The sequence below is a fragment of the Barbus barbus genome (genome assembly GCF_936440315.1).
Source record: "Barbus barbus genome assembly, chromosome: 10".
NCBI lineage: Eukaryota > Metazoa > Chordata > Actinopteri > Cypriniformes > Cyprinidae > Barbus > Barbus barbus.
In genome coordinates, this window is record NC_136738.1 from 18282014 (window position 1) to 18566547 (window position 284534).

Consider the following 284534-nt stretch of genomic DNA (forward strand, 5'->3'; position numbering starts at 1 on the left):
ATCTGCCTGCATTGCAAGTTGTTTACACTGTTTCCCACTGAAGAGGAAGTGTATTTTCTTTTAATTCCAGTGCAGCTGGTTTAGTTTATTTAGACTTATCATTAAAACAATGATTAGGATTACATTTCACGGATACTCCTCCACTTAGTTTATTTATTTTTACAAATGATGTGTGATCCATTCAAGCCACTGTATGTCAATCCCTCACAGCATTGTTTTGGTTAAATTAAATATTTCATTTAAATATGGCATTCAACTATCAATCTATTCTATCTGTTCATCTAACTATCTACTCTAAGTTCCAAGGCATCTACCCTAATACAGTTGGGTTCAACATTACAGCACATCCTTGGTAACTCTTTCCTTACTGTCTTTAAGAAACAATCTTGCATCACTTGAATTAACTGTGCTCTATAATGTTCAAGCCGTAAGTTGTTATGTTTTTGGTTTGCTTGGCACAGACAAGAAAGGGATACCTATAGGTTTTAGACAAAACACAAGGAAATGGCAACATTCCTTACTGAACCATATGAGGTGGTGTAATTTTATTTTTAGAACATTTTTGCTGATGGGTTTTTGTGGATTAGAATGTGAAATGCAAGGTAATCATACAATAATACTTCCCTTTGTCTTCAAAATGCATCTTATTCAAATTATGATGAATACAAAAAAAAAGTATTTCCATGTTAAAACAAAATACTCACTAACTGGTCACAAAGTCACTAATTGGATTTAAACAAGCAAATACTAAGTAAATGCCAGTTTATTGGATCATTATTGTAGTCATTACCAGGTTTCTGGCATGTTATATAATTTGCAACAATTCTTTTAACCCTAACTGATGCAGTACATAGTTATTTTCTTTCTTTCTTGTATTAATTGTCTACCACAGAGTCCTGAGCATATCCCTATGAAAGTGTTTAAGATGTGCTGGAGACAGCTTTATAGAGTGGTTCGACTCTCCCATTGTCATTACAAAATCTCGGCCAAAAATTAATGCAACTCTTGATGGAAATAAATGTTGTGATGTTGCATGGCTTTGTCAAAACACTGCCACAATGAATGCACAATATAATCAAAGCTAAAGACAGTCCAATGAAATATTAGAGTGTGCAACTTTTTTTTTTCTTTTTTTTTTTTGGACAGGCAGTGTAAAGTACTCCAGCACATCCCAAAGGCTTTCAATGGGTTTGAGGTCAGGACTCTGTGGTGGCCTATATCTCACAAATTGAGCCTAGTGAATCTTGGCATTGTTATCCTGGGAAATGGACATGGGGATGTTTTCCAAGCTACACACTGCATTAGTTAGGGTGAAAAGAATTGTTGGCAAATATACAACATGCAAAAAACATTCTTAAAATCGTCCATATTTGCTTGTTTGAATCTAGATATCCAGACTTCAGTTTCTGCCTTTCCTCTCTTCTTCAGCTGCTGAAATTCATGTTCAATCGGATTTAAATCTGGAGATTGACTTGGGCAATCTAAGACTTTCCATTTCTTTGCCCTTATAAATTCCTTGACTGAACTGGCAGGGTGTTTTGGGTCATTGTCCTGATGCAATATGAAGCACTTCCCAATGAATCTGGTGGCATTTTCTTGAATATTGGTAGGCAAGATGGTTTTGTACCCTTCCAAATTCATTCTGCTACTGTCATCATACATTAAGTCATCAGTAAAGTTGAGAGGGCCTGTTCCAGAGGCAGCCATGCATGCCCATGTCATGACAACACCTCCACCATGCTTTACAGATGAGGCTGTATGCTTGGGATCATTTGCAGCTCCCTTTTTTTCTCCACATTTTTGCTTTCCCATCACTTAGATAAAGGTTCATCTTTGTCTCATCGGTCCATAAACACAGTTTCAAAACTCTTCTGGCTCACTTTTTGTGCTTTTTTGCAAACTCTAATCTTGCCTTTCTATTTTTGGTGCTGGTCAGAGATTTGCATCTTGCTGTGTAGCATCTGTAATTCTGTGTCAAAGTCTCCTGAGGACAGTAGATTGTCAGAGCATCACCCCAGCTTTCTGGAAGTTGTTCGGGATTTTACAGACACGTCTTTTAGGATTCATTTTCACAGCTTTTATGATTTGTCTGTCATCAACTACTGTTGTTTTCTCAGCCGATCAGGTAGTTGTTGGTTGCTGGTGGTTTCCAAACTCTTGATTTGTCAATGCCCTTTGTTTTTGCTATAGCTATAACTGACTTCCTCTTTTCTTTTAGCATCCAAATTGCTTGCTTTTCTCTCAAAGTCAGCCCCCTCATCTTCATCCTGGTTTGTGTGTCATCATCAAATGCAAGATTCAGAATACAGAAGTAATGGATACAACTGATACGACACATTCCCTGCTTTTAGTATCTGAAGAATTATTGCAACAGGACACAGCTGATCACTTAGAAAGACCTGTGAGGCAACTGTTCCAATACTTATGCTCACATCAGATAGAGGGATGAAACTCTAAAAGTGCTGTTCTTTTTATTTGGTAAAACATGTATGTGTTGAAACAGCTAATAATAAAATGTGACATTCTGTAGTTTTGTCTCATATTCATCTTTTAATCATATTTGTAAATGTCTTGACTCCACAGCCAACAAAGCAATTTTGTCTTTACTGTTCCAATAATTTTGGAGGGCACTGTATATATTCATGATGTTCCTCCTTACACTGCAATGCTTTCGATTAATCTTGCTTGCTCATCTGGTTCAATAGCACCAGTATTATTACAATTGCTCTACATTTTCTAAGATACCTCAATGAAGAACTGTGCTTACATTTTTGGTGTGTGTTAGACACCCCAGATGCTTAACCAATAGGAGTACACTACTCCTCCAATGTAGTTTCTTTCCTGTACTACTCTATTCTTTCCTCTTTACTCTCTTAGTTTACACAAAAACCTTTCCGTTTGTGCTGGACATGAGTTGAGGGAAATGTTAAGCCTAACGAATATGAAGCTTCCCAAACAAACATTAGGCATGATTCATTTTAATCATGGAAATTCTCATTTCCAGCCTCAGTGCATGTGAACATCATGGAAAAAATGAGTATGATTTTCAAGCACACTGTCTTTTTCAAAAGCACATGTTGAGTACTTATGTTAAACGATATATTCTAAAAGTTCCATCACACCCAGTTTGACTACATTTCCAGCCACAAATACTGTATGCATAATGAGGCATTAGTCATTGCGGCATTGTAGTCATGGTTACTAGGTTCAGAATTTTAAAACAGCAGCTGTCGGTACGGGACACCCAGTGAGATTTCAATCGAGTTCATTGTTCAGATAGATTGGTGAGTCAATGAAGCAACAAGGGAGGGTTAAACTGCGGCTGCTGCTGGCAGCTGGAACGGGGGATTTGATACATGGTGAGCAGTTAGACCATTCTGAGGGCCAAAGACTTAAACATTGGGTCTTTTTTATTCCAGATTGTTAGTCATTTAAATAGTGGGCAAAAAGTGATTCTTGTTCATGTTGCTTGTTGCAGAAACCTATTCTAAGATACTAACAGAAAATGAGTAATTTATGGTCTAACTGTAAACTATCATAGGGAAAAAGAACATTTAATGGTGCAACAGCACTTATGATCATAACACACATTTTTATTTTCATAGAACTCGTGATGTTAGTGATTTACCGTATTTGTAACAGATTTGCAGAAATACCAATGGTCGCAACTTTGGCTAGCTAGAGCTAATCTGGACACAATATGTGACCACAGCTTTTGCTCTCATCACTAACGTGTAATCCTGACTCAGTATGCATATTTTTATCCCCTAAAGCTTTGGATGTGCAGATTTGTTTGGTGCCAGCTTTTTTGTCTGTAGGCTGCAACACCACAGGAAGAATCTTAAAATGCTGAAGTCAAATTCAAAACAGCTATACCCCTCAAAGTGGCCAGAGAGAGAAAAGGGAAAAGATTATGGTGAAAGGGGGACTTTAGACATGTGTTTTGCACATGTTGTGTACAGCTGCCAGCCATCTCTGAGAATCCATTTCATCTGATTTCTGAGTCTTCTCACAGAAATGAAAGAGAAAGAGAGTTTGGAAACCAGCACAATCAGATGACAAGCTGAGATCTACATGAACATTCTGTCCTGTAGACACTTTGCTTACAGCCTTATAGGGTTATCCTATTAGGACAGCTGGTGGCTTTTTGAACCTCCGTCTCAGTTGAAAATCATTTAGATGTCGTTTTGCTGCTTATTAATAGTTAGTAAGGTAGCTGTTAAGTTTAGGTATTGGGTAGGATTGGGAATGTCAAATAAAGTCATGTAGAATAAGGCATTAATATTTGCTTAATTAGTACTGATAAATGGCTAATATTCTAATATGCATGCTAATAAGCAACTAGTTAAGAGACCCTAAAATAAAGTGTTACCAAATCTTGCAGTTCCTTTAAGACTAAACGTCCTTACTGAGTTTGTGGTTTGTGTTGCTCAGGCTCAGCCTGTGTCTGGAACTAATCTGCAATCTGTGAATCATCTTTATTGACGGTCTGTGCCCACCTGGCCTTGTGTAAAACTATAGAAAACTACAGCTCATGTTAAAGGAAAAGGGATTTAGACTCAAAGTCTAGTTAGTGAAACTTGCTGAATGTGTAACGTTTTTGACAAAGAAAAGAGTTGATTTCAGAGCACACTAAAAGTAGAAGTAAGTTATTAGCTGGATGAACATTGTGAATCGAATGGTGCAAGCCAACACTGCTTTGGTAAACAAGCTAGGTGTTTGCAAATGTTTGGCAATGATTGTACCTGTTTACTTTTTATTTTCACTGGCTCTAGCTGACCATAGTAAGCCAGAACCAAAAACTTGATTCCACTTGGCTCAGTGCAGCAGCAGAATGGTCAAACAAATGCTACCATTAATAGTTTTTTATTTTCCCTATTTAAACTAGAGTAAAGATGTTTTATAATATCATTATAAAGACATTTAACTATAAAAATAAATGTACACTGTCATTGCAATTGTGCATGTATCTTTATTACTTCCTCAAAAAACATAATGCACACTATATCAAAACATAGATTTGTGCAAGATTTATATACATTTTAAAGTAGCAGAGAAGAACTAACAGTCTAAGAAGTTAAAGAAATGCATTTGGCTATCGGCATTTGTTGTGGCAAAAGCTTCACCAAAAAAATTATGTGCACAGAAAAGCATTTGGCTATTGTCATTTTTGTGTCAAAAACTTTACCAAAAGTATGTGCACAAACATGCTGATTCAAACTCAAAGAATGTCATGGCCTAGTGGTCAGAACACAAGCACTGACATATTGAGTCGCTGTATGTACTCATGCAAGAGATGTGATTTTCTCACATCAATTCTTGTTCTCCTGTACCTCATTCTGCTGTATCTTTTTAAATAAAAATGGAGAAAAGCCATCTGTCATGAATTCTGTCCATAGACTTCCATCTGCTAGCCACCAGAGATTGCTCTTCTGTTACACATCACTCTGGACTGAATTTCCCATCATCCATTGCACTGAGTACACACAGATTTAACCAATCACACGCTCTCCTGAAAGCTATCACACACACACTATATTACACCCACTCAGATTGTTCTCAAACTGCTGAGTATTGTTCTGCGTTTATCACTCTCCAAGTGTTAGCTGCTTTATGAAGCCATTCTAAGTTTTCTTAAGCCGGGCTCACACTGTGCGATTTTTAAAAGTATTTTGCGATTGTTGCTTGTCACACTGTACGAACATGATCCCCATGTCAGACTGTAGGATCTCAGTTGTCTTAATGTCAGACTGTACGACAGTCAAGACGCGATAAAAACGGACGTACTCAAGAAGACTTGTCCGGAGTTTTACGTCATCGATACGTGACCCGCGTTCTCTCGCTATAATGGTAGCTAGCAAACAACAGCAACGTGTAGCGTTAGTTTTATTAATTACATGCCTTGATGTTAAAAAAAAAAAACGAAAAAGACGACGTGTGTGGAGCAAGTCATGGCTGGGCAAAAGAGGACTTTGTGGACTTCCAGTTCTACAGAGCGAACTTGAGGTAATTTTGTTATTCGAGTTTAAACATCCTGCCCCTTAATAAATAAACTTTAAGTAAACTTTACTTTGTACATATATTGTTTTTACAAATAACGAAGTTGAAGTTTGAAGTTGTCGCGCTAATTGCGTCATCGAGTTCAGTGCTCCTATTGGTTCTTGGTTTGACAGTCGTCGTAGGAGATGTCACACTGCAGGAAAGTGTCTGAAATCTTCTGACACTGCCAGAATTTAATCGGAGGAAAAAATTGATCGCAGTGGCCATTAATCGGCTGTCGGTGAACATGTCAAACCAGCGATCTAGACAACCAATTTTAGCCTAGGATTATAGGAATCTTTTAGGATTTTAGGATTTTCAAAATTTGTCTCAGACGACCAAATCGTGGCCAAAATCGCACAGTGTGAGCCGGGCTTTAGTCTCAGTCTAGTTTATCCTGTTTATTGCCTAAATTATTTGTGTCTTGATCTTTGTCAGTGTATTTTGGAATGCCCTATCATCTTTCCGTTTGGACTCTGTTTTCCCCTGCCTGGACTATTGTTTGTGTCTAAGGATTACCTCTGTTGTCAAGTCCTCTGGATTCTGTTCACTGATCGATGACCCACGCCAGCCCTAGGAATACTCTTTGTTTTGCCTTATACATATATGTTTGCTGATGCTCGACCCTGCCTGTTTCTGACCACGTCTGTTAATAAAAGCTTTGTGTATGGATCCGCAAGTTTCTCGTCTCATATGCCCTGTTACACCTCCCAAAAACAACACCATACAGTACATCATACACCATACTCAAAGTTTCATTTAGTTTTACTACTAGCAGGCTGGTTTGTGATTCAGCATTCTCCATGACTAGGCAGAGGAAACTGTGATCGGGTACAGTTTTGGGAAATCCACAAAACACCACAATATCCATTCAGTTACCCATGGAAACTCTTGGAACACAAATCACTTTTCCATGAAAAGGTAAATGGTGGTTTGAACCAACCATTAAGATTGTTTCAATACAAGCATGTAAGTCAAGTAATATTTCCAACACTCAGATCAGTCCAGTCCACCAAAACCACAATAAAACCCAAATTATTGTGTTTTAACTTCTAGTGCCATTTGCTGCTTTAAGAAATAAATGGACAAAAAAAAAACTCTTTCTTTTCAATTGACTGAGTCTACATGCACAAAAGTTGAAGCCTCCGAGACATAGGTTTACAATGCAGGTCCTACAGCAAAGTTTTTTTTTCATCAGATTATTATTATTGACTGCTTTATAATCCCAATTGTTTTATTAATAGAGTGAGGTCATACCTAGTGAAATATATAATATAAGTATTTTCTTTCTTAATTATTTTACATTTACATTGTCATTTGGCAGACGCTTTTATCCTAAGCGACTTACAATTATTTTACGAACTTCAGTGCATTTCAAACGTAATTGTTTAATTATTATAATTATAATTATTATTATTATTATTTTAAATGCCGCTCTTTGTTTTCTGGACTAAGGACAGCATGTCGAAACAGGCATGTAGGCCTACTCAAAATTAGCAAACAGGATTTTTGTTTCTGCAAGAATTTCTGCAAGATTTTTGTTTCTGCAAGCATTAATAGTTCAGTATAACAGTTGACACCTGGTGAACAGAGGAAGGAGGAAAGCATTAAAAGGCTCTATAAGGCAACAGAATGTATACTACACAGTGGGAACACATGCTCCTGTGAATTGCTTTTGTCTTTGTGGAACAAGTTGATTCAAATGAGGAAACTTTTGCTCTTCTCAAAATCATTAGGCTACATCACCTCTCCATAATTTACATTTGTTGCTTCTTTAATTTGACATTGATCTATTATAATTGCACACAGTGGAGCAGAATTTGTCAACACATCTCTTATTTGTGAAGTAATTGCTGCATTGAATCACAGGTATCAGTGGTTTATTCTCTAGGATTCTGACGTAATTCAGAGCACATTAAGCACAGCTAGTTAATTCAACAATGAGATACAAATGCAAATGATAATAGTACTCTTCAGATTTAACACAACAGTAAAAGTCTGATCTCTCAGGATTGACACCTCACTTTGATCCACACATCTTATGTCAGCTCGTTATGTGACAACTAGAAAATTATTTCATTGTGTATAATGCCAGAGAACGTACCAGGTTACGTATGTAACCCAGGTTCCCTGAAGGGAACGAGAGCTGCGTCGAAACGCATATGGGAACGCCATCAGCGTAACCGACGCTCTAAATATCGTCTACAACAAGTCCAATAGAAGGGCGAGGCGTCACGGGCGGGGTGACGTCACGGCCAGGAAGTATATAAGCACGTGAGGCAGAGCCCGCGTCAGCTTCATGTCATGAAGCAAGCGCTGGCAGGGATGCCGGAAGTATGGCTTCGAGACGCAGCTCTCGTTCCCTTCAGGGAACCTGGGTTACATACATAACCTGGTACGTTCCCTTCCAGGAACTTCGAGCTGCGTTGAAACGCATATGGGAATGCTGTACCAACGCCGCCAGACTGACAAGTCCCTGTCTGATGTTAGGCCAAGAGGACAGAGGAGCCTGGAGTGGCTCGGATGTCGAGGTCGTAAAACCTGGAGAATGTCAGGGGCGTGGACCACCCAGCAGCGTCGCAGATGTCCTGTATTGGTACACCTGTCCAGAAAGGCCTTGGAGGCCGCCATACCTCTGGTTGAGTGCACTCTGACTCCCACGGATGGGCAAGCCCAGAGGCCTCGTAAGCAAGATTGACAGCATCCACCATCACTTACTAAGAGTGGGCTACCTAGCCCTTACCCTCTTAGGCGGACCAAGGCACTCGAGCAGTTGGTCCGACTTCCTCCACAGAGCAGCTCACACTGGACACATACGGTTGTGCTTCTCCTGGCCGGGTTTCCCGAAGGGAGGAGGACAGAGGCCTGGAGTATGACCGGCTGTGGTATGACCGTTAGAACCTTCGGTACGTACCCCATTTTTCAGGGGTAGAGAAAGACTTTAGCCGAACCGGGCACACAGTCAACATCAAAGGGGCCGCACAGGGCCTGAAGGTGACCACCATCCTCAGAGAAATGGTGGCTAACCAGAAGACGGTCTTGGAGGTGAGGAGTCTATCTGTTATCTCCTAGACATGCTCAAAGGTGCTCACACTGAGCGTCGGAACTGCAGCCAGGTCCCAGGTGGGGACGTAATCGTACAGGAGGCCTCAGCCTCCGCGCAACGGAGGAAACATGTAACTAGGGAGTATCTGCCCACTGATTGGCCACCGATAAGGGCGTGGTATGACAAATAGCTGCCACGTAGACCTTAGTAGTGGAGTGGGTTAACCTTGCAGAGAAACGGGCCTGCAGGAACTCCAGAACTGCACTAACTGGGTAGTTGACTGGATCAAGGTGGCGGTCTCCGCACTTCAACGTACAGTTTCCTCGTTGAGGGAGCTCTGGATTGAAGGAGGGTCTCGACAACCTCGGTTGATAGACCGGAAGCTATGAGTTGCGCCCCCTCAGAGGCCATACCCACAGCTTCCATAGCTCCGGGCGAGGGTGCACAATGGTGCCCCCGGCCTGTGAGAGGAGATGTCTCCTGATCGGTACCTGCCAAGGGGTGCCGTCGAGGAGAGAAATCAGGTCCGAGAACCAAACTCGGCCCGGCCAGAACGGTGCTACTAACAGTAGACTGACCGCGTCCCGGCGCACTCTCGCCAGAACTCCTGGGAGCAGAGCGATCGGGGGGAAGGCGTACAGACGGAGCCTCGGCCACGTCTGTACCATAGCGTCCAGTCCCAGAGGAGCTGGAGGAGCTAGAGAGAACCAGAGGGGACATTGCGCTGACTCTTGAGTGGCGAAGAGGTCCACCTGTGCCTGGCCAAAAACCTTCCAAATCTGCTTCACCACACCTGGGTGAAGCATCCATTCCCCGGGCCTCAGCCCCTGTCTCGACAGAACGTCTGCTCCCACATTGAGATGCCCAGGAATGTGCACAGCTCTCAGTGATCGGAGCTGGCCCTGGGACCACACAAGGGTCTGGTGTACCAGCTTCTACAAGGGGCGCGACCGCAGACCTCCTTGGTGGTTGATGTAAGAGACCACTGCCGTGCTGTCGGTGCGGACCAGCACGTGGTGATCTCTCAGGTCCGGGAGGAAGTGCTTGAGCGCACAGAACACAGCTAGGATCTCTAGCTGGTTGATATGCTACGTCAAGTGGCGACCACTCCACAGACCGCGGGCAGGGTGGCCACTCATGACCGCACCCCAACCGGTGAGGGAAGCGTCCGTCGCTAGCGAGACGCGGCGACAAGGAGTTCCCAGCACCGGGCTCTGGGACAAGAACCGAGGGTCCCTCCACATGTCTAAGGCACGACAACGGCGTGACACTTTGACAGCGCGGAGCGAGTCTCCCCTCAGGGAGACCCCCCTTGGTCTTGAGCCACCACTGTAGGGGCCTCATGTAGAGCAGGCCAGAAGGAATCACGCTGGACGCTGCTGCCATGGGCCCGAGCAGTCTCTGAAACTGCTTGACAGTGAGTGGCTGGCCTTCTCGTACTCTCTTGACTGCCGTGAGGATCGACTCGATCCGAACAGGGGATAAACGAGCCTGCATCGTGGTCGAATCCCACACTACGCCTAGTAAGTGGTTCTCTGAACTGGAGAAAGCACACTCTTCTTGGCGTTTAGTCTTAACCCCAGATCTTTCATGTGGGCGAGAACGACATCTCGATGCCGAACCGCCAACCGCTCTGATTGAGCAAGAATCAACCAATCGTCGATATAATTGAGTATGCGGATGCCCTGCAGTCGCAACGAGACCAGTGCCGCATCCACACACTTGGTGAAAGTGCGAGGTGAGAGTGCTAGGCTGAAAGGAAGAACCCGATACTGATACGCTTTGCCCCCAAAAGCGAACCTCAGGAACTTCCTGTGAGAGGGAAGGATGGATATATGGAAATAGGCATCTTTGAGATCTATCGTGACAAACCAGTCCTTGGATCTGATTTGAGACACAATCTGCCTGATAGTGAGCATCTTGAACTTCAGCTTTCTGGCTGAGCGGTTCAGGACGCGCAAATCCAATATGGGCCTCAGCCCCCCCATCCTTCTTTGGAACAATGAAGTACCGGCTGTAGAAGCCGGCGTGGACTTCGTGAGGAGGAACCAACTCGATGGCTTCCTTCCTCAGCAAAGTATCGACCTCTTGTTCCATGACCAGAGCCTGCTCGGGGCGGACTGTGGTCACGCAAACCCCGTTGAACGGCGGAGGTGGCCCATCGAACTGGATGGCGTAACCAATCTCTACCATCCGCAGGACCCAAAGAGACACGTGCGGCAGGTGCTGCCAGGATGCCAAGTGATCTACTAAGGGAATCAGTCTCTCGAGACTGACCTCTGGTGTTAGAGAAGCGGCCAGACCGCTGTCTCGACGCGGCGTACCGAGACGCGTAATCTAGCGGCTGAGGCGAGTTTCTCAGGCCCGCTAACGTAACAGGCGGAGTAACCTGAGAGCAACACTCGCTGGGACCTGCTGTGCCCTGGAACTGCAGGGTTGACAGACAAATCCCCGGAGGACACCGAGGGGAGACGGTCACCATGTGCCGCGGTGCAAACCGCTCCACCTCAGTAGGGGTCGCCCTCCGTAGTCCTGGGGCTCGCCCGTCAGGACTTCTTTGCCGAGGACCTCCTAGCCGACAAGACATCCCTCAGGTCTGCCTTCGGCTTCGAGGCCCCCGATGCAGAGCGCCGCTGCCCTCGGCTCCGCCGCGGGGGAGCGCAAGAGGCGACGCTCTGTTTCTGCGCAGCCCTGTGTGAGGAGCTGGTATGCGGAAGGGACTGCTCCCGCCCAGCAGCCTCAAGAGTTAGAGAGCGGCGGGGGAGAAATATCTTCTGGCCTAAATCACCGCCCTCATCTAAGTCTCTCAGCAGTTCGGCCTGGTACGCCTGTAACACTGCCATAGTGTGCAGACACGCACCGGCCTGACCTGCTGCCGCATACCCCCTGCCCACTAGGGATGATGTGGTGCGCAGAGACTTAGTGGGCAGGGTAGGAGCCTTCAGAGCCGACGCCCCCGCGGGTGACAGGTGACAGCATCTGTTCAACCAGGGGCATCGCTCTGTACCCGCACGCGTCCAACTCCCGCACATTACCATAATAATGAGAGGCGGGAATGAGCGGGCGGGATGAAAATAGTTAGCCCACGATCTCGACACCTCAATGTGGAGATCGGGGAAAAACGAGAGGCTCCTACGTAGAGGTGGCCGCGGCCACAGGAACTTTCTCGGGGGGCCAACTGATGTCTAGTTTGGCAACTGCCCGTGTAATCACCTCTAAAAACTCCTCATACTGGGGCGGAGGCGGCGAACCCTCGTGAACGCTCGTCACATCAACCTCCTCGGAGGAAGAAAGACGCAGCGTCAAGCCCTCGTCTCGGGGGGAAGAGACCGCTTCCAAACGAGAGACGGGGCGCCAGATCTGGCGGATACGGGAGGAGATAAGGACATACCCGTCTCACTCTCACCAGCCAGATCAGCCTGCGAGCCCCGCGAGCGCAGCCACCGCTCTGCCTCGGCAGAAACGGGACCGAAACCGCGCGGAGAGCTCGAGAGCGAACAAGGCAGCGAAACCTTGTCAACACTCGTCACGTCAACCTTCTCGGAGGAAGAGAGACGAAGCGTTGAGCCCTCGTCTCGGGGGGAAGAGTACCGCTTCCAAACCGAGAGACGGGGCGTCAGATCTGGCGGATACGGGAGGAGATAAGGACATACCCGTCTCACTCTCACCAGCCAGATCAGCCTGCGAGCCCCGCGAGCGCAGCCGCCGCTCTGCCTTTCTCTCTCTTTCTTTACGGCAGAAGCGGGACCGGCTTTATTTTCTCTTATGCTTGTGCAAACACTGCAGCTTACAAAGCTTGAAAGACAAGCGGGGCGTTGAGCCCTCTCTCCGGGGGAAGAAGAACACAGAGAGTGGGCGAGTGCAGCCGCCGCTCTGCCTCGGCACGAGCGGGACCAGCACCGCGCGGGGTGCTCACAAAGGCTCTCTCCTCGAAGAGAGCCCTCCGGGTGCGGAGTGTGCACAGCGAGAGCCGCTCACAGCGCACCCAGGCAGACCACGCACAGACTATGTGTGTCCTCTCCAGTAATAAAGCGAGGGCAAGGACTAGCACACAATCTGAAGCACGATCCGAAATCGCCCCCTGTTTTAGTCTTGGCTTTGGCATGTCTAGACTCTTTCTCAGACAAACAACAGTAAATAATGCTTACAAAACAGATATGGACTGACAATACACAGAGCGCTTGTTGAATGACAAAAAGCTGACGCGCGCTCTGCCTCACGTGCTTATATACTTCCTGGCCGTGACGTCACCCCGCCCGTGACGCTCACCCTTCTATTGGACTTGTTGTAGACGATATTCAGAGCGCCGGTTACGCTGATGGCGTTCCCATATGCGTTTCGACGTAGCTCGAAGTTCCTGGAAGGGAACTTGTTTTATATAGTTTTCACATGTCACATGTATCATGTAACATTTAAACATGTTACTTATTATCTGAATGCGTTTTATGATTTTGTTGCCATTGAAGCAGATGTAACCAATTTACATGTTTTTGTGTGTTTTTTTCATATATAGTAATACGTCTAAAAAATATGATCTTTATTATGCTTGATTCAGCTCTTCAGAATTAGAAACAATTGTCCCCATCAAGAACCTTGTTAGTCACAGTCATCTAAACCAAAAAGCAATTTTTTTCAAATACTTCTACATTTATTCTCCACACTTTTTTATATACTAAAGAGGCTTGCAAGAAAGTTCAAATATTGTGTTTGTGATTATTCCTTCAGTGGGTAGCCAAGGATACAAGTTGAGTTGGAGGAGTGTAAAGAGAAAAAAAATATCTTTGGTTTGGTTTGTTACATCACCTTCCCAGTAAGGAACAGCCATACCAAATACGGCCTTGGGTCTGTTTCTCATTTATGACTCTCTCTCGCTCACTTTTTTCCCCTCTTTGTGCTTTTTCCTTCTTCTCTATGCAGAGGAAAGTAGGAGGCGTGGAAAAATTGGGTGGCTTTTCTCCAGGATTCTCTGAGTTGTGTGTTCTGTCCCAGGCTGGAGTGAGTGGCACTGCTCCTCTCGAGAGCACACAGTCAGCTAAACGGACGAGAGTCTCACAATAGAGCTCCAGCACCCGAGCTAATCAGCATCATCTCTGCCTGACATATCCAGAACAGTTCACAGAAGCGAAATACCAGGAAGATAATGACCTAAAAGTTGTCCTTTTCCAGTTATTTGAAATTCCATAGAAAGACTGCGGAATACAGCACTCTGAATTCTGTATTCCAGAGGTAAGTTGCTTTGTTATATATGAGTCATGCAAATATGTCTTTGTAAAAGGAGCATTTAAGTTCATGAGTGAGACTGTAAAAGATGGTGTGGGTTTTAGTGTATTTGCATGCATGCCTTCTAAAACTGTGCCAAAATCCATTTTTACTAAAGTATGCTGTGTATGCACCCTTTTTACCCTATAAAGTTTAATTTGTTTGCATGACTTTTCCAATGCATACAATGTGTAGGCAGTTTTATTTCTTAATTATAATTTTAATGTTAATTCTGTGGGTGCACTAAATTCCAAAGCTTTGGGATTAAGAGGGAATTTTTCTTGCACCACAGGAAGAGGCATTGCAGAAGAGGCAGAGCAAAGTGCTCTTATAAGTAAAATACACGAGGAGGGGCTCTGTACTAAGGGTGTGTTAAGAGTGAAAAATTCAGCTGGAAAGTTTTTGAGACCACTGTTACAGTATGCAATCATGTGTTTGTGATATGATTACACTCACCTTAATGATTATGTCATGTAAAAGTGAAAAGTAAAACATTTTTTCTAGAAGGATATAAGTTGTTATGCCGATTTTGTTTTCATCAAGATGATATCTAACATACCCGGATGAGGATAATACTGATTATGAGCTTGTTTAAACAGAGGCAAGAACACGAACAAGTCAGGAAGGTCTTTTGTACTTTTCTACCACTATAGACATTATTCAAATCGCACCTTCTGCCCATCACTGTAAAGGTGATGTGAAACACTTTTTCCATTGTCCTTGCCAGATGGACAAAGAATGCTGGGAGAGTTAGAGCTGAGGCATTAAACTTAAGTGAAGCAGAACAAGATGTGGGCCCTTGAAAACACCAAAAATCCTTAATTCATTGCAGCACTTTCCCATTGACTTGCATACATATAGGCAAACATATGTAATTTTCAACACAAACACGCACAGAATTATAGGGTGCTGATATGCATCCTTTAGGGTAAGACAAGGTAGGAAAGTGTATACTTGCCCCAGTGACGAGCTAAAGTTACAATTTGTGTCCATTTTTCCTGAGAGTGTGGGCATTAGATTTCCTCTGTTGGGCCTGCTTTGAGAAAGACTGCCAGGGAGAAGCAGTTATCCCAACTCAGTCCACTAGAGGACAATGTTGAGACACCTTGTAATTCTCATTTGGCGGTTAAGGTTTTTTGACTGAGCTTGGTTTTGGAACAAACACATGTTTTCCATCCCATTATTGTTGCTTGGGCATTAAAAAATAATATGAATCAGCTGTTTATTCTCTACAACTTTACTGAATAAGGCAACAAAACGATGCTGAAAATAATGTAATTATTAATGTAATTAATGTAATTAAAAAGAGATTTCCATGATTTGAATGTTCTTTGAGAAATATTTTTGTGGTTTGCACTGGCCATTTTTATGTTTTGCCCTGGTTATAATTAATTCTATTTATTTGTTTCTTTATTTCTATGTGCAGTATGTGCATATCAGTAATTCACAACAATTCTCAATTCACATACTCAGTTTTTCATGTGGTTGTGCTTGCAGTTATTATTTCTCAGACACACCACTAGTTAGCACATATTGTGCACATTATGACTACACATTGTTACATTATGTGCTATAAATGTCCCTGTAACAAATTTAAATGTAATACCGTTGTGTGCTGAAGTTTGAAAATTAAGTATTTTTCTGCATCCAAATGAAATAAATGCCAACCGAAACAACTTCAACTCAACTAATAAAGTAATTTTGTGTAAAGACCTTTCTTTCTTTCTTTCTTTCTTTCTTTCTTTCTTTCTTTCTTTCTTTCTTTCTTTCACTTTTTTAAAAGATTCCAGCTATTCCAGATGTGATTAATCAATTTCTTTTTTTTTTTTTTTTTTTTGGAAATTGTGAATTGAAAACAGTGATGTCAATGAAGTTCAAATTTATGTTGGTATTTATTTTATTTATTACATATCCTATTTATTTATATTTCCTGGTCTTGTCCACAGTGACTGTAATGGACACACACACACACACACACACACACGCATGCACACACACACACACACCTATCTATGTCTATATCTATATCTATATCTATATTGGATGATGTCACAAATTCCTTTTGGTTTTCAACTCTCGAACAAACTGGCTCCATTCTCATATAGCACTACTTCTTTTTATTATCCAATCAAATCTAAAAAAAAAAAAAAACTGTCCCTCCTACATGTTTTCGTGTTGAATATCTTGAAAATATCAATATTAACAACACTTCATGTTAAATGTAAAGAGTATCTTACAAAAATTTTAAAATGGCAGGTGGAAAAATTATTTTTAAATAAAATAATTGAAACTATTATTTAAAGGCATATTTATTTGTATAATGAATATGTCAGAGATGTTTGAATTGGAACAAGACATGATTTTTCCTCAGGACAAATTAGGCTGTTCCTCACTGATAACACGGCTTTGTCCACTTTACTTTGTTAACATTTAAAAAAAAAATATATATATATATATAATGCTTAATTTGTTATAAATGTAAGAGTAAAACATGCAAAAATGCCTTTAAAAAACATATTTGCATTTGTGTTCACATGGCAACCAACTACCAAAACTGAATTTGTACCGTGACTCAATGCGTCCAGCAACTCTGAAACTAATGGGATGGAAACATGCTATTTTCCTGTAGTCTTCCACTCTAAAAGTGTTTACAATAGAACCTTTCAGTGTGATTCTGAGCTCAACAGGGAGGGGACATTCTGTGTTGTGGTATCTGTCTGTCTGCATGTTATGCCATTTTTGTTTGTGTCCAGTACTCTGATGCTTTTTTTCTGAGTGTGGACTGTGTAGTGCTTAGTGGTTTTTACTGGCAAGTGAGGACAGTTGATGTGGGAAGAAAACCTTTTAAAATCCTGAAATCTGACAGCTGTGTGGATTTGGCTCATGGGGTGGAAACGGGTCACATAAATCTCACTGTGCTGCCAAAACTTTTCCTCTCCTCCTAAAAATAAGAGTAAACAGTCCTGAGGTATTTCAGAGAAATATGTTGTATATTGTTTATGTTATATTTTATGAGATAAGATGAGAACACAAACAACCTAGTAAGGGACTATATTTAGAATATTGATCGTTTGACACCTATAATTTGATAGCAAAATATTATCAAACTGTGCAAAGTTATGTCAGAACTGTGGATGAACAACAGTCATGTGTGTTAGTGCCATTGACATTTAGTAAGTACTATCTGAAATAAAGGGATGTTTTGTGAGAGTATCCATATACTGTAGTATGCTGTACATTTTCCCAAAACCTTAAAAGAAGTTTTGTTGTCTTTTTTCCAGCTGTCTATTCCTATGCTTTTGTGGACAATGGGGAAGAGCCGGTTGTTACTGTATGCCCTCTGGGGTGTAATGGTTTTTGGCCTATTCCATAAACTTGAAGCTCAGGATGGTAAGTTTAATCCTTTTTTTTTGTCTCTTCACCCTTCTTTGAGATGTGAATGTCATGCTATGGGTAAAAACACATTCTTTTTACTGTGCTATTTTCCCTTGACTGGGAGGAGAGTTTAAAATTAGGTATCTTGTTCTTTGCAAATCTCTATTGTTTAATAGTAAGTTTAATTACATCTACTTGTGCAGCAACAAGTAACTATAGGAACGTTTTCAGAAGAACCCCATCAGTGCTGGTCACTTGTCATATTCAAGACAGTGAAGAGAAACAGTTACAGTTTATGTAAAAGTAAATAACTGATTTAAATACCTAGAAGCCATTCAGAGCAGCATGCTGCAGTTTGTTCAGAACTCCTAATGAACAAAAACAATTGAATGGATAACTGAATTTTAAGTTTACACCACCAATCCTGAAAGGTCTCAAGAGCTACTGTCAGCGTCGGGAACGGCCACAGCCAGTTAATATTGACTATGGGTAAAAATTTAACTAGAAATAACCAATTAACAATTCCCCCACTGTTAACATGACTAGTTTTGTCACTGTCACATTTTCTGCATGCTGTGACTCCTGCTGTTTTTAGTGCATTTGCACAAATAAGACATGAAGTAATGGATTTTAGATATAACAGTATCAACATCCATCCCATCCATCCATCTTTCTGTCTCTCTGCCTTTATGCATTCACTTATTTATCCATCCATCCATCCATCCATTCCGCTACTAAATTCTTAAAAAATAAAAATAAAAATTAGTTTCACTTCCGAACCGATGCTAAATTCTTTAGATGTCATATCACTGATTTATGTCTTAGGGATCATCAGCAGCTGATGATGGCTAACCACCCAGCACAGCTTATGTCTTGAGAGCTTAATGTCTGATTCTTACGTGTTTGTGTGCTGACTGTCTTCACTGTGTAACCATTTAATTTAAAAAAGTGTTTTTCCACAATTAAGACAGTGATGAATCCACATGTTCTCATCTTTGAATTGTTTACTAAGCAAAGGGCATATTTCACTGAATGTAAACATTAAAGACCCCATAAACTGAAGGTAAAAGTTTTGTGCCTTTTTGTGTTTATGTAGGTTTGCCTTTAGCCATCAGTAGTATTTTGTAGTATGCTCCAAAATGATGACAAACTCCACTTTTTGCAGATCATTGTATGCATTTTGCATTTGCAGTCTCTCTCTTCTGGAAAATAAAGCTAAAAGTATTGATGACTCATCCTATTCTACATACATGTTTGCATCAGATGCTGTCTAGAACATTAATATCCCTCCCTAATATCACCTGCAGTCGATTATCAAGGAGTAAATCATGGCACATGCTTGTAACATAAAGCTGATAGACTATTTAAAAATGGGACAAACCTTTCAATATATCCTGGCCATAAACTTTGTTTTAGAACTGTTAACACAAGAAATAAAACCATGATTGTTGAGCAATTTCATGGGGTCTTTAACAATCAAATAAGTGAAAAATTCTAGTACAGCTGAAAGAAGTGACAGTAAAAAATATTTATGAAGGTCCAAAGATGAGACAGAAGGGTCATGACTGGTGCTCTTATCTGAATACTGTAACATGAGTCTGCATGGTCTGACTGAACACAAGAAGATGAAAAGATTCAATTGTCTAGGCAGCCTCTAGAGGGGCCCAAACACATAAGCATTACAGAATCTTAGTAATGTCACACAATTACTCTAAATACACTGTAAATTAAAACCCCACAACTTAATTCTACGCTATTTAGAGTATGAAAATGAGAAAGTTGCAGAGCATCTTCCTTGGTTCAGCAGACATGTAGTATAATGTGTTTGTGTTGTGTTTTTATGATGGATTGTAATTATCCGTGATTATGTTTTATGCTTGCACCCCTCCCTTTCCACCCTCCCTCTTTCCTTTTTTTAACCCACACGTTTTGCATTATATTTTGTTTGTCTCTCTGTCCTCTCTCCACTTCCCTTCAAAGCCCCTGCGCCAGCCGACCTTGTACTCTTAATTGACGGATCAGAGAGCGTTGGAGCTGCCAACTTCCCCCTCATCCGTGATTTGGCTGTCCAAGTGATTGAGGGGCTTGCCGTGGGCAGGGACGCAATCCGTGTAGCCCTCTTGCTTTATGGTGCCGACCCTGAGATTCAGTTCTTTCTCAATAGCTATAACAACAAAGAGAATGTCCTCAGAGCTATCCGGGGGCTTCAGTACCCTGGCAGTAATGAAGCAAATCTGGGGGCCGCTTTGGAGGAGGTGGCAGACAGTCTATTGGGCCAAGATGCAGGAGGCAGGGCTGAGGAAGGGGTAGCCCAGGTGCTGGTGGTGATCAGTGCTGGGGAGTCTACTGATGATGTCAGGCAGGGCGAGATGGCCCTAAAGCAGGCCAGTGTGTACACCTTTGGCATTGCTGTGGGTGATTCTGCTACTGCCCAACTGGAAGCTATTGCTACAGACAAAACATTTGTTCTGTCTGCTCCTGATGTCAGAACAGTGGCAAGCGTGGGTGACCAGATTCTGCCATACATTAATGGGGTCGCCCAGCGCACCATTGTGATTCAAACAGATTTCACAGAAGGTATGTAATTAACATATGAGGGAGATTCCATAGTGAAACTGAAGAGCAGGAAATAATAACAGTACATTATCAGGGACCAACCAAAAAATTGGTTTAAAAATGTTTTTTTTAATTTTTTTTTTAATATATTTTCAGTATTTCTTTGTCTGGTATTTTAGAGACAACACATATACACCATATTTTGAGTGCTGTAAGCTAGTAGTTTCAGTCCTGGTCTTGGGGACCCACTGCACATTTTGTGTCTCCCTTATTTAACACACCTGGGCCAGTATTTAAAAAAACATTTTATCTTACCACTAAGAGTTCTCCTAAATAGCAGTAAAAGTTTTTAGCTAAAAGTCTTCTCTTAAAACCAATTCACAAATCTGCTGAGACAAACTTTTACTAAGGAATAGAGAGAAGTCTTAAGCTAAGAGTAAGGGCGGGGCTGACTTCGTTGCTATGGATGATGTCAGCATGCTTACTAACTATGCACACAGTGATTGGCTGATAGGGGCAGGCTCTGTCAGAGATGTATACATAGAAATATCGTAGAGAATTTTATGTTGCCATATTCAAATAAAGGTTTAAAAATAAAAATGTTAATTGCCACATTCAAATAAAGATTTTAAAATGCAGACTAAGAGTCACTAATTAAACAAGTATATGTTCAGCTAATTGTCAGCCTCTTACATGTATGCTTCTTGTAAACAATAAGTGAATATGCATATAAACAGCCTTTTAATTAACAGAGTGGAATAATCATGGCTGACATGAAAGAAAATCAAACTGGATGCTAGAAGAGCTGTTACTTCTTGCCCAACTGGTTAATGAAAGCAAGGATATAGGGTTCTACAACAGTCATAATACCTCCGCGATTAAGGCTATTTACCTTTTTAAAACTCATTATAGTCAAATGTTTCTAAAATGTTTACATTCCATGGCAGATTGCCGGTAACAGCCATTTAAGGTTATTTTGTGGTTCGGTCTTAGTGACTTAGGAGTCCTCTTCACTACTCCTAATGTTTCACAGATGTAGGGGCTAGTTTTAGTGCTAAAATGCTTTGTGAAGTACTCTTAGAACAAAAATTTAGAGTCCATCATCAAAGAGTCCAAAATTGAGTCCATCATCAAACATTTAGGAGTCCTAAATTTAGGACCAAGTCCGACACGCCCATTATTTTTAAGATTTTCTCCTAAATTGGTGAGTTATGAGCTACTTTTAGCCTTAAGATGTTTTGTGAATACAGGCCCTGATTCAGTTCATCATCTAATCAGGTTAGAGCTCCATGAACTGCACAGAGTGTGTCAGATAGGAGACATACAAAGTGCAGAGTGCTGGATTAAAAACCAATGCTGTAAAAAACATATGCTGTTTACCAATGAAGCATACAAAAAGTTTTGTAGTTCACTGTTCTCATCATTGATCGTTCTCTCTAAAACACAATATTTAGACTAAATCAAGTGTAGCACAGCTTTCAAGTGGAGAGAGAAAGAACTTTTCTTTCTCTCTCCAGAAAGAAAAGTTTTGTAAGTTTTTGTATGTTTATTCAAGATATACAATTTTGGATGTCCATTTTGAAAGGATCACTTAATGCTAATTAATTTTTACTGTATACATGATTTATCTATGCAATCTTTATGTCAAGTAAAAGAACGGTGATAGCTAATACACTGTATTTGTAAAACAACCTTCAAGCTAAAACCTTAATTATTTGTTTTAAATAAATGATGAGAGCTAATTTAGGTTACCTGATCTTGGTTAGAATTTGCAGAAGGACTAAGCAGAATTCTTCTTTTTTTCCCCTTTTAGCTTTGACTGTTGGGAAGAGAGATATCATTTTCCTCATTGACAGTAGCATGGGTACCATCGTAATCAATGCAATGCGAGAATTCATCAAAAGGTTTATTGACACCATGCCAATTGGTCCTGATCAGGTGCAGGTCGGAGTGGCCATGTTTTCCACCACCCCAAGGATGGAGATCAACCTCAACTCATTCAGTTCAAAGGAATCACTAAGCGCTGCCCTCGCAAGAATAAAACCCAAATCTTCAGTTGAAGTCAACATTGGTGCTGCCTTGGATTTTGTGAGGACCAGCATGCTCACAGCTGAGAGTGGGAGCCGCATTCAAGACCAAGTGCCACAACTTGTGTTGCTCCTAACCAGTAAAAAATCCAAAGACAGTGTCCAACAACCAGCTGATGCCCTTCGTCAAATGGGTGTTCTGAATTTGGCTGCAGGCTCCAGGGCTGCCGATGAGGCTGAGCTCAGGCAAATAGCTTATAATGACAATGGGGTTTTCATGCTGAAGGATTTCAGGATGTTGCTGCGCAACCCCAGAGAAATTGTCTCCCCTCTCTCTACATTGTCTGGTATTGTTATACCAGAGAGTCCAACTGAAACAGGTAATTTTTAGTTCTGCATGTTTGGTTCTACAAACATACTCATTGTGTTTATAAGTATTCATTTTATAGATAAATATTTAAATTAATAAGATAAATAAAAGGTAGCACAGGGTACAGCCTAACACTTTTTGACGTTCTCAGTTTGTATAACCACCTGAGATTCAAAGCATAATTTTTATTCAAATAATTTTCACTTTTCTTGCACAAATATGTCACTTTGTTTCATAATTACAGTGTATACATTGTTCTTTATTTATCCTCAAAAATGGAAGTGAAATGTGACAACATGCCCCATAGGTGGGGTACTTTCTAACATCTGAGGGGCACATTGTAACATGAACACATGACAGATTAAAATTATATCTGATCTAATGGAAAAAAAATTCACAAGACAAATTAAATATTTTGTTAATAAAATAAAATTCTTAACCTTTTCAAGTAGAATAATGGCATTTTTTAAAAACTAAAATATTCTAATTTTGGAGTTTGACAATGAACACATTGCAACTATGCTTGGGACAGCCCTGATCACAAAAAAACAGTGTTACTATGTTCCCCATCTGCGCAACTGGAATTTAAAACCAGTTGGTGTCATCTGCTAATATGTGAAGCATTAAAAAACTATCTAAACTGATAAATAACAGATTGGAGATTATAATAATAGCAGAATTGTCTCATTTTAAATTAATACTAAAAACTGAGATGAAAAATTTACTTCAGGCAGAAATGTACTTTTGCTATGGTAAAATATTCAGCAATATCTTCAAAAGATTTTTTAATTTTGTTACACTTTTTCTCTATATAGTGTTGAAATGGCAACTTGTAAATACCATAAATTTGGTTATGCTAGCATGTGTGAATAGCATGTGTGAATAAACTGTGTGTTACAACTAATCCTGTGTTAGTTTGTGCCCGCATTCACCTAGATGCATAAGAAAAGATACATGGTTTTGTAAAGTATTTAAAGGTGCCATAGAATGGAAAACTGTATTTACCTTGGCATAGTTGAATAATAACAGTTCTGTACATGGAAATGATATACCTTGAGCCTCAAACACCATTGTTTCCTCCTTCTTATGTATATCTTGTGAATGCAAAAGACCACTGAAAAATAGGCAAATCAGAACATAACACCGACTGTGATGTTACAGTCAGGATCACTAATAGTTACGCCCCCAACATTTGCATATACCCCCCCATGTTGTAGGCCAGCCGCCAGCCCAACATGCATAGCCGAATCATCAGAAGTTCTGCAGGTATTGTGAAGAAACAAGTGAGGTCAACAGCGAAAATGGCAGATCATGGAAATAAATGTTATGTTCCATGCTGTGCAGGGAATGTGAAGTGCAGGGATGGGTTGGTGTCTGTATTCAGAAAGGCACGGAAAGCAAATAACACGTTCTAATAAAATAACGTGAGCCACTAGAAAGGACATGGTTAGCTTCTTGCTAGCGGTAGCCTGTTACATTACAGAACATGAGATTTCACTTACCACATAAACAGAGTAAGGAAAGATGACTGAGGATGATGGCGAATGATTTACAGATCCTGAGCACCACTGCCAAGCATCTGATCTTGTAAACTGTGTGGTAAGTACAGGCTGCTCCGTAGTATAAACAGAGTAGGTGCGATCGCAAATCTCGAAAGTGAAAGTGAAACTAAAAAGCGATCGTGCATTCCAAAGCAGTTTCAATGCCCCGCATATGCACGCATTTTATTTACAGTATAATTACCCAACAATAAAACTGCACGAGAAAGTATTTAAATATATATTTTCCCTGTGTTTCCTTCCTGCTGTGTGAGCTACTGAAATGAGCTGCACTATGAAACAGCCAATCAGAGCAGACCTTAACATTGAGCTGCACTGTGAAACAGCCAATCAGAGCAGAGCTCAACATTATTATTCACGACCCTTCCAAATAAGGTAATAACAGACCATTTCATTCTAGGGACAAATCCCAGGGTTTTAAATGGACATGCAAAACAATTTCTGGAGATTTTTTGCCGCTAGTCACATAGCTTCTATGTAGATATCAGAGAGCAATTTAAAATATTGTATCAATGCATTCTATGGCACCTTTAAATAAAATACTTTACAAAAACATTTATCTTTTCGTATGCATTTTTGCCCATTGATACTGTCATATAGCACAAATTGAGGTTCTTGAACTTCATTTAAATGGTACATAGATATCTAAAATTGTGATTATATAAAATCTTCTAGGCACAATTGTGGATGTTACTACGGTCCACACCCAAAGAGTTGTCCGAGACATTGTCTTCTTGGTGGATGGATCTAACTATGTTGGAAATAACCTGAAACCTGTGCTGGACTTCATTACCGAAGTGGTGAACAGACTAGACGTTCGACCTGAGCGAGTGCGCATTGGACTAATGCAGTTTGCTGAAAGGCAGCGTACAGAGTTTTATCTGAACACTCACAACACCAAACAGGATGTGCTCTCTGCCATCGCTCGGCTGAGATTGATGGGAGGGCGTGCATTGAACACTGGTGCAGCCCTACAGTATGCCCTAGCCAACCACTTCCAGCCCTCCGCTGGGTCACGTAGGAAAGAGGGGATCCAGCAGGTACTGATTTTGATAACAGGAGGACCATCTCAAGATGAGGTCAAGAGAATTGCAGACAGTGTAGCTTTAGCAGGTGTTTTGACATTTGCTGTTGGAGCTGGCCAAGTGGAAGATCGTTTCCTGAGAACTGTTGCTTTTGTTGAAAATTTGGCATACTACAGAAGAAATTTTGCTGACTTGTCAAGTGTTGTTGATGAAATTATGACACCACTGGTCACTGTTGTTGGGGAGACTGATACTTCAGTAACAGGTGAGCTAAAGCACCTTTTCATAAAAAAAATAATAATCATAAAAAATAATAATCATAAAATGCATGACCATAAAAAAAAAACTTAATAAAACTTTGTAAAAATTAACTGCTTTCTAAGTGATTAATGTGATCAGAGAGGAAGCTTCTACTTATATCAGTGGCCCAGAAAGAAAAAAAAAAAGAATATTATACTTGACCTAGTGGTCACCCTAAATGAGGAAGAAAGACAACAGTTAGTGATATATTAATTTTGTATATAAATTCCACATTTAAAATGGGGTGAGATAAAAATGGAACCTCCAAACTCTCTTTCTAAAGAACTGTTATCTGAGAAACCCACAAGTTTTGTTGAATAATATTTTATTCAGTTAATATATATTACCTTTCTTTAACCTATTTGGAAATAAAAGTCTGATATCGAGGTGCTGTGTCATTTCTGTTATGCGGTATGTGTAATGCACCATTAGATACAATGGTGCATTACACATACTGAATAACTGAAATGGCAGCACCTCGATTATCAGACTTTTATTTCCAAATAGGTTAATGAAAGGTAACAAGCATGCCAGTGAATAAGTACTTTCTACCAGTGTGCACCAATAACTAAAAAATAATTGTTTAGAGGTGATGAATATCACTATAAAGTTCAAGTACATGTCAAATTAGTCAACATAAAATACTTTGTGCACCACTTTATTTTATTTAATCACCTACATTTATTTTCTTTTGTATTCAGAAATGTACGATCTAACTTTTATGTTGTACTGTAGATATTTAATTTTCTTACATTTTACATTACATTTTCAGACATTTTATTATATTTATTTCATATTCTCTCTTTTTTAAACTCTTTCACAGAAATTGAAATACCAAGTCCCTCTAGAGGAGAAAGGGATGTTGCATTCTTGATTGATGGCTCTGATGATGTGAGAAGTGACTTTCCCTATATCCGTGACTTCATTTCCAAAGTCATTGAACCTCTGGATATAGGCTTTGATAAAGTCCGAGTTTCTGTGGTCCAGCATAGTGAGAGACCAAGTCCTAACTTCTACCTGAACACTTACCAAACCAAAGATGAGGTGCTAAGAGCTGTAAGTGGACTCACTCTGGCAGGTGGCAGAAGTTTAAATACTGGAGTTGCCTTGACTTTCATGAAAAACACCATCTTGTCACCAGCAAATGGTGGTCGAGCCGGTGAAAATGTTCCCCAATTTTTGATAGTTTTGACTGGGGGGAGATCAAGAGACAGCGTCAGAGAACCTGCAGTTGCCCTAAAGACTGAGGGAGTTGTTCCTTTTGGTGTTGGAGTAAAAAATGCAGACCCTAAACAGATTGAGGCCATCTCTCATAATCCATCATTTGCTTTCAATGTGAAGGAATTTAGCCAGCTCAACACTGTTCAGGAAAGGCTCAAGAACTATGTGAACCTTCCAGATCAAGAACTGAAGGTCTTTCTAGAGGAAGGTAAGACAATTTTTGCTTTTTGTGATTCTGTGGTCTTTTATATGCTTGCAAAAGCAGCAGTGTGTGTTAGTGGTTTATTTTTGGGTACCCTGCTATTCTGTGTTTCAAAATATTTCTCATTGGTGTACTATGTCTTAGTTTATGCCAAAGATGTAGCAAAAGGTATTGTTCCTCTTGGATGGTTCTGACAGCATTAAAAGTGGATTTGGTGCAGTGTGTGATTTTGTTCAAAGCGTTGTTGAGAAACGTAATGTGGAGGAGAGCAAAAACAGAATATGTGTGGTTCAGTACAGTGACTATCCATTGTTGATTTCTATCTTAAAACTTACTCAAAGGTGGAGGTTGTAAATGCAATAAAGGTCCCGAAACACAAAGGTGGACAAGGTGGACACTGGTGCAGGCCTCCAGTTTGTGAGGCACCAGGTTTTCAATTCTTTATCTGGGAGTAGATGACTTTATGGAATTCCTGAAATACTAATATTGTTGAGTAGCAGACCATCTAGTGATTAAATAATAGGGCCTGCCATGGCCCTGAAAGATCTTGAAATTGTGACAGTGAACACTGGTGTGAAAAATACAGATTCAAATGACCTGAAAACTATAATTTCAGTCGCAATTCATACATTATATTGATTGATTTAATGGCTTTCCCTTAATAGTGCCACAAATAGTTTTAACACTACAGTATATCCCAAAAGAATCAGGAGAAATTCCAAAAGCAAAAGTTATGGGTAAAAGCATCTGCTAAATGCCTTAAATGTACTATAAATTGCCATATATAGGCTGATATTGTAATTCTAGGGTGGAACTGAAAATTCCTTTTTCTTTCTTCTTAAATATTTTCTCATATCTTCCATGTCTTTAGTTGACATCTTTTGCACATAAAGATGTTCATTTCATGGGAGTGTTCTATATTTCACTTGGAATACCTTTTCTTATTCAACGCTATTCACATCCTGACCCACAAAATTAATTTTGAGGGTTGGATGTCACTGATCTTCTTTGATTTACTTGCATTTTGAAACAGTTTTTTGCTCTTGTACACTTTTAAAGCTTTTGCTATTCAATTTATACATTGAATGAGTCAGATGTATTCCAATATCCTTTTCTTTTTCTTTTCTTGGTAACTTGCCTGACACAGGAATTAACAAACGGGACATAGTTTTTCTTCTTGATGGCTCTGATGACTTCAAAAATGGACTTCTTGTCATCCGTGAGTTTATTCGGAGAATGGCAGAGGATCTTGACATTGACCAGGACATTGTTCGAGTTGCTGTAATACAGTACAGCGAAGATGCTTTGACTCATTTCCTACTTAATACTTACAGCAGTAAGAAAGCTGTAATTTATGCCATTAATGGCCTTACAGCAAAAGGTGGAAGAAATCTAAATACTGGGGCAGCACTACAGTATGTCAGGGACAATGTTTTCATTGCTGCTTCTGGAAGTAGACATCAGCTAGGAGTACCTCAGCTGTTGATTGTTATGACTGGTGGAGGGTCCGTTGATGATGTGGCAGGTCCAGCTGAAGATCTTAAAAATAATGGAGTTCTGTCCTTTGCCATTGGAATAAAGAATGCTATAGAGGCAGAGCTCCAAAGCATAGCATATTCACCTAGATTTCTTTTTAATCTTCCAGCCTTTGGTGAACTTTTAAATATACAGCCTGATATCCTCTCCTTTATCAAATCCAAAATGGGAATAGAACCCCCTACTATCATTGGTAAGAATAACAACACTTGGCATTTTCCTCAAACTCAAACTTTTTCTTTTGACTTTGGGCATTTGCGAGTTTGGACATGAAACTTCATGAAAAGCTGCTTTCTTCACTAAACTGCTTGCTTTAATTATGAGGCCATTGATTGATTGATTCAGCTTTCTTAACATATTTTAAAGAATGACAATTAATGGCCTTGACCACTAAATATTTACTTGTTCTGTTCATCTTTTGCTTTGTCCATCAGAGAACTTCCATGGTTTTCCACTGGTTCTCTTAACCATGGAAGAGTCTTACTACTTGTGGAGATTCCCCTTCAGGTTAAAGCTCTTGTTTGAGCCAATGATTTCTCAATCATTGCTGGTATTTCAACTCCTTGTTCTTCCCTTTTTATATTCTGGTTGCTTGATTGATCTTACTTATTCAAATGAGCTGGAAAATACACTAGTGATGTCCTGTCATACATTTTTTCATTTTTCTTTGTGTCAGATATTGTCAGCATATTCTCAAAAACACAAATATAGCTAAATGTATATGGATTGTAAATTTGTCTGTAAATTGTTTGTTCAGATTTGAATTTCATTGTTAATACTATGAAAAATCATTACATACAATAATGTGCTTTATGTATTTAGTGTGTTGATGTTTTGTCTTACACGTTTATAAGAGTCTGTTTTACTAAAGCCATTTAATTTTCATCCCAGTTGAATTGGATGCAGCTCAAAGAGACATTGTCTTTATTCTGGATGGGTCTGATGACACCAGGAATGCATTTAAACAAATGTGTCAGTTTGTTCAAAGAGTGGTGGACAAACTCAATATTGGGCCAAGCAGAGACAGAGTGTCTGTAGTTCAATACAGCAGAGAGCCACAGGTCCATTTTTACCTCAACACACATGCCACAAAGCAAGACATTGTCAATTCAATTGAGAGTCTGAAACACCAGGGAGGAAGTCCCCTCAACACAGGAAGAGCCCTTGACTATACCAAAAAGAACATATTCATTGCCTCTTCTGGAAGCAGAATCCTAGAGGGGGCTCCTCAGGTGCTTGTGCTTGTGACTGGAGGAAGGTCTCAGGATGATGTTAGAGCTCCAGCTGCTGCTCTGAAAAAGGATCAAATTGTAACATTCAGTATTGGCAATCAAAATGCAGATGTTATTCAACTCCAGGAAATTTCATATACTCCTGGTCATACCCTTACTGTTCCTCAGTTTGATGACCTTCAAACCATTGAACAGAAACTTGTATCATATTTAAAAAGAGTTCCTCGTCAGCCCAGGAGGCTTCCACAATCTACAACAGGTAAGGATGATTTTTTTTTTTTTTTTTTGGAATGTGGTTGATTTAAAGGTTTTATGGGTGAGTGACATAATTATATATATTTATGCTCATTGCAACAGATGCTGGAAAGAGAGATGTTGTGTTTTTAATCGATGGCACTGATGAAACAAAGGAAAGTTTCTCAGGAATGCAGAACTTTGTTCAGACCCTGGTTCAGAAACTGAATGTGGCACCAAATAAAGATCGTATTTCAGTGGTCCAGTACAGTGATGATGCAGCCTTTGATTTTCTTTTGAATACATATTCATCATCAGATGATGTTATAAATAATGTGAAACGTTTAATTCATAAAGGAGGAAGGCTGCGCCACACTGGGGCAGCCCTACAATATGTTAAGGACAACCTGTTTACTGCTGCTGCAGGGAGTAGACTTTTGGAGGGTGTGCCACAGGTTCTAATTCTGTTGAACTCTGGAAGGTCCAACGATGAAATACGAGGTCCAGTCAAAGCTTTGAAAGACATTGGTGTCATTTCCTTTAGTATTGGTACCACAAATGCTGATAAGCTTGAGTTACAAACAGTATCCCATCAGCCAAACTACTTTTTCATTTCTGATTTTGAGAGCATTCTTGATGTTCAAGAGAATATTTTAGCATTAATAAACAGGGTATCTTACCAACGGCTACCAACAATGACACCTCAGGTCTCTGGTAAGAGAAAATTTATTAATTTCATAATGTGTGTGTGCACAACAGCCACTGGCAGCAGTGTCCTATGTATTATAACACTTGATAGCATAAACAATGCTTTAGATTAGTCTAAACACTTGATCTAGTGTTGTAGAATGTACTGTTAAAGTACTTTGTTATAGTTAATCTATTCATTTCATTTCTTCATTACAGAATTTGTCAAAAGAGATGTTGCATTTCTTATTGATGGATCTGATGATTCTAAAATTGGTTTTGAGGGAATTCGCAATTTTATCCAAAGGGTAGTTGAGAGTCTAAATGTGGAGGAAGATCTTGACAGGGTGGCGGTTGTTCAGTACAGTCGGGATCCCACAGCTAATTTTTATCTCAGCTCATACTCAACCAAAAAAGAGGTACTTAATTCCATACGATCTATGAGGCACAAAAGTGGAAGGCCACTGAATACTGGAGCTGCTCTACTGTTTATTAAAGAAAATATTTTTACACAATCCTCTGGGAGCAGACTTCATGAGGGTATTCCTCAGATTCTGTACTTATTTAGCGGTGGTAGATCTGGTGATGATGTCAGAACCATTTCCCAAAGTTTAAGAGAAAACAACATAAAAGTTGTTACAATTGGCACAAGTAATTCTGATACACTTGAGTTACAGACAATGTCTACAACACCATCATATGCTTTCTCTGTTCCTGACTTCACCTCCATCAACAACATTGTCCAAAGAGTTGCCTCTGTTTTGACAAGTGGTGATGAAATTCCTGAGCAATTTCCAACTTCTGGGGGTAAGAACTTTGATAAATGATGTCTTTGTTGAACATGCTGTTATATTAAATGAAGAAGAGACTTGCAGATGCAAACTAATTATCCACTGTATCTACTGTATTTCTATATATTTGTTGTTTAAATACTGTTGGCTTTTCTTTATGGAAATATTATTTGTTTTATTTATTGTAGGCCAGACTTTGGAAGCAAGAAGAAATATTGTGTTTCTTATTGATGGATCAGATGATGCTAGTGATAGATTCACAGCTATACGAGAATTTGTGGCCAGTTTGGCAGAGACATTTGATGTTGGTAAAGAAAAAGATCAAATTGCTGTTGTGCAGTTCAGTAATACTGCAGCAATAAGCTTTAATCTAAGTACATACTCATCCACTTCTGAGGTGGCAGATGCTGTACGCAACCTCAAACAAAAAGGGGGAAGGCCGCCATATATTGGCCAGGCTTTGCAATTTGTTAGAGACAGTATTTTTACCCCTAGTGTTAAAAGTCAGCAAATAGGCCTTGTTAGCCAAAATCTTGTGCTTGTGGCTGGTGGGAGATCAAGAGATTCTCCTCGTGGACCAGCTAATGCACTAAAGAGTATGGGAGTAGCCATTTTTGCTATTGGATCAAGGCTGACAGATCCTATTGAAATGGAAGCCATTTCTTCAAAGATAGAATATGCCATTGCTGTTTCTGATTTTCATGATTTAAAAAATGTACGCCAAAGCCTCATGACAAAACTTATGGGTGGAAGACAAAAAGGAGACAGAGAAGTTGATGGTAAGAATAAAAATTATACATTGTAAAGCTTTAGAGACATTTATAGAAGTTCATAGAAGTTTTAAGATTACATGTTGAGACTTTCAGAATAGGCTGATCGTTTGAGTTTATTTTTATTTTTTTGGTCCCACTTTATAGTAGGTGGCCTTAACTACCATGTACTTACATTAAAAATAAGTACAATGTACTTATTTTGTTCATATTATATTGCAAAACACTTTTGCAGCTATTGAGATGGGGAAGGGGTAAGGATAGGGACAGGTTTGGTGGTATGGGTAGGTTTAAGGGTGTGGTAAGGTGTTACAGATGGGTCAACAGTATAATTACAGAAATTAATTACAGATGTAAGTACAAGCAGGTATGTTTAAAAATATAAGTACAATGTAAAAACATGTATGTACACAATAAGTGCATTGTCCTAAATGATTAATTTCAATGGAAGTACATAGTAGTTAAGGCCACCTAATATAAAGAGGGACCTTTTTTTTTTTTTTTTTTTTTTTTGTTAATGGAAAGATGAGTTAAATATAAAGTTACAGAATATTTTATTGTTGGAAATAAAATTATGTATTCATTTATTTCTTTGTAACATTTCTATGTATTTGACTCCTCCCAATGTATATTACTAATGAAAGTAAGCATACTAACTAATTATAATTAGAAAAATACTTTGAAGGTGCATCTCTAATCCTGTAATTATTTCAATTCTAGGCACAGGATTTAAAAGGGATATTGCTTTTCTTGTGGATGGTTCGGACAGTACAAGAACAGGATTTCCAGAAATACGTGATTTTCTATACAATATTATCACAAATCTCAATGTGGGTATTAATAATGATAGAATCTCAATAATTCAATACAGCAATGTGGCTGTAGCAAATTTTTATTTGAATTCATTCTTAAGAAAGGAAGATGTATTGAATGCAGTCAAAGTGCTTAGCCATAAAGGTGGAAGGCCCTTAAACACAGGTTCTGCCCTTCTATATGTAAAGGAAAATATCTTTATAAGTGCCTCGGGAAGCAGGCACAAAGAAGGCATCCCTCAAATATTAATTCTGCTGACTAGTGGAAAATCAAGGGACAGCATTTCTGAAGCAGCCTCTGCTTTAAAAAAAAGTGGGGTATTAATATATGGAATAGGAGGAAAGTACTCAGATTCTTATGAATTACATACAGTTTCTTCTGAAAATAAAGTGCTTTCATTGGCTGACTTCAGTGAATTACCAAAAATCCAGACACAGCTATTAGAAGCAATGAAAGCCATTCCAAGTTACAACAAAAAGGAATTCATAGGTAAGTGTAATAATGCTTCTGCACAGTAGTGAGTTAGATACCTCTTTAATACTCAGAAATGTATTATGATAGTTAGGTTAAAAATGTTACAATTATGTAGGGCTGACCACTAAACAGTCGACTAACCATTACTCAACGAGAAGAGACTTAGTTGATCAAAATTGTATTAGTCGCAGGAAAAAAAAAAAAAAACTCAGAAAGTGGCAAAGTCACATAGTCAAGCCATTTGTTTGTTGATGTAAACGGTTGGCCACTTGCTTTAACATTATCCTAGAAAAATGTGTGCTATTCAAGTGTTTGTGTGAAGTGTGGAAGCTGAATAGTAGCGCGCTCATTTCATGACAGTTCATTTGTAGGTGCCGGTGTGATAATTTGAATTTAGCTTAATACTAAAATTTAAATTAATACTCCATCATTTTTGGTTATACAGATAAGAGTAATAAATCTTTCAAATCTGTAAAAGGGCCACTTACATTTGCGTGCACTCAAAATACCAAAACATTGTGTTTTTGTAAAATAGTGTCTACCGCTGTCTACATGTCTAAAATGAAATCTCTACAACTTTCTCTTAGATCTCTGTGAATTTGAGCGCTTCAAAAATATATCTATAGAAAAAGAAATGTCTACTTTTAAATGAATCAATTCAAATGGAAAACAAATATTTTCAGATGATGTAATCTGTATGAAACGTGCATGTCCACTGTGGAGATGACGAGTCAGTGTCGTCGACTTCATCACTGCAGCCTAAAATAAAGAAAACTACGTATTTTATAAAAACAAAATTCAAAGTGGAACATTACTATTTATAATAGTATGTACTGTTCTTCCTGATTTCACTTTTCAATATTTGTTTCTTAGCTGAGAGTGAAAGACAGAGAAGAGATTTTGTCTTCCTACTGGATGGATCGGATGGCACTAGGAATGGGTTCCCAGCAATGAAAGAGTTTGTGCAAAGAATGGTGGAGAGATTGGACATAGCTGAGAACAGAGATCGCGTTTCTGTGGTCCAGTACAGCAGAGACGCAGAGGCCCATTTCTATCTTAACACATACACGACAAAGGAAGACATTCTCGACGGTGTCAGAGGTCTGAGGCACAAAGGAGGCAGACCCCTCTACACGGGGGCAGGTCTCCAGTACGTCAGAGACCATGTCTTTACCGCCTCCTCCGGCAGCAGACGGCTGGAGGGTGTGCCGCAGATACTGGTTTTGCTTAGCGGGGGAAGGTCATCTGACAGTGTTGATGCAGCAGCCTCCTCTCTGAAAGAGCTTGGAGTTTTGACCTTTGGAATAGGATCGAGGGGCTCTGATAGCAGAGAATTGCAGAGAATTTCATACGACCCAAATTATGCTCTGACCGTGTCCGACTTCAGTGAGCTTCCAAAAGTCCAAGAGCAGCTGCTGGCCTCTGTCCAGGCTGTTCCAATTCCCATCACTACAACTTCACCAACTGTAACCGGTATGTGCATGGCAGAACTTTATAGTACGCTGTGTCTCGTCTTTTTACTTAAGGCCCCTCCTTTTTTCTTTTCTTTTCTCTTTTCTTTTTTTTGTACCTTTATTTTTACGCGCAGTGGTAATGTTAGCCAGAGCTTACACTGTTAATGATGTGGTGAACTGATATGACATTCTGAAGGTTAATGAACGTTATTGACATTACTTGGCATTAATGGTGCTGTTTTTCCACCCTCCTAGCTGTTTACACCACACCCAGAAAGGACGTAGTGTTTCTTCTGGACGGTTCAGATGGCACTAGGAATTCTTTCCCAGCTATGCGTGACTTTGTGCAAAGAGTAGTGGAGCAATTCAACATAGAGGCCAACAGAGACCGTGTTTCTGTGGTACAGTACAGTAGAGACGCTGAGGTCCATTTCTATCTGAACAGCTACACGACAAAGGAAGACGTTCTTGACCGTGTCAGAGGCCTGAGACACAAAGGAGGCAGACCCCTCAACACGGGGGCAGCTCTCCAGTACGTCAGAGACAATGTCTTTACTGCCTCCTCCGGCAGCAGGCGGCTGGAGGGGGTGCCGCAGATACTGATCCTGCTTAGCGGCGGAAGGTCTTTTGACAGTGTCGATGCAGCAGCCTCCTCTCTGAAAGAGCTTGGCGTCTTGATCTGGGGAATAGGATCGAGGGGCTCGGATAGCGGAGAATTGCAGAGAATTTCATACGACCCCAGTTATGCTCTGTCCGTGTCCGACTTCAGTGAGCTCCCAAATGTCCAAGAGCAGCTGCTGGCCTCTGTCCAGGATGTTGCAATGCCCGTCACTCCAACTTCCCCGACTCTGACCGGTATGTGCATGGAAGAACTTAACGTGATCTAGCTGACAGGCTGTGCCTTGTTGATTACTCGCAGCTTTGGTAGTCAAAGAGGTCGTGAACTAACGTGACGTTCTAAACATGTTTTGAAATGTCCTGGTGTTAATGATGCTGTTTTCTTTTCCTAGCTGATGACGCCATACCCAGAAAGGACGTAGTGTTCCTGCTGGACGGTTCAGATGGCACTAGAAATACTTTCCCAGCGATGCGTGACTTTGTGCAAAGATTAGTGGAGCAATTCAACATAGATGCAAACAGAGACCGTGTTTCCGTGGTGCAATACAGTAGAGACGCAGAGGTCAATTTCTATCTGAATACCTACACAACAAAGGGGGAGATCTTGAACTTTGTCAGAGGTCTGAGGCATAGAGGAGGGAGACCCCTCAACACTGGGGCAGCTCTCCAGTACGTGAGTGACAATGTCTTCACCGCCTCTGCGGGGAGTAGAAAGCAAGCGGGTGTCCCTCAGATTCTCATCGTCCTCAGTGGAGGACGGTCAAGCGATAACATAGATACACCTGCCTCCGCCTTGAAACAGGGCGGGATCTTGATTTTTGGCGTCGGCACCAGAAATTCCAGCAGAGAGGTGCAGAGAATTGTCAATGATCCTACCTACGCACAGTCCATCAATGAATTCTCTGACCTTCCCAGTGTCCAACAGCAGTTTACCAGCTCCCTCAACAACGTGCTTGGTCAAGTCAAACCGATGACAACTACTGTGCCGGGTAAGACAGATTCCCGCACGCCTCTAGAAAACAGCACACTGAGCCCTTCTTTGCAAAGCATGCAGTAGACCCTGAACAGTTTAAGTTAGCATTGCATGTGAGCAGAGCCGTGGGAAATTAGACTAAAAAGCCAAGGGCTTGAACTCTAGGCACTGTTAAATTTTAAAGTGTTTATTCATTCACTCGTTGGTTTGCTTTAGGCAAAGTGATTTTTTTTTCTTTTGACAAATATAACCTTTAAATTTAGACATTATTTCACGGCTTCGTATTCATTAACTTTAGGCAGTTTTACTCTGACTAAAACGAGGTGTTATTATAGCAGACGGGACTAACATTTGGCCGTTGGATTGGTTGTAAAATAACTTAAAGGACGGGAGAGTCATTTCCCGTTTGCAGTTGCCAGCTAGAGCACGCACACACCAACAGACAATATCAGATGCCGAGTGCTCACGTGATTGTGTTTCATGTCATTACCCGTAGCTGAGCGAAAGAGGGATGTAGTGTTCCTGCTGGATGGTTCAGATGGCACTAGGAGCTCTTTCCCTGCAATGCGCAACTTTGTTGAAAGGATGGTGGAGAGACTGAATGTGTCTGAGAACAGAGACCGTGTGTCCGTGGTCCAGTACAGCAGAGATCCAGAGGCCCATTTCTATCTTAACACATACTCAAGAAAGGAGGACATTCTTGACACGGTCAGGGGTCTGAGGCACAAAGGAGGGAGACCCCTCAACACAGGGGCAGCTCTGCAGTACGTGAGGGACAATGTATTCACTGCCTCCTCTGGAAGCAGACGTACAGAAGGTGTGCCCCAGTTACTGATTCTGCTGAGTGGTGGAAGGTCATTTGATAATGTTGACACACCGGCCTCATCCCTGAAGGAGCTGGGAGTGCTTATCTTTGGGATAGGGTCAAGGAGCTCAGACAGCAGGGAGCTCCAGAGGATCTCCCATGATCCTAGTTATGCACTCTCAGTAAGTGACTTTGTTGACCTTCCCAGTGTCCAACAGCAGCTTTTCAGCAACATTGACACAGTATTTGTAGAGGACACGTCTACCATTACCACGACGATAGGTAAGAAAAAAACAAACATGCTTCCTCTACTTCCTCTCAGCTTTTATGTTTGTAGTGAGGTGTGCTTTACTTTACCTGTAGTTCTAATGAGTTGCAAAAGGAAATGTATTTCTTCCTGAGTTGTAAAACTTTGCGCGAGGTGAGATGATATTGAAAAACACAGAAAGCACGATTAATGGAAAAGCTTCTACTGTGTAATGCAATATGCCTTTTTTCCCTTACAATGTCCCCATCTGACCCATGACTGTTGTTTCTTAGCTGAGGGCCGTAGGCAGAGGAGAGATGTTGTCTTCCTGCTGGATGGATCGGATGGCACTAGGAATGGGTTCCCAGCAATGAAAGAGTTTGTGCAAAGAATGGTGGAGAGATTGGACATAGCTGAGAACAGAGATCGCGTTTCTGTGGTCCAGTACAGCAGAGACGCAGAGGCCCATTTCTATCTTAACACGTACACGACAAAGGAAGACATTCTCGACGGTGTCAGAGGTCTGAGGCACAAAGGAGGCAGACCCCTCTACATGGGGGCAGGTCTCCAGTACGTCAGAGACAATGTCTTTACCGCCTCCTCCGGCAGCAGACGGCTGGAGGGTGTGCCGCAGATACTGGTTTTGCTTAGCGGGGGAAGGTCATCTGACAGTGTTGATGCAGCAGCCTCCTCTCTGAAAGAGCTTGGAGTTTTGACCTTTGGAATAGGATCGAGGGGCTCTGATAGCAGAGAATTGCAGAGAATTTCATACGACCCAAATTATGCTCTGACCGTGTCCGACTTCAGTGAGCTTCCAAAAGTCCAAGAGCAGCTGCTGGCCTCTGTCCAGGCTGTTCCAATTCCCATCACTACAATTTCACCAACTGTAACCGGTATGTGCATGGCAGAACTTTATAGTACGCTGTGTCTCGTCTTTTTACTTAAGGCCCCTCCTTTTTTCTTTTCTTTTCTCTTTTCTTTTTTTTGTACCTTTATTTTTACGCGCAGTGGTAATGTTAGCCAGAGCTTACACTGTTAATGATGTGGTGAACTGATATGACATTCTGAAGGTTAATGAACGTTATTGACATTACTTGGCATTAATGGTGCTGTTTTTCCACCCTCCTAGCTGTTTACACCACACCCAGAAAGGACGTAGTGTTTCTTCTGGACGGTTCAGATGGCACTAGGAATTCTTTCCCAGCTATGCGGGACTTTGTGCAAAGAGTAGTGGAGCAATTCAACATAGAGGCCAACAGAGACCGTGTTTCTGTGGTACAGTACAGTAGAGACGCTGAGGTCCATTTCTATCTGAACAGCTACACGACAAAGGAAGACGTTCTTGACCGTGTCAGAGGCCTGAGACACAAAGGAGGCAGACCCCTCAACACGGGGGCAGCTCTCCAGTACGTCAGAGACAATGTCTTTACTGCCTCCTCCGGCAGCAGGCGGCTGGAGGGGGTGCCGCAGATACTGATCCTGCTTAGCGGCGGAAGGTCTTTTGACAGTGTCGATGCAGCAGCCTCCTCTCTGAAAGAGCTTGGCGTCTTGATCTGGGGAATAGGATCGAGGGGCTCGGATAGCGGAGAATTGCAGAGAATTTCATACGACCCCAGTTATGCTCTGTCCGTGTCCGACTTCAGTGAGCTCCCAAATGTCCAAGAGCAGCTGCTGGCCTCTGTCCAGGATGTTGCAATGCCCGTCACTCCAACTTCCCCGACTCTGACCGGTATGTGCATGGAAGAACTTAACGTGATCTAGCTGACAGGCTGTGCCTTGTTGATTACTCGCAGCTTTGGTAGTCAAAGAGGTCGTGAACTAACGTGACGTTCTAAACATGTTTTGAAATGTCCTGGTGTTAATGATGCTGTTTTCTTTTCCTAGCTGATGACGCCATACCCAGAAAGGACGTAGTGTTCCTGCTGGACGGTTCAGATGGCACTAGAAATACTTTCCCAGCGATGCGTGACTTTGTGCAAAGATTAGTGGAGCAATTCAACATAGATGCAAACAGAGACCGTGTTTCCGTGGTGCAATACAGTAGAGACGCAGAGGTCAATTTCTATCTGAATACCTACACAACAAAGGGGGAGATCTTGAACTTTGTCAGAGGTCTGAGGCATAGAGGAGGGAGACCCCTCAACACTGGGGCAGCTCTCCAGTACGTGAGTGACAATGTCTTCACCGCCTCTGCGGGGAGTAGAAAGCAAGCGGGTGTCCCTCAGATTCTCATCGTCCTCAGTGGAGGACGGTCAAGCGATAACATAGATACACCTGCCTCCGCCTTGAAACAGGGCGGGATCTTGATTTTTGGCGTCGGCACCAGAAATTCCAGCAGAGAGGTGCAGAGAATTGTCAATGATCCTACCTACGCACAGTCCATCAATGAATTCTCTGACCTTCCCAGTGTCCAACAGCAGTTTACCAGCTCCCTCAACAACGTGCTTGGTCAAGTCAAACCGATGACAACTACTGTGCCGGGTAAGACAGATTCCCGCACGCCTCTAGAAAACAGCACACTGAGCCCTTCTTTGCAAAGCATGCAGTAGACCCTGAACAGTTTAAGTTAGCATTGCATGTGAGCAGAGCCGTGGGAAATTAGACTAAAAAGCCAAGGGCTTGAACTCTAGGCACTGTTAAATTTTAAAGTGTTTATTCATTCACTCGTTGGTTTGCTTTAGGCAAAGTGATTTTTTTTTCTTTTGACAAATATAACCTTTAAATTTAGACATTATTTCACGGCTTCGTATTCATTAACTTTAGGCAGTTTTACTCTGACTAAAACGAGGTGTTATTATAGCAGACGGGACTAACATTTGGCCGTTGGATTGGTTGTAAAATAACTTAAAGGACGGGAGAGTCATTTCCCGTTTGCAGTTGCCAGCTAGAGCACGCACACACCAACAGACAATATCAGATGCCGAGTGCTCACGTGATTGTGTTTCATGTCATTACCCGTAGCTGAGCGAAAGAGGGATGTAGTGTTCCTGCTGGATGGTTCAGATGGCACTAGGAGCTCTTTCCCTGCAATGCGCAACTTTGTTGAAAGGATGGTGGAGAGACTGAATGTGTCTGAGAACAGAGACCGTGTGTCCGTGGTCCAGTACAGCAGAGATCCAGAGGCCCATTTCTATCTTAACACATACTCAAGAAAGGAGGACATTCTTGACACGGTCAGGGGTCTGAGGCACAAAGGAGGGAGACCCCTCAACACAGGGGCAGCTCTGCAGTACGTGAGGGACAATGTATTCACTGCCTCCTCTGGAAGCAGACGTACAGAAGGTGTGCCCCAGTTACTGATTCTGCTGAGTGGTGGAAGGTCATTTGATAATGTTGACACACCGGCCTCATCCCTGAAGGAGCTGGGAGTGCTTATCTTTGGGATAGGGTCAAGGAGCTCAGACAGCAGGGAGCTCCAGAGGATCTCCCATGATCCTAGTTATGCACTCTCAGTAAGTGACTTTGTTGACCTTCCCAGTGTCCAACAGCAGCTTTTCAGCAACATTGACACAGTATTTGTAGAGGACACGTCTACCATTACCACGACGATAGGTAAGAAAAAAACAAACATGCTTCCTCTACTTCCTCTCAGCTTTTATGTTTGTAGTGAGGTGTGCTTTACTTTACCTGTAGTTCTAATGAGTTGCAAAAGGAAATGTATTTCTTCCTGAGTTGTAAAACTTTGCGCGAGGTGAGATGATATTGAAAAACACAGAAAGCACGATTAATGGAAAAGCTTCTACTGTGTAATGCAATATGCCTTTTTTCCCTTACAATGTCCCCATCTGACCCATGACTGTTGTTTCTTAGCTGAGGGCCGTAGGCAGAGGAGAGATGTTGTCTTCCTGCTGGATGGATCGGATGGCACTAGGAATGGGTTCCCAGCAATGAAAGAGTTTGTGCAAAGAATGGTGGAGAGATTGGACATAGCTGAGAACAGAGATCGCGTTTCTGTGGTCCAGTACAGCAGAGACGCAGAGGCCCATTTCTATCTTAACACGTACACGACAAAGGAAGACATTCTCGACGGTGTCAGAGGTCTGAGGCACAAAGGAGGCAGACCCCTCTACATGGGGGCAGGTCTCCAGTACGTCAGAGACAATGTCTTTACCGCCTCCTCCGGCAGCAGACGGCTGGAGGGTGTGCCGCAGATACTGGTTTTGCTTAGCGGGGGAAGGTCATCTGACAGTGTTGATGCAGCAGCCTCCTCTCTGAAAGAGCTTGGAGTTTTGACCTTTGGAATAGGATCGAGGGGCTCTGATAGCAGAGAATTGCAGAGAATTTCATACGACCCAAATTATGCTCTGACCGTGTCCGACTTCAGTGAGCTTCCAAAAGTCCAAGAGCAGCTGCTGGCCTCTGTCCAGGCTGTTCCAATTCCCATCACTACAATTTCACCAACTGTAACCGGTATGTGCATGGCAGAACTTTATAGTACGCTGTGTCTCGTCTTTTTACTTAAGGCCCCTCCTTTTTTCTTTTCTTTTCTCTTTTCTTTTTTTTGTACCTTTATTTTTACGCGCAGTGGTAATGTTAGCCAGAGCTTACACTGTTAATGATGTGGTGAACTGATATGACATTCTGAAGGTTAATGAACGTTATTGACATTACTTGGCATTAATGGTGCTGTTTTTCCACCCTCCTAGCTGTTTACACCACACCCAGAAAGGACGTAGTGTTTCTTCTGGACGGTTCAGATGGCACTAGGAATTCTTTCCCAGCTATGCGGGACTTTGTGCAAAGAGTAGTGGAGCAATTCAACATAGAGGCCAACAGAGACCGTGTTTCTGTGGTACAGTACAGTAGAGACGCTGAGGTCCATTTCTATCTGAACAGCTACACGACAAAGGAAGACGTTCTTGACCGTGTCAGAGGCCTGAGACACAAAGGAGGCAGACCCCTCAACACGGGGGCAGCTCTCCAGTACGTCAGAGACAATGTCTTTACTGCCTCCTCCGGCAGCAGGCGGCTGGAGGGGGTGCCGCAGATACTGATCCTGCTTAGCGGCGGAAGGTCTTTTGACAGTGTCGATGCAGCAGCCTCCTCTCTGAAAGAGCTTGGCGTCTTGATCTGGGGAATAGGATCGAGGGGCTCGGATAGCGGAGAATTGCAGAGAATTTCATACGACCCCAGTTATGCTCTGTCCGTGTCCGACTTCAGTGAGCTCCCAAATGTCCAAGAGCAGCTGCTGGCCTCTGTCCAGGATGTTGCAATGCCCGTCACTCCAACTTCCCCGACTCTGACCGGTATGTGCATGGAAGAACTTAACGTGAGCTAGCTGACAGGCTGTGCCTTGTTGATTACTCGCAGCTTTGGTAGTCAAAGTGGTCGTGAACTAACGTGACGTTCTAAACATGTTTTGAAATGTCCTGGTGTTAATGATGCTGTTTTCTTTTCCTAGCTGATGACGCCATACCCAGAAAGGACGTAGTGTTCCTGCTGGACGGTTCAGATGGCACTAGAAATACTTTCCCAGCGATGCGTGACTTTGTGCAAAGATTAGTGGAGCAATTCAACATAGATGCAAACAGAGACCGTGTTTCCGTGGTGCAGTACAGTAGAGACGCAGAGGTCAATTTCTATCTGAATACCTACACAACAAAGGGGGAGATCTTGAACTTTGTCAGAGGTCTGAGGCATAGAGGAGGGAGACCCCTCAACACTGGGGCAGCTCTCCAGTACGTGAGTGACAATGTCTTCACCGCCTCTGCGGGGAGTAGAAAGCAAGCGGGTGTCCCTCAGATTCTCATCGTCCTCAGTGGAGGACGGTCAAGCGATAACATAGATACACCTGCCTCCGCCTTGAAACAGGGCGGGATCTTGATTTTTGGCGTCGGCACCAGAAATTCCAGCAGAGAGGTGCAGAGAATTGTCAATGATCCTACCTACGCACAGTCCATCAATGAATTCTCTGACCTTCCCAGTGTCCAACAGCAGTTTACCAGCTCCCTCAACAACGTGCTTGGTCAAGTCAAACCGATGACAACTACTGTGCCGGGTAAGACAGATTCCTGCACGCCTCTAGAGAACAGCACACTGAGCCCTTCTTTGCAAAGCATGCAGTAGACCCTGAACAGTTTAAGTTAGCATTGCATGTGAGCAGAGCCGTGGGAAATTAGGCTAAAAACCAAGGGCTTGAACTCTAGGCACTGTTAAATTTTAAAGTGTTTATTCATTCACTCGTTGGTTTGCTTTAGGCAAAGTGATTTTTTTTTTCTTTTGACAAATATAACCTTTAAATTTAGACATTATTTCACGGCTTCCGATTCATTAACTTTAGGCAGTTTTACTCTGACTAAAACGAGGTGTTATTATAGCAGACGGGACTAACATTTGGCCGTTGGATTGGTTGTAAAATAACTTAAAGGACGGGAGAGTCATTTCCCGTTTGCAGTTGCCAGCTAGAGCACGCACACACCAACAGACAATATCAGATGCCGAGTGCTCACGTGATTGTGTGTTTCATGTCATTACCCGTAGCTGAGCGAAAGAGGGATGTAGTGTTCCTGCTGGATGGTTCAGATGGCACTAGGAGCTCTTTCCCTGCAATGCGCAACTTTGTTGAAAGGATGGTGGAGAGACTGAATGTGTCTGAGAACAGAGACCGTGTGTCCGTGGTCCAGTACAGCAGAGATCCAGAGGCCCATTTCTATCTTAACACATACTCAAGAAAGGAGGACATTCTTGACACGGTCAGGGGTCTGAGGCACAAAGGAGGGAGACCCCTCAACACAGGGGCAGCTCTGCAGTACGTGAGGGACAATGTATTCACTGCCTCCTCTGGAAGCAGACGTACAGAAGGTGTGCCCCAGTTACTGATTCTGCTGAGTGGTGGAAGGTCATTTGATAATGTTGACACACCGGCCTCATCCCTGAAGGAGCTGGGAGTGCTTATCTTTGGGATAGGGTCAAGGAGCTCAGACAGCAGGGAGCTCCAGAGGATCTCCCATGATCCTAGTTATGCACTCTCAGTAAGTGACTTTGTTGACCTTCCCAGTGTCCAACAGCAGCTTTTCAGCAACATTGACACAGTATTTGTAGAGGACACGTCTACCATTACCACGACGATAGGTAAGAAAAAAACAAACATGCTTCCTCTACTTCCTCTCAGCTTTTATGTTTGTAGTGAGGTGTGCTTTACTTTACCTGTAGTTCTAATGAGTTGCAAAAGGAAATGTATTTCTTCCTGAGTTGTAAAACTTTGCGCGAGGTGAGATGATATTGAAAAACACAGAAAGCACGATTAATGGAAAAGCTTCTACTGTGTAATGCAATATGCCTTTTTTCCCTTACAATGTCCCCATCTGACCCATGACTGTTGTTTCTTAGCTGAGGGCCGTAGGCAGAGGAGAGATGTTGTCTTCCTGCTGGATGGATCGGATGGCACTAGGAATGGGTTCCCAGCAATGAAAGAGTTTGTGCAAAGAATGGTGGAGAGATTGGACATAGCTGAGAACAGAGATCGCGTTTCTGTGGTCCAGTACAGCAGAGACGCAGAGGCCCATTTCTATCTTAACACGTACACGACAAAGGAAGACATTCTCGACGGTGTCAGAGGTCTGAGGCACAAAGGAGGCAGACCCCTCTACACGGGGGCAGGTCTCCAGTACGTCAGAGACAATGTCTTTACCGCCTCCTCCGGCAGCAGACAGCTGGAGGGTGTGCCGCAGATACTGGTTTTGCTTAGCGGGGGAAGGTCATCTGACAGTGTTGATGCAGCAGCCTCCTCTCTGAAAGAGCTTGGAGTTTTGACCTTTGGAATAGGATCGAGGGGCTCTGATAGCAGAGAATTGCAGAGAATTTCATACGACCCAAATTATGCTCTGACCGTGTCCGACTTCAGTGAGCTTCCAAAAGTCCAAGAGCAGCTGCTGGCCTCTGTCCAGGCTGTTCCAATTCCCATCACTACAATTTCACCAACTGTAACCGGTATGTGCATGGCAGAACTTTATAGTGCGCTGTGTCTCGTCTTTTTACTTAAGGCCCCTCCTTTTTTCTTTTCTTTTCTCTTTTCTTTTTTTTGTACCTTTATTTTTACGCGCAGTGGTAATGTTAGCCAGAGCTTACACTGTTAATGATGTGGTGAACTGATATGACATTCTGAAGGTTAATGAACGTTATTGACATTACTTGGCATTAATGGTGCTGTTTTTCCACCCTCCTAGCTGTTTACACCACACCCAGAAAGGACGTAGTGTTTCTTCTGGACGGTTCAGATGGCACTAGGAATTCTTTCCCAGCTATGCGTGACTTTGTGCAAAGAGTAGTGGAGCAATTCAACATAGAGGCCAACAGAGACCGTGTTTCTGTGGTACAGTACAGTAGAGACGCTGAGGTCCATTTCTATCTGAACAGCTACACGACAAAGGAAGACGTTCTTGACCGTGTCAGAGGCCTGAGACACAAAGGAGGCAGACCCCTCAACACGGGGGCAGCTCTCCAGTACGTCAGAGACAATGTCTTTACTGCCTCCTCCGGCAGCAGGCGGCTGGAGGGGGTGCCGCAGATACTGATCCTGCTTAGCGGCGGAAGGTCTTTTGACAGTGTCGATGCAGCAGCCTCCTCTCTGAAAGAGCTTGGCGTCTTGATCTGGGGAATAGGATCGAGGGGCTCGGATAGCGGAGAATTGCAGAGAATTTCATACGACCCCAGTTATGCTCTGTCCGTGTCCGACTTCAGTGAGCTCCCAAATGTCCAAGAGCAGCTGCTGGCCTCTGTCCAGGATGTTGCAATGCCCGTCACTCCAACTTCCCCGACTCTGACCGGTATGTGCATGGCAGAACTTAACGTGAGCTAGCTGACAGGCTGTGCCTTGTTGATTACTCGCAGCTTTGGTAGTCAAAGAGGTCGTGAACTAACGTGACGTTCTAAACATGTTTTGAAATGTCCTGGTGTTAATGATGCTGTTTTCTTTTCCTAGCTGATGACGCCATACCCAGAAAGGACGTAGTGTTCCTGCTGGACGGTTCAGATGGCACTAGAAATACTTTCCCAGCGATGCGTGACTTTGTGCAAAGATTAGTGGAGCAATTCAACATAGATGGAAACAGAGACCGTGTTTCCGTAGTGCAGTACAGTAGAGACGCAGAGGTCAATTTCTATCTGAATACCTACACAACAAAGGGGGAGATCTTGAACTTTGTCAGAGGTCTGAGGCATAGAGGAGGGAGACCCCTCAACACTGGGGCAGCTCTCCAGTACGTGAGTGACAATGTCTTCACCGCCTCTGCGGGGAGTAGAAAGCAAGCGGGTGTCCCTCAGATTCTCATCCTCCTCAGTGGAGGACGGTCAAGCGATAACATAGATACACCTGCCTCCGCCTTGAAACAGGGCGGGATCTTGATTTTTGGCGTCGGCACCAGAAATTCCAGCAGAGAGGTGCAGAGAATTGTCAATGATCCTACCTACGCACAGTCCATCAATGAATTCTCTGACCTTCCCAGTGTCCAACAGCAGTTTACCAGCTCCCTCAACAACGTGCTTGGTCAAGTCAAACCGATGACAACTACTGTGCCGGGTAAGACAGATTCCCGCACGCCTCTAGAAAACAGCACACTGAGCCCTTCTTTGCAAAGCATGCAGTAGACCCTGAACAGTTTAAGTTAGCATTGCATGTGAGCAGAGCCGTGGGAAATTAGGCTAAAAAGCCAAGGGCTTGAACTCTAGGCACTGTTAAATTTTAAAGTGTTTATTCATTCACTCGTTGGTTTGCTTTAGGCAAAGTGATTTTTTTTTTCTTTTGACAAATATAACCTTTAAATTTAGACATTATTTCACGGCTTCGTATTCATTAACTTTAGGCAGTTTTACTCTGACTAAAACGAGGTGTTATTATAGCAGACGGGACTAACATTTGGCCGTTGGATTGGTTGTAAAATAACTTAAAGGACGGGAGAGTCATTTCCCATTTGCAGTTGCTAGCTAGAGCACGCACACACCAACAGACAATATCAGATGCCGAGTGCTCACGTGATTGTGTGTTTCATTTCATTACCCGTAGCTGAGCGAAAGAGGGATGTAGTGTTCCTGCTGGATGGTTCAGATGGCACTAGGAGCTCTTTCCCTGCAATGCGCGACTTTGTTGAAAGGATGGTGGAGAGACTGAATGTGTCTGAGAACAGAGACCGTGTGTCCGTGGTCCAGTACAGCAGAGATCCAGAGGCCCATTTCTATCTTAACACATACTCAAGAAAGGAGGACATTCTTGACACGGTCAGGGGTCTGAGGCACAAAGGAGGGAGACCCCTCAACACAGGGGCAGCTCTGCAGTACGTGAGGGACAATGTATTCACTGCCTCCTCTGGAAGCAGACGTACAGAAGGTGTGCCCCAGTTACTGATTCTGCTGAGTGGTGGAAGGTCATTTGATAATGTTGACATACCGGCCTCATCCCTGAAGGAGCTGGGAGTGCTTATCTTTGGGATAGGGTCAAGCAGCTCAGACAGCAGGGAGCTCCAGAGGATCTCCCATGATCCTAGCTATGCACTCTCAGTAAGTGACTTTGTTGACCTTCCCAGTGTCCAACAGCAGCTTTTCAGCAACATTGACACCGTATTTGTAGAGGACACGTCTACCATTACCACGACGATAGGTAAGAAAAAAACAAACATGCTTCCTCTACTTCCTCTCAGCTTTTATGTTTGTAGTGAGGTGTGCTTTACTTTACCTGTAGTTCTAATGAGTTGCAAAAGGAAATGTATTTCTTCCTGAGTTGTAAAACTTTGCGCGAGGTGAGATGATATTGAAAAACACAGAAAGCACGATTAATGGAAAAGCTTCTACTGTGTAATGCAATATGTCCTTTTTCCCTTACAATGTCCCCATCTGACCCATGACTGTTGTTTCTTAGCTGAGGGCCGTAGGCAGAGGAGAGATGTTGTCTTCCTGCTGGATGGATCGGATGGCACTAGGAATGGGTTCCCAGCAATGAAAGAGTTTGTGCAAAGAATGGTGGAGAGATTGGACATAGCTGAGAACAGAGATCGCGTTTCTGTGGTCCAGTACAGCAGAGACGCAGAGGCCCATTTCTATCTTAACACGTACACGACAAAGGAAGACATTCTCGACGGTGTCAGAGGTCTGAGGCACAAAGGAGGCAGACCCCTCTACACGGGGGCAGGTCTCCAGTACGTCAGAGACAATGTCTTTACCGCCTCCTCCGGCAGCAGACGGCTGGAGGGTGTGCCGCAGATACTGGTTTTGCTTAGCGGGGGAAGGTCATCTGACAGTGTTGATGCAGCAGCCTCCTCTCTGAAAGAGCTTGGAGTTTTGACCTTTGGAATAGGATCGAGGGGCTCTGATAGCAGAGAATTGCAGAGAATTTCATACGACCCCAGTTATGCTCTGTCCGTGTCCGACTTCAGTGAGCTCCCAAATGTCCAAGAGCAGCTGCTGGCCTCTGTCCAGGATGTTGCAATGCCCGTCACTCCAACTTCCCCGACTCTGACCGGTATGTGCATGGCAGAACTTAACGTGAGCTAGCTGACAGGCTGTGCCTTGTTGATTACTCGCAGCTTTGGTAGTCAAAGAGGTCGTGAACTAACGTGACGTTCTAAACATGTTTTGAAATGTCCTGGTGTTAATGATGCTGTTTTCTTTTCCTAGCTGATGACGCCATACCCAGAAAGGACGTAGTGTTCCTGCTGGACGGTTCAGATGGCACTAGAAATACTTTCCCAGCGATGCGTGACTTTGTGCAAAGATTAGTGGAGCAATTCAACATAGATGGAAACAGAGACCGTGTTTCCGTAGTGCAGTACAGTAGAGACGCAGAGGTCAATTTCTATCTGAATACCTACACAACAAAGGGGGAGATCTTGAACTTTGTCAGAGGCCTGAGGCATAGAGGAGGGAGACCCCTCAACACTGGGGCAGCTCTCCAGTACGTGAGTGACAATGTCTTCACCGCCTCTGCGGGGAGTAGAAAGCAAGCGGGTGTCCCTCAGATTCTCATCCTCCTCAGTGGAGGACGGTCAAGCGATAACATAGATACACCTGCCTCCGCCTTGAAACAGGGCGGGATCTTGATTTTTGGCGTCGGCACCAGAAATTCCAGCAGAGAGGTGCAGAGAATTGTCAATGATCCTACCTACGCACAGTCCATCAATGAATTCTCTGACCTTCCCAGTGTCCAACAGCAGTTTACCAGCTCCCTCAACAACGTGCTTGGTCAAGTCAAACCGATGACAACTACTGTGCCGGGTAAGACAGATTCCCGCACGCCTCTAGAAAACAGCACACTGAGCCCTTCTTTGCAAAGCATGCAGTAGACCCTGAACAGTTTAAGTTAGCATTGCATGTGAGCAGAGCCGTGGGAAATTAGGCTAAAAAGCCAAGGGCTTGAACTCTAGGCACTGTTAAATTTTAAAGTGTTTATTCATTCACTCGTTGGTTTGCTTTAGGCAAAGTGCTTTTTTTTTCTTTTGACAAATATAACCTTTAAATTTAGACATTATTTCACGGCTTCGTATTCATTAACTTTAGGCAGTTTTACTCTGACTAAAACGAGGTGTTATTATAGCAGACGGGACTAACATTTGGCCGTTGGATTGGTTGTAAAATAACTTAAAGGACGGGAGAGTCATTTCCCGTTTGCAGTTGCTAGCTAGAGCACGCACACACCAACAGACAATATCAGATGCCGAGTGCTCACGTGATTGTGTGTTTCATTTCATTACCCGTAGCTGAGCGAAAGAGGGATGTAGTGTTCCTGCTGGATGGTTCAGATGGCACTAGGAGCTCTTTCCCTGCAATGCGCAACTTTGTTGAAAGGATGGTGGAGAGACTGAATGTGTCTGAGAACAGAGACCGTGTGTCCGTGGTCCAGTACAGCAGAGATCCAGAGGCCCATTTCTATCTTAACACATACTCAAGAAAGGAGGACATTCTTGACACGGTCAGGGGTCTGAGGCACAAAGGAGGGAGACCCCTCAACACAGGGGCAGCTCTGCAGTACGTGAGGGACAATGTATTCACTGCCTCCTCTGGAAGCAGACGTACAGAAGGTGTGCCCCAGTTACTGATTCTGCTGAGTGGTGGAAGGTCATTTGATAATGTTGACATACCGGCCTCATCCCTGAAGGAGCTGGGAGTGCTTATCTTTGGGATAGGGTCAAGGAGCTCAGACAGCAGGGAGCTCCAGAGGATCTCCCATGATCCTAGCTATGCACTCTCAGTAAGTGACTTTGTTGACCTTCCCAGTGTCCAACAGCAGCTTTTCAGCAACATTGACACAGTATTTGTAGAGGACACGTCTACCATTACCACGACGATAGGTAAGAAAAAAACAAACATGCTTCCTCTACTTCCTCTCAGCTTTTATGTTTGTAGTGAGGTGTGCTTTACTTTACCTGTAGTTCTAATGAGTTGCAAAAGGAAATGTATTTCTTCCTGAGTTGTAAAACTTTGCGCGAGGTGAGATGATATTGAAAAACACAGAAAGCACGATTAATGGAAAAGCTTCTACTGTGTAATGCAATATGCCTTTTTTCCCTTACAATGTCCCCATCTGACCCATGACTGTTGTTTCTTAGCTGAGGGCCGTAGGCAGAGGAGAGATGTTGTCTTCCTGCTGGATGGATCGGATGGCACTAGGAATGGGTTCCCAGCAATGAAAGAGTTTGTGCAAAGAATGGTGGAGAGATTGGACATAGCTGAGAACAGAGATCGCGTTTCTGTGGTCCAGTACAGCAGAGACGCAGAGGCCCATTTCTATCTTAACACGTACACGACAAAGGAAGACATTCTCGACGGTGTCAGAGGTCTGAGGCACAAAGGAGGCAGACCCCTCTACACGGGGGCAGGTCTCCAGTACGTCAGAGACAATGTCTTTACCGCCTCCTCCGGCAGCAGACGGCTGGAGGGTGTGCCGCAGATACTGGTTTTGCTTAGCGGGGGAAGGTCATCTGACAGTGTTGATGCAGCAGCCTCCTCTCTGAAAGAGCTTGGAGTTTTGACCTTTGGAATAGGATCGAGGGGCTCTGATAGCAGAGAATTGCAGAGAATTTCATACGACCCAAATTATGCTCTGACCGTGTCCGACTTCAGTGAGCTTCCAAAAGTCCAAGAGCAGCTGCTGGCCTCTGTCCAGGCTGTTCCAATTCCCATCACTACAATTTCACCAACTGTAACCGGTATGTGCATGGCAGAACTTTATAGTACGCTGTGTCTCGTCTTTTTACTTAAGGCCCCTCCTTTTTTCTTTTCTTTTCTCTTTTCTTTTTTTTGTACCTTTATTTTTACGCGCAGTGGTAATGTTAGCCAGAGCTTACACTGTTAATGATGTGGTGAACTGATATGACATTCTGAAGGTTAATGAACGTTATTGACATTACTTGGCATTAATGGTGCTGTTTTTCCACCCTCCTAGCTGTTTACACCACACCCAGAAAGGACGTAGTGTTTCTTCTGGACGGTTCAGATGGCACTAGGAATTCTTTCCCAGCTATGCGTGACTTTGTGCAAAGAGTAGTGGAGCAATTCAACATAGAGGCCAACAGAGACCGTGTTTCTGTGGTACAGTACAGTAGAGACGCTGAGGTCCATTTCTATCTGAACAGCTACACGACAAAGGAAGACGTTCTTGACCGTGTCAGAGGCCTGAGACACAAAGGAGGCAGACCCCTCAACACGGGGGCAGCTCTCCAGTACGTCAGAGACAATGTCTTTACTGCCTCCTCCGGCAGCAGGCGGCTGGAGGGGGTGCCGCAGATACTGATCCTGCTTAGCGGCGGAAGGTCTTTTGACAGTGTCGATGCAGCAGCCTCCTCTCTGAAAGAGCTTGGCGTCTTGATCTGGGGAATAGGATCGAGGGGCTCGGATAGCGGAGAATTGCAGAGAATTTCATACGACCCCAGTTATGCTCTGTCCGTGTCCGACTTCAGTGAGCTCCCAAATGTCCAAGAGCAGCTGCTGGCCTCTGTCCAGGATGTTGCAATGCCCGTCACTCCAACTTCCCCGACTCTGACCGGTATGTGCATGGCAGAACTTAACGTGAGCTAGCTGACAGGCTGTGCCTTGTTGATTACTCGCAGCTTTGGTAGTCAAAGAGGTCGTGAACTAACGTGACGTTCTAAACATGTTTTGAAATGTCCTGGTGTTAATGATGCTGTTTTCTTTTCCTAGCTGATGACGCCATACCCAGAAAGGACGTAGTGTTCCTGCTGGACGGTTCAGATGGCACTAGAAATACTTTCCCAGCGATGCGTGACTTTGTGCAAAGATTAGTGGAGCAATTCAACATAGATGGAAACAGAGACCGTGTTTCCGTAGTGCAGTACAGTAGAGACGCAGAGGTCAATTTCTATCTGAATACCTACACAACAAAGGGGGAGATCTTGAACTTTGTCAGAGGTCTGAGGCATAGAGGAGGGAGACCCCTCAACACTGGGGCAGCTCTCCAGTACGTGAGTGACAATGTCTTCACCGCCTCTGCGGGGAGTAGAAAGCAAGCGGGTGTCCCTCAGATTCTCATCCTCCTCAGTGGAGGACGGTCAAGCGATAACATAGATACACCTGCCTCCGCCTTGAAACAGGGCGGGATCTTGATTTTTGGCGTCGGCACCAGAAATTCCAGCAGAGAGGTGCAGAGAATTGTCAATGATCCTACCTACGCACAGTCCATCAATGAATTCTCTGACCTTCCCAGTGTCCAACAGCAGTTTACCAGCTCCCTCAACAACGTGCTTGGTCAAGTCAAACCGATGACAACTACTGTGCCGGGTAAGACAGATTCCCGCACGCCTCTAGAAAACAGCACACTGAGCCCTTCTTTGCAAAGCATGCAGTAGACCCTGAACAGTTTAAGTTAGCATTGCATGTGAGCAGAGCCGTGGGAAATTAGGCTAAAAAGCCAAGGGCTTGAACTCTAGGCACTGTTAAATTTTAAAGTGTTTATTCATTCACTCGTTGGTTTGCTTTAGGCAAAGTGCTTTTTTTTTCTTTTGACAAATATAACCTTTAAATTTAGACATTATTTCACGGCTTCGTATTCATTAACTTTAGGCAGTTTTACTCTGACTAAAACGAGGTGTTATTATAGCAGACGGGACTAACATTTGGCCGTTGGATTGGTTGTAAAATAACTTAAAGGACGGGAGAGTCATTTCCCGTTTGCAGTTGCTAGCTAGAGCACGCACACACCAACAGACAATATCAGATGCCGAGTGCTCACGTGATTGTGTGTTTCATTTCATTACCCGTAGCTGAGCGAAAGAGGGATGTAGTGTTCCTGCTGGATGGTTCAGATGGCACTAGGAGCTCTTTCCCTGCAATGCGCGACTTTGTTGAAAGGATGGTGGAGAGACTGAATGTGTCTGAGAACAGAGACCGTGTGTCCGTGGTCCAGTACAGCAGAGATCCAGAGGCCCATTTCTATCTTAACACATACTCAAGAAAGGAGGACATTCTTGACACGGTCAGGGGTCTGAGGCACAAAGGAGGGAGACCCCTCAACACAGGGGCAGCTCTGCAGTACGTGAGGGACAATGTATTCACTGCCTCCTCTGGAAGCAGACGTACAGAAGGTGTGCCCCAGTTACTGATTCTGCTGAGTGGTGGAAGGTCATTTGATAATGTTGACATACCGGCCTCATCCCTGAAGGAGCTGGGAGTGCTTATCTTTGGGATAGGGTCAAGGAGCTCAGACAGCAGGGAGCTCCAGAGGATCTCCCATGATCCTAGCTATGCACTCTCAGTAAGTGACTTTGTTGACCTTCCCAGTGTCCAACAGCAGCTTTTCAGCAACATTGACACAGTATTTGTAGAGGACACGTCTACCATTACCACGACGATAGGTAAGAAAAAAACAAACATGCTTCCTCTACTTCCTCTCAGCTTTTATGTTTGTAGTGAGGTGTGCTTTACTTTACCTGTAGTTCTAATGAGTTGCAAAAGGAAATGTATTTCTTCCTGAGTTGTAAAACTTTGCGCGAGGTGAGATGATATTGAAAAACACAGAAAGCACGATTAATGGAAAAGCTTCTACTGTGTAATGCAATATGCCTTTTTTCCCTTACAATGTCCCCATCTGACCCATGACTGTTGTTTCTTAGCTGAGGGCCGTAGGCAGAGGAGAGATGTTGTCTTCCTGCTGGATGGATCGGATGGCACTAGGAATGGGTTCCCAGCAATGAAAGAGTTTGTGCAAAGAATGGTGGAGAGATTGGACATAGCTGAGAACAGAGATCGCGTTTCTGTGGTCCAGTACAGCAGAGACGCAGAGGCCCATTTCTATCTTAACACGTACACGACAAAGGAAGACATTCTCGACGGTGTCAGAGGTCTGAGGCACAAAGGAGGCAGACCCCTCTACACGGGGGCAGGTCTCCAGTACGTCAGAGACAATGTCTTTACCGCCTCCTCCGGCAGCAGACGGCTGGAGGGTGTGCCGCAGATACTGGTTTTGCTTAGCGGGGGAAGGTCATCTGACAGTGTTGATGCAGCAGCCTCCTCTCTGAAAGAGCTTGGAGTTTTGACCTTTGGAATAGGATCGAGGGGCTCTGATAGCAGAGAATTGCAGAGAATTTCATACGACCCAAATTATGCTCTGACCGTGTCCGACTTCAGTGAGCTTCCAAAAGTCCAAGAGCAGCTGCTGGCCTCTGTCCAGGCTGTTCCAATTCCCATCACTACAATTTCACCAACTGTAACCGGTATGTGCATGGCAGAACTTTATAGTACGCTGTGTCTCGTCTTTTTACTTAAGGCCCCTCCTTTTTTCTTTTCTTTTCTCTTTTCTTTTTTTTGTACCTTTATTTTTACGCGCAGTGGTAATGTTAGCCAGAGCTTACACTGTTAATGATGTGGTGAACTGATATGACATTCTGAAGGTTAATGAACGTTATTGACATTACTTGGCATTAATGGTGCTGTTTTTCCACCCTCCTAGCTGTTTACACCACACCCAGAAAGGACGTAGTGTTTCTTCTGGACGGTTCAGATGGCACTAGGAATTCTTTCCCAGCTATGCGTGACTTTGTGCAAAGAGTAGTGGAGCAATTCAACATAGAGGCCAACAGAGACCGTGTTTCTGTGGTACAGTACAGTAGAGACGCTGAGGTCCATTTCTATCTGAACAGCTACACGACAAAGGAAGACGTTCTTGACCGTGTCAGAGGCCTGAGACACAAAGGAGGCAGACCCCTCAACACGGGGGCAGCTCTCCAGTACGTCAGAGACAATGTCTTTACTGCCTCCTCCGGCAGCAGGCGGCTGGAGGGGGTGCCGCAGATACTGATCCTGCTTAGCGGCGGAAGGTCTTTTGACAGTGTCGATGCAGCAGCCTCCTCTCTGAAAGAGCTTGGCGTCTTGATCTGGGGAATAGGATCGAGGGGCTCGGATAGCGGAGAATTGCAGAGAATTTCATACGACCCCAGTTATGCTCTGTCCGTGTCCGACTTCAGTGAGCTCCCAAATGTCCAAGAGCAGCTGCTGGCCTCTGTCCAGGATGTTGCAATGCCCGTCACTCCAACTTCCCCGACTCTGACCGGTATGTGCATGGCAGAACTTAACGTGAGCTAGCTGACAGGCTGTGCCTTGTTGATTACTCGCAGCTTTGGTAGTCAAAGAGGTCGTGAACTAACGTGACGTTCTAAACATGTTTTGAAATGTCCTGGTGTTAATGATGCTGTTTTCTTTTCCTAGCTGATGACGCCATACCCAGAAAGGACGTAGTGTTCCTGCTGGACGGTTCAGATGGCACTAGAAATACTTTCCCAGCGATGCGTGACTTTGTGCAAAGATTAGTGGAGCAATTCAACATAGATGGAAACAGAGACCGTGTTTCCGTAGTGCAGTACAGTAGAGACGCAGAGGTCAATTTCTATCTGAATACCTACACAACAAAGGGGGAGATCTTGAACTTTGTCAGAGGTCTGAGGCATAGAGGAGGGAGACCCCTCAACACTGGGGCAGCTCTCCAGTACGTGAGTGACAATGTCTTCACCGCCTCTGCGGGGAGTAGAAAGCAAGCGGGTGTCCCTCAGATTCTCATCCTCCTCAGTGGAGGACGGTCAAGCGATAACATAGATACACCTGCCTCCGCCTTGAAACAGGGCGGGATCTTGATTTTTGGCGTCGGCACCAGAAATTCCAGCAGAGAGGTGCAGAGAATTGTCAATGATCCTACCTACGCACAGTCCATCAATGAATTCTCTGACCTTCCCAGTGTCCAACAGCAGTTTACCAGCTCCCTCAACAACGTGCTTGGTCAAGTCAAACCGATGACAACTACTGTGCCGGGTAAGACAGATTCCCGCACGCCTCTAGAAAACAGCACACTGAGCCCTTCTTTGCAAAGCATGCAGTAGACCCTGAACAGTTTAAGTTAGCATTGCATGTGAGCAGAGCCGTGGGAAATTAGGCTAAAAAGCCAAGGGCTTGAACTCTAGGCACTGTTAAATTTTAAAGTGTTTATTCATTCACTCGTTGGTTTGCTTTAGGCAAAGTGCTTTTTTTTTCTTTTGACAAATATAACCTTTAAATTTAGACATTATTTCACGGCTTCGTATTCATTAACTTTAGGCAGTTTTACTCTGACTAAAACGAGGTGTTATTATAGCAGACGGGACTAACATTTGGCCGTTGGATTGGTTGTAAAATAACTTAAAGGACGGGAGAGTCATTTCCCGTTTGCAGTTGCTAGCTAGAGCACGCACACACCAACAGACAATATCAGATGCCGAGTGCTCACGTGATTGTGTGTTTCATTTCATTACCCGTAGCTGAGCGAAAGAGGGATGTAGTGTTCCTGCTGGATGGTTCAGATGGCACTAGGAGCTCTTTCCCTGCAATGCGCGACTTTGTTGAAAGGATGGTGGAGAGACTGAATGTGTCTGAGAACAGAGACCGTGTGTCCGTGGTCCAGTACAGCAGAGATCCAGAGGCCCATTTCTATCTTAACACATACTCAAGAAAGGAGGACATTCTTGACACGGTCAGGGGTCTGAGGCACAAAGGAGGGAGACCCCTCAACACAGGGGCAGCTCTGCAGTACGTGAGGGACAATGTATTCACTGCCTCCTCTGGAAGCAGACGTACAGAAGGTGTGCCCCAGTTACTGATTCTGCTGAGTGGTGGAAGGTCATTTGATAATGTTGACATACCGGCCTCATCCCTGAAGGAGCTGGGAGTGCTTATCTTTGGGATAGGGTCAAGGAGCTCAGACAGCAGGGAGCTCCAGAGGATCTCCCATGATCCTAGCTATGCACTCTCAGTAAGTGACTTTGTTGACCTTCCCAGTGTCCAACAGCAGCTTTTCAGCAACATTGACACAGTATTTGTAGAGGACACGTCTACCATTACCACGACGATAGGTAAGAAAAAAACAAACATGCTTCCTCTACTTCCTCTCAGCTTTTATGTTTGTAGTGAGGTGTGCTTTACTTTACCTGTAGTTCTAATGAGTTGCAAAAGGAAATGTATTACTTCCTGAGTTGTAAAACTTTGCGCGAGGTGAGATGATATTGAAAAACACAGAAAGCACGATTAATGGAAAAGCTTCTACTGTGTAATGCAATATGCCTTTTTTCCCTTACAATGTCCCCATCTGACCCATGACTGTTGTTTCTTAGCTGAGGGCCGTAGGCAGAGGAGAGATGTTGTCTTCCTGCTGGATGGATCGGATGGCACTAGGAATGGGTTCCCAGCAATGACAGAGTTTGTGCAAAGAATGGTGGAGAGATTGGACATAGCTGAGAACAGAGATCGCGTTTCTGTGGTCCAGTACAGCAGAGACGCAGAGGCCCATTTCTATCTTAACACGTACACGACAAAGGAAGACATTCTCGACGGTGTCAGAGGTCTGAGGCACAAAGGAGGCAGACCCCTCTACACGGGGGCAGGTCTCCAGTACGTCAGAGACAATGTCTTTACCGCCTCCTCCGGCAGCAGACGGCTGGAGGGTGTGCCGCAGATACTGGTTTTGCTTAGCGGGGGAAGGTCATCTGACAGTGTTGATGCAGCAGCCTCCTCTCTGAAAGAGCTTGGAGTTTTGACCTTTGGAATAGGATCGAGGGGCTCTGATAGCAGAGAATTGCAGAGAATTTCATACGACCCAAATTATGCTCTGACCGTGTCCGACTTCAGTGAGCTTCCAAAAGTCCAAGAGCAGCTGCTGGCCTCTGTCCAGGCTGTTCCAATTCCCATCACTACAATTTCACCAACTGTAACCGGTATGTGCATGGCAGAACTTTATAGTACGCTGTGTCTCGTCTTTTTACTTAAGGCCCCTCCTTTTTTCTTTTCTTTTCTCTTTTCTTTTTTTTGTACCTTTATTTTTACGCGCAGTGGTAATGTTAGCCAGAGCTTACACTGTTAATGATGTGGTGAACTGATATGACATTCTGAAGGTTAATGAACGTTATTGACATTACTTGGCATTAATGGTGCTGTTTTTCCACCCTCCTAGCTGTTTACACCACACCCAGAAAGGACGTAGTGTTTCTTCTGGACGGTTCAGATGGCACTAGGAATTCTTTCCCAGCTATGCGTGACTTTGTGCAAAGAGTAGTGGAGCAATTCAACATAGAGGCCAACAGAGACCGTGTTTCTGTGGTACAGTACAGTAGAGACGCTGAGGTCCATTTCTATCTGAACAGCTACACGACAAAGGAAGACGTTCTTGACCGTGTCAGAGGCCTGAGACACAAAGGAGGCAGACCCCTCAACACGGGGGCAGCTCTCCAGTACGTCAGAGACAATGTCTTTACTGCCTCCTCCGGCAGCAGGCGGCTGGAGGGGGTGCCGCAGATACTGATCCTGCTTAGCGGCGGAAGGTCTTTTGACAGTGTCGATGCAGCAGCCTCCTCTCTGAAAGAGCTTGGCGTCTTGATCTGGGGAATAGGATCGAGGGGCTCGGATAGCGGAGAATTGCAGAGAATTTCATACGACCCCAGTTATGCTCTGTCCGTGTCCGACTTCAGTGAGCTCCCAAATGTCCAAGAGCAGCTGCTGGCCTCTGTCCAGGATGTTGCAATGCCCGTCACTCCAACTTCCCCGACTCTGACCGGTATGTGCATGGCAGAACTTAACGTGAGCTAGCTGACAGGCTGTGCCTTGTTGATTACTCGCAGCTTTGCTAGTCAAAGAGGTCGTGAACTAACGTGACGTTCTAAACATGTTTTGAAATGTCCTGGTGTTAATGATGCTGTTTTCTTTTCCTAGCTGATGACGCCATACCCAGAAAGGACGTAGTGTTCCTGCTGGACGGTTCAGATGGCACTAGAAATACTTTCCCAGCGATGCGTGACTTTGTGCAAAGATTAGTGGAGCAATTCAACATAGATGGAAACAGAGACCGTGTTTCCGTAGTGCAGTACAGTAGAGACGCAGAGGTCAATTTCTATCTGAATACCTACACAACAAAGGGGGAGATCTTGAACTTTGTCAGAGGTCTGAGGCATAGAGGAGGGAGACCCCTCAACACTGGGGCAGCTCTCCAGTACGTGAGTGACAATGTCTTCACCGCCTCTGCGGGGAGTAGAAAGCAAGCGGGTGTCCCTCAGATTCTCATCCTCCTCAGTGGAGGACGGTCAAGCGATAACATAGATACACCTGCCTCCGCCTTGAAACAGGGCGGGATCTTGATTTTTGGCGTCGGCACCAGAAATTCCAGCAGAGAGGTGCAGAGAATTGTCAATGATCCTACCTACGCACAGTCCATCAATGAATTCTCTGACCTTCCCAGTGTCCAACAGCAGTTTACCAGCTCCCTCAACAACGTGCTTGGTCAAGTCAAACCGATGACAACTACTGTGCCGGGTAAGACAGATTCCCGCACGCCTCTAGAAAACAGCACACTGAGCCCTTCTTTGCAAAGCATGCAGTAGACCCTGAACAGTTTAAGTTAGCATTGCATGTGAGCAGAGCCGTGGGAAATTAGGCTAAAAAGCCAAGGGCTTGAACTCTAGGCACTGTTAAATTTTAAAGTGTTTATTCATTCACTCGTTGGTTTGCTTTAGGCAAAGTGCTTTTTTTTTCTTTTGACAAATATAACCTTTAAATTTAGACATTATTTCACGGCTTCGTATTCATTAACTTTAGGCCGTTTTACTCTGACTAAAACGAGGTGTTATTATAGCAGACGGGACTAACATTTGGCCGTTGGATTGGTTGTAAAATAACTTAAAGGACGGGAGAGTCATTTCCCGTTTGCAGTTGCTAGCTAGAGCACGCACACACCAACAGACAATATCAGATGCCGAGTGCTCACGTGATTGTGTGTTTCATTTCATTACCCGTAGCTGAGCGAAAGAGGGATGTAGTGTTCCTGCTGGATGGTTCAGATGGCACTAGGAGCTCTTTCCCTGCAATGCGCGACTTTGTTGAAAGGATGGTGGAGAGACTGAATGTGTCTGAGAACAGAGACCGTGTGTCCGTGGTCCAGTACAGCAGAGATCCAGAGGCCCATTTCTATCTTAACACATACTCAAGAAAGGAGGACATTCTTGACACGGTCAGGGGTCTGAGGCACAAAGGAGGGAGACCCCTCAACACAGGGGCAGCTCTGCAGTACGTGAGGGACAATGTATTCACTGCCTCCTCTGGAAGCAGACGTACAGAAGGTGTGCCCCAGTTACTGATTCTGCTGAGTGGTGGAAGGTCATTTGATAATGTTGACATACCGGCCTCATCCCTGAAGGAGCTGGGAGTGCTTATCTTTGGGATAGGGTCAAGGAGCTCAGACAGCAGGGAGCTCCAGAGGATCTCCCATGATCCTAGCTATGCACTCTCAGTAAGTGACTTTGTTGACCTTCCCAGTGTCCAACAGCAGCTTTTCAGCAACATTGACACAGTATTTGTAGAGGACACGTCTACCATTACCACGACGATAGGTAAGAAAAAAACAAACATGCTTCCTCTACTTCCTCTCAGCTTTTATGTTTGTAGTGAGGTGTGCTTTACTTTACCTGTAGTTCTAATGAGTTGCAAAAGGAAATGTATTTCTTCCTGAGTTGTAAAACTTTGCGCGAGGTGAGATGATATTGAAAAACACAGAAAGCACGATTAATGGAAAAGCTTCTACTGTGTAATGCAATATGCCTTTTTTCCCTTACAATGTCCCCATCTGACCCATGACTGTTGTTTCTTAGCTGAGGGCCGTAGGCAGAGGAGAGATGTTGTCTTCCTGCTGGATGGATCGGATGGCACTAGGAATGGGTTCCCAGCAATGACAGAGTTTGTGCAAAGAATGGTGGAGAGATTGGACATAGCTGAGAACAGAGATCGCGTTTCTGTGGTCCAGTACAGCAGAGACGCAGAGGCCCATTTCTATCTTAACACGTACACGACAAAGGAAGACATTCTCGACGGTGTCAGAGGTCTGAGGCACAAAGGAGGCAGACCCCTCTACACGGGGGCAGGTCTCCAGTACGTCAGAGACAATGTCTTTACCGCCTCCTCCGGCAGCAGACGGCTGGAGGGTGTGCCGCAGATACTGGTTTTGCTTAGCGGGGGAAGGTCATCTGACAGTGTTGATGCAGCAGCCTCCTCTCTGAAAGAGCTTGGAGTTTTGACCTTTGGAATAGGATCGAGGGGCTCTGATAGCAGAGAATTGCAGAGAATTTCATACGACCCAAATTATGCTCTGACCGTGTCCGACTTCAGTGAGCTTCCAAAAGTCCAAGAGCAGCTGCTGGCCTCTGTCCAGGCTGTTCCAATTCCCATCACTACAATTTCACCAACTGTAACCGGTATGTGCATGGCAGAACTTTATAGTACGCTGTGTCTCGTCTTTTTACTTAAGGCCCCTCCTTTTTTCTTTTCTTTTCTCTTTTCTTTTTTTTGTACCTTTATTTTTACGCGCAGTGGTAATGTTAGCCAGAGCTTACACTGTTAATGATGTGGTGAACTGATATGACATTCTGAAGGTTAATGAACGTTATTGACATTACTTGGCATTAATGGTGCTGTTTTTCCACCCTCCTAGCTGTTTACACCACACCCAGAAAGGACGTAGTGTTTCTTCTGGACGGTTCAGATGGCACTAGGAATTCTTTCCCAGCTATGCGTGACTTTGTGCAAAGAGTAGTGGAGCAATTCAACATAGAGGCCAACAGAGACCGTGTTTCTGTGGTACAGTACAGTAGAGACGCTGAGGTCCATTTCTATCTGAACAGCTACACGACAAAGGAAGACGTTCTTGACCGTGTCAGAGGCCTGAGACACAAAGGAGGCAGACCCCTCAACACGGGGGCAGCTCTCCAGTACGTCAGAGACAATGTCTTTACTGCCTCCTCCGGCAGCAGGCGGCTGGAGGGGGTGCCGCAGATACTGATCCTGCTTAGCGGCGGAAGGTCTTTTGACAGTGTCGATGCAGCAGCCTCCTCTCTGAAAGAGCTTGGCGTCTTGATCTGGGGAATAGGATCGAGGGGCTCGGATAGCGGAGAATTGCAGAGAATTTCATACGACCCCAGTTATGCTCTGTCCGTGTCCGACTTCAGTGAGCTCCCAAATGTCCAAGAGCAGCTGCTGGCCTCTGTCCAGGATGTTGCAATGCCCGTCACTCCAACTTCCCCGACTCTGACCGGTATGTGCATGGCAGAACTTAACGTGAGCTAGCTGACAGGCTGTGCCTTGTTGATTACTCGCAGCTTTGCTAGTCAAAGAGGTCGTGAACTAACGTGACGTTCTAAACATGTTTTGAAATGTCCTGGTGTTAATGATGCTGTTTTCTTTTCCTAGCTGATGACGCCATACCCAGAAAGGACGTAGTGTTCCTGCTGGACGGTTCAGATGGCACTAGAAATACTTTCCCAGCGATGCGTGACTTTGTGCAAAGATTAGTGGAGCAATTCAACATAGATGGAAACAGAGACCGTGTTTCCGTAGTGCAGTACAGTAGAGACGCAGAGGTCAATTTCTATCTGAATACCTACACAACAAAGGGGGAGATCTTGAACTTTGTCAGAGGTCTGAGGCATAGAGGAGGGAGACCCCTCAACACTGGGGCAGCTCTCCAGTACGTGAGTGACAATGTCTTCACCGCCTCTGCGGGGAGTAGAAAGCAAGCGGGTGTCCCTCAGATTCTCATCCTCCTCAGTGGAGGACGGTCAAGCGATAACATAGATACACCTGCCTCCGCCTTGAAACAGGGCGGGATCTTGATTTTTGGCGTCGGCACCAGAAATTCCAGCAGAGAGGTGCAGAGAATTGTCAATGATCCTACCTACGCACAGTCCATCAATGAATTCTCTGACCTTCCCAGTGTCCAACAGCAGTTTACCAGCTCCCTCAACAACGTGCTTGGTCAAGTCAAACCGATGACAACTACTGTGCCGGGTAAGACAGATTCCCGCACGCCTCTAGAAAACAGCACACTGAGCCCTTCTTTGCAAAACATGCAGTAGACCCTGAACAGTTTAAGTTAGCATTGCATGTGAGCAGAGCCGTGGGAAATTAGGCTAAAAAGCCAAGGGCTTGAACTCTAGGCACTGTTAAATTTTAAAGTGTTTATTCATTCACTCGTTGGTTTGCTTTAGGCAAAGTGCTTTTTTTTTCTTTTGACAAATATAACCTTTAAATTTAGACATTATTTCACGGCTTCGTATTCATTAACTTTAGGCCGTTTTACTCTGACTAAAACGAGGTGTTATTATAGCAGACGGGACTAACATTTGGCCGTTGGATTGGTTGTAAAATAACTTAAAGGACGGGAGAGTCATTTCCCGTTTGCAGTTGCTAGCTAGAGCACGCACACACCAACAGACAATATCAGATGCCGAGTGCTCACGTGATTGTGTGTTTCATTTCATTACCCGTAGCTGAGCGAAAGAGGGATGTAGTGTTCCTGCTGGATGGTTCAGATGGCACTAGGAGCTCTTTCCCTGCAATGCGCGACTTTGTTGAAAGGATGGTGGAGAGACTGAATGTGTCTGAGAACAGAGACCGTGTGTCCGTGGTCCAGTACAGCAGAGATCCAGAGGCCCATTTCTATCTTAACACATACTCAAGAAAGGAGGACATTCTTGACACGGTCAGGGGTCTGAGGCACAAAGGAGGGAGACCCCTCAACACAGGGGCAGCTCTGCAGTACGTGAGGGACAATGTATTCACTGCCTCCTCTGGAAGCAGACGTACAGAAGGTGTGCCCCAGTTACTGATTCTGCTGAGTGGTGGAAGGTCATTTGATAATGTTGACATACCGGCCTCATCCCTGAAGGAGCTGGGAGTGCTTATCTTTGGGATAGGGTCAAGGAGCTCAGACAGCAGGGAGCTCCAGAGGATCTCCCATGATCCTAGCTATGCACTCTCAGTAAGTGACTTTGTTGACCTTCCCAGTGTCCAACAGCAGCTTTTCAGCAACATTGACACAGTATTTGTAGAGGACACGTCTACCATTACCACGACGATAGGTAAGAAAAAAACAAACATGCTTCCTCTACTTCCTCTCAGCTTTTATGTTTGTAGTGAGGTGTGCTTTACTTTACCTGTAGTTCTAATGAGTTGCAAAAGGAAATGTATTTCTTCCTGAGTTGTAAAACTTTGCGCGAGGTGAGATGATATTGAAAAACACAGAAAGCACGATTAATGGAAAAGCTTCTACTGTGTAATGCAATATGCCTTTTTTCCCTTACAATGTCCCCATCTGACCCATGACTGTTGTTTCTTAGCTGAGGGCCGTAGGCAGAGGAGAGATGTTGTCTTCCTGCTGGATGGATCGGATGGCACTAGGAATGGGTTCCCAGCAATGACAGAGTTTGTGCAAAGAATGGTGGAGAGATTGGACATAGCTGAGAACAGAGATCGCGTTTCTGTGGTCCAGTACAGCAGAGACGCAGAGGCCCATTTCTATCTTAACACGTACACGACAAAGGAAGACATTCTCGACGGTGTCAGAGGTCTGAGGCACAAAGGAGGCAGACCCCTCTACACGGGGGCAGGTCTCCAGTACGTCAGAGACAATGTCTTTACCGCCTCCTCCGGCAGCAGACGGCTGGAGGGTGTGCCGCAGATACTGGTTTTGCTTAGCGGGGGAAGGTCATCTGACAGTGTTGATGCAGCAGCCTCCTCTCTGAAAGAGCTTGGAGTTTTGACCTTTGGAATAGGATCGAGGGGCTCTGATAGCAGAGAATTGCAGAGAATTTCATACGACCCAAATTATGCTCTGACCGTGTCCGACTTCAGTGAGCTTCCAAAAGTCCAAGAGCAGCTGCTGGCCTCTGTCCAGGCTGTTCCAATTCCCATCACTACAATTTCACCAACTGTAACCGGTATGTGCATGGCAGAACTTTATAGTACGCTGTGTCTCGTCTTTTTACTTAAGGCCCCTCCTTTTTTCTTTTCTTTTCTCTTTTCTTTTTTTTGTACCTTTATTTTTACGCGCAGTGGTAATGTTAGCCAGAGCTTACACTGTTAATGATGTGGTGAACTGATATGACATTCTGAAGGTTAATGAACGTTATTGACATTACTTGGCATTAATGGTGCTGTTTTTCCACCCTCCTAGCTGTTTACACCACACCCAGAAAGGACGTAGTGTTTCTTCTGGACGGTTCAGATGGCACTAGGAATTCTTTCCCAGCTATGCGTGACTTTGTGCAAAGAGTAGTGGAGCAATTCAACATAGAGGCCAACAGAGACCGTGTTTCTGTGGTACAGTACAGTAGAGACGCTGAGGTCCATTTCTATCTGAACAGCTACACGACAAAGGAAGACGTTCTTGACCGTGTCAGAGGCCTGAGACACAAAGGAGGCAGACCCCTCAACACGGGGGCAGCTCTCCAGTACGTCAGAGACAATGTCTTTACTGCCTCCTCCGGCAGCAGGCGGCTGGAGGGGGTGCCGCAGATACTGATCCTGCTTAGCGGCGGAAGGTCTTTTGACAGTGTCGATGCAGCAGCCTCCTCTCTGAAAGAGCTTGGCGTCTTGATCTGGGGAATAGGATCGAGGGGCTCGGATAGCGGAGAATTGCAGAGAATTTCATACGACCCCAGTTATGCTCTGTCCGTGTCCGACTTCAGTGAGCTCCCAAATGTCCAAGAGCAGCTGCTGGCCTCTGTCCAGGATGTTGCAATGCCCGTCACTCCAACTTCCCCGACTCTGACCGGTATGTGCATGGCAGAACTTAACGTGAGCTAGCTGACAGGCTGTGCCTTGTTGATTACTCGCAGCTTTGCTAGTCAAAGAGGTCGTGAACTAACGTGACGTTCTAAACATGTTTTGAAATGTCCTGGTGTTAATGATGCTGTTTTCTTTTCCTAGCTGATGACGCCATACCCAGAAAGGACGTAGTGTTCCTGCTGGACGGTTCAGATGGCACTAGAAATACTTTCCCAGCGATGCGTGACTTTGTGCAAAGATTAGTGGAGCAATTCAACATAGATGGAAACAGAGACCGTGTTTCCGTAGTGCAGTACAGTAGAGACGCAGAGGTCAATTTCTATCTGAATACCTACACAACAAAGGGGGAGATCTTGAACTTTGTCAGAGGTCTGAGGCATAGAGGAGGGAGACCCCTCAACACTGGGGCAGCTCTCCAGTACGTGAGTGACAATGTCTTCACCGCCTCTGCGGGGAGTAGAAAGCAAGCGGGTGTCCCTCAGATTCTCATCCTCCTCAGTGGAGGACGGTCAAGCGATAACATAGATACACCTGCCTCCGCCTTGAAACAGGGCGGGATCTTGATTTTTGGCGTCGGCACCAGAAATTCCAGCAGAGAGGTGCAGAGAATTGTCAATGATCCTACCTACGCACAGTCCATCAATGAATTCTCTGACCTTCCCAGTGTCCAACAGCAGTTTACCAGCTCCCTCAACAACGTGCTTGGTCAAGTCAAACCGATGACAACTACTGTGCCGGGTAAGACAGATTCCCGCACGCCTCTAGAAAACAGCACACTGAGCCCTTCTTTGCAAAGCATGCAGTAGACCCTGAACAGTTTAAGTTAGCATTGCATGTGAGCAGAGCCGTGGGAAATTAGGCTAAAAAGCCAAGGGCTTGAACTCTAGGCACTGTTAAATTTTAAAGTGTTTATTCATTCACTCGTTGGTTTGCTTTAGGCAAAGTGCTTTTTTTTTCTTTTGACAAATATAACCTTTAAATTTAGACATTATTTCACGGCTTCGTATTCATTAACTTTAGGCCGTTTTACTCTGACTAAAACGAGGTGTTATTATAGCAGACGGGACTAACATTTGGCCGTTGGATTGGTTGTAAAATAACTTAAAGGACGGGAGAGTCATTTCCCGTTTGCAGTTGCTAGCTAGAGCACGCACACACCAACAGACAATATCAGATGCCGAGTGCTCACGTGATTGTGTGTTTCATTTCATTACCCGTAGCTGAGCGAAAGAGGGATGTAGTGTTCCTGCTGGATGGTTCAGATGGCACTAGGAGCTCTTTCCCTGCAATGCGCGACTTTGTTGAAAGGATGGTGGAGAGACTGAATGTGTCTGAGAACAGAGACCGTGTGTCCGTGGTCCAGTACAGCAGAGATCCAGAGGCCCATTTCTATCTTAACACATACTCAAGAAAGGAGGACATTCTTGACACGGTCAGGGGTCTGAGGCACAAAGGAGGGAGACCCCTCAACACAGGGGCAGCTCTGCAGTACGTGAGGGACAATGTATTCACTGCCTCCTCTGGAAGCAGACGTACAGAAGGTGTGCCCCAGTTACTGATTCTGCTGAGTGGTGGAAGGTCATTTGATAATGTTGACATACCGGCCTCATCCCTGAAGGAGCTGGGAGTGCTTATCTTTGGGATAGGGTCAAGGAGCTCAGACAGCAGGGAGCTCCAGAGGATCTCCCATGATCCTAGCTATGCACTCTCAGTAAGTGACTTTGTTGACCTTCCCAGTGTCCAACAGCAGCTTTTCAGCAACATTGACACAGTATTTGTAGAGGACACGTCTACCATTACCACGACGATAGGTAAGAAAAAAACAAACATGCTTCCTCTACTTCCTCTCAGCTTTTATGTTTGTAGTGAGGTGTGCTTTACTTTACCTGTAGTTCTAATGAGTTGCAAAAGGAAATGTATTTCTTCCTGAGTTGTAAAACTTTGCGCGAGGTGAGATGATATTGAAAAACACAGAAAGCACGATTAATGGAAAAGCTTCTACTGTGTAATGCAATATGCCTTTTTTCCCTTACAATGTCCCCATCTGACCCATGACTGTTGTTTCTTAGCTGAGGGCCGTAGGCAGAGGAGAGATGTTGTCTTCCTGCTGGATGGATCGGATGGCACTAGGAATGGGTTCCCAGCAATGACAGAGTTTGTGCAAAGAATGGTGGAGAGATTGGACATAGCTGAGAACAGAGATCGCGTTTCTGTGGTCCAGTACAGCAGAGACGCAGAGGCCCATTTCTATCTTAACACGTACACGACAAAGGAAGACATTCTCGACGGTGTCAGAGGTCTGAGGCACAAAGGAGGCAGACCCCTCTACACGGGGGCAGGTCTCCAGTACGTCAGAGACAATGTCTTTACCGCCTCCTCCGGCAGCAGACGGCTGGAGGGTGTGCCGCAGATACTGGTTTTGCTTAGCGGGGGAAGGTCATCTGACAGTGTTGATGCAGCAGCCTCCTCTCTGAAAGAGCTTGGAGTTTTGACCTTTGGAATAGGATCGAGGGGCTCTGATAGCAGAGAATTGCAGAGAATTTCATACGACCCAAATTATGCTCTGACCGTGTCCGACTTCAGTGAGCTTCCAAAAGTCCAAGAGCAGCTGCTGGCCTCTGTCCAGGCTGTTCCAATTCCCATCACTACAATTTCACCAACTGTAACCGGTATGTGCATGGCAGAACTTTATAGTACGCTGTGTCTCGTCTTTTTACTTAAGGCCCCTCCTTTTTTCTTTTCTTTTCTCTTTTCTTTTTTTTGTACCTTTATTTTTACGCGCAGTGGTAATGTTAGCCAGAGCTTACACTGTTAATGATGTGGTGAACTGATATGACATTCTGAAGGTTAATGAACGTTATTGACATTACTTGGCATTAATGGTGCTGTTTTTCCACCCTCCTAGCTGTTTACACCACACCCAGAAAGGACGTAGTGTTTCTTCTGGACGGTTCAGATGGCACTAGGAATTCTTTCCCAGCTATGCGTGACTTTGTGCAAAGAGTAGTGGAGCAATTCAACATAGAGGCCAACAGAGACCGTGTTTCTGTGGTACAGTACAGTAGAGACGCTGAGGTCCATTTCTATCTGAACAGCTACACGACAAAGGAAGACGTTCTTGACCGTGTCAGAGGCCTGAGACACAAAGGAGGCAGACCCCTCAACACGGGGGCAGCTCTCCAGTACGTCAGAGACAATGTCTTTACTGCCTCCTCCGGCAGCAGGCGGCTGGAGGGGGTGCCGCAGATACTGATCCTGCTTAGCGGCGGAAGGTCTTTTGACAGTGTCGATGCAGCAGCCTCCTCTCTGAAAGAGCTTGGCGTCTTGATCTGGGGAATAGGATCGAGGGGCTCGGATAGCGGAGAATTGCAGAGAATTTCATACGACCCCAGTTATGCTCTGTCCGTGTCCGACTTCAGTGAGCTCCCAAATGTCCAAGAGCAGCTGCTGGCCTCTGTCCAGGATGTTGCAATGCCCGTCACTCCAACTTCCCCGACTCTGACCGGTATGTGCATGGCAGAACTTAACGTGAGCTAGCTGACAGGCTGTGCCTTGTTGATTACTCGCAGCTTTGCTAGTCAAAGAGGTCGTGAACTAACGTGACGTTCTAAACATGTTTTGAAATGTCCTGGTGTTAATGATGCTGTTTTCTTTTCCTAGCTGATGACGCCATACCCAGAAAGGACGTAGTGTTCCTGCTGGACGGTTCAGATGGCACTAGAAATACTTTCCCAGCGATGCGTGACTTTGTGCAAAGATTAGTGGAGCAATTCAACATAGATGGAAACAGAGACCGTGTTTCCGTAGTGCAGTACAGTAGAGACGCAGAGGTCAATTTCTATCTGAATACCTACACAACAAAGGGGGAGATCTTGAACTTTGTCAGAGGTCTGAGGCATAGAGGAGGGAGACCCCTCAACACTGGGGCAGCTCTCCAGTACGTGAGTGACAATGTCTTCACCGCCTCTGCGGGGAGTAGAAAGCAAGCGGGTGTCCCTCAGATTCTCATCCTCCTCAGTGGAGGACGGTCAAGCGATAACATAGATACACCTGCCTCCGCCTTGAAACAGGGCGGGATCTTGATTTTTGGCGTCGGCACCAGAAATTCCAGCAGAGAGGTGCAGAGAATTGTCAATGATCCTACCTACGCACAGTCCATCAATGAATTCTCTGACCTTCCCAGTGTCCAACAGCAGTTTACCAGCTCCCTCAACAACGTGCTTGGTCAAGTCAAACCGATGACAACTACTGTGCCGGGTAAGACAGATTCCCGCACGCCTCTAGAAAACAGCACACTGAGCCCTTCTTTGCAAAACATGCAGTAGACCCTGAACAGTTTAAGTTAGCATTGCATGTGAGCAGAGCCGTGGGAAATTAGGCTAAAAAGCCAAGGGCTTGAACTCTAGGCACTGTTAAATTTTAAAGTGTTTATTCATTCACTCGTTGGTTTGCTTTAGGCAAAGTGCTTTTTTTTTCTTTTGACAAATATAACCTTTAAATTTAGACATTATTTCACGGCTTCGTATTCATTAACTTTAGGCCGTTTTACTCTGACTAAAACGAGGTGTTATTATAGCAGACGGGACTAACATTTGGCCGTTGGATTGGTTGTAAAATAACTTAAAGGACGGGAGAGTCATTTCCCGTTTGCAGTTGCTAGCTAGAGCACGCACACACCAACAGACAATATCAGATGCCGAGTGCTCACGTGATTGTGTGTTTCATTTCATTACCCGTAGCTGAGCGAAAGAGGGATGTAGTGTTCCTGCTGGATGGTTCAGATGGCACTAGGAGCTCTTTCCCTGCAATGCGCGACTTTGTTGAAAGGATGGTGGAGAGACTGAATGTGTCTGAGAACAGAGACCGTGTGTCCGTGGTCCAGTACAGCAGAGATCCAGAGGCCCATTTCTATCTTAACACATACTCAAGAAAGGAGGACATTCTTGACACGGTCAGGGGTCTGAGGCACAAAGGAGGGAGACCCCTCAACACAGGGGCAGCTCTGCAGTACGTGAGGGACAATGTATTCACTGCCTCCTCTGGAAGCAGACGTACAGAAGGTGTGCCCCAGTTACTGATTCTGCTGAGTGGTGGAAGGTCATTTGATAATGTTGACATACCGGCCTCATCCCTGAAGGAGCTGGGAGTGCTTATCTTTGGGATAGGGTCAAGGAGCTCAGACAGCAGGGAGCTCCAGAGGATCTCCCATGATCCTAGCTATGCACTCTCAGTAAGTGACTTTGTTGACCTTCCCAGTGTCCAACAGCAGCTTTTCAGCAACATTGACACAGTATTTGTAGAGGACACGTCTACCATTACCACGACGATAGGTAAGAAAAAAACAAACATGCTTCCTCTACTTCCTCTCAGCTTTTATGTTTGTAGTGAGGTGTGCTTTACTTTACCTGTAGTTCTAATGAGTTGCAAAAGGAAATGTATTTCTTCCTGAGTTGTAAAACTTTGCGCGAGGTGAGATGATATTGAAAAACACAGAAAGCACGATTAATGGAAAAGCTTCTACTGTGTAATGCAATATGCCTTTTTTCCCTTACAATGTCCCCATCTGACCCATGACTGTTGTTTCTTAGCTGAGGGCCGTAGGCAGAGGAGAGATGTTGTCTTCCTGCTGGATGGATCGGATGGCACTAGGAATGGGTTCCCAGCAATGACAGAGTTTGTGCAAAGAATGGTGGAGAGATTGGACATAGCTGAGAACAGAGATCGCGTTTCTGTGGTCCAGTACAGCAGAGACGCAGAGGCCCATTTCTATCTTAACACGTACACGACAAAGGAAGACATTCTCGACGGTGTCAGAGGTCTGAGGCACAAAGGAGGCAGACCCCTCTACACGGGGGCAGGTCTCCAGTACGTCAGAGACAATGTCTTTACCGCCTCCTCCGGCAGCAGACGGCTGGAGGGTGTGCCGCAGATACTGGTTTTGCTTAGCGGGGGAAGGTCATCTGACAGTGTTGATGCAGCAGCCTCCTCTCTGAAAGAGCTTGGAGTTTTGACCTTTGGAATAGGATCGAGGGGCTCTGATAGCAGAGAATTGCAGAGAATTTCATACGACCCAAATTATGCTCTGACCGTGTCCGACTTCAGTGAGCTTCCAAAAGTCCAAGAGCAGCTGCTGGCCTCTGTCCAGGCTGTTCCAATTCCCATCACTACAATTTCACCAACTGTAACCGGTATGTGCATGGCAGAACTTTATAGTACGCTGTGTCTCGTCTTTTTACTTAAGGCCCCTCCTTTTTTCTTTTCTTTTCTCTTTTCTTTTTTTTGTACCTTTATTTTTACGCGCAGTGGTAATGTTAGCCAGAGCTTACACTGTTAATGATGTGGTGAACTGATATGACATTCTGAAGGTTAATGAACGTTATTGACATTACTTGGCATTAATGGTGCTGTTTTTCCACCCTCCTAGCTGTTTACACCACACCCAGAAAGGACGTAGTGTTTCTTCTGGACGGTTCAGATGGCACTAGGAATTCTTTCCCAGCTATGCGTGACTTTGTGCAAAGAGTAGTGGAGCAATTCAACATAGAGGCCAACAGAGACCGTGTTTCTGTGGTACAGTACAGTAGAGACGCTGAGGTCCATTTCTATCTGAACAGCTACACGACAAAGGAAGACGTTCTTGACCGTGTCAGAGGCCTGAGACACAAAGGAGGCAGACCCCTCAACACGGGGGCAGCTCTCCAGTACGTCAGAGACAATGTCTTTACTGCCTCCTCCGGCAGCAGGCGGCTGGAGGGGGTGCCGCAGATACTGATCCTGCTTAGCGGCGGAAGGTCTTTTGACAGTGTCGATGCAGCAGCCTCCTCTCTGAAAGAGCTTGGCGTCTTGATCTGGGGAATAGGATCGAGGGGCTCGGATAGCGGAGAATTGCAGAGAATTTCATACGACCCCAGTTATGCTCTGTCCGTGTCCGACTTCAGTGAGCTCCCAAATGTCCAAGAGCAGCTGCTGGCCTCTGTCCAGGATGTTGCAATGCCCGTCACTCCAACTTCCCCGACTCTGACCGGTATGTGCATGGCAGAACTTAACGTGAGCTAGCTGACAGGCTGTGCCTTGTTGATTACTCGCAGCTTTGCTAGTCAAAGAGGTCGTGAACTAACGTGACGTTCTAAACATGTTTTGAAATGTCCTGGTGTTAATGATGCTGTTTTCTTTTCCTAGCTGATGACGCCATACCCAGAAAGGACGTAGTGTTCCTGCTGGACGGTTCAGATGGCACTAGAAATACTTTCCCAGCGATGCGTGACTTTGTGCAAAGATTAGTGGAGCAATTCAACATAGATGGAAACAGAGACCGTGTTTCCGTAGTGCAGTACAGTAGAGACGCAGAGGTCAATTTCTATCTGAATACCTACACAACAAAGGGGGAGATCTTGAACTTTGTCAGAGGTCTGAGGCATAGAGGAGGGAGACCCCTCAACACTGGGGCAGCTCTCCAGTACGTGAGTGACAATGTCTTCACCGCCTCTGCGGGGAGTAGAAAGCAAGCGGGTGTCCCTCAGATTCTCATCCTCCTCAGTGGAGGACGGTCAAGCGATAACATAGATACACCTGCCTCCGCCTTGAAACAGGGCGGGATCTTGATTTTTGGCGTCGGCACCAGAAATTCCAGCAGAGAGGTGCAGAGAATTGTCAATGATCCTACTTACGCACAGTCCATCAATGAATTCTCTGACCTTCCCAGTGTCCAACAGCAGTTTACCAGCTCCCTCAACAACGTGCTTGGTCAAGTCAAACCGATGACAACTACTGTGCCGGGTAAGACAGATTCCCGCACGCCTCTAGAAAACAGCACACTGAGCCCTTCTTTGCAAAGCATGCAGTAGACCCTGAACAGTTTAAGTTAGCATTGCATGTGAGCAGAGCCGTGGGAAATTAGGCTAAAAAGCCAAGGGCTTGAACTCTAGGCACTGTTAAATTTTAAAGTGTTTATTCATTCACTCGTTGGTTTGCTTTAGGCAAAGTGCTTTTTTTTTCTTTTGACAAATATAACCTTTAAATTTAGACATTATTTCACGGCTTCGTATTCATTAAATTTAGGCCGTTTTACTCTGACTAAAACGAGGTGTTATTATAGCAGACGGGACTAACATTTGGCCGTTGGATTGGTTGTAAAATAACTTAAAGGACGGGAGAGTCATTTCCCGTTTGCAGTTGCTAGCTAGAGCACGCACACACCAACAGACAATATCAGATGCCGAGTGCTCACGTGATTGTGTGTTTCATTTCATTACCCGTAGCTGAGCGAAAGAGGGATGTAGTGTTCCTGCTGGATGGTTCAGATGGCACTAGGAGCTCTTTCCCTGCAATGCGCGACTTTGTTGAAAGGATGGTGGAGAGACTGAATGTGTCTGAGAACAGAGACCGTGTGTCCGTGGTCCAGTACAGCAGAGATCCAGAGGCCCATTTCTATCTTAACACATACTCAAGAAAGGAGGACATTCTTGACACGGTCAGGGGTCTGAGGCACAAAGGAGGGAGACCCCTCAACACAGGGGCAGCTCTGCAGTACGTGAGGGACAATGTATTCACTGCCTCCTCTGGAAGCAGACGTACAGAAGGTGTGCCCCAGTTACTGATTCTGCTGAGTGGTGGAAGGTCATTTGATAATGTTGACATACCGGCCTCATCCCTGAAGGAGCTGGGAGTGCTTATCTTTGGGATAGGGTCAAGGAGCTCAGACAGCAGGGAGCTCCAGAGGATCTCCCATGATCCTAGCTATGCACTCTCAGTAAGTGACTTTGTTGACCTTCCCAGTGTCCAACAGCAGCTTTTCAGCAACATTGACACAGTATTTGTAGAGGACACGTCTACCATTACCACGACGATAGGTAAGAAAAAAACAAACATGCTTCCTCTACTTCCTCTCAGCTTTTATGTTTGTAGTGAGGTGTGCTTTACTTTACCTGTAGTTCTAATGAGTTGCAAAAGGAAATGTATTTCTTCCTGAGTTGTAAAACTTTGCGCGAGGTGAGATGATATTGAAAAACACAGAAAGCACGATTAATGGAAAAGCTTCTACTGTGTAATGCAATATGCCTTTTTTCCCTTACAATGTCCCCATCTGACCCATGACTGTTGTTTCTTAGCTGAGGGCCGTAGGCAGAGGAGAGATGTTGTCTTCCTGCTGGATGGATCGGATGGCACTAGGAATGGGTTCCCAGCAATGACAGAGTTTGTGCAAAGAATGGTGGAGAGATTGGACATAGCTGAGAACAGAGATCGCGTTTCTGTGGTCCAGTACAGCAGAGACGCAGAGGCCCATTTCTATCTTAACACGTACACGACAAAGGAAGACATTCTCGACGGTGTCAGAGGTCTGAGGCACAAAGGAGGCAGACCCCTCTACACGGGGGCAGGTCTCCAGTACGTCAGAGACAATGTCTTTACCGCCTCCTCCGGCAGCAGACGGCTGGAGGGTGTGCCGCAGATACTGGTTTTGCTTAGCGGGGGAAGGTCATCTGACAGTGTTGATGCAGCAGCCTCCTCTCTGAAAGAGCTTGGAGTTTTGACCTTTGGAATAGGATCGAGGGGCTCTGATAGCAGAGAATTGCAGAGAATTTCATACGAACCAAATTATGCTCTGACCGTGTCCGACTTCAGTGAGCTTCCAAAAGTCCAAGAGCAGCTGCTGGCCTCTGTCCAGGCTGTTCCAATTCCCATCACTACAATTTCACCAACTGTAACCGGTATGTGCATGGCAGAACTTTATAGTACGCTGTGTCTCGTCTTTTTACTTAAGGCCCCTCCTTTTTTCTTTTCTTTTCTCTTTTCTTTTTTTTGTACCTTTATTTTTACGCGCAGTGGTAATGTTAACCAGAGCTTACACTGTTAATGATGTGGTGAACTGATATGACATTCTGAAGGTTAATGAACGTTATTGACATTACTTGGCATTAATGGTGCTGTTTTTCCACCCTCCTAGCTGTTTACACCACACCCAGAAAGGACGTAGTGTTTCTTCTGGACGGTTCAGATGGCACTAGGAATTCTTTCCCAGCTATGCGTGACTTTGTGCAAAGAGTAGTGGAGCAATTCAACATAGAGGCCAACAGAGACCGTGTTTCTGTGGTACAGTACAGTAGAGACGCTGAGGTCCATTTCTATCTGAACAGCTACACGACAAAGGAAGACGTTCTTGACCGTGTCAGAGGCCTGAGACACAAAGGAGGCAGACCCCTCAACACGGGGGCAGCTCTCCAGTACGTCAGAGACAATGTCTTTACTGCCTCCTCCGGCAGCAGGCGGCTGGAGGGGGTGCCGCAGATACTGATCCTGCTTAGCGGCGGAAGGTCTTTTGACAGTGTCGATGCAGCAGCCTCCTCTCTGAAAGAGCTTGGCGTCTTGATCTGGGGAATAGGATCGAGGGGCTCGGATAGCGGAGAATTGCAGAGAATTTCATACGACCCCAGTTATGCTCTGTCCGTGTCCGACTTCAGTGAGCTCCCAAATGTCCAAGAGCAGCTGCTGGCCTCTGTCCAGGATGTTGCAATGCCCGTCACTCCAACTTCCCCGACTCTGACCGGTATGTGCATGGCAGAACTTAACGTGAGCTAGCTGACAGGCTGTGCCTTGTTGATTACTCGCAGCTTTGCTAGTCAAAGAGGTCGTGAACTAACGTGACGTTCTAAACATGTTTTGAAATGTCCTGGTGTTAATGATGCTGTTTTCTTTTCCTAGCTGATGACGCCATACCCAGAAAGGACGTAGTGTTCCTGCTGGACGGTTCAGATGGCACTAGAAATACTTTCCCAGCGATGCGTGACTTTGTGCAAAGATTAGTGGAACAATTCAACATAGATGGAAACAGAGACCGTGTTTCCGTAGTGCAGTACAGTAGAGACGCAGAGGTCAATTTCTATCTGAATACCTACACAACAAAGGGGGAGATCTTGAACTTTGTCAGAGGTCTGAGGCATAGAGGAGGGAGACCCCTCAACACTGGGGCAGCTCTCCAGTACGTGAGTGACAATGTCTTCACCGCCTCTGCGGGGAGTAGAAAGCAAGCGGGTGTCCCTCAGATTCTCATCCTCCTCAGTGGAGGACGGTCAAGCGATAACATAGATACACCTGCCTCCGCCTTGAAACAGGGCGGGATCTTGATTTTTGGCGTCGGCACCAGAAATTCCAGCAGAGAGTTGCAGAGAATTGTCAATGATCCTACCTACGCACAGTCCATCAATGAATTCTCTGACCTTCCCAGTGTCCAACAGCAGTTTACCAGCTCCCTCAACAACGTGCTTGGTCAAGTCAAACCGATGACAACTACTGTGCCGGGTAAGACAGATTCCCGCACGCCTCTAGAAAACAGCACACTGAGCCCTTCTTTGCAAAGCATGCAGTAGACCCTGAACAGTTTAAGTTAGCATTGCATGTGAGCAGAGCCGTGGGAAATTAGGCTAAAAAGCCAAGGGCTTGAACTCTAGGCACTGTTAAATTTTAAAGTGTTTATTCATTCACTCGTTGGTTTGCTTTAGGCAAAGTGCTTTTTTTTTCTTTTGACAAATATAACCTTTAAATTTAGACATTATTTCACGGCTTCGTATTCATTAACTTTAGGCAGTTTTACTCTGACTAAAACGAGGTGTTATTATAGCAGACGGGACTAACATTTGGCCGTTGGATTGGTTGTAAAATAACTTAAAGGACGGGAGAGTCATTTCCCGTTTGCAGTTGCTAGCTAGAGCACGCACACACCAACAGACAATATCAGATGCCGAGTGCTCACGTGATTGTGTGTTTCATTTCATTACCCGTAGCTGAGCGAAAGAGGGATGTAGTGTTCCTGCTGGATGGTTCAGATGGCACTAGGAGCTCTTTCCCTGCAATGCGCGACTTTGTTGAAAGGATGGTGGAGAGACTGAATGTGTCTGAGAACAGAGACCGTGTGTCCGTGGTCCAGTACAGCAGAGATCCAGAGGCCCATTTCTATCTTAACACATACTCAAGAAAGGAGGACATTCTTGACACGGTCAGGGGTCTGAGGCACAAAGGAGGGAGACCCCTCAACACAGGGGCAGCTCTGCAGTACGTGAGGGACAATGTATTCACTGCCTCCTCTGGAAGCAGACGTACAGAAGGTGTGCCCCAGTTACTGATTCTGCTGAGTGGTGGAAGGTCATTTGATAATGTTGACATACCGGCCTCATCCCTGAAGGAGCTGGGAGTGCTTATCTTTGGGATAGGGTCAAGGAGCTCAGACAGCAGGGAGCTCCAGAGGATCTCCCATGATCCTAGCTATGCACTCTCAGTAAGTGACTTTGTTGACCTTCCCAGTGTCCAACAGCAGCTTTTCAGCAACATTGACACAGTATTTGTAGAGGACACGTCTACCATTACCACGACGATAGGTAAGAAAAAAACAAACATGCTTCCTCTACTTCCTCTCAGCTTTTATGTTTGTAGTGAGGTGTGCTTTACTTTACCTGTAGTTCTAATGAGTTGCAAAAGGAAATGTATTTCTTCCTGAGTTGTAAAACTTTGCGCGAGGTGAGATGATATTGAAAAACACAGAAAGCACGATTAATGGAAAAGCTTCTACTGTGTAATGCAATATGCCTTTTTTCCCTTACAATGTCCCCATCTGACCCATGACTGTTGTTTCTTAGCTGAGGGCCGTAGGCAGAGGAGAGATGTTGTCTTCCTGCTGGATGGATCGGATGGCACTAGGAATGGGTTCCCAGCAATGACAGAGTTTGTGCAAAGAATGGTGGAGAGATTGGACATAGCTGAGAACAGAGATCGCGTTTCTGTGGTCCAGTACAGCAGAGACGCAGAGGCCCATTTCTATCTTAACACGTACACGACAAAGGAAGACATTCTCGACGGTGTCAGAGGTCTGAGGCACAAAGGAGGCAGACCCCTCTACACGGGGGCAGGTCTCCAGTACGTCAGAGACAATGTCTTTACCGCCTCCTCCGGCAGCAGACGGCTGGAGGGTGTGCCGCAGATACTGGTTTTGCTTAGCGGGGGAAGGTCATCTGACAGTGTTGATGCAGCAGCCTCCTCTCTGAAAGAGCTTGGAGTTTTGACCTTTGGAATAGGATCGAGGGGCTCTGATAGCAGAGAATTGCAGAGAATTTCATACGACCCAAATTATGCTCTGACCGTGTCCGACTTCAGTGAGCTTCCAAAAGTCCAAGAGCAGCTGCTGGCCTCTGTCCAGGCTGTTCCAATTCCCATCACTACAATTTCACCAACTGTAACCGGTATGTGCATGGCAGAACTTTATAGTACGCTGTGTCTCGTCTTTTTACTTAAGGCCCCTCCTTTTTTCTTTTCTTTTCTCTTTTCTTTTTTTTGTACCTTTAATTTTACGCGCAGTGGTAATGTTAGCCAGAGCTTACACTGTTAATGATGTGGTGAACTGATATGACATTCTGAAGGTTAATGAACGTTATTGACATTACTTGGCATTAATGGTGCTGTTTTTCCACCCTCCTAGCTGTTTACACCACACCCAGAAAGGACGTAGTGTTTCTTCTGGACGGTTCAGATGGCACTAGGAATTCTTTCCCAGCTATGCGTGACTTTGTGCAAAGAGTAGTGGAGCAATTCAACATAGAGGCCAACAGAGACCGTGTTTCTGTGGTACAGTACAGTAGAGACGCTGAGGTCCATTTCTATCTGAACAGCTACACGACAAAGGAAGACGTTCTTGACCGTGTCAGAGGCCTGAGACACAAAGGAGGCAGACCCCTCAACACGGGGGCAGCTCTCCAGTACGTCAGAGACAATGTCTTTACTGCCTCCTCCGGCAGCAGGCGGCTGGAGGGGGTGCCGCAGATACTGATCCTGCTTAGCGGCGGAAGGTCTTTTGACAGTGTCGATGCAGCAGCCTCCTCTCTGAAAGAGCTTGGCGTCTTGATCTGGGGAATAGGATCGAGGGGCTCGGATAGCGGAGAATTGCAGAGAATTTCATACGACCCCAGTTATGCTCTGTCCGTGTCCGACTTCAGTGAGCTCCCAAATGTCCAAGAGCAGCTGCTGGCCTCTGTCCAGGATGTTGCAATGCCCATCACTCCAACTTCCCCGACTCTGACCGGTATGTGCATGGCAGAACTTAACGTGAGCTAGCTGACAGGCTGTGCCTTGTTGATTACTTGCAGCTTTGCTAGTCAAAGAGGTCGTGAACTAACGTGACGTTCTAAACATGTTTTGAAATGTCCTGGTGTTAATGATGCTGTTTTCTTTTCCTAGCTGATGACGCCATACCCAGAAAGGACGTAGTGTTCCTGCTGGACGGTTCAGATGGCACTAGAAATACTTTCCCAGCGATGCGTGACTTTGTGCAAAGATTAGTGGAGCAATTCAACATAGATGGAAACAGAGACCGTGTTTCCGTAGTGCAGTACAGTAGAGACGCAGAGGTCAATTTCTATCTGAATACCTACACAACAAAGGGGGAGATCTTGAACTTTGTCAGAGGTCTGAGGCATAGAGGAGGGAGACCCCTCAACACTGGGGCAGCTCTCCAGTACGTGAGTGACAATGTCTTCACCGCCTCTGCGGGGAGTAGAAAGCAAGCGGGTGTCCCTCAGATTCTCATCCTCCTCAGTGGAGGACGGTCAAGCGATAACATAGATACACCTGCCTCCGCCTTGAAACAGGGCGGGATCTTGATTTTTGGCGTCGGCACCAGAAATTCCAGCAGAGAGGTGCAGAGAATTGTCAATGATCCTACCTACGCACAGTCCATCAATGAATTCTCTGACCTTCCCAGTGTCCAACAGCAGTTTACCAGCTCCCTCAACAACGTGCTTGGTCAAGTCAAACCGATGACAACTACTGTGCCGGGTAAGACAGATTCCCGCACGCCTCTAGAAAACAGCACACTGAGCCCTTCTTTGCAAAGCATGCAGTAGACCCTGAACAGTTTAAGTTAGCATTGCATGTGAGCAGAGCCGTGGGAAATTAGGCTAAAAAGCCAAGGGCTTGAACTCTAGGCACTGTTAAATTTTAAAGTGTTTATTCATTCACTCGTTGGTTTGCTTTAGGCAAAGTGCTTTTTTTTTCTTTTGACAAATATAACCTTTAAATTTAGACATTATTTCACGGCTTCGTATTCATTAACTTTAGGCAGTTTTACTCTGACTAAAACGAGGTGTTATTATAGCAGACGGGACTAACATTTGGCCGTTGGATTGGTTGTAAAATAACTTAAAGGACGGGAGAGTCATTTCCCGTTTGCAGTTGCTAGCTAGAGCACGCACACACCAACAGACAATATCAGATGCCGAGTGCTCACGTGATTGTGTGTTTCATTTCATTACCCGTAGCTGAGCGAAAGAGGGATGTAGTGTTCCTGCTGGATGGTTCAGATGGCACTAGGAGCTCTTTCCCTGCAATGCGCGACTTTGTTGAAAGGATGGTGGAGAGACTGAATGTGTCTGAGAACAGAGACCGTGTGTCCGTGGTCCAGTACAGCAGAGATCCAGAGGCCCATTTCTATCTTAACACATACTCAAGAAAGGAGGACATTCTTGACACGGTCAGGGGTCTGAGGCACAAAGGAGGGAGACCCCTCAACACAGGGGCAGCTCTGCAGTACGTGAGGGACAATGTATTCACTGCCTCCTCTGGAAGCAGACGTACAGAAGGTGTGCCCCAGTTACTGATTCTGCTGAGTGGTGGAAGGTCATTTGATAATGTTGACATACCGGCCTCATCCCTGAAGGAGCTGGGAGTGCTTATCTTTGGGATAGGGTCAAGGAGCTCAGACAGCAGGGAGCTCCAGAGGATCTCCCATGATCCTAGCTATGCACTCTCAGTAAGTGACTTTGTTGACCTTCCCAGTGTCCAACAGCAGCTTTTCAGCAACATTGACACAGTATTTGTAGAGGACACGTCTACCATTACCACGACGATAGGTAAGAAAAAAACAAACATGCTTCCTCTACTTCCTCTCAGCTTTTATGTTTGTAGTGAGGTGTGCTTTACTTTACCTGTAGTTCTAATGAGTTGCAAAAGGAAATGTATTTCTTCCTGAGTTGTAAAACTTTGCGCGAGGTGAGATGATATTGAAAAACACAGAAAGCACGATTAATGGAAAAGCTTCTACTGTGTAATGCAATATGCCTTTTTTCCCTTACAATGTCCCCATCTGACCCATGACTGTTGTTTCTTAGCTGAGGGCCGTAGGCAGAGGAGAGATGTTGTCTTCCTGCTGGATGGATCGGATGGCACTAGGAATGGGTTCCCAGCAATGAAAGAGTTTGTGCAAAGAATGGTGGAGAGATTGGACATAGCTGAGAACAGAGATCGCGTTTCTGTGGTCCAGTACAGCAGAGACGCAGAGGCCCATTTCTATCTTAACACGTACACGACAAAGGAAGACATTCTCGACGGTGTCAGAGGTCTGAGGCACAAAGGAGGCAGACCCCTCTACACGGGGGCAGGTCTCCAGTACGTCAGAGACAATGTCTTTACCGCCTCCTCCGGCAGCAGACGGCTGGAGGGTGTGCCGCAGATACTGGTTTTGCTTAGCGGGGGAAGGTCATCTGACAGTGTTGATGCAGCAGCCTCCTCTCTGAAAGAGCTTGGAGTTTTGACCTTTGGAATAGGATCGAGGGGCTCTGATAGCAGAGAATTGCAGAGAATTTCATACGACCCAAATTATGCTCTGACCGTGTCCGACTTCAGTGAGCTTCCAAAAGTCCAAGAGCAGCTGCTGGCCTCTGTCCAGGCTGTTCCAATTCCCATCACTACAATTTCACCAACTGTAACCGGTATGTGCATGGCAGAACTTTATAGTACGCTGTGTCTCGTCTTTTTACTTAAGGCCCCTCCTTTTTTCTTTTCTTTTCTCTTTTCTTTTTTTTGTACCTTTATTTTTACGCGCAGTGGTAATGTTAGCCAGAGCTTACACTGTTAATGATGTGGTGAACTGATATGACATTCTGAAGGTTAATGAACGTTATTGACATTACTTGGCATTAATGGTGCTGTTTTTCCACCCTCCTAGCTGTTTACACCACACCCAGAAAGGACGTAGTGTTTCTTCTGGACGGTTCAGATGGCACTAGGAATTCTTTCCCAGCTATGCGTGACTTTGTGCAAAGAGTAGTGGAGCAATTCAACATAGAGGCCAACAGAGACCGTGTTTCTGTGGTACAGTACAGTAGAGATGCTGAGGTCCATTTCTATCTGAACAGCTACACGACAAAGGAAGACGTTCTTGACCGTGTCAGAGGCCTGAGACACAAAGGAGGCAGACCCCTCAACACGGGGGCAGCTCTCCAGTACGTCAGAGACAATGTCTTTACTGCCTCCTCCGGCAGCAGGCGGCTGGAGGGGGTGCCGCAGATACTGATCCTGCTTAGCGGCGGAAGGTCTTTTGACAGTGTCGATGCAGCAGCCTCCTCTCTGAAAGAGCTTGGCGTCTTGATCTGGGGAATAGGATCGAGGGGCTCGGATAGCGGAGAATTGCAGAGAATTTCATACGACCCCAGTTATGCTCTGTCCGTGTCCGACTTCAGTGAGCTCCCAAATGTCCAAGAGCAGCTGCTGGCCTCTGTCCAGGATGTTGCAATGCCCGTCACTCCAACTTCCCCGACTCTGACCGGTATGTGCATGGCAGAACTTAACGTGAGCTAGCTGACAGGCTGTGCCTTGTTGATTACTCGCAGCTTTGGTAGTCAAAGAGGTCGTGAACTAACGTGACGTTCTAAACATGTTTTGAAATGTCCTGGTGTTAATGATGCTGTTTTCTTTTCCTAGCTGATGACGCCATACCCAGAAAGGACGTAGTGTTCCTGCTGGACGGTTCAGATGGCACTAGAAATACTTTCCCAGCGATGCGTGACTTTGTGCAAAGATTAGTGGAGCAATTCAACATAGATGGAAACAGAGACCGTGTTTCCGTAGTGCAGTACAGTAGAGACGCAGAGGTCAATTTCTATCTGAATACCTACACAACAAAGGGGGAGATCTTGAACTTTGTCAGAGGTCTGAGGCATAGAGGAGGGAGACCCCTCAACACTGGGGCAGCTCTCCAGTACGTGAGTGACAATGTCTTCACCGCCTCTGCGGGGAGTAGAAAGCAAGCGGGTGTCCCTCAGATTCTCATCCTCCTCAGTGGAGGACGGTCAAGCGATAACATAGATACACCTGCCTCCGCCTTGAAACAGGGCGGGATCTTGATTTTTGGCGTCGGCACCAGAAATTCCAGCAGAGAGGTGCAGAGAATTGTCAATGATCCTACCTACGCACAGTCCATCAATGAATTCTCTGACCTTCCCAGTGTCCAACAGCAGTTTACCAGCTCCCTCAACAACGTGCTTGGTCAAGTCAAACCGATGACAACTACTGTGCCGGGTAAGACAGATTCCCGCACGCCTCTAGAAAACAGCACACTGAGCCCTTCTTTGCAAAGCATGCAGTAGACCCTGAACAGTTTAAGTTAGCATTGCATGTGAGCAGAGCCGTGGGAAATTAGGCTAAAAAGCCAAGGGCTTGAACTCTAGGCACTGTTAAATTTTAAAGTGTTTATTCATTCACTTGTTGGTTTGCTTTAGGCAAAGTGCTTTTTTTTTCTTTTGACAAATATAACCTTTAAATTTAGACATTATTTCACGGCTTCGTATTCATTAACTTTAGGCAGTTTTACTCTGACTAAAACGAGGTGTTATTATAGCAGACGGGACTAACATTTGGCCGTTGGATTGGTTGTAAAATAACTTAAAGGACGGGAGAGTCATTTCCCGTTTGCAGTTGCTAGCTAGAGCACGCACACACCAACAGACAATATCAGATGCCGAGTGCTCACGTGATTGTGTGTTTCATTTCATTACCCGTAGCTGAGCGAAAGAGGGATGTAGTGTTCCTGCTGGATGGTTCAGATGGCACTAGGAGCTCTTTCCCTGCAATGCGCGACTTTGTTGAAAGGATGGTGGAGAGACTGAATGTGTCTGAGAACAGAGACCGTGTGTCCGTGGTCCAGTACAGCAGAGATCCAGAGGCCCATTTCTATCTTAACACATACTCAAGAAAGGAGGACATTCTTGACACGGTCAGGGGTCTGAGGCACAAAGGAGGGAGACCCCTCAACACAGGGGCAGCTCTGCAGTACATGAGGGACAATGTATTCACTGCCTCCTCTGGAAGCAGACGTACAGAAGGTGTGCCCCAGTTACTGATTCTGCTGAGTGGTGGAAGGTCATTTGATAATGTTGACATACCGGCCTCATCCCTGAAGGAGCTGGGAGTGCTTATCTTTGGGATAGGGTCAAGGAGCTCAGACAGCAGGGAGCTCCAGAGGATCTCCCATGATCCTAGCTATGCACTCTCAGTAAGTGACTTTGTTGACCTTCCCAGTGTCCAACAGCAGCTTTTCAGCAACATTGACACAGTATTTGTAGAGGACACGTCTACCATTTACACGACGATAGGTAAGAAAAAAACAAACATGCTTCCTCTACTTCCTCTCAGCTTTTATGTTTGTAGTGAGGTGTGCTTTACTTTACCTGTAGTTCTAATGAGTTGCAAAAGGAAATGTATTTCTTCCTGAGTTGTAAAACTTTGCGCGAGGTGAGATGATATTGAAAAACACAGAAAGCACGATTAATGGAAAAGCTTCTACTGTGTAATGCAATATGCCTTTTTTCCCTTACAATGTCCCCATCTGACCCATGACTGTTGTTTCTTAGCTGAGGGCCGTAGGCAGAGGAGAGATGTTGTCTTCCTGCTGGATGGATCGGATGGCACTAGGAATGGGTTCCCAGCAATGAAAGAGTTTGTGCAAAGAATGGTGGAGAGATTGGACATAGCTGAGAACAGAGATCGCGTTTCTGTGGTCCAGTACAGCAGAGACGCAGAGGCCCATTTCTATCTTAACACGTACACGACAAAGGAAGACATTCTCGACGGTGTCAGAGGTCTGAGGCACAAAGGAGGCAGACCCCTCTACACGGGGGCAGGTCTCCAGTACGTCAGAGACAATGTCTTTACCGCCTCCTCCGGCAGCAGACGGCTGGAGGGTGTGCCGCAGATACTGGTTTTGCTTAGCGGGGGAAGGTCATCTGACAGTGTTGATGCAGCAGCCTCCTCTCTGAAAGAGCTTGGAGTTTTGACCTTTGGAATAGGATCGAGGGGCTCTGATAGCAGAGAATTGCAGAGAATTTCATACGACCCAAATTATGCTCTGACCGTGTCCGACTTCAGTGAGCTTCCAAAAGTCCAAGAGCAGCTGCTGGCCTCTGTCCAGGCTGTTCCAATTCCCATCACTACAATTTCACCAACTGTAACCGGTATGTGCATGGCAGAACTTTATAGTACGCTGTGTCTCGTCTTTTTACTTAAGGCCCCTCCTTTTTTCTTTTCTTTTCTCTTTTCTTTTTTTTGTACCTTTATTTTTACGCGCAGTGGTAATGTTAGCCAGAGCTTACACTGTTAATGATGTGGTGAACTGATATGACATTCTGAAGGTTAATGAACGTTATTGACATTACTTGGCATTAATGGTGCTGTTTTTCCACCCTCCTAGCTGTTTACACCACACCCAGAAAGGACGTAGTGTTTCTTCTGGACGGTTCAGATGGCACTAGGAATTCTTTCCCAGCTATGCGTGACTTTGTGCAAAGAGTAGTGGAGCAATTCAACATAGAGGCCAACAGAGACCGTGTTTCTGTGGTACAGTACAATAGAGACGCTGAGGTCCATTTCTATCTGAACAGCTACACGACAAAGGAAGACGTTCTTGACCGTGTCAGAGGCCTGAGACACAAAGGAGGCAGACCCCTCAACACGGGGGCAGCTCTCCAGTACGTCAGAGACAATGTCTTTACTGCCTCCTCCGGCAGCAGGCGGCTGGAGGGGGTGCCGCAGATACTGATCCTGCTTAGCGGCGGAAGGTCTTTTGACAGTGTCGATGCAGCAGCCTCCTCTCTGAAAGAGCTTGGCGTCTTGATCTGGGGAATAGGATCGAGGGGCTCGGATAGCGGAGAATTGCAGAGAATTTCATACGACCCCAGTTATGCTCTGTCCGTGTCCGACTTCAGTGAGCTCCCAAATGTCCAAGAGCAGCTGCTGGCCTCTGTCCAGGATGTTGCAATGCCCGTCACTCCAACTTCCCCGACTCTGACCGGTATGTGCATGGCAGAACTTAACGTGAGCTAGCTGACAGGCTGTGCCTTGTTGATTACTCGCAGCTTTGCTAGTCAAAGAGGTCGTGAACTAACGTGACGTTCTAAACATGTTTTGAAATGTCCTGGTGTTAATGATGCTGTTTTCTTTTCCTAGCTGATGACGCCATACCCAGAAAGGACGTAGTGTTCCTGCTGGACGGTTCAGATGGCACTAGAAATACTTTCCCAGCGATGCGTGACTTTGTGCAAAGATTAGTGGAGCAATTCAACATAGATGGAAACAGAGACCGTGTTTCCGTAGTGCAGTACAGTAGAGACGCAGAGGTCAATTTCTATCTGAATACCTACACAACAAAGGGGGAGATCTTGAACTTTGTCAGAGGTCTGAGGCATAGAGGAGGGAGACCCCTCAACACTGGGGCAGCTCTCCAGTACGTGAGTGACAATGTCTTCACCGCCTCTGCGGGGAGTAGAAAGCAAGCGGGTGTCCCTCAGATTCTCATCCTCCTCAGTGGAGGACGGTCAAGCGATAACATAGATACACCTGCCTCCGCCTTGAAACAGGGCGGGATCTTGATTTTTGGCGTCGGCACCAGAAATTCCAGCAGAGAGGTGCAGAGAATTGTCAATGATCCTACCTACGCACAGTCCATCAATGAATTCTCTGACCTTCCCAGTGTCCAACAGCAGTTTACCAGCTCCCTCAACAACGTGCTTGGTCAAGTCAAACCGATGACAACTACTGTGCCGGGTAAGACAGATTCCCGCACGCCTCTAGAAAACAGCACACTGAGCCCTTCTTTGCAAAGCATGCAGTAGACCCTGAACAGTTTAAGTTAGCATTGCATGTGAGCAGAGCCGTGGGAAATTAGGCTAAAAAGCCAAGGGCTTGAACTCTAGGCACTGTTAAATTTTAAAGTGTTTATTCATTCACTCGTTGGTTTGCTTTAGGCAAAGTGCTTTTTTTTTCTTTTGACAAATATAACCTTTAAATTTAGACATTATTTCACGGCTTCGTATTCATTAACTTTAGGCAGTTTTACTCTGACTAAAACGAGGTGTTATTATAGCAGACGGGACTAACATTTGGCCGTTGGATTGGTTGTAAAATAACTTAAAGGACGGGAGAGTCATTTCCCGTTTGCAGTTGCTAGCTAGAGCACGCACACACCAACAGACAATATCAGATGCCGAGTGCTCACGTGATTGTGTGTTTCATTTCATTACCCGTAGCTGAGCGAAAGAGGGATGTAGTGTTCCTGCTGGATGGTTCAGATGGCACTAGGAGCTCTTTCCCTGCAATGCGCGACTTTGTTGAAAGGATGGTGGAGAGACTGAATGTGTCTGAGAACAGAGACCGTGTGTCCGTGGTCCAGTACAGCAGAGATCCAGAGGCCCATTTCTATCTTAACACATACTCAAGAAAGGAGGACATTCTTGACACGGTCAGGGGTCTGAGGCACAAAGGAGGGAGACCCCTCAACACAGGGGCAGCTCTGCAGTACGTGAGGGACAATGTATTCACTGCCTCCTCTGGAAGCAGACGTACAGAAGGTGTGCCCCAGTTACTGATTCTGCTGAGTGGTGGAAGGTCATTTGATAATGTTGACATACCGGCCTCATCCCTGAAGGAGCTGGGAGTGCTTATCTTTGGGATAGGGTCAAGGAGCTCAGACAGCAGGGAGCTCCAGAGGATCTCCCATGATCCTAGCTATGCACTCTCAGTAAGTGACTTTGTTGACCTTCCCAGTGTCCAACAGCAGCTTTTCAGCAACATTGACACAGTATTTGTAGAGGACACGTCTACCATTACCACGACGATAGGTAAGAAAAAAACAAACATGCTTCCTCTACTTCCTCTCAGCTTTTATGTTTGTAGTGAGGTGTGCTTTACTTTACCTGTAGTTCTAATGAGTTGCAAAAGGAAATGTATTTCTTCCTGAGTTGTAAAACTTTGCGCGAGGTGAGATGATATTGAAAAACACAGAAAGCACGATTAATGGAAAAGCTTCTACTGTGTAATGCAATATGCCCTTTTTCCCTTACAATGTCCCCATCTGACCCATGACTGTTGTTTCTTAGCTGAGGGCCGTAGGCAGAGGAGAGATGTTGTCTTCCTGCTGGATGGATCGGATGGCACTAGGAATGGGTTCCCAGCAATGAAAGAGTTTGTGCAAAGAATGGTGGAGAGATTGGACATAGCTGAGAACAGAGATCGCGTTTCTGTGGTCCAGTACAGCAGAGACGCAGAGGCCCATTTCTATCTTAACACGTACACGACAAAGGAAGACATTCTCGACGGTGTCAGAGGTCTGAGGCACAAAGGAGGCAGACCCCTCTACACGGGGGCAGGTCTCCAGTACGTCAGAGACAATGTCTTTACCGCCTCCTCCGGCAGCAGACGGCTGGAGGGTGTGCCGCAGATACTGGTTTTGCTTAGCGGGGGAAGGTCATCTGACAGTGTTGATGCAGCAGCCTCCTCTCTGAAAGAGCTTGGAGTTTTGACCTTTGGAATAGGATCGAGGGGCTCTGATAGCAGAGAATTGCAGAGAATTTCATACGACCCAAATTATGCTCTGACCGTGTCCGACTTCAGTGAGCTTCCAAAAGTCCAAGAGCAGCTGCTGGCCTCTGTCCAGGCTGTTCCAATTCCCATCACTACAATTTCACCAACTGTAACCGGTATGTGCATGGCAGAACTTTATAGTACGCTGTGTCTCGTCTTTTTACTTAAGGCCCCTCCTTTTTTCTTTTCTTTTCTCTTTTCTTTTTTTTGTACCTTTATTTTTACGCGCAGTGGTAATGTTAGCCAGAGCTTACACTGTTAATGATGTGGTGAACTGATATGACATTCTGAAGGTTAATGAACGTTATTGACATTACTTGGCATTAATGGTGCTGTTTTTCCACCCTCCTAGCTGTTTACACCACACCCAGAAAGGACGTAGTGTTTCTTCTGGACGGTTCAGATGGCACTAGGAATTCTTTCCCAGCTATGCGTGACTTTGTGCAAAGAGTAGTGGAGCAATTCAACATAGAGGCCAACAGAGACCGTGTTTCTGTGGTACAGTACAATAGAGACGCTGAGGTCCATTTCTATCTGAACAGCTACACGACAAAGGAAGACGTTCTTGACCGTGTCAGAGGCCTGAGACACAAAGGAGGCAGACCCCTCAACACGGGGGCAGCTCTCCAGTACGTCAGAGACAATGTCTTTACTGCCTCCTCCGGCAGCAGGCGGCTGGAGGGGGTGCCGCAGATACTGATCCTGCTTAGCGGCGGAAGGTCTTTTGACAGTGTCGATGCAGCAGCCTCCTCTCTGAAAGAGCTTGGCGTCTTGATCTGGGGAATAGGATCGAGGGGCTCGGATAGCGGAGAATTGCAGAGAATTTCATACGACCCCAGTTATGCTCTGTCCGTGTCCGACTTCAGTGAGCTCCCAAATGTCCAAGAGCAGCTGCTGGCCTCTGTCCAGGATGTTGCAATGCCCGTCACTCCAACTTCCCCGACTCTGACCGGTATGTGCATGGCAGAACTTAACGTGAGCTAGCTGACAGGCTGTGCCTTGTTGATTACTCGCAGCTTTGCTAGTCAAAGAGGTCGTGAACTAACGTGACGTTCTAAACATGTTTTGAAATGTCCTGGTGTTAATGATGCTGTTTTCTTTTCCTAGCTGATGACGCCATACCCAGAAAGGACGTAGTGTTCCTGCTGGACGGTTCAGATGGCACTAGAAATACTTTCCCAGCGATGCGTGACTTTGTGCAAAGATTAGTGGAGCAATTCAACATAGATGGAAACAGAGACCGTGTTTCCGTAGTGCAGTACAGTAGAGACGCAGAGGTCAATTTCTATCTGAATACCTACACAACAAAGGGGGAGATCTTGAACTTTGTCAGAGGTCTGAGGCATAGAGGAGGGAGACCCCTCAACACTGGGGCAGCTCTCCAGTACGTGAGTGACAATGTCTTCACCGCCTCTGCGGGGAGTAGAAAGCAAGCGGGTGTCCCTCAGATTCTCATCCTCCTCAGTGGAGGACGGTCAAGCGATAACATAGATACACCTGCCTCCGCCTTGAAACAGGGCGGGATCTTGATTTTTGGCGTCGGCACCAGAAATTCCAGCAGAGAGGTGCAGAGAATTGTCAATGATCCTACCTACGCACAGTCCATCAATGAATTCTCTGACCTTCCCAGTGTCCAACAGCAGTTTACCAGCTCCCTCAACAACGTGCTTGGTCAAGTCAAACCGATGACAACTACTGTGCCGGGTAAGACAGATTCCCGCACGCCTCTAGAAAACAGCACACTGAGCCCTTCTTTGCAAAGCATGCAGTAGACCCTGAACAGTTTAAGTTAGCATTGCATGTGAGCAGAGCCGTGGGAAATTAGGCTAAAAAGCCAAGGGCTTGAACTCTAGGCACTGTTAAATTTTAAAGTGTTTATTCATTCACTCGTTGGTTTGCTTTAGGCAAAGTGCTTTTTTTTTCTTTTGACAAATATAACCTTTAAATTTAGACATTATTTCACGGCTTCGTATTCATTAACTTTAGGCAGTTTTACTCTGACTAAAACGAGGTGTTATTATAGCAGACGGGACTAACATTTGGCCGTTGGATTGGTTGTAAAATAACTTAAAGGACGGGAGAGTCATTTCCCGTTTGCAGTTGCTAGCTAGAGCACGCACACACCAACAGACAATATCAGATGCCGAGTGCTCACGTGATTGTGTGTTTCATTTCATTACCCGTAGCTGAGCGAAAGAGGGATGTAGTGTTCCTGCTGGATGGTTCAGATGGCACTAGGAGCTCTTTCCCTGCAATGCGCGACTTTGTTGAAAGGATGGTGGAGAGACTGAATGTGTCTGAGAACAGAGACCGTGTGTCCGTGGTCCAGTACAGCAGAGATCCAGAGGCCCATTTCTATCTTAACACATACTCAAGAAAGGAGGACATTCTTGACACGGTCAGGGGTCTGAGGCACAAAGGAGGAAGACCCCTCAACACAGGGGCAGCTCTGCAGTACGTGAGGGACAATGTATTCACTGCCTCCTCTGGAAGCAGACGTACAGAAGGTGTGCCCCAGTTACTGATTCTGCTGAGTGGTGGAAGGTCATTTGATAATGTTGACATACCGGCCTCATCCCTGAAGGAGCTGGGAGTGCTTATCTTTGGGATAGGGTCAAGGAGCTCAGACAGCAGGGAGCTCCAGAGGATCTCCCATGATCCTAGCTATGCACTCTCAGTAAGTGACTTTGTTGACCTTCCCAGTGTCCAACAGCAGCTTTTCAGCAACATTGACACAGTATTTGTAGAGGACACGTCTACCATTACCACGACGATAGGTAAGAAAAAAACAAACATGCTTCCTCTACTTCCTCTCAGCTTTTATGTTTGTAGTGAGGTGTGCTTTACTTTACCTGTAGTTCTAATGAGTTGCAAAAGGAAATGTATTTCTTCCTGAGTTGTAAAACTTTGCGCGAGGTGAGATGATATTGAAAAACACAGAAAGCACGATTAATGGAAAAGCTTCTACTGTGTAATGCAATATGCCCTTTTTCCCTTACAATGTCCCCATCTGACCCATGACTGTTGTTTCTTAGCTGAGGGCCGTAGGCAGAGGAGAGATGTTGTCTTCCTGCTGGATGGATCGGATGGCACTAGGAATGGGTTCCCAGCAATGAAAGAGTTTGTGCAAAGAATGGTGGAGAGATTGGACATAGCTGAGAACAGAGATCGCGTTTCTGTGGTCCAGTACAGCAGAGACGCAGAGGCCCATTTCTATCTTAACACGTACACGACAAAGGAAGACATTCTCGACGGTGTCAGAGGTCTGAGGCACAAAGGAGGCAGACCCCTCTACACGGGGGCAGGTCTCCAGTACGTCAGAGACAATGTCTTTACCGCCTCCTCCGGCAGCAGACGGCTGGAGGGTGTGCCGCAGATACTGGTTTTGCTTAGCGGGGGAAGGTCATCTGACAGTGTTGATGCAGCAGCCTCCTCTCTGAAAGAGCTTGGAGTTTTGACCTTTGGAATAGGATCGAGGGGCTCTGATAGCAGAGAATTGCAGAGAATTTCATACGACCCAAATTATGCTCTGACCGTGTCCGACTTCAGTGAGCTTCCAAAAGTCCAAGAGCAGCTGCTGGCCTCTGTCCAGGCTGTTCCAATTCCCATCACTACAATTTCACCAACTGTAACCGGTATGTGCATGGCAGAACTTTATAGTACGCTGTGTCTCGTCTTTTTACTTAAGGCCCCTCCTTTTTTCTTTTCTTTTCTCTTTTCTTTTTTTTGTACCTTTATTTTTACGCGCAGTGGTAATGTTAGCCAGAGCTTACACTGTTAATGATGTGGTGAACTGATATGACATTCTGAAGGTTAATGAACGTTATTGACATTACTTGGCATTAATGGTGCTGTTTTTCCACCCTCCTAGCTGTTTACACCACACCCAGAAAGGACGTAGTGTTTCTTCTGGACGGTTCAGATGGCACTAGGAATTCTTTCCCAGCTATGCGTGACTTTGTGCAAAGAGTAGTGGAGCAATTCAACATAGAGGCCAACAGAGACCGTGTTTCTGTGGTACAGTACAGTAGAGACGCTGAGGTCCATTTCTATCTGAACAGCTACACGACAAAGGAAGACGTTCTTGACCGTGTCAGAGGCCTGAGACACAAAGGAGGCAGACCCCTCAACACGGGGGCAGCTCTCCAGTACGTCAGAGACAATGTCTTTACTGCCTCCTCCGGCAGCAGGCGGCTGGAGGGGGTGCCGCAGATACTGATCCTGCTTAGCGGCGGAAGGTCTTTTGACAGTGTCGATGCAGCAGCCTCCTCTCTGAAAGAGCTTGGCGTCTTGATCTGGGGAATAGGATCGAGGGGCTCGGATAGCGGAGAATTGCAGAGAATTTCATACGACCCCAGTTATGCTCTGTCCGTGTCCGACTTCAGTGAGCTCCCAAATGTCCAAGAGCAGCTGCTGGCCTCTGTCCAGGATGTTGCAATGCCCGTCACTCCAACTTCCCCGACTCTGACCGGTATGTGCATGGCAGAACTTAACGTGAGCTAGCTGACAGGCTGTGCCTTGTTGATTACTCGCAGCTTTGCTAGTCAAAGAGGTCGTGAACTAACGTGACGTTCTAAACATGTTTTGAAATGTCCTGGTGTTAATGATGCTGTTTTCTTTTCCTAGCTGATGACGCCATACCCAGAAAGGACGTAGTGTTCCTGCTGGACGGTTCAGATGGCACTAGAAATACTTTCCCAGCGATGCGTGACTTTGTGCAAAGATTAGTGGAGCAATTCAACATAGATGGAAACAGAGACCGTGTTTCCGTAGTGCAGTACAGTAGAGACGCAGAGGTCAATTTCTATCTGAATACCTACACAACAAAGGGGGAGATCTTGAACTTTGTCAGAGGTCTGAGGCATAGAGGAGGGAGACCCCTCAACACTGGGGCAGCTCTCCAGTACGTGAGTGACAATGTCTTCACCGCCTCTGCGGGGAGTAGAAAGCAAGCGGGTGTCCCTCAGATTCTCATCCTCCTCAGTGGAGGACGGTCAAGCGATAACATAGATACACCTGCCTCCGCCTTGAAACAGGGCGGGATCTTGATTTTTGGCGTCGGCACCAGAAATTCCAGCAGAGAGGTGCAGAGAATTGTCAATGATCCTACCTACGCACAGTCCATCAATGAATTCTCTGACCTTCCCAGTGTCCAACAGCAGTTTACCAGCTCCCTCAACAACGTGCTTGGTCAAGTCAAACCGATGACAACTACTGTGCCGGGTAAGACAGATTCCCGCACGCCTCTAGAAAACAGCACACTGAGCCCTTCTTTGCAAAGCATGCAGTAGACCCTGAACAGTTTAAGTTAGCATTGCATGTGAGCAGAGCCGTGGGAAATTAGGCTAAAAAGCCAAGGGCTTGAACTCTAGGCACTGTTAAATTTTAAAGTGTTTATTCATTCACTCGTTGGTTTGCTTTAGGCAAAGTGCTTTTTTTTTCTTTTGACAAATATAACCTTTAAATTTAGACATTATTTCACGGCTTCGTATTCATTAACTTTAGGCAGTTTTACTCTGACTAAAACGAGGTGTTATTATAGCAGACGGGACTAACATTTGGCCGTTGGATTGGTTGTAAAATAACTTAAAGGACGGGAGAGTCATTTCCCGTTTGCAGTTGCTAGCTAGAGCACGCACACACCAACAGACAATATCAGATGCCGAGTGCTCACGTGATTGTGTGTTTCATTTCATTACCCGTAGCTGAGCGAAAGAGGGATGTAGTGTTCCTGCTGGATGGTTCAGATGGCACTAGGAGCTCTTTCCCTGCAATGCGCGACTTTGTTGAAAGGATGGTGGAGAGACTGAATGTGTCTGAGAACAGAGACCGTGTGTCCGTGGTCCAGTACAGCAGAGATCCAGAGGCCCATTTCTATCTTAACACATACTCAAGAAAGGAGGACATTCTTGACACGGTCAGGGGTCTGAGGCACAAAGGAGGGAGACCCCTCAACACAGGGGCAGCTCTGCAGTACGTGAGGGACAATGTATTCACTGCCTCCTCTGGAAGCAGACGTACAGAAGGTGTGCCCCAGTTACTGATTCTGCTGAGTGGTGGAAGGTCATTTGATAATGTTGACATACCGGCCTCATCCCTGAAGGAGCTGGGAGTGCTTATCTTTGGGATAGGGTCAAGGAGCTCAGACAGCAGGGAGCTCCAGAGGATCTCCCATGATCCTAGCTATGCACTCTCAGTAAGTGACTTTGTTGACCTTCCCAGTGTCCAACAGCAGCTTTTCAGCAACATTGACACAGTATTTGTAGAGGACACGTCTACCATTACCACGACGATAGGTAAGAAAAAAACAAACATGCTTCCTCTACTTCCTCTCAGCTTTTATGTTTGTAGTGAGGTGTGCTTTACTTTACCTGTAGTTCTAATGAGTTGCAAAAGGAAATGTATTTCTTCCTGAGTTGTAAAACTTTGCGCGAGGTGAGATGATATTGAAAAACACAGAAAGCACGATTAATGGAAAAGCTTCTACTGTGTAATGCAATATGCCCTTTTTCCCTTACAATGTCCCCATCTGACCCATGACTGTTGTTTCTTAGCTGAGGGCCGTAGGCAGAGGAGAGATGTTGTCTTCCTGCTGGATGGATCGGATGGCACTAGGAATGGGTTCCCAGCAATGAAAGAGTTTGTGCAAAGAATGGTGGAGAGATTGGACATAGCTGAGAACAGAGATCGCGTTTCTGTGGTCCAGTACAGCAGAGACGCAGAGGCCCATTTCTATCTTAACACGTACACGACAAAGGAAGACATTCTCGACGGTGTCAGAGGTCTGAGGCACAAAGGAGGCAGACCCCTCTACACGGGGGCAGGTCTCCAGTACGTCAGAGACAATGTCTTTACCGCCTCCTCCGGCAGCAGACGGCTGGAGGGTGTGCCGCAGATACTGGTTTTGCTTAGCGGGGGAAGGTCATCTGACAGTGTTGATGCAGCAGCCTCCTCTCTGAAAGAGCTTGGAGTTTTGACCTTTGGAATAGGATCGAGGGGCTCTGATAGCAGAGAATTGCAGAGAATTTCATACGACCCAAATTATGCTCTGACCGTGTCCGACTTCAGTGAGCTTCCAAAAGTCCAAGAGCAGCTGCTGGCCTCTGTCCAGGCTGTTCCAATTCCCATCACTACAATTTCACCAACTGTAACCGGTATGTGCATGGCAGAACTTTATAGTACGCTGTGTCTCGTCTTTTTACTTAAGGCCCCTCCTTTTTTCTTTTCTTTTCTCTTTTCTTTTTTTTGTACCTTTATTTTTACGCGCAGTGGTAATGTTAGCCAGAGCTTACACTGTTAATGATGTGGTGAACTGATATGACATTCTGAAGGTTAATGAACGTTATTGACATTACTTGGCATTAATGGTGCTGTTTTTCCACCCTCCTAGCTGTTTACACCACACCCAGAAAGGACGTAGTGTTTCTTCTGGACGGTTCAGATGGCACTAGGAATTCTTTCCCAGCTATGCGTGACTTTGTGCAAAGAGTAGTGGAGCAATTCAACATAGAGGCCAACAGAGACCGTGTTTCTGTGGTACAGTACAGTAGAGACGCTGAGGTCCATTTCTATCTGAACAGCTACACGACAAAGGAAGACGTTCTTGACCGTGTCAGAGGCCTGAGACACAAAGGAGGCAGACCCCTCAACACGGGGGCAGCTCTCCAGTACGTCAGAGACAATGTCTTTACTGCCTCCTCCGGCAGCAGGCGGCTGGAGGGGGTGCCGCAGATACTGATCCTGCTTAGCGGCGGAAGGTCTTTTGACAGTGTCGATGCAGCAGCCTCCTCTCTGAAAGAGCTTGGCGTCTTGATCTGGGGAATAGGATCGAGGGGCTCGGATAGCGGAGAATTGCAGAGAATTTCATACGACCCCAGTTATGCTCTGTCCGTGTCCGACTTCAGTGAGCTCCCAAATGTCCAAGAGCAGCTGCTGGCCTCTGTCCAGGATGTTGCAATGCCCGTCACTCCAACTTCCCCGACTCTGACCGGTATGTGCATGGCAGAACTTAACGTGAGCTAGCTGACAGGCTGTGCCTTGTTGATTACTCGCAGCTTTGCTAGTCAAAGAGGTCGTGAACTAACGTGACGTTCTAAACATGTTTTGAAATGTCCTGGTGTTAATGATGCTGTTTTCTTTTCCTAGCTGATGACGCCATACCCAGAAAGGACGTAGTGTTCCTGCTGGACGGTTCAGATGGCACTAGAAATACTTTCCCAGCGATGCGTGACTTTGTGCAAAGATTAGTGGAGCAATTCAACATAGATGGAAACAGAGACCGTGTTTCCGTAGTGCAGTACAGTAGAGACGCAGAGGTCAATTTCTATCTGAATACCTACACAACAAAGGGGGAGATCTTGAACTTTGTCAGAGGTCTGAGGCATAGAGGAGGGAGACCCCTCAACACTGGGGCAGCTCTCCAGTACGTGAGTGACAATGTCTTCACCGCCTCTGCGGGGAGTAGAAAGCAAGCGGGTGTCCCTCAGATTCTCATCCTCCTCAGTGGAGGACGGTCAAGCGATAACATAGATACACCTGCCTCCGCCTTGAAACAGGGCGGGATCTTGATTTTTGGCGTCGGCACCAGAAATTCCAGCAGAGAGGTGCAGAGAATTGTCAATGATCCTACCTACGCACAGTCCATCAATGAATTCTCTGACCTTCCCAGTGTCCAACAGCAGTTTACCAGCTCCCTCAACAACGTGCTTGGTCAAGTCAAACCGATGACAACTACTGTGCCGGGTAAGACAGATTCCCGCACGCCTCTAGAAAACAGCACACTGAGCCCTTCTTTGCAAAGCATGCAGTAGACCCTGAACAGTTTAAGTTAGCATTGCATGTGAGCAGAGCCGTGGGAAATTAGGCTAAAAAGCCAAGGGCTTGAACTCTAGGCACTGTTAAATTTTAAAGTGTTTATTCATTCACTCGTTGGTTTGCTTTAGGCAAAGTGCTTTTTTTTTCTTTTGACAAATATAACCTTTAAATTTAGACATTATTTCACGGCTTCGTATTCATTAACTTTAGGCAGTTTTACTCTGACTAAAACGAGGTGTTATTATAGCAGACGGGACTAACATTTGGCCGTTGGATTGGTTGTAAAATAACTTAAAGGACGGGAGAGTCATTTCCCGTTTGCAGTTGCTAGCTAGAGCACGCACACACCAACAGACAATATCAGATGCCGAGTGCTCACGTGATTGTGTGTTTCATTTCATTACCCGTAGCTGAGCGAAAGAGGGATGTAGTGTTCCTGCTGGATGGTTCAGATGGCACTAGGAGCTCTTTCCCTGCAATGCGCGACTTTGTTGAAAGGATGGTGGAGAGACTGAATGTGTCTGAGAACAGAGACCGTGTGTCCCTGGTCCAGTACAGCAGAGATCCAGAGGCCCATTTCTATCTTAACACATACTCAAGAAAGGAGGACATTCTTGACACGGTCAGGGGTCTGAGGCACAAAGGAGGGAGACCCCCTCAACACAGGGGCAGCTCTGCAGTACGTGAGGGACAATGTATTCACTGCCTCCTCTGGAAGCAGACGTACAGAAGGTGTGCCCCAGTTACTGATTCTGCTGAGTGGTGGAAGGTCATTTGATAATGTTGACATACCGGCCTCATCCCTGAAGGAGCTGGGAGTGCTTATCTTTGGGATAGGGTCAAGGAGCTCAGACAGCAGGGAGCTCCAGAGGATCTCCCATGATCCTAGCTATGCACTCTCAGTAAGTGACTTTGTTGACCTTCCCAGTGTCCAACAGCAGCTTTTCAGCAACATTGACACAGTATTTGTAGAGGACACGTCTACCATTACCACGACGATAGGTAAGAAAAAAACAAACATGCTTCCTCTACTTCCTCTCAGCTTTTATGTTTGTAGTGAGGTGTGCTTTACTTTACCTGTAGTTCTAATGAGTTGCAAAAGGAAATGTATTTCTTCCTGAGTTGTAAAACTTTGCGCGAGGTGAGATGATATTGAAAAACACAGAAAGCACGATTAATGGAAAAGCTTCTACTGTGTAATGCAATATGCCCTTTTTCCCTTACAATGTCCCCATCTGACCCATGACTGTTGTTTCTTAGCTGAGGGCCGTAGGCAGAGGAGAGATGTTGTCTTCCTGCTGGATGGATCGGATGGCACTAGGAATGGGTTCCCAGCAATGAAAGAGTTTGTGCAAAGAATGGTGGAGAGATTGGACATAGCTGAGAACAGAGATCGCGTTTCTGTGGTCCAGTACAGCAGAGACGCAGAGGCCCATTTCTATCTTAACACGTACACGACAAAGGAAGACATTCTCGACGGTGTCAGAGGTCTGAGGCACAAAGGAGGCAGACCCCTCTACACGGGGGCAGGTCTCCAGTACGTCAGAGACAATGTCTTTACCGCCTCCTCCGGCAGCAGACGGCTGGAGGGTGTGCCGCAGATACTGGTTTTGCTTAGCGGGGGAAGGTCATCTGACAGTGTTGATGCAGCAGCCTCCTCTCTGAAAGAGCTTGGAGTTTTGACCTTTGGAATAGGATCGAGGGGCTCTGATAGCAGAGAATTGCAGAGAATTTCATACGACCCAAATTATGCTCTGACCGTGTCCGACTTCAGTGAGCTTCCAAAAGTCCAAGAGCAGCTGCTGGCCTCTGTCCAGGCTGTTCCAATTCCCATCACTACAATTTCACCAACTGTAACCGGTATGTGCATGGCAGAACTTTATAGTACGCTGTGTCTCGTCTTTTTACTTAAGGCCCCTCCTTTTTTCTTTTCTTTTCTCTTTTCTTTTTTTTGTACCTTTATTTTTACGCGCAGTGGTAATGTTAGCCAGAGCTTACACTGTTAATGATGTGGTGAACTGATATGACATTCTGAAGGTTAATGAACGTTATTGACATTACTTGGCATTAATGGTGCTGTTTTTCCACCCTCCTAGCTGTTTACACCACACCCAGAAAGGACGTAGTGTTTCTTCTGGACGGTTCAGATGGCACTAGGAATTCTTTCCCAGCTATGCGTGACTTTGTGCAAAGAGTAGTGGAGCAATTCAACATAGAGGCCAACAGAGACCGTGTTTCTGTGGTACAGTACAGTAGAGACGCTGAGGTCCATTTCTATCTGAACAGCTACACGACAAAGGAAGACGTTCTTGACCGTGTCAGAGGCCTGAGACACAAAGGAGGCAGACCCCTCAACACGGGGGCAGCTCTCCAGTACGTCAGAGACAATGTCTTTACTGCCTCCTCCGGCAGCAGGCGGCTGGAGGGGGTGCCGCAGATACTGATCCTGCTTAGCGGCGGAAGGTCTTTTGACAGTGTCGATGCAGCAGCCTCCTCTCTGAAAGAGCTTGGCGTCTTGATCTGGGGAATAGGATCGAGGGGCTCGGATAGCGGAGAATTGCAGAGAATTTCATACGACCCCAGTTATGCTCTGTCCGTGTCCGACTTCAGTGAGCTCCCAAATGTCCAAGAGCAGCTGCTGGCCTCTGTCCAGGATGTTGCAATGCCCGTCACTCCAACTTCCCCGACTCTGACCGGTATGTGCATGGCAGAACTTAACGTGAGCTAGCTGACAGGCTGTGCCTTGTTGATTACTCGCAGCTTTGCTAGTCAAAGAGGTCGTGAACTAACGTGACGTTCTAAACATGTTTTGAAATGTCCTGGTGTTAATGATGCTGTTTTCTTTTCCTAGCTGATGACGCCATACCCAGAAAGGACGTAGTGTTCCTGCTGGACGGTTCAGATGGCACTAGAAATACTTTCCCAGCGATGCGTGACTTTGTGCAAAGATTAGTGGAGCAATTCAACATAGATGGAAACAGAGACCGTGTTTCCGTAGTGCAGTACAGTAGAGACGCAGAGGTCAATTTCTATCTGAATACCTACACAACAAAGGGGGAGATCTTGAACTTTGTCAGAGGTCTGAGGCATAGAGGAGGGAGACCCCTCAACACTGGGGCAGCTCTCCAGTACGTGAGTGACAATGTCTTCACCGCCTCTGCGGGGAGTAGAAAGCAAGCGGGTGTCCCTCAGATTCTCATCCTCCTCAGTGGAGGACGGTCAAGCGATAACATAGATACACCTGCCTCCGCCTTGAAACAGGGCGGGATCTTGATTTTTGGCGTCGGCACCAGAAATTCCAGCAGAGAGGTGCAGAGAATTGTCAATGATCCTACCTACGCACAGTCCATCAATGAATTCTCTGACCTTCCCAGTGTCCAACAGCAGTTTACCAGCTCCCTCAACAACGTGCTTGGTCAAGTCAAACCGATGACAACTACTGTGCCGGGTAAGACAGATTCCCGCACGCCTCTAGAAAACAGCACACTGAGCCCTTCTTTGCAAAGCATGCAGTAGACCCTGAACAGTTTAAGTTAGCATTGCATGTGAGCAGAGCCGTGGGAAATTAGGCTAAAAAGCCAAGGGCTTGAACTCTAGGCACTGTTAAATTTTAAAGTGTTTATTCATTCACTCGTTGGTTTGCTTTAGGCAAAGTGCTTTTTTTTTCTTTTGACAAATATAACCTTTAAATTTAGACATTATTTCACGGCTTCGTATTCATTAACTTTAGGCAGTTTTACTCTGACTAAAACGAGGTGTTATTATAGCAGACGGGACTAACATTTGGCCGTTGGATTGGTTGTAAAATAACTTAAAGGACGGGAGAGTCATTTCCCGTTTGCAGTTGCTAGCTAGAGCACGCACACACCAACAGACAATATCAGATGCCGAGTGCTCACGTGATTGTGTGTTTCATTTCATTACCCGTAGCTGAGCGAAAGAGGGATGTAGTGTTCCTGCTGGATGGTTCAGATGGCACTAGGAGCTCTTTCCCTGCAATGCGCGACTTTGTTGAAAGGATGGTGGAGAGACTGAATGTGTCTGAGAACAGAGACCGTGTGTCCGTGGTCCAGTACAGCAGAGATCCAGAGGCCCATTTCTATCTTAACACATACTCAAGAAAGGAGGACATTCTTGACACGGTCAGGGGTCTGAGGCACAAAGGAGGGAGACCCCTCAACACAGGGGCAGCTCTGCAGTACGTGAGGGACAATGTATTCACTGCCTCCTCTGGAAGCAGACGTACAGAAGGTGTGCCCCAGTTACTGATTCTGCTGAGTGGTGGAAGGTCATTTGATAATGTTGACATACCGGCCTCATCCCTGAAGGAGCTGGGAGTGCTTATCTTTGGGATAGGGTCAAGGAGCTCAGACAGCAGGGAGCTCCAGAGGATCTCCCATGATCCTAGCTATGCACTCTCAGTAAGTGACTTTGTTGACCTTCCCAGTGTCCAACAGCAGCTTTTCAGCAACATTGACACAGTATTTGTAGAGGACACGTCTACCATTACCACGACGATAGGTAAGAAAAAAACAAACATGCTTCCTCTACTTCCTCTCAGCTTTTATGTTTGTAGTGAGGTGTGCTTTACTTTACCTGTAGTTCTAATGAGTTGCAAAAGGAAATGTATTTCTTCCTGAGTTGTAAAACTTTGCGCGAGGTGAGATGATATTGAAAAACACAGAAAGCACGATTAATGGAAAAGCTTCTACTGTGTAATGCAATATGCCCTTTTTCCCTTACAATGTCCCCATCTGACCCATGACTGTTGTTTCTTAGCTGAGGGCCGTAGGCAGAGGAGAGATGTTGTCTTCCTGCTGGATGGATCGGATGGCACTAGGAATGGGTTCCCAGCAATGAAAGAGTTTGTGCAAAGAATGGTGGAGAGATTGGACATAGCTGAGAACAGAGATCGCGTTTCTGTGGTCCAGTACAGCAGAGACGCAGAGGCCCATTTCTATCTTAACACGTACACGACAAAGGAAGACATTCTCGACGGTGTCAGAGGTCTGAGGCACAAAGGAGGCAGACCCCTCTACACGGGGGCAGGTCTCCAGTACGTCAGAGACAATGTCTTTACCGCCTCCTCCGGCAGCAGACGGCTGGAGGGTGTGCCGCAGATACTGGTTTTGCTTAGCGGGGGAAGGTCATCTGACAGTGTTGATGCAGCAGCCTCCTCTCTGAAAGAGCTTGGAGTTTTGACCTTTGGAATAGGATCGAGGGGCTCTGATAGCAGAGAATTGCAGAGAATTTCATACGACCCAAATTATGCTCTGACCGTGTCCGACTTCAGTGAGCTTCCAAAAGTCCAAGAGCAGCTGCTGGCCTCTGTCCAGGCTGTTCCAATTCCCATCACTACAATTTCACCAACTGTAACCGGTATGTGCATGGCAGAACTTTATAGTACGCTGTGTCTCGTCTTTTTACTTAAGGCCCCTCCTTTTTTCTTTTCTTTTCTCTTTTCTTTTTTTTGTACCTTTATTTTTACGCGCAGTGGTAATGTTAGCCAGAGCTTACACTGTTAATGATGTGGTGAACTGATATGACATTCTGAAGGTTAATGAACGTTATTGACATTACTTGGCATTAATGGTGCTGTTTTTCCACCCTCCTAGCTGTTTACACCACACCCAGAAAGGACGTAGTGTTTCTTCTGGACGGTTCAGATGGCACTAGGAATTCTTTCCCAGCTATGCGTGACTTTGTGCAAAGAGTAGTGGAGCAATTCAACATAGAGGCCAACAGAGACCGTGTTTCTGTGGTACAGTACAGTAGAGACGCTGAGGTCCATTTCTATCTGAACAGCTACACGACAAAGGAAGACGTTCTTGACCGTGTCAGAGGCCTGAGACACAAAGGAGGCAGACCCCTCAACACGGGGGCAGCTCTCCAGTACGTCAGAGACAATGTCTTTACTGCCTCCTCCGGCAGCAGGCGGCTGGAGGGGGTGCCGCAGATACTGATCCTGCTTAGCGGCGGAAGGTCTTTTGACAGTGTCGATGCAGCAGCCTCCTCTCTGAAAGAGCTTGGCGTCTTGATCTGGGGAATAGGATCGAGGGGCTCGGATAGCGGAGAATTGCAGAGAATTTCATACGACCCCAGTTATGCTCTGTCCGTGTCCGACTTCAGTGAGCTCCCAAATGTCCAAGAGCAGCTGCTGGCCTCTGTCCAGGATGTTGCAATGCCCGTCACTCCAACTTCCCCGACTCTGACCGGTATGTGCATGGCAGAACTTAACGTGAGCTAGCTGACAGGCTGTGCCTTGTTGATTACTCGCAGCTTTGCTAGTCAAAGAGGTCGTGAACTAACGTGACGTTCTAAACATGTTTTGAAATGTCCTGGTGTTAATGATGCTGTTTTCTTTTCCTAGCTGATGACGCCATACCCAGAAAGGACGTAGTGTTCCTGCTGGACGGTTCAGATGGCACTAGAAATACTTTCCCAGCGATGCGTGACTTTGTGCAAAGATTAGTGGAGCAATTCAACATAGATGGAAACAGAGACCGTGTTTCCGTAGTGCAGTACAGTAGAGACGCAGAGGTCAATTTCTATCTGAATACCTACACAACAAAGGGGGAGATCTTGAACTTTGTCAGAGGTCTGAGGCATAGAGGAGGGAGACCCCTCAACACTGGGGCAGCTCTCCAGTACGTGAGTGACAATGTCTTCACCGCCTCTGCGGGGAGTAGAAAGCAAGCGGGTGTCCCTCAGATTCTCATCCTCCTCAGTGGAGGACGGTCAAGCGATAACATAGATACACCTGCCTCCGCCTTGAAACAGGGCGGGATCTTGATTTTTGGCGTCGGCACCAGAAATTCCAGCAGAGAGGTGCAGAGAATTGTCAATGATCCTACCTACGCACAGTCCATCAATGAATTCTCTGACCTTCCCAGTGTCCAACAGCAGTTTACCAGCTCCCTCAACAACGTGCTTGGTCAAGTCAAACCGATGACAACTACTGTGCCGGGTAAGACAGATTCCCGCACGCCTCTAGAAAACAGCACACTGAGCCCTTCTTTGCAAAGCATGCAGTAGACCCTGAACAGTTTAAGTTAGCATTGCATGTGAGCAGAGCCGTGGGAAATTAGGCTAAAAAGCCAAGGGCTTGAACTCTAGGCACTGTTAAATTTTAAAGTGTTTATTCATTCACTCGTTGGTTTGCTTTAGGCAAAGTGCTTTTTTTTTCTTTTGACAAATATAACCTTTAAATTTAGACATTATTTCACGGCTTCGTATTCATTAACTTTAGGCAGTTTTACTCTGACTAAAACGAGGTGTTATTATAGCAGACGGGACTAACATTTGGCCGTTGGATTGGTTGTAAAATAACTTAAAGGACGGGAGAGTCATTTCCCGTTTGCAGTTGCTAGCTAGAGCACGCACACACCAACAGACAATATCAGATGCCGAGTGCTCACGTGATTGTGTGTTTCATTTCATTACCCGTAGCTGAGCGAAAGAGGGATGTAGTGTTCCTGCTGGATGGTTCAGATGGCACTAGGAGCTCTTTCCCTGCAATGCGCGACTTTGTTGAAAGGATGGTGGAGAGACTGAATGTGTCTGAGAACAGAGACCGTGTGTCCCTGGTCCAGTACAGCAGAGATCCAGAGGCCCATTTCTATCTTAACACATACTCAAGAAAGGAGGACATTCTTGACACGGTCAGGGGTCTGAGGCACAAAGGAGGGAGACCCCTCAACACAGGGGCAGCTCTGCAGTACGTGAGGGACAATGTATTCACTGCCTCCTCTGGAAGCAGACGTACAGAAGGTGTGCCCCAGTTACTGATTCTGCTGAGTGGTGGAAGGTCATTTGATAATGTTGACATACCGGCCTCATCCCTGAAGGAGCTGGGAGTGCTTATCTTTGGGATAGGGTCAAGGAGCTCAGACAGCAGGGAGCTCCAGAGGATCTCCCATGATCCTAGCTATGCACTCTCAGTAAGTGACTTTGTTGACCTTCCCAGTGTCCAACAGCAGCTTTTCAGCAACATTGACACAGTATTTGTAGAGGACACGTCTACCATTACCACGACGATAGGTAAGAAAAAAACAAACATGCTTCCTCTACTTCCTCTCAGCTTTTATGTTTGTAGTGAGGTGTGCTTTACTTTACCTGTAGTTCTAATGAGTTGCAAAAGGAAATGTATTTCTTCCTGAGTTGTAAAACTTTGCGCGAGGTGAGATGATATTGAAAAACACAGAAAGCACGATTAATGGAAAAGCTTCTACTGTGTAATGCAATATGCCCTTTTTCCCTTACAATGTCCCCATCTGACCCATGACTGTTGTTTCTTAGCTGAGGGCCGTAGGCAGAGGAGAGATGTTGTCTTCCTGCTGGATGGATCGGATGGCACTAGGAATGGGTTCCCAGCAATGAAAGAGTTTGTGCAAAGAATGGTGGAGAGATTGGACATAGCTGAGAACAGAGATCGCGTTTCTGTGGTCCAGTACAGCAGAGACGCAGAGGCCCATTTCTATCTTAACACGTACACGACAAAGGAAGACATTCTCGACGGTGTCAGAGGTCTGAGGCACAAAGGAGGCAGACCCCTCTACACGGGGGCAGGTCTCCAGTACGTCAGAGACAATGTCTTTACCGCCTCCTCCGGCAGCAGACGGCTGGAGGGTGTGCCGCAGATACTGGTTTTGCTTAGCGGGGGAAGGTCATCTGACAGTGTTGATGCAGCAGCCTCCTCTCTGAAAGAGCTTGGAGTTTTGACCTTTGGAATAGGATCGAGGGGCTCTGATAGCAGAGAATTGCAGAGAATTTCATACGACCCAAATTATGCTCTGACCGTGTCCGACTTCAGTGAGCTTCCAAAAGTCCAAGAGCAGCTGCTGGCCTCTGTCCAGGCTGTTCCAATTCCCATCACTACAATTTCACCAACTGTAACCGGTATGTGCATGGCAGAACTTTATAGTACGCTGTGTCTCGTCTTTTTACTTAAGGCCCCTCCTTTTTTCTTTTCTTTTCTCTTTTCTTTTTTTTGTACCTTTATTTTTACGCGCAGTGGTAATGTTAGCCAGAGCTTACACTGTTAATGATGTGGTGAACTGATATGACATTCTGAAGGTTAATGAACGTTATTGACATTACTTGGCATTAATGGTGCTGTTTTTCCACCCTCCTAGCTGTTTACACCACACCCAGAAAGGACGTAGTGTTTCTTCTGGACGGTTCAGATGGCACTAGGAATTCTTTCCCAGCTATGCGTGACTTTGTGCAAAGAGTAGTGGAGCAATTCAACATAGAGGCCAACAGAGACCGTGTTTCTGTGGTACAGTACAGTAGAGACGCTGAGGTCCATTTCTATCTGAACAGCTACACGACAAAGGAAGACGTTCTTGACCGTGTCAGAGGCCTGAGACACAAAGGAGGCAGACCCCTCAACACGGGGGCAGCTCTCCAGTACGTCAGAGACAATGTCTTTACTGCCTCCTCCGGCAGCAGGCGGCTGGAGGGGGTGCCGCAGATACTGATCCTGCTTAGCGGCGGAAGGTCTTTTGACAGTGTCGATGCAGCAGCCTCCTCTCTGAAAGAGCTTGGCGTCTTGATCTGGGGAATAGGATCGAGGGGCTCGGATAGCGGAGAATTGCAGAGAATTTCATACGACCCCAGTTATGCTCTGTCCGTGTCCGACTTCAGTGAGCTCCCAAATGTCCAAGAGCAGCTGCTGGCCTCTGTCCAGGATGTTGCAATGCCCGTCACTCCAACTTCCCCGACTCTGACCGGTATGTGCATGGCAGAACTTAACGTGAGCTAGCTGACAGGCTGTGCCTTGTTGATTACTCGCAGCTTTGCTAGTCAAAGAGGTCGTGAACTAACGTGACGTTCTAAACATGTTTTGAAATGTCCTGGTGTTAATGATGCTGTTTTCTTTTCCTAGCTGATGACGCCATACCCAGAAAGGACGTAGTGTTCCTGCTGGACGGTTCAGATGGCACTAGAAATACTTTCCCAGCGATGCGTGACTTTGTGCAAAGATTAGTGGAGCAATTCAACATAGATGGAAACAGAGACCGTGTTTCCGTAGTGCAGTACAGTAGAGACGCAGAGGTCAATTTCTATCTGAATACCTACACAACAAAGGGGGAGATCTTGAACTTTGTCAGAGGTCTGAGGCATAGAGGAGGGAGACCCCTCAACACTGGGGCAGCTCTCCAGTACGTGAGTGACAATGTCTTCACCGCCTCTGCGGGGAGTAGAAAGCAAGCGGGTGTCCCTCAGATTCTCATCCTCCTCAGTGGAGGACGGTCAAGCGATAACATAGATACACCTGCCTCCGCCTTGAAACAGGGCGGGATCTTGATTTTTGGCGTCGGCACCAGAAATTCCAGCAGAGAGGTGCAGAGAATTGTCAATGATCCTACCTACGCACAGTCCATCAATGAATTCTCTGACCTTCCCAGTGTCCAACAGCAGTTTACCAGCTCCCTCAACAACGTGCTTGGTCAAGTCAAACCGATGACAACTACTGTGCCGGGTAAGACAGATTCCCGCACGCCTCTAGAAAACAGCACACTGAGCCCTTCTTTGCAAAGCATGCAGTAGACCCTGAACAGTTTAAGTTAGCATTGCATGTGAGCAGAGCCGTGGGAAATTAGGCTAAAAAGCCAAGGGCTTGAACTCTAGGCACTGTTAAATTTTAAAGTGTTTATTCATTCACTCGTTGGTTTGCTTTAGGCAAAGTGCTTTTTTTTTCTTTTGACAAATATAACCTTTAAATTTAGACATTATTTCACGGCTTCGTATTCATTAACTTTAGGCAGTTTTACTCTGACTAAAACGAGGTGTTATTATAGCAGACGGGACTAACATTTGGCCGTTGGATTGGTTGTAAAATAACTTAAAGGACGGGAGAGTCATTTCCCGTTTGCAGTTGCTAGCTAGAGCACGCACACACCAACAGACAATATCAGATGCCGAGTGCTCACGTGATTGTGTGTTTCATTTCATTACCCGTAGCTGAGCGAAAGAGGGATGTAGTGTTCCTGCTGGATGGTTCAGATGGCACTAGGAGCTCTTTCCCTGCAATGCGCGACTTTGTTGAAAGGATGGTGGAGAGACTGAATGTGTCTGAGAACAGAGACCGTGTGTCCGTGGTCCAGTACAGCAGAGATCCAGAGGCCCATTTCTATCTTAACACATACTCAAGAAAGGAGGACATTCTTGACACGGTCAGGGGTCTGAGGCACAAAGGAGGGAGACCCCTCAACACAGGGGCAGCTCTGCAGTACGTGAGGGACAATGTATTCACTGCCTCCTCTGGAAGCAGACGTACAGAAGGTGTGCCCCAGTTACTGATTCTGCTGAGTGGTGGAAGGTCATTTGATAATGTTGACATACCGGCCTCATCCCTGAAGGAGCTGGGAGTGCTTATCTTTGGGATAGGGTCAAGGAGCTCAGACAGCAGGGAGCTCCAGAGGATCTCCCATGATCCTAGCTATGCACTCTCAGTAAGTGACTTTGTTGACCTTCCCAGTGTCCAACAGCAGCTTTTCAGCAACATTGACACAGTATTTGTAGAGGACACGTCTACCATTACCACGACGATAGGTAAGAAAAAAACAAACATGCTTCCTCTACTTCCTCTCAGCTTTTATGTTTGTAGTGAGGTGTGCTTTACTTTACCTGTAGTTCTAATGAGTTGCAAAAGGAAATGTATTTCTTCCTGAGTTGTAAAACTTTGCGCGAGGTGAGATGATATTGAAAAACACAGAAAGCACGATTAATGGAAAAGCTTCTACTGTGTAATGCAATATGCCCTTTTTCCCTTACAATGTCCCCATCTGACCCATGACTGTTGTTTCTTAGCTGAGGGCCGTAGGCAGAGGAGAGATGTTGTCTTCCTGCTGGATGGATCGGATGGCACTAGGAATGGGTTCCCAGCAATGAAAGAGTTTGTGCAAAGAATGGTGGAGAGATTGGACATAGCTGAGAACAGAGATCGCGTTTCTGTGGTCCAGTACAGCAGAGACGCAGAGGCCCATTTCTATCTTAACACGTACACGACAAAGGAAGACATTCTCGACGGTGTCAGAGGTCTGAGGCACAAAGGAGGCAGACCCCTCTACACGGGGGCAGGTCTCCAGTACGTCAGAGACAATGTCTTTACCGCCTCCTCCGGCAGCAGACGGCTGGAGGGTGTGCCGCAGATACTGGTTTTGCTTAGCGGGGGAAGGTCATCTGACAGTGTTGATGCAGCAGCCTCCTCTCTGAAAGAGCTTGGAGTTTTGACCTTTGGAATAGGATCGAGGGGCTCTGATAGCAGAGAATTGCAGAGAATTTCATACGACCCAAATTATGCTCTGACCGTGTCCGACTTCAGTGAGCTTCCAAAAGTCCAAGAGCAGCTGCTGGCCTCTGTCCAGGCTGTTCCAATTCCCATCACTACAATTTCACCAACTGTAACCGGTATGTGCATGGCAGAACTTTATAGTACGCTGTGTCTCGTCTTTTTACTTAAGGCCCCTCCTTTTTTCTTTTCTTTTCTCTTTTCTTTTTTTTGTACCTTTATTTTTACGCGCAGTGGTAATGTTAGCCAGAGCTTACACTGTTAATGATGTGGTGAACTGATATGACATTCTGAAGGTTAATGAACGTTATTGACATTACTTGGCATTAATGGTGCTGTTTTTCCACCCTCCTAGCTGTTTACACCACACCCAGAAAGGACGTAGTGTTTCTTCTGGACGGTTCAGATGGCACTAGGAATTCTTTCCCAGCTATGCGGGACTTTGTGCAAAGAGTAGTGGAGCAATTCAACATAGAGGCCAACAGAGACCGTGTTTCTGTGGTACAGTACAGTAGAGACGCTGAGGTCCATTTCTATCTGAACAGCTACACGACAAAGGAAGACGTTCTTGACCGTGTCAGAGGCCTGAGACACAAAGGAGGCAGACCCCTCAACACGGGGGCAGCTCTCCAGTACGTCAGAGACAATGTCTTTACTGCCTCCTCCGGCAGCAGGCGGCTGGAGGGGGTGCCGCAGATACTGATCCTGCTTAGCGGCGGAAGGTCTTTTGACAGTGTCGATGCAGCAGCCTCCTCTCTGAAAGAGCTTGGCGTCTTGATCTGGGGAATAGGATCGAGGGGCTCGGATAGCGGAGAATTGCAGAGAATTTCATACGACCCCAGTTATGCTCTGTCCGTGTCCGACTTCAGTGAGCTCCCAAATGTCCAAGAGCAGCTGCTGGCCTCTGTCCAGGATGTTGCAATGCCCGTCACTCCAACTTCCCCGACTCTGACCGGTATGTGCATGGCAGAACTTAACGTGAGCTAGCTGACAGGCTGTGCCTTGTTGATTACTTGCAGCTTTGGTAGTCAAAGAGGTCGTGAACTAACGTGACGTTCTAAACATGTTTTGAAATGTCCTGGTGTTAATGATGCTGTTTTCTTTTCCTAGCTGATGACGCCATACCCAGAAAGGACGTAGTGTTCCTGCTGGACGGTTCAGATGGCACTAGAAATACTTTCCCAGCGATGCGTGACTTTGTGCAAAGATTAGTGGAGCAATTCAACATAGATGGAAACAGAGACCGTGTTTCCGTAGTGCAGTACAGTAGAGACGCAGAGGTCAATTTCTATCTGAATACCTACACAACAAAGGGGGAGATCTTGAACTTTGTCAGAGGTCTGAGGCATAGAGGAGGGAGACCCCTCAACACTGGGGCAGCTCTCCAGTACGTGAGTGACAATGTCTTCACCGCCTCTGCGGGGAGTAGAAAGCAAGCGGGTGTCCCTCAGATTCTCATCCTCCTCAGTGGAGGACGGTCAAGCGATAACATAGATACACCTGCCTCCGCCTTGAAACAGGGCGGGATCTTGATTTTTGGCGTCGGCACCAGAAATTCCAGCAGAGAGGTGCAGAGAATTGTCAATGATCCTACCTACGCACAGTCCATCAATGAATTCTCTGACCTTCCCAGTGTCCAACAGCAGTTTACCAGCTCCCTCAACAACGTGCTTGGTCAAGTCAAACCGATGACAACTACTGTGCCGGGTAAGACAGATTCCCGCACGCCTCTAGAAAACAGCACACTGAGCCCTTCTTTGCAAAGCATGCAGTAGACCCTGAACAGTTTAAGTTAGCATTGCATGTGAGCAGAGCCGTGGGAAATTAGGCTAAAAAGCCAAGGGCTTGAACTCTAGGCACTGTTAAATTTTAAAGTGTTTATTCATTCACTTGTTGGTTTGCTTTAGGCAAAGTGCTTTTTTTTTCTTTTGACAAATATAACCTTTAAATTTAGACATTATTTCACGGCTTCGTATTCATTAACTTTAGGCAGTTTTACTCTGACTAAAACGAGGTGTTATTATAGCAGACGGGACTAACATTTGGCCGTTGGATTGGTTGTAAAATAACTTAAAGGACGGGAGAGTCATTTCCCGTTTGCAGTTGCTAGCTAGAGCACGCACACACCAACAGACAATATCAGATGCCGAGTGCTCACGTGATTGTGTGTTTCATTTCATTACCCGTAGCTGAGCGAAAGAGGGATGTAGTGTTCCTGCTGGATGGTTCAGATGGCACTAGGAGCTCTTTCCCTGCAATGCGCGACTTTGTTGAAAGGATGGTGGAGAGACTGAATGTGTCTGAGAACAGAGACCGTGTGTCCGTGGTCCAGTACAGCAGAGATCCAGAGGCCCATTTCTATCTTAACACATACTCAAGAAAGGAGGACATTCTTGACACGGTCAGGGGTCTGAGGCACAAAGGAGGGAGACCCCTCAACACAGGGGCAGCTCTGCAGTACGTGAGGGACAATGTAGTCACTGCCTCCTCTGGAAGCAGACGTACAGAAGGTGTGCCCCAGTTACTGATTCTGCTGAGTGGTGGAAGGTCATTTGATAATGTTGACATACCGGCCTCATCCCTGAAGGAGCTGGGAGTGCTTATCTTTGGGATAGGGTCAAGGAGCTCAGACAGCAGGGAGCTCCAGAGGATCTCCCATGATCCTAGCTATGCCCTCTCAGTAAGTGACTTTGTTGACCTTCCCAGTGTCCAACAGCAGCTTTTCAGCAACATTGACACAGTATTTGTAGAGGACACGTCTACCATTACCACGACGATAGGTAAGAAAAAAACAAACATGCTTCCTCTACTTCCTCTCAGCTTTTATGTTTGTAGTGAGGTGTGCTTTACTTTACCTGTAGTTCTAATGAGTTGCAAAAGGAAATGTATTTCTTCCTGAGTTGTAAAACTTTGCGCGAGGTGAGATGATATTGAAAAACACAGAAAGCACGATTAATGGAAAAGCTTCTACTGTGTAATGCAATATGCCTTTTTTCCCTTACAATGTCCCCATCTGACCCATGACTGTTGTTTCTTAGCTGAGGGCCGTAGGCAGAGGAGAGATGTTGTCTTCCTGCTGGATGGATCGGATGGCACTAGGAATGGGTTCCCAGCAATGAAAGAGTTTGTGCAAAGAATGGTGGAGAGATTGGACATAGCTGAGAACAGAGATCGCGTTTCTGTGGTCCAGTACAGCAGAGACGCAGAGGCCCATTTCTATCTTAACACGTACACGACAAAGGAAGACATTCTCGACGGTGTCAGAGATCTGAGGCACAAAGGAGGCAGACCCCTCTACACGGGGGCAGGTCTCCAGTACGTCAGAGACAATGTCTTTACCGCCTCCTCCGGCAGCAGACGGCTGGAGGGTGTGCCGCAGATACTGGTTTTGCTTAGCGGGGGAAGGTCATCTGACAGTGTTGATGCAGCAGCCTCCTCTCTGAAAGAGCTTGGAGTTTTGACCTTTGGAATAGGATCGAGGGGCTCTGATAGCAGAGAATTGCAGAGAATTTCATACGACCCAAATTATGCTCTGACCGTGTCCGACTTCAGTGAGCTTCCAAAAGTCCAAGAGCAGCTGCTGGCCTCTGTCCAGGCTGTTCCAATTCCCATCACTACAATTTCACCAACTGTAACCGGTATGTGCATGGCAGAACTTTATAGTACGCTGTGTCTCGTCTTTTTACTTAAGGCCCCCCCTTTTTTCTTTTCTTTTCTCTTTTCTTTTTGTTGTACCTTTATTTTTACGCGCAGTGGTAATGTTAGCCAGAGCTTACACTGTTAATGATGTGGTGAACTGATATGACATTCTGAAGGTTAATGAACGTTATTGACATTACTTGGCATTAATGGTGCTGTTTTTCCACCCTCCTAGCTGTTTACACCACACCCAGAAAGGACGTAGTGTTTCTTCTGGACGGTTCAGATGGCACTAGGAATTCTTTCCCAGCTATGCGTGACTTTGTGCAAAGAGTAGTGGAGCAATTCAACATAGAGGCCAACAGAGACCGTGTTTCTGTGGTACAGTACAGTAGAGACGCTGAGGTCCATTTCTATCTGAACAGCTACACGACAAAGGAAGACGTTCTTGACCGTGTCAGAGGCCTGAGACACAAAGGAGGCAGACCCCTCAACACGGGGGCAGCTCTCCAGTACGTCAGAGACAATGTCTTTACTGCCTCCTCCGGCAGCAGGCGGCTGGAGGGGGTGCCGCAGATACTGATCCTGCTTAGCGGCGGAAGGTCTTTTGACAGTGTCGATGCAGCAGCCTCCTCTCTGAAAGAGCTTGGCGTCTTGATCTGGGGAATAGGATCGAGGGGCTCGGATAGCGGAGAATTGCAGAGAATTTCATACGACCCCAGTTATGCTCTGTCCGTGTCCGACTTCAGTGAGCTCCCAAATGTCCAAGAGCAGCTGCTGGCCTCTGTCCAGGATGTTGCAATGCCCGTCACTCCAACTTCCCCGACTCTGACCGGTATGTGCATGGCAGAACTTAACGTGAGCTAGCTGACAGGCTGTGCCTTGTTGATTACTCGCAGCTTTGGTAGTTAAAGAGGTCGTGAACTAACGTGACGTTCTAAACATGTTTTGAAATGTCCTGGTGTTAATGATGCCGTTTTCTTTTCCTAGCTGATGACGCCATACCCAGAAAGGACGTAGTGTTCATGCTGGACGGTTCAGATGGCACTAGAAATACTTTCCCAGCGATGCGTGACTTTGTGCAAAGATTAGTGGAGCAATTCAACATAGATGGAAACAGAGACCGTGTTTCCGTAGTGCAGTACAGTAGAGACGCAGAGGTCAATTTCTATCTGAATACCTACACAACAAAGGGGGAGATCTTGAACTTTGTCAGAGGTCTGAGGCATAGAGGAGGGAGACCCCTCAACACTGGGGCAGCTCTCCAGTACGTGAGTGACAATGTCTTCACCGCCTCTGCGGGGAGTAGAAAGCAAGCGGGTGTCCCTCAGATTCTCATCGTCCTCAGTGGAGGACGGTCAAGCGATAACATAGATACACCTGCCTCCGCCTTGAAACAGGGCGGGATCTTGATTTTTGGCGTCGGCACCAGAAATTCCATCAGAGAGGTGCAGAGAATTGTCAATGATCCTACTTACGCACAGTCCATCAATGAATTCTCTGACCTTCCCAGTGTCCAACAGCAGTTTACCAGCTCCCTCAACAACGTGCTTGGTCAAGTCAAACCGATGACAACTACTGTGCCTGGTAAGACAGATTCCCGCACGCCTCTAGAAAGTAGGACACTGGGCCCTTCTTTACAAAGCATGCAGTAGACGCTGAACAGTTTAAGTTAGCATTGCATGTGAGCAGAGCCGTGGGAAATTAGGCTAAAAAGCCAAGGGCTTGAACTCTAAGGACTGTTAAATTTTAAAGTGTTTGTTCATTCACTCGTTGGTTTGCTGTAGGCAAAGTTTTTTTTTCTTTTGACAAATATAACCTTTAAATTTAGCCCTTATTTCATGGCTTCATATTCATTAACTTTAGGTAGTTTTACTCTGACTAAAACGAGGTGTTATTATAGCAGACGGGACTAACATTTGGCCGTTGGATTGGCTGTAAAATAACTTAAAGGACGGGAGAGTCATTTCCCGTTTGCAGTTGCCAGCTAGAGCACGCATACAACAACAGACAATATCAGATGCCGAGTGCTCACGTGATTGTGTGTTTCATTTCATTACCCATAGCTGATCGAAAGAGGGATGTAGTGTTCCTGGTGGATGGTTCAGATGGCACTAGGAGCTCTTTCCCTGCAATGCGCAACTTTGTTGAAAGGATGGTGGAGAGACTGATTGTGTCTGAGAACAGAGACCGTGTATCAGTGGTCCAATACAGCAGAGATCCAGAGGCCCAGTTCTATCTTAACACTTACTCAAAAAAGGAAGACATTCTTGAAACAGTCAGGGGTCTGAGGCACAAAGGAGGGAGACCCCTCAACACAGGGGCAGCTCTGCAGTACGTGAGGGACAATGTATTCACTGTCTCCTCTGGAAGCAGACGTACAGAAGGTGTGCCCCAGTTACTGATTCTGCTGAGTGGTGGAAGATCATTTGATCATGTTGACACACCGGCCTCATCCCTGAAGGAGCTGGGAGTGCTTATCTTTGGGATAGGGTCAAGGGGCTCAGACAGCAAGGAACTGCAGAAGATCTCTCATGAGCCTAGTTATTCACTCTCAGTGAGTGACTTTGCTGACCTTCCCAGTGTCCAACAACAGCTTTTCACTAACATTAATACAGTGCTTGTAGAGCACACGCCCATCACTACTACAGTAATAGGTAAGAAATTTACAGTAATAGGTAAGTTTTGCTGTAGTTCCTTTTAGGTAAACTTTTTTTTTTTTTTTTACATATATTATGCTCTACCATGCTAAAACCACAAATGTTATCTAAAAGTTTGTGGCTTGTTAAGGAGAGATGTACTGTTTTCTTCTGGTTCAAAAAAATGAGCAATAATTTCACTAATGGAGGGTCCAACATCGTATCTGTTGACCATTATATCATAGAAACTATGGTATGGTTCTATTACTTCAGTCATAAAGAAGCATTATACAGCCTCCTTACAGCACCTTGACAACCACCCTGCTAATGTATGACCTTAGGGAACCGCATGCATGTGTATGTATGTATATAAATGTGTATATATATATGTGTGTGTGTGTGTGTGTGTGTGTGTGTGTGTGCGCGCGTTTTTGTGACAAATGAGGACATACATTTGTATAATGACACAGGTATGACACACGTATAACAAGGTGAAGGTTACTTTTCAGGACATTGACCCATGACCCCACTTTTCAAAACGCTTATAAATAAATACAGAGTGAGGTTTTTTGGGGAAAGTAAAAATGTACAGTCTCCTGTGAGGGCTAAGTTTAGGTGTAGGGTATGTGTAGGGCAATAGCACATACAGTTTGTACAGTATAAAAACCATTACGCCTATGGGATATCCCCACTTTTCACAAAAAATAAACGTGTGTGTGTGTGTGTGTGACCCTGGACCACAAAACCAGTTATAAGGTTCCATTTTTCAAAATTGAGATTTATGCATCATCTGAAAGCTGAATAAATAAGCTTGTTAGGATAGGACAATATTTAGCTGAGATACAACTGAATATCTTGAATCTGAGGGTGCAAAAAAATCTAAATATTGAGAAAATCTCCTTTAAGGATGTCTAAATGATGTCCTTAGCAGTGCATATTAGCAGTGCATATTACTTACTTAATTTAAGTTTTGATGTGTTTACAGTAGAAAATGTACAAACTATCTTAATGGAACATCTTTACTTAATATCCTAATGATTTATGGCATAAAAGAAAAAAAAGAAAAGAAAAATCAATAATCTTGACCCATGCAATGTTTTGTTGGCTATTGCTACAAATATACCCATGCTACTTATGACTGGTTTGGTGGTCCAGGGTCACATATAAAACATATGTTACTATGGTTGCTCTCCAAGTTTGCAATGTATCATGGTTGCAGTGTTTTAAGTTCAATTGAAAATGACACCTTGCACATCTGGCAATTCCAGGTGGAAACAAAATACAGAATGATGATACAAAACTTGCTGATACAATGTCTTACCATTAGGTAGTGGAATCAAATTAAAATTAGTCATGTTCACCGATCTGAAACAAAGTGTTGTACAGTTCATGTAATTATATTCAAGTTGTTGTTGGTGGCTGTATATACAGACTGGCCCTCATCTAGTCAGCAACATCTGATATTAAATCAGATTTTTGTTCTTTTTTTTTTTCGTTTTAGCGGAGACCCAAGGACCCAAGAAGGACATCATCTTTGTGATTGATGGCTCTGAAGGTGTTGGCAGAGAGTTCCCAATTATCCAGGAGTTTGTGCGCAGAGTTGTGGAGAACCTCAATGTTGGCGAGAACAAGATCCGAGTAAGCGTGGTGCAGTATGGAGATTCCCCGTATGCAGACATATACCTCAACTCACACAGGACCAAAGAAGGTGTCCTAAATGGCATTAAAGAACTCCGACAACGAGGGGGGAGACAGCGTAACCTTGGTCGGGCCATTGACTTTGTTAGTCGTGAAGTTCTGGCTTCTGGACGTGGTGGAAGGAAACAGGAGGGAGTTCCACAATTTGTTGTTGTGATTTCAGGAGGAAAAGCAACAGACAATATAAGACCAACTGCAACTGCACTGAAAAAGTCAGGAGTCGTCCCCTTTAGCATAGGAACAAGAGACGTGGACACTCAGGAACTGCAGATGACATCCTATGTCCCCAGATTTGCCTACACAGTTGATGACTTGCCTGGACTATATACAATTCAGGACACACTCATCACCACCCTGACAGAGCTATCTAGAGAGGACTTGGCCAAATTGCGCCCTGAATACCCTCCAGGTAACTGCAATAATTTCATAATTGGGTTTGGGTTGATGTGGTAATGCTGCTGAAAAGGCCAGCATAGACCAGAATGAATTTCCATTCCCAACTTACCTTTTGATATGTGGCCCAGCTGGTGGTTAAACATAGTTCTTAAACTTAGTTCTGTTTTAAATTTTAAGTTTGTGAAATTGGTTATCCAATATGGTCTATCACTTATTGCTTGTTGACCAAGGAAGTCTTGCTGTTGTTAACATAGTCAAGAAGCTTGCTAGAAACACTAGCATTCTATGCTGGGAACAGTATCTAAAATGCAAAATGAATATCACCAGCTATGTTGATCTTTTCAACAGTGATAGCATAAAACATATGCCTGTGAAGGTCTGAAAGTGTTCATGACATACATTTTATTATATTCCTTAAAAGCCTGTTTATAGTCACTCGTTGCACTACAATCATAATTTAGTAATACATAACCATTTTCCACCCTGTCTCTAACCATAAGATTCAAATGCTCAGTTTTGCTGCTGTCTTTTATTTAAGACTTCAATTTTCACTGTTATGATTGATTAACATTTTTGCATAGGAAAACTTATTCTTGTTGCTCTCAGAAATTGTATAAAGCCTGCTAATCAGATTTTTTTAAGAAAAAACTAGATCAAGAAAGAGCTTTCCACTGCTTTCCACTGTTGCATGCAATATACAATGGACTGTGGCTAAAAAGAAAACATTAAGTATGGTCAGCTTCTCCGTCAACTTTTGTTTTTAAGACATTCTTTACACAGCAGCAAAACACAGCACTCATGGTGGGACACACTGAAACAGCCAGACCTGCTGCAATGGTCAAAGGCTCACATAAATTAAAATAGCACAAACAGTTAAAGTTTTTTAACACTGTGTCCTTAACACAGTACTCATGACAAGATGCATTAAAATAATTGGACAAAGATACCAATCTAACTCATATTTACATTTAAATTTACAACATTGATAGGACATTAATAAAACAAGTGCTTACATCATCTCATCTTGTGTAAAGCAACTCAGAGCAGCAAAACATATTCAGTTGATAAAGTCCTTTTTTAAACTAATTGAATATACCTGACATGTGCATGGAACTAAGAATTGAAGAATTGAGAATTCTGTACAAAATTTGCACCACAGTTTCTGAAGCCTGTGGTCAGACTGTCAGGTACATTTGTGTATTAATTAAGATCTGTTTATTATTGTTATATTAATTTTTATGTCCAATTTTCATCTCTTTATTCAAAAACATAGAGACTGTAATTCCAGTACCTGTACCTCGAGGAGATAAAAGGGATGTTGTTTTCCTTATTGATGGCACAACAAAGATGCGGAGTGAGTTCCCTGCCATAAGAGACATGGTTCAGCGAGTGGTGGAGAAGTTAGATGTGGGTCTAGACAATGTGAGAGTCTCAGTTGTGCAGTACAGTGATGATCCCAAACTGGAGTTTCTTCTCAATGAGCACTCCACAAAGGAGGAAGTTCGCCAGGCAATACGAAGAATGAGAAGCAAAGGTGGCAATCAGCTTAACACTGGCCAAGCTCTGGAATACGTTTCAAAGAGCATCTATCAAAGATCAGCCGGAAGCCGTGTAGAAGAGGGTGTGCCCCAGTTTCTTATCTTGGTAACCGGAGGAAAGTCAAATGATGATGTGTCTGGCCCTGCAAACCAACTGAAGTCAAGCCGTGTTGCTCCCTTAGCAGTTGGAGCTCATAATGCTGATGAAGAGGAACTAAAATTAATTTCCTTTAGTCCAGAACTAACATACACCATTAGAGACTTCCAGCAACTTCCAAGAGTGGAGCAACAGCTTTTAACCAAAGTCAGTAGCATGACCAGAGATGAAATTTCGGCCCCTCCTACGCCTAGAGGTATACCATTTTTTCTGCCTGTGTTACAACCATTATTTCAGGTTAATCCACATTAGCAGAGCATTTGATGCCAAATTTAATCATGTCATGTTTACTTTTACACATGCACATAGCTTTAACCCTCTACCGCACACATTATGTTAGAGCTATAAAAAAAAATTACTCTTTTTCTTTTCTTGGAATGGCTTAACTTGAAGTGCTGTAAAAAAAAAATTGGGAAAAAAATATTATTTTAAGGTACTTTATGATTTGTTGCTATCCGGCAACAACATACAATAGTGGATCTAACTTAGAATAAGTGTAAGTTTACTTATAGATAATATTTTTCCTCAGAAATGTTTGTGGTGATTCAATTGGTGTTTCAATTGGTGTAGGCTTTAACACAGTACTTATAACCTTATACATACTTTCCAACAACTTCTGATTTTATTTATTCCATTCTCCTTAGCTGAATAATGCTTTATATTCTTTGAATTATTTAAATTTCAAATTTATAAAATTAAAACAAATGTAGTATATCATGTATCATAAAACACTGGCATAAACCCAAAAACACTGCAGTTCATGAAAATTCAACATTACGCAGTCTTATGAGAGGAAGACTATGAACTTTTTTTTCCAGAGGTGAGACACAGGTATACCTCACATTTGGTGCATTTCATCCTAACAATGCCCTTACAGCCAGGATACTTGCATCTGCCTTTTTGAGACACCATGGTAGGCCAGTGGCTCACTAATGTAATGTTACCTGTATTCATATCTAATCAGAAGTAAAATTGCCATTTAAATTAGATGTATCCATTATACACATGCCATTAACATACAACTTATCAAAATTATATCACTAGTATTAATATTGTTATTGTTACAGCTTAACAGATTGCAGCTGACCTTGCTAGCTAGCTTAACTATTGCAATAATATCATTCCACTATTGCACAGTGTTGCCGCTTGGCAACACATACATTTGATTGATTTACCAAAAACTAATTCCATAAAAACTTTTTTGAGTAGTGAATATGTCATTATAACTTATCTGAGGTGATCTTTATGATTTTTTTGTGCATGTGACACGGGCTGGTCCTTGTTTGTTACTGACGTTTTAGTTTGCTTTCAGCAACTACTGACAAGAGATGGCAGTCTGTCAGAAATCGCGCCACAGAAACAAAAACCCATATCATGTGACTTAACCAAAGCACATCATTGGCTAAACTAAGGTCTTCTCTTTCCAACAAAAAAACGAGAATGTTCTTTTAAAGAGACAGTGGCAAGGAAATGAACACAAAGTGTATGTTGCCAAATGGCAACACCATGCGGTAGAGGGTTAATAGATTATGCAGAAATTTATTAGTAAATTTGTTCATTTTTGTTTCTTATCAGTCCCACTCAGTCTTGGAAGAAAGGACATCATCTTCCTCATTGATGGCTCTGATGGTGTTGGACAAAGCGGTGTTGCTCACATTCGTGACTTTATGTTGAAAGTGGTTGATCAGCTTGATGTACGACCTGACCAAGTTCGCGTGGCTCTTGTGCAGTATGGTGAAAGGCCTAAAACTGAATTCTCTTTGAACTCTCATGACAACAAGCAATCTGTAATCTCTGCAATTAAGAGATTGCGCCATATGGGTGGACGCGGTCCTGATCTAGCTGAGGCAATAAAGTATGTAATTCGAAACGAGCTCCAGGCATCTGCTGGGGTACGTCTAACACAGGCTTCCCAGCATTTAGTTGTGCTAACTGGTGGAAGATCAACCTCCGATGTATCTACTTATGGCCCACTTCTCAAAGGCTCTCGCGTCAATTGTATAGGAATTGGTGCAGAAAATGCAGACCCAAGACAGCTGGCACAGATTACTACCACTGCTGATGACGTCCTGCAGGTGGCTGCTTTCCCAAATCTTCCGAACATACAGAGCACGTTTATAGCCAGACTTAATGGAACGATTATAGAGGAGACTTCCACTGACATTGAAGGTAGTTAGAGCTTTAATGTCATTGTTATGTTAGACATAGTTTACATGGTGTGTATATAATTATAGGACATAAATGTTTCATTTTCTCTGATTTCCCCTAGGTCCGATTATAGAGGAGACTTCCACTGACATTGAAGGTAGTTAGAGCTTTAATGTCATTGTTATGTTAGACATAGTTTACATGGTGTGTATATAATTATAGGACATAAATGTTTAATTTTCTCTGATTTCCCCTAGGTCCTGGGCTCCCACAGGCCAAGGCTGCTGATATTGTGTTTTTGGTTGATGGCTCAATCAATCTTGGCAGGGACAATTTTAAAGAGGTCATGGAATTTATTCTTAATTTAATTGACTTGTTCTTCACTGAGAGAGACAATCTTCGGATTGGTCTAGCACAGTATGCTACAGATGTGACCGATGTGTTCTACCTCAATACTTACAAAAACAAGGATGACATTATTAATGCCATAGCTCGAGCCGAGTACAAGGGAGGTCGGGAAATTAAAACAGGAAATGCCATTCGCCATGTTCATAAAACACACTTTGTCAAAGAAAGAGGCAGTCGGAAGGATGAGGGAATTCCACAGATCCTGATGGTAGTCACTGGTGGACGGTCAAGGGATGACAGCAAATCAGCGGCACTAGCTCTCAAAGCCAGTGGTATGCGCATCTATGCTGTTGGGGTGGGTGATATTGAGGATGAGCTCAATAATTTGGGCAGTGAAGCTACAACAGTGGCCCGAGCCAGCACCTTCCAAGAGCTCTCTGAACTGAATGAGCAGATTTTGGAAACACTGGATGATGAGGTGAAAGGAATAGGACTGTGCACTGGAGTAAAGAATGCCACAAGAGGTTTGGTTTTTAAGGTTTTTAAGGTTTTTTATAAAGTGAAAGTACATTTTAAGTGATATAAACAGAGGTTTACTCTCAATTTGTATTAATTCTTAATTCTGTTTCTGGCAGAATGCAAGTTGGATGTTCTTGTGGGGTTTGATGTGGCTGCACAGAACATCTTTGCTGCTCAGAAAACATTAGAGACGAAGGTGGCTACTATTCTCCAACGCATTACCCAGATGCAGCCCATCAGCTGCACTTCTGACCAGGTTCCCCAAATACAAGTGGGCATGCTAGCAATGGACTCTGCCTCTGAACCTTTTCAACTGGACTTCACCAACAGATACACAGAGCTTATTGAGCCCTTCAAGGCCCTCCGAAACCGTGGACCTTTTGTTCTAAATGGTGCCACAATCAAAGCTTATGCTGATAGATTCAAAAGTCAGCCTTCAAATAGTGTCAAGGTACATCCTTTTCATTCAGGGCAAATTTTAACCTCAAAATCTAACCATATTGTATGTACTGGATCTCTGTATATTTATAAACAATTATTTGTATTAAAAATGAAATTAATTGCTGTTTTACACCCATAAAGGTTGTGATCCACTTAACTGATGGATTAGATGTCCAGTATAACATCCTGAAAGAGCGAGTTGAACTGATGCGTTCAGCTGGTAAGAGTAATTGTGATTATAGATATGAAAATGTCTGATGAATTTCATTACTTCATACTCCAAAATCGATAGGTTGTATGTTCAGTTTCTTTATTTCTCTACTCACCAATACTTATGTTTGTTGTTGATGATGATTTAGATATCTCACAACATGTTACTACAAACATTTTAATATTTTTTTCTTAAGGTGTCAGTAGTTTCATCCTTGTTGCCCTGGAGAGAGTGCCACGATTTGAGGATGCGGTTCTCTTGGAATTTGGCCGTGGCTTTAGGTACACACGACCTCTGCGTGTCAACCTCATGGACTTGGATTATGAACTTCTGGAAGAACTGGTGAGAACTGTCCTAACTGCTCAGTCAAATAAGCTCACTAATGGATGGCCTACTACAATGACAAAGACAGCTGAATGTGTTTGTCTAATATTATTTTGGTTGTCTCTTTTTTAGGATAACATTGCTGAGCGGGAATGCTGTTCTGTTCCATGCAAGTGTAATGGCCAGAGAGGGGACAGAGGTGCTGTTGGTGTTCCTGGACCAAAGGTCAAATTAATTTTTGCAGAAGCAACATATTTTACACTACAACACAGATTAAAATAAAAATGAAATGTATCAGTGTTTACTCATGTCAAAGTTTGATTGCCTATAGGGTCGATCTGGTGATCAAGGCTTGAGAGGACATCCTGGTGATGAAGGTGGTCCGGTAAGCATGTATTAATTATCTACTATGAATATATATAAATATTTAAAAGGCATATTTTTTTCACTCACATTTGTCTATGATTCAACATCTACCTTCTCAATAGTTTGTAATTGCCCACTTTCTCACTACACCAGTGGTGGACAAAGTACACAGATCAAGTACTTGAGTAAAAGTACAGATACGTATAATAAAATATTACTCCAGTAAAAGTCAAAGTACTGCTTTTTAAATTTTACTCGAGTGAAAGTACAAAAGTACTCATTTTTTTATGTACTTAAGTAAAAAAGTACTGATAGATTTATTTAGCAATTTTATGTAGACTACTTAATTAAATTTTATATTAGCACATTTTTATAATCCTACTGCCCAAAATACCAGTAATTTTCCCAAAATGACCACTATATGGAGTCAAGATATATATATTTGTTGTTGATATGGACTACGTTGATAAGAGTGATGTAGTGATGTTCACTGTGAAGCTTACACTGTGATGTACCTGAGAGAAAACAGATTTGACCGTCTAATTTTCCCCAGTAAGAAAGAAAGTGTTTTAAAAGAAGAGCATTTTAAGGAAAATATAATTATATTTTCATGATTTTGTTCTTCTCAAACCTTGTCTGTGGTGTAAAAACACCCCTGGCCAAATGCCCCAAGAGGGCATCACTTCACACTCTGATAATTACTATAGTTACTGTGTTCTGAACATCACATCCTTTCTTTTTACATCAGATGGAATCTATCTAGGTGGCTGAATAAAAATATTTGGACTTTATATCAAAAAATTTCCTCAACAGCACCAGCAAGCTTGTTAGCTAGACAGTTAGCATTAGCTAACAATATTTACTTATTTTCAGTATAGTTATGAATAAACATTCATATCTGTCTGCTCGGCTCGATGATCTAAACAATATAAAAATTTGTACTGTTGATAAACTATATAAAAACAGACGTCACATAGGGCTAAATGCATAGCAATTTAATAAAACTGCTAACTTTACAGCAGCGGGGAATATGAACGTGCATGAGTTATTTTATTTAATCTGTGTTATTTTAATGTTTTGTTTTTTGACCTGAAACATAGAGACACTGACATTGATCTGTGTGCATTCAAGCATTTCAGTGGGCTTAAATAGATCACCCTTTATAGCAGATTTAGTTCACAAACAACTGACAGTTTTGACTTAAATATGATTTTCAGTTACAATAATTAATCCTAAAATTCGACATTAGTAACTTACTTTTAGCAGCATCAGTTGCGCGCGCGGGCGCTCACAAGATCTCCAGTGTTTACTTGTGAGTTCAGTTCACTGGAGACTCGCTCTATGCGCATAATTTGAATCAGTGAGTTGTCGACTCGAGAACAGCTGCAATCGGATCATTCCAATTCGTGAATGAATCGTTTGTTGCGATTTGCGAACCAGTTTCACTGAAAAATTGGTTCATTGAAAAGAATATTATAATAGTATAATCATTGAAAAGATTATAAGGAGTAACGATATGTTTTATGAAATGTAGTGAAGTAAAAAGTACGATCTTATGCTTTGGAATGTAGTGATGTAAAAGTAAAAGTTACTCAAAATAAAACTACTCCAGTAAAGTACAGATACTTGAAAAATTTACTTAAGTGCAGTAACGAAGAAGTTTTACTCCGTTACTGACCACCATTGCACTACACATAAAGTTACATTGATTTTCCTGCATGCACTAGCTAATAAATGGACAGATCCTGTACATACCTTTGCACATACATATACTAGTTTTACGGTAACATGTTTCGGAATGCATGTGTTAGTTCATGAATTTAAACCACAACACTGGAGTTTATTTTCTATTTATTTTAATGTTTTTGCTCACAATTACAATACATTTATCTCCCTACCCCATATCAATCATCAACATAAGAATTCATCATGAACAACCTGAAACTTTGCTGTTGTCATTAAATCAGTGTGTATCTTTTAGTGAGACGGCAACCATTTTGACAAAAAAAAATTGTGTATGTGGCATGTTGTTTCTCATGATTGCGATAATCCATATTTTATCAGGGAGAGAGAGGTCCACCTGGTGTAAATGGAACTCAAGGATTCCAAGGATGCCCAGGTCAAAGAGGTGTTAAAGTAAGTTGAACTAAATTTCACTTAAGGCACATTATGGTTAAAATATATTATGTGACTAATCCAATGTATTTATTTTACTTTATTTAGGGATCTCGAGGATACAATGGTGAAAAGGTAAGAACTCCTTATATATAACACTTTTGTAATCATGTCATAGTAAATAATAATATATTACCACGATTAACATTAACATACAAATATGTTTAGTTGATAGCATTTGTTTTGTTTTAGGGTGAAATTGGAGAGATTGGTTTAGATGGAATCAATGGAGAGGAGGTCAGCTATTTTTTATTTTGTTATTAGTGATCACTTGTACAATAGTTTGTACAAATCTTTGCATATGCCAATTAAAATCTGCTGTTGTCTTTCAGGGAACAAGTGGCATTGCTGGTCCTCCAGGAGATAGAGGAAACCCTGGCCAAAGGGTAAATCATGTAGAATATAGTTGTGGGTAGGGTTATGAGGAATATATTCAAAATAAATAAATATAGTTTATCTGATCTTTCTTGTGTGTTTCTAGGGACCTAAAGGGGCCAAAGGCCAGTCAGGAGATGTTGGTCAGACTGGAATCCGTGGTGATCCCGTATGTATTATATACATAGTCAGATATGTCTGCTCTCTTATTTACTCAAGGGTTTGACTTAATTTAGAATGAGTATATCTTCCTTCAATAAGTAAGGTTGATGCTGTTGTTGTTTTAGGGCATCCCAGGAATAGACAACAACCAGAGGGGACCAAAAGGTGATCCAGGCGATGCTGGCCCACCGGTATGGTCCATTATTTATTTTTTTAACATAGTTAATACTGTATGTCATTCTGGTAGATTCTTCTATTTATTTGATTGTTTCTGGTCAGGACTGTAGCACATGTTCACGCATCAATATTGTAAAATACCAAGCTTCATATCAAGCTTTGTTTGCAGTTCTGCAATATAATCTAATTAAAAATCATAGAAGTTGTTTTATTAATTACTTATCATTTGATTAAAATATTATTTCTCGTTACATTTAATTTTAGCTTCTGGTCATGGTCAAACTTTAAGACTTGGCCAAGCTTTACATATAGTAGTAGTTGCTGCACATTTTGTTAATGTGTCCCATTAAATGTGTGTTTGTGTCTATGTGAGTAAAATCCACACTGTAATGCATTTTTTAAGTTTTTGAAGCATTTTTGAAGCATTGAAGTGTTTTCTTTAGGGAGAGCCAGGAGTGGACGGAAATAAAGGAGGACCTGGTGAACCAGGCAGACGGGTATGCTTCCTCGGCCAAAGAGAATGTCTTTTCTATCTTACCCAGCAGCAATGAATAGGCTAAGATCCTTTCAATCAGTTCATAAATAATCTCTTAAAAACCCAAAACAGCTCAATCATATCTTTAGAATCTAAAGAGTTAAAAGAAAACTGTTATGAGATAAGAAGAAATTTCTGAATTAGCTTTGACAGCTATTCAGATTAGTACTTGTATCAATTTTATGCCATGTTGTCTATGCCAAAACATTATTTGAAATTTTATGTGTAAGATCCATGAAATGTTGAATGACAGATGTCAGATTGACAGATGTTGAATGACAGATGTTCTGTTCATAATCTTATTCACCTTCTTTTTTGAAAAAGGGCCCTGATGGTAGAAGAGGGCCTCCTGGTCAAGCGGTGAGTACAAATATAAACTATTTCATGCCATTGAGGAAAATTTACATTATTTTAACACTCTCACGGAGATTCATCAAGAGCTGTTGTTTATGGGTTAAACAGTTGTTGTTGTTTTTTATTCATTTGAAGTTGTTGAAGTTATTGATGGCCCTATTGTATTTTTAGGGTGCTCCTGGAAGGCCAGGAAGTGATGGTTTACCAGGAGAGACAGGAATTGGAGGATCTCGGGTAAATTAATCAGCTGCAAAAAAAAAAAAGTAGTTGTGCAAAACAAAAGACAGGTGTTGTATATGCATACATAATGAATTAATCTGTTTTACAGTCTGCTTACATTTATTTATTGTGTATGTACAAATATGCACACCTGCCTTGAAATAAAACGATCAATGTTATAATCAAAGGGAAAATATATATTATATGTAATATAAATATTGCGTATCTGTACTTGATTCAGGGTCCCGCTGGACCAATTGGAGCACCTGGTATAAGAGGAGAGGATGGAAACCCTGGTCCAAGGGTAAGAGATGTTCAAGCATGTTCTTTTTCTTGATTTTTATGCTTCTAAAAGGATGATTGCATCCATAATAATGACCATTTGTGTGCAGACAATACTGCACACACACACACAAAGAAAATTTATATATATATATATATATATATATATATATATATACTGGTTTCTATGTTGAAAGCTTTCATCTTATTTTATATATTTTTAGGGGCCAGGAGGACTGCCAGGACTTGCTGGAGAAAAGGGTAGAAGAGGTGCCGTTGGCCGGAAGGTACTGGTTATCTTTAACAACATTTAGCAATTCATTGCAAGGCAGTTGCACTCTCATGTTCCAGTTACCATTGGCAAGCTTAAGAAATGTTTTAAAGAAAACATCTCAGTGTCAACTGAAAGCAAAGCTTCTGGGGAGTTTGTATTTATACAGTTTGGGAAGAGGAAATTAACTCGCATTTTTGTTTCAATGCATTAGTGTGAGGATTAGGGTGCTCTTTCAGCTGTTAAATGTATGACCATTGCACCTTTTATACATTATTATTTATAAAATTATGATTCACTTTTTCTCATTCACTCTAAAGGGTGAACCAGGGGAGCCAGGACCTAAAGGTGTCGTCGGACCCCTGGGACCCCGTGGGGAGCCTGTAAGTGAGAAGTCAAAGTCTGCACCAGTCATACCAAATACATTTCATACATTGTAACAAAAATGTTAATAACAGCATCATTATATAAAACAGTCACAAATAGATTGAATTGTTATAAACATTACCATATTAAAACATATAGCACATTGATCATTTATCAGATCAATCGGTAACACTTTAGAATACTGATCCTTTGTTAATGAATAACTACACAGGAACAAGTCACTAATGCACTATTAACATTGTAGTAACTACTATTACCTAACAATAAATTCTGATTATTGATTTAGTAAGTAATAGCGCTCTGGTAGTTCACTATTAGCTAATCAATAACTACTATTTTTTTATATCTCCTGGAGAACTTCTAAGAACTACTGTATACAGGTTCATAATTAATTACATTAATGTGAATTATGCATAATGTATAATTAATTCTAAAATGAAGATCATGGTAACCCACTGGTAATGATTCAAGAATTATCAAATTCTTCTATAGGAATTACTAACTAATTGGATCAGTATTCTAAAGTATTCTAAAGTGAAAAGTATCATAACTCCCTAATACTGACTGACGTCATTCTAAGCTTTTGAAATATATGTAAGGTTTTGGACTCAAGTGTTACTACATCCTTCTGAAGAAACTACTAATTATTTGGATCAGTTTTATAAAGTGAAGATCACGGTAACCCACTAGTAATGATTTAAGTGTTATCAAATCTAGCAAAATGAATTACTAACCAAAACCTTACAAAAACCTCAAATGTTTAAAATGACTTCAGTAATTACTAGGGAGTTATCACGATCTTCACTTTAGAATACGAATCCAAATAATTAGTAATTCCTAATGTATTAATGTATTATAATGTATAATTAATTCTGAAGTGAAGGGCATGGTAACCCACTAGTAATGACTCAATTATTACCAAATTACTAATTATTTGGTAATACTTGAGTCATTACTAGTGGGTTACCATGCCCTTCACTTCAGAATTAATTATACATTATGTATTATTCATATTAATTATGAACCTATATACAGTAGTTCTTAGTAGTTCTTAGGTAGGAATAAAACAATAATAGTTACTGATTAGCTAATAGCGAACTACCACATTCAACTAAGCACTATTACTTACTAATTCATTAATCAGAGTTTCTTGTTAGTTACTAGTAGTTACTAGAGTGCTAATATTGCATTACTCACTCTTGTGTAGTTATTCATTAATGATGGAACAGTATTCTAAAGTGTTACCGATCAATCTACTGTATGTCAGCAGTTTAGCCTAGATCAAACTGAGAAGTTTCCTGTGTATACAGGGTGAAGATGGACGAGATGGGTTTGGTATACCTGGTCCCAAAGGACGAAAGGTGAGTGTGTGTGTGTGTGTGTGGAAAGGGTTTAACCAATGTTTTTTGTCCTTTTTCAATTAATCGCACCTGTGGAACCTCCGAGAGTTTACATGCAGTAGGCAATTAAAGTCACAGTTACAATACCTTAAAACATTATAGAGACCTACCCAGGGTCCCTGCTTACGTGTCTGAACATGCAGTAGTCTTGCTGAAGAGAGGCATGAGGACTGCAGATAAACTGAGCAATGGAAAGAGTAATTAACAGCATTGTCCTTGATGTAAGATACTTAAGACAGTGCTACTGGGGTGGCGATGGCGCAGTGGATAAGACACATGCCTTTGGTGTGAGAGACCCGGGCTCGAATCCACTGTGAGACACCAATGTGTCCCTGAGCAAGACACTTAACCCCTAGTTGCTCCAGAGGCGTGCGACCTCTGACATATATAGCAATTGTAAGTCGCTTTGGATAAAAGCGTCAGCTAAATGAATAAATGTAAATGTAAATGTACTGGGAGGCTCATTATTCCATTTCTGATCATCAAATGCCTGTGAAACTTGTTCACTTGTTCAAACTTGTCTCAGTTGTTGTATCTTTTTACATTCATATATGCTATATACATATATACTCAGCAAAACATTTATTTTACATTGAACACTCTTTAATATTATTTTAGGGTGATGATGGTTTCCCTGGTTTCCCTGGTCCAAAGGTGAGATTACTGAAATTGTCTGCTCCTTTGAATGTTTTACAGTATAGACAGTACTGCAGTGCACAACAATGAATGTAACTAAATGTTAAATCTGAATTGATTCAAAGGGTGAAGCAGGTGACCCTGGTTCAAAGGGAGGACCTGGACCTAGAGGAAACAATGGCCAGAGAGTGAGTAATGTTGATGGAACTATTTTTAAGTGGGTCATAACGTCCATACTGCTGGTAATCACTAATAATATGTTTGTGTAGGGTACCTCGGGGGAACCTGGTGGACCTGGACAAAAGGGAGATAATGGATACCCAGGGCCCTATGTAAGCATCATACTTTAATATAATACTGCTTTAAAATAATCTTTTAAAAAACAAATAAATAAAAAAATAATACATAAATTGTTACAAATCTTTAATTACAGGAATATTGACTTTGAATTAACAAGGTGACTAAGTTGAGGAATAACTAGGGATGTCAAGTCAAGTCAAGTCACCTTTATTTATATAGCGCTTTTAGCAATACAGATTGTGTCAAAGCGCTTAACAGTATCTAATTGGAGGATAGAGTGTCAGTAATGTATAATAATAAGATTAAACAATCAATTTTCAGTTAAAGGCATTCCATTATTGAATTCAGTGATGTCATTGTCCAGCTCAGTTTAGTTTAAATTGTATCTGTGAAATCAAATTGACGATAATCGCTAGAAATTAAGTGCCCCCAATGTTCTTTGTTACAGTGTACAATTCTCTCTGCAAGTCATAAGCTTTGATTTACTCAAGCTGTTAAATTGTATTTATTTATTTATTTTAAACTAGTGACAGACATTAGTTTGGCGCACAAAAATGCTCAGTGAAATAAATCCAGATTGTTCTACCCAGCTGTGTTCAGCTGTTGAGAGGTGTTTTTTTTCTGTTGTCAAAAACAGGGTCTAAAAGGACCCAGAGGATCTGGTGCAGTGGTATGTACTTTTTCCTTTCTTTCACTGTATTAGTGACTTTATTGTTTAGTTTTACTTATGTGCTTGGAACATTAATGCCAAATATTTTTGTTCTCACAGAAATGTGATCTGGTCAAGAAAATTAGGGATAACTGTCGTAAGTATAATGATTGTACAGTGTCTAATTATGCTGTCTTTCTGATAGTTTGAGTTATACCTTTATATACCTTCTAATAGTTATACTTTTATATTTTGAAATCTTTCTCTATTTGTTTCTCTTTTTTAGCCTGCTGCTATGGTAAGTGAATAATGTACAATCTCTTCTGCATTTGCACTGCACAGTTAGGGTCACATTTTAAGCATTCATTGCATAAAACTGTACTTCAGCTTTTGAGTTTCTAATTCTCCAGGTGCTCAGGAATGTCCCTTATACCCTACTGAGTTGGCCTTTGCCCTGGATGCATCGGATGGTGTATCACGCTCTGCTTTCAACAACATGCGTGACACTGTTCTCCGCCTGGTCAGTGACATCACTATCGCTGAGAGCAACTGTCCCCGAGGTGCCCGTGTTGCTCTAGCACTCTACAACAATGAGGTGACTACTGAGATCCGCTTTGCAGATTCCCAAAAGAAGCGATCACTTGTTGAGCGAGTTCAAGGACTCCAGACTCAGCAGACCCGTAAGCAGCGCAGCTTGGAGACAGCCATGAACTTTGTCGCACAGAACACTTTCAAGAGAGTTCGCAGTGGGTTCCTTGTGCGCAAGATTGCTGTTTTCTTTGTCAACGGCCCTATTACAGTAAACCAAGAATTCAGTGCCGCTGCTTTGCGCCTCTACGATGCAGGAATTTCCTCTGTATTCCTTCTTAACCGTGAAGATCGCCAACTGACAAGAGCTTTGCAGGTAGGGGCAGTAGAAGGGCAAGTATTGTCATTTGTGTCTGTAAGAATAAGAACTTTTTTCCATTTGCATTAGTGTTGGTAAAGGTTTTTATTCATGTAGTATGCTTCCTCACGCGTCTGTGGTTTCATCAGCTGTCTTTTGTCCTTACACATCAGAATCCTGTTTAGAATGTCGACTCATGACAGTAGTTGATCCTCAGAAAACAACTTGTAACAGTAGTTGTTTCATTGCCCCAGTATATAAGCTTGAACTCTTTGCACTAAACTGCATGTATAGTATTGTGCCTTAATGCTTATTTGGCCTGAAAAATTCCAGGTTATATGCACAGCAAGTTTGATTTTGAATAATGCGTTAAGTAACTTCACACCTTCATTGAGGTAACTTTCAAATCGATTTGCAGCTTACATAAATTTGCAGTGTTTGAAGTTAAATGGGGGGAAATGTCAATCACTTGTACAAATGATCTGTAACCCTCACAAACTCTATCTGACGGGTTTAATTCATGTTTTGGTGAATCAGAAGTAAATAAAGTAAAAACCTGACACAGCCAATTGCATTTGGCATAAAAGAAAGCATACCGTTAAGTATGTTACATTTACTCTGTTTCAGTTTAACAACACTGCTTTAGCCCAGATTATCGTCCTACCCTCACCTGGAAGTGCTGAATACAACAATGTCATCAAGAAGATCATGACCTGCCATATCTGCCTGGGTAAAACTGTGTTATCATGTACAACAGAGTTCAACAAACAAGAAAAGCCACCAAACTTTTTAAAACTGCAAAACAGTAGCAACAGAGAATGTTTGAATGCCGTTTTTCTTCTTTAACTTTTTTTTCCAGATATCTGTGCCCCGAATCAGATGTGTGATCCGGTCCCATCACGTGGAGTCCGGGACCGGAGGGATCCCACCACTGACTTGGACATCGACATGGCCTTTGTTCTTGATAGTTCAGAGAGTACCTGGCCCTCCGTCTTCACAGAGATAAAGCAATATGTGGCTCTAATGATAGAACAGCTAGAGATGTCCACTGAGCCAGCAAGCACTACCCATCATGCTCGAGTAGCACTTGTTCAGCATGCACCTTATGAATACTTGCACAATGGCAGTGGCATTCCCATCAGCATGACCTTTGGTTTGACAGATCACAAGTCACCATACAGTGTTCGAAGCTTTCTACAGGATAAGGTCCACCAGCTTGAAGGAGGACGGGCCCTTGCAGATGCTCTTGAAGGCACTGTTGAACATGTGTTTGAGAAGGCGCCACATCCCCGCCATTTGAAGGTATTAGTTCTGTTGGTGACTGGACCAGTTGAACTGCATGAGGAGAGGATAATAAAGGCAGCCACTGAAGTTAAATGCAAAGGATACTTCATAGTGGTGATGGCAGTTGGAAAGCTCTTCAGTGCAGGAGATGTCCGTGTCTTGGCCCAAGTGGCAAGCGAGCCTTCAGATGTATTCTTTAAGAGGGTGGATAGACCTTCAGGCTTCTATGATGACCATATTCAGACATTTGCCAGACTGTTGCCCAAGTACCTTGGCCGTAAGTCAAATAATTTTTTTTAACATGCTCAAAATCTCCATTGATGTATTAGCCTGTCATTTTGTACCAGGTATCAAGAACTGGTATTGACAGTTTCATCATTCTTTCTATATAGTTGAAAATGCTTTCTACTTGTCACCTGAAGTCTCTAAGAAGTGTCAATGGTATCAGAGTGACCAGCCACACAAATTCCCATTCAGTTTGCCAAAAACAGAGGAGTGAGTATATTTATGAGCAATGTGGTCTGTAACCCGCAAATGTGCACTTTAGATGTTGCTTCTGCATAGACCGAAAACAATTCACAAGACAGCAGGAGCTGATAAGTAATATAATTAACATTAATATAGAGTTAATACATTGTGTGACTGTTGCTCTGATGTCTTTTTTCCAGGAAGCATCATGGACAGCAGGAGGTTCATGACAGAAAACAAGGTACTGACAGTATGGACCGTAGGTTGTGGGTATTTGTTTATAGAGAAATGTTTGGGGTTGAATTCTGGTCACATTGTGTGTATGTTGGTGTCCAGAAACAGGTATGGAGAAAATGCATCTAGTTAACGTCACCTCCAGCGGATTCTCCCTGCAGTGGTTGAGTGGCGATTCAAAGGCCACCCATGAGGTTACTGTGACTCGTCTGAAGGATCATAGTCTGGTGCTGAGGAAAAATGTGACCGGCAGCCATCTCTCCATTTCTGAGTTGGAGGCAGCCGAAACCTATCATGTAGTGGTCAATACTCACAGTGTCAATGGTCATGTTGCCAGCACCTACAAAGGCATTGTTCCCACAAGTAAGCTCATGTTTTTTTTTCACATAAATTACTCTTTGATTATGAATTCATGGAACATGTCGTGTAGATTAAATTATAAGTATGAAATGATAAGTAATGAAATGAAAAGAAATGCATTAAATGAACAGCTAAAAATAAATTCTGACATCTACTTCATTATGAAGCAGTATGATTTTTATGCATTTCTTTGGAACACACAACTAGTTATTTAACAGAATGTGCATCCTGTTCTTTTCCATACATTGATTCATTTAGACTTAATTGAAATTGCTATATGGAACTTCTGCTGCAGATTAAGTGTGGTACATTTTTGATAGATGATACAAGAGCTTCCCCGTCTGCATTCAGCAGGAAACACGGTGCACTTAGCTCCATAAAAGGAGAAGGACTAGGCTTAAGCCTTATTTGGTTACTGAAGAATAGTTGTGACCTGTTCTAGAAGACAAGCTTTTCAGTGAATAGGAATTTACGGCTTGTTTCTTACAAAGGTTTTGGGTGGCTTAGACTAGTAGAGTACAAATCATATGGGCTACTTCTTTTTTCGTCTTTTTGAAGCTGGCCGGCCCTAGTTCTTATTTTCTAGTGCAAAAAAAATCAGACTGGATGTTCTGCTAAAAAGCACATTTCATGTTCCCTGATCATTAAAATTTGATAATTTCAACATCAATAAAGTGAATCGATGACATAATAGTATTTAATTATTTATTTATTTTCATGAACTGTCCTTTAATGTTGGCCAGTGCAGAATGGGGTTAGCTTTATATTCATTCTTCATATTCAACAGAATCAGCGCATCTGAAGGTCCTTACTGTAAGTGACGTGATTGGGCCCACTACACCCTTGAGTAAACCAGAAACAAGTAAGTGACACAGAATTAGCCTCACAGATTATATCAGGGTTTTGTTTTGTTTTTTTAGCGCATTATGGATATATAACAGAGCTATGTGTTTTTAATGACTCTAGCTTCTGTATTGTTACATAAAGGTAGTACATAATAAGAATGCTTTACATCTTTAAATGAGCGCTCTATATAGATCTAGTTATCCTTAAATGTGTCTTTTTAAACAGAATCAGCAGAACAAAAAATACTTAATGCTAGTGAAATGATGGGGATGATGTCCACTGCACCCTTGAGTAAACCAGATATTAGTAAGTGAAAGAATATATCACCAGGAGACTTTTTAATAAAAAAAAATAATATAAATCCATAGAAACTCAAATTAATGATCATTAATTTTTAATTAATAAATTAAAATATTTGTATAAATTAATACAAATATTTGTATTAATATATTTTAAATAATTACATTTTTCAATAAAAATGCTTTTGATAGACCTTGTACAACAGTACATAGTTGAGAGTTTGATAAGAAATCATTTATTATGATCAAAACCTATGATTTCTGCAGGAAATTAACCTCAGATTTCTTTTGAACAGAATCAGCAGAACAGAGGGTTCTTACTCCAAGTGAGGTGATGGAGATTGCACCCTTAAGTAAACCAGAAATTAGTAAGTGGCAGAATACATATCACAAGGAGATTTATTGTTTTTGTTTTATTGAATATGGTATAACATACAAAGCAGAGAAAATACTGTTTTTAATAGGCCTTGCTCTCATACAGTACATAGTTGAGAGTTTGATAAGTAATAAAGCATTCATGATGACTGAAAACTGTAATTTCTTCATTATCTAGTTAACCTCAGATTTCTTTTGAACAGAATCCGCAGAACAGAAGGTTCTTATTTCAAGTGAAGTGATAGGGATTGCACCTTCTGCAACCTTAAGTAAAGCAGAAATTAGTAAGTGACAGTATTTGCTCTATAATTTATATAAGCAAGAGGATTTTACTCCCGTACATATAAAGAAACATACAGCTTTTGTATTTGTAATCGAAACCAAACTACACTATGAACACATCCGTTTCATTCTCCCAAGTATTAAAGCATTAATGTTGGCTGAAAGCCAGGAGGTTTATGGTATCTAATTTAACTGAGATCTGGTCTTTTTGAACAGAAACGGCAGAAAAGAAGGTTCCAAGTGAAGCAATGGGGATTGTGTCCTCTGCACCCTTAAGTAAACCAGAAATAAGTAAGTAATGCTGAGGATTAACAGCAAAAGGATCTTTGCATGTTAAAAATAGCTGATTTTTTTATTATTATTATTCTAATCCACAAACAAGCAGCACATGGATCAGCTCAGTTTTTCATTTACTGGTTTGTGAACAGACAAGTATTCTATTTGATTCTTTTTGACTTGTTTAAATCATTTATGAAAGCGGCATTGTGAGTGCTTTGGGATTAAAAAAACATGTCCTTAGAGGTTTCCTGTATTTTAGAAAAGTCAAAAATCAAATGTCTGCATATACAATATTCTTTGTACTGATTGTTTTAAAGGCAAAATAGATACATTTGTAAATTTACATGTCAGAGCAGCTTATAAAACTGTGTGTTAAAGGGTGTTTTCTTAGAGTTCTGGAGAATCTGTAAATGGTGATTTCTTAATTCTGTTAGAATGAAGGCCTACGCCATTGCAAAACAATGAGATCATTGTTTTTATTAGCTGGTAATAGGGACCCCATTTAATTCAGGGTAGTTTGACTTTTCACAAAAATGCATCTACAAAAACTAATAAACTAACCTAAATTGTATTGAACCAGGCATTGTTCGGGCAAAACCAGGCAAAGTGCAATACTTACTTTGAAAGGGGAAAATGGTTGTTTCATATAAAAGGCAGGTTTACTCTGTAGGGGTTATGAAGCAGAGATTTGTGAAATGGCCCCAGCACACACACAGTTAATGAGACTGACATCACAGTAATTACCTGCAGATGGCTAATGTATAGCACATAAATCAAATGAACTGGAAAAGGCATATAAAATATAAATGTGTTTCAAAGTGCTTTTGCAAACAAGATCACTGTTTTTTTTGTTTTGTTTTTTGGTACTTGGACTGACAGTGCTGATGCATTTAGAAACACGATTCCTATTTTATCCAAATATATTTAAAAACGTAATAATGTCTTTGTAAATAGCAAACTTTGTGTTTTGATGGTCTTTGCAGGTATAACATAAAGTTTTAGCAGTACAGTACAACTTACGATTTGCATAATCTTGATTTTTAATTCAGCTAACCCATTAAAATAATTAGCTAATTCCTCTAAAAGAACTACAGTCACCTAATATTTACTGACTAGATGTTCATTTTACCGACAACACTAACTTTGTCTTTCCTTTTTCATGATAAACCCTCTTTGTTTGTCTCCGTTTGTTTGCATGTTTCAGTTAACAATCTTATGGACCCATGTTCACTTGAATTTGATACTGGACTGCCATGCAAAGATTACCAAGCTAAGTGGTACTTTGACAGAAAGAATGGATTCTGTACACAGTTCTGGTATGGAGGTTGTGGAGGAAATGACAATAGGTTTGAGACTGAGGCTGATTGCCTTAAACACTGCATGAAGCCAGGTATGTGGGCCCTTTGAACCCTTGACCCGATCCCTGCTGCAATTGATTTGTCCTGTTATTTCTATTTCAAAAACTTCATGATTGAACCACAAAATTATGAATTATGAATATTTAAATCTAAATATACAGGTTGCAGTACTCAGGGTCTTAAATCCCAAAACAAGATGATACTGAAACAATCTGTAGCTACAAAATTAGATCAGTTATCAGTTAGGTGGTTAATTTAAACTAAAGCATTTACAGCACACTAAATGCAGTGCCTTGCTCAATGGTACAGTGATGTATAATGTATGATCCACGTACTAACTCTCCAGCACACAAATATAACTTTGTTGTATTACTAGCCTAGGTCAGCCTTGTGTTACTTGGCTACTTGTGACTTCTACCAAGCACCCTTAAAAGGAAGTACAATAAAATGAAATATAGGAAAATTCTTGAAAAACTTTTTCTTTTCTTTTTTTTCTGACTACCACAGTGGCTGAACCTAAAGCAAGTGAAGAGCATGTCAAAGCTGTTCTCCCCCCAGCACCAGCTCCAGGTCAGTCCACCGGATACACTAACCTCTAGAAACCTTTTCTTCAGTATTTTTTCAACAGTCATGAAGTGTTTCAAGTCTGTTACAGGGCCACTTTAAAAAAAAATGCTTTACTGAGAGCAATACATTTTAAATTCAGAAGAGATTATTTGTAGTAATGTCAAGTCACCTTTATTTTTATATTGGTTTATAACATTAGAGATTTCAAAGCTGCTTCACAATATTAAACAGGAAAGTAACTGAATCAATTATGAAAACTTTACAAAAGAGGCAAATCCAAATTCTGCTATATAGCAGCTATATCAAGACAATAGTGTCATTGTTCAGCTCCAAGTAAGCTCAGTGTTGGTTCAGTTTAACTGTGTGAAGTTAATTGATTATGAAACAATTGAGCAATAAGCAGCTACAGTATACTGAAGACAGTACTGTTGTTATTCATTTTGAATAACGCCTGATGCATGTGCATTGGTTTACACAAGAAACATCCTGTCATGGATAATAATACATAAAATATGGTCCATGTGAAGACTAAGAACTGCTTTCTTGCGAAAGACCTTGGCAAGTCATGTAACTCACTTTCCTTAGTGAATAATACTTTTTAATGATTCCTGGAAATGTTGTGTTAAGTGAATTGAAAGGTTAATATAGCTATAGAAATTTTTAGGCTAAAATATGTGGTTGCAAGAAATCACGCTGAAACTCCATAATTAATTAGATATTCAATTAAAATTCTGTCATTTTTCTCATCCTCACTACACCCTCTAACAGCTGCCCTGCGCTCCAGTGTGGATATCTGCAAGCTACCAAAAGAAGAGGGCTCGTGTGCTAAATTTGTGTTAAAATGGCATTACGACCCACTTAGTGGAAACTGTACCCGCTTCTGGTACGGAGGATGTGGAGGGAACCAGAATCGCTTTGATACACAAGATGAGTGTGAGAAGACTTGTGGAAAAGCAGGTGTGTTTACTTCTAAAAAATAGCATGTCAAGGTAATTGTAGTGTAAGGATTGATTGATAAAGGCGGCATTACTTTAACATTGTTTGTTTTCAACAGCACCTGTTAAACAAGGGATCATCGCTGCAGTTAAAACATAGGCACTAATGAAGACTGTAAGCTAACCGTTAACAACAGTCAGAGGATATAGCACCTAAAACAAGAAGCACAGCCACAGCCAAGATGCCTGCACTGGAGCTTGCCAGAGGATTAATCCAAAGCAAACCTTGAAGTAGTATTTTCCACATAAGAAAAAAGCAGAACAAGTTTCTTTGTTTCATGCTGGTGCTACATTCTGTTTTTATTTTATTTTATTTTTTATTTTTTTCATGTGTGTGTGGGTTGGAATAAAACACACTGTAAATGTCCAGGGCAATTTTTTTTAATGTTATGCTGTTTTAATCATGTGGTTTGCTTGTGGAAATATCTTGATCAAAACATATCAGTAAATCTTTGTAGTTATGAGACAAGTTCATGACAATTTAGTTCCATTTTACTAAATTTTGCTGAATTACTGCAGTCCCCTTATTACTTTTTTTTTTTTTTTTTTTTTTTTTACTGCTTGAGAGGCAGAATTTTAATTGCTCTTTGTGGTCATACCGCTGGAGATCTCCACTGACTCGAAAATCTCCAAACAAATGTTAGCTTGATGTTTGATAAAATGAGCATCATCTGAAACCAAGAGCGTGATTTTTTTAAATAAATATGCATTTTTTGGAACCACTGCTTTACACACAAGTTTTGGTTTCAAAAAGCAATTGGAATGTATTTTTTAAACTGTATTTTTTGGGGTGGTGTTTTTTTTTTTACTTTGTATTTCACTTGGAAATGGGCAGATATAAATAAATTAGTCTTTATATAAATCTTTGATTTTGATTGTGCTTTCTTTTTTACTTTTTGCAATGCCTTACAAAAGATTCACGTTTAAAAGTGATTTTACTCTTGCTGTGAGTCATGCTGAGAAGAATATCATTTTATGACTCGCTGAGTTCTGCTGAGAGAACAAGAAATAAATGAACAGATGTGACCTTTGCATGCTCAAAGGAAAGCATAGTGTTTAATTCAGGACATACTGCATTGGCAGCTTATATTTCAGAGTTACAATAACAAGATTGTCCCTTCCCTTTATCCCACACACATACACAACTTGACAGATAAGTTCACACTTTGAAAAATAAGATAAAATGAATCAGCTTGAAACAGTTGAAAGTGCAGGAACCTGTGCATATAGGTGAGCTTCTGATATCCTCTGTTCCACGAGGCTGTAATTTCCTCTCTCTCTCTCCTGTGAACAGTTGACTTTTTTATCACACTAGAAATTACCCCAAATCAAGACTGAGACGGAGGACAGGCAGCTTCATCAGCAGACGTTTTATAAATCAAGTTCTATGGCAACAAGTGATAACAAACTTTGAGAAATATTTCACTGTGAACTCTATGTGACCCACTTTAGAAAGATTACAATTTCTAACATTTTCATAGTAGCACTTCCTTATAAAACTTTCCAAAATCAGTTCCAGTCTTTCATATTCATAAAATTAAGTTATTGTAAATTACTTAAAATGGAAAAGTGTATTATCTCCATCAACAGCTGAGTCAATAATGCATGAATTATCAATTTTTCCATCCTTAAACTATATGTCAATCCACACATCTTATAAACACTTTACAAAGTGTCTCTTTCTGATTTATTGTGCACACATGTTGCATTTTTCTCTGCCAGTCTGTTTGTAAATCCATCACAGCAGAATATACACATTATCATGTTTAATCCTGAACAATCTGCACACAGCTATGTGGATATTGCAGCAGTCCTTCCCATGCTGAGGTTAACTGTATGAGAAATGCATCAGTGCTTAAGTCATACCAATACAGATTTTTTCAGTGCTAAAAACCATTTTTAAGATTTTTTTTTATTATTCCTGGTTTTACAGTCAGGTCCATAAATATTGGGACATCGACACAATTCTAACATTTTTGGCTCTATACACCACCACAATGGATTTCAAATGAAATGAACAAGATGTGCTTTAACTGCAGACTGCCAGCATTAATTTGAGGGTATTTACATCCAAATCAGGTGAACGGTGTAGGAATTACAACAGTTTGCATATGTGCCTCCCACTTGTTAAGGGACCAAAAGTAATGGGACAGAATAATAATCATAAATCAAACTTTCACGTTTTAATACTTGGTTGCAAATCCTTTGCAGTCAATTACAGCCTGAAGTCTGGAACACATAGACATCACCAGACGCTTGGTTTCATCCCTGGTGATGCTCTGCCAGGCCTCTACTGCAACCGTCTTCAGTTCCTGCTTGTTCTTGGGGCATTTTCCCTTCAGTTTTGTCTTCAGCAAGTGAAATGCATGCTCAATCAGATTCAGGTCAGGTGATTGACTTGGCCATTGCATAACAGTCCACTTCTTTCCCTTCAAAAACTCTTTGGTTGCTTTTGCAGTATGCTTTGGGTCATTGTCCATCTGCACTGTGAAGTGCCGTCCAGTGAGTTCTGAAGCATTTGGCTGAATATGAGCAAATAATATTCCCCGAAACACTTCAGAATTCATCCTGCTGCTTTTGTCAGCAGTCACATCATCAATAAATACCAGAGAACCAGTTCCACTGGCAGCCATACATGCCCTGCCATGACACTACCACCACCATGCTTCACTGATGAGGTGGTATGCTTAGGATCATGAGCAGTTCCTTCCCTTCTCCATACTCTTCTCTTCCCATCACTCTGGTACAAGTTGATCTTGGTCTCATCTGTCCATAGGATGTTGTTCCAGAACTGTGAAGGCTTTTTTAGATGTCGTTTGGCAAACTCTAATCTGGCCTTTCTGTTTTTGAGGCTCACCAATGGTTTACATCTTGTGGTGAACCCTCTGTATTCACTCTGGTGAAGTCTTCTCTTGATTGTTGACTTTGACACACATACACCTACCTCCTGGAGAGTGTTCTTGATCTGGCCAACTGTTGTGAAGGGTGTTTTCTTCACCAGGGAAAGAATTCTTCGGTCATCCACCACAGTTGTTTTCCGTGGTCTTCCGGGTCTTTTGGAGTTGCTGAGCTCACCGGTGCGTTCCTTCTTTTTAAGAATGTTCCAAACAGTTGTTTTGGCCACGCCTAATGTTTTTGCTATCTCTCTGATGGGTTTGTTTTGTTTTTTCAGCCTAATGATGGCTTGCTTCACTGATAGTGACAGCTCTTTGGATCTCATCTTGACAGTTGACAGCAACAGATTCCAAATGCAAATAGCACACTTGAAATGAACTCTGGACCTTTTATCTGCTCATTGTAATTGGGATAATGAGGGAATAACACACACCTGGCCATGGAACAGCTGAGAAGCCAATTGTCCCATTACTTTTGATCCCTTAACAAGTGGGAGGCACATATGCAAACTGTTGTAATTCCTACACCGTTCACCTGATTTGGATGTAAATACCCTCAAAGTAAAGCTGACAGTCTGCAGTTAAAGCACATCTTCGTTTCATTTGAAATCCATTGTGGTGGTGTATAGAGCCAAAAATGTTAGAATTGTGTCGATGTCCCAATATTTATGGACCTGAATGTATGCAATGACTCACTGTGATGGCAAGATGACGTTCTCCACATCATAAATGTCTCGTGTTTCAGTTGCTCTTGCTAACACTTTAGATTAGGGAACACATTCTCTATTAAAAGAGTTTTCTCTCAAGAAACTTCTGATGTGATGCTTATTAATAGTTAGTTAAGGTACTTGCTAAGTTTATATATTGGGTTAAGGGATCTAGAATAGGGTCAAGCAGAATAAGGCATTAATATGAGCCTAATACTGTAAAAACTCAATATGCTAGCAATATGCATGCTAATAAGCAACTAGTTAATAGTGAGAATTGGTCCTTAAAATAACATTTTACCATACATTTCATACAGTAATGATGTTTTTACATTTATTTACAGTTATTGTTTCTTGTGAACTACTGTAATGAAAAAACAATGTATAGTACAGTTGACAGTGCTAAATCAACAGTGTTGCACTGATATTTTTCACAAGATTTTGGCACTCTGCATCCTTTTTCGTAGGTCTTATACAGCCATACTAAAAATATTTCACAATACTCACAATAATTTTCAGGAATATGGCATATTCTTACAGTGCCTTTCAATATGTAGCCATTCAGAGGTGCTTTAAAAATAGTTCATAAATTAGCATTTCATGCATATATTTTCTTCCTAATACTGACCTTTCAAAACGTCATTCGTGATACTGGATTTTTTTTTTTTTTTTTTTATTAAATCTAGAGATTTATATTCATCTCTCAACAACTATTTTAAGGCATCATGAAACAAGTAAAAAAAAAAAAAAGGAGTGGAAAAAAGGGAAGAATTCACATGTACACAAAGTAAGGAAAAGAGCTAGAGCAGTGTGAAGTAGATATGACTACACTCTGAATATCAACAGGGGATTACAAAAGGTCTGTACAGTTCAGATGTCTGTGTAAGTAACAGAGTATGCATATAGTTCTCCTGGTTCTTTTCAATCTAATTCAGATGAGAAGTTCAAGTTCCTTTTCTCTGTGACTTTGTGCTCTGAGTTTATCCCAGGCTCACTGTATGACTCATCATAATGGCATTTTGGCTTTCCACGGGTGCAATAAAAACAAAAACCAACCATATATTTCAAATCATGAAAGGGCTCACAATAAGTCCAATTAATTTATCTGAAAACTGCATCACAAGGGAAAACTGTCTCCATTTGTCTGATCGTGGGAGCCAAGCATTTCATGGCACCGACACAGAATCTGTTTCCAAGGTCATTGGCACCTTATTGTAATGTGATTTGTCTGCAATTTGTTACACATTTTTGCTTTGCGTTTGGTGTGAAAAGGCACTAACAAATCAAACAGGAAAAAAACAACAAATCAAAACAAAAATCAATTTGTTGTATGTACACATAAGTGTAAAACAATAACTTTGACAATGTATTTTAATCGAATAACTGTAGTTACTAATTTGATACATTTTACTTTCTTATTTAACATTAATACAAGTTATACTCTAACTTGTATTTACCCAGATGTTCAAAAATCTGTCTGAAGATCAACATGAAGGTTAAAATGAGAAGAAAAAAAAAACTTTTGGCCTTGCCTCATTTCCTTTCCCTCTGAATGATGGATGTTTTGTGGGGGAAATAGTCTTTGATCATAATTATGATAAACTGATTGTAACAGTTCGTAGAACGGGAAGAAGGAAGCGGGAACCGGCAAACATTTAAGAATTTAATAACCAAAATAAATAAACACAAAAGTAAAGCGGCAGCCCCTCACGGACGACTGCCGCACACAAAACACAAAATAAAGTCCAGGCCTGGTCCTCTCTCCTCTCCCACTGTCGTCACTCCTCCTTTTATCCTTCCGGAGCTCCTCCGTGGGACTCGAGACCGGTGAGTGGTGCAGGTGTCGCTCATTATCATCAACTCCACCGGCCTCGCTCCGTTCCCACGGCTCTCGGCCCCGCCCCACTCACTACACTGATGTTTGAATGCAAAAATGACAGCAGATTGCTTGTTTGCCTCTTCTCTGAAAGACAAAGTACCTTAATTAAACTGTAAGAAACATTACTGCATGAGTGCACAAACATTATGTATATCAAGCCATAGATGTAAACAGTGCATTTTGCTGTTTAGAAGAGAAAAAAATTTGCATTTGGGCTCCTGCTGTACATCACTATCAGTCTTTTTGGGGAATCTGCTGTCAGAATGGTATAATATGAACCCAAGTTTAATATTTAGAGCTTACTGTTAAAATAATTTTATATTATTTAAAAAGTAAAAATAAATATTTTGCTTTTTTACACAACTGTACATTACTGTCCATTTATTTAGTGAACAGCGCCATTATGTTCACCTCAGCATAGCTAAAATTGCATCCCACACTCATCTTCAGACTTCTACCCCCAGAACACTGATTAGCCCTCAACCCACAGACATCCCCCAGCTCCAGATGAAAGATGGGAAAGGGCTTTTTCCACTGACTAGTAACATCCTGATGCTTCTCATCTGCCTCCGTTTTGGGTCTGGAAAAAATTGCAAGTAAGCCAGCAATGAGTCACCAAATGCTCCCATTCTTTGGTCCAACACGACCTCGGACAGGGTGAAGCAGGCCAAAAGGATATTCTCCACAGATATCTGGTTAAACATTTTGAAATTCACACTTTATCTTGTGCTACTGATTATTCTAAATGACCCACTCTATCTCAGTGATTGGAATGGAAAAGTAACAAGCAAATAATTGGAACTAATTGTGATGAGAACTGGCTGCGTTGGCTGAGTGGTTAGCAAATCTGCCTTTCCATATCCTGACAAACTTCAGCTTCTAGGGAGCATTATGTAATTTCTTGGCCTGTACGCATTTAGGTTTGAAGCCCATGGAAAAGTACTCAGTGGCAGGTTGAAATAACAAGAACTTTCTGAGTAATGTTTAAAGTGTTGAAAATGAGATGTCTCATTATTCTCATTAGTGTTTCTTTTGCTATCACCCAACACTCTGCTGAACAATAAATACTGTTTAATAGTAGTGGTGACAGGGACAGTCTGTCCTTGATTTTTACACTTTATCTACTCTTAAAAACCTGCATATTAGGAACTTATGCACATTTGACATACACTGTACTATATATGTACTCTATGTATACAGTGGTGGCCAAAATGATCAGAAAACTAGTATTTTCACCAGCTAAAATGGTTTTAAGTCAGTTATTTCTATCTTTTGCTATAGTGTGTCCGTAGAAAATATCAGTTTACATTTCCAAACATTCATTTTGCCATTAATTGTAATAATCCAGAGATTTTTGTTTGCACAACAGCCAGTGCTCCACACAGAGATCTGATCTCTTCATGAAGAAACAGAAGAAACTGAGATAGACTAAATCCAGAAGTACTGTGGCAACGTCTCCAAGATGCTTCAAGAAACCAACCTGCAAAGCTACCTGAAAAACTATATGCGCAAGTGCACCTAGGGCAAAAGCTGCTTTAAACACAAAGGATTGTCACACCAAGTGTTGATTTTAATTTAGTTAATATAAGTTAATTGATAAAGAAAATCTATTTATGACATTTGTTTTACAGCATCCTGATATTACAGCATAAGTGCCTAAAACTTTTAACTGTATACAGTAGCTTTGCAAGTAGGTTTCTTGAAGCATCTTGGAGACATTGCCACGGCTTTAGTCTGGATTTAGTCTGTCTCAGTTTGTTCTGTTTCTTCATGTCATTCCAGACAGACTGGATGATCTGATCTCTGTGTGGAGCACTGGCTGTTGTCAGACTCTGCTATTATACTATTTACAATATGTTGTAGGTCTAATAAGAAACAGATTGTTTGATGTGGCATAACTGCAGGGGCCCTGGAAAGGGCTGGTAAATTAGATTGTTCCTGTTGGGTGGGCTTCAGGTCATCTGTCCAGGCAGCACAGTTGATAATTACACTCAACCACATGCAATTACACTTACCCATGCAACTCGTGATCAAAAAACACAGGTTGTATGAATTATTTGGAACACCCAGACAGCTGAACAACTTCAACAAACATAGAAGGTAGATCAATAAATTAAGAATGGGATACAATCTTGGATGACAGTTAAACCTCTGCACAAAGAAAAACCATGACAATGGATATTTGTAGAAAGAAGATAAATCTTTTTCTATTTTATCTAAGATCAAAATACTGGAAGTAAAAGGCACAACTACTTGGAGCCAAACGAAAAGCAGCTGCAGTTTGTTTGACTGTCTTAAAGGGATTGTTTTTTAATCCTTGTGAGCTCATTTTACCATGGAGAAGAACCCAAAACATTTGCTATATGGACTGCAGTGCTTTTTGTATTTGGACGCCACCTTCATGTGTGGTGCACTGGTGTTCATGTTGGTCTGACCGCTTCCGAAGTTTGCATACAGAGACATAATAACAAAGCAATGTTATCCACCTCTGGCTTTTTATGGACTAACAGGGCATGTGAAAGACACAAAAATCCGCTAAAATTAGGGAATTCCATATGGGGCAAATTAAATGAGTCACTCTTTTAACTGCATGAGGTTGTAAGCATTGCACATTCTTTAATCACGAGCGTCTACCCCTCCCCTGAATCATCAACAACAATTAACTCTAAAATCTTCAAAGATTTTATAACGTTTTACTCCATAAATTAGTCAGAACAAACAGCTTCTTCAGAATATTTTGCTTTTTTGAAACACTACTTCTCTGTCTCACAAAAGCACACACACTGTTTTAATACTTCATAGGTTTGAAGAGAGAAAAAAAAAACTATGACTCATCCACCCACATGGAAACATTTTCCCTTCACATGCAGCAGAATTATTGTTTATTTAAATTCAATAAATCTATTACTCAAGTGTTTTGACAAATAACCCTTCGTCCTCAATGGTTCATAACACTCTCTATCCATAAACAGAACGACAGTACTGGGGAGAAGTTCAGATTTGAGGGATGGCAACACTTACAGTGCTGAATCGAAATTTTAAACAGATGGAGAAAATGTGTGATATTACAATTCTGCACAAGGAGCTATTTCACCATTTTAAGAAGTGTAGCAACAGCAGAAAATGCTTAAACATTCTCTACAGATTCATTCCCAGACTTGCAGACTTCATCATGTTGTTGAGAGACAAAAATATGACAATCCTCTCAAAGAGGAGAGCTTAAGATAAGTTATATAAATTCAAGAGGAGGATTTGAAATCTGCTCACCTTTACTGCACGTCACCTCTGTGGCATGTAACATGATGGGATACAGACATAACCCTTAACCCTTGTAAAAGGTGAACTCATTAGGAATGGCCAATAGCACTTTACGAACGATCTGTCGAAGAAGAGGTAAGATCTGGCTTTTGTAAACCTTACTCAGGGAGGTTGCTTTATTTGAAAGCAAAGAAGAACACTACCATAACAATGCTGATTTATCATTTGTCAAGGAGAATTCAAAAAACAAGCAAAAAACACCAACTTCAAAAGTTGAGGAGTGGATATCAGTTTCATTTGGCGTCACAAATGGCTCAACAGTTTTACACACACGCACCCCAGCTGCTCCAGTAAAGAATTCTGTGTCTGTGACCCCCTGACCGCTCCTGATGTCAAAGACTTCAGTTCAGCTGGTCTGCATTTATTACTGTTTGATGTAGTGTAAGATCAATGATGATCTCAGGTCATGAAACACGTTCTTTGAAAGTACTTTTGCACTTGATCATACAACTTAAAATGTATGATATAATATAGAAATATAAAATCAAAGGAAATTAGGCTGGTCCAAGTGATAATTAAAACAAGGTCTGCAGGTTTAACGCATTCATCTCTCAGCAGTGCTAGGTTTCAGACTACAAAGAAAGTCCTGCCCGTCTCGGTCACACTACAATAAAGCACATGGGAAATGCATGCACAACCAAATGAGACATCTGTCAACAATCCAATAACAGATTTTGCTTTAGAGACCAGACTAAACTGAAGTGTGCAGGATTAAGTTGGAAGTCCAAAGGATTAGAAACAGAGTCTCCTTTAAAATATTCAGAAATGAAATATGCTAAGTATAAACATAATGCTTCAGGCACTGAAGTAAAAGTTGAAGGTTTTATGCCAGATAAGGGCAAACAGTGAACTTGCCAAGTACCAGAGAGCCAACTCATTTCCAGTGACCTTGGGCTAGAGGCTAAACCTCAGGGCACTCAGAAACTTAAACACAAGTCCATAATAATAATAACATCTGCCAAGTCAAAAACCAGATAGGACCAGGTTAGTGCAACCTCAAAATGTAAAAAGATAAGCAAATGCAATATGGAAGATAAAATTCAAAGACAAACGAGGTTAACATCCTCAGAGTACCATATGTACCTATTGTTTCAGCGCATATGGATCGCACTTTTATTTTCAAGCTGAAAGGATGTGACATTGGCCAACAGCTGGTACGTTTCCTCTCCTTTTTCAAATCCACTCTGCGTGAGAAACCAAGGAGGCAGTGCAAAACATCTGTATAGCAGACAGACAGCGATGCACTGTCAGCAAAACACTTGTCAGACAGTGGAAAACATCTTAAATACAACTGTGCACCTCCCAAAATAAGCTGCTTTGAGCTGTTGGTTGTTTGCACTGGTAAACAATACCTTTGCTAGAAATGACAAGTTTTTGTAACCCCCCCAGCTATCATAAACTGAACTATTCCTTCATTGCCAGCTCTGCTTCATAACCGACTTTCATAAGCCTATTATTATATAACAAAGAAACATAAGGAAACAAAAGAGAGTATTGTTTACATAGTGCATAATTGCATGCATGGTCTCAATAACTGCAAGTAGCCATTTTGACTGACATGCCAAATTTTATGACAAAAATGCAATTACACATCTGGACAAATGTGGCTGTTCTGATGAGTGATTTTGTACATTTGTAAATGGAAGTCTTAACCATTATGAAGCATCAACTTTGTTAATATGAAATTACATAAGGACCCAATTTTGACCTGTAACATCAAAACAGCACAAAAATCTTGAACAATATGTGCATATAGTGAAGTATTTATGCTGAAAAACAATAATTTACAATATTGACAGCAATGTCATACTCCAAAGTAGATGTAAACGTTGTACAAGTAAAACAATTTGGAAACTTTTCTACATCACTGTGGCTGACAAGTTCAAGAAGCAAAACAGACAAAAGAAAGATGGTGGCTCCATCACTGAAGCAGGACAGATGAATGTGTGAAGGGTCCTGGACACCACAGTTTTCTTCCGTAAAACTGAGTATCTGAGAGGTGGAGAGGAAGAGGATGGAGTGCTTATCAGTTCTCAAGAAAAGCCACGTAGTCGGTAAGTCTGGCCAGCTGTTGTTCGTTTGGAACCAGAGAGACCGGGGGTGGATCTGGAGAGAGAGGAAGGAAGGCAGAAGAGAAACATGAGAGAAGAGGGGATTCCTTCAAGTCCTCTACGATCTACTCTATAACACATAGACATATGAATGTAAACAAAGTCGTGCACAGAACAAGAATATGTGCGCAACAGAGTCCGTTACAGATGTAACTGCTTATGCAAGTAAGAAAAATGTCATGGCAACTGTGTTGAATTGTGCTTTTAGTGAAAGCTGCAGGTCATCAGAGCTGGGAGTCATTTCTCAATCATCAGTTATTTAAATGCATTACAGACATCTGCACTGTCTCACGAGGCCAGTGCAAAACCCCAGATGCTGCTTGTTCCTGTTTCTTTGGAATAAATGTGTCTCATAAAAACGGTTCACAATGGTTACAGGCGAACACATAAAAAGCTGTGTGCACTAAAAAACACACAACACAAACAACAGCATAATTCAGAAAGATGAACACAAGGTGACCAGAACTAACAAAATTTGTTTACAAAATGAAGGAATCTTTAAGAAACTGTAAGAGCCAATCAGCAACAAACATGAGGGCAGGATGAAAGTGAAGTCACCAATTCACGTGCTTATGAAAAAACCTGCAGAACCGTTAACTTGTTGGAACAAGCTCTTTGTACAGAGGAGTGGCCCTGAATGAAACCTTATGGCGGAATGAGTCATAGAGTGGGGGGGTATCTGTTCTTTATTGGTAATAAGAAGTGAAACAGTGCCCCCACCTGGTTTCTGTGGCATGATCATCCTGGTGTTTGGATCTGCCTGCCACCCATGGCTAACTACACCTTAAAAGAAAGAGAAACAGACATTTATGTTACAAAGACAATAGAAGGTTGTTCACATTTATCTCTAAACCAATGCAAGCTGCTTTTGCAGAAGATCAAGAAATCATCACAGCCAAAGTGAATTAGTCTTATTCTAATGACGACCAAACGCATATGATAGAGCTTCAAATGAACTGCAGACTTGTTTAAATGTATTTTTTTCAAAATATGAAATACTGATTGGAAAAGACTAAATGATTGGTTGGTTGGTATAAGAATGATCTGAACGGGAAAGGAAAGGTAGAAAAAAATCCATATAGCAGATAAGTACATAATATTATTTAATTAATAACAATTATGTAATGTACCTTTGACCGCCTCTTCTACGGAGTATCCTACGAAGGCAGCAAAGTCCTCTGCACTGATAGAGGTGTAAGCTTGCGCTACTAGCCCATATGCCCTCCTACGGGTGGACTCTATAAGAAACACAAAGCACAAGAGAAAAACAAAACGATTTTTAAAAAGGTGGCAATCTCCCAGCACACCTGCAAACTCTTTCCTTTCTCTCTATATTCTACACACCTAAGCAAGGACAAGTTAAGAAGGTACTGGTGACAGTGAAAGTAGTATAACAAACCTTTGGAAAGTGCACTAAATCATTTTTATGCTTCATATCAGTACAACAGTGTTAAAGCAAAGTAAAAGCAAATAAGTCTGTATAAAGAGTGTGTTGTAGGTCTGTGTTTTATTGGTTGTTTTCTCCCCTCTTCACTTCCAATTTTCCACAGCTTTACACGCCCTGAGACTTTTTCAAATCTGAGGTGCGAAAGATAAAACGGGGAGGTTCATGACACTTTGACTGAAAGTGTCAGTAAAGGTATTTGCTACAAATTTGTTTTTTTATTATTCATATAAAGTTTTTTTTTTTTTTCACTTTCTATTCATCAAATAAGTTTTTAAAAATGTACCACGGCGGCCACAAAAATAAATAATAAGAAATGTTTCTTTCTGAAGGATCATGTGATGCTCAAGAATGGAGTAATGGCTGCTAAAAACGTCAGCTTTGCCATAAAATACATTTCAAAATATATTAAAATAGAAAGCAGTTATTTAAAATTGTTATAACATTTTTACTATATTTTTAATCAAATAAAAGCAGCCTTGGTGTCTGTCAATGTATTTGTCACTTTTGATCACTGCAGCAGTATTTCAAGTACTTCAAGAAACTTAAAGGAATTGTAAGTGTGACATTATCCATTAACCCAGGGTAACTTACAGGAAAGAAATGATAAACAGAGATAAATATGTTTTGGAAAATTACTTATATATAGTTCATTATGACAAACACAGGAGTATGCTTTGAAGGCTAAATAAATAGCAACAGTGTTTAGTAACAGCTACTTGTATGCAACACCAGCCCGCCATATGGAAATTACACACAGACAAGAACATGTTATACAAGGATGCCCTCTACAGAAAGAAATTCAGATTGACTCATTGGGTGAAATATGTCTGGTCTTAACACCTCACAAGCAACAAATTACATTTGGAGGACTTAACAGGATTTTTGCATGTTGCTTGTTTATTTTTAGTGCTTGTCAATCCATGCTAGACCACCTGACTCCCAGTTCCTGATTTCTCTCGCCTTGACCTGCAATCATGAATAGCAAGAGCTGCTGAGCAAGGCAGTGCCGGGGGAGGTGAAAGCGATGTTCATCTGTCCTCTTCTGGTATTCTACCCCCAAGGTCCCCCAGCCATATCTCATCCTCTTACCTTTTAAAAATAGCATATGCCTTTAACCAGAGAACAAAGTTGAGGGCAAAGAGTGCACAGAGTTTACTTGTAAAAAAGCAACCTTTGGAGTAATTCCAAGATATCCTGTTTAAACCTCTCCTTAAATGTATCATTTGCTTTGTACTGTACATCTCATAAAATAAATACTATTATTTTAAAATAAATAAACTCCTCTCAATACATTTGAACATTTTATTTAATATCAAAGCATTAAGATATTGAACATACAGAACTACATAAACACATACTGTAACAACAATGCTAAGTAAAACATGTAAAAGTAGGAAGATAACTTCTAAAGTGACAACACTAACTACATTATAAAAAGTATAAAAATGGCACCTAGTTCTGAAATATTCTTATAATCATACAAGTTGAAATGCTGACACTGCTTAGCAGTGATATCCCAACATTAAACCACCTTCTTTCTCATTACTATTGTCCTTGCTTGATCTTCTTGTCCTTCATCACATCTTATTTGCCCTCTATGACACTATTCCCATTCACTCCTCTTCCTGATCTTCAGCATCTTCAAATTCTTCATCATCATCTCCTCCAAAGTCCATCTTGGACAACAAAGTTTCCACTTGTTCTGTATCCAGAGTGAAATGGTCCATTCTTTCAAAGCCTGGCTCAGGCCTTTCTTCAGCCAATGAGCTCTTCGTCACATCCTTTGTCTGTGTGATCAGATTCTTGGATGCCAGCAGGAAATCTGCAGCACCGCTTTGCTCCAGCGCCTGCACTGCCGTGTCCGTCAACTCTGTGGCTGCCTGAAGACGATCCGCATAACGCCTGGCCAGATTCCTGAGGGCAGCTATCTTCTCATCCTGCTCCTTGCTTATACGTTCCAAGAGGGCATTCTTGCGCTCTTCCAAGGCTGCATACAGGGAATCGAAGCATTCACCAAGCCTTTGCTTGGCACATTGAGCATTGTCCTGAACAGCTGTGCAGGCCTCCTCCATCTGGTTAAGTAATGCTTGAAGGCGACCATTAACTGCTACAAGAGCATCGATGGCATTACTCAGCTCTCCTTTTTGAGCTTGATAGACACTAGCAAGTGGTGACACCTCACAGTCTTTATGTTGGCCGAAGACCTTACACATGGAGCAAGTGGGAATTTGGTGGGTCACACAGTAGATGTTGATCTTCTCGTCCTCATGCTCTTGGCACATTGGTTCTTTAGAGCTTTTGGGTTTTATCGGAGTTTCTGTGGTGGTGCTGCCACCACCTCCACCTTCCTGCTGCTGTTTGTATATGTCAATTATGTTCTCAACTAGAAGATTTCTCTGAAGTCCATGCACGCCATGACGATCAAGAACAACTTCAAAACGGCAAGTAGGGCACCGGAAGACACCACCTGAGAAACGGTAAGGGTTTCGAGAATCATAAAGATCACTAGCACATCCACGACACAGGTTATGCTGACAGGGCAGTATCACCACCGGTTTGGTGAACATGTCCAGACAAATAGGGCAGCTTAGCTGTTTCTCAAGGCTCTCCATGGAGCCAGGAGGCCCCAACAAAGAGGAAGTTCGCTGAATGTCCATTTTAATGGTCGCTTTGTAGCCTTTTTCTGTATAACTACAATGGCTGTCTTCCCCAAAAAAACGCTTAAAAATAAGCTGTGGCACGGCAGTAAATGATTCCTTGCAGTTGTCAGATCTGTTCTGGGGCAAAGTGGCCCTGGTCTTTATACTACCCTCAGCCAGCGGGTGACATGCCATTCCTCCAACCAATCAGAGCACACATTCCTATACACTTGTTTTCGAGATTCATTTTTGGAGAAGTAAAAGCCCCCACCCCTTTAAACCCATGTGTTGTGTCATGATGATACCATAACACCCCTACCCTTTCCTGTACAGTGAGATTTCAATGTTGAAATATTGGAGGGTTGACAAACAAGTTTCATGTCAAGAAAACAAACCCTGTCCGTTACAAAACAATCTCTGAATTTGTATTGCTAATTTCTGTCCTGCACAGAATAATTACAATATATTTCACAAGAAGAAAATATTAATTGTACACTAAGAACTCTACTCTGACTTGTCACCTTAAATAGATGACAAGATACCGAAAACAACAACAAGAATATGCATTTACCTACACCATTCTTTTTATTTTCCTTGTATTCTGAGGATATTATATTTAATTTTAAGGCACAACCCACGAAATGTTAGATTTTTCAAAATTAATTGTTCAAATATTCTTGAGTAATTTGAATGTAAAAAAAAAATCTGTTGATGTCTTAAAACACAGTACATAGGGAACCCATGAACACGTGGAAAGGGTTATTTTTAACCTATCCTTGGCCTGGGTGGATCAGGTGCTGGCACGTGGGGATCAAATGAAGGCTGTGTTTTAGCATGATCCCCGAAGATACTATGTTAAATATGGACAAGAGTTTGCAAAAGAACTGTTGCCATCTTACTTTTTAACAAGAAAATGACAAAGTAGTGATAAAGTAACTTCTTAGTCTTTGATTGTCCCTGCAAACAGTCATCATTCAAAGGATTCACACTTAATGCCTGAGCTAAGTTTAGTCCTGAACCACTTCAAATGGAATCTGGGAGCAAGATATGTGCCACTTCCCAGGGTAAATTTAAAATTTTTCTTACACATCCATCCACATTCAATAGTGACTAAACACATTTTGATGCTCGTAAAAGAGAAAGGTAATCAGACAGAACCACATATAACATGTCATGTACAAACTTTAAACTAAACCTGACAGTAATTAACTTGAAGTAGAGGTTGATTGACAAGAGTGAATTCTGCTAGGAAATATAAAACCTGTATTTTCCTTCTCTCTCACTAAAAAAAAATCCAGTCCAAACAATTTAGCCATGTAGTAAATTATAAAGACAAAAAAACACAGACATGGAAGTGCACAGAACATTCTATCCAGTTATATTGTCTGAGTTTGTCTAGGAATTTGTTTGGCACAATTAGATCTCTCCTTTACCCCATACTGACATTTGCTGGAAACACAGCTGATTGTTTTATATCAACAGCCCCTCCAAAAATAAAAAATACAATTCTGAAAGGGAAATTTCTTCTTTTTAGATAAGTTTTTTAATTAACAATTTGATACAAATTACACCTAATTGTAAAGTATTTTAATTTGATGCCAATTGATGCTAATGTTATTTTCTGATTCCACTTATTAATCAATAAATAACTTAAATTCTCAGAAAATTATAATTTCCTATCGAGGTTAACATACTACTGAATAAAAGCAGTTGCCTGAATGAGAGCTATATACGCAAACAGACTTAAAGCTTTAAAATTTAAATAGAAAAACTATAAAGTTAGAAAGTATCAGGTTGAAAATATCAAGGTACCTTTACCTTTGTAATTTACAATTTGCTGATGTTCTTAGAATACATAACGGACTGAAACACCCCCCATGTCTGAAGTGAGACCCTTGAGCAAGGCACCAAACCCCCAACTGCTCCCCAGGCGCCGCAACATTGGCTGCCCACTGCTCCGGGTGTGTGTTCACAGTGTGTGTGTGTGTGTGTGTGTGAGTGTGTGTGTTTGTTCACTTCTCACTGTTGTGTGTGTGTGTGTGTGCACTTGGATGGGTTAAATGCAAAGGACAAATTCCAAGTATGGGACACCATACTTGGCCACACGTCATGTCCTTTCCTTTCCTTTTAATTACTATTAATAGGAAATATAATTAATCTAAATTAAAATGCTAAAACACAATATGTACAATACATATACTAAGAATAAATATGTATAATATTTATAAATAAATAAATACCTAACCTGAAATCATATCTTTTTTATTTTCTGTCAGTAATTATTGTTTTATTATAGAACACTCAGTTCTTAAAGCTTCTGGAGTCACAAAATTAATTGTGGTTCATTAATTTAACATATTAACACTCCCAGGTTCTGTTAATAAAAAAAAGTTTGGAAACAAGCAGCTTTCTCATAAATAAATGCTGAAAATTTATGTTTTTATTCCACTACTACTTTGCCAAGAAGCATCGCAACCCTACCATCTCTTAAATGCCAGATCATACCGAGGATGTGTAATTAAACAGATGAGAGGAACCACAGAGCAGATGAAAATTTCAAGGCCATTCTATCCCACTTTATTATATATTTCATTTTAGGAATACAGAATAAAATACAGCATGAACCCCAAACCTCATGATCTCAGTACCTCTCAAAGCTTCCATCACAGGGAGAATGCTTTCAGACCACTGGTAAGCAGCAATAGTTGTGTAGATCCCTGGAAAGTCTCGTTGCCAGATACACTGTCCTACGGCCCATATAGCAGCCAGCTCTGGGTTTGCCTGTAATTAAAATCTGTATCAGAGACCTGAAACTCATCTTGCTTTATGTTAGACTAATAGGATCCAAATTTAACACTCACTGATTTGATTGCCTGTGGTATTCGTTTCCAAAGGTATCTGGCATTATTCCTGCATAAAGCAAATGAATGTTATGAGAGAATCAACTGATAATGTAAATATGAATTAACATTAAATATATATGTAACATACATGTCATTGTGCAGGAGATACAAGACTAGTAACTGGGAATACACTTGAGGCGTAGCAATGCCACCAGGAGCCTAGGATACAAAGTAAATGATGAATATGACAACTTGCATATAAACTGTCAAACAAACATGTCTGTTATACAATAACAGATAACCACGTGCGGAAGGAAAATTATTACTACACACAAAACTTCATACAAACTTACACATAAGTTACATTCCGCAATAACAACAATAAATTTATATTTATATAGAGTTGCCTTTACATGACTAACGTTAGTGTTGTTCAGCTGACAACCAAGTTACTGTAGCAATTTACCAGATAACAAACATCCGCGGAATTAAAGCATTAATATATAAATCTCGCCGTCTGTTTTTACCTCCAGCTCTTGAGTTTCAAACTGCAACAGCAGCTTTTCATCAAATTCAGCCATCATGACAGACACGGGCATCTTTTACAGGAGCTTCATATGCTAACGGCTAAGGAAAACAACCCCGCTGCTGCTCTGACTGTGCGACTCATCACTGACACCTGCTGGACTGGAGAGCAAACGACGCCACTACACACTCCTAGAATCGTGGAATAGTTGCCCTATTACCTATTATTTTGGATGCTATAGCTGGAAAGCAAAAATGTGGGGAGGTACTGGTGACTAGTTTGAATCCTATTTAGCACGGAGGTTAAGACTTGCTCTTTAAGAGACCCATTTGAGTATTCTGTTAAAGCAGTACGGGACAGATTTGAGGTTTACAGTGAACTGGGGTCTGTTTCATAAAACAAGTTTGCCAAATAAGCCAGGCTTATTTCAGTTAGTCTGACTTATTTTGAACCAATTCAACTGGCAATAAGTCAGACTAGCTGAAATAAACCTGGCTTATTTGGCAAACTTGTTTTATGAAACAGGCAGCTGCTCTTAGAACAGCATAATATTGTTGACTTGATTGACTGTTCTGATACTGTTGGCCAACTGCTCACCAGGTATATGTCTAGTAAGAAGAGCATGTCCACAGATCCTCTCTAGCTGTCTATAATCCACCTGTATTTAGAAACATGTTTATTAGAACACTGTTTTTGTTGCTCCATTCTAGTAGATTTCACTGTGGGTTCGCACAGTGTAAGTGCTCAGGCCAGTCTTATAAACATTTAGATCAACTTACAGTTGGACATGTTTATATTTAGATGTAACCACCGAGAACAACAACAGATGCGCCACATATGAAACTTATTACAGTCTCAGGCTTAGTGTGGAAGGGGAAAACCCTACTGAGAGTGTTATCAAACAACGTCAGACGACATTGTATTAGATTACCCTGTTGAATCAAAATTTGTTAAGGCTCTTAAAGAAGCACAAGTAAGGATGACTCTACATGTGTGCAGACCCTTCTCACAGAGGCAAGCAAAGAAAATTCAAGTATCATCACAGAGTTGCCAAATGATGATTGGATGAAAGACCCTGATGTTGAGCTCCCACCAGCAGTACTGTTGGGTAAGTACAACACAAAAATGCCTTGGTTGATACTGGAAAATATATGATTAAATGCACACTGTTGAAGGGGGGGGGGGGGGGTAAGTGTGAAACCCAAACTCTAGGGGGATCATTTCTTTGCCCACTGACAAAGAAATGATCAGTCTGTATGTTTGTTTGAACAGTGAGAGACAGAGTAACAACAACAGAAATCCAGAGAGACTCATTTAAAAAAATATAAATATAAATTGATTTGCATTTTAATGAGTGAAATAAGTATTTGATGCCCTATCAATCAGCAAGATTTCTGGCTCCCAGGTGTCCTACAGGTAAGGAGCTGAGATTAGGAGCACTCTCTTAAAGGAAGTACTCCTAATCTCAGTTTGTTACCTGTATAAAAGACATCTGTCCACAGAAGCAATCAATCAATCAGATTCCAAACTCTCCACCATGGCCAAGACCAAAGAGCTGTCCAAGGATGTCAGGGACAAGATTGCAGACCTACACAATGCTGGAATGGGCTACAAGACCAAAAACATGTACAGGCACATGTACAGGCCTGTCTGAATGATTGTCAATGATTCAGAGAACTGGGTGAAAATGTTGTGGTCAAATGAGACCAAAATCGAGCTCTTTGGCATCAACTCAACTCGCCATGTTTGGAGAAGCAGGAATGCTGCCTATGACCCCAAGAACACCATCCCCACCGTCAAACATGGAGGTGGAAACATTATGCTTTGGGTGTGCTTTTCTGCTAAGGGGAAAGGACAACTGCACCACATCAAATGGACGGGGCCATACCGTCAGGGCCAGGGCATTAAAAATGGGTCGTGGATGGTATTCCAGCATGACAATGACCCAAAACACACAGCCAAGGCAACAAAGGAGTGGCTCAAGAAGAAGCACATTAAGGTCCTGGAGCGGCCTAGCCAGTCTCCAGACCTTAATCCCATAGAAAATCTGTGGAGGGAGCTGAAGGTTGTCAAACGTCAGCCTCAAAACCTTAATGACTTGGAGAGGATCTGCAAAGAGGAGTGGGACAAAATCCCTCCTGAGATGTGTGCAAACCTGGTGCCCAACTACAAGAAACGTCTGACCTCTGTGTTTGTTATCGAGGGTTTTGCCACCAAGTACTAAGTCATGTTTTGCCAAGGGGTCAAATACTTATTTCACTCATTAAAATGCAAATCAATTTATAATTTTTTTTTAAATGCGTTTTCCTGGATGTTTTTGTTGGTATTCTGTCCCTCACTGTTCAAATAAACCTACCATTAAAATTATAGACTGATCATTTCTTTGTCAGTGGGCAAACGTACAAAATCAGCAGGGGATCAAATAGTTCTTTTTACCCACTGTAATTGCAGAATTAGCATATTTCTAATCCCATTAATCACTGCTTCAAAAATGATTTTACATTTTTATTTAAAATTTAAAAATATTTTGAATAGAACCCTGCTGGGGGGAAAAAAACAGCTAAAACCATGCCTAAGATGCTGGAAGTAGCTGGTCTCCCAGCCTGGCCAAGCTGGGTTTTTTTTCAGCCTACTGACCAGCTATGATCAGCTAAAACCAGCCAACCAGGGTTAGGTTGGTTTTAGCTGTTCTTTATTTTCAGCAGGGAAACCCTTTCATGTGTATAATTGTTACAGCTTGCAGCATTTCTCTGTAGACCTTCTGAAATAATAAACTGAGGGTTTTCAATTCTTTTTGTAATACAAATTGTGAAAAAATATGCGGCAAACAAAAATGCACTATAAAGTTACCTTCAACCAAAGCTAAAACCGAGAAGCTGAACTAAATGCTTTATTGTCACTCCCACATTATAAAATATAAAGCAATAAACTTGAATTTGTCCTCTCTGCTTCAACATATTTGATGGTACATAACTACAGCCATTAAATACTCAGGTATGTCATCAGCTCAGCAGCCCATGTTTTTGGTTACATGTGAGGTCACATGAAAGTGCAGCTAATGACATCTTTCACATGCACATACACAACTGTATAAGAACTGCCTATAATAGCAATCAGAACCTTAAAGCCCTATGTGTAACAAATTGTTTTGACTGAATTCCAGTGATCAGCACAGTTAATGTTAACTAAACTAAATAGTCTGCATCAAGGAGAAACCGATGCCCTTTCACTTCTCACTGGAATTACAATTGGCAGCTCAGGGCACTTTTGGAATTAAGGTCACAATGTAAATCACTGGTGAGGATCAGATTCCCAGTCAGCGGTGATTGGAGGACAATGCCGTTGGACCTCATGATTTGTTGAAATGGAGAGTCTGATTCTATTCTTGGCTTGTGCAGTGGTGATATCATCAGCAATGCTTTCCATTCAGCTGTGCATCTGGCATATTTATCGAACTGACCTCTCTGAACACTCATCCTCTGTGTTGTTGATGAAAACAATAATCAAGGCCCCCTTGTCATGCAGTTAATCTGCTGATCACATGTCATTTGTACTAAAAATACAAGATATAGAGCAACAGTGATTATATAAATAGCCATAAAATCAGACAGGTAAGAAGTGGAAAGGATTGTCAATATTTGCCATGCTCTTCCAAGGCAGTGGGGTGTGTGTTGTCAGTCGAAAGACCACATTCTTGACAGAGAGAAGACGGTCATCTTTAGACAGCAGTCAGGGTGTCAGGAAAGAAAAGAGCAAGGGTTACAAACAACCAGGCATGGACTTTCTTTGTCCTCCTGTTCTCAATGACCTGCTAACCCACCACTGGAGAGACATGCAGGATGGATTCTCTGATCCAGAGCAACTAAACAAAGTTCTTGAATTTCAGAGCGATGAACTGCTGTGGACTGCTCAGAAAAGGGGTGAGTCAGATTTGATGAATAGGACTGAGATTTAAAATGAAACATGAACGTGTCTAATGTTATTTTAGGGAAGAAAATTATTATTTTTTTGTTAATATTTCAGGATGTTTGTCTGAAGCCAGCAGAAAAGTATACACTAATGTTTGTGCATTCAGAGAGAACTTTTTTTTTAAGTATAAACTTAAAACCTAATAAAATGGTAAAATCCACTTATACTCCTATACATAATGTATATATATATATATATACATTCATATCAGTCATGTTCTTGAGCTTCAATATCCTGTTGAAATGCAGCATATATTGTGCATCAGCTAGTTTGGTCTCTCTGATAAAGCTGGTATTATTATATTAATATTAAAGGAGTAGTTCACCCCACAAAGGAAAATTATGTCATCATTTATTCATCCTCATGTTATTCTAAACCAGGGACAGCCTTCCTTGCCATACCATGGTTCTTCATTGGATTTTGACTGAGGGGGATCCCCCCGCACCCCTGGAATGTGTAGTTGTACCCTAGGGTTTTATGAAACCTTTCTGCAATATTATGAACCTTTTGTACAACAGAAATGTTCCATGGATATTTTTCATGGAACCATAGATACCATATAAAGACCCACATTGTACATTGAGCACATCACATATGCAGAAGCTCAATCATACTTGCTTGATATTTCTTTAAAAAATAAATTCATTTAATTTCAAAGATGAATGAAAGTTTTACAGGTTTGGATTGGAATGACATAAGGGTAAGTATGACAGAATTTTCATTTTTGGGTGAACTGTCCTTTTAATATGTAGTTTTTTAAATTTCGTTATCACATTTTCATTATCACAGCATATACAAAAAAAGAAAATCTTTGCCCTGTTGTAAAGTTGGATATTATGTGGATATGTATATGACATATACGAGTCATACTGTAATCTAGGCTTTTACCACAGACAACATGTCTGCTAGTAAACACCCCTCATGTTCCCTGCACTCCCTTTTGATGAGACAGGCGTCTTACATGAGACACACTGACATACTGAAGCTTTTCATGCAAGGATAATAAAGCTTGCATATTCTAAAATAGACTAAATGTGCTATGCTCTACAAGTCACTTAACTCACAGCATTGTGCAGCATTACTGTGGTGAGGAATCTGTGTGGAGTTGACACAGGATTTATAAGGGATTGTGGTAATCTTCTGTGCATATGAATGCCATGCACAGGTCAATACTCAAGAGCCCTGATGCAAGTTGCTGTTTGGGTCTGTCTCCATGCAACACCCCTCCGACTCATTCTGCAGATTCCAGTAAATATTTTCCTGGTGTGCCTGCGAAATGAATGATCTCATACAACCAAGAGATTTTGCCATTGCAATTAAACTCTCTGCTTCTATAGTAAATATTTCACGTGTGACACTGCAGCCACTTTTTAGCATACATGGAAGTAGCATATAAAATCTGATCCGTTTAACAATGGAGCTTGTCTTACATGTCCTTGAAAGACAGGTCTATTATTCAAATAAAACAAAAGGCAACAAATGGGCATAGATGGTAGAAGCTCAAAGGATTTAGTATCTATCTCATCCATCAACAGCTAAAAATGGCCCCAGTAAGCTATGACCAACTGATGGAGAACAATGGCTTACTAAAAATAGAGGCAAAAAGTGCTTGAAGCCATAGGAAAACATAACTAGCACTATATAAACTGAAGTCCTTGAAAGCCTAAGCCATTTGAAAAGGTAAGAGGATGCTAAGAACTATGCGTTTTGAGAACCTCTGTTCCACCGTGCAGCTGAATGGACGGCAGGCTCTGCTGGAGGATAACTGTGAGTTAGGACAGGATCATTGGGAAAGAGCTCATTTACGTTCCTTATGGCTCTATAGAGCCGTAGTGAAGGGAGACACAAGAGGGCTTCATAACCTCCTTAAAAGGAACTATATTGATGTTGATGTGTTTTACCATGTGAGCCGTGAGGAACTAGAGTGGCAAACTCAAACAGACACCACCTTTGGACCCTCAGGTAAAAACAGTAATTCGTGGGATAGAAACTTTTGAGGTGTATCAAAATGATTGGAAGGTTTTTTTTTGTTTCTTTGTTTGTTTGTTTTTTGTGCTGTGAAACAAAGATTGAAACATACATAATGAAACAAAGATGGTGTTTATTCTTTGATAACAGAGATGAAACAAACAAAAAATCTTGGTAAAGTAAAGTAAAGTAAACTTATATATATAATTTTATTTTATTGAGCATTTTAAAACCTATTAGTTTTAAACATTATTGTACTATTTCTACTTGCAATATTTTAACTTATTAATATTTTTAACAAATTAGCAAACGTTTTATTTACATTTTTAGAGTTTAATCTCTCCTGAAAAGCATTCATTTAATTTCTTAATGCCTAAAAGTTTTGACATACACTATCATTCAATAGTTTGGCGTCAGTTAGATTTTTGGTCATACTTTATTTTAAAGTTCAATTCTCGCTATTAATAATTGATTAACTACAACTTTTGACTCAATAAACCCCTGATTTGCTGCTTATTAATGGTTATTATGGTAGTTGTTAAAGTGTTAGTTCACCCCAAAATGGAAATTCTGTCATTGATTACTCACCTTCATGTCTTCCCAATCCCTAAGACATCTTCAGAACACAAATTAAGATATTTTTGATGGATTCTGAGAGCTCTCTGACCCTCCATAGACAGCAAGGCAACTGAAATGTTCCCAGGTCCAGAAACGTAGCAAGGACAACAGTCCATATGACATCAGTGGCTCATCTTCAATTTTGCAAAGCTACAAAAATACTTTTTGTGCGCAAACAAAACGAAAATAACATAATTTATTTAACAATTCTTCTCCCCCGAGTTATGTCTTCTGCTATTTAGGAGAGTACCCCAGAACGTAATCAATGTTTTCAGCATTGTTTACGTTCAGGGGGGAAAGCGCGCACATTAACGTTATCGGCGTAATCAGCATTGTTTACGCTTAGGGTAAAGCATGCGTATGCATTGTGATACTCTCAAAAATGGCGGAAGACCGTAACTTGGGTGAGAAGAGTTGTTGAATAAAGTTGTTATTTTTGTTTTCTTTGCGCACAAAGTATTCTCGTAACTTCGCAAAATTGAAGTTGAGCCACTGACGTCATATGGACTGTTTTACTGATGTCCTTGCTACGTTTCTGAGCCTGGGAACATTTCAGTAGCTTTGCTGTCTATAGGAGGGTCAGAGAGCTCTCAGATTTCATCAAAAATATCTTAATTTGTGTTCTGAAGATGAACAAAGGTCTTACGGGTTTGGAACGACATGAAGGTGAGTAATTAATGACAGAATTTTGATTTTGGGGTGAACTAACCCTTTAAGTTTAGGTATCGAGTAGAATTAGGGATGTCGAATATGGTCATGCAGAATATGTGCTTTACAAGTACTAATAAACAGCCAATTAGTTAATAATAGGCATGCTAATAAGCAAATTATTAATGGTGAGAATTGGTCCCTATACTAAAGTATTACCAGATTTTTGAATGTTTTTGCTTATTTGGTGGTCAAGAAACATTTCTTATTATTATCAAAGTTGAAAAAAGGAAGCCTTAATGCACTTTTTCATAAAAGTACCATTAAAGTTCAAAAGCGCATTTATTTCAAATAGATTAAAAAATACAATTTAAAAAGTCTTTACTGTCACTCTTGATTGTGTTAATGCATACTTGCTGAATAAAAGTATTAATTTCTTTAAAAAAAAATCTTACTAACCACAAACCTTTGAAGAGTAATGTCAAGTGTGTAATTCAGATTTAGGCTATTCTTACAAAAAAAGGGGTATCATTTAGCACATATCATTTCAATTATTCAAACACATCAGTTGTGATAGTCTGACACCAGTATTTCCCATTCCAGGTCTTTGGTCTTTGGAGTATAAAAGAGAACTGACAAGCCCACTGTGTATTGCTGCTGCACAAGGTTTCTCTGAATGTCTGCTATATTTACTGGAACACGGTGCACACCCCAACCTTATCGCAGGAGGAAAAGCAGCACTTCATGAGGCCTGTGCAAACACCAACACTGAATGTGTAGAGCTGCTGCTGGAACATGGAGCCAATCCTAACCAGATGACAGACGAGGGACTGACTGCCTTACATCTATGCAGAACACCACAATCACTCCGGTATCTTCATATGAATATGATACATAATACACTATCCCCTGGTTTCACAAACAAGGCTTAAGCCTAGTCCCAGATTTAAATGTAAATCTGAGCTGTTTCAACTGAAAGAAACTTGCACTGACTGATCTTAAAATATATTAGTGCCTTTGATTTGTCTCAAGATGCTCAACAATAATGTTTTTTTCTAAGGCATATTTAAAAATATATATATTTAAATCTCCTAGTTGAACTATGGTCTAATCCTGGCTTAGTCTAAGTCCTGTCTATGAAACCAGGCCTTTATTACACCTTATACTAAATATAATCATAGGTACAATTTAAAAGTAATAGTAAAAATATTAATATAATAGTCAAATATGTCATATACACTAGTACAAACTAATATGAAATCCAAATATTAATAATATTTAATCTCTGTAAGAGTGTAATGCAAAATATGAGCAACAAATTCGTCATCTCAAAAATTATTTACAATTATTACAATTTCTATTGTAGTTGTGCAAAAGCCTTGGTGAGATATGGTGCCAAAGTGAACTTACCCAATGAAGAAGAGGATGAAACACCACTGCATGTGGCAGCTAGACATGGTCTGCCCCACCATGCACAGCTGTACCTACGAGTCGGAGCCTGTGTGAACCATAGCAGCTCTGCGGGTGAAACGCCACTGGGGGTGGTTTGTGGAGTCGCCCAGGAAAAGACAGACGACAACCTAGATGAAAAATACCTCGAGATCTGTCGTCTCCTCCTGGCCTATGGAGCTATGATTAATTCATCTGATAAAGAACGCCGCAGTCCTCTACACAAGGCAGCCCGCAATGTTCAGCTTAAACTGGTGGAGCTTCTCTTGGACCATGGGGCTGATACCAATGCCATTGACTATAACGGATGTTCACCTTTATCTAGTGTTCTACAAAGCTCTGTGGTTCGGCAAGAGTGGGAACCTCACAGGGTTGTTCAGACTTTGTTAAATCGGGGCTCTATTAAAGTGTGGCCACAAGCACTGCTGAAGGTGATCACTAAGATAATTGCCCTGAGATTTATTCTACACATTAAACAATCTTTTTTATTTCATGACATAAACATTATTCAATAAAAAAGTAGATTTAAAGTCTATTAATTTATTGATGTCTTATTCATCTTTCTTTTATCTGCTTTTTGGTATGATCAGTTGGCAAAATTAATTATTTTCATTTATATTTGTTTGGTTTTAAGGTATTAACAGCCTGCGCAGAGGCACCTAAAACTGTGGAAATCCTGTTTAACTCATACACACTTGTTCCTGTGACGTCCAAATGGGTTGAGGCTATACCTGAGGATATTTTTCATGTAAGTTTTTCATCATTTTACAAGGGTTTTTGCATTCACTACAAGACGAAACCTTTGGAAACATGATTCATACTGTAGCATAAATGTTTCAAAAAATAGTGTAGCAAAACAAGACTAAAAGGCTTAAAGGTGAAGTACATCAGTTTTGAAATGAGTCAATGCATGCTGATGCTGTTGGTATTATTGTACCATATTAATGCATGGATTATTTATTATTATTATTATTATTTAGCTTCACAGAACCTTTTACGAGTCTCTCTTTGCACTGGAGTATAAACCACGTAGTTTACAGCATCTGTGTCGGTCTGCACTGAGGAAACAGTTTGGAAAAAACTGCGGCTCACTCATTCCCAGGCTCCCCGTACCAAAGCCACTTGAACGTTATCTTCTTTTGGAACCGGAGGGATACATTGACTAGAATCAGATCTTTTGGCAGAAACCTTTAGGGAACCGAAGAAGGGTTTTTACTGCAAGAAATTTAACACTCTGACAAAGATGACTGCTTTAAGTTTCATTTGCAAAGTCACCATACAGTGATATTATTAGTGATTGTATTTTTTCCACCTGTTTTCATATAAATAATCTCATATATTAGTGTAAATAGCTTTAAAATATATTTTATTGTTTGAATGACGATGTGTTGCAGTTGCAGCTCCATTAACCTTTATTGCATTTATTTCATTCAGAAATAATTTTGTCTGCCAATAAAATAATATCTTTTGTCAAGTCTGTCATTTCTCCATAGTGTTATATACAAGTGTTGTGCACTCACAATACAATAGCTACGAGTTGAAATAAGTAATTTGGTGAAGAAAGAGATGTTATACTGACATTTATCAGCCTCAATGCATGAAATGTGATTATTAGCTGTCGCTTGACATACTCAACGCTGTTTGTGGACCTGTGAATTGCACTTGTTTTGTTTGTAAGTTGACTTTAGCACTAAATAAACGTTAGTTTATTCATGTATTTGTTGTTGTTGTTGTTGGCCTATTATTATAAGTAATTACATGTCTGGCCATTTGATGTTAACATGACAGCCATGAGAGGGCGACCTGCTCCGTGTGGAATATTTTTTATTTAAGAAAGCATTTTATTATTTTAATTATATCTCAACAGTATCTTTCTAAATGTCGTATTGTGTAAAACTTGTTTTTGTTGTTTTTGTGAAATAGCCTAACTGAACACTGCGCCTATATTATTTAGTAGACTAAACTTAAACTGTCTATTAATCCTTTCATAATACAAGAGCTTTAAAGAACTCTCTCTCTCTCTCTCTTTAATTCCTAATTTCCACATTCCATTCCGCAAACTGAGTTCGCGTTATGTTGGTCTCTTGGTCAAAAAGTGCGTACTCGCTTTAACTGCGTTGGGCCACCTGGGAGCGGTAGACGCACCGCTATTGAAGTGAATGAACGGCGGTGACGCACAAGCTTCACGAACGAACCGGATCAGACAGACTCTGGCGTGTCACTATTAACTGTGCCTGTCACCGTTACTGGAGTGGGTTGTTCATCCAAGCTTGAACAAGTTTCGTCGCCTTCATTTTGTGCAGTGTACGTGAGCGTTGAAGTGCAGAAGAGAAAACGGGAGGCATGTGAAGTTACTGTCACTTTCACCAGAGATGGAGAATTCAGTTGAAGATGAGTGCGCTGATTCAGGAGCGGAGACCGGAGGGTAGGTATTGATAAACAGGCTTGTTTTAACAAAGAAAATGAAATAGGCTACATAGGATAGGGAATATAGCTATAATGCAGTAATTAGGATAGACACCAATATGCTACAAATATCAACGCGCTTAAAAGAATCTGATTCATTTCAAGTGAATCATTGATGATGATTCTGATACCTGAGCAGCGCAGGTCATAAAACCATTAGACAGCTCGCTTGTTTGAAGTTTTCTCGTTTTGTTTCTACCTCATTTGGCCCATTTCTTATTTAACCATCTGTTGTTTGGTATTAACACCCAAGACATCTGGCGCAGAGATTTACTACTGAAAAGTAGCTGGAAATCCAATGAGCTGAGCTATTAGTGCATGCTGCTTAGGCATTTTAGCACAAGAGAGTGACAGAAGTAGCCAATATACTAATCACATAGATCTGACAGCAGCTCTCTACCTAAGATTTAACTCTATTATCTCAAAGTCATGTGTGATCTGTACCATCATTCTGTGATTGCAGCTGTGAACGATGAAAAGATGCATCCTGGTTTGTTTATAGGTAGGCTATGTCAAATCATAATGGCTGTCCTGTCTTGTTGGTGTAGGTATGGTGATTTAGTAGGATAGTAGACTATCCTCTCTTCTTCAGAACATGTTACCTGTGTGTGTGTTTGTATGGTAGTATATCTGCTTTAGAATATTATGTCTTTAGATATGCTTTGTTCTGAAGAAAATGGCCTTGGTACCTTTCTGGCCTAACTGGCCTAACTCTTCAATTAGCTGATGCATTTATCCAAAGCCACTTACAGTAAAACCATGAGCAACCATGGGGTTTAAGCTCAAATGGTGATAGCTTATCCTTTGTTGAGTTTGAACTACAACCTGTAATCTGACCACATTTAACCATTAAGATACATCATCTAGTACCTTTAAACTTGCCTTCGAAATGTACATAACCATCTTAGAAATTCATCTGACCCAAAAATGTGTTATGTGTGGTTGATCCTGTAATTATAATACGAAGGACTTATTGTTCCTATGTAAATATGTGACCCTGGACCACAAAACTAGTCATAAGTGTAAATTTTTCAAAATCGAAATGTCTACATCATCTGAAAGCTGAATAAATAAGCTTTCCATTGATATATGGATATGATATTAGGATAGGACAATATTTGGCCGAGATACAACTATTTGAAAATCTGGAATCTGAGGGTGCAAAAAAAATCTAAATACTGAGAAAATTGCCTTTAAAATTGTCCAAATGAAGTTCTTAGAAATGCATATTACTAATAAAAAATTCAGTTTTGATATATTTACTGTAGGAAATTGACAAAATATCTTCATGGAACATGAACTTTACTTAATGTCCTAATGATTTTTGGCATAAAAGAAAAATGAATAGTTTTGACCCATACAGTGTATTTTTGGCTATTGCTACAAATATACCCCATCGACTTAAGAAGACTGCTTTTGTGGTCCAGGGTCACATATATTGAATATCGTCCATGCTTTTTTTTTATTTGCGACTTACAATAACTGATAACTGTTTAAAATAAATAAATGTTGCAAATGTCAGATTTGGTTGTGATGTGGCTGTCTTGGTTCTTAATGAGAGCTAACAGATGTTCTGTGGCTAATATCCTCATTTAGTTCATTTAACATCAGTAACTGTAAACTTCACAGATGGCAGTAAATCAGAGACTTTCAAAAAGGATGTTTTCTAATGATGCTTGAGAGTGCATTGTTTAAGTGTGAACAACATGCAGAAAACTACAAAGCACTCACTGATTCAGGAATAGCAAACATAAAACAAATGAGATTCACTGTATTGACATGACTGACCACATTTATAGACTGTTGATTTTATTTGTATTAGCATAAGTATTACATAGAAGCACATAAAAGTGCTTTTACTGTTAAATGCAAAGTATAGACCATAGTATTTACACTCTGCTCAAAAGTTTGGAGTTGTGCTTCTTTATATATTTGTGGAAAACATGATTCATTCAAGACTCTTTGAAGAATAGAAAGTTGAAACAAACAGCATTTATTTGAAATAGAAATCAGTTGTAACATTATAAATGCCTTTAGCGTCACTTTTTAGCAATTTAATGTGTCTTTGCTGAATAAAAGTTTTCCAAAAATAAATAAATATTACTGATCCCAAACTTGTAAACAGAAGTGTTGAACCAATGCACCACATACCAGTTCAGACCATACTATTAAAGCATTAAATTAGAACATTCAAAATTTGAGTTTAACTACGTCGAATTTCCCTGTTCTTAAAAAGAATTTAATACCCTGTTACACTGTTTTCACTACCGGAGAAACAGGAAAAAGACAGAGGAAAGGAAAAAGATTGACCAGAGAGCGATAAAAGGACAAAAAGCATGTACAATGGAAACTAAATGACTGGGTCACTATGTAAGACACATGTGCATAAGTTATGAAATATGTCAAATTGGTCTTATACTTTGTTTTTTACCTTCCTCATCAACCGATGAGCTGAGAGAATAGAAGGTTTCTGACACAAAGCAGCAAGACACAATCTTTGATTATAACCTATACATATATATGTGCATAATACACTAGAGACATTACTACACTCTAACACACACTATATACCATGACACCCAGGATTGTTTATCCAGATGTAGGACCTTCCTTTGAAACCTTGGGATTCTAAATCACTCTAACAGTCTCTAACAAAAGTCTTTCTCTGTTCCTCTCTCCCCTTTCTATCATTCACTCTCTTCTCAGGTCTGACTACAGTCTTATGTCATCAGCAAGCAGTGAGTACATGCCAGTTGTTTTTTATATTTCCCTTTATGCAGTTCAGATCAATTTTCAAACAAAACATGCCTTAATCAAACAGATATTCTCCATATGTAATGTCCTTTGAATCCCTTTTCCTCTTCCACCTCGTGCTCATTGGGGGGGTTATAAGAGACTATTCTTTCTAAAGCTGCTTGTGGATTCAGATGTATTTCGAAAAGCACATTACAATTTAGAAGTACAAGATTTCTGTCAGTTAAAACACTTGACAATTGTTGCCGTGACAGTGAGATTAGTTTGTTCAGGAAATCGCTGCTTGAAGTGCTTCGAGAGCTCTAACACCTCCGCTTGTTTGTGTGTGAGTGCCTGCTTGTGTGTGTGTCTGGGGCTGACCTTTCCCCGTGGCTGCGTCGGGCCCAGTCTGTTTCCCTATGGAGGGATTAATGTCCAATATTAGCCCATTAATCTGGGTAGCAGGAAACACTCCTCCCAGTGACAGTGCAGGAAGCACTCTCTCACTCACTCACCCACTCACATATAGACACACTCACCTACTCACATACACACACACACACACACTAAAACCTAGAGCTCATCAAGGACACCACATAATAAACTGTGTAAGACGGAAGAAGTGGTTCAATGTGGACTCAGGGATAGAAAATTAAGAAAACAGAATGAGATGGTTTGAGGAATAATGGGAGATGTGGAGAACTAGTGGGAAGAAGAAGAAGAGAGAGAATAAAATGCTTAAATTAGCATTTGTTTCATCTGTTCTCACATATGAAAAAAATTATAATAATTTAATGACAGGGTGCAGTTTACAGTATAACATTCAACAATTTTGAAACAAAATAAATGTATTGAATAATATGTATTTATATTTCATCCTGCTTAGATATGAAGGTGATAGTGTCTAGAAATGGAGTTCTTTAGAATTGAAATACTTTCTATTCCATTGTCTTTTCTTTGTCTGAGCACCTTTGCATGGATCTGTTTTTCACTTTTTCCACCACATTTCCCCTTATTGTTTCTGCATTCTGTCTCTTTTTTAACGATATGACATTATGCTTTCTTGAAAGGCTGCCATGAATAACTGCTTAATGCTGCATCATCAGTCATGTCAGCATTTTACCACTTCTGCAGCTCATCAGATTTTCTCTGTATCCATGTGCACAATACTTTCCTCTATATATCTTTGTTTTGTCACTAACAAATCAAGTGCATATTCTGTTATATTCTGAAATCTGTTTCGCCTCTTTATAGCTCTGGACACTTTATTACACTGAAAAAAATGGGCTTCATGTGGTAACATTTAAATTAATTTTAAGTAAAAAATCAACCTTACACCAACAAATCGTTTAATCAAAGAGAAGTAGCCACTTAAAGTAATAATTGCAGGTTTTTACAGTGCTAGAACGGCACCAGATTGGAGTGTATATTAGGGGTGGTTAAGCTGGTGCTAAATATGGTGTCTTATTTAATGTTGGTTGCTTAAGTCTCAAACAGCCAGATTACATTCCATTACAGACTCAACTAAGATTACAGATGGTTTAGAGTGATCGAGGCTTCTTGAATCTAAATGAATGCAGAGCTTCCTCTCATAGACAGAAAAAATATACACATAAACTCAACTTATCAAACTTAGTAAGTTTGAGATCAAACTTAGTAAGATGGTACTTCAAATAATTAGGATTTGAATAGATAATTTACAGTAGTTTCACATAGTTTTAGTTTGCCTTATAATAATTCACAAATTCTAGCTGAAAAATATTACGGAGTGTCTATTTACACTAAGTGCAAATAGCCCATCTTGTTGGCAAAGGCCATTTACACTAACTCCGCCCACTAACGTGTGATTGGGTTAGTCAACAATAAAAAAAGAAGCTAGCTCAACATCAGTTTCAGTGGCGTAGATGGTAAGGCGCATGCTTTTTGACGCGATCGACCCGAGTTCGAGCCCACCTTTTGCCAAACATTTTTTTCTGCCTTTTCAAATCTCATATCGCATCATAAAGGCATTTATTTTCAATAAAAATTAAGGAAAATATCAAAAAGTTGAAAATAAAGTATCGGGTAGGGTTAGGGTAGGTGTAGGGAGGGCTTTATTGTCCCAATAAGGTGGCATCCATTTAATAAATTTGAATTAAAATTATAATTTACACTGAGTACGTTATTATTGCGTACTGTTTTATAATGTACTACAATACTGAGGTGCAGATAATTGCCACTATTTGCAATAAGTAGTATAAATAGCAGAAAATCTTGCTATTTTAACATAGTGTAAATAGAATCTATAGCTATTTGCACATAGTGTAAATAGAATCTATAGCTATTTGCACTTAGTGTAAATAGCATATCGTTAAAAAATACTGCTATTTTCACTTGGTGTAAATAGAATCCATCGCTATTTGCACTTAGTGCTTGTAATAATCTAAAATGGATTTTGATTCTATAATAGGCAGACATGCACTCTTTGCACGTTTTATAATAGACTGATCGCTTGTCATGTGTCATAAACATCCTTTATTGTTAAAATAAATACCACAAACTGCATAAAAACATATACAGAAAACCTATCTTCACAATTATAGGTCTATTTGCTTTCTTATTTCATGTGTAGAAAAATATTTCTCTCTTTTTTTATATAAGGAAGGGCAAGAGATATGATTACATGATTGACAGGTCTAGATGAACAGCTCTGACTCATAAACACTCGCCCTCGTGGAAGAAAATGGACGGTGCTCGTCAGATCACATGATTCAGTGGAGAATTAATATGTTATTCTGAATAAAAAACGTGAGAATAGTCTGTTCCTAAATACCAACAATAACAATAACTCGGCGTTCACTCTACTCTCTTGCGGAAAAAGTCCTCTACGTCAGTGTTTTTACGCTCGTGCTCAATACAGCAGTTGCTCTGGTCATGTGATGTAATGCTCAAATCTTATTGGACGGCCCGTGTTTATTGGACGAAACTCAAAAGATTCGTCGGACTGGACGAAAAAAAAAACATTTGCTTTTTCGGTGCGCGAATGTTCGCGGTCTGTGTGGAAGCATCCATATGCTATTGTTTTATTCCCGTGCGTCGTTTTTGCTTTTTCGCGCTCAGTGTGGAAAGGCCTTTAGATTAAATCAACTGAAGTAAAATACATTAAATCTCTCAAGATCTGATTAAACAACCCCACACACAGCATCACTAGCTCCACTTATTAATAACCAGACTGACTTTATTTCTGTCAGACATCTACAGAAGATCTTATTGAGAATTCACTAAGGTTTAGATGTTGCTTTATTGTTTCATTTGAAGTAACCATGTTAAAGATCAGTGTCTGCTTTAGTTGACCCTTGACGTGTTAGTTGCATTATTATCAAATAATGTGATTAAGTTCATATCTGTGATTTCTCCTCATAATTGAACCAGTAATCATTTAAATTATGCTGTTTCTTATAAATAGTGTCCTGTAAACAGTGTCTGAATAAACCATGTGTCTGCAGGGCAATGCCCTAACATTGACATTTAATTTCTTCCAGCTGAAAGCTGTTGGTAATTAAAGCATGAATAACTGGATCACATTAGGTCTTTTGTAAGTCTGTCTGCATATGCGTGTTTCTAGAGGTCGTACTGTACAATAGAGACTGTATTATGTGTTTTTAAGTCTGAACAAGTACCTTTGCCTAGTGAACACACTGCTTGGTTTTTCCACACTGATCAATTGAAAGGATCCTTCATTGAAGTCAGATGTGCGTCAGTTACACCTGCAAGAGAGCAGTGCAACTAGAGAAGAGTGTTTACTTGCGTGAATGTGTTTTTGTGTGTAAGTGTGTAATAGCATAGCGTTCCCTCGGCCTCTGGTGCCCCCAACCTTAAACAACAAACAAAGTGGGACGGGTCCCATGAGTCAGGAGAGTTTGGGGTGAGAAAAAAAGAGTAGGCAAAAAGAAAGAGGCAGCTGTCCATGTTCTGCCACTTTCTGCTATTTTTCGTGAATGATTATAGCTTTACAATATTTCTCATAATATAATAACATCTCAAAGATTTTTTCTGCTGTTGTCACTCAGTATGGCAGAGAGATGAATATATCAATAAGGGGGTTTGAAGGGCTTGTTATGTTGTGCAGCGTTGCTCATAATGTAGAAACTTCATGTGTTTTCACACGTCATATAAATACAGTCGTTTATGAAATTCTTTAATTGCTGCTCTCATTGATCTCATTTTGCAGTCATAAAACGGCACATTTTCCTTGAACACTTTGTTAAGGGGGTCTTTGTGTACTTTTGTGCTCAGGGATATTTGTGAGTATGTGTGTGCACTCAGGGCTCACTATGGTCAAAGGTTCAGTGTAAGGGCAAACTTTATTCAGAAATCCTACAGAGAGCCAAAGCATTTCTCCAGGGTTACTAACATCCACTAATGCAACTAATGAGGCTGCACTGTTCACTATACAGCCTGATTACAGAACAGGAGTCCATGGATGAAAAGATTTCATTCAGTCTTGAGAGCCAATCCATTTTTTTCTCTATTTCGTTCTGTTCTTTCCTTTATAGAAGTCCAAAGCAAAGTAGGTTTACAGTGACTCCTGAAGCCAGAATAAAGCAGAACATGTAACACACTAATACACCTAATACAAATAAATGGAAGAACTAAGTGTGTTTGCAGCAGTGCTCAAATTGAAGGGAGCCTGAAAAACGAATATAGTTGGGGGTTTTCTAAATAATTTTGTAGTAGGAAGATGACAATAACAATTTGTTGAATTTGTTCTAAAAACAAACTGCACACACACACACACACACACCCGGAGCAGTGGGCAGCCATGCTGCGGCGCCCGGGGAGCAGTTGGGGGTTCGGTGCCTTGCTCAAGGGCACCTCAGTCGTGGTATTGAGGGTGGAGAGAGCGCTGTACATTCACTCCCCCCACCTACAATCCCTGCCGGCCGGGGACTCGAACCCGCAACCTTTCGATTACGAGTCCGACTCTCTAACCATTAGGACTTCCCCCGCAATTTAACTTTCTAATTGCATAAAATTTAAATTCACCCTGTATAATTTCTAAATGCATGTTACTGTGAACAATTTATGCAATCATGTGTTTAATTAAAAAAGACCTCATTATTTATTTTTTTTACTAGAATGTAGAACTTTATTTTCCTGTGAAACTTCTCTCTTGTAACATATCCGGACTTCTTCACTCATTAAGCCAGCTCCTCCAGCCCCTTTCTTACAATCCACCACAAGCTTGCGTTCAGATCTCCCTCCATACAATCCCATCTCAACCATACATTTTTTTATTTTTTTTTGATAATCTGTTTCACTTTTATATTTTTCACAAAAACGAAGAAGAGATTTTCTTGCTATAATTAACGTATTGTAATATATGATGTTAAATCAGTATAGTGCCATACGTTTATGGATCATTTTCTCATCTTTTAGGTGATTTGTCCATGGGGGACCTACAAGATCCTTTCCTAGTTTCTATCCACATCATCACTGACCCCGGTCAGGCCAAAACGCTCCAGCAAGCCGCTGATCAGGTCCTCTCCTGGCTCCACCCTGATCTCACCCTCTTCAGGGTGTCTGAACGGGCAGGTGGTCTCTCTCGAAAGCCCAAGGTCCGCCTCCAGCGCGTCACCGAACCACCATCGCACCAGCCAGCCTTGGCTGTAATCCTGTTTCTACAGTATGAATATGGAGGTGAAGAGAGTCTGGAACGTCTCCACAGTCAGCTGCGATGCCCACCATGGCGATACCACCATACAGAGCGGGTGAATGGACGAGGGCTCTTACCATTTTCTCCAGCCAGCCAGGACTTTGTTACACTTGCACCGGGCACACCACTATGGGCGCTTCGCCAGGTGCACTACGGCAAAGAAATTGTACGCTTTACAGTCTATTGTCGCTACGAGACCTACACCGAACAGGTGCGTCTGTACAGGCTGCTCCTGCGCCGAAGGCTAGCCCAGAAGAAGGAGGATTTCTGCTTCTGTGTGGTCCACTCCAACCCTGAAACAGAAATCCAGCTATCATTCAAGCGGATGCCCCGTGGCCAGAACCCCGTCCCCACTGAAAATGCTGTGATGGAGATCAGAGTGAGGGATGTCGGTGAACTTGTGCCACTGCTACCATGTCCTTGCACGCCTATCAGCGACGTCCGCTGGCAAACAAATGATTATGATGGGAATAAAATATTGCTACAGGTAAGACAGAGAATATATTATTAGAAAATATATCTCAAAGCAATGACTGCAAAGAATGTTCTTTTAGTGAACTGTCAGAAGTAGCCCTAGTGTTCTAAAGTATGTGAGTATTGTAATAAGAGTTCAGAAAGTTGCAGTATATATATTTTACATAACGTCTACATGAAAAAGTCTACGTGGAATATTGGTGCTAAATAATTTTCATATACCACTGGACAGCTGGTGAAGGCAAAAAGGTGAATAAAATGTAAAAATATAATGCACTTTTCCAAATACATTTTAATATATTTAAATATTAATATGTATTATTCATACATAACTTAAATTTGTAATGTTGGTTTAAAAAACACAATATCTTATGCATCAACTGCCAATACACCTTTTGAAACCTTTTACTATTAAAAAAAAAAAAAAAAAAAACTTTGCAAACTTGTGATGAGGTTTTTGCAAATTAATTAGTACTAACTAGGTAACAATAGCCAAATTAATTATAAATTTTCTATGGGATGGAGTACTTCATTCATAGTTTTTAACCTTGTCTTATCTTTAGATTTTCTTATATATACTTTTAATTTTGAACAATGTATTGTGATTCATCTCAGAGTTGCTTTGGTTCAAGGCTTAGGGTTCTTTATTCAGAAATTTTCTTTCATGCCTATGGAGAAAAATAATGAGGAAAATGTTTCCATAACTCAGGTTTCTGAAATCACATTTGAGCTCTGTAATTATGCTCTGCAAGCTGCATTGTGAAACAGTTTTTCATTACTGGTTGTCTCTGCAGAAATTACCTTCAGAGAGCAGCTGGTATTCTTTGCATCTCTTGCAGTGGCATCCTGAGGGTGTTTTGGTAGAATCCAAACAAACCAAAATTGAAAAAAGTGAAGCAGTGCAACCTTCTCTTCCTGAGTTGTTACCTAGCTACTGTAGAAAACAACTGCTGCTAATAACTACTCAAACAAACCTAAAGACAGCCAAATTAACTAAGACACAAGCACATACAGGTCAATTCTGCCTGACCTGGATTAGCTGCGATCAAAGCAGGTTTGGCTCTCTGTCACAACTACAGCCTCATTACTAATCAACCCCTGCTGACCAGTGCCAAATGGCACAGAGAGGATTTCACACATAATATACATTATGTCTCAAATGAAAAAAAAAAGAGCTGAACTGGTTGTATATACAGACATACAGTATAGACAAGCTCTCTCGCTTTACCTAAGTCTCCTCAGAATTTATGGACTATAATCTGCTGCTGAACATCTGAAACATTTCATGTTTTGCAAACAACAGGGACAGAGGTATAGACTAGAGTAATGGCTGCTGAAAATTTGTCTTTGCTGTGACAGGAATAAATAAAAAAGCAGACAGTACATTTTTATATTTCACAAATTTGCTGTTATTACTGTATTGTTGAAAACATAAATATGAGAGTATTTTCAAAAACAACTTCAAATTTTAGAACGGTATTGTAAATGCATAAGATACAGAAATTATTACAACATTTTTACTAAACTATAATTTTTTTGCTCACCAAAGACAATTTTATATTTGGTGTTCAATGAGTCAGAAATTTCCCTACAGGGAAATATATACTATTTTGAGGGAGATATAGTACATACAGAATGAATATAATGGCATATAATGAGAGAAATGTATGAATGTGGAAAACGTGGGAAATGTGTGAGTGGAACAGTGAGGAAGAAGGGCACAAAGAGGCTCAAAGATGGATGGAAAACCAAATAAAGCAACAGAGGAAAATGATCGAGGGAGAGGTAGAGGGATGGAGGGAATGTGCAGTGAGGTGTGAAGCAGAAAACAGTGGCACTTTGTTACTCTAATGCACACACTCAACAATGCTTGCTAAGTTTAAAGAGAAATTTTCCTCTTTTCCTCTCTCTCTCTCTCTCTCTCTCTCACACACACACACACACGCACGCACACACACACACAGAGGTATACAGTTTATACCTTATCAAAGCCACATTTCCACATTGTGTTTTGTTTGGCATTTGCAGGAACATGGCTCCCTTTCCCAAGCTATTTTTGTTTAATGTCAAACTATTTTGACAGCTCACTGCAGATTAATTCTCCACAAAGAATTCATGTTTTTCATCATATTGCCATGTGAACAGTTCAAGATTTAAAGCAGCTGGTTCTTAACTTGTTTTGTTTTAAGATCAGATTTTATATTTACATAGATTGTCAAATGGCGACCAATTTCAAATGTATTATATACATAAGCTAACCAAAATATCCTTAATATCACACATTGAGGTTTACTGTTAACAGTTTTTACTGTATTTTTTCATCAAATAAATGCAGTCTTGGTAGCATTATTTAAAAAAATCATACCCATTCCAAACTTCTGAATGGTAATGTTTGTGTAAATTTGATTATCAATATAGTATTTTAATTAAAAGGTCCCACTTTATATTAGGTGGCCTTAACTACTATGTACTTACATCAAAAAGTAAAACGTACAATGTACTTATTGTGTTTATATTGTATTGCAAAACACTATTGCTGCTATTGAGGTGGGATACGGGAAGGTTAGGGACAGGTTTGGTGGTATGGGTGGGTTTAAGGGCGGGTTATGGTGTAAGAGATTGGTCAAGAGTGTAATTATAAATGTAATTACAGAAATTAATTGCAGATGTAATTACATGCGGGTATTTTTTTAAATATATGTACAATGTAAAAACATGTATGTACACAAGAAGTGCATTGTATCAAATAAATACACGCTAAGTTAAGGCCACCTTTATTTGGGACCAAATAAAAATAGGTACTAAATGGCATAAATGGTGTTCTGAACATATTAACTGCACATAATTTCATGCTCTCATTTTGACTTTGTCAGGTTCAAGGTTCATGGTATTACCGCAAGCACACTATTGCAAAGTTCTGTCACATTTCTCCTGATGATCCTCCAGTTACCTCCCCTCCTCCACCCGAGCTGCCCCCTCCACCTCCTCCACCATACGGCCGTGGGCCCGCCTCCTATCGAAATCGCCGTTATCACCGGAACTCATCGCGTTCGCGGACCCAGACCCTTCCGTCTCCAGTCGCCTCCAGGACGCCTCCGCTCTGCAATCAGGAGGGCCGCATGGAGAAGCTCCAGAGGGATGTGGAGCTCTTACGGGCAGGATGGACAGGCCAGCGCACACAGTCCCTCTTTTCTCTGCCTACAGACGAGTCCCGCTCTTCGTGTGCCTCTCCGACAAGCTTCCGCCCTCGCTGCTTCTCTTCAATGGCCTCTCCAATTTTCCGTGTCAATGTCGATACCCTAGTGGGAGCCGAAGAGACGGATGTGGACACGGGACAGACCATCAGCAGCAGCTCTGTGGACCTGTCAGTGGTCTCAGGTTATTCCCATCCACAGCTGAGGCCTCATTTAAAGGCCCCAGCACCGCGGCCCAAGTCTGCTCCTCCAACAGATGGAGGTCTTGACTTTGCTGATCTGACCTATAATAACGCCTCCTCTATAAGACAGACTCCTGTGCCATCTAGAACACAGAGCATCTCTGCAAAATCCACACCTTGTGTAGTACACAAAGCACAGCCAAAGAATGTGAAGGTTGTGTTGCAGGACAAAGTGCTGCAGAACAGCAATGGCATTGTGACAGTAGATGATTGTAGTCAAGAAGGCATTGCGGAGGAAGAGCAAGAATTTTATATCTGACACATGCAGGACAGTCATCTCATCAGCATGTATGCAGGTCTTAAAGAGAGAATTTTGAGGTCTTCTATAATTGCAAGCAGCTGAGTATTTAAATGTGGAAAACCCTTAAACCAATCGTTCACCCAAAAATGAAAATTATTTAATGATTAACTCACTCTTATATTGTTCTAAACTCATAAGGCTCACGCGAAACACAAATTAAGATATTTTAATGAAACCTGAGATGGTTCATTGAAAGTCGAGGAAATCAAAACTTCAGGTCATAAAGGTGTTGACAAATTATAAGTCTTGTGAAGAGGTATGGTCACTTTATATGAGCAGATTTAATTAGGCATTTATTCACATGAAAACACATGGTAAACACTTAAGCTTAAATATGTGCACACATGTGCATTGGCTTTCAATGGAGGGACAGAAACATAGGTTTAATTAAATTTTTGGGTGAACTATATTTAAGCTTTTGTTCTGTAGTGAATTTGTTTTATTAGCAACAGGCCATGCTTAAGAATGCGCATTCATAATGAATGACTTTAAGACTGAATCAAATTGACTTGTATGTGTTGTATGTTGTGGTATTCTGTAGTGTTTCATAATCGTTGTAATAACAAAAGAGCTTAATTGCTTATGTCAGAGAGCTCGGCGAAGAATACAACTCTGCCACCTAGTGGTTGAACATGGCAACTACACAAGTGCTAGACAAGTCTTGCGTCACGAGACGACAGGTCACTACAGTTTCACTATTGGTTCCGTGTAAGCGTTTAAGAAAATTGTGTGTTTCTGACCTGAATGTAATGCTTTACAATATCACACATTTTAAATTATATGTAAATATTTTTGTTTTAATGACCTCTCAGTGACAGATGTCAGTGCCCTGTGCAAAATATCAATGATTATATGGATAGACAAGAAAATAATCAAGGAACACATTAATGTCTGTGTTTATAAATATAAAATTATTATGGTGTGAATTACTTGCTGTTGATGTTGTAAAAACAAAACCCAAAATAATGAATATGGTTGTTACAGGGGTTAGAACCTCTTTCTCTGAGGAAAAAATAATAAATATATAATGAATTGTGGGAAGTTGCATACGTTTACAACAATTGGTCACTGGGTCGTGTACTAAATTATTTAGAAATTCTTTATCCAAGTGCAGTGCATCTTGTGCATAATGTTGCCAATATGTTCATGTTGTCAAACACAGGAAACAAGTCTTACACTTCATTGCAAGGCTTGTTAATCAAACCATTACTATCAGTTACCTATATAAATCTTACAATTCTTTGGTTCAGTGTAGGGTCAAAGGTCAAATATGTTCATGTTTCATTACAATCATGTAACTCGTACACATACAGCCCTTGTGAGTCGCCCCTCTCTCAGTGCCAGATCACTCCCCACACGTTCCCAGCTAATCCCATGAGCGTACCTGGCACATCGCTACGGCGATACAGCCTCTCAGTGCTACTGCGCTCCGGCACTGGACTGGGATTCTGTTAATCCGGTCCAGCAGCCATAGAGCTACAGAAATAGGGCAGGATGGGTGAACAACAGCGAGTACTAGTTCCCTGCTAGACCCCGCTAGAACGTAAGTCAGGTCTAGTAAGGTCAATTCCTGTGAAGCCACTACCTTGCTGACTATTAATACGTAGCAAATTGGGAATATATTGAGGCAAAAGTTGCAGTTAATAGTTAGTTAATAGTGAGAATTGGTCTCTAAACTAAACTAATATTACTTATAATTTCAAAATAACAAATATTGTTATTATTGCGTACTATAGCATAAGCAGTACTGCTCACCATATAATAATAACTTCTACTATTAATGTGTATTAAAAGACACATGTATTAATATTTGTAACAGTAATGATGCATATTATTAGCAGTTATTAGTATTAGTACTCACCCTATATTAATAATAATAATTACTACTAAGTTAATAATGATGATAATTACTATTATTAATAGGAATAGTAATAGTAATTAATTTAAAATAAAAAAAATATTATTATTACATACTATAGCATAAGTAGTACTGCTCATCTTATTAATAATAATAACAGTAAGGATGCATATTATTAGCAATTATAAGTATTCATACTCACCTTATTTTAATACTAATAATTACTACTATTAAGGTGGTAATAATAATAATAGTAATTATTATTATTATTAGAACCATCACCATCATGACACTAATATGTTCAATTATTATCATATAATGCAATCCACTGCATACTTAATTGTGAGAATGTACACACGCCCTGATAGGTTGTTTCTAGAACGGTCCAATTGTAACTAAAGGGACTAAATAGTCCAAATGTTTTAGACATATTTTTAAATCTGTTAATGTTTTAGTTCATCAGTATTTGACCCATTAAAGAAGTTTCTGTATTCAAAGTATGTTTGCATACCAACTTTTAAATATCTGACTTCAACATGAAAGAGGAGTTGTTTACTTTGGACCCCATTCCTTTGGGTGCATTGTCCTTGCCCAAGTGACCGTGACTTTCCCATCATCATTTCCCATCTTAAAAATTCAAATGCCATGGATGGAATACTGGAATTAAAGAATCTGTCTTCTCCACTGATTGCTGCCAAGTTGGTTCAACTAATTAACATGCCTTCTGATGGGCACCGTCCAAATACCTGATGCTTACTGATCATTTCCCGCTTGCAGTTTACCATGGGAAAAATGTCTTTTCAATCCATTAGGGTCATTTGAGGAAACTCCACTTACAATGGAGATCTGACTTTGACAATGTATAACAGTTGTTTAAAATAATTGTTCGGTAACACATTAGTATAGGGATCAATTCTCAGTATTAACTAGTTGCTTATTAACATGCCTATTAACAACGGCTATTGGATGTTTATTAGCACTCATAAAGCACATATTCTGCATGACCATATTCTGCATCCCTAATCCAATACCTAAACTTAACAACTATTTTACTAACCTTTATTAAGCATTATTTTACATTTTAATAATATTTCACAATATTGCTGTTTTCCTTTGTTTTGTTCAAATAAATGCAGCTTGCTGAGAATAACACTTCTTTCAGTCAATCAACAATTATAGTGTGTAGATGTTAACAGGTTGGTAAAGCTCACAGCTTGGCATTGATTGCATGAGAATTTTAAATGTTTGATGGCACCTCATGCAGAAATGCTGATGCAGCATGTTGCCCTGTGTTATAGCTGGGATGGCATTTGCTCACTCCATCAAAAGAACAAGCTGCTTGTGTAATGATTTCCTCTCTCTATCATGTGTTTGTTTGTTTGTTTGTGTGTGTGTGTGTGTGTGTGTGTGGCTGAACTTGTCGAGTGCGGATTTGCTGGTCGAGCGCATGCCTCCCTCTGCCTGGCTCCTTATAGTGCCGGGCGGGAGGCAGGAATTCTGACCGAGTGGTACGGACATCGCCGCCGGAGACCACAAACACGAAGCTCTCCCTTTAAACAAGGTCTCATGATCGACAACTCTTTCAATCAGTTGTCCTGGCGTGGAGGATCAGGGCGAACGCACGTCCTCCTGGATTGATACTGATAGTGGAGCTGAACATCAGGAGCAGCTGACACTCACCCAATCCAGAGGACGAGCCGGCAGGTAAGAAGTTCCTAAATATTTGAATTCAGTCATACATTTTAATAATCAAATTTGGTTTTTAATTATTTTTTAATTATACTATATAATAAGTAAGAAGTTCTTAAATATTTTAATTCAATCATACATTTAATTATATTTTGTTTTTAATTATTTTATTATACTATATATTTTTAATTAAATATTTTAATTATAGGCCTATTTTGATCCATATCAATATAAATTTATATGAATGTAGCAAGGATATCTGTTCAGAAGTTTAATTTCATTATTTTCGTATTGTGATTTACACCATTTCATGTTGCATTAATATTGGATATATGGAGGCTGTGGCATAGTTCACCCCAAAAAAAGGAAACTCTGTCATCATTGTTTTAAACATAATGTCATATAAACATAAAAGAAGATATTTTGAGAAATGTCTCCGTGTGTGTGTGTGTGTGTGTTTTATCCATACAATGGAAATCAATGGTCACCAAAACTATTTGGTTACCAGCATGCTACAAAAAATGTATTCTGTGTTCCACAGAAGAAATATGACTTACAGGTTTGGAATGACATGAGGGTGGGTAAATGACAGATTTTTCATTTTTTTGGTAAATTATCCTTTAATTTTTACATTCATTCAGAATAGAGACCACACATCAGTGCAATTAAGATGCTAATCTTAAAAATTAATCAAATCTATTATAAAGATTAACCAACTTTATCCTGGCTTGCAAAAGTTGTGCTGCTGAAAAGTGGGTGATAGTAGTATTATTTTGTACTGAATCAAAGTTACACCAACAAAAGTAATTTATTAGGTTATCTTTAATAGATATCAAATACATTATATATTTTATTATTTAATTTTATTTTATTTTCAACTTGTAACCAAATCCATGACTCATTTGTGGGCTGTTCTGGAAAACTCTTTCTTAATAATTTTGCGTTTGCAGAATTTGACCTGTTGATCATGCATCACCTGTCTGTGACTTCCCTGTTGCTCTGTCTGTGGCTGCTGGAGCGCTGCCATGGCAACAGCCTCAATGATCTGCACATGCAGTTTGGCATCAGCCTCTACCAAACACTCACAGAGACGGAGAACAACTCCAACCTGATCGTGTCTCCAGCCAGCGTCTCGTTGTGTCTGGGTCTTCTGCAGCTCGGTGCCAGGGGAAACACTCTAGCACAACTTGAGGAAACTCTGGGATATGACGTGAACGGTAAGAGGAAACTAGCGGCACACCTGTAATCTGTACGTTGTTTTCCTAAATAGTTCAAAATCTAAATCAGCCCTGTCTGACAACCTGCCTACCTGCCTTATCCAATGCTTGAAAAGTTAACATGACAGTTTTGATGATACACTGGTCTCCTCGCAGATGCTCGAGTGCAGGACATTCTGTCTCGGCCACAAGGACACCTGGGTAATTCCAGTGATGGGGTGCGGCTTCAGCTTGCCAATGCCTTATTTGTCCAGAGTGGTGTGAAACTCCTGCCAGAATTTACCCAGCATGCCTTGGGATGGGGTAACAGTAGTCTACTGAGTGTAAACTTCAGTAATCAAAACCACACTCATAGTCAGCTACAGCAGTGGACACGTTCCCTGAGTAAAGGTGAGTTTTATTTACTAATAGTCAATGCAGTTTCCCTAAAACCACCACACGTTCATCATTTATATTTAGATGGTCTCCAATGTCATTTTAAGTGATGGATACATATGACCTACAAAAACAAAATAAATATACATGTTTATAGTGTTAATTATGTAAATACTGTACATATGATGTAAAATGAAAGACTGATTTAAATTTACATTATGATTTTAAAACATAATTATGTATTATCAATAGTGCTGTCAAACGATTAATCGCGATTAATCGCATCCAAAATAAGTTTTTGTTTACATAATGTATGTGTGTGTACTGTGTATATTTAATATATATATATATATATATATAAACACACACATGTATGTATATATTTTTAAAAGTTATGTTACGTTTATATATTAAATATATTTATACATGTTATAAATTATATGAATATAAATATATACATGTAAATATTTTCAAAATATATACTGAATGTGTGTTTATTTATATATACACACAATAATAATAGTAATAAATATACACAATACACACACATAAACTATGTAAATAAAAACTTTTATTTTGAATGTGATTAATCGCGATTAATCTTTTGACAGCACTAATTATTAAATATTGATGAGAATTTAAATATATATATTTAGTAAATTTAATTATGTAAATATGTGTTAGCAAAATTAGATGATTTAAATTGAATTACATGTGATTATGATTTTAAAATATAATTATGTAAATATATATGATGTCAAATTAAGCATTGATTAGAATTTAAATATAATTATGTAAATATATATTATGTAAAATTAAATATTGATTTCCACTGTGTAAAAAAAGAAAAAAAGAAAAATCAAACTTGTAAATGAAATAAAGATTATTGAAGTATTTTTTTTTACAAGGAAGTAGTTTCATTCTTCTTCATTTAAAATGTAATGTTTAATTAAATGTGTTACTAATTCCTTGAAATTATTTGTAAAATTTTCACAGTTTCTACACCAAATATTTTTCAGTGCATTTTAAATATAAGAATGAATTTAAAATATAATTTTGTAAATATATACGATTGATTAGACTTTAAATATGACTTTTAAATGTAATTATGTAGATATATGAAAAAATATATTGTATGCCAAATTAGATATTAATTTGGATTTAAAATATAATTATGTAAATATAAATGATGTGCAATTATTTGTAAAATAAACTAAAACTGAGTGTAAATTGTTTCTACACCAAATATTTTTCAGTGCATTTAATTTTTTGGATTATGATGAGACACATGAAACTATAGTACATGTAGGATATGTAGCATACTGTATTTTTTCATATAAATGATTAAGTGTAAGTGTATGATTTATTTCTAAAGCTGGCCATCTCCAGACAAAAGAGGAGCAACTTCAGTCCAGTGAGTCCCAGGAAGAGGCCTCCAGGCAAGACAGTTTACTGCACATGGCTCTTCTGAGCACGGTGGTGTTTCACGGTGCCTGGCAGAAACAATTTCTCTTCACTGACACCCAGAACCTGCCCTTCAGCCTCTTAGACGGCAGCACAGTCAAAGTCCCAATGATGTACCAGTCAACCGAAGTCAATATTGGTAAGGGGAGGATCAAGACATACACCAATACAAGAGTTAGATGGAAGCCTATTGTTCTGTTAAGAGCGTATACCTCTACCTGTCAACCTTAGGGCATTTCCACCTGCCGTCCGAGCAGGAGTACACTGTGCTGGAGCTACCGTACTTGGATCGCTCACTAAGACTACTGGTGGCCTTACCTAGTGACCGGAAAACCCCTCTGTCCCAGCTGGAAAAGCAGCTCGTGGACCGTGCTGTGGGACTGTGGGATACTGGATTAAGACGCACTAAGATGGATATATTTCTGCCCAGGTAACAGCATGCAAATAAATAAATAAATAAACTACTTGTGAAATGCATATATTTTATTGGATATATCCTTGTTTTGTGTGTATTTTAGGTTTAAGATGCAGAGCAGGTTTAATCTGAAGCCTGTTTTACAGTCTCTCGGTATCTCTGATGTCTTCAGTCCCTCAGCTGCTGATTTTAGAGGCATCTCAGGTAGGAAAGTTAAACTGAAAACAGTTTATACCAGTCATAGATGCTGAGAAATGATCACAACACCATCAGTTTAAATCAAGGATTCACTCTGTGAAGATTAAGCCTTCTGTTTGATATGTCTACAGATGGGGAAGGGCTTTTTGTATCAGAGGCTTTCCATGAGGCAAGAATAGAAGTGACAGAGGAAGGGACAAAAGCAGCTTCAGCTACAGGTATGTGACATTTTGCTTGCTGAAATAAAATAGTGTGGAAATTGAAAACAAGAGAAATGTTTAGGAACACTTATGAATATGAAATACTGTTTGTTTAATGTTAATGAAGACTGATCTGACTCTGTATTGACATACCATTATCATAATATAGACTTCAGCCTCTTCGTGTTATGCCTGAATCATTTTTTTCCCAACGAAGACAGCCAATCAGAATCCATTCTGCTTTAAAGAGCTTGAGCATTTGAGCAGCAGATGACAAAACATTATCATCCATTAGTGTGGAGACTAATATAGTTCTAACAAGCCTCAAGTGCTTGTTAAACTAATTAAAGAAACATTATTCTCTTGTGAAGAGGACAAACGCACCAAATATTATCCCTGAATTTTTTTTTTTTTTTTTAAGATGTAATCTTTTATACACTCAGAAAGGAAGTCGTGGCCTAATGGTTAGAAAGTCGGACTTGTAATCCAAAGGTTGCGGGTTCGAGTCTCGGGCCGGCAGGGATTGTAGGTGGGGGGAGTGAATGTCCAGCGCTCTCTCCACCCTCAATACCACGACTGAGGTGTCCTTGAGCAAGGCACCGAACCCCCAACTGCTCTCCGGGCGCCACAGCATAAATGGCTGCCCACTGCTCCGGGTGTGTGTTCACGGTGTGTGTGTGTTCACTGCTGTGTGTGTGTACGATGGATGGGTTAAATGCAGAGCACGAATTCCGAGTATGGGTCACCATACTTGGCAGTATGTCACTTCACTTTGAAAGGCTCTGGTGTATGTGTACCTGGTTGAGAGTCAGTTGTAGTCAACAGCTGGTTTATAGTTGAACAGACTGTTCAAGATGTGAATCGGCTTGGAAATAACTGATGACTGAGCTTTCTTCCTTCTATCTTTCTTTTTAGCAATGGTGCTATTGAAAAGATCCCGTTCAGCGGTTTTCAAAGCAGATCGACCATTTCTCTTTATCTTACGGCAGATCAATACAGGTAAATACTAAAATCTGGAATTATCACTGATAGCATGCATTCTTAAAATTACTCTACCCTGACATTAAATTGTATATAACATCCAAACATTTGAGGTCAGTAAGATTCTTTAATGTTTTTAACAGTCAAATTTATTTGATCGATTAAAATAAATGTAATTTATTTGAACAGAAATACAGTTAAAACAGTAATATTCTAAATTATTATTACTATTTAAAAGGTTTATTTGAACAAATTTTCTATTTATATTATTTACAATGTAATTTATTCATGTGATGGCAAATCTGAATTTTTCAGCATCCATTACTCCAGACTTGTCACATGATCCTTTAGAATTAATTCTTGTATGCAGATTTGTATGCTTGAGAAGCATTTCTTATTAATGTTGAAAACAGTTTTGCTGTTCATGATTTTTAGTCTAACTGTTTTGTGACATTATACATGTCATTCTCCATAGAGTGATCATCATAAACAACGTTATTAATCTACATGAACCAACACAGATCTGCATGACATCTGTTTTGTGACATTGGAGAGTCAGTTTAATCTGTAGGTTTTTACTCCACAGGGTCATTGCTGTTTATAGGTCGAGTTCTGAATCCAGCCGAGATGTCTTGAGATGATACATGCAATCACTTCTTCAAATGACTAACACACAATGGAGGCTTGTGTTAATATACATTTGTATGATTCTGCCAACTCAACACACCCCTCCTCCCTCATGGGTGGGGGGTCAGAGGGATATCCGAGGACCGTTAAGGAGGGTCCACTGACACTTCAGGAAGAGGGACGAGACTTTTGTACATATCTGTAAATAAAAAATTTTTTTGCACTTTAAAGTGTCTGCTGTCATTTTTTTTTTTCCAGTCTGCCCTCAATAAATTTCCTCAATTCTGATGGAAGTGTTTGGTTACCATCAGTTACTGATTTCATGGATCTCAGAAATAAGAATTCTGCGAAGTACCGAGCCTCACATTTAATGACTGTTGAAATTTGTGAGATCTAGAACCAAAACTCCCCAAGTAGCTGTCCGTTTCATCAGTCTATGGATTAGCAATAGAAGAAAAAAAAAAAAAAAAAAAAAAAAAAAAATCACATGACAAGCCACTTCAGTCTTTATCCCTGCAAACTGATGGGTTTATGCATATAAAAAACAATGAACATAGTAAGATTTGCAATCCTTTTTAATGACATTGTGCCACTGAGAATTTAATGACAGAAAAATGTCATTTATTTACATGACTATTCACAGTGTAAAATAGACTTTATTCAAATACATACAAAAAAGGCTTTCCACCAACAATATTTTCAATGTCACCATGTACATATGTACAGCATAATACAAATAATTTTTTAAAGAAGCCTTTCTCCTTTATCGATAACATGTATAGCAAAGATTTGGTCCCTATATTAGGGTGCAGGGTTAAGAGGGTGAGATAGAAGACCAAAGACAGACCCCCCAAAAAATAAAAATGCGCTAAGGGACACTGGATATTTGGCAGTAATGTAGGAATACATTAGCAGCAGCTTGCCATGTCAGTGAATAAGTGGCTCTTAACTTCATCCTGAATGATTAAGTATCAACTTTACATTGTTTGGGTGTTTCATTATTAGATCCTTCCGGTTGTTGCTTCTGTAAATCAAATATGGTTATTCGATGCAGAACTGTCATTTGCAATTTTTAGCCAAGAGAACAAAAGTTCAGAGAAGTGATATAATCCTTACTTTTTCACAGAAGTTTGTCATGGTTCTGTGATCTGAAAACCACATGACATGCTACAGAAGGTCTTTTGCTAAAGGCAAAACTGTTGCTTGAAGCCATGCTTAATAATGCTGGGTAGCTTAAAAATAAAAGTCTAAGTGGAAAATGTGTGTTTATAGATTTAAAACAAAAACACTACACTTTTGTGAAAGGAGAAAGAGCTTTTTAAGAATATTGGGAAAACAATTCCAGAAAGATGTTCCTCTGCTGCTAAACAAATGCTAAATCTTCTGCAACATCATTCCTGAGATGAGTTAACAAACAACAAATGACTTTTGGAGTGTGCAAGTCTTCATTTAATTATGAAACCTCAAAGTCACTCAAACTTCCAACTTTAAAGAATTGCTTGGCAACTCGCCTTTTTATTGGTGTAGAATATTGCTGATGTAGTTGCTTTATTAAGCGAGATCCAACCTAACAAATGTGATGTCTGTCTGAGGCAGCGAGTTCGCAGGGGTACAATTCCCCACTGAAATTAAAGGAAAACGTTGATATTGGTGATCAATGCCACGTGTCAATGTCGCAGGGGACTGTGGGGGAATACAAAAATGCAAATGAGTGGAGGAAGCCAATGCCATTCAACCAGTTCTCTTTGGCACAATTAGATGGGAAAAATGCCTTAAAAGAAAAGAAAAAGAAAGAGCAGTGTGTGCGTGTGACCATTTGATATAGAAAGAGCAACTTTTCCCATTTCGCCCAATCCTGAGGTTTAGCGACAACCCATCAAGTCCACTGATAAAATCAGCTTCAATACTGATAAAGACTGGAGACACACAAGTCCAAAATAACATTACATAAATAGTGCAGATATGTGCTGAGTCCTTCAAGTAGGACAGATGGAGTGCTCAGAAACCGTCCAGATGATTCATGCTGTTGGCTCTTAAGTGAATCTCCTCTAAGAAGTTCTCCAGCTGCTCAATCAAGACCCTCTTCTTAAACCTGCGCGCACACACAAACACTGCATGTAATTTAATTAGCAATTAAAGAGCTGTGTCTATGAAAACAACATGGGGTTACTTGTATTAAAAGCAGCTTAATTTTAGGTTTACACATTACGGCCAAAGACTTCAGTTATGAATGCTCATCATATGTACACAGCTGAACACGAGTTAGAAAGTTAGAGAATGCTTAATAAAAAATAATTTTTTTTAAAAAAAAGTAGTATACTTGGGGCTTTAACCTTCATACAAATACCAATATGCAGAGTTAGCATCTACTTCAACAATCTGCATTTGAATCTAGAGTTTACCTGGCAGCCTCTTTGATTATGCTCTGCAGAAAGATCAGACGTGTTTCCAAACTGCCCTGGATTTGCTTGAGGAGGTAGAAGATTTTCTCATAACCTGCATTAAGACAAAGGGGGAAAAAAAGGGACATTGGGGGAGAAGAAATATTTTATGTATGGTGTTATGAGCAGTGACAAAACAACAACTGTAAAACCACTGGAACAATAGAATTTCAAAAAGCATGTAATGTCATTACAATGTAAAAATAAAAATGACAAATGAAAACCAGCTGTAACAATGTTACAGATTTGCACATGTAGCAAAAGCAGCAAACATGGCCAGTTGATTTCACAAGGCCCAAGACAAAGCGTTTGTGGGAGGTCACCCTCACGTCTGCCAGGCTTCCTGATCTCCTTGGTGATGAGTACTCTGAGCTCAGAGTTCAGTTCCTGGCTCTCTTGGTTTCTGATCTTCTTCAGTTGGCAGGGGGAAGGGTAACAGTGTGGGGCCTCCTCTTCACCCTCGCTGCCCAGAGAAAACTCGCTATCGCTGGACTGGCCGTTCTCCTGCACTCCGTCCTGCTGGTTCTCAACCTCTTCCGGCAGAAGGTGGTTCCTCTGCTGGATCAGTTCAGACTCGGGTGCAGGACTTAGCTCCTTGTCCGAGTTGCGGTTTGACTCGAGATGGTTGTTGATGTGATTGCCCAATTCGGTGTCATCATTATCTGGAGCTGTGTTGAATTAGATATGAAACATGCATAAAATAGCAGATTCAAAGTTTTGCTCACAGAATAAGGGTGAATAAATGAAAGGATTTTAAATTTTAAATGACCTGCTACTAAAGGGGTTTTTCTGCCTGTGTGCTGGTTACTTACTTCTAGGTGGTGTTTTGGGAGGTGTATATGCCCGTCCCAGCCGAAGCAGAGGAGACATACAGCGCCTGCGTTTAGGGGCCCCGCCCCCAGCAGGACTGCTTGATTCTCCAGGACGTTTGCCTTTGCCTTGAGTGCCAGTAACGAATTCATCTGCCTCATCTACCATCATCGCCTGACACAGAGAGACAGAAAGTTATTTGCCTGAAAGTCAAATCTTTATTATGCTTTTTTTTTTTTTTTTTTGAAAGTCAGAGATCTAAAGGTACCTTCTTGTCCAGTTTGAAAGGGTTACCAAAGGTGTGCAAACGCTTAGGCTGATCGGGGTCTGCTTCTCTCAGCGGGGATGGGCAATGTTTTAAGAAATCCTGATAGTTGCCCATCTGAGCTATAGGAACACTGTGCAGCTGATCTAGAAAAATATTTATTATAAAAATATGTAAATAACATTCAAAATGTACCATGTAAACAGCATAACCATATCAGACAAAAAGTCTCAATTCTTTTGGAAATCAGAAGCTAAAATTAAATGAGCAAATCACCCAGATACTCGGGAAACTGCTCCAAGAAAATCAATAACCATTCATGGCTGTCTGAGCGTTACCTTGATCTTGACCTTTCAGAATACAGATGCTGGCGTGCAGAAGGTTCCGCCTCATACGGCTCAGCTGGTCTAGCAGATGAGATCTTGGGATATCATAGGGGTTCCGCAGCCCTTGCGGTTTTAATGCCTGTGCGAAAAGAGAAGGAAACAGGAGATAAGTGATCTGGATTTGGTAAGTGAACATGGATGCTTTGCTCAACTATGTCCTGAAAGAATAGTTGGGTAGGCACAAAACATGACTCTAAAATGCAAATGTGCCCCATGTTAAACACTTGTAGTGAATTCCAGCCCTCAGAATAAACATTAAAAATTAATCTTACCCTGACTTGATTCACATTGAGCAATATCATGTACGTGTATGCTTTGTGGATCTCTTGGTTTTGACTGCATGAAAACAGTATAAAACATCCACAAGGTGTACTGTATTTACAGTTTTGTATACATGCATACTTTATTCAGAGCAGCTAGTTGAAAGCCAGCAAACTCCTTGGTGTTTGCCTCCATTGGTAGAGCGGGCCCATCTCCCATGATACTGTGCAGCAGCTGCGTGAAATCCTTCCTGTGTGCCAGTGAGAGGGCGGCGCTTCTGCAGCGAAGTTTAATCCCACCTTCTAGTGACGCCTTTTTTCCTACTGATGCACAAACTCGGTCTGCCTCGATCTTTGCCTATAATATACACAATACAATATATAACTTCATGAATCATGTTTAAGTATAAAGACTATAAAAATAAGCTATGTTAGAACATACCTGCTGACTGAGCTTTTTGAGATAAGACACTACACTATAGCTCAGACCGTACTCCATGGCGTCAGCCAACAGGTTTGGAGCTCCCATCATTCTTAGTGCTTTCCGCAGGGCCTGTGTAAAAAACAAAATGACTTGAATGCATTCCAAAAGATACAATCACAATGTTGTAGTGTCAAAATGAATGACTTATTTCATTACTTACGGTGATATAGTAGGGCGGGACTGTTTTAAGATAGTTCTCAAAAGATTGTCGCCACTTTGCTGGAGGCTTGAACTTATGCACAGTAATCAAGTCATCTATAAATGATAAACAGACTTGTATATAACCGTTACATCCATTCACATTCAAAAGAAAACTGGTGTCTAGTTTTATTATAGTGTGGTGGTATAAAATATCAAAAACTAATTGCAAAGATTTTAAAAGACAAGACAGAACTAGAGAAATTCTTTCTCCTTTAGAGAATTCCTAGAGAATTATTCCTTTCATATCTCATAATAAATTAGATGATACTAATGAAGCTTACCAAGCAAAGGCAGCACCACAGGGTAGTTATAGGGCATGACAAACAGGTTGACACAGTTAAGAGCTGTGCTGGCCTTCAGATAACCAAACGGCTGCCCGAGTTCTCCGTATTTAGCACTGTTACACACAAAAACCTGAGAACGTATAAAAAGGCCATTAACACTCAAGCAGGAGTACAAGTTAGTGCAGTTTAGAGAACATACAGCCTATATGTAACCTGACCAGTGTGTATAACTGTGCTTAAAGACTGATACGAGCAGTACCTGCCAGCAGGTATGCGGTGATTTCCTCTCCAGTATGTACTGAGTGAGCGGAGAAGGCTCTAGCTCGTACTTGTCAAAGGGCACTTTATCCACCACCATGGGTTCTGAATCAACACATGAAAACTTCACCTGCGGGTGAGCTGCACGTGGAGGCTGCAGAGGAACGGAGTCAACTGAGCAGAAAGTACACTTGCATGGCTTAGAAGTTGCCATTACACTAGAAAAACCAACAGAGCATATACATATAAAAAAGTTTTTTTTCATACCAAAGTAGGAGAGTTCTGGTCAGGCCAAAAGGACTCTGGGATAGGCCAATGACCAATAGGAACACCCGTTTTAGGGTTGGGTCTGACATAGATCATCTTATGACAGCTTTGCCATGATTGAGGTCCATACTTAATTTCTATTGGGCCATCTGTGTAAAACAAAAAAAGTAGTGTCATTATTATTGGACTGGTTTAAAATTTTTGTAAAGCACTACCATTCATTTTTGGAAAGAAATGCTTCTATTCATTAAGAAATTATGAAGTTGATCAAACATGACAAGGACAACGGAAATTTAGATTTGCAATCACAGGAATAAGTTGCATTTTAAAACTTATTTTAAATTAATAAGTTCTCAATATTCGTGTTTTTACTGTATTTTTACTGTGTAAATTACAAAGTCTTCTGTGACTGAAAAGTGTTCATGTTTGAATACTAAAATAGCAATTGTCACCACTGGATTTATAAAGTATCCATCTATCCAGCCACCTATATTGGTCACAACCAGAACTGATAAATAACATAGGCACTTGAAAATAACAAAAACCAGAACCTCCTTTACCTTCAGTAGGTGGAGGATCAGGTCCAGTCTTTTCAAAATTAATGACCACACCACTCTGGATTTTCTGCACCAGAGACTCCAGACACTGGTTCAGCATTCTCTGGGAAAATACACTGTACGACCGGCCTAAACACACAGCAGAAAAAACACCATCAAAAGACATTTAGCAATTGCATCTGACATGTGAGCTTTAACTTAAGGGCCTACATGTAAATTTTAGCCACAACTATTCATATTTGAGGTAATTTAATACTGTCTGGTTTAAGATGAAACCATTTTCTGTGGCCTTTTTTTCTGGCCAGTTCATTGGAAAGCCACAGCTATTCACATGCGTGCACACACACACACACTACACAGCAGCCACTCTTATTGTGTTTAGTATTTTATCAGCATGAGAGGACAGACGTTGTTCCTCTCTCTATAGTGAAGTTCAGCTCGTCTCTATTACACAGCTGTATTAGTCAGCACACACACACACACACACACACACACACACACACACACGAGTCCAGCAGAATCTGCTCTTAACCACAAATCTGCAATTCTCTTCAATTCACAATTCAAACACCGTTTCACAACACGTAAACACCACCTGACAGATACAACTTGACATTTACTCAGCAGGGCATGTAGAGCTTTTTAAAGAGTGGCCTAATTTTACTCTGTAATCTCAAACCTATAAATATCCAATTCAAAATGTTATTTTAAACGCAAAAAAAAAAGACAGAAAAAAATTAATCTGTGATCTTAAACTTGCTTTCTCATGAACAAGTCTCTCTCAACTTCTCGCAGAGGGGCTATATAGTAGGGATGTTAATTCTTCATGTTAACATTCTTTTCTGAAAACTGGTTCTTTTGGACAGTTGGCTCACGTAATCATGCAATGACGTCACATCTACGCAACTATTATTAAAGCACCCAATAATTGTGCGAAATGCAGATGTTTTACATGCCTAAAACACATAAATTGGTGAGTCAAGAACTATTGTAGCCATACACAAACTCATGACTCCAGAGAGAATCGCTATTAGTGTTGACTCTAAACTGCTGCCATCAGACCACCGTTATACTTTTTATTCCTTTTATACTTTATGCAACTTATCAAAAGCTACAAATTCTGCCCCCTATTTTGAAACCTTTAACAGAAGCCAATGTTCACAGTTTAGTGTACTGTTGGAGTAACTGAAGTGCCAGACATCACTAATATACAACATCTAGCACTAAAATCACTAAATACATGGCCAGCAGACTTCATTTCAGTTCATGGAGTTCATTAACTTTTCTATTCCACACACATGGCTCTAGACTGCGACCAAATTGTCACATTTGCGACAATTTTTTGAGAATGTGCGAGTTCAAATTTGACGTGGTCGCATTTGTGCGAGTGCATGGTCTGCTCTGCTCCAAAGAGCCTGCTCCATACAAGGGCATGTTGCTGGGTCGCGGCACATTGTAGCAGGAGTCAGATTTCACTCATCAAGTGAAGAGAGGCGCTGTCAGTGAGAGCGCTTCAGGTGTAGAGCCTGGTTTATACTCTACGCGTTTAGCACTAGCCGCGCGCGGTAAAAAATGATGTGAATATTATATAAGGAAACGATGGCGGACAGAGGATTTGGTTGTCAAGCTAAAAGTAAAGTAAAATACCACTTCTTAAACCAGAAGTGGTAAACACGTTGGTATTCTTGTGGGAAAAAAAAACAAACAAACAAGCACTTTCACCACAGCCAGTTTGTTTTACTTTTCTTTTTGTTTTTATTTTGAAAAGCTTGATATCTTTGCTGTTTACCTTACGTTACGCTATGGAGGCTATCTTTTTTTTTTATCTGATACCTCAATGTTTGCTAAACATTTTGTAATTTATTAGTCGGTATATAAAACAGCATGTGGTGTACGCCATGCCTCATCTTATTCGTTAAACCTTATGCAAGCTAGTTTGTCCTTGTAGCTTACTGTTTTATTGTTGTTGTGCTTTTTAATTAAGAATAACAATATATCTATCTTTTGTTTTAGTCTTAAAAAATGAAAGGTATATAGATGCAAGCAAAACAGACAATTATCTTTTCTTGTAAAACGTGGCAAGATCGCAAATTCGAAAGCATCCAAAGCCTTACAAAACTTATATTATAGCAAAAGAGGAAATCCAGGTCACAACATTCAAATCACAAATAATACTAGGCTACTGATGAAAAAGAACAGGTTGAATGTTAACCATTTTGTTACCATATAACTATAAACTATGATAAAAGTTAATCAGCATGCATTGATTAATCACACGATGTAGCAAAAGAAAAAAAATATTGCGACGAAATCATGTGCTCGTGCGACCGACTGAGAAAGTTAGAGCGACCAGTGAGAAGAATGAGTCTAGAGCCCTGACACATTTGTCTTTCAGCAATAAATATAAAAATTATAAATTTTCAATAAATACAATTTTCATTTATAAGTAGTTAAAATGCATACACACCCCCAGTGACCTCACACATGGGCGTAATAGGGGATGGGTCAGGTGGAACTCCACCTATTGGTTCAGGGTCAGCAGAGGCGTGGCCTGGAATGCGGAGCACTAAAGAGAAGAGTCGCTGGTCCCATCGGAAGGGCTCTTTGGTCAGCTCACTGCCAGGCAATGGTGTTGTCAGGGGCAAATGTAACTGGAACAGAGAAAGAGAATGAATTCATTCACATGTCAGCATATAAATGGAAAAATCCCTGGGGGAAAAAATCCTGTAGGATACATTGACTATTGCTCATTTTATCAGCTAGTTTTACATTCTGTTAAAGAGAAGAATGGATGTTAGATATGGAAAGGAAGGAGTGAACTATATCAAGAGTAAAAGTTTAACAGGAAAGAACAAGCAGGAAATGGCAAGTACAAAACAAAATAGGAAACTCATGACTAGACAGGATGCAGGGCTCTACAGTGCGACTGAACACTACTGCGTGCAAGTGCAACTATGAAAAAATATTTAGGAGCACCAGTGCGACTGACCCGATCAGCATATTTGTGTTTGCGCTGAGGTTTAAAGGTTTCTAACGTACTTACGCATTTTGGCAGCGTTGAGTAATGCATCACAGACGTATTCTCTCATTATGACAAAACAAAAAAAAAAAAAAAAAAAAAAAAAAAAAAAAAAAAAAGTGTAGATAGTGTAAATAAGAGATTCATTGTGCAGTGAAAGGAGCTTCGTTGATTATAATGGAGTTTTGTGAGATGGCGATGAACTAAGATGAGTGACAGCTTTTAATGATTATTAAGGGAGTTTGCAAATGTGATATTGATTTAATACAATAGTTTAGTTTAATAACAGTTCATTAAACAAGAAGTTAATATTAAGTGACTTATATTGTCTGATTAAAACACTATTGCCTTATTTTGCTCCATTTCATCAACTAAAATAGTTTCAAACAAAGTCCCAGCCAAGCCGCTGCACATCTCCATTCAAACATTGTTTCGTTTATGAATGAACGGTGTTTTTAAATGGATCTAATGAGTCAATGATTCAATTACCCATTCATAAATACAGTCAGACGCTTCGTTCCTGAATGAATTGGCCATTCGAACGAAACAATTAAATGAATGATTCAGTGATAAAATCAGTGACTACCTTAGTTTAATTTTTAAAGTATCTTTTCTTTTATTTAAATCATTTAATATTTTCTACATTCAAAATTGCATATTTAAAACATTAACCTCAACATGAATTTATGAATTTAATTGCACTTATACAACCTCTGCGCATCATTAAACAACTGAAAATACACCTACAAGCCACTTGTGTGTTCTTCTGTACCACCTCTGTAGTACAAATTTATTTCTTAAATACTGATTTCATTTGATTGGTCTCTTAATCTACTTCTTACTCTACTTGTTTTTACTTTGTTGTTTTAATTAGAAATTATAAAAAGCATAATTTTTTTTTTGGAATTTGACAAAAGATGACGTACTTTTAATAAAGTTAGAAAAATGCCATTACAAAAGGTAAAAAAAAAATCCTGTAACTCACTTGGAGTCAAATATCACCTCGTAATAGGAAGGTTAATTTTTGATCAGAATTTTTGATTATTGAATTGAAGGTGCTCCTAAATTTTTGACTGCACAAGTGCTCCTAAAAAGAAAAGCGCAGAGCCCTGGGACGGCCATCACAGAAGAAATCCTTTAAGTCCGGCCCATACTGACAAATAACCCACCTCGTCTTGTACACCAGAACTGCTGGTCAGCTTGCTGCCATCAGTTATGGCCACAATGATAGCAGGCTCCAAGAAAAAAGGGTTCCTACCCTGCAAAAGATAAGACAATATAATCATTATAAAACAGTAACCATAAAAAACTGAGCACCAGCAGTGGAGCTCATTAGAGAAAGGCATAGCTTGAAATACACCCACTGTTTTTGATGTTAACTATATGGTAGTTACACTGCTTTTATTACACAAACTAAAAATATGGCACATACGCACTGATAAAATAATGCATAATCAATCATTAAAACGCTCTGCTCTTTCAATGATTATTACACTTAATTACATCTTCAGCAAAGTGCAGTTTTATGGATGAATCATTTCTGAAACAAATACATGGACCAGAAACCAAGAGAGATCCATTACCAAGTATTCTCAATAATATAAGGAGAGAGTTTGTATCTAAATTTACCACAGGCAGGCAAAGGAAAGATTTAATGAGCCTGTTTTTCTTGTGTCATGTCACTACATGCAGCTCCATGACATGCCAATAATAAACTTAGGAACAGTATATATAATCTAAATCATAACCATGGCATATCAGAAATTCTCCTTTTGTGCAAATAAAAAAAAAAAAAAAGACAAGCAAGCAGGGAAAAATGACTGGAGCAACAAAAAAATAGGGTAGGGAGACTAAATTGTTGTAAGCATTGTTTGAAAAAAAGAAAGAAAAAAAAAAGTTCAAAATCTCTAAAAAAAAAATTCCTGATCATGCAGATTCCTATTGCAATGACTGGATTTCACCTGTAAATGTGAATGGTAAAAGAAACGGCTGTGAAAAAAAATAAAATTAAAATTTTATTACATGACAGGTGATATAATTCGATTTAATTAATTGGCATATATATAATGCCATCAAATGAAGACAGTAACGTGCTTGAAACGAATGAGAACATTTAGCATCTGCATAACACCCTGGTGGAAACCAGCTAGAACATCCTAGAAATCATGCATGAACCGCTCATATTTTTGAGTGAAAAAAGTGAAAAATGTAATAAAATTAATCTTCCATGAGTGATCAAAGTCACAAATAGCCTCCATAACCTTTATCATTACATCTATGTGAGGTAATGTTGAATGTGTTGAACTTTCACAGCTCAACATGCAGAAATACAAGAACTGTCCTTTACAAAACTCCTGGGAATACAAACAAAGAATTGGAAAACTTTTCCAAGAAAGCACACAAAAAAGCATTACCAGCGCCTACTACAAGACCCGCTTTTCAGTTTGTCATTACCCTTATTTGCATCCAAGATGCAGTTTAGTTGTTACTACTGTGTCACCAGGGGCTCTTGGGATTGTGTTGGCACAGTTGTGAGCCTATTGGGTGCTTATTTAACTGAGGTGTCGGGGATGGGCTCATGGGGTTAGGCCATAGACTTTATAACAGTCCCTGGTTTATAACGTACCTGTCCATAGTTGTCTATCCCCGAAACTAATCTATTGAGATTGAGTAAATCAAAAGCGGTCCGTAAAGACTGGCCGATTGATGTCAATCCAACTGCTTGCAGGTTCCTCAGCTCAGTCATAAAAGTGGCGTGACTGTCCTTCCATCCAGCCTGAAATATCAAGACAGAGAAAATGATTAGTTATGCCTTTTAAGAGATCCTCACATCAGAATTCTTCAGACAGATGTAGTGATCTGAATTTTGCTTTGGGGTATTAATGTAGAGGGCAGTGAAGAGTCCTCACTCTCTCTCGGTGGGAAAACTAAGTTAGGTTACCCCCCCCCCTCTCCCTCTCTTCTCTCAAGCACACACACACACACATACATAGAGCTCTCTGCTGCCACACTGAACAAAATGTCGGCCATGTTTAAACACACAAATTCATGCTGGACAGAATGTTTTCACACTACAAATTCAGCCGTGGCGTTTTGAAACGCAAACAGACGAAGCGAGCGCTGAGAGTGTCTGGAGTGAAATAAATCAGGTTTGGAAAGAAATAAAAGAGTTTGTACCTTAATTCCAGCCGGTGCTTCCTCGAAACTCACTAACATGTATCTGTCTCCCCTGCTGGCCGGATCTCTGCTCCTCAGCTGTGGAGAAAAGCGAACGGAAACGCAGGTTTTTTTGTAAGTTTTCTGTAAAGTGAGAGTGTGGAGCAGAGGTGTGTATTCCTTTACCTTCAGGAAAGTCTCAACTGCGCCCTTCGCTATGTCCAGATAGCTAGTGCCCAGATGGGAGCGCTGGTTCATGGAGGCGGACGTGTCTATCAGGAAAAGTAACACGGGCATTGTGTTGATAATCGCCCCTTCTACATGGACCGAATGTGCAAGCAGACAAATGCAGAGCAATCTTTTGTTCGCCTCCTGTCGCTGCTGTCAGCACGCTGCTAGCCGGCTAATGCTAACTGACTCGCGCATTCTTTCTGTCAGAGTGTAACTGTAGTTAGTGTTGAAAGAGCGATGCCTTGTAAACTTAAGCAAACCTCAGACCCTGGGGGGGAAAGGTTGTTGATTTACAAGGGAAACGGGTGTTGTTGCTGTAATTTGAAAGAAATTCCTAACTTTTATCATGGTAACTTTCTGTTTAGTTTACGTCCATGATTCTCCTCACACTGAGGTCTGCTCGCGGGATGCATGGTTTTATTCTGCGTTCAGCGCTTGACTCCGCCCCCTGAGCGCTGTGCGTCAAAACGCCTCAACTGATTGGCACCTAAAAATGAGTGATTAGCATATTCTCAAAAAAAGAGAAGCTCAAAGGGAGCATGCGCATTTGTAGACCTATTGTTTTTTTTATGACTATTGAAAAAAATATGCACGCACTTACGTTCAAATCTACATATAATGAACATTAAACACTAAGCATACAAAAAAAAGTAAAAAGGAGAAAACAACTGCATAAATAAATGTTTAAAAATCCAAATAAGAAAACAATCTTTAATAGCCAACTGTGCAGCCTTACTTAAGTTGATTTTATTAGCACATTTGCGTTTATAAATGTGAAACCTCAAAAATAAAAGTAAATTAATTGAATGAAATCACTTTTCATTCTCTGTATAACATTCTGTATTTTAAGTACGACGCCAAAAAAAATGCAAAGTGGTTTGATGATAGTTATTACAGAAAGTACAGTTTATATTTATGCTTTTTTAAATGTCTGTAAATAATGATTTGTTGTAAATAAAGATAAATCTGTGTATAAGATAAAAGGAGTTTTTGTTTCTTTTTAAAACTTTATTTCTAATATGAACCCCCTGGAAATAACCACACATTTCACAGCAAATCACTTGTCTATTCAACAAAGAGTTCCAGTAAAATCTCTCTTTGAAAAATTACTATTTTTATATTATTGTTTTATTATTATTTTCTTAGAGGGGGGAACAACTTTCTTTATCAAATTTCAAATCCCATATATTTCACAAGGTTTATAACCAGTCAATGAAAGCAGTAAATGCATCAAGAAAATACTTTTATTTCTTTGCCAGTTAGCATTATTGGTCTGAGTATTAGCACTTTGACATGTAACCTACCCAAGCAATATGAGGAAATTCTAGTAATAATAATAATATAGTGCATACAATAGCATGTTTATTGGTCACATAATCTGCAAAATGAAACTAGTAAAGCAAAAAAAAAAAAAAAACTAGTAAGGAATGCAGAACCTACAATAGTTCTGTGATGTCTGTCTGCACATGATAAGGCCGAATTATAAATAGAACAATTCTTGTTTTGTTGTTGAGAACAAAGTATTCATTAAAAAGTTTAAGTATTCAAAAAAAGAAAACAATAATAGACTTAACTGACATAAAGTGTTAATTTAATTATTTAAATTGAACAAACAGCACAATTGTACAAAATAATAATAATTATTATTATTTGTTATTGTTGTTGTTCATGCACAAATTATTATTATTATTATTATTATTATTTGTTATTGTTGTTGTTCATGCACAAATGTCAATCAAATGGAAAAAGAAATGACGTTCAACTTCCGGTTCTACAAACATGGTGTTCGTCAGAGTCAACGCTGCACATCTCAAACGCATTCACTTGTGATTCATTCAAGAGTCGGATCGTCTGTGTAGGCGGAGAGCGAGAGGAGAACACGCGCATGGCTTTAGGAAACATAGCATAGAGATCGTGTTTGACTGTGACCAGCACGGGCTGCGAGAGCTAATCAGCTGACCTGCAGCATCCCTGACCGTGTGCAGGTCTGATAATAGCGTGTTATGCTGCCGAGAGAGGACTCAGGTGACCATGGCGGCAGAGATCCATCCTCGTCCGCTGACTCGAAAGCCCGTTCTGCTGAGTAAGATCGAGGGTTTCCAAGATGTGGTGAATACGGCTGTGATCATCCCCAAAGAGGACGGGGTTATCAGCGTATCTCAAGACAGGTCAGCACACTAAACCCACAACAAATAGGCTATTAGAATTACAGCGAAGAATATATTCAAAGCACCTTATTTGTACAGTGATGTTATATGGCACATTAATAAATAAATTGTAATATAAATACATGTGACATCCACAGTCGATGAGACATACTTATCCCTTTTTTGGTTTAATAAACGATATTCGGAGGAATAAAGTGTGATCCCCAGTTATCATAACATGGTGCAAATGGAGGATAATAATAAAAAGGCTTTAATATTTAAACACGGATCTATCGTTTGCGCGTAAGAATGTAAAGCGGATCTAAACGCGTTGCTTTATAGTTCGTGAACGAATCGATGCTTTTATAAGAATCGTTTAAGTGAACGAATCAATGTCGAAAACGCGTGACTACCTTTTCCTGCCTTCAGTAACTAATAAAAACGAACAAAAAGCATTCAGGTCCGAACTGTTAAGTATTTAATTATTTACCTACTGAAATAAAACACATAACTTACCCCTTTAATGAAAAAATATAAAAGATTCAAAGCGGAATTGAACGAGACTCTCATTCGCGAATGAACTGGAAAATCTCGTTTACAAAAGGGAAATGGCAAAAGAATGAAGTGTGTGTAAAATGATCAATGACAATACACAAATAACCTTACATGGGGTCTTTTATTGACACTCGAAACTTCGTTAGGCTATTGTTATGATTTTTCTATATTATTTTGTTTTTCTATGCAGTTCGGTGAAATGGAGAAACTGCATGTATTATTGTGAGTCTCGGTAGATTTGTAGGCTCGCAATTTTAATAAAGAAGAAATATTCAGAAAGTGCCATTAGTGGACTCCGTAAACCAATCTAAAGTGTTTTTTTTTTTTTTTTTTTGTGAACAGATGTATTATTAAGTTAATAACACAGCAGTGCGCCCTCCTATATATAAAAAAAACTGTAGACTACAATATTGCAGTGTCTTTATTTATTTTCATATATATATGTATGTATATGTACAGTGTGTGTTATCACTGTTGATTTCAGTAAAGAATTGTTCCAACTGAATTGTTTTGCAGCTCAAAGTAATGAGTGTCATATGATTGGCTTTGCAAGCACACCTTATGTTCATGCAAATAAGTACTCCGAGGTCATGTCAGCGTCAGACCCATGACAACTTCTGCAGCCAGCCAGGAGGAGAACTCACTAGTTATTTAGTATGCTGTACTGTGTGGGGAAGTATACAATAGGTTAGAGATAGTAAAGAGCATTGTACAAAAATATGTCTATGCATGCACAATTGCACATTTGTTCTTTAAAAACAAACTAAATATCTTAAGGTGTTTTTATGTAGTGAGGAAAAAAAACTAAATATTAAATGTTTAATGTTTAAGTATTTAATCTTTTAACAGCCCCAACTATTTTTTTCTAAAGTCGTCATTTTTGTTTTAGAGATTTGTCAAAGCAAAACCAAAATCCTTTCTTCACTTAATATATATGTGGCCCAACATTTTGTCCCAGCCCTATGATTTTGAGTACCCTGAACCTGGCAATGTTTTAACTTACCAACCAAATTTAGTTTGAGTTCTTATTATGTCTGGCGATAAGGCGATTAGGACTTATCTTAGCCAATGACACGCATTCTTAGATGTGTGTCCTGCTAATTTGTGTACTGTACTGCATGTCACTTTGGTAAGAAAGTGTCTGTTAAATACATGCATGCACATATTATAATCAAGATGAAATATGATTTATTATATTTAATTATTTATTTTAATTTGTGTTAGGACAATCCGTGTGTGGTTGAAGAGGGACAGTGGTCAGTACTGGCCCAGTGTCTTTCACACAATGCCAGGTGAGTCCTCAGTCCAACACCGATCCTGTGCAGCTTTCTGAGAGCAAAACAGATCTAAACATTATGGGACATGCAACCACATAACTTCAGGAATTTTACTACAAAAGAAAAAGGGTGAAGTGTAAACAGTATGGGCATGAACTTTAGCTTGCTTTCCCATTCAGACAGGAGTTTAATTTCTCAGTAATGTTGTCACATTTTTTGCTTGCTTTCTAGTTAACTTTTGCAGACTGTGAGGTCACTGGCTCTTAGTACAGGGTGTTTATTTATAGTCAAATGCTGATCAATGGATTTTGTTGGATAGATTCTCATACTCATTGTCTTTGTCTTATGTTGCAGTGGTGTGTTCATGTATGTCATTTAACCCAGAGACAAGGAGGATCTCTGTAGGGTTGGAAAATGGCACAGTATCGGTATGTTAATTAAACACTGTTCTTACACACACCTGTTTTCTATGTAGTAATATGTCACTGGCAGGTTCGTTACTACGCTTCATTAAGCCAGGCATTTCTCTTACCAGGAGTTTGTCTTATCGGAGGACTACAACCAAATGACTCCTGCACGAACATATCAGGGTGAGTCACAAATACAGTCTCAAACAATTAGGTTTGTTTTCCTAACTTAACACAAGTCATATGAACATGTTCAAGCATCACAGTCTATCTCTCCCTGTCATTTGATATGTCAAATAAAGTAATATTTCTACTCTTTTATTTTGTTGATATCCTTGAAAATGGTTTTAATCAAATTTATCCAAATTTCATTTTATAATTTTTAGGAAATGTTATAGGTTTCTATTTAAAGTAGCTCAAGTACGGTTTTTGCAATGGAAATGGCCAAAGTGCATTTTTTTAAGAAGGTGATGAAAATACTTATATATACTTATATTTCTGGTTAAACTTTCCCTTAAGTGAATCTAACTAGTTTATTTCTGGAATTATTCTAGAACATAGAGAAGATATATATTCCAGTTCCATTTATATACAGTAAGGTCCATAAATATTGGGACATCGACACAATTCTAACATTTTTGGCTCTACACACCACCACAATGGATTTCAAATGAAACAAACAAGATGTGCTTTAACTGCAGACTGTCAGCTTTAATTTGAGGGTATTTACATCCAAATCAGGTGAACGGTGTAGGAATTACAACAGTTTGCATATGTGCCTCCCACTTGTTAAGGGACCAAAAGTAATGGGACAATTGGCTTCTCAGCTGTTCCATGGCCAGGTGTGTGTTATTCCCTCATTATCCCAATTACAATGAGCAGATAAAAGGTCCAGAGTTCATTTCAAGTGCGCTATTTGCATTTGGAATCTGTTGCTGTCAACTGTCAAGATGAGATCCAAAGAGCTGTCACTATCAGTGAAGCAAGCCATCATTAGGCTGAAAAAACAAAACAAACCCATCAGAGAGATAGCAAAAACATTAGGCGTGGCCAAAACAACTGTTTGGAACATTCTTAAAAAGAAGGAACGCACCGGTGAGCTCAGCAACACCAAAAGACCCGGAAGACCATGGAAAACAACTGTGGTGGATGACCGAAGAATTCTTTCCCTGGTGAAGAAAACACCCTTCACAACAGTTGGCCAGATCAAGAACACTCTCCAGGAGGTAGGTGTATGTGTGTCAAAGTCAACAATCAAGAGAAGACTTCACCAGAGTGAATACAGAGGGTTCACCACAAGATGTAAACCATTGGTGAGCCTCAAAAACAGGAAGGCCAGATTAGAGTTTGCCAAACGACATCTAAAAAAGCCTTCACAGTTCTGGAACAACATCCTATGGACAGATGAGACCAAGATCAACTTGTACCAGAGTGATGGGAAGAGAAGAGTATGGAGAAATAAAGGAACTGCTCATGATCCTAAGCATACCACCTCATCAGTGAAGCATGGTGGTGGTAGTGTCATGGCGTGGGCGTGTATGGCTGCCAGTGGAACTGGTTCTCTTGTATTTATTGATGATGTGACTGCTGACAAAAGCAGCAGGATGAATTCGGAAGTGTTTCGGGCAATATTATGTGCTCATATTCAGCCAAATGCTTCAGAACTCACTGGACGGCGCTTCACAGTGCAGATGGACAATGATCCAAAGCATACCGCAAAAGCAACCAAAGAGTTTTTGAAGGGAAAGAAGTGGACTGTTATGCAATGGCCAAGTCAATCACCTGACCTGAATCCGATTGAGCATGCATTTCACTTGCTGAAGACAAAACTGAAGGGAAAATGCCCCAAGAACAAGCAGGAACTGAAGACGGTTGCAGTAGAGGCCTGGCAGAGCATCACCAGGGATGAAACCAAGCGTCTGGTGATGTCTATGTGTTCCAGACTTCAGGCTGTAATTGACTGCAAAGGATTTGCAACCAAGTATTAAAAAGTGAAAGTTTGATTTATGATTATTATTCTGTCCCATTACTTTTGGTCCCTTAACATGTGGGAGGCACATATACAAACTGTTGTAATTCCTACACCGTGCACCTGATTTGGATGTAAATACCCTCAAATTAAAGCTGACAGTCTGCAGTTAAAGCACATCTTGTTCGTTTCATTTGAAATCCATTGTGGTGGTGTATAGAGCCAAGAATGTTAGAATTGTGTCGATGTCCCAATATTTATGGACCTGACTGTACATAACTGACCCTTCGCAAAAACACGCCCCACTTCATTACTGTTTGTACACCCGACAAGCCATGGCACTCTCACTCTATACATGTTCTCACGCAGTGAAAAATACATCATGGACATGGAGCAAAGAGAAACTGAAAACATGCTGAGGGACAAGACAGAGAAGGTTACTTTAGGCATGAAACATAGTCTCAACTTTAAAATTTCGTAATTTTTTAAAGAAATTCCAAAAATAAATGACATTTTGTGGCTTTTTAATGTGCTGACACAGATCATTGTAGCACCTCAGTTCAAGCAGCACATGAACTGATCATCTCTTCCTCTTTACTAGGTATAGCATGAAATAAAAATGAATGAACACCAGAATGTATCTCTTTTTCAATGTGGAAAGATGTCAATACACACCATTTTTCAAGTTCAAATTTACTCTCATTTCTGGTTAATTGTTTGGACAAATGGCAGATTCAGTGTTATGATTGGTCAGATCACCTGCCAATCAAACTCCCTGCGAAGGGTCTATTCAGCCATGTACAGAATGGTCAGGTCAGGTCAATTATATGCAGGACAGCTTGATTATGAAGTACTAAATCTGAACACTCAGCTCCTAGGGTGGTGTCATGGCCTAGAGTGGCATTAAGTGAAGAAGTGAAGTGAAGTGAATTAATGTGAAATAGCTAGCTAACCTTCTTTAAAACATGTGGTAAATGTTTTAAAAGATAAATGACACCATTATGGATAGAGACACACACACACAGAGTATAAACATGAAGTATATTAAGTGCTGTGGTTTGGGTTTGCTCCTTTGTTACTGAAATCCAACCTCTGTGATTATTTGACTTTCTGCTGCCTTATTTATTTATTGTATATGTAAGAGCTTAATTGGTTGTGCTTTTGAATGTGCTAAAGTGATCCCTCCCTGCTTTGCTCATTGTGTCTTGTCTTTTGTTTGTGTTAGCTCATCAGGGTGGTGTGACCGTGGTGCTTTTTGTCTTAGAGATGGAGTGGGTTCTAAGCACAGGTCAGGACAAGAGCTTTACGTGGCACTGCTCAGAGAGCGGACAGCAGCTGGGCACATACAGGACCACAGCATGGGTGTCTGGACTACAGTATCCATTCATATGCCACTCCTGATCTGAAATATCTCCCAAAAACCTCCAAGTTTATAGTCACGAATCAGTCATCACACTCTCTGTGTTTTCTTATTGGTTTGCGTCAATTTGACAGATTTTTACCTTTGCTTTATTATAGGAAATAAGCTGCTTTAAATTACAGCTGATCTTTAAAATCTTAACAAAAACACCAATAATTTACTTGAATGTTAAGTATGTATAATTAATATTAGAAATGAAATTAGATAAAGGGGTATTGGGGTAAGTTATTTTGAGAAACGTGTCCTTTTTTTATTTTATTTCTTTTTTCATACAATGGAAATCAATGGTAATCAAAACCATGTTGTTACCAACATTCTTCAAAACCTCTTTTTTTTTGTTAAGCAAAAGATGGTCAAACAGGTTTGAAACAACATGAGGAGTGAGTAAATGATGACCTAATTGACATTTTTGGGTGACCTATCCCTTTAAATGTTGTAGGAATGTTGTTTTAAATGTTTTAGCGCTTCTCTGATGACTCATTTTGACCGTGTCAGTGTCTATTTCGTGCACAAAGCATAAATAAACTAGAAGGGGTTAACGCCAGCAGTATGGACACACTTCACCATTACCACAAATATCCTAAAGTGGCAATATGCAAAATCGGTTTGGCTGAAATATCAAGAGGTGGCTTGTAGCAAAAAAAAAAAAAAAAAAAAAACTTTACTAAGACTGGTTTAATTTATTACTTTTCAACACAATGCCCTAAAGAACATAACAAATTAAATTATCCAAAATTAATTAAAGACACTTTATTTTTGTTTTTTGTTAAATGAAAACACCTTATATATTAATGTAAAAAATGCATTTCGGTGCATTTTACTGTAATCGTGTAAATCGATGACATTCAGGAGGGGTTTATAAGTTATATAGCATTGGCTTCTTGACAATCTGTGTAAGATTTGATGTGGAAACCAGACATGCCTTCGTTGGAGATCATTCCGGTCAAGTGACAATCCTAAAGCTGGAGCAGGACAACTGCAGCCTGGTCACCACCTTTAAAGGCCACACAGGTGCGTATGCAAACAGCACATTACAAATAGACACAAAAAATACACTATTTATCCCGGTTACATTTTGAAATTTGATGGTCTATTGAATCCATATATAGAGATTCACACTTGAAACTTAAATTGGGCTTCAGTTACAAACAAAAACAGCAGAAAGCAAAAAAAAATCTATAATTTTAGTGTGGATGGCATCCCCTGGTGGTTTTGATGACAATACTGTCATTTTCCCCCCCTGAGTAGCCTTAAAGTCCTCATAGCCTCAGGATACACAAATATATGAATCATCATGCCTACATCCACAAAATATTGTACAAGGGAACAAGTATTCCATTACTTGTGCCGTACCTGAATCTGAATATTTCCGCGATGTATGTGTGCAGGCAATGTCACAGCCCTGTGTTGGGATCCTGTGCAAAGGGTTTTATTCTCTGGAAGTTCTGATCATTCAATCATCATGTGGGACATTGGAGGCCGTAAAGGCACAGCCATTGAGCTGCAGGGACACAAGTAGGACATATGAATTGTTGTCACGTATTTAAGATATGAAAATAAGCAAGGCACGCTTGTCAGGTCCTAATATTTGAGTGTGTGTGACAGTGATAAAGTGCAGGGTTTGTGTTACGCTCCTCACACCCGTCAGCTCATCTCCTGTGGCTCAGATGGAGGAATAGTTATCTGGAACATGGACGTCACACGACAAGAGGTGAGAGAGATACTGTATAGAGCAAGGATGAAGTGTCTAGTACAAAAGAGATTGCCTCAATGTGGTGTTTATGTTAGTTACATATGTCTGTTTACATAGTTTAAGCATGTCCTCATCTGTTTTGTGTCTCAGACTCCTGAGTGGCTTGACAGTGACTCGTGTCAGAAATGTGAACAGCCATTTTTCTGGAACTTTAAACAGATGTGGGACAGTAAGAAAATTGGCCTGCGACAGGTACAGTGAACAAAACCACTGCAAAAATAAATAAAACTAAAATGAAAATAATAATTACTTTATTAATCAATATTTTGTCTTGTTTTACAGTAAAATCTAAACATCCTTAAAACAAGATAAATTTAGTTGAGAAGCTAAATTGTGTAAGATAAGACTTTTTTATATAATATTATGTAATCATTCAAATATTTGGGGTCGGTAAGATTTTTTGTTTTGTTTTTGAAATATGCCATTCTCACCAAGGCTGCATTTATTTGATTAAAAATACAGTAAAATGGTAATACTGTGAATTATTATTGTTATTATTATTAAAAATTTAAAATACTATTTCCTTTTTTATATTATTATTTAAAATTGTATTTATTCCTTTGGTGGCAAAGCAAAATTTTCAGCAGCTATTACTCCAGTCTTCAGTGTCACATGACCCTTCAGAAGTCATTCTAAGATGCTGATTTGGTGCTCAAGATACATTTCTAATTATTATCAACTTTGATAATATTGTGCTGCTTAATGTTTTTATGCAAACCGTGATACGTGTTTTCCAGGATACACTGATGAATAGAAAGTTCAGCATTTAATTGAAATAGAAATCTTTTGTAACATTTTAAATGTCTTTACTGTCACTTTTGATAAACTTATTGTTAAATTAAATTAGATACATTTAATTGAATCATCCTTGTTGAATCAAAATAATAATTTCTTTCAAAAACAAAAAATCTTACTGACCCCAAACTTATATTCCGTAGAGTACATTGAATTAAGTTTTAAAATATATCTTAAATCAATATACATATCTGGAATTATATTTCAAATATCTTGGCATAAAATATATTTATACGAGAACTGCAAATGCATTATGCATTAAGACCTATTTTCAGAAAAGTGCTTCTGATTAAGTTTGCAGTCCTTTATTCAGCCTTCAGGCCACACTTTAATCTCGTATAAAGCAGCTTGATTTGCTCTTTCCCAGCATCACTGTAGGAAGTGTGGCCAGGCCGTGTGTGGAAAGTGCTCCGCTAAACGCTCCACTATTCCTCTGATGGGATTTGAGTTTGAGGTGCGGGTTTGTGACAGTTGTCACGACTCCATTACAGATGAGGAGTAAGTCAAATTGTTTGTCTACAATGTTTTGAGTCTCTTACATGCTAGAATCACCTAAAGCTTTCTTTTTGTCTAGACGGGCGCCCACTGCAACATTCCATGACAGTAAGCACAGCATCATACACATGCAGTATGAGCCAACCAGGGGCTGGCTGCTCACCTCTGGGACAGACAAAATCATCAAGGTCAGCACCTGTTCCCATTCAATTGTGAGTGTACTGTTTGATAAAGCGATTGAGCTAGTTGTAATATCTGTGGTGTGTTTACATTCAGCTATGGGACATGACTCCAGTGGTATCATGAGAATCCTGTGTATCGTCTGAAGGCAGGAACTAAGAATCATTGTTGAACCTGAATTGAGAATCATGTGTTTGTGGAAAACATTCAGAGTTCAGGCCACTTTCCACGGGCAGCTTCATCTCATGGAGGAAAAACTCAAGGATTTCATGACACTGAACTGAGCATGTGCATTTGGATGTAGTTGTGCATGTGCACGAGGGTTATGGGAACAAACGTGTAAATATTGTCCAGTTTAAATCTGCTTAGTTCAGGTTGTTTATATAGACCTAAACCAGTGTTGTTATGTTGTCTGTGAAACTCTTCGCACTCTTTCTGTCATCATCTTATATCTTATCCCAACACAAATTAATCCTTGTTACACTGCATCAAAGCATGCTGGAACTGTTTTCTATTTAAGTGCCTTTACCGCACCTCAATCAGTGGTTTTTGGCATGGGAAAGTAGTCTCTGCTATTGCCTCCTCATCATCTATTTGACTCTTTAAATGTAAGCACTTAGTGTTTCAATACCAGTAAATTTAATTGGAGGATTTCATGTGAACATAATCATAAATGTTGTTGTTTACACAGGGTGAAATTCAATAATGCTTCATCATCATAATATTGCGTTTGATCTTATTAAAGCTGATGTTTCATAGACATCTAATTACTTGTAAGAAACATTCACAATATTTCATTCTTTCATTGGATCAGAAAATATTATGGTGGTGGTTTAAAACAAATTTTGACATTAATTGGCATTTTTTTTGCTGTATGTTGAATCAAGCAAGTGGACATTTGGGCATTGTTAATAGCTCATTGTACAGCTGAATGGTCACAGGGTACGGATAAGTAAAACAGCAGGAATGGCACAAAATAAAGACGCTTTACTTTGTAACTGTGTAATTGCAAATGTGACCCTGGACCACAAAACCAGTCATAAGAGTCAGTTTTTGAAATTGAGATTTATGCATCATCTGAAAGTTAAATAAATAAGCTTTTCATTGATGTATGGATAGGACAATATTTGGCTGAGATACAACTATTTGAAAATCTGGAATCTGAGGGTGTAAAATAATAATAATAATAAAAATTGAGAAAATTGCATTTAAAATTGTCCAAATGAAGTTCTTAGCAATGCATATTACTAATCAAAAATTAAGTTTTGATATATTTACAGTAGGAAATTTACAGAATATATCTTCATGGAACATGATCTTCACTTAATATTCTAATGATTTTTGGCATAAAGAAAAATCGATAATTTTGATCCATGCAATGTATTGTTGGCTATTGCTACAAATATCCAGTATAGCTACTTATGACTGGTTTTGTGCACAAATGTGCAGGTTGGATTGCCTATTAACTTTAAAAAAGGACCAATTTGACAAAAATGTCCATTTTAAAGTACACTTCCATTTAAAAGTTTGTGGTCAGTTTTTTGTGTTTTTGAAAAGAGTCTCTTAAGCTCAACAAGGCTGCATTTATTTGATCAAAAATACAGTAAAAACAGTAATATTGTGAACTATGTTTACAGTTTAAAATAACTGTTTTCTATTTGAAAATATAATTAATTCTCTTGATAGCAAAGCTGAATTTTCAGCAGTCTTCAGTGTCATATGATCCTTCAGATATCATTCTAATGTGTTGATTTGTTGCTCCAAAAAAATCGTAATGAATGTAGTGTAACAAAAACAGTAAGTGCTGCTTAATATTTATGTGGAAATAGTGATACATTTTGCGGGATTCTTTGAGGAAAAGCATTTACTTGGAAAAATAAATATTTTGTAACAAAAAAATGAATAAAAGTATTGATTACTTTTAGGAATATAAAGTCTTACTGACCCCAGATGTTTGAATGGTAGTGTAATAATAACTGGAGTGAAAGTCTTTATTCATTTTGAAATGATTTGTTTTTGTCACTGGAGCAACACTGTTATTCTTTTACTGTTTGTAATGGTTCTTTGATCCTATAAATAAAAGACATTTCAAGTCCTGTGGTTTAGTCTCAGCTACCAGCTCATGTAAACATCATGAACACAATTTGGATTTTATCAGTCGTTTTGGTGAAAACATTTAATCATGATTTCCCTAAAAGATTGAGACAGAGAGATTAATTGTTCATTATTATCTTTAATTAAGAATCATATCAGCCGTAACAATTTGACAAAAATAAAAAGTCATTTTTAGTTAATAATTGGCTAGTTAACTACAAACTCATTTGTAAGTGTATACAAGGGGCAGGTCTAGAATATTCATATAATTCTTCACATTTATTTGTTTAATTTGAATATGAGTTACAGGTAGTGCTGCATAGCATGTCCTCAAGACAGCTGGGTCTTGATGTCAGTTTGTTTTTTGGAATAGCAGTTTTAGTTTCATGAATAAAATAATCTGCTATGTACATACTGCAACAGTTCATCAAGCATGCAAACAATTCCTTGAGGTTGTTCTATTCATTTAGCACAGCAGCTTCAACGTTCACGTTAGAAGTAAAACTGTAAACAATTAATGCAGAACATTTGCATAATGTTAACCACAGATGTCATTTTACTTAAAAATCGAGAAACTCAAAAAACCGCCATTGCAAAAAGTGGATGTACTAGTTTCTTTCCTCGAGCTAGTATAATAAAAAATGCTTAGGAGTGTAGACTATTTGTTCAAAGAACAGACAATAGCTGTGAAATATCTGAAATATTTCAGGTTGTTTTGGTTAGCTGTTTTGTTACAGTATTCATGAGCTTTTCACATCTCTGCAATTGTCAGTTATAGAAAATGAATATCACAGGCTGTGTTTGGAATGATGGCTTCTTTGAATTTTGGCTGCTGACCCAACCAATTAACACTTGAAATTCACAGAGAGCTCCTCCAGCTTGTTCATCAGCTTCTGGTCTTCAGCTGGAGAGGACCTGGAGGAGGCCAGAGGTAAATGCGTAGAAACCGCTTGTCTGTCTGCAAATGAATCAGTTTGAGGAACAGAGGTCAAAGTTCAGTTACATGTTAAAGAGAGCTTTAGGGTGTTTTCACACTTGGTTCGATTGCCTGGTCTAAACCAGATTTCAATTAGACAATTTCAACAGAACTTTGACGTCAGTCGAACCCAAGTGCGCACCAAAAGTGCTAATGTGAAAGCCAACTTAGTCTGCTATGCAGAGTCATGTTCAAATACTAAAGCACGTTTTCACATTGACCTTGAAAGAAGAGGCCGCTGGGCTGTCTGCTGGCGGAATCTGATATGGCCAGCCACACCACTGTGTCGGCACCTTGAGCTTCAGTACGGAGTTTATTCTTCATTTTCGCATGAAAATCTGGCATGGATGACTGCACCGCTGTAGATGAAACCCAAAACAACATCTTTGTGACTGCAAGATTCCTGTATCAATCAATATATTTCCTTGCAGCTGATGTAGACTACACACACAAACTGCCCACCTGGGGTGTCTGCCCAGCCTGGGTGCATGGACGAGAAGTGGATTTCTTTGTGCTGAGCTGCCCATTGCTCGGTCATGGTTACCTGTTGCCTCTGAGAAAGGTCACAGTTAACATTTAATAACTCCAGATTCTTTACTAAAAACATCAAAAACAATACGCTAAATTGAAATCAGGTTACATGAGTGTCAAAATGTTTACCACAATGGCAATTATAATGGTCAATGTAACAAAGGCAGAGTGGTGATGCTGCTGGAATCTGTGCCACTGTATTGTGCTATTATTTTTAACAGTGAATGATGGACTGGATTGGTAATCCACCAAAAGCATAATGGCTACATTTCTGTATGCTTTGTAGTTAATGATTTTTTAAAGCCAAACAATATAATACATATAAAATACAAGCCGCAGTGCAAAGTTTTTATTGATTTAAATTGTGAGTTTATAGTGGTACCTTGTTCTGTGCATAGGCCATGGTGCCGTCAAAAGAGCCTTTCTCAAACTGAAGGTCCTCTACATTTAACTTCTGAACCAGCATCCCACCAGATGACACGGTGATCTGTAAAAAAAAAAACAACAACAATTATTTATATATATATATATATATATATAAAAATAATTATAAAATAAAACAATCATAAAAAAACAATTTCCTTAATTTCTCTTAAACTTTCTTACTAATAAAAAAAAAATGAAAATTAAAAATGATAATAACAATAAAGTTGAGGAAGTTCTGTTTTAACATTCATAAACATGCTACTTAAAGGGATAGTTCACCCAAAAATGAAAATTCTTCCATTAATTACTTACCCTCATGTCGTTCCAAACCCCTAAGTCCGTTGTTCATCTTCAGAACACAAAGTAAGATATTTTTGATGAAATCTGAGAGCTCTCTGACCCTCCATAGACAGCAAGGATCCTTACACAATCAAGGTCCAGAAACGTAGTAAGGACATTGTTAATATAATCAATGTGACAGTGGTTCAACCGTAATTTTTTTGAAGCATCAAAAATATCTTAAAGGGATCATATGATGCTATTTTAAAGATAATTATGTTGTGTATTTGTTGTAGCATAATATGTTGACATGCTTTAATGTTCAAAAAACCCATTATTTTCAAATACTCCACATTATTGTAGTTCCTCTATGCCCTGACTCTCTCAAACGCGTCGTTTTCTTCAAAGCCCCTCTTCCCAGTGCATTGTGATTGGCCCAACACCACAAGTGCACGTCAGAAATGTAATGCCCCATACCATAATCGCGAGCTTCAACTTTCAAGTTAGTTGTACCATCAGTGCAAGCCCGAAAGGGGAACAGAGTCGCGTGACGGACACAGTGATGATGCTCGTATGTATTTGCCGTACACAAGCCGAGGTTAAGACGATTTCTGACGGGCTATACACTCCGCTGTGATGTGAACCTGTTCCCCTCACACACACACACACACACACACACACTTACACAACGCGTTACTCTACACTGCACAAAACTCTGCATTTGAACTTTTTTTGCATTTGAGACTTTGAGCTTTGTAACTCTGCAGATCTTATACATGCAAAAACAGCTACATAACACACTAAAGAAAAGGAAAACAAGAAATCGCATCATATGACCCCTTTAATTTGTGTTCTGAAGATGAACAAAGGTCTTATGGGTTTGGAACGACACGAGGGCGAGTAATTAATGACAGAATGTTCAATTTTGTGAGTGTAAATGTTTGGAAATAGTTATTAACCATGCATTAGGATGCAATTCTTCACACTCACCACTCTGGGATTCTCTGACTTCTTCAGTGTAGGAATCAGCGCTGTTGTCAGTATATACGTCCCTGTAAAACACACAAGATGAGTGAGCCGACTAGTCACTCTTATCTCTTCTTAACCATTGATTTCAAGGGGTGGCACTAAAAACATTCTCTACCACAGGGGTGGCTTGTGACCTTTGTGACTAAGTATAAAACAGGCAAAACTAAATTAGTGCAGTCAAAGCTCATGCTTTGTTGTCCATATTGGGAAAAACATATGATCAACATCAGTTCAGAAAAAAAACATGAATTAACTTTCCTACCTAGTGTGTTTGTTGCAAAGTTTTTCTCCAGGCCATCCTCAGTCAGCTCTCTCTGATTGACCATGCAACCTGCATTATTGATCTACGGTAATAAATCACATGAAGATAAAAGACAATACAAGCATGACAATGTACGTCACAGTCAAAGCAGTTGTAAAATGACCATAAACAGACATGAATGTACATGCTATATTACTTAGGGGAAGATTAAATAAACAGTTTAAATGGTTAAGAATAATTAAAAAAATTATTAAGAATGATTTAAAATCATAAAGAATTAATTACTGTTACTGTATACAATTGATTGAACAAATTTATCGGTGCAGTTACCCGCACATTATAACAGCAAAATCCATGTGCATTACTTTGTGCACAGCCTCTCGTGGCTTATTGTTTCAGCTTATTATTATTATTGATACATTGATATGACTTAAACCTGGAATACATTTACCAGAACATGTAGATTGTGATTCTGAGAGAATCCACTAGCAAACTCCCACACTTTCCTGGGGTTGGACATGTCAACTAGGTGAACATGGACATTCTGAAAGCAAATGAGAGACAAACCCAGACTAGAGTTCACGGTTTCTGTCCTAGAAGCATGTGAAATCATTTTCATAGTATATGAATATACTTCGGAAAATATACCTCATTTTTACATCTCTCCACAATGTATTTCCTTGCCTCATTTGCACGATCTTCATTTCTGCACACCAGATGTACTGTCCCACCTGAAAATAAACTATGAATGAACTTTGAATGGCTGTTTTTAGCAGCACTGCACATCTTTTGCCAGTAGGAGTCACTGTTGCGTCCCTTTTGTTGGTCAAACTTTAACCTAAATGTCATAACAGGGTTTTGATGGAATGTACAAGATCTTTCCAAGTTGACCAGTTATTGAAGGACAAACTATAGTCAGAAGTCTCTTTTCTGAATGAACAACGCCATGTTTTCTCACCTCTTGTGGCGATTTCGCAGGCGGCGGCTTTCCCGATGCCGCTGTTCGCTCCGGTGATGATGAACGAGCGGCCGCTCACATTCACCTCCAGATCCGCCTCGTTAAAGCGCCTCGCCGCTGCCTCATAACCGCCCCTGGTGAGGGTTAAACGACATTTTAAGCGGTGCACTGCATAATTTTTCGATGGTAAATTACCCTTTATGATTTGTGCTTATCAAAGCACAAAATGAAATTAAAATACACTAATGATGACTTACTTCGTATATTCCTGTAGACCCTTCAGGAACCAAACTGTGTTTCGGTAGAGAGACATCGTAACGACTTCACTCCTTTTCTCTTAAGCCTGAAGAGAGAGAATGGTGGTGTAACATACTAGCACGTTAAAAACCAGAGCCACGCCCCTGTGGTGTTTAATAACAGATCACATGTTGAATGTGTTGTAAGCGCAGATGACAAACACGCATGCGCAGATCCCTTTGCTGCTGCGCCCTTCATAAAACAATAAACGTTCTTTTCTCAGTGAAAACCTTAAATATTTGCTCTTATTTGAAATAGTTTCTAAAACATAAATGAAAAACAGAAATATTTAGATTCGAATTATATCATATACTGGCGTCGTGTTTTATTTAGGGAAGTCAAATGTACCAATCTAAGTGTTTTTTTAAATTTGAACAAGCGCGCACGTTTTTGTCGTGCACAACATAAGAAAAGAAAATGCATCATTAATATGGATACCGGCAAATCTTCTGATATTTTCTAGTTGTCAGGATGGCCGAGTGGTCTAAGGCGCCAGACTCAAGGTTCAAACCTTCCCAGTAAAACATGGGTCTTCTGGTCTCCGAATGGAGGCGTGGGTTCGAATCCCACTTCTGACAAGATCTTTTTGAAGTTGATTAAAACTGGGTTTCCATTTCTACGTAAAATATATTAGATTGTGGTTTAAACTTTAAAATGTACCCAGGAGAGGCAAGGTAAGGTTAAAAAAGTCTGTGAAAAAAAATTGTGTATTATTATTATTTAGTCATTAGCAGACACATTTTTAAAATGTGTATAAATACTACCTATACACATTTTAAAAATAAAGAAATTAAATAAAAATGACAAATGCATATAACAAAATTTCAAAACTTAACATTTAAATGAAAAACAAAAAATAAAGCAAAAAAAAACAACAACTCAAAATATAAAAAAATAGTATAATAATGATTCTAACAGCACTACGCCAAACACCAAAAAATAAATAAACCTACATATATGTGTAGCAACTAGCTACATATAATTTAGTGAATCAGAATTTAGGTAGCCTAAGTCAGGAACGACAGCAATTTCTCTCTCATTGCACTGCCATTGTGTCAAATTCAACTTTAAGTTTTCCAATAAAATAACGTATTCCTGTTTCAAGTGTTTTTATTATGCTCTTTCTGTCACGGAGTAATCAGGAGGAAGCAAGGATGCAAGCAAACATGGATTTATTGGGTCAGATGACAAACACACTGAATCAAAGTCTCTCGGGTGGGCAGGTGGCGCAGGGACTCGACAGACAGCGTGCAGGTGGTGAGTGGTGTTGGTGAATCCAGAAGAGGTGTACATCCAGGTGAGACGAACCACGAAGACGGAAGAAAGACCAGGAACCAGGAAGCAGACGACACGCGAAGACACACTGAGGACATCAACCAACGATCTGACAATGAGAGGAGAGTGCGGTGAGGCTTTATAGGTGAGTGGATTGGCAGCAGCTGGTGCGGGGAATGAGATCAGCTGGCGCGCTGATGAGCACTGAGCGGACACGCCCACTCACACATACACACACACACAGAGAACAACAATTACACGAGACATGAAGCACCCAGTGAATTCATGAACCGTGACAGTACCCTCCCTCCTAGGAACGCCTCCTGGTGTTCCCAGACTCCCTTACCTGTCGATTGTAATCATCAATAAGGGAGTGATCCAGAATGTCTCTAGCCGGCACCCAACTTCTCTCCTCCGGACCGTAACCTTCCCAGTCCACCAAGTACTGAAATCCGCGTCCCCTCCGCCTTGAGTCCAGAATACGATTAACCGAATAAGCAGGTTCCCCTTCTACGAGTCGCGGCGGTGGGGGAACCGGGGCTGGCGGATTAATACGGGCATAAAACACGGGTTTGATTTCCTTGGAACCCGGGCGATACGAGAGAGTAAAGTCAAAACGTCCGAAAAAAAGTGCCCACCGAGCCTGCCTGGAGTTCAATCTTTTAGCAGTTCTAATGTATTCCAAATTCTTATGATCGGTCCCTTGATAGAAGGTACCCCCGACCCTTCTAACCAGGGACGCCATTCCTCCAATGCTAACTTGACTGCCAACAACTCTCGGTTACCAATGTCATAATTACTTTCGGCGGGGGATAAACGATGAGAAAGAAACGCGCACGGATGCATTCTGTCGTCTGCAGGAGAACGATGGGATAGCACTGCACCTACCCCCACCTCTGACGCGTCGACCTCCACCACGAACTGACGTGATGGATCAGGGGTAACTAAGATGGGGGCTGAAACAAAGCGGCCTTTCAGTTTGGCAAACGCAGCCTCAGCTGCGCTAGACCACCTGAACGTGGTTCTGGGGGAGGTCAAGGCGGTCAGAGGCGAGGCTAGTTGGCTGAAATTGCGAATGAACCGCCGGTAGAAATTGGCGAACCCCAGAAACCTCTGTAGGGCCTTACGGGAATCTGGACTTGGCCAATCCACCACAGCCTTAACCTTCTCAGGATCCATACGCACTCCCTCAGACGACACAATGTACCCTAGGAAAGGGACAGACTGTGCATGAAAAGCGCATTTCTCCGCCTTGACAAAAAGCCCATTCTCTAACAGCCTCTGAAGCAATCGTCGAACGTGCTGCACGTGCTCCTGGAGAGAAGAAGAAAAAATCAATATGTCATCCAGGTAAACATAAATGAATTGATCGACCATGTCTCGCAGCACGTCGTTGACGAGTGCCTGGAAGACTGCCGGGGAGTTGGACAGCCCGAAAGGCATGACCAAGTATTCAAAGTGCCCCCTGGGGGTGTTAAAGGCAGTCTTCCATTCATCCCCCCTCCTAATGCGGACCAAATGATAAGCGTTACGTAAGTCCAATTTAGTGAAGATTGACGCTCCCTGCAACCTCTCGAAGGCTGAAGACATCAGCGGCAAGGGATACGTATTCTTTACCGTGATGTTGTTCAGCCCCCGGTAGTCAATACAAGGTCGCAGGGATCCGTCCTTCTTCCCCACAAAAAAGAACCCCGCCCCCGCTGGAGAGGAGGAGGGACGGATGAACCCCGCTGCTAGAGAATCAGAAATATATTTCTCCATAGCCTCTCTCTGGAACAGAAAGTGAATATAACTTGCCCTTAGGCGGAGACGTACCTGGCAGTAACTCTATAGCACAGTCATAGGGACGATGCGGAGGGAGAGAAGCAGCACGAGACTTACTGAACACCTCCTTCAGGTCGTGATACTCCGTGGGCACGTTTGACCAATCCACTGCCTCCTCCTGAAACGTAGAAACAGAAACGGACGGACAAGCAGACACAAGACAAGACTCATAACATTCACTGCTCCATTCCGATACTGATTTCTGCTGCCAATCGATCCTGGGGTTGTTTGGTGAACCAAGGGTGACCTAAAACAATGGGTGCCAGGGGGGAGTCCAGAATGTAGAATGAGATGGTTTCGGAGTGGTTGCCAGATACAATGCGTGTGACGGGTCCAGTGGTGAAGGAAATGATGGGAAGGGCTTGGCCATTGAGAGCGTGAACAGCGATGGTCTGAGTGAGGGGTAGAAGGGGAACTTGAATCTTGAGTGCAAACGTGTGGTCCATAAAATTATCCTCGGCCCCAGAGTCCAGTAGTGCTTGACAGTCGTGAGTGTGGGCTGACCATCGTAGTCTTACCGGGAGGAGTGTAGATGTTGATGAGGTCTTCTCCGCAGAGATCCCACCCGACAGTAGCCTCAACTTTACTGCCGGGCTTGCCCCTTTTACCGGGCAGTTGTAAGCAAAATGTCCTGCCGCGCCACAGTAAAGGCATAGGCCCTGGGACCTCCGCCTCTCCTTTTCCTCCCGGGAAAGCAGAGCTCGCCCGACCTGCATGGGCTCGTGATCGTGGACGGGACTGACCACGTCCCTGCCGCTGGCTCGTAACTCCAGTGTGGCTGCAGGAGCCCGAGCGGATAACAGCCGGCGTTCCACTCGAGTGATTCGGGAATAGCCAGCTCGATCAAGCCATTGAGAGTAGTGGGTAAATCCAAGACATAAATCTCTCTCTGGACGCGGTCAGCCAGCCCATGCAGGAACATATCCCACTGCGCCTCCTCGTTCCACTGACACTCTGCCGCCAAAGTCCGGAACTCGATGGAGTAGTCGGCCACCGACCTCTCCTCCTGTCTGAGGTCCGCCAGGACCCGGGCCGCCTCTCTTCCCGCGACCGCACGGTCGAAGACTCTCCTCATCTCGGCGGAGAGTGTCTGGAACGAGGCACAGCATGGATCCTGGTTCTCCCACACCGCTGTTCCCCATAGTGCCGCTCTCCCCGTCAGTAAGGTGAGCACGAATGCCACCTTGCTCCGTTCGCTGCCAAAGGTTCTGGGTTGCAGGGAAAAATGCATTGAACAACGAGTCAAGAATGCTCTGCAAAAATTTGGCTCACCATTGTATAGTTCGGGAGTGGGTAGGCGGGGCTCTTCTCAGGTGGTACGAGGGGAGTAGGCGGTGTGAGTGACGCAGTAGGAACTCGCAGATGTTGTAATTGCTGGGTGAGCTCGGACACCTGTATCACCAGAGCTTGAATAGCCCGACCCGATTCTGTCATGTTCCTCTCCTGTGTGTCCATCCGCGACACGCTGGACCGGATGAACTCCTCCAGAGAGGAAGAGGACCCGCTTGCTGCTTCCATATGTGGTCAGATCGTTCTGTCACGGAGTAATCAGGAGGAAGCAAGGATGCAAGCAAACACGGATTTATTGGGTCAGATGACAAACACACTGAATCAAAGTCTCTCGGGTGGGCAGGTGGCACAGGGACTCGACAGACAGCGTGCAGGTGGTGAGTGGTGTTGGTGAATCCAGAAGAGGTGTACATCCAGGTGAGACGAACCACGAAGACGGAAGAAAGACCAGGAACCAGGAAGCAGACGACACGCGAAGACACACTGAGGACATCAACCAACGATCTGACAATGAGAGGAGAGTGCGGTGAGGCTTTATAGGTGAGTGGATTGGCAGCAGCTGGTGCGGGGAATGAGATCAGCTGGCGCGCTGATGAGCACTGAGCGGACACACCCACTCACACATACACACACACACACACACACAGAGAACAACAATTACACGAGACATGAAGCACCCAGTGAATTCATGAACCGTGACACTTTCATGTGATACTATCAGTGGTCTTTCTCCTCACCAATTCTTTCATCAGTTTTGAGAGACAAGCAGTCATGTTTGTGAATGTCTTCTAATTTAAATAATGAGTAATAGCCTACAACTCCACTACCAAGACAGGTCAAGCTATTATCCGTAAGTTTATCACTATGTACATAAAGTAGCTGATAAAATTATGCTCTGGACTGCAATGACTTTGAAACCCCTTGAGATGGCGCAAGACAAACAATGGCAATTAAATTTGACTGCATATAAATATCTTGAAAAATGAAAGTGTTTCATAATCTTACTACTACTACTACTACTACTACTACTGCTACTAATACTAATAATAATAATAATAGTAATAATGCATATATGATAAAACATTCAGCAGGTCACGATCATAGGCTAAATATCATGGCTTTAATTTCCACTATTAACAAATATATATATATATATATATATATATATATATATATATATATATATATATATATATATATATTAAATCGTGTCCAATTAAATGTTAGTTGTGAGAAAATTACAAAATATTTAGCTGTAAATACAAAAAATTCGGGATGTGTACATATCAACATATTTTGCGTTTAAAGGAAAATATTATCCAATGCGGATTCTTTTTCTTCTTGTTTAAGTTAAATAGAGAAAATAAAAACGTTTAAAGCTATTACGCTATATATTTAAAATGTTTCCTTCTTGTTGTTGTTTAAGCACGTTTCTTTAAAATCATAGCCTACTTAAACTAAATTAATCCAAGTGAAAAAAAACGGCTTGCAATAAATCTCGGCCACTCACTCTGCTACATCAGCCACTATTTAATGCGACTTCCATGAACAGATCGCTGTGGATCGATTTCAATTCAATTGTTTGGTTTCGAGGCAGATCCTGTCTGTCAACTTAGCCTCCTACTTCACGAATACTGTTTCTCACACAGAAAAGGGTGGAATTTAGGCGTGTCTACTTCGAGGCTGCAAGGTAAAACTCCAGTGGATGGGAAACGCGGAAGTTCGCAAAAACTGACAAAGCTTGCAGAATCACAGTTGGTTTAATGGAGATGAACTGGACGCGACGGGTCACCAGGGATGCTGAGCGCGTAGATGAACTGGACGCGACGGGTCACCAGGGATGCTGAGCGCGTCTCGGTAAATCTTTTGCTTACTCTTTCGATCTAATGGTTGGATCTGATCTCAAGTAGCCAGGAAAACCAACCTCAGCACAACGATCGACAGGCGATGCGTCTCTGACGTGAATTCATACGCTCTTACTTCTACTACGTACCTACTTCAGACCTTTAAATCAGCAGTCAGGCTCCAGAGTCACGATGAGCGCTGCAGCCAGTGAGGGTCAAGTGCCCTCCATCTCTGCTGGAGATCCAGAGGGACTCAGTGTAAAGGATGTCAATCAGTTGATCATGGAGTTCCTGATGTTCATGATGAGAGCCATTGTCCTGTGCTATCCCGTGTACCTGACCGGCTCGCTCGGACTCAGCATCAGCTGGATTCTTCTGAGCATGCTGATGTGGACCATGTGGAAAAACAACCGCAGGTGGAAAGATCAGAGGATCGATACAGCCATTGGTTTTGTGGAAAACGAGAAGGACGTGATCAGCACTGAACTCAAAGCCATGAACATGCCAGCTTGGGTGGGTGGTCTTTTAGGAATCTTCACTGACCTGGAATAATATTAGTTTAAGTGATCTGTGCAACATGTATTTTAATTAGTTTTAAAGAGGTAAACTAAATAGTATGTTGGTGGGGAAATACTGTACTGTACTTGTTTATATGCATACTTAGCATCTAAACTATACTACATGGTGTTGAACTGTAAGAGGTGTGGCTTCTTGTTGTGTTGCTTTGGGAACATGGCACACAAAGGTGCCAGCTTGAGTTTCTTAATCAAAATACCAAGCCCTGACACACCCTTTACTAAAGTTGAAAGAAATATATAAAATGGATTATGCTGTAAAACCATTTTATTGGACCTGTAAAGTTTAATTTTATAGTATGCTGATTTTATGTTGCTACAGTTCCCATGATTTCCATGTTTACAAATTCCAGTATAACCCCGAAGGGGTAGTTCACCTAAAAATGAAAACTGTCATCATTTACTCACCCTTTTGTCATCCCAAACCAGTATGACAAACTTTCTTCAGTCAAGCACAGGAGATGTGCTGCTGTTTGACCATTTTTATTTTGGTGTGAACTATCCCTTTAGCTGTCATATAAGCTGAAAGGAAAACAGAATTATGTGGAATTTGATGTGCTAAAAACCTCTATCTATCTATCTATCTATCTATCTATCTATCTATCTATCTATCTATCTATCTATCTATCTATCTATCTATCTATCTATCTATCTATCTATCTATCTATCTGTCTGTCTCTGATAGATTCACTTTGCAGATGTTGAGAAGGCTGCTTGGATCAACAAGGTAAGATTTCTGCCTCTAATATTGATTTGCACCTGTTATATGCTGGCAAATCTCATAAATTTGTCTGCCTGTGGGAGTTATACATTGTACTGTTTAAGTATTTTTGCTGTTATTGCATGTTTATAAATGTACTTGTTTGTTGTAGATTCTTCAGCAAGCATGGCCGTTCTTTGGCATGTACATGGAAAAGCTTCTCATTGATAACATTCAGCCATCTGTAAGATCGTCCAGCCCCCATCTGAAGACTTTCACTTTTACTAAAGTTCACATGGGACAGAAGGTGCAATTCTGTAATCTGAGGCTGGTTGCCCCTAACTGGCAATAGACTGTATTAGCAAATTATTATAAATATTTCAGCAGTCATACAGAAGCTTAAAATTGTGTATTTGCATTTCAGGCTCCAACTATTACAGGGGTACGAGTGTACACACATGAGCTGGAAACGAGAGAGGTCATCCTCGACTTCAACATTATGTGAGCTATGACATCAAACTTCATTTTCACACCAGATTATCTTGCTAACCCATATTTGACTGATATAATTCATGGTTTTTCTGCCTTATCTTCCTGAAATATTTTAAGGCTCTCTTTTCCTTTTATCTCCTGTAGTTATGATGCAGATGTAGACATTGATGCAGATGTTAAACCAGCCATCAAAGTAGGAGTCAAAGGCCTTCAGGTTAGTGCAGTAATAATTGAATTTAATGATAATAGATGGGATTTTCTTCAGTTGAAATTTAAGAGTTGCCTTTTATGTCAGGCAAGGTCACATTTTTGATTTACACTACCTTTTAAACATTTGGGGTCCGTGAGAAGTCTTTAAAGACTTATGCTCACCACGGCTGTATTTACTCAAATATACAATAAAAGTAGCAATAATGTGAAATATTATTGCAATTTAAAATAACTGTTTTCTCTTTAACTATTTTAAAATATAATTTATTTCTGTGATGGCAAAGCTGAATTTTCAGCAGATATTACTCTAGTTTTCAGGGTCACATGGTCCTTCAGAAATCATTGTAATTTGTTGGTTTGGTGCTAAAGAAACACTTATTATTATTACCAATGTTAAAAATAGTTGAGTTGCTTGATTGTTATGGAAAACAGTGATGCTTTTTTTTTTGATGAGCAGAACATTCAAAAGAACAGAATTTATTTAAAAAAGAAATCTTTTGTAACATTCTAAATGTCTTTACTGTCACTTTTAATCAGAGTAATGCATCCCTGCTGAAAAAAGTTGCTGTATTAATTTCCTCCCAAAAAAGAAAGAAAAAAAAGAATCAATCAATCAATCTTGCTGAGACCAGTTCGTTTTTTATTGTAGTCAGTTGTTTTTATTGCTGTGATTACTTTTTTATGATTATTTTAATTTCTTTAATGTAAACCACTTTGAATAACCATTGTGTATGAAATGCACTATATAAATAAACCTGCCTTGCTGACCTTTACTGAGTCCCCACAGCACAGAAAACTTAATGTATTCAAAAAGTTACTGAATATGGAAGCAATTAACAACTATAAATGTGTTTATTTTTTCTTTCAGCTTCAGGGAATGCTACGTGTAATTCTCGAGCCTCTGATTGGCCAGTCGCCCCTTGTAGGTGGCGTCACCATGTTCTTCATTCGTCGACCTGTGAGTATGGACATTACGTGCAATTGGCTAGTTTAAAATAAAAAAATAATAAAAGTGTCATGAGTTCATTAGTTCAAAACATGAACATTTTAAATGAAATTTCCAGGCTCTGCAAGTCAACTGGACTGGAATGACTAACCTTTTGGATGGTCCAGGACTAAGGTATGTTCATAGATTTTAATTCTTTTTTATCTGTCACTCAATAAACAGTAGAAAGTTCCATGCATATTTGTAGTATTTTTTATTTTTTTTTGCAGTTTACAGTTCTCAATACACATCCTATATTATAAGTGTCAAAGTATTTTTGCCACATTATTTAATAACTTACTTTTGTCTGTTATGTTTTAAATTTTGTGTTATCAAGCCGTCAACCTTGTAACCAGCTTCAGTCACATTGAAGCTGGATGGGCTAAACAAAACAATGGAAAAACCAAACTTGCTAGCTAGCCACACTTCTTTAAAATTGCTTCAGGACATGGAATGTTATCATACAAGTTTGCATATAGACAAATGTGTATAACATGAAAGCCTCCTGTACAGGGAGGGGTAAATAGTACAGGATTATTAAAGATTAAAGCTGTCTTTTTTCCATAAAGTTAGAAATAAGATGAATTAGTTTGTGTTCCTGAGACAGTGTTAAGCCTCTCTTTCTGTCACCCAGGATAGATTTTACCTGTAAAAATCTTTCAGTTACAAATTTTAGTGGCCACTGAGAAATCCAGGGATGTCTCAATAAACTAAACAAACGTGATACTTAGTGCTCCTTCCCATGTAAATCTGACTCTCTATTTCCTCTCTAGTCATATGTCAGAATCAGCCATTGTGGATATCATCGCCTCTCTCATGGTTCTGCCCAATCGCATGTGTATCCCTTTGATTGATCAAGTCAAAGTTGACCAAATGAAGTTTCCCCTTCCTCGAGTAAGACTGGGAATAATTGGTTCCCATTCCTAAAATCAGTCAGAAAAATTTCTGTTTTCAAAATGCAGAATAAGTTACACCATGTGAACATCTTTAGGGTGTAGTACGGGTCCATGTTTTGGAGGCCCGGGATCTTGTAGCAAAGGACACGTACATGATGGGACTTGTAAAGGGCAAGTCAGATCCATATACTGTACTGAGGGTCGGAAACAAGCAATTCAAAACAAAGACCATCAAAGAAACTTTGAATCCTCGCTGGAATGAAGTTTATGAGGTAATTTTGAGCAGTCTATTGGTACAACGTCATTTCAAATGGGAAGTAGTGATCGCATTAATATTTGTTTTCAATAGTTTGTCATTCATGAAGCTCCTGGGCAAGAGTTGGAGGTGGAACTTTATGATGAAGACACGGATGCTGATGACTTTTTGGGCAGGTAATGATGAGTTTGCTCAGGTCATGGTTGCTATTTTGCCCATTTTATGTGATTTTGTGTGAGATGTTGGATTGTCTGCTACAGGTACAGTCTGGATTGTGGGGATGTGAGGAAAGAAAGGGAATTAGATGAGGTGAGCTTTAAAAAGATCAGAATTGCCGTGTTTCTTAATTGATAGTTGAACAAAGACTTTATCAGAATTTCTCTGTACATTGAAAAAGTGCTAAAATATTCTATGATATAACAATATAATTTGTGTTGTTGTTGTTCACCAAGTTCTGTCTTTGATTTGCAGTGGTTCACCCTGGAGGACATTGAGACTGGTCAGATACATATCAAATTGGAATGGTTTTCTTTGCATGCAAACCCAGCACTATTGAAGGAGGTAAGCTTATTATAATAGTGTAGATAATTTTTATGCTGTGCCAGATGGTTAAAATACCTGCTGTGATTTAAGGGGTGTATTGTACTGTAAAAATTGTGTGTGTTTGTTTTAATTATTATGTTTAACTGTAAAATTTCAGCTGGAATGAATGTGAAGGTGTTTTAGTGGATTTTTGTTCAATTTCACCTTTCAGACCAGAGATGGGCTCGCTTGTGCCATGTTGGCTATATACTTAGATAGTGCCTCTAATCTGCCTGTGAGTATACATGTACAATGAGAGCACAACTAAAAAACTGTCAGTCTATCAGAACACAAAAACTGCATGTGAGAACAAGTTATTTTTTGATGTATCTTATTTACCATTTTTCTTTGCCTTCAGAAAGACCACCGTGAATTCACCCATAATGAAAAGCATGGAAAACCACCTAAAGAATCTCGGGTAAGAAATGGCCACTATTGTCCTTGGCCTTATGTGGGAAGAATGAACGCATTCAAAAACTTCTCAGAATCAACACCAGGAAAACTATATGGGTAAAATAATATACTTTCCAGATAGTTTTAATGGAACAATGAAAACGCTATCAACATTTGGTCACCTTAGTGTTGTTCCAAATCTGTAAGTTGTTATTCTTGAAGAGGAAAACAAATGTGATTTATAGTTACTAGCTCTGAAAGGGTTCCATAAAAGTACACCACATTCATACCAAACGTAGTCTTCTGGAGACATATGATAGGTTTTTGTGAGAAGCAAACTGAAATATAAATTAATTTTGCACTTCTACGGCAGCGAGTAAATGATGACCAAATGATTTTTAAGTGATTTATTCCTTTAAGCCTTTCTAAGTTTGTGTATTAGGCTTCCTCCAAAACAAGGTGAAAAATCTTTCTTTTTCTGTTGTTGGGTCAAAAAGCTAGATGTCTAGGTATTTCACATGCGTCTGGAATGCAGCCTCCTGCCATCTTGCACTGAATATAGAGCATTCCAGAGATTATATCATAGCATTTCAGATGTAAGCATAATAACGTCAAGGTGCAGGTTTTAGTTTCTGCTTCTCTGTAGTTGTAGCAACCTGTTTCACTGGTTTTTACCACTGGTTCAACTATGAAAATGATCATGTTAACCGCATATACATCATGCAAATTAAAAGGGGAAACATTAGGATTTTTTCTTGGTCTTTTTCATAGTGTCGTTGTTTCATAATCATAACATCACACCTCAGTGTGAGTTGATCACAGACCTATTAGTGGAGTAATCTGCTGGCCAGGGCATAGAAGTGAAAAACATTTTGTGCACACATTCTATAAATTCTCTCCTCAATCAAAATTAAAAGCTTTTTTTTTTTTTTTGCAGCTGCTAGAACGACTCTTGGCATAATGTGATAGTTGTTGCACCACTAGCTAAATCATTCGTTAACTGCATTGCAATCAAATAGTTGAACTTTTTAGTCTCCCTAGAGACATTTTTACACTAATATGCATAATTGTTTAAATATATCATTTCCAAGGATTGGTACAAGGATTAAAACTGTTCAGATTTAATAATAATAAAAAAAAAATGTAGATCCTGTAATCACAAATGACTGGAAAGGTCAATAAAAAGTCATGGGAATTCATGGTCATGACCATGAAAATTCATAGGAAGACAAAAAGTTTGGGAACCATATCTCAAGGTTATTTAGAATATACATTATCAAAATATGTCTATGACATTAATGAGCTTTATTTCCATTTGTGTCCATTTTAAATTGCAGCTCACCAGAAGAACTAATGATCCCAACTCATTGGTGGAGTTTTCCATTGATCAGCAAAGTCAAAAAAGCAAGGTATTTCACTTTTTGGAATATAATTCTAATGTTAATCCTCTCTGTTTCCCAGTTTTTAAACATAGTGAATCAGACATTTAGAAGCTGGAGTGTTTTCATCTGTATTTGTATTTTTTCTGAAAGGTTGTTTTTGCCTCAAAAGACCCGACTTATGATGAATGCTTTACATTCTTTGTGCACAGTGTGAACAACCAAGTGTTGAATGTTGAGGTAAACCTATCAAAAAACCATAACCTATTTTACAATATTAAAGAACAAACTATTCTTGTTCCTCCATACACACAACTATATAACAAACACCAACAACTCATGGTATTATTATGATATATAGAAAATTATGTCTCTCTTTCTTTTAACCTGTGGCCTCAGGTAAAAGAACACGAGAAAAAATCCTCACTGGGCAAACTCACTCTACCGTTGGTCCGGCTGCTCAGTCTATCCGACATGACCATGGACCAGCGCTTTCAGCTTGAGCGCTCTGGAGCCAACAGCCAGATCAAGATGAAAGCTGTTCTCAGGGTGAGTGAGTGAACTACAGCAGCTGTTTTTATTTTCTTCAGCACCTAGATTTTACAAGCAATAAAAAAAAAATAATAATAATAAATAAATACTAAAAAAATTCAACATTACAATTTGCATAAATTACTTCATATATATTTTAAAGAATATAAATAAAAAATGAACAGTAGTATATTTAAATTCATTAACCTAGATTCATAAATGGTGTAAAAAACAATACCTTATGCATTAACTAATTGTACAAAGTGTTACAGTCACATTTGTCATTTCTACAATACATTTTGATTGGCACAAACAATGCTTATCTTTATTGCTAGTGAACCTATATTGTTTTTTTTTAACCTTATGTAATATCATGGTTTTGTTGGATAAGGGCAAGTCCATGTTGACATCTGCCTAACTTTACTATCTTCTTCCAAGTAACAGATGACTTTGGCATTTGGCATAAACGTCTAAAAATGTCTGAATTTTTTTTCCTACATTTTAAAAGTCGAAAAGTCTATTTATTTTGCTATCTTGCCATCCACAACCCAATCAGAACAGACCTGCGTCCAAAGTTTGAGTCACAGCCAACTAGTTTAGAACCATTGAGCTGAAGAACAATGAAAGATTTTGATGTATATATTTAGATGTTTTATTGTTTATCAAGACACAGATTATTATTATAATGACTATAGTATTGTAATATTTGCTGGGATAATGGTTAATAGAAATTACTTGACATCTGTCATCTCAATTAGATTCTTACTTTGGAGAAACTGGAACCAAAGGTTGTCGCTCCACCAAATCAGGCTAAGGAAAAAGTCTCATCTCCCCAAACTCATCCTGAACCTCAAGCTCCAGCTCCAACTCCAGTTACAGTTCAGCCTGTACAGAGCAACCCAAAAGTGCCCACTTCATCTGTCCCACTCTCCAGAACACAGACTGTTCCTGCACCGATGCCATCTTCAGTCAGCTCCTATAATGAGCTCCAAGCGGAATATCCTCACTACAGACGAAGCACTTTTGTGAGCACTGAGCCGCTGCGTTCGACCCCCTCCACTCCCAGTCAAATGCGTCGCTACGATTCCCACAGCCTGTTGTCAGAGAACTCGATAGCTTCTTCTCGCTTTGATCTAACGGACACTACCCCTTATCCAGAGTAGGTACAATCTGGTGCTGCTTACAAATGTTGTGTCTTCAGATTTAACTTATGAGGTCATATGTTCATTAAAGGGCACTCCTGAATCATCAGGGCAGCTTTGGGCAGATTCAACTCACATTGCGTTATGCCACCTTAAGGAAGCGGCTTATTGTTATTGTCAGCTGCTGCAAGTGAGACGCATATCCCTCCTTTTTTATTTAACTTGTAATGATTTCACAGATCAGAGAATCATAAAAACTATTCTTTTTCTGCCAAGGGATCTGTTCTCCTGCAGTGAGAGCGGCTCTGATACTTACGTCCGCATGTATCTGCTGCCTGATCAGACGTGGAAGCACCGCAAGCGCACTCCAGTTAAAAAGAAGACCGTGAACCCTGTCTTCAATGAGACGTTAGAGAAATTTTTCTCCATTTGAAAACCAAGCATTATCTTTTGTTAGTATTAACTTTCATTATTAACTTTTAACTAAGATTTCTAACATAACTCTCTATCTCAGATTTGAGTTTGCCGTGTCAATGGAGGAAGCAAGAACAAGAAAGCTGGATGTTGCAGTAAAAAACAATAAAATGCTTCACAAAAGAGAGCGAAAGGAGATTGGAATGGTAAGTAGATAAAGAACATGGGTTGACATGGACATATATGAAGAAAAACATAATCAAAAACAAGTTCTAATTATCAGGACTGTCACTTAAAAATTTTCATTTTTTTTTTTTCAATAGGTTTTGATTGATATGTCTGAAATTGATCTGATCAAGGGATCCACAGAATGGTAAGGAAAGTAAATGTGGTCAGTCAGTTTTTTTTTTTTTGTGGCTTTTAAAAAGAACAGTTGGGTTCCAGATATAAAAACGTAGTTTTCTCCATAGAGAAATTGATTTTTAATGACAATTTATTAAGCTTTAAAGACCATTTGTAGAGGTTGTATTCAGCTCATGGCTTATAATGCTTTAAATAAGACTTTTTTAAAAATCCCTATATTAAAAATGAAAAGAAAAAATACTTCCAGAACCCATACAACTAAAAATGTGGGCACTAATACACTCTGTTGCACAGCTGAATTTTTAATTTGTAAGGTTTAAGTAAGATGGTTTATGTTTATGTATAACTTTTTTTCTCTCTGATTAACAGGTATGAGCTCACTCTCCCTGGACTAAAGAAGACAAACTAGCAGAACTAGTCACCAATTAACTGAGCAAACTTATTGCTTTCCTTTTCTTTCTTTTTTTTTATCTATATTAGACAGCCTAAGCACTTTCACTGTAAAAAAAAAAAAAAAAAAAAAAAAAAAAGTTACATTTTTTTTTTTTAAGGCAGCCGGGTAACAAATTATTTTAAGTTGAAACCACTTTTATTTTTTTAGTGATAACACCGACTTAGTGATTTGAATACATAATTCATACTTTCCTCATTTTGTGTCTCATTGCTGATGTTGACCTCATGCTATACCTTTTTTTTCATTAATTTTCACTTAAATTCATTTGTATGTGTGTGTGCATGTGCGATACATTAATTATTGAAATAACATGAGGTGATATGACTTCCAATATTTTTTCAACCTTTCTGTCCAGATGTACATAAACTTTGAAGTTTTGTTTATAAATATTAAGACACCTATATAGACAAATATGATTTTAAAACTTAAAACACAATGTATTATTTTGATTGTTATAATGGAATTCAAGATTCCTAAGATCAATTTTTTCAATCAATGTGCTTTCTGGACTAATCAGAAATTTTACTGTATTCATTTATTTTTATATTTGTAACCAACATGTAGAATAGCAAACATACTTGTGGACTGTGCCTATAAACATTTTTGAATGCTAAAAGTATCAGTTGTTTGTTGTATAAGGGTGTAAGAAATAACAATAAAACACGTTTTGAAGATATTTATTTGCCGTGCAGTTTGTTTACATGTTCCTGAAGATTGTGTTGTTCCTGCATATCCAGTGAACATATTACCAGGATTAACAATTTTGTAAACTTTACAGTAGAAATAACAGAAAATGAATTCATTATAAGGCACATTCAGGTTTCGAAATTAAAGCTCTTTTCAGTTTTAATGGTATTCAATAAGACACTTTACGGGAGCTTCAGATTCATTTTTAAATATAATTTCCCTGATTGCATCTGATGTGGTCAAGTCCTCTGCCTCAATGTGTAAAATTATTTATTTTCAGTGACTAAGTGAAAGTGATTAAATATTCAGGGTATGCATTATCATCTCGGAATACCACAAAAATGGTTGGTGAAGTAGGTTTGTCCACAACCGTGTCGTACAGGTCACAGTTGGCATTTTTTGTAGGTGGCACAAGCATCCCTGTATGTCCTTTAGTGTAGTCTCCCGTAAGGACTCTGCAGAGGTACATGTGTTTTTGTCCCTGAGCATTAGGCACTGAGTATGTGTTGTTAGAAGAGTAGCTTGCATTGAGTGCAAAGTAAGTGCCGTTTCCATACGCTGCAGCTGTAACAAGGAAAAAAATTTAAACAGTAAGATGAAAAATTAATATATTCACCACTTCAAAGTATAACCATGGAAGGTGAATTGTGAAAATTAAAGTGATTGTAGTAAATGCTTAACCATTTTTTCCTGCATAGCTACGATTAAATCCAAGCTTTTCAATGTGACTGATAGTCTGCTCACTGGTTCCATGAAAGAGTCTTTTCTCATTGTTTTGATGGCCATTCTTTTTTTCCATGACGCTTTTGTTATTCTGGTAGTTCTTCCACATGCCAGGATTCTGGATTCGTTCAATCTACAATCAGAAAACAGGAGTAAACACCAGTTAACGTTCCAATAATGGATACAAGTATGAAACTGAGTTGTCTGTGATGCTGCCATGTGTTTGTTTCCTGATCATTTACAATGTATTGTACTGCCTGTCTGGCTCAAAAAATATATATTTAAGGAGAAAAAACAACAACTTTTCAGTTAGCTAAGTTTAATGTTCAATTCTGTAGACCATCTGATAAGAAAAAAATAGATAAATAAAATAAAATAAAATAATACACATACCTTAAAGACTTTGTTGTTAGGACAAGTGGCCTGAAAGTGCTTCAATACATCTTTGTATTCTGTGCTGGTAGGTTGCAAATTAAACTTTTTGTGCAGCTCATTAGGCGCCATTGCATCCCAGTGCTGTGGAATATCTTCAGTAGCTAATGGAGAAAAACATCTAGTAATTTAAAGTGGTTTTAATATCTACAACATTAGTTCTAGTGCAATTAGACCAATCACATCCAATTCACATATTTGATGTATTACAATAATATAACATAATAATTTACACACTCATTTTAATTCATGCATTTTGTTTTTCTTATTATATACAGTTCAGCAAATACCTTTGAGTTTGTCAATGCGTCTGATATTCATCTGGTTTCCACCAGTGGTGCTCACCGCAGGACCCTCAGGCAGTGTGACCTGATAAGTTTGGCCTTGGAAGGAAATTCTGACTTCTGCAGCTTGTCTGCTAAGGGCCTTTTCTAAATTTAAATTTGTACGTAGATCAAAACTCTTATATTGGCCACCTTGCTCATACTGCCAATCAACAAGCTCACTTGCGTAATCCATTTCTCTTTTTAGTATCTCATTCTCTTTGGCTGTTTTGAGCATGTCTTGGATTTCCTGAGTGGCTTTTAGAACATCCCGACTGAGACCTAGTACTGTAAGTGTGGCCTCTCCAGGGGTTTCTTCTGAACCTTTATGGGCTTTGTATTCCAGCCTTATAGTCACATCTACAGTGCTTTGCAGATCTTGGATTCGCTTTTGGTCTTTATCCGATAAGGCAAGTATCGCTGTGTCTGTGATGGACTGGAACACTTGTTCCTGATTGATCATGTCCTCTAAGAAATGTTTTATTTTGTCCACGTCTGCTTGTGATGGTCCACAAATAGAAAAAAACACTGGATCTACTTGCATGCCTTCAATGACAAAGTCTTTGCCACCATGTTGTTTTATTTCTTTCTCCCATGGTCCAGTGAAGAAGGATTTAACACTAGCAGCATATGCTGCAAAATACACAAAATTGGAATAGAGAAATATCTTTAGTCAAAGGGCATTTGATATATTTGTTGTGAATGACCTCATGAATTGTATTCCTGAACTATTCTGTTTTATCAATGAATGGTTTAATGTTTTAAAGGCTACTCCTAAAATTAATGTTCTATAAAATTAGGTTGAAATGAAAGTGATTCATACTTTTGATTTTTGACCAGGTACTCGGCTCTTGTTTGGCAGGTCCAGTTGCTCGATTCTGCATTCTTTTGTGGAATTCAGGGAGCATTTGGGCCTGAAACACCACCAGTCTGATCAGCTTTAGAGTGGACTGGGGATTTGTTCTGATCATGTCCATCATGCCATCCATCATGGAGTCAGCTACTTGACCCGGAGACAACCCTGCTTGTCCTAGGAAAAACAAAGTCATGTGACTAAAATCTGTGTTTATGTTTTCAGTGAAAGATTTGAATTGACAATATAAAAGATAATGTAACAATTTGAGTTGCTAAAGTTAATGTAAGGTGAAAGCTTATATCACATATTTGTGACTCTGGATCACAAAACCAGTCATAAGGGTAATTTTTTAGAAATTGAGATTTCTACATCGCACAATATTTGGCCGAGATACAACTATTTGAATATCTGGAATTCAAAGGTTCAAAAAAATCAAAATATTGAGAAAATCGCCTTTAAAGTTCTTAGCGATGCATATTATTAATGAAAAATTAAGTTTTGATATATTTACAGTAGGAAATTTAGAAAATATCTTCATGGAACATGATCTTTACTTAATATCCTAATGATTTTTGGCATGAAAGAAAAATCTATAATTTTGACCCATACAATGTATTTTTGGCTATTGCTACAAATATACCCCAGCGACTTAAGACTGGTTTTGTGGTCCAGGGTCACATTTTATAATAAGCACTTATTTATTTATAATGCTAATTTGAGAAATATAATATTTTAATACATTTGATTTGTATAAATACAAGTGAATTTGTTGTCAAAAAATAAATAAAACTAACATGTTGTCTTTATACGCAAGGACAGTCATTATTATTTGACATTTGAGTTTGTTCTCACCTGTACCAATAGCTGGGATTGCAATGGAGGTGAACTTTTCCTTGGCACACATTTCTAGAGCCTTTCTTACATGTTTTTGGATCCTAACAGCATCGCTGTGTGCTGCAATGTGGATGATCTTTTTACATTGCAAATTCCCTGCTTGAGTCATTATCAGTCCACTCTTAGCCTGGGCCCCTGGCAACACACATGAACCAGAATTATAAGACACCACATGCTCTCTTCTGTGTGCTGAAGTTTCTTTATAATATTTAACACAATTATTATTTAATTCTTATTAAATATTTTTGTTTAGATATTGAAACATTCTTCTCACCAAGTTGCTGGCACTCAGTTTCTACATTTGGACCAGCCTTATCCAAAATAGCCTTTGAGACACCTGGACAATTTGAGATAAAAATCTGTTTTATTTTCTGTTTTAACTCTCAGCTCAATCATTCCTGTCTTACAAAATGAAGCAACAAGCAATTCTAGGCAAGTGCTTGAAAAGTCAGGTAATAAAAAGGATTTACACTCTTTTACTAATTCAGAATTAGTAACTTTACCTGATTTTGCTGTAAAATCTTTATTGCTTGAATTCACAATGACATCAGTTTTCTCTAAAGTAATATCACCATTCAGGACCTGTAGCATTACTCCTCCAACTGTAGTCTCATGAATCCCAGATTTTGTTATGACCTTTGAGAAGGGGCCTGTAATTTCATTGTAAAATGCAACAGAACTAAATAAACATTACAGAAAGGTATAATCAAGGGGAATTCACTCATCTACTAAAATGACCTTGAGCCCAGTTAGTTGGAGGTGACTGCATAAATGGTTTGGGTAAGAAAAAGAAGAAAAAAAAAAGTTTTGAGCACCTGTGCTCTGTGGCTGTGTCGGGTTACTTGCAGAGGCAGAGGCAGACTGGCCCAAAAACCTTTTGCTAAACTCATCTGTGAATATCTGTTGTGGATGTCATATAATGTTAGAGAGGTGAAAATAACTCATTATTATTGTACCAAGTGTCAAAAATATGCAGAATGTGGAATTCCATATGGATCTAAAAAGGACTGATATGACATCATACATCAGGTACCTGAAAGGTTTGTGCATCTTTGGGGTGAAGAACAAATACCACTTCCTTCACATGCTTTGAACCTCTTTTACTGCTAAACTTGAAGGCAGAGTCCAGCATAGTGCAGACCACCAGTGGCTTCGGAAACCCCAGGTTTCCTGTGCCAATGGCAGAGAAAACAATGGAGCTCTGCTGACGCTGCTCTGCCAGACCCAAACACTTATCCATGACATCCTCCAGCACCTGTATAAAGAGAATCAAAACATTATTAAAAGCATCCTATTTTTAACTACTCATCACTGAAAATCAATCAAAGAGTGTTACCTTCTGCTCATTTCCTTGCCCCTGATTCCAGCGGGGTACAACAGCATGGAACACCAGTTTGTTCTTCAGGTTTGCACCAGCTGTTTCAAAGACTGCTCCATTATTGGCAGAGCCTGTGACTTGCTGATTGACCAGAACCTGAAGCTGAGGACCAGCTGCTTTGAGAAGAGCATTTGAAATAGCTCCTACACTGAGATTCAGGTCACTGCTGAGTGTGTTCACAACAATGTCCATCTGTACAAATAGCAGATATTTACAGATGTTAGTTAGCTCAAATCATGCTCCAATATTTTACTTAAAATTAACAAAAAACTAAAAACGCAGAAGGCCCTTTGAAACTTTTGGAGTTGAAAAAAAAAAAAAAAAAAAACACCAACCCCATCGAGTACATCAAGACATTTTGATATTTCAAATAATATTAAGTATATAAGTACCAAATAATATTAAGTATATTGAACTCACTGTTGTGTCCTCAATATTTCCTTTCATAAGGGTGATGGTTAAACCTTCTTTTGTCTGAAAACTTTGTGATGCTCCTTGAAAGTGTGCAGGTATCTGGTGTTGGCTTGGAGAAGAACTTGCTTGGTTTTGGTTTTGCTGCTGGCTGCTTGAACTGCTTCCAGATGTCACGCTATGGGTAAGTGCACTGACCCCATAAACTTTCTTCACTGCAGCTTCTAAAGCTTGAACTGTCTTTTCATTATTGTCAACTAGGTGAATCTTCCTCAGTGTATTCCCCTCAACAAAATCACAGAACTCTTTTATAGCTTTCACAATGGTGTCTGCACAAAGGTTCAGTGGGAAACCAAATACACCAGAACTAATAGCTGGTATTGCCAATGACTGGAAGCTTTCTTGATCTGCCAAATTCAGACTCTTCTTCACAGCTTTTTTCAGGAGCTTTACGGACTCCTGGGGATTGGAAGAGTTATAATGTGGTCCTATTGCTAAAATGACATGCTTGCATTGCAGCCGGCCTCCTGCATCGAGGAGAACAGCATCACCTGTTGTTAACTTCCGTTTTTTGACAATCTGGTTGCAATCATTCTGAAGCTTAGGACCAGCAGCATCTGAGAGGGCCTTTGCTAAACCTCCATCAAGTAGGAGGGTCCCTTTGCAAGCACCGACCACTGCATCCACTTGAAAAGAACACATGTCAGCTTTGTTTACTGTAATCTCCATTCCTTCATGTGTTTTACATTCATAAATAGACTTTATGCTATGTGATTGAACTGTGTTATGTGGGTGGTCATACTCATCTAGTAACTGGACCAAACAATTATTTGTCTTGGCATATGCAACCCACATAAACGTTTTCTCCTTGAAAAACTTCTTTGCCCCTGGTTTAACTATTTTTGTAGTGCAGTGATGCGCAGATCTAAGCAAGTCCTCAAACAGAGGCACAAACTTAGAGACATAAAGCCTTGAGCCACTGATCATGATGTCTTCACCTTTGAAGTCCACATTCACTTTACCTTTCACCTCTTCAAACCAATCTTGCTTTTTGTGATCCTTTATGAATGTGACAACAGTCTTGTGAGATTTCAGAGTTTTCTCAAATTGAGAGTTTTCCTGAACAAAATTATATAACTCTTGTTTAACATTGTTGATTGAATCTACAAAGCCAGAAACCACCACCTGGTTGATGGTTGTCTGTACTGTAACATTTGTGACAGTGCTTTTTATGCGTGAGACAAGGTCATGCCAATCTGATGTTCCTAGAAGACTGGGATCTTCTACATTGAAGCTCAGATGACCCAGATCTGTTTGCAATTGGTTCTCACCAACATTCAAGGCCTTGTGTGTTTTCCCAACAAGCAAAACTCTATTTCCATCAGCTTCTAATGCAACATAGATTCCTTTGTTAAAAAACATTTCTCTAGTTATTTCCTTTAGATCCTTTTTGTGCAGAAAATCTAAAACATATTGGTGGAGCTTAACTGGTTTACGAATCAGATTAAGAACAGCCTGCAGTATTTCGTTCTTTGTTTCCAGCACCTCATGTTTTAGACCATAGAAAGTTAACTTTTGGCTGTGCACATGGTATGTTATGTTCATTTCTGGAAATTTGTCACAAATTTGCTGCTCCAGACTATCATGGAGAACAAGATTGTAAATGGATGGAGTTATATTGATTTCATCCGTCTCACTGCCCTTCTCTCTTTTAATTCTTTGGGTGATTGTCTTAACAGTTTCTTTCAGAATTCCCTCAATGCTGTTCACATCTTCTTTCATGCCGGCTACAGCTATTGTTCCTTCATCCACATAGGGAACCAGTGTGACAGGCTCTCCCACTACTGCTTTTTCGAATTCAGGTTGTATGTCTGTCCATGCATCCTTCTGAATGTGGAGCTCAGTGGATTTAAACTTAGACATTGATGCTAAGAACACAGATAGGGCATTTTCTCTCCATGTCTGAATGAGTTTTCTTGTCTGCACACCATTGTTAAGTAGGGATTGAGAAGGACTGATGTTAACTGCTGAGGAATGAAAATCCATCTCACAAAAATGACAGGACATAGCTTGCTTGATTGAATCCAGAGATTTCCTGTTTTCCTTTAAGTGTTGCCATATAGTTCTATCAATCTTCTCAATAAATGCCGCTGGAAGTGTCAGGGTGGGTCTGTCTTTACCATATAGAGCTGTTTGTAGGGTATCATAGTAAGGCAGTACTCTGAAAGGCTGTTTTTTAATATGATGTTGCTCTTTGAGGACTTTTTGCACATCTGAAAAAAAAACACATTGTTTAATTTTATGCATATGACAAAATTAAATTCAACTAATAAATCAAATGTAACCACTTTATTTACCTTCAGGATTTTTAAAAGTGATTATTGCTGACTGATCCGTTTCACATATTACCCCATCATCCTCTACTTCTGCAAATTTGTCAAAATAGAGCATGATTAAGTCAGAGTTTGAACTCGGAGGTAATCCTTCAGCTTTCACCTTTGAAGTCTTCTCAAGCAATCTGACTTTCATGTTTTTCTTATTAATAGTTGGATTGCTTGGAGAGGATACAAAGAAATGTTCTGCATCTATGGAATGAAATAAAGGAAAACAAGCAAGGTGATCAACACTTAGACCTTAGTAAGAGGCTAGTATTTTGCATGTACATCTGAAGAGTATATGTGTTGGGGGACAGAACCCATGACTTACACTTGGTTTTGGAAAATGTCACCACAGCACAGTTACTCTCTGGTATTGTTTCAGTGCTGAAGTCCTGTAACTCAGCAGAACATCCTTTCAGCACATTTTCCACCAGCATTGTGAGAAACTCTTGACCATTGTTTTGGATGTTTTCAACTACAGCTATTGTAGGGGTTGTATCTTCTTCAGTTTCCTCAAGTGGCTCGACCTTCTCCTCTTTTTCTTCTTCACTCTGTGGTTCACCTTAATGTAAAAACACCTTTTCCATTTCTGCATAAAACCTTAAAAAGTGTACTCAGTGTTGATGCCTTGTGGCAGGGGTGTGCGTTATGACGATTTTTGATCGTGGTCTCCACAATCTGCTTTTTTTTCTTTCTAGGAGTTCTTGTTGACCAGCATTTAAAATTTGATAAGCATATCTCCTCTGTTATCGGATCCAGTTTCTATCAGCTTCGCTTACTGTCTAAAATTAAACATTTTCTCACTCCTAAAACTCTAGAAATGGCTGTTCACGCTTTTGTTACATCTCGTCTAGATTACTGCAATTCTTTATACTGCGGTATATCTAAGGGTCAAATTGCACGTCTTCAGCTTGTTCAGAATGCTGCGGCCAGACTTCTTTTAAAGTGTCGTAAATATGAACATCACCCCGGTTCTTAAATCCTTACACTGGTTGCCGGTTTGTCAGAGAATAGATTTTAAAATTTTACTCTTTGTATATAAATCCCTTCACAACTTAGCCCCTGTCTACCTCTCTGAGCTTCTTCATCTCTACACTCCGTCCAGAAGCCTACGATCCAGTGACCAGGCTTTGTTGGTAGTCCCTCACGTTAGGCTTAAGTGCAGAGGTGAGCGTGCATTTGCAGTGGCAGGGCCCCAACTTTGGAATGCCCCGCCTCTAGAGATTAGAATGGCCCCTTCACTATCTGTTTTTAAGTCCCTGCTAAAAACGTATTTGTTTTCCTTAGTGTATTGACTACTGTGATATGGCCTTTTTTATTTAATTATAATTTTTTATTTTATTTTTATTATTATTATTTGTAATTTTTTTATCGGGTTATATTAAATTTTGTCTGATCTGTTTTTCTGTGTATATCATCTGTGAAGCACTTTGGTCAGCCTGTTGAACTATCCCATTAATTTTAATAAATCGAGATAAAAAAGAGAAAGATCACTCACTGCTCTTGACTGAAGAACTTTAGTGGTTGCTTTAATAAGAATTCATATATAATTCATACACTGAAATGTAGGCTATAAAGTGTTTTTTAAAATTTGTTTAAGTTTCTTGAATTTTGTATATCTTCTGGGTAACTCACTAACACTGTCATGAACAAATGAGTTTACCGAGAAATCCCACTGGCTTATGTATTTATGATATATAGTCTTAAATTTATGTAAATGAATGTAAATTATAAATTATATATTACTAATAATGTCAAATATTCTAAGCTATACATTGTAAAAATAAATATTCTGTGTTCTTTAACTACTCAGCATTGTGGTATAGCCTATTAGTTTATAAAAACTAATATTGTCTTTGATCTTTTGATCAAAAGATAAGAACATGCAAATAGTAAAAAATCTGATTTTTAATATTTACCGTGAAAAATATAATTGGTTAATACGATACAGCATGCAACGTTAACAAATAAAATAAATAAATAAATAAAAAAGACAGATGAATCATCTCCACCCCCTTTCACTGGTAAGGCATCATGGTCTCGTAGACCATCTCATTCTAATGTTTAATGCTGAGCAGGCCTCGGAAGGACTGGTCTAGAAAGGATGCATCCTCATTAGGATCCTTCCATTTGAGAAGCACCTAAAAAGTCCCCAAAATGGCCACTGCTTATTTTAAGTGTAATTCTTTTTTTTTAATGGGTTTATGACCTTTACTGCAGCCAGCAAACTTGGGGTAATCAAAACATTTTGGATTTACTTTTCAGGATGTGTGCAGCACTTGCAGAGTGAAAGAGAGTCTATTGTGCATTTATCTTTTGAATAACCCTCTTCATCTTTATTTTGGTATAGGATGTCACAATTTCTGTGTTAAACTGAATTGCAACCTAGTCCTAAATATGTCATCAGTTTTACTTCATTCAAATTAATATGATTTTTCCAAAGCATATTTGAATACATATCAATTTATTTTGCCGTTTAATAATCATAAGTAAAGCAAAGCAAAATTTAAGCAACATTTTATATTCATCAGACCAAATGAAGTAACTCAAAATCTAGTTCTCATTTTCAAACGGCCTTTAAAGTTGATTTAAAAACTGTAAAAAAAAAAAAATATATATATATATATAAATAAAATGAAAGCCCTAAGAATATGCATCTCTGCTAAATTAATTTATCTGGATTCATATTTAGGCTCTTTGTGATGTCCTTTAATTTCCTCCTTTGTTGTTTCAATCTATTGTTATTGCTGTGTTTTTGTTTGTGCTTGCAAAATGTAAAAATTATGAAATATCTGGAGAACATGATGAATTATGTAATTTTGAAAGTGAAAAATGTGACCTAGCCTATAGCCCTGAAGTGTTTCTACAATTTGCAAAGCTATCCTAGGAGAAACCTTTTGTTTCTGACTCCAGTGCTTCATGTCTCTCATATCACACCGTGTGAGTTTCACACAAATGCAGCTGGCCTGGCAGGCACTATCAAATACAACATCAGTGTCAGGCAAGAAAGGGGTTTATTATAAAGCCGGTTGACTTACCCGCTGTGAATGCGTTGAACGAAGAGGCTGATTCCTAAAAACAATGTTTAATTTTTACTCTAATTTTAAGTATTAGTCGTTCACGTTATTCGGTTGTTATATTGAAGACTGACCAGAACTGAGGCCTCTGATGGCGGAAGGCTCACAGTGATTTTCACTGTTGTTTGATCAAGCTTGAGATCATGCGTTTGTTTGTTCAGAACCCGCTGTCTCACTAAGACAAATATAAAATATATATGAGTAAACAAACATTAACATTTGTATCATTACATTAATATCAAACATTAATTTCATTTGTATCTTTAAGCAAACAAATTTGATCAGTTTCGTTTTTGGACTCCTCCCACCGTCCATGCATGTTTCGAGATAAGCTAAAAATATGAGACTTAAGTGGCTATTAGGCTTCATTTAACGCTTTGTACATGATATAGACCTACCTTATATGTAACAGTTAGGTTAAAGAAGTTTAGTCAACTTTACCTTCCTTAGATTTGAATCGAACAGTTGCTGTCTGCCCGTCAGAAACACAGTGTTCCACCTCACAGTCGCCTCCGTCCGATTTTTTACTCTGGAAATAGATGATAAGTTTGTTTTTTAGTTTAGGATGGTGGGGGTCCCACTGGCCCTCCACACAGAGAGCGAATGGGAACTCAGCCATGTCCGCCTATCCTCTGACTGAAATGTTTGTTGAAAAGACTTAAACTTTCACTTTTGATCGCAAGTGGTCATGGATAAGGCGGGGTTCTCCACGAAATAAAAAAACGCTTCAGCTTCAAGCAGGAACCTTTACGTCACTTCTTTGCGAAACGTTGAAACTATATCCGTTTTGGAAAACTAAGAACGTAGCCTACTGCAGTATTGGAAATAGCCTAACAAAAAGGTGAGTGAACAGATTCTCGTAATAAGTTATTATTAGGTAGGCTATTTCGGCCTCTGTGCGCATTTAATGCATTAAAGTCTCACAACGGTTTCGCTTTCTAAACGAATTTGTATGTGTTTTTTTGTCAGTCTTTATTGATGTGCCTGTCTTTACAGAAGTTTATCAAAATCAAGGTAAGATTTGTTTCTAATTTCCAAGACAAGGCTACTTCAGTTAGGCTACATGTTAGGCTACCGGGTAACTTTGATCCCTGATCTAGAGATCAGGATGTGTTGTAGGCTATCTAAATGACATGTTTCAACATTACACAAACACGGATCGCTGTATAAAATCCTTACATCAGTGCTTGCAAAACCAATAACTTAAACTAGTAGGCCTCTAGTTTTTAGTCGATTAGTTTTAGTCGATTTTCAGTATTTTTCGGTTCTTGTGATAGGGATTTGCAATGGTAAAAGGAGATAAACCTGTTTGTCATCTTTAATTCTTCTGTGAAGCCTCAGTCACCACTTTCATTGAATCTTGCCCTCCACAATGAAAATTAATGGTGACTGGCTTTTAAAATCTCCTTTTTCAATTTGCATCAGTTTTTTTTTTTTTTTTTTTTAGCTTTCATGGGCTATATTCTGAGTTTTTTTTTTCCTGAATTAACTTGGCTACCTAAAAAGGCCCAATCCTTTTTGATTTTCAGAATTTGGAGCCAATCCAGATGAATTTTTCAGTTAAAGTACTTAAAAATATACTTGAACCTTACTTAAGTATACTTAAAAAAATAAACGTGAAGTATACTACTTTTTGGTAAAGGTATATAATCCAGGTTTGGCATAAACTGAAACTTACCTGGCTAGCTAAACAGCTTCATAGTATAGGCCCCAGATAGTGAACTATAGGGAAAAACTGGGCATTGTACACACAATACAAGGGGTAATTAGCAAACAAAGAACATCTGCAAACAGCCAAAGGCCAAAAAATAAAAATAAAAATTCAAACAGACTACAAAAAACTCTATAGACCAGTCAGGTAACATATAACTTTATTTCACAGTGCATTAACTAATGTTAACAGATACAACCTTTGAGTTTATAAAGTGTATTGGTTAATGTAGAAATTAACATTAAGATACCAAAAAAAAAAAAATTGAAGTAATGTTTATTCTTAGTTCATTTTAACGAAGGTAGTTAGCTAATGAAACCATATTGTAAAAATGTTTTTAGGATTAGAACAAAACCAAGTCGAGAACCTTTAGAAAATGTAGTTCTAATCCGAAATCACCCCGAGGAGTGTTCTCGTGTCGTTACTTGTGGTTTACCGAACATTAATCTGTTTTGAGGGCAGCGTTGAAGAAAACGATTACCCACGAGGGCGCGGAGCTTCGGTTTTACTCAGACTACCAGCAGGGGCGGATTTACCCATTAGGCAAAGGTAGGCGACTGCCTTGGGCCCCCAAAAGCCAAGGGCCCCCTAAAATGCTTTTCATATACGAGATGCGCAGACACCCGAACGGTTGCAGTTTACGGTGTTTATTACCACAACAACCGTCTGCGTGTCGAGTTGAATGCGCTTCTTGTGTATGCTACTTGTAGCAAATATAAATATAATGCATCTGAAGCTGACTGCCGCACGAGCGCGAGCGAGGTTTCTCTTTCCCAGCGCGCACACACCTCCCTCTCTCTCTCTCTCTGCTCTGTTCAGCACGCGACTGCAAGGAGCTGCGCTTTCAGTTAAAACACAGATATGTAGCTTCTCTAAATTTACATGCAATTATAACCGATATCACAGCACAGCTACTGTCTTTATCTTATTTGTTTTTATCAGATGACGGCTCGATTATAAATTTATAAATAAATCAGGATTTTTGTGCAGATTAACATCTTAGAAGGGAGAGCTGGTTATGTAGTTTTAATGGGTCGTATTTCATATTCATCCCGTTGTCTAACAACAGAAACAGAAAAATATACCAAGGAAAACAATTTTATTGAGAATTTAGCTGCATCAAAACACAGTATGTGGCACAGAGAGTCAAATATGATAAATAATAAGTGTACATTTTATGTTCAGAAGTGAGCTTCCCTGTCCTGCAAAAATGTCCTGCATAATATGTATTGGTATGTATTTCATATTAGTGTGCACGTGTATTTCATATATATATATATATATATATATATATATATATATATATATATATATATATATATATATATATATATATATATATATATATGGTGAATTGCCCTAATGTGGGACATTTTTTGCACTTCAGACTTCTGTGACATATTGCGATGTGTAACCAAAACATTAAATCCACACCCAATACCATTTTAAAAAACCCAGGATGTGTCCTAATCCAATCAAAAGATAAAATTCAGATAACCCATTCATAAGAGAAATTATTGACATATTAGTGCTCTTATTGCAAATCGTCTGAGAAAATCTGCAGCTTCCTAATGTGGGACAGTTGTGTTCCCAATGTGGGACACTGAAAAATCTATGATAAAAGACCAAAAATCACATTGATACATGTAGAATAGTAAAATCTTATTTTATTTTAGATTCTCTCTTAAATCTTAGTTAATAATTCTCTTGGTTATGGATGGATGAAACATGGATAACTGAACATCATCAGACCGATAATACAATATTATCTAGTTCAGTTTACTTAACAACAAACACAGCTTCAACAAACTTTAATTCATAAACTTGCTGTTAACTCCAGTTGAAAACGTTTAATCGTAACCTGAACTGGCTAAATAAAAACAAACTGCAGAGGTTAACTTTGGACTCCTACAATTCTGGAAACAAGCAGTCCTTGCATGTCAAGACACCTTCATCTTCTATAACCCCATTGTTCTCTGCACAGCTTTCGTGGAACCATTTCGAACAGACTGGACAAGAAAGCCAGTCCTCTGTGACCTTGGGGTCCTTTATGTTACCGTACGAATGCTGGCAGATAGCACAAGCATCCTGGTTCACCTGTCTGGTGTTTGTAGTTTTTTGCTTTTTCCCCACATATACACACAAAAAAAGAGCCTTCAAATCGCCCTCCAAGAATAAAAAAATTCACATGACTGTAAAAATCTGCATTAACAGTATTCTAATATTGCATTACAAGACTAAAACCATGTAAATAACCATGTTTGTCCCTTGAAGTACTGTCCCACATTAAGCTGATCATGCTGTCCCGGATTTGGAAACCACATTTCCTAATGTGGGACACTAAAAAATTTGATAAAAATATATAGTTTATACACACAAAGTTACACTATTTTTTGATGGACAAACATTTCATAAGCACATTAGGCTAAAAAGTAGCAGGATTGCTTTGTTTAAAATGTATTTAAATCCTTAATATCAAATTTGTTAAAACTCTGTCACTAACCTTCGGATGGTCTTCACACAAGGTGCCTTCTGTTTGATGATTGCTCCACCCTCAAATATGATTGGACATTTGTGGGACACCACAGCTTTGTCTAACCCATAGTTTCACTGCCATTCATGTATTTATGGGGGACCTACAAACACTAGACCTTAGGTGTCCCACATTAGGGCAATGCACCCATATATATATATATATATATATATATATATATATAGAACATCCAATAGTATACATGTATATGTGAGTAATTTATAGGTGTATATGTTTTATGTATGTATTGATAAGCGAAGTTTGATTTAAATCCTACTGGCGCCTCATATTTCTATGTTCTTTTTTTCACGTGTCTAACAGACATGAACAAGTTTTTTGAAAAACATCTATGACCTATGAAACATGTTTACTCTTCATGCTCTGTTAACTATGGTTTCACTAATAATAAACAAATATTGCATAAACCAAGTATTAAAAAGTATTAATTTAAGGTACACTTGGAACAGATAAACGTGCGATTAAGTTGCGATTATTTGCAAGTTAACTCATGACAATAATGCGATTAAACACGATTAAATATTTGAATCAATTGACAGCCCTAAATTAAAATGACTAAAATAAAAAATAGGCTAAAGGCCTAAGTATACTTCGTTTTTGTACGCGTACGCTACAGTATGCGTGCAGTCGAACGCGTAGCCTTTCAAAGTATAGAGTCTGGGAATGTGTCGTCACAGCGGCAATGTATTCTGGGAATTTAGGTCACGGGAGCTACAGAGGAGACTGGATAATATAGTGATTAGATGTTGATATTATTTAATGTTTCTATTATTCTACTTAAGATCGCGTTGGAGTGGTTAAGGCTCACTTTACATCATTTGCCATAGCCCTTTGCACAGCAGGTGTGAAAACTGAAAAAGCAGAGGTAAAACTGCTGCTGTGCAGACATTAATAGATGCCATAGCCCTTATCAATGTCTGCATGAAATACCTCTGCTTTTGATTAACGCTATGTTGATACAGTAAGCGTTAATCATTCAACGCGATCTTAAGTTGAATCATATAAACATAAAATAATAGCCTATAAAATGTCTACATTCACTACAGAACTCTGATGAAAGTTAAACTGAAACTTGGTAACAACTCAAATAAGATATGGCTTAATAATTGATCTCTGTAGATTTAATATACAGTGATTTACATTAAACTGTAAGCCCTCACACTACAAATAAAAGGAAAATCATATATGGACATATTATCTGTGGCAGCTCTTTGACAAGCTCCGGCCACTTGTTTGTTAGGATTAAGTTTCATTCATTCATTTATTTGATCGCTTATCATTGTTCGGCATCTCTAATAGTAAGGAATCTTCAACTTGGTTCATTATTTATTTGCATAGCATCCACAATACATCGTTTCAAAGCAGCTTACAGTAAGTTCTGTTACCTCCTATATGGCTTCATTCTTTACACTGAGCAGATTTACTGGGCAATATCGTGATGTATAACAATGCTAAACGGTCCACTGTTTAAGATCTAGCTATGTATTCTCCCCTTTAAAAAATAGACATGGTTTTGCTACACTAACCAAAGTGTTTTAACAGTTAGCCTATATCAGTATACAGTGGGTACGGAAAGTATTCAGACCCCCTTAAATTTTTCACTCTTTGTTATATTGCAACCATTTGCTAAAATCATTTAAGTTCATTTTTTTTACTCATTAATGTACACACAGCACCCCATATTGACAGAAAAACACAGAATTGTTGACATTTTTGGAGATTTATTAAAAAAGAAAAACTGAAATATCACATGGTCCTAAGTATTCAGACCCTTTGCTCAGTATTTAGTAGAAGCACCCTTTTGATGTAATACAGCCATGAGTCTTTTTGGGAAAGATGCAACAAGTTTTTCACACCTGGATTTGGGGATCCTCTGCCATTCCTCCTTGCAGACCCTCTCCAGTTCTGTCAGGTTGGATGGTAAACGTTGGTGGAAAGCCATTTTTAGGTCTCTCCAGAGATGCTCGATTGGGTTTAAGTCAGGGCTCTGGCTGGGCCATTCAAGAACAGTCACAGAGTTGTTGTGAAGCCACTCCTTCGCTATTTTAGCTGTGTGCTTAGGGTCATTGTCTTGTTGGAAGGTAAACCTTCGGCCCAGTCTGAGCACTCTGGAGAAGGTTTTCGTCCAGGATATCCCTGTACTTGGCCGCATTCATCTTTCCTTCGATTGCAACCAGTCGTCCTGTCCCTGCAGCTGAAAAACACCCCCACAGCATGATGCTGCCACCACCATGCTTCACTGTTGGGACTGTATTGGACAGGTGATGAGCAGTGCCTGGTTTTCTCCACACATACCGCTTAGAATTAAGGCCAAAAAGTTCTATCTTGGTCTCATCAGACCAGAGAATCTTTTCTCACCATCTTGTGGTCCTTCAGGTGTTTTTTTTGTCTTGCACTGAGGAGAGGCTTCCGTCGGGCCACTCTGCCATAAAGCCCTGACTGGTGGAGGGCTGCAGTGATGGTTGACTTTCTACAACTTTCTCCCATCTCCCGACTGCATCTCTGGAGCTCAGCCACAGTGATATTTGGGTTCTTCTTTACCTCTCTCACCAAGGCTCTTCTCCCCCGATAGCTCAGTTTGGCCAGACGGCCAGCTCTAAGAAGGGTTTTGGTCGTCCCAAACGTCATCCATTTAAGGATTATGGATGCCACTATGCTCTTAGGAACCTTAAGTACAGCAGAATTTTTTTTGTAACCTTGGCCAGATCTGTGCCTTGCCACAATTCTGTCTCTGAGCTCTTCAGGCAGTTCCTTTGACCTCATGATTCTCATTTGCTCTGACATGCACTGTGAGCTGTAAGGTCTTATATAGACAGGTGTGTGGCTTTCCTAATCAAGTCCAGTCAGTATAATCAAACACAACTGGACTCAAATGAAGGTGTAGACTAGAACCATCTCAAGGATGATCCGAAGAAATGGACAGCACCTGAGTTAAATATATGAGTGTCACAGCAAAGGATCTGAATACTTGGGACCATGTGATATTTCAGTTTTTCTTTTTTAATAAATCTGCAAAAATGTCAACAATTCTGTGTTTTTCTGTCAATATGGGGTGCTGTGTGTACATTGAGGAAAAAAAATGAACTTAAATTATTTTAGCAAATGGCTGCAATATAACAAAAGAGTGAAAAATTTAAGGGGGTCTGAATACTTTCCGTACCCACTGTATACTGACACCATGTGGGAAAACCTGACTACTGCAAAATAACTTCAGTGCGCATGTGCGACCTGAGCGTAAGTACGCGCGGTTACAAAAATCGTGTGGTGCGCCTACAGTATGCGCGTACTCTTCTGATGACACAATTCGCGTCACGCGCACTGTACGCTGTCCCTCGCCTAAACGTAAAAAGTGAAGTATAGTTTGGCCTTTATGCTGGTAACTCATCAGTGGACTTTCCTCAACAATATAGGATATATTTTTTCACACTTTTCTCATTCTCGCTATTTCAAGTTTTTACATAAATTGACCTCTAAAGGGAAGCTATTGCTTCCAAAAAAGTTTCGATGGCATTTTCATTTTACCTGATAAAATATAATTTGAGCTGAGCACTTTGTTTACAGCTGTTCCCGGGGAAACCACTATATTTCTGAAGTTCCCAAAGCACCTACTGGTAGAGAATGAATGTGCACAAATGTGTTGTTTTTAAATTTTAAAGCCATTTGAATAAAGGCTTTTTAATTTTTTTACACTACTCGAGTGCCTCGGATTTATGAGTCTTTTGATGATACGAAAGAATCCCGCATCCAAAGAGCACCGATTAATGGACTTTTTACACCTCAGCAGCACTTTTTTTGCATAACTTTGAATATAATCTAAAAAGATCATTCCTGTATTCACTGCCCTATAACATACTCCAGACCTCCAACCCATAGTGCCACAAATAAGCTGTAAATAAAATTAAGAAATCATAGAAAGTTAGAGGATATCACTGGAGTTCCTCAGGGATCAGTTCTTGGACCCCTCCTCTTCTCCACATACACTACATCGCTGGGTCCCATCATACATGCACATGGCTTCTCCTATCACTGCTACGCCGATGACACACAGCTCTATCTCTCTTTTCAACCAGATGACCCAACGGTAGCTGCACGGATCTCAGGCTGCCTGGCGGACATCTCGGCATGGATGAAAGAACATCACCTACAGCTCAACCTGGCAAAGACGGAACTTCTTGTCTTCCCTGCCACTCCGACTCTACAGCATGACTTCACGATTCAGTTAGGCTCATCAATGATTACCCCATGAACTTCAGTCAGAAATCTTGGTGTAATCTTTGATGACCAGCTGACCTTCAAAGAGCACATTGCAAAGACTGCTCGATCCTGCAGGTTTGCACTACACAACATCAGAAAGATCAGGCCCTTTCTGACAGAGCATGCTGCACAACTTCTTGTCCAGGCCCTTGTCGTTTCTAGACTGGACTACTGCAATGCTCTTCTGGCTGGTCTGCCATCAAACACGATCAAACCTCTACAAATGATTCAGAATGCAGCGGCACGACTGATCTTCAACGAGCCCAAAAGAGTGCATGTTACACCTCTCTTCATCTCCTTGCACTGGCTACCAGTGGCAGCTCGCATCAAGTTCAAGACACTGATACTTCGTACAGAACTACCACAGGCTCAGCACCCTCCTACTTCCACTCACTATTACGAACCTACATCCCCTCCAGAAGTCTGAGATCTGCTAGTGAGCGACGCCTTGTGGTACCATCACAGAGAGGCTCAAAATCACTCTCCAGAACATTCTCGTTCACCATTCCTGGCTGGTGGAATAATCTTCCCACCCCTATCCGGAACGCCGGATCCCTGGCATTCTTCAAGCAACAACTGAAAACTCATCTCTTTCGGCAGTACTTGACTTCATCCTAAACTCAAAAAAAAAAAAAACTCTTTCCCTCTATCTTTCTCTCCGCTTACTAGCTTGTACTTATTTGAACAATGACTGAGACTTGGTGTTATGAGCACTTCCTCTGTCTGATTGCCTCTTCAAGATGAATCGCTTTTTGTATTCCCCAATTGTAAGTCGCTTTGGATAAAAGCGTCTGCCAAATGACTAAATGTAAATCTACGCTTTCTGCCCTGTTATGCCCAAATAAGAAAGGAAGCTGCCCCAATATTTGACAAACCGATCTTGACGTTTTTTCAAACAAAATGCAATTTTTTCCAAAGGTAGCCTATATAAGATGCCACTTCTTTAAAGGGGTCTTATTATGCTCTTTTACACAGTAAAATTGTATTATTTTTCAGATAATTTACATTATTACAATAGCTTTTTCCCCGGCCTGGCACAAACGGCTCGATTAGTTCCGGGTTTGATGAAAGCCTACCTTCTGAAAAACGAATAGCTGTCCCAGTGTGTTGTGATTGGCAAACAGCTTAAACGGCTTTTCAGTAGCCTACTGCCCCGCCCCTTGCCAAAACAGCAAATTCATCAATATTGCTATATCAATTCAGACCTTGAGAATATTGAACAAGAGGATCACGCAGAACCTTTGCGTCCACGGATATTGCAAGACTTATTACAGTGGTAACATTATTGTTGTTGGGGGTTTTTTTGTGGCTAAATCGCGTTTTAGATAGGATGTCAACAACAGCTTAACTGCATTTACTATGTACAGATAAGTGCAATGGTAATATGTATTATGTTTATTGTTCTTTAATTCTAACATTATTACATGAATTGCAGTGAAACTTTATACAGTTGAATTTATTTATACCATAGTCCCACAGATTTACACTATTTGTGGCCGCATATATATGCAAATTAATTCTCTGCCAGCAGAAGGCGCTGTTGAAGCGGGAGAGAGCAAGATTTCCCCGGTAACGCTGTACACAAAACGGCTACATGCAAGATGAAATGAAAATGACAACCAAAATGTTCTGAAAACAGTTGGTTTCCATCAGAAATACAGTGATATAAAAACACCCGCAATGGGTTTCGATTTTGAAACGTGCAGTGCTCAACCAAGTGTTATCCCCACCCCCCCAACCATTCCAATTTCCGTAGGCAGGATTTATTTGTGTGATATCACAAATACAGGAAAACAACTTTCTAGTCCAAACAAGCCGTTCGTTGTAGTTCTTGAAAAGGGAAAATCTTTTTATGCCCAAATAAAAGCATAATAGGACCCCTTTAATCCACATAGAAGAAGGTGGTTTAGAATCCTTCCATCTCAGAGTTATACATTTTATGGCTGCTAGTAGGGCTAGCCTAACAAATCTCAAATTAACCCTTTGTTGCTCAAGTAGGCCTAGTGTGGTGTCCCCTAAAAGGGCAAGCCTAGGCTCTCTAGGCACATTAGTACCAGCAACTATGGCAATGGTCCCTAGTGTGGTGTCCCCTAAAAGGGCAAGCCTAGGCTCTCTAGGCACATTAGTACCAGCAACTATGGCAATGGTCCCTAAAACCTCTTTCCAATATACTTCCAAGTCAGGCAAGACCATAGAATTGGAGAGTCCCTCTATCCACTTTACATCTAGGACAGAGCTCTGTGTAGGACCTTTTAAAGGAACTGGGGTATAATAAACTCCATGTATCACAATTTAAATTGGATGAGTTTATGACGGCTATTGATAGAGTCTGATCTTCCTCACATTGTTTCCCATTGAACCCCGAGGACGAACGCGTGTTCGATCACGTGAAACGAAACGATATCCAATCAGAAAGCGAGCTGACAGAAGATATATATATATCCTGCCCTTCACTGATTTCTTGAATTACAAGCTGATGGGTGATTGTATACACTGCCATAAGACACCTCCACCACTGTTTTGTTATTGTAAATTAATAAATAAAATTTGTAAAAAAAAAAATTTAGTTCTCAGTGGGACTATTAAGATTACCAAATGGAATAAACGCCGCTAGGGCATTAAAAGGATTTTTAAGGATTTAAAAACATGTGGTTGTGAGGTCCCCGATTTCTCCAGCAGCAAGATATTATTCCAAAACAACTATTAGAGATATGATAATCATTACACAATATTCAGTATAGGACTATAAAAAGTAAATACAAATGTATCACTTTATCTATTAGCATCTTATTTTATTTTTTAGTATGTTTTTAAAATAAGTAAGAAACCCCAATAGAAAACCTGTACACATTACAATAGGATATTTTGACTTATGAATCTGTGGTCAAATTGTATTATATAGTGATAAATACTTTATTTCCACAGAGGTCTGTGCCCTGAGGAAGCTACGAGCCATGAGTGATAAAGAACAGGATTTCATGCCACTGGTTACAGAACAGGCTGCCATTCTAGGGAAGTGTAAACGTGCCTTTTGTCATGCTGTTAAAGAAAAATTTAATTGCACAGCTGTTCTCCACAATGTGGAAGAGGCTGGCTCCTTTGGTAGCAACACAAGTGGTGTCAGGCGTGCTGAGAAGATATACTCCACAAAGCTGTCCAGCAGAGTTGAAGTATCAGTCTGGAAAGATGATCTTACAAGTCATAAAGTGGTTGCTGTGGTCAATGCAGCCAATGAGAAGCTAAATCATGGAGGAGGTCTTGCACAAGCACTGAGTAATGCTGGGGGACCAATGATACAGAAGTGGAGTGATGATATTATACAACAATGTGGAAGAGTGAAAACAGGCAAAGCTGTACTCACTCCTGCTGGAAAGCTACCATGTGAATGTATTATACATGCTGTGGGTCCCAAAGTGTCTCAAAATCCATCCCAGAAGGATATTGATCGAGCTGCACCCTTGTTAAGTGATACTGTCAATGGGATCCTACAAATAGTTGTAAGTCAAAACATTTCCTCTGTTGCAATTCCTGCTATAAGTTCTGGCCTTTTCAATTTTCCAAGAGATCGCTGTGCAGACATTATTGTAAAGGCTATAAAGCATTTCCAGGAATTTGGAGGGTTTCAAGACAAGAACCTAGAAATCCATCTGGTCAATAATGATGAACCCACAGTCCGAGAGATGGAGAGAGCCACTAGGGCGATTTTAGATCCGACCAGCACCTCTGCCTCCTACAGTGGTGCAGTGAAAGGCCAAAACCAGACTATGACTTCTACTTCAAGCAAAAGTTTGCAGTTTGGGAACATAACACTGTGCCTTAAAAAAGGGTCTATTGAAGAAGAAAAGGTAAGATGAGTGGTCCGTTACAAAGCTCTGAAGTTCAATCAGATTTTTTTTTTTAAGTTTGTTTGACATAAGAACATGGAATTGTAAGAACAAATGAAAATTTAAAACAAAATGGTGGGAAATAAGACATTTTTATATTGATAATTCATCTTTTTCTTTTCACTTTGCTTCAATCATCAGGTTGATGTAATTGTAAATACCATTTCACCAGACTGTGACTTGTCCCAGGGGCTGATTTCAAAAGCAATTTTGATGAAAGCTGGCAGCAAGATTCAAGATGAGATCAGAAAAAAACCCAGGTTGAAACCTGAAACAAGAGTTCATCTCTATGTGACAAAAGGATATAATCTGAATTGTGCAGTGGTTTTGCATACTGTATGCACACATAGGTCCACACATAAGGCCACACAGGTAGATTTTATTTTTTATCAGTAATTTAGAACACTATCTGTACTGTCCCACTTCCTTAATACACACAGTATGTCTTTTTGTTGATGTCTGTAGATTCTTTACAGTGTGGTCTGGGATTGTCTGAAGAAAGCTGCTACAGATTACAAATCCATCTCTTTCCCAGCTATTGGTACTGGTAATCTGGGCTTTGACAAAAGGGAGGTTGCCAGAATCATGACAAATGTTGTGGCAGAATTTGCCAAACAAAACACAAAGAAGAAACTGGATGTATATTTTGTTGTGTATCCAAAGGACAATGAAATGATGGAGGTGATATGTTAATTATCTATACTCTACTTTTCAGTGTTCAGTATTTTTATACTCATTTTCATCTACTGCATTATAATTATTCAATCAGCATTTGTGTATATGGAAAAAGTAAATGCATAAATATTATATGCAGCACAGTTATTCAAATTAATCACGCACAAAAGCAATTTATTTTCATATAATTGATTTCACTGTAATGTTTAGGCTTTCGAAAAAGAGATGAAAAGCACGAAAGGAGAGGCAAAGACCCCAGAAGTATACAATGACTTGACAAGTGAGCAAAATATATAATAAAATATATATAAATAAATATATAGATAAATGTTGTTACCTCACTTTCAAATGTTTTCAGGCTTTGGTTCTGCAGCCAAAGAAACCACAGAGAATGAAACACCTACTGTTGAGTTCTTCTCCGGTGACTCCAGAGAAGCTCTGGGAGAGGCAAAATCATGGATGCTTAATATGCTAAACCCATCAGATAACATGACAATAAAGAATAATCATGTCATATATCTTGACCAAAGAGACCACGGTAACCTCCTCTCTCTCCAAGCAAAGTTTCATGTTCATATCAAGGAGTTCTTCAGGAATGGTAATGGTGGAATAACCATCACCGGAAACCCTCCAGCTGTCAGTTGTGTGGCATTTGAGGTGGAGTCCATGCTTTGTAAGGCCCAGGAGGACTTCACCCGAGCTGAAGAACGTGACATGCTGTATTCTGTGGTTCGCTGGAGGTGTAAAGATGTTCCTTGGATACAAACACCTGAAATCAGTGCAGATTTGGAGAAAGCTTTTTTGGAAGGGAAGGAGAACCATGTGTTCAATAACCTCGAAGTCAATTTGATGTCGAGGACTTTGGTTGACGACTATGGGAAGAGAAGTAATGTGGAAAGGACATGTATGTTCAAATATTTAAACTGTAAATAAATTGTAATTTAATAAAAGTTTAATAGTCTTCTCAGTATACTGCTGAAGTTCATGTCTCATAACATCTGGACGACCTGATCCAATCTTTCCACCTTTACAACACAGGTCTGATTGCTCCTTTCGAATCTCTTGACAATTCATTTTATAGAAGAGTACACGTGACCAGGAATGATTATGCCGGAAAAGAAACAAGCAAACCAGTCATTTCTTGTAGGCTTCACGTTGTAAGGGTGAGTAAGCTAATATCCCAGTCACAATGCTACATTTTTTTTTTTTTTCTGAGAGAACATCACTGTCGGCTTTCCTTATGTTTCTATAGAGCAGATATTGTATGTAAACATATTGTAAGCAATAGATTTGTGACTGACAAATAATGTCTCGCTTAATGTAGTCCATTGTAGTAATTTTTATTTGCTTTTTTCTTCCTCTCTGTTCAACTATAAATACAAAGGCAGCAATGAGAAAGCTGAGGTAGATTAGCAAGATGCTGTGAAACAAAGAATGTAATGGCATGTGGTTGCACTGGTTGTTACAGATGGAGAAGCTAGAGAACATCGTGCTGAAGCAGCTGTTTGAAGTGAATATGCAGAGACTGAAAGACAAACCGAAGTGCCTCTACCAGCGTGTGTCTGCACAGTATTGTAATCTCATCTGCAGAGTAGGCTTTCAGAAAGAGTTTGCACCTCCTGCAGGTAACAAATGTGAAGACATTCAGGATAATAATAAATCTTTCCTGAAGGCATTTCTTGTAAAGGTGAGCTTACTATGTTTGGCATCAGGAATACAGTCTTCATTAAAGATGATTTTCTTCATTTCTAGAGCAAAATTATGGCAGTGGAATATACTTCAGCAGTACTGTAGACGGAGCCCTGAAGCTGTGGAAGGAGCAGGAACATGAGCGGTACATCTACATCATTCAAGCCCAGGTCCTCACTGGGAAATCCACAATTGGTTCTCCACAATTGATTTTGCCCCCTTCCTTAAACGGAGACCCTTTGGATCGTTATGATAGCTTGTCTGACATGGGGCAGAAGCATGTCATCTTCAACGGACAGCAAGCTCTTCCTGAATACCTGATCATATATGGCAAATCAACCCATAAGTAGCTGCTCCGAGCAATATGCAAAAACAAAGCACATAAAAAATAATTAGGGCAAATTAGTGGATTAATATGTAGATTTCAAAACACTAATTTTTACTGAACTTCTAAAAAACATATCAGACAGTAAATACTGTGCAAAAATAAAAATGTAATAATTAGCCTAAATCACTTTTTTTTGTGTGTATTGTACCAAACTTTAATGTAACCTGCTTTGACTAGGACTGCTCTTTCCTTCTAGATTGTTCCCCACAGGTGTTGATTACTGTAATGTTGGTTCTCTTAAAATGGTTACATGAAATTATTTTGCTTTTAATATAAAGACATTTATAAACATTGCTGTTAGATGAAAATAGTAACTTTTTAAGTTGTGTATGTTAACATGTTTATCAGTTACTCAGAATAGAATGCAAATGAGGGTAAATAGGTTTTCTGGTAAGTTTATGATTTCATAATATATGTTTAAATCCATTAATTAATGCAATACAAATGAACTCTTTATCAGTAATTGAGGCCTTCCTATTCATGTGATGTGATTTTGTAAAACCGAATTACACTGAATGCTTTGACTCAAATAAATAAATGGCAACATTCAACAATTTTGTTCATGATGACATTTATCTATACAATATTATGAGATATATACTATTGAACTTTTCTTCAATTTAGAATAGAAAGTACTTATTACAGAAATATAACAACCACAACCAGACATTTAACATTTGTAGTGTAAAGAGTTGCTCTACATATTACAAGATGAAATACATCATGGTGTTATTCTAATACTTGTGTTATTAAGTGTGTGTGTGTGTGTATATATATATATATATGCATACACACAGGTGCATAAAAAAAAAATGAATATCGTGAAAGTTTTTTTTTGCAACATTTCAAAAAGTGAAACTTTCCTATATTCTAGATTCATTACAAGTAAAACATTTAAAAAGTTTTTTTATTTTGATAATCAGAGCTCATGAAAGTCAAAAAACTATCTCAAAATATTACATTATTTACATTTGAGTTTTATTAAATGACCATTCCTACAGTATAAATTCTGGGTATCTCTTGTTCTTTGAAACCACAATGGGGAAGACTGCTGATTGGCAATGGTCCAGAAGACAATCATTGACACCCTCCACAAAGAGGGTAAGTCACAGAAGGTCATTATTGAAAGGGGTGGCTGTTCACAGAGGGCTGTATCAAAGCAAATTAAATGCAAAGTTGACTGGAAGGAAGAAATTGGGTTGGAAAGGGTGCACATGCAACAGGGATGACTGCAAGCTTGAGAATACTGTCAAGCAAAGCCGATTCAAACACTGGGGTGAGCTTCACAAGGAGTGGAATGAAGCTGGAGTCAGTGCATCAAGAGTCACCACACTCAGACATCTTCAGGAAAAGGGCTACCAAGCCATTTCTGAAACAGAAACAACATCAGAAGCATCTTACCTGGGCTATAAGGAGAAAATAATTGGACTGTAGCTCAGTGGTCCAAAGTCCTCTTTTCAGACACAAGTAAATGTTGCATTTCATTTGGAAATCAAGGTCTGGAGTCTGCAAGAAGACTGGAGAGCCACAGAATCCAAACTGCTTGAAGTCCAGTGTGAAGTTTCTGAAGTCAGTGATGATTTGGGCCGTGACGGCTGCTGGTATTGGTCCATTGTGTTTTATCAAGTCCAAAGTCAATGTAGCCGTCTACCAGGAGATTTTGGAGCACTTAATGCTTCCATCTGCTGACAAGCTTTATAGAGATGCTGATTTCCTTTTCCAGCAGGACTTTAGCACCTGCCCACAGTGCCAAAACTACTTCCAAGTGGTTTAAAGGAACACTCCACTTTTTTTGAAAATGAGATTACGCAGCGCCTGAAAGTAGTCCCCAGCTAGGTATGATATAGCAGGGGACTACTTTCAGGCACTTCTTAATATCATCAATATCAATATCACCCATGGTACGGCAGCAAAGTTCCTTGATTATTACGCCAGAATGAGAGTATAGTTCCTAGCCATATCGACATAGAAAATCGCAACTTTTCATTCTCCGTCAGTCTTAGTACACGATGTAACTACAGAAGAGTCAAACTTTAAATAGGAAAAATATTGAAACTCTTTGGTCATTTTTGAGCGAGATGCTAATGGTCTAATCCGATTCAATGATCTATGCTAAGCTAAGATAAAAGTGCTACCACCAGACCCGGAGATCGGCTAAATGGATTCAAAAACGGTAAAACTCAAATGTTTAACTCTAGGGGAGTTGTAAAATGAGCCTATTTCCAAAAAAAGTGGAGTGTTCCTTTAATGACCATATTACTTTGCTTGATTGGCCAACATGCCTGACCTGAACCCCATATGGAATATGGGATATTTTCAAGAGAAAGATGAGAAACAGTCGATCCAACAATACAGACGAGCTGAAGACTCAATAGTGCCTCAGCAGTGCCACAGGCTGATCGCTTCCATGCCACACCTCACTGATGCTGGAAGTGCTGAGTGCATAAATGAACATACTTTAAAGAACTTGAACTTTTCTGTTTTGCAAATCCTTTTTTTGATTGATCTTAGGAAATATTCTAATATTTTGAGATACTAGATTTTTGACTTTCGTAAGCTCTAATCATCAAAATTAAAACAACAAAAAAACTTTTGAAATGATTTACTTTACATGTAATGAATCTAGAATATATGAAAGTTTCACTTTTTGAAATAAGTTACAAAAAAAACTTTTCACGATATTAAATCTTTTTATATGCACCTGTATATATATTATTTACATTTAAATACAAATCAAATTTTCGTTCTACCAAGGAAAAATATAGCTTGATTCAAAGAAATATAGCTTGATTCATATATAGATTCTAATCATTTTTCATTTCAATCTCAACATTGTTCCATACAGTATAACAAGATAAAATATTTCACATATAAGTTCATTTTTTTCAGAAGGAAGCTGATGTCAACAGGGGACTAGCATGTCACATCACCTTGAATTCACCAGAAGCATGAAGCTTGAATGACAGCAAAGAGTAATCTTGCTTGTACCAAGGCCTTGAGCCAAAGTGTCTCAAAACACAAAGTCACATAAAAGTATTGAACTGAAAATATATTGTACACTCTATTGAATGTTATTGCTGTAGTCTGACCCTATTTTTGAGACGGTGGCTGGTCAGATTGGATCAGATTATCGTCCAAATACTCAACAATTACAAATGTCCACAGTTATTTCACGTTTAAACCTCTTGACCACTATGCTTATGAGAAGATGATTGTGCTACCTCACAAAGAATAAAAATTTTGACTTCAATCTTGTCTAGACCTGACGATCCCATCATATCAAACTATCCAGTAAAGGTCCAGGGATCTTCATGTCTTTTTGTGTTACAGATGCACTGATGATAAAAACCAAACTGACCTGAAATTGAGAAAATAACCATTTATAGGGTTAAAAACCCTTATCCACTGATGTTATGTGAGGTATGTAGCAATAAAAGTACATCGTGTTTGTCTCTTATGCCTCAAAATGGTCCATTACTGGACCAGCACATGCTGATCGGCGGTCACAATTGAGAACATGATATCCCAGCATCCACATATACTCTTCTCGTGAGGATGGATAATTCAAACACACTCACACACATTCACACAGATCACTCTGATTCTGAGATTTCCATGCCATCCACCAGCAGCGTGTGAATGATGCCATCTCGTCTCTTGCCGCTGCTCTCAGCCTTGATGCAGCAGTCATGGTCGCCCAAAATGAAGTGTGTCTCTGTGCCGTCATCAACAAACTCACCCTGAGGGAGAAAGCAGGAGAGATTAATGTTTTTCTCCTGAATGAATGGTAGTTATGGTAGTCACACATGTTGTGGAACTGGTATGTTTGCAGGGCTGTGACCACATCTACTTTGACAGCATCAAATATCAGTCACTGTGAGAAAAATTAAAAAATAAAATCAAAACTATTTTTGTTTTTATCTTTGCCCTGTTGATTTTGTTGGAGCACTTCATCTAACTAGCATCGGATGGTAAAGTTTTATTTTGTTTATTTTATTACAGGTAAAATGTACAAACATTTAATTTGAGTCTGATGAGAATATTTTTTTTCTCCACAGTGAACCAAGACTGCAGTATATATGATGTGTTGCTGATCTAAAATTGAATTAAAGCCTGATCAGCTGTTGTTTACTGTAGTCACACTCACTTTTACTCAAAGATCAGGAGCTTTATTAAGTGGTACTACAGATTGTGGTGGTCTAATGTGCTAAAACTAAGACCTGGGTAGGGGTTGTTATTATTTCTTACATGTACAAAAGAAAATAATACATTATAATAAAAATATTAAGACTGTACATTAAGGTTTAATTTGTTAACATTAGTTAATGCTTTGGGTATCATGAACTAACAATGATTGTTTTTTTATTCTCATATTAAGCTATACACTTTTTTAATTAATTATTATTATTTTTTTTAAGTTAATAAATATAATGTTTATTGTTAACCTACATTCACTCATAATTCATTACCTAATGTTAATTTATACAACTTGAACTGTTAAAATGTAGAAATTAAACAGAAGAAATTCAAATGGAAATCAGAAATCAACATTAACGTATACTAATAAATGGCTAACAAATATTTTTCATTGTTAGTTCATGACATGATGACAGACATAAATGAATGAATGAATGAAGGAAGGAAGGAATGGATATAGTAACTGGACTTACAGCCGTTTCCATTTTCTGTCCATTGCACAATATATCCATGGTATCTTTTTCTGTTGAGAACAAAAGAGTTTATAAGTGATCAATTAGCAAATTGCAGAATGAGTGATAAAGATAAAAAAACATTTTATATAAATCAATATTTATATAAATATAAATCCTACTTCATCATACTAGTCTCACCTTCAGTGCTCTCATCTGTGACTTACTGTAAATCTCAGCATTAACCTGTGTGTCTGCCATCATGATTACATTCTTGTGTCTTGGGCTGAGCTTTTCTTGTTGGCATTTGACTTGTCTTTTCAGACACATTAGTTGTCAGTTATGAAATATACGCTAACTGTACTTTACTATTGTTTAAAAGCATAAAGCCAAATTACCACAGGTAATGGTTAACCTGAGTGGCAGGTGTCCAAACTGCTACACAAAAGATTTTTTAATTTTAATAATCCATTATGTTATTAAGGTACAATTATTATATATTAAAAACATCCAACTGGGAGGAATTAAAAGCACAACACTAAATTATTAATCTGAAAAAATCGGGAGGTCTCATTCTGTCTTGGCTATAACTCCTATTGAAAACTTTATTTGGACTTTATACTGACAGGTTCAGCAGAACTTGTGATAAATTAGTGGCTAGTCTTTAAAAAATCAGTGCTTGCACACCACTCGTTGCTACACCCCGATAAGCCATATAAAAACACAAAGCAAAGGTCTGGAAAGTCCTTGGACGTTTCTCTTTGATAGTTCAAAGTGGTATTTAACTAGGTAGGTCATATGCTCTATTGGCATGATGGGCTGATAAAAGTGCTAATGTTCACTACAACTTGATGACTACTAACTAGCGCCCCCATGAGGTTAACAAAACTGTTTGAAAACATTTGTGTTTTTATTACATTGTAAAGCTCCTCCTAATTACTTAAAGGGATTTGTAATCTTTTTTTAACCTTCATTTAAGCTAGAGTTAATCGCTGCTGCTGTGCGGCAGGTCACAGAGGTTAAGTGAGGAAAGCATTTCAGCATTTAAGACAGCAGCTGTACTGTATGAGCAAATTAACAGATTGTGTTATTCATTGTGTTCATTGTTATCCACTTATACCAATTAACACAAAATTAATCCTTGCTTTTGGATTCTACATTCTAGTAAAATACAGGAATCAGTATTGTCAGGGGAACGAGAAGAAAAACTTCATCACAAACCAATCAAATCACATATTTATTTGAGAAACCTGTGACCAGGTATTTCTTACCCAGAACCACTCTGCAGTCGATGCCATCAAGGTTGAGGAGCCATGTGCTGGTAACTTTGGAGCGATTGTCCATGTATTTCTTCAGGCTCTGTCCGTTAATCTCGAGAGTGTATTCATATGCAAAGCTGCTCACTGCATCTATGTTAATAGTGGCCTTTGTATTTGTACCACCCACATGAAAAGTCTCCTTTCCAACCAGTTTGAACATCCAATCTCTCCTTATCACTTCCTGGGAAAGTTACGAACAAGCCTATGAGGCATCAGCACTTATTTTCCCATCATTATAATTAAAGTACTCATGTCACATGTTTCTAAAACGCTAAAATCAACATCATCAACTAAAGGAAAAAATTAAATCCATAACTACACGGCTATATATATATATATATATGTGTGTGTGTGTAAATGTATATGCATATTTCAGTCAGGACCACTGTTTGCGTAAGATTATTGTAGAGGTCTTGAACTTTATATTTGGTGGCAAGATTCACTCTGAAGGGTTCAGTTCTGAGCTATCCACAAGCAAACATCGCTGAGGTTTGAACCCCCCTGAAGCCTTAGCAATTGCCGGATATTTTATATGCAACAGTTGTATATTCCAAGTAGAGTAATACAGTACTGTGAATAAATTTGGACAATTTAGCAATGAGCTGGGTAGATATCTCTGTGGGCAAGCAGTTTAGTGATCATGTATCTGCATAAGGAGGAGTTGGGGATGGAGGACGGTAAACGCATGTCTGTGTGACAGACTATGGCAAGTGTGAGTAAGGAACTTATATATCTTATTAATTGTAGTGAGAGGAGTTATGATCAGCTGAGCATCACCTGATGCTGCAGGCACGCCGTGGTCTGCCTGAATTATGCTTGAGCTACATTTGTCGCTCAAACTAGATATATTAGTGCTGTAAACGATTAATTGCTATTAATCACATCCAAAATAAAAGTTTTTGTTTACATAATATGTGCGTGTTCTGTGTATATTTATTATGTATATATAAATACACATACATACAGTATATATTTTGAAAATATTTACGTCTATATATATATATATATATATATTATAAATAAATATATTTAATATGTCAACAACATATTTTTCTGAAATATATACATGCATGTGTGTGTATTTATATATACATAATAAATATAAACAGTAAACACACATACATTATGTAAAAACTTTTATTTTGGATGTGATTAATCGCAATTAATCGTTTGACAACACAAATAATAAATTATATATATACATATATATATATAAATTATACATATATACAATGGTGTGAAAATGTTTTTGCCCCCTTCCTGTTTTTTTTTCATTCTTTTGTATATTTTTCACACTTGAATTATTCAGATTATCAAACAAATTTTAATATAACACAAAGATAACCAGAGTAAGACAGTTTTGAAATAATAATTTCATTTATTAAGGGAAAAAAGCTGTCCAAACCTGCCTGGCACTATGTGAAAAAGTAATTGCCTCCTAAAGCTAATAACTGTTTGTGCCACCCTTGGCAGCAACAACTGCAATCAAGCGTTTGCGATAACTGGCAATGAGTCTTTCACATCACTGTGGATGAATTTTGGATCACTCTTCTTTGCAGAATTGTTTCAATTCAGCCACACTGGAGGGTTTTCAAGCATGAATGGACTGTTTAAGGTCATGCCACAGCATCTCAATCAGATTTACGTCTGGGCTTTGATTTGGCCACTCCAAAACCTTAAATATGTTTTTTTTTTTTTAGCTATTCAGAGGTGAACTTGCTGGTGTGTTTGGGATCATTGTCCTGCTGCATAACACAAGTGCGCTTGAGGTCACAAACTGATGGCTGGACATTCTCCTTCAGGATCAATCAGGGCTGGACTGGGACAAAAAAATCGGCCCTAGCATATTTTGGTCCAGGTGGCCCACCACCACCACCACTTCTCTCTCTCTTTCTCTTTCTCATATATATATTTATATACACACAAATTACCAGTCAAAAGGTTTTGAACAGTAAGATGTTTCATGTTTTTTTTTTTTAAAGAAGTGTCTTCTGCTCACCAAGCCTGCATTTATTTGATCCAAAATATAGCAAAAGCAGTAATATTGTGAAATATTTTTTACCATTTAAAATAACTGTTTTGTATTTGAATATATTTTAAAATTTAATTTATTCCTGTGATTTCAAAGCTGAATTTTCAGGCTTAGTGAGCAGAAGAGAATTCTTTAAAAAACATTAAAAATCTTACTGTTCAAAAACTTTTTAGATAAGACTAAAACATCAGGTTCGACAATATCGTGTCTTTTTTAATTTAAAAGTAAATTTATTCGCATTGGCCTATGGAAACCTCTATGAACATACTTGACTTGGCCAAAAAATCGTGGGGTACGACTTTACATTTTATTAAAAAGTGTTTACATATTCTACACTCATGGTGCGCACACACATTAGGATAGATTAGATGCCTGCCTCCGTTCCGAGTCCCTATCAAGCGCTTTATAGATTCAACTACTCTCCTCTCCTCCTCCTGCCTTGCTCTTTGGCCCACATCACTCACCGCAGAGCAAGCCTGTTCTTGATAAAGCTGCTGTGAAAACGTGGGAAAAGCCGACGAGGAAGAAGATGCAGTGAAGCGTTCTTTAGGCGGAGCAAAATACTTCATCGCTCCATCTATAGGCATTGGGTGGTTTACGCTGTCAATACAGGAGACAAACCAATGGGCCACTGGCTGCTCGCTGTCCCTGCATGATAGTCCTTGGCAAAAAAAAAACAAACAAACATTCTGTTGGCCCCTAAAGTGCATCAGCCCACCGGGAAAATGCCCGGTATTCCCGATTACCAATCCAGCCCTGCCATCAATTATGGCAAGTCGTCCAGGTCCTGAAGCTGCAAAGCAGCCCCAGACTGTCACACTACCGCCACCATGTTTGACTGTTGGTATGATGTTCTTTTTATGAAATGCTGTGTTGGTTTTATGCCAGATGTAACAGGACACACACCTTCCAAAAAGTTCAACTTTTGTCTCATCAGTCCACAGAATATTTGCCCAAAGGTGTTGGGGATAATCAAGATATTTTTTGGCAAATGTGAGACGAGCCTTTGTGTTCTTTTTGGTCAGCAGTGGCTTTTGCCTTGGAACTCTCCCATGGATGCTGTTTTTGCCCAGTCTCTTTCTTACTGTTGAATCATGAACACTGACCTTAATTGAGGCAAGTGAGGCTTGCGGTTCTTTAGATGTTGTTCTGGGTTCTTTTATGACCTCCTGGATGAGTCGTCATTGTGCTCTTGGAGTAATTTTGGTAGGCCGGCCACTCCTGGGAAGGTTCACCACTGTTACAAGTTTTCTCCATTTGTGGATAATGGCTCTGACCATGCTTCGCTGGAGTCCTTAGAAATGGCTTTATAATCCTTTCTAGACTGATACAGCTATTTTGTTTCTCATCTGTTCTTGAATTTCTTTAGATCGTGGCATGATGTGTTGCTCTTTAATCATGCTTCACTTTGTCAGACAGGTTCTATTTAAGTGATTTCTTGATTCAACAGGTCTGGCAGTAACCAGGCCTGGGTGTTGCTTGCTAGTGAAATTTAACTCAGCTTTCTAAAATAATGTGGTTAATCACAGTTCTTTCATGATTTAAAAGGAGGGGGCAATTAATTTTTCACGTAGTGCCAGGCAGTTTTGGACAGATTTTTTCTCTTAATAAAAGAAATCATTATTTAAAAACTGCATTTTGTATTTACTTGCATTATCTTTGTGTAATATTAAAATGTGTTTGATGACCTGAATCTTTTAAGTGTGAAAATATATATACAGTCAGGTCCATAAATATTGGGACATTGACACAATTCTAACATTTTTGGCTCTATACACCACCACAATTGATTTCAAATGCAACAAACAAGATGTGCTTTAACTGCAGACTGTCAGCTTTAATTTGAGGGTATTTACATCCAAATCAGGTGAACGGTGTAGGAATTACAACAGTTTGCATATGTGCCTCCCACTTGTTAAGGGACCAAAAGTAATGGGACAATTGGCTTCTCAGCTGTTCCATGGCCAGGTGTGTGTTATTCCCTCATTATCCCAATTACAATGAGCAGATAAAAGGTCCAGAGTTCATTTCAAGTGCGCTATTTGCATTTGGAATCTGTTGCTGTCAACTGTCAAGATGAGATCCAAAGAGCTGTCACTATCAGTGAAGCAAGCCATCATTAGGCTGAAAAAACAAAACAAACCCATCAGAGAGATAGCAAAAACATTAGGCGTGGCCAAAACAACTGTTTGGAACATTCTTAAAAAGAAGGAACGCAACTTTTTTTCCTTTGAGTTCCTTCTTAAAAAGAAGGAACGCAAAGGAAAACAACTGTGGTGGATGACCGAAGAATTCTTTCCCTGGTGAAGAAAACACCCTTCACAACAGTTGGCCAGATCAAGAACACTCTCCAGGAGGTAGGTGTATGTGTGTCAAAGTCAACAATCAAGAGAAGACTTCACCAGAGTGAATACAGAGGGTTCACCACAAGATGTAGGAAGGCCAGATTAGAGTTTGCCAAACGACATCTAAAAAAGCCTTCACAGTTCTGGAACAACATCCTATGGACAGATGAGACCAAGATCAACTTGTACCAGAGTGATGGGAAGAGAAGAGTATGGAGAAGGAAAGGAACTGCTCATGATCCTAAGCATACCACCTCATCAGTGAAGCATGGTGGTGGTAGTTTCATGGTGTGGGCATGTATGGCTGCCAGTGGAACTGGTTCTCTTGTATTTATTGATGATGTGACTGCTGACAAAAGCAGCAGGATGAATTCTGAAGTGTTTCGGGGAATATTATTTGCTCATATTCAGCCAAATGCTTCAGAACTCACTGGACGGCGCTTCACAGTGCAGATGGACAATGACCCAAAGCATACTGCAAAAGCAACCAAAGAGTTTTTGAAGGGAAAGAAGTGGACTGTTATGCAATGGCCAAGTCAATCACCTGACCTGAATCCGATTGAGCATGCATTTCACTTGCTGAAGACAAAACTGAAGGGAAAATGGCCCAAGAACAAGCAGGAACTGAAGACGGTTGCAGTAGAGGCCTGGCAGAGCATCACCAGGGATGAAACCAAGCGTCTGGTGATGTCTATGTGTTCCAGACTTCAGGCTATAATTGACTGCAAAGGATTTGCAACCAAGTATTAAAAAGTGAAAGTTTGATTTATGATTATTATTCTGTCCCATTACTTTTGGTCCCTTAACATGTGGGAGGCACATATGCAAACTGTTGTAATTCCTACACCGTTCACCTGATTTGGATGTAAATGCCCTCAAATTAAAGCTGACAGTCGTTCGTTTCATTTGAAATCCATTGTGGTGGTGTATAGAGCCAAAAATTTTAGAATTGTGTCGATGTCCCAATATTTATGGACCTGACTGTATACATACATAGATACACATATACATATATACACATACATGTATGAGTAGTTGACAAATAGGCAGCAAAAAATGCAATTTAAAAGACATTTTTTGAAAAAGAAATGCATATATTCATGTAGTGTGAAGTCTGATCTTTGAGAAAATATAAAGGGTTACTAACTTTTAAACATTTAAACTGAACTGTACCATAAATCTGTCCTATGGTGTGACATAGCAAAAACTATGAAAAAAAATCCCTCTTAATAATACATAACTAGCATGAGAGAGATTTATCTTCATTGTTAAACACTTATTTTCATATAATGCTATTTATTTAATATGAAATTATAATTAACATAATTTCCCCACCCCCCCATGACTTGTTGGGTGATTTCAAGACAAACATTGACAACAAGACAAACTTTGCTGTCATCTGTTCAAAACTGCTGAAAATTGTAAAATTTTAAGTTGAGTGATATCTGTATCTCCCCTATTGCAATACTCAACTGTTTTTTTAAGATGTTTTGAGATAAAAACAAATCTGTGGTTCTTTTAAGTGTGCCACACCACACTTTCCATTTAATTCTGAACATGTCAAAGGAGAAAAAAAAAGTTTAATTTTGATACAAACAAAATCAACATGTTTTTAAAACAAAACAAAAAATAATTTTCATCAACAAAATTCAGTCTCTTAGTCAATCAGTATGTTCTAGCCCCCCGTTGCATGTGCAGCACAGCTCAAAATTATTGATATTCAAACTATATTCATTAAGATGTGAATTAATTTTTTAAAACTATATGGCTACTCTTTTTAAGGCATCATTTTGATTCTATTTACTTTCTGCATTGCTCTCTTAGGATCTCCTCCCTTCGGCGTGGATCCCTGTTAATTTTCTCTATATATTTCCATGTCCTCTCTCTAACACTAATTTCTCTCCCTCAATTAGTATCACATTTTATAGTTATTTTGTTACTTTATAACAGTACAAGTTTTCTGTAAAAACATCAGGAAATTATTTAATTAATGTAATTATTGCATTTAAGAACACTGAAATGATCAAAAAAGTAGTTTAATAAATCATATTTAATTATTTATATGCTTTTAAAGAGACCTTGTCCATCAGAGGAAATTTTCTGTCACACCAGAGGACATTTCAGCCTTCTTCTGTCAATTAATGACTTTGCTATTCAAAGCTAACCTGTCATTAGTGGTAAGCAAGACACATTTGCATAATTTTCCATGATTAAGTAGTTTAACATGCAGGTTTTAATTAAAAAAATATATAATTTAGGGGTGTCTCTGCTCACAAACGCTGCTTTATCAGACATTACACGCAAGATGACATCCGTAATTTTCTGAAAACAGTCGGTTTCCATCAGAAATACAGTGATATAAAAACACCCCCACTGGGTTTCGATTTTGAAATGGTCAGTGCTCAACCAAGCGATCCTCCCACCCCCCAACCATTCAAATTTACATATGCGGGATTTAAAATTTGTAATGTCACAAATACAGGAAAACAATTTTGTAGTCCAACCGAGCCGTTCGTTGTAGTTCTTGAAAAGGGATTATGCCCAAACATACACACTACAAACTGACTAAAATTCAAAAAGTGAAAAGGCATAATAGGACCCCTTTAATTTATTCACCCACGCTTGGGACAGTCACACCATAGGACAATTTTGAGATTTAGCTCAAAAGTCACAAAAAACCTATAACACTGCAGCTTTTATAACAACAGGTCCACATGGGACAAAAAAAATGTTTAGCCATTTACTGCATTTTAAATAACGACAATATTAATTATATTGATTTTTATCTTGTGGGACAGCGAAAATGCCATGTTACGTCAACAACCCATATATATACACACACACATATATATATATATATATATATAGTGCCCTCCATAAGTATTGGAACAGTAAAGACAAAATTGCTCTGTTGGCTGTGGAGTCAAGACATTTGCAAATATGATTAAAAGATGAATATGAGACAAAACTACAGAATGTCACATTTTATTATTAGCCGTTTCAACACATAGATGTTTTACCAGCTAAGAAGTTCAGCACTTTTAGAGTTCATCCCACTCATAAGTATTGGGACAGTTGAACATAAGGCAGATATAAAAGATTAAAAGATATTATTTAGTTGCAGATCCCTTGTGTATAGGGCGATACGGCCAGAAAAATTATCACGATAATTTTTTTTCCATATCAGTCGATATTGATAATTATCACGATGTCAAATCTTTATTTCTTTCAAGTTTGAAGCCAGAATTTTGCACCATTTGCTAATTTTCCTTAACAAAATACATATCTAAATAAAAAAAATATTTCTTAGTTTCTGCATGTTCTAATGAGGGATATTGTTTCAAATCAAGAAACAGGTTTGGGTTGCCTGATAATATTAATAATAATATCACTTTTTTGTCTCTTAGAAATGCACATTTGATTGTTTTTTTTTTTTTTGTCAAATTAAGCTTATGATCTCCCATAGTAGCATACATTTAAGTCATGATAAACACAATTAAAACCACACACATAGCACCTCAATGGTAAAAATATAACTATATGGTTTTTAGGTACATTAGCCTATTGTATAAAAAACAGTAGTGTAAATCATTCTGTATAAATGCACACATGCTATAGCTTAATCACAAATACATATACTATAATTATATCCCACATGTCTGCCACAATACCATGGTGCAGTTAGTGTTACTACAGTAAATCTATGTTCAATGAGGGCGATGTGTAGATTGAAAAGCCTTCTGACCGTCTCGTTGCACACAGTGTTTCTCCTGTTTGGCTTTGGCTGGTTTAAATCACGGAGTCATTTATGTTCATCGCTGAATTCAAGCGTTTCACACTGAATTTGCGCACAATCACAGCAGTGAGTCTGTGACCCATAGATATCACCAGACTCTTGGTCTCATCCTTTGAAATACTTTCCCCAGCCTTTAATGCAGCCAATTCCAATTGTTGCTTGTTTTGGGGAATTTCTGCCTTTCCTCTCTTCTTCAGCTGGTGAAATTCATGTCCAATCGGATTTAAATCTGGAGATTGACTTGGGCAATCTAAGACTTTCCATTTCTTTGCCCTTATAAATTCCTTGACTGAAGTGGTAGGGTGTTTTGGGTCATTGTCCTGATGCAATATGAAGCACTTCCCAATGAATCTGGTGGCATTTTCTTGAATATTGGTAGGTTTTGTACCCTTCCAAATTCATTCTGCTGCTTTCATTATACATTAAGTCATCAGTAAAGTTGAGAGGGCCTGTTCCAGAGGCAGCCATGCATGCCCATGTCATGACACCACCTCCACCATGCTTTACAGATGAGGCTGTATGCTTGGGATCATTTGCAGCTCCCTTTTTTTCTCCACATTTTTGCTTTCCCATCACTTAGATAAAGGTTCATCTTTGTCTCATCGGTCCATATACACCGTTCCAAAACTCTTCTGGCTCACCTTTGTGCTTTTTAGCAAACTCTAATCTTACCTTTCTATTTTTGGTGCTGGTCAGAGATTTGCATCTTGCTGTGTAGCATCAGTAATTCTGTGTCAAAGTCTCCTGAGGACAGTAAATTGTCAGAGCATCACCCCAGCTTTCTGGAAGTTGTTGGTGATTTTACAGACACGTCTTTTAGGATTCATTTTCACAGCTTTTATGATTTGTCTGTCATCAACTACTGTTGTTTTCTCAGCCGATCAGGTAGTTGTTGGTTGCTGGTGGTTTCCAAACTCTTGATTTCTCCATGCCCTTTGTTTTTGCTATAGCTATAACTGACTTCCTCTTTTCTTTTAGCATCCAAATTGCTTGCTTTTCTCTTAAAGTCAGCCCCCTCATCTTCATCCTGGTTTGTGTGTGTCGTCATCGAATGCAAGATTCAGAATACAGAAGTGATGGATACAACTGATACGACACATTCCCTGCTTTTAATATCTGAAGAATTAATGCAACAGGACACAGCTGATCACTTAGAAAGACCTGTGAGGCAACTGTTCCAATACTTATGCTCACATCAATGAGTGGGATGAAACTCTAAAAGTGCTGAACTTCTTAGCTGGTAAAACATCTATGTGTTGAAATGGCTAATAATAAAATGTGACATTCTGTAGTTTTGTCTCATATTCATCTTTTAATCATATTTGTAAATGTCTTGACTCCACAGCCAACAGAGCAATTTTGTCTTTACTGTTTCAATACTTTTGGAGGGCACTGTATAAACACTCTAAAATACATTTTAGATTCTACAAGTATGACTGAACTTATTCAGTATTTATACAGTGTCTTATACAGTATTTTCCCGAGTGTCAGCTTTTTGTACTAAAAATGTGTACCTTTCCATCAATGTAAATGACCCGTTTTCCTGTGGTTGTGCCATGTTCAAATTCAATCCTGTGCACACCATCACTCAAAGCCACGTCCCACACAGCTACAAGATCTCCTGACATCTTCTGTCCCCCAGTGCCTATCAGAAAAATCAATAGATATGACTGAATTGCTCATAATGGCTAGTAATAGTAAACATGAGAATAGACTAAAATGTTCTATGAGCAGAGAAGATGAGTGCAGTGTACAAACAGAGGAACGTATAAAAGAAAGCATATATATATATATATATATATATTTATAAGAAACGACGTTATGTATAGATGTAGACATCTGTGTTTAATTATTAGACTTAATTTACGGCTGTGAATCTTTTGTACGATGAATGATCTGTTAAATTTATAAAACAAAAGACTGGATTTTGAGCGACATCTAAAGATTGAACGTCTGTCTGTCTTGTTTCATAACCAATACATGCTAAATATAACCTACAATAATAAAGATTAAAACACTGATAGCATTGCGTAGAGAAGTGCCCTGAAAATGATTGGTTTTCTATGATATTCTAAGAATACTTTAAGAAATCTCGACAAAGCAGGTGTTTGGCGACGTGTCAGAGCCAACAAATCTGTGAACCTAAGCTGTCGGTCATTCAAAACACAAGAGTCAGAGCACTGAGCAGTGAAGACAACAATAAATACATGTAGTTACCGATCCAAATTAGAGCACAAATATAACGCGTTTGTGTATATTTGATTAGCTTTTCCTCAAGGCAGAAAATAGTAACACAACTGACGACAACAACATCAACACAACTAGCTCCAAATTTAGCCAACAACAAATCTGCTCCAGCTAACAACGGTTACTATGGAAGCAGCTTATTCTTCTTCTGTCCGCGTTTATGTCGGTTTAAACGCCACAATAGACTCTACTGACATCTGCTGGCTTTAAAAACAGAGCTGTAAGGATACATTTTTTTACAGTCTATGGATATTGCCCATTGAATGAGTGCTACACATTCACTGAACGTTTCAGTAAAATACATACGTTTTTGTAAAACATCAAGTATGAAACATTCCATCATGCATACAGCACTAAATAAATAAATAAATACAAATCTGAATAAATTGTTGAGCGTTTCTCACAGAAGGCGTAATCGTACCAGTGATAGTGAATAGAATATTTATTTTTAAAGATATTTTTAATCGATTAATTTAGTTATTTGCGTAGTGGGTAGTTAAATTGTAACAGTTTTCATTTTGTTCGGAAACCGTTTTATTGACTTACAAACATAAAAATGTTTATTTATGTTTTATTTTTGTTCAATATCAATTTTTAGTAATTATAATTATGGTTATAACGATGATGAATATTATTATTATTATCATTTGATGGCTTTATTGTTATTATTTATTTATTTTACATGTTACATAAATTGTGGTGGAAGACTCTCAACAAAATAAATACAATACGAAACATACAAAACAAAATGACATGAATGCAATAACCAACTCCAATACATCTATAAGAAATAATGTATTTATCAAATTAAACTTCAGTGCTTTATAATTTTCATTTTGGCCAGGGCTTTTATCATTTGAAGAAACCACATGACACACTGATGACGCAAAATATCCGCGACGCGACGCTGAGATCCTTCTGCGACATTGAGGATCGTCAGACTCAGCGGAGTTTGTGAAGTTTCGCGATGGCGTTGCGGTTATTTAGGCTGGTTGTGCCCTCGGGTGCAGCAGCTTGGAAAGCAGTATCGCCTGTATCGACGGTAAGATTGACAAACAGACTCTACACTCCAGACAAAAGGTTGATCTGTTCTGTCGGGCCTCAAGTAGTCCAGAATGAAGGACAACAGCAAAACTACAGCTCTGAAAACCACTTCTTACGGTCACATTAATGCATCTGTTCATATGTTTGCCTAATCAATGTCAAATTTATATAAACTTGCATTCACGTTAGTTCAGACATTACCAGTATTAGTACATAACAATGAAAACTCCGTAAGCAGCTCACACTAGTTCTGTCAAAATAAACTGTTTTGTTGTTTTGTATTGAAAAACGGTGTCAGCAATTAATAATGGCTTGACACTATATAGAGAGATATTGCAGCTGACCATAACTATGTACACGCTGTCAAACTACATTACACTATTTGCAGGAATAAATAAAGTTTTATACCCTTAAGGCTCAAATCCACTCAAGTGCAGTCAGTAACCTGCGGTATGGATGGTGGGCTTATGCTCTGGGGGAGAGGACCACCTCCCGCTTCAAGGAAAACAGCAAGATCATTTCCATAGATGGCAACTTGGCATCTGGAAAGGGAGCACTTGCACAAAAATTGGCTGATAAACTAGGTAAGACAATATCTGGCTCCTTCTGTTTTAAAAGTGTTCTTTTATGTTAAGTGCCCGTGTGTGTGTGTGTGTGTGTCTGTCTGTGTGTGCATGTTTATGTGGTTTATGAGGACACAAATTTGTATAATGACATGGGTATGACAGCGGTATTACAATATGAAGGTGGTTTATGAGAACACTGCCTATGTCCCCGTAATTCAAAAGGCTTAAAAAACATACTAAATGGTGTTTTTTTGAAAATCTAAAAATGCACAAAGTCTCCTGTGAGGGCTAAGTTTAGGTGTAGGGTTGGTGTAGGGCAATAGCACACACAGTTTGTTCAGTATAAAAACCATTACGCCTATGGAGAGTCCCCATAAACCACAAAAACCAACATGTATGTGTATGTAGAATAAAATGATAAAATGTTTCTCTGATCAGGAATGCTGTACATGCCAGAGCCAGACACGCACTATGTGGACAAAATGACAAAGGAGAAAGTTCCTCTAGATAAGGCTTTCAATGGCAACTGCAGTCTGGAGAAGTTTTACTTGGAGCCCAAAGCCAGTGACGGTAACTCTTACCGCCTGCAGTGTTGGATGTACCTCATGAGGCTGCTGCAGTACTCTGATGCTGTCGAACACCTGCTCTCTACAGGTAACCAAAGCTGTTTGATGCTCCATAGTTGTTCACTTGAATAACACACAGTTTGATGTTGCGATTGAAAATGAAAACCTTACAGCACAAGCATATTTTCTTTGTTTCCCTCTCTCAGGACAGGGAGTTATTCTGGAACGCTCTCCATTTAGTGACATTGTATTTTTGGAGGCCATGTTCAAAGAAGGCTTCATCCGAAAGCAGTGTGAGTGATTATGTCAGAAATTCATAATATAAAATAATGTAAATGTCGAAAAAATTGCTGTTGGTCTTATTACAGCAGATAGTATATCAGACCTGTTTTTTGTTTATTGAAATGAAAA

The 284534-nt window shown here is 40.6% G+C and overlaps 20 protein-coding genes across 31 annotated transcripts in view; 14 read left to right on the forward strand and 6 right to left on the reverse strand.

Annotated features, from left to right (window-relative positions):
• Positions 1 to 14067: 14067 nt before the first annotated feature.
• Positions 14068 to 40162, forward strand: LOC306875616 (collagen alpha-3(VI) chain-like; the record flags this gene model as incomplete). The annotated part of the gene is made up of 19 exons (XM_079426302.1): positions 14068 to 14311; positions 17626 to 17734; positions 19700 to 20296; positions 22089 to 22682; positions 24907 to 25521; positions 26380 to 26985; positions 28127 to 28708; positions 29407 to 30006; positions 30105 to 30695; positions 30888 to 31475; positions 31648 to 32238; positions 32950 to 33531; positions 34390 to 34989; positions 35226 to 35825; positions 35981 to 36577; positions 37058 to 37648; positions 37907 to 38506; positions 38743 to 39342; positions 39498 to 40162. Exons 2-19 carry the CDS (start codon positions 17638 to 17640, stop codon positions 40160 to 40162), a joined length of 10296 nt encoding a protein of 3431 aa, XP_079282428.1. The 5' UTR covers positions 14068 to 14311; positions 17626 to 17637.
• A 396-nt stretch (positions 40163 to 40558) lies between these two features.
• On the forward strand, positions 40559 to 46410 carry LOC306875617 (collagen alpha-3(VI) chain-like; the record flags this gene model as incomplete). The annotated part of the gene is made up of 7 exons (XM_079426303.1): positions 40559 to 41165; positions 41424 to 42023; positions 42260 to 42859; positions 43015 to 43611; positions 44094 to 44684; positions 44943 to 45542; positions 45779 to 46410. 7 exons carry the CDS (start codon positions 40559 to 40561, stop codon positions 46408 to 46410), a joined length of 4227 nt encoding a protein of 1408 aa, XP_079282429.1.
• A 129-nt stretch (positions 46411 to 46539) lies between these two features.
• Positions 46540 to 69502, forward strand: LOC306875618 (uncharacterized protein; the record flags this gene model as incomplete). The annotated part of the gene is made up of 27 exons (XM_079426304.1): positions 46540 to 47130; positions 47614 to 48204; positions 48463 to 49062; positions 49218 to 49814; positions 50297 to 50887; positions 51146 to 51745; positions 51982 to 52581; positions 52737 to 53333; positions 53816 to 54406; positions 54665 to 55264; positions 55501 to 56100; positions 56256 to 56852; positions 57335 to 57925; positions 58184 to 58783; positions 59020 to 59619; positions 59775 to 60371; positions 60854 to 61444; positions 61703 to 62302; positions 62539 to 63138; positions 63294 to 63890; positions 64373 to 64963; positions 65222 to 65821; positions 66058 to 66657; positions 66813 to 67409; positions 67892 to 68482; positions 68741 to 69340; positions 69456 to 69502. Exons 1-27 carry the CDS (start codon positions 46611 to 46613, stop codon positions 69500 to 69502), a joined length of 15486 nt encoding a protein of 5161 aa, XP_079282430.1. The 5' UTR covers positions 46540 to 46610.
• Positions 69503 to 69653: 151 nt separating this feature from the next.
• LOC306875619 (collagen alpha-3(VI) chain-like) lies at positions 69654 to 81553 on the forward strand (the record flags this gene model as incomplete). The annotated part of the gene is made up of 14 exons (XM_079426305.1): positions 69654 to 70176; positions 70332 to 70928; positions 71411 to 72001; positions 72260 to 72859; positions 73096 to 73695; positions 73851 to 74447; positions 74930 to 75520; positions 75779 to 76378; positions 76615 to 77214; positions 77370 to 77966; positions 78449 to 79039; positions 79298 to 79897; positions 80134 to 80733; positions 80889 to 81553. The coding sequence occupies 14 exons, from the start codon at positions 69654 to 69656 to the stop codon at positions 81551 to 81553; spliced, it is 8352 nt and encodes a 2783-aa protein (XP_079282431.1).
• Positions 81554 to 81921: 368 nt separating this feature from the next.
• LOC306875620 (collagen alpha-3(VI) chain-like) lies at positions 81922 to 94135 on the forward strand (the record flags this gene model as incomplete). Its single annotated transcript, XM_079426306.1, has 15 exons — positions 81922 to 82558; positions 82817 to 83416; positions 83653 to 84252; positions 84408 to 85004; positions 85487 to 86077; positions 86336 to 86935; positions 87172 to 87771; positions 87927 to 88523; positions 89006 to 89596; positions 89855 to 90454; positions 90691 to 91290; positions 91446 to 92042; positions 92525 to 93115; positions 93374 to 93973; positions 94089 to 94135. The coding sequence occupies 15 exons, from the start codon at positions 81922 to 81924 to the stop codon at positions 94133 to 94135; spliced, it is 8448 nt and encodes a 2815-aa protein (XP_079282432.1).
• Positions 94136 to 94286: 151 nt separating this feature from the next.
• LOC306875621 (collagen alpha-3(VI) chain-like) lies at positions 94287 to 108212 on the forward strand (the record flags this gene model as incomplete). The annotated part of the gene is given in 18 exon segments (XM_079426307.1): positions 94287 to 94809; positions 94965 to 95561; positions 96044 to 96634; positions 96893 to 97492; positions 97729 to 98328; positions 98484 to 99080; positions 99563 to 99804; positions 99806 to 100154; positions 100413 to 101012; positions 101249 to 101848; positions 102004 to 102600; positions 103083 to 103673; positions 103932 to 104531; positions 104768 to 105367; positions 105523 to 106119; positions 106602 to 107192; positions 107451 to 108050; positions 108166 to 108212. Coding segments are annotated over 18 exon segments (9522 nt in total).
• An 80-nt stretch (positions 108213 to 108292) lies between these two features.
• LOC306875622 (collagen alpha-3(VI) chain-like) lies at positions 108293 to 142888 on the forward strand. Its single transcript, XM_079426308.1, has 55 exons — positions 108293 to 108886; positions 109042 to 109638; positions 110121 to 110711; positions 110970 to 111569; positions 111806 to 112405; positions 112561 to 113157; positions 113640 to 114230; positions 114489 to 115088; positions 115325 to 115924; positions 116080 to 116676; positions 117156 to 117746; positions 119230 to 119835; positions 121096 to 121713; positions 123093 to 123686; positions 123787 to 123822; positions 123923 to 124537; positions 124649 to 124983; positions 125115 to 125193; positions 125381 to 125526; positions 125641 to 125733; positions 125840 to 125893; positions 127939 to 128010; positions 128098 to 128124; positions 128242 to 128286; positions 128382 to 128435; positions 128531 to 128593; positions 128712 to 128777; positions 129207 to 129260; positions 129623 to 129658; positions 129824 to 129886; positions 130113 to 130175; positions 130378 to 130440; positions 130745 to 130807; positions 132122 to 132172; positions 132830 to 132865; positions 132973 to 133035; positions 133117 to 133179; positions 133785 to 133817; positions 133917 to 133968; positions 134083 to 134094; positions 134207 to 134700; positions 135310 to 135412; positions 135542 to 136243; positions 136359 to 136461; positions 136635 to 136675; positions 136771 to 137031; positions 137816 to 137890; positions 138100 to 138180; positions 138470 to 138541; positions 138752 to 138832; positions 139047 to 139121; positions 140314 to 140499; positions 140975 to 141037; positions 141803 to 141991; positions 142089 to 142888. Exons 1-55 carry the CDS (start codon positions 108364 to 108366, stop codon positions 142127 to 142129), a joined length of 13209 nt encoding a protein of 4402 aa, XP_079282434.1. The 5' UTR covers positions 108293 to 108363; the 3' UTR covers positions 142130 to 142888.
• An 8024-nt stretch (positions 142889 to 150912) lies between these two features.
• On the reverse strand, positions 150913 to 160538 carry cops8 (COP9 signalosome subunit 8). The gene is made up of 7 exons (XM_079427235.1): positions 160395 to 160538; positions 160016 to 160086; positions 159886 to 159934; positions 159673 to 159805; positions 154069 to 154176; positions 153659 to 153721; positions 150913 to 152933 (listed from the first exon to the last, which is right to left on the reverse strand). The coding sequence occupies exons 1-7, from the start codon at positions 160464 to 160466 to the stop codon at positions 152854 to 152856; spliced, it is 576 nt and encodes a 191-aa protein (XP_079283361.1). The 5' UTR covers positions 160467 to 160538; the 3' UTR covers positions 150913 to 152853.
• Positions 154421 to 157223, reverse strand: trim63b (tripartite motif containing 63b). Its single transcript, XM_079426413.1, has one exon. It carries the CDS (start codon positions 157217 to 157219, stop codon positions 155999 to 156001), a length of 1221 nt encoding a protein of 406 aa, XP_079282539.1. The 5' UTR covers positions 157220 to 157223; the 3' UTR covers positions 154421 to 155998.
• Positions 160539 to 163996: 3458 nt separating the features above from the next.
• asb18 (ankyrin repeat and SOCS box containing 18) lies at positions 163997 to 171048 on the forward strand. Of its 2 annotated transcripts, none has more exons than XM_079426790.1 (5): positions 163997 to 164313; positions 168200 to 168467; positions 168963 to 169476; positions 169680 to 169793; positions 170026 to 171048. In XM_079426790.1, the coding sequence occupies exons 1-5, from the start codon at positions 164037 to 164039 to the stop codon at positions 170209 to 170211; spliced, it is 1359 nt and encodes a 452-aa protein (XP_079282916.1). In that variant the 5' UTR covers positions 163997 to 164036; the 3' UTR covers positions 170212 to 171048. The 2 variants fall into 2 exon arrangements, with proteins under 2 accessions (XP_079282916.1, XP_079282917.1); XM_079426791.1 differs by lacking the exon at positions 163997 to 164313 and adding an exon at positions 166039 to 166324 and having other exon boundaries at positions 170026 to 170760.
• A 160-nt stretch (positions 171049 to 171208) lies between these two features.
• Positions 171209 to 185204, forward strand: fam124a (family with sequence similarity 124 member A). Of its 3 annotated transcripts, XM_079427851.1 has the most exons (5): positions 171231 to 171470; positions 171975 to 172013; positions 174218 to 174249; positions 179663 to 180426; positions 183287 to 185189. In XM_079427851.1, exons 3-5 carry the CDS (start codon positions 174234 to 174236, stop codon positions 184106 to 184108), a joined length of 1602 nt encoding a protein of 533 aa, XP_079283977.1. In that variant the 5' UTR covers positions 171231 to 171470; positions 171975 to 172013; positions 174218 to 174233; the 3' UTR covers positions 184109 to 185189. The 3 variants fall into 3 exon arrangements, with proteins under 3 accessions (XP_079283975.1, XP_079283977.1, XP_079283976.1); XM_079427849.1 differs by lacking the exon at positions 171975 to 172013 and having other exon boundaries at positions 171209 to 171470; positions 183287 to 185204; XM_079427850.1 differs by lacking the exons at positions 171975 to 172013; positions 174218 to 174249 and having other exon boundaries at positions 171311 to 171470.
• Positions 185205 to 187144: 1940 nt separating this feature from the next.
• Positions 187145 to 193464, forward strand: serpine3 (serpin peptidase inhibitor, clade E (nexin, plasminogen activator inhibitor type 1), member 3). Of its 4 annotated transcripts, none has more exons than XM_079427855.1 (10): positions 187408 to 187712; positions 188239 to 188274; positions 188648 to 188914; positions 189071 to 189298; positions 190665 to 190892; positions 190985 to 191183; positions 191272 to 191372; positions 191498 to 191584; positions 192482 to 192565; positions 193134 to 193464. In XM_079427855.1, the coding sequence occupies exons 3-10, from the start codon at positions 188665 to 188667 to the stop codon at positions 193181 to 193183; spliced, it is 1227 nt and encodes a 408-aa protein (XP_079283981.1). In that variant the 5' UTR covers positions 187408 to 187712; positions 188239 to 188274; positions 188648 to 188664; the 3' UTR covers positions 193184 to 193464. The 4 variants fall into 4 exon arrangements, with proteins under 4 accessions (XP_079283980.1, XP_079283978.1, XP_079283981.1 ...); XM_079427853.1 differs by having other exon boundaries at positions 187443 to 187712; positions 189071 to 189304; XM_079427854.1 differs by lacking the exon at positions 188239 to 188274 and having other exon boundaries at positions 187145 to 187712.
• ints6 (integrator complex subunit 6) lies at positions 193390 to 206184 on the reverse strand. Of its 3 annotated transcripts, none has more exons than XM_079427848.1 (18): positions 205749 to 206184; positions 205584 to 205661; positions 205033 to 205182; positions 203576 to 203665; positions 201855 to 202038; positions 199391 to 199516; positions 198831 to 198979; positions 198565 to 198717; positions 198303 to 198435; positions 197981 to 198075; positions 197779 to 197889; positions 197479 to 197694; positions 197029 to 197155; positions 196694 to 196836; positions 196428 to 196599; positions 195945 to 196283; positions 195577 to 195670; positions 193390 to 195266 (listed from the first exon to the last, which is right to left on the reverse strand). In XM_079427848.1, the coding sequence occupies exons 1-18, from the start codon at positions 205857 to 205859 to the stop codon at positions 195173 to 195175; spliced, it is 2565 nt and encodes an 854-aa protein (XP_079283974.1). In that variant the 5' UTR covers positions 205860 to 206184; the 3' UTR covers positions 193390 to 195172. The 3 variants fall into 3 exon arrangements, with proteins under 3 accessions (XP_079283974.1, XP_079283973.1, XP_079283972.1); XM_079427847.1 differs by having other exon boundaries at positions 193732 to 195266; positions 195939 to 196283; XM_079427846.1 differs by lacking the exon at positions 193390 to 195266 and having other exon boundaries at positions 195581 to 196283.
• Positions 206185 to 207546: 1362 nt separating this feature from the next.
• On the forward strand, positions 207547 to 218891 carry wdfy2 (WD repeat and FYVE domain containing 2). 2 transcript variants are annotated; one of them, XM_079427730.1, is made up of 12 exons: positions 207547 to 207961; positions 209720 to 209787; positions 210127 to 210200; positions 210308 to 210362; positions 213374 to 213524; positions 214467 to 214579; positions 214957 to 215083; positions 215174 to 215279; positions 215412 to 215513; positions 216484 to 216614; positions 216691 to 216799; positions 216888 to 218891. In XM_079427730.1, exons 1-12 carry the CDS (start codon positions 207825 to 207827, stop codon positions 216915 to 216917), a joined length of 1203 nt encoding a protein of 400 aa, XP_079283856.1. In that variant the 5' UTR covers positions 207547 to 207824; the 3' UTR covers positions 216918 to 218891. The 2 variants fall into 2 exon arrangements, with proteins under 2 accessions (XP_079283856.1, XP_079283857.1); XM_079427731.1 differs by having other exon boundaries at positions 214485 to 214579.
• A 115-nt stretch (positions 218892 to 219006) lies between these two features.
• Positions 219007 to 223800, reverse strand: dhrs12 (dehydrogenase/reductase (SDR family) member 12). Of its 2 annotated transcripts, none has more exons than XM_079426802.1 (10): positions 223604 to 223800; positions 223347 to 223480; positions 223037 to 223119; positions 222840 to 222932; positions 222389 to 222470; positions 222088 to 222149; positions 220775 to 220879; positions 220324 to 220414; positions 220083 to 220220; positions 219007 to 219843 (listed from the first exon to the last, which is right to left on the reverse strand). In XM_079426802.1, exons 1-10 carry the CDS (start codon positions 223657 to 223659, stop codon positions 219731 to 219733), a joined length of 957 nt encoding a protein of 318 aa, XP_079282928.1. In that variant the 5' UTR covers positions 223660 to 223800; the 3' UTR covers positions 219007 to 219730. The 2 variants fall into 2 exon arrangements, with proteins under 2 accessions (XP_079282928.1, XP_079282929.1); XM_079426803.1 differs by having other exon boundaries at positions 223037 to 223130; positions 223604 to 223741.
• A 5940-nt stretch (positions 223801 to 229740) lies between these two features.
• esyt3 (extended synaptotagmin-like protein 3) lies at positions 229741 to 239923 on the forward strand. 2 transcript variants are annotated; one of them, XR_013784799.1, is made up of 24 exons: positions 229741 to 230389; positions 231137 to 231178; positions 231324 to 231458; positions 231576 to 231652; positions 231788 to 231857; positions 232722 to 232811; positions 232918 to 232973; positions 233612 to 233732; positions 233830 to 234006; positions 234084 to 234166; positions 234251 to 234299; positions 234462 to 234551; positions 234745 to 234807; positions 234931 to 234990; positions 236303 to 236374; positions 236498 to 236584; positions 236744 to 236893; positions 237634 to 238034; positions 238109 to 238207; positions 238294 to 238425; positions 238532 to 238637; positions 238755 to 238804; positions 239164 to 239294; positions 239396 to 239923. XR_013784799.1 is itself a non-coding variant. In XM_079427026.1 (23 exons), the coding sequence occupies exons 1-23, from the start codon at positions 230069 to 230071 to the stop codon at positions 239201 to 239203; spliced, it is 2571 nt and encodes an 856-aa protein (XP_079283152.1). In that variant the 5' UTR covers positions 229741 to 230068; the 3' UTR covers positions 239204 to 239923. The 2 variants fall into 2 exon arrangements, 1 of the variants encoding a protein (XP_079283152.1); XM_079427026.1 differs by having other exon boundaries at positions 239164 to 239923.
• Positions 239910 to 251106, reverse strand: parp14rs1 (poly(ADP-ribose) polymerase family member 14-related sequence 1). Its single transcript, XM_079427025.1, has 17 exons — positions 250849 to 251106; positions 250482 to 250582; positions 250369 to 250402; positions 247659 to 247892; positions 247310 to 247537; positions 244962 to 247225; positions 244500 to 244733; positions 244197 to 244418; positions 243979 to 244063; positions 243667 to 243813; positions 243438 to 243500; positions 243122 to 243298; positions 242237 to 242443; positions 241381 to 242046; positions 241052 to 241194; positions 240617 to 240791; positions 239910 to 240499 (listed from the first exon to the last, which is right to left on the reverse strand). The coding sequence occupies exons 1-17, from the start codon at positions 251024 to 251026 to the stop codon at positions 240219 to 240221; spliced, it is 5439 nt and encodes a 1812-aa protein (XP_079283151.1). The 5' UTR covers positions 251027 to 251106; the 3' UTR covers positions 239910 to 240218.
• Positions 250864 to 266112, forward strand: parp9 (poly(ADP-ribose) polymerase family member 9). The gene is made up of 10 exons (XM_079427027.1): positions 250864 to 251248; positions 251377 to 251421; positions 261849 to 262768; positions 262949 to 263179; positions 263273 to 263488; positions 263693 to 263762; positions 263841 to 264386; positions 264521 to 264645; positions 264951 to 265107; positions 265235 to 266112. The coding sequence occupies exons 3-10, from the start codon at positions 261878 to 261880 to the stop codon at positions 265519 to 265521; spliced, it is 2523 nt and encodes an 840-aa protein (XP_079283153.1). The 5' UTR covers positions 250864 to 251248; positions 251377 to 251421; positions 261849 to 261877; the 3' UTR covers positions 265522 to 266112.
• An 8-nt stretch (positions 266113 to 266120) lies between these two features.
• Positions 266121 to 282101, reverse strand: faima (Fas apoptotic inhibitory molecule a). The gene is made up of 5 exons (XM_079427028.1): positions 281918 to 282101; positions 281215 to 281345; positions 271480 to 271708; positions 270230 to 270279; positions 266121 to 269299 (listed from the first exon to the last, which is right to left on the reverse strand). Exons 2-5 carry the CDS (start codon positions 281326 to 281328, stop codon positions 269153 to 269155), a joined length of 540 nt encoding a protein of 179 aa, XP_079283154.1. The 5' UTR covers positions 281329 to 281345; positions 281918 to 282101; the 3' UTR covers positions 266121 to 269152.
• Positions 282102 to 282811: 710 nt separating this feature from the next.
• ndufa10 (NADH:ubiquinone oxidoreductase subunit A10) overlaps positions 282812 to 284534 on the forward strand; it is a 4594-nt gene continuing 2871 nt past the window's right edge. Inside the window, exons 1-4 of the mRNA XM_079426618.1 lie at positions 282812 to 282989; positions 283407 to 283575; positions 283996 to 284211; positions 284330 to 284416. Coding sequence (XP_079282744.1) covers positions 282915 to 282989; positions 283407 to 283575; positions 283996 to 284211; positions 284330 to 284416 — 547 coding nt within the window. The 5' untranslated portion in view covers positions 282812 to 282914. The remainder of the gene's footprint in view (positions 282990 to 283406; positions 283576 to 283995; positions 284212 to 284329; positions 284417 to 284534) is intronic.

Excerpts from the sequence above, each read along its gene's own strand:
- LOC306875622 (XM_079426308.1), top strand. The coding sequence starts at position 108,364 with ATGCGTGACTTTGTGCAAAGAGTAGTGGAGCAATTCAACATAGAGGCC. Across the intron at positions 117,747-119,229 it reads CATCACTACTACAGTAATAG|CGGAGACCCAAGGACCCAAG; the intron begins GTAAGAAATTTA and ends TTTTCGTTTTAG. Across the intron at positions 132,866-132,972 it reads CTGGTTTCCCTGGTCCAAAG|GGTGAAGCAGGTGACCCTGG; the intron begins GTGAGATTACTG and ends ATTGATTCAAAG.
- trim63b (XM_079426413.1), bottom strand. The coding sequence starts at position 157,219 with ATGGCATGTCACCCGCTGGCTGAGGGTAGTATAAAGACCAGGGCCACT.
- cops8 (XM_079427235.1), bottom strand. The coding sequence starts at position 160,466 with ATGCCCGTGTCTGTCATGATGGCTGAATTTGATGAAAAGCTGCTGTTG. Across the intron at positions 160,087-160,394 it reads TTGAAACTCAAGAGCTGGAG|GCTCCTGGTGGCATTGCTAC; the intron begins GTAAAAACAGAC and ends TTTGTATCCTAG. Across the intron at positions 154,177-159,672 it reads TGTGATGGAAGCTTTGAGAG|AGTCCACCCGTAGGAGGGCA; the intron begins GTACTGAGATCA and ends TGTTTCTTATAG.
- asb18 (XM_079426790.1), top strand. The coding sequence starts at position 164,037 with ATGCTCTTCCAAGGCAGTGGGGTGTGTGTTGTCAGTCGAAAGACCACA. Across the intron at positions 169,477-169,679 it reads GGCCACAAGCACTGCTGAAG|GTATTAACAGCCTGCGCAGA; the intron begins GTGATCACTAAG and ends TTTGGTTTTAAG. Across the intron at positions 169,794-170,025 it reads TACCTGAGGATATTTTTCAT|CTTCACAGAACCTTTTACGA; the intron begins GTAAGTTTTTCA and ends ATTATTATTTAG.
- fam124a (XM_079427849.1), top strand. The coding sequence starts at position 171,418 with ATGGAGAATTCAGTTGAAGATGAGTGCGCTGATTCAGGAGCGGAGACC. Across the intron at positions 174,250-179,662 it reads TCTTATGTCATCAGCAAGCA|GTGATTTGTCCATGGGGGAC; the intron begins GTGAGTACATGC and ends CTCATCTTTTAG. Across the intron at positions 180,427-183,286 it reads GGAATAAAATATTGCTACAG|GTTCAAGGTTCATGGTATTA; the intron begins GTAAGACAGAGA and ends TGACTTTGTCAG.
- serpine3 (XM_079427852.1), top strand. The coding sequence starts at position 188,665 with ATGCATCACCTGTCTGTGACTTCCCTGTTGCTCTGTCTGTGGCTGCTG. Across the intron at positions 191,184-191,271 it reads ATGGATATATTTCTGCCCAG|GTTTAAGATGCAGAGCAGGT; the intron begins GTAACAGCATGC and ends TGTGTATTTTAG. Across the intron at positions 192,566-193,133 it reads CTTACGGCAGATCAATACAG|GGTCATTGCTGTTTATAGGT; the intron begins GTAAATACTAAA and ends TTTACTCCACAG.
- ints6 (XM_079427846.1), bottom strand. The coding sequence starts at position 205,859 with ATGCCCGTGTTACTTTTCCTGATAGACACGTCCGCCTCCATGAACCAG. Across the intron at positions 198,076-198,302 it reads TGTGGTGCTGCCTTTGCTTG|ATGACTTGATTACTGTGCAT; the intron begins GTAAGCTTCATT and ends TATCATTTATAG. Across the intron at positions 197,156-197,478 it reads AACTAGCTGCTCTGAATAAA|GCATTAAAACCGCAAGGGCT; the intron begins GTATGCATGTAT and ends CTTTTCGCACAG.
- wdfy2 (XM_079427730.1), top strand. The coding sequence starts at position 207,825 with ATGGCGGCAGAGATCCATCCTCGTCCGCTGACTCGAAAGCCCGTTCTG. Across the intron at positions 210,201-210,307 it reads TGGAAAATGGCACAGTATCG|GAGTTTGTCTTATCGGAGGA; the intron begins GTATGTTAATTA and ends TTCTCTTACCAG. Across the intron at positions 215,514-216,483 it reads AGAAAATTGGCCTGCGACAG|CATCACTGTAGGAAGTGTGG; the intron begins GTACAGTGAACA and ends GCTCTTTCCCAG.
- dhrs12 (XM_079426802.1), bottom strand. The coding sequence starts at position 223,659 with ATGTCTCTCTACCGAAACACAGTTTGGTTCCTGAAGGGTCTACAGGAA. Across the intron at positions 222,471-222,839 it reads ATCACAATCTACATGTTCTG|ATCAATAATGCAGGTTGCAT; the intron begins GTAAATGTATTC and ends TTATTACCGTAG. Across the intron at positions 220,880-222,087 it reads AGTCAGAGAATCCCAGAGTG|ATCACCGTGTCATCTGGTGG; the intron begins GTGAGTGTGAAG and ends TTTTTTTTACAG.
- esyt3 (XM_079427026.1), top strand. The coding sequence starts at position 230,069 with ATGAGCGCTGCAGCCAGTGAGGGTCAAGTGCCCTCCATCTCTGCTGGA. Across the intron at positions 231,858-232,721 it reads TAGGAGTCAAAGGCCTTCAG|CTTCAGGGAATGCTACGTGT; the intron begins GTTAGTGCAGTA and ends TTTTTCTTTCAG. Across the intron at positions 234,552-234,744 it reads ACCCAGCACTATTGAAGGAG|ACCAGAGATGGGCTCGCTTG; the intron begins GTAAGCTTATTA and ends TTCACCTTTCAG.
- parp14rs1 (XM_079427025.1), bottom strand. The coding sequence starts at position 251,026 with ATGGCTGAGTTCCCATTCGCTCTCTGTGTGGAGGGCCAGTGGGACCCC. Across the intron at positions 247,893-250,368 it reads GTTCAACGCATTCACAGCGG|GTGAACCACAGAGTGAAGAA; the intron begins GTAAGTCAACCG and ends TTTTACATTAAG. Across the intron at positions 242,047-242,236 it reads TACCTGGTCAAAAATCAAAA|CATATGCTGCTAGTGTTAAA; the intron begins GTATGAATCACT and ends TGTATTTTGCAG.
- parp9 (XM_079427027.1), top strand. The coding sequence starts at position 261,878 with ATGAGTGATAAAGAACAGGATTTCATGCCACTGGTTACAGAACAGGCT. Across the intron at positions 263,489-263,692 it reads AGGACAATGAAATGATGGAG|GCTTTCGAAAAAGAGATGAA; the intron begins GTGATATGTTAA and ends TGTAATGTTTAG. Across the intron at positions 263,763-263,840 it reads AGTATACAATGACTTGACAA|GCTTTGGTTCTGCAGCCAAA; the intron begins GTGAGCAAAATA and ends AAATGTTTTCAG.
- faima (XM_079427028.1), bottom strand. The coding sequence starts at position 281,328 with ATGTCAGGAGATCTTGTAGCTGTGTGGGACGTGGCTTTGAGTGATGGT. Across the intron at positions 271,709-281,214 it reads TCATTTACATTGATGGAAAG|GAAGTGATAAGGAGAGATTG; the intron begins GTACACATTTTT and ends TAACTTTCCCAG. Across the intron at positions 269,300-270,229 it reads GACAGAAAATGGAAACGGCT|GGTGAGTTTGTTGATGACGG; the intron begins GTAAGTCCAGTT and ends TTTCTCCCTCAG.